At 41.3% G+C, this 268,321-nt stretch overlaps 5 protein-coding genes across 8 annotated transcripts; 2 read left to right on the forward strand and 3 right to left on the reverse strand.

Annotated features, from left to right (window-relative positions):
• Positions 1-10,687: 10,687 nt before the first annotated feature.
• EXOC1L (exocyst complex component 1 like) lies at positions 10,688-26,447 on the reverse strand. The gene is made up of 5 exons (XM_032223660.1): positions 26,347-26,447; positions 21,180-21,189; positions 18,841-18,850; positions 13,554-13,684; positions 10,688-10,954 (listed from the first exon to the last, which is right to left on the reverse strand). Exons 1-5 carry the CDS (start codon positions 26,445-26,447, stop codon positions 10,688-10,690), a joined length of 519 nt encoding a protein of 172 aa, XP_032079551.1.
• A 3,681-nt stretch (positions 26,448-30,128) lies between these two features.
• On the forward strand, positions 30,129-151,876 carry PDCL2 (phosducin like 2). Its single transcript, XM_032223661.1, has 7 exons — positions 30,129-30,271; positions 32,313-32,421; positions 140,391-140,511; positions 142,670-142,760; positions 145,985-146,128; positions 148,920-149,128; positions 151,755-151,876. The coding sequence occupies exons 1-7, from the start codon at positions 30,129-30,131 to the stop codon at positions 151,874-151,876; spliced, it is 939 nt and encodes a 312-aa protein (XP_032079552.1).
• Positions 151,877-156,167: 4,291 nt separating this feature from the next.
• On the forward strand, positions 156,168-211,562 carry CLOCK (clock circadian regulator). 4 transcript variants are annotated; one of them, XM_032224246.1, is made up of 23 exons: positions 156,168-156,222; positions 173,387-173,613; positions 174,401-174,529; positions 174,887-174,978; positions 176,250-176,309; positions 178,431-178,579; positions 182,411-182,502; positions 183,433-183,522; positions 186,744-186,864; positions 190,191-190,304; positions 195,083-195,201; positions 196,065-196,147; positions 196,358-196,464; positions 197,117-197,264; positions 197,537-197,612; positions 198,665-198,806; positions 199,051-199,151; positions 199,947-200,036; positions 200,537-200,695; positions 202,902-203,108; positions 204,430-204,635; positions 205,805-206,081; positions 207,398-211,562. In XM_032224246.1, exons 4-23 carry the CDS (start codon positions 174,932-174,934, stop codon positions 207,572-207,574), a joined length of 2,565 nt encoding a protein of 854 aa, XP_032080137.1. In that variant the 5' UTR covers positions 156,168-156,222; positions 173,387-173,613; positions 174,401-174,529; positions 174,887-174,931; the 3' UTR covers positions 207,575-211,562. The 4 variants fall into 4 exon arrangements, with proteins under 4 accessions (XP_032080137.1, XP_032080136.1, XP_032080139.1 ...); XM_032224245.1 differs by lacking the exon at positions 156,168-156,222 and adding an exon at positions 156,259-156,541; XM_032224248.1 differs by lacking the exons at positions 156,168-156,222; positions 202,902-203,108 and adding an exon at positions 156,259-156,541.
• A 4,667-nt stretch (positions 211,563-216,229) lies between these two features.
• On the reverse strand, positions 216,230-231,038 carry TMEM165 (transmembrane protein 165). Its single transcript, XM_032224173.1, has 6 exons — positions 230,723-231,038; positions 222,981-223,206; positions 221,408-221,583; positions 219,615-219,797; positions 218,313-218,418; positions 216,230-216,862 (listed from the first exon to the last, which is right to left on the reverse strand). The coding sequence occupies exons 1-6, from the start codon at positions 230,897-230,899 to the stop codon at positions 216,786-216,788; spliced, it is 945 nt and encodes a 314-aa protein (XP_032080064.1). The 5' UTR covers positions 230,900-231,038; the 3' UTR covers positions 216,230-216,785.
• A 3,564-nt stretch (positions 231,039-234,602) lies between these two features.
• SRD5A3 (steroid 5 alpha-reductase 3) lies at positions 234,603-247,225 on the reverse strand. Its single transcript, XM_032224172.1, has 5 exons — positions 246,956-247,225; positions 243,633-243,799; positions 241,589-241,783; positions 239,563-239,685; positions 234,603-234,916 (listed from the first exon to the last, which is right to left on the reverse strand). Exons 1-5 carry the CDS (start codon positions 247,156-247,158, stop codon positions 234,657-234,659), a joined length of 948 nt encoding a protein of 315 aa, XP_032080063.1. The 5' UTR covers positions 247,159-247,225; the 3' UTR covers positions 234,603-234,656.
• Between the last annotated feature and the right edge of the window lie 21,096 nt (positions 247,226-268,321).

The following is a 268,321-nucleotide window of genomic DNA, read 5'->3' on the forward strand; positions in this document are numbered from 1 at the left end:
ATATTATATTATATTATATTATATTATATTATATTATATTATATTATATTATATTATATTATATTAATTATATTATATTATATTATATTATATTATATTTATTATATTATATTATATTATATTATACCATACCATACCATACCATACCATACCATACCATACCATACCATACCATACCATACCATACCATACCACACTATATTAATTATATTATATTATATTTATTATATTATTATATTATATTATATTATATTATATTATATTATATTATATTATATTATATTATATTATATTATATTATATTATATTATAATATTATATTATATTATATTATATTATATTATATTATATTATATTTATTATATTATATTATATTATATTATACCATACCATACCATACCATACCATACCATACCATACCATACCATACCATACCATACCATACCATACCACACTATATTAATTATATTATATTATATTTATTATATTATTATATTATATTATATTATATTATATTATATTATATTATATTATATTATATTATATTATATTATATTATATTATATTATATTATATTATATTATTATATTATATTATATTATATTATATTATATTATACCCTACCCTACCCTACCCTACCCTACCCTACCCTACCCCACTCCACTCCACTCTATTCTATTCTATTCTATTCTATTAATTTCCTATTCTATTCCATTTTACTCTACTCTCTATTAATTTCCTATTCTATTCTATTCATTTCCTATTCCATTCCATTCCACAATTCTAGGCGGCATAAACAGAGGGATAGAATCAAGATCACGTGAAGTGTTAATGCCACTTTATAAGGCCTTGGTAAGGCCACACTTGGAATACTGCATTCAGTTTTGGTCGCCACAATGTAGAAAAGATGTGGAGACTAAAAAGTGCAGAGAAGAGCAAGGAAGATGATTAGGGGACTAGAGGCTAAAACACATGAAAAACGGTTGCAGGAACTGGGTATGTCTAGTTTAATGAAAACAAGGACTAGGGGAGACATGATAGCAGTGTTCCAATATCTCAGGGGCTGCCATAAACAAGAGGGACTGAAGCTATTCTCCAAAGAACCTGAGGGAAGGACAAGAAGCAATGGGTGGAAATTAATCAAGGAGAGAAGCAACTTAGAACTAAGGAGAAATTTCCTGACAGTTAGAACAATTAATCAATGGAACAGCTTGCCTCCAGAAGTTGTGAATGCTCCAACACTGGAAATTTTAAGAAGATATTGGATAACCATTTGTCTGAAGTGGTGTAGAGTTTCCTACCTGTGCAGGGGGTTGGACTAGAAGACCTCCAAGGTCCCTTCCAATTCTGTTATTCCATTACATTCCATTATTCTATTTTGTTTCTGAAAAGGCTTCATAGTGATGGTGGGGAGGAAGGACTCTTAGCCTTGATGGTTGTGGGGCTTCCCCTCCCCCCCCAAAGGCCGCCTGCTGGGAGACCCGTGAGCATAAAAGGGACAGTTAGAAGCTTGCTTAAAGGGCAGGAAAATGTCATCAGCCTCTAACCACAAGATGTTCCAGCCCTATGTCAAAAGTCCAAACCACAAGGTTCAGATAAAGTTCGTTAATGACACGTAGTCCATACCTGTAACAAAAGGAGAAGTAAGACCCCCCATCTACTTATAAGTATTTCCATGTTGCAATACTTTTTAGAATGTATAAGAACGTGTGCTTTGATAATGAAGGTTGTTCAGAATTTGCAATGTTAGCCATTTTGCTAGCTTTCTGAACCTGGCTGCCAAATAAACTTTTCCTGTATCCTGATAAGTCTAAAGCCTGTCATTTTCTGCAACAGGTGGATTTCCAACTTCCATTCCATCTGGAATGTGCTGCCCCTGGAGCTTCGCATAATCCCCGACCTCCGGCCCTTCCGACGCACCCTAAAAAGTTGGCTTTCCCAGCAAGCCGGCCGGGCCTGAATAGAATAAAATATAGGATTAATTTGATTGTTAATTTTAATTTAATTTTTAAATTTTTATTGTAAATATCAATTGGGGTTTGGGGTTTTTTTGGATACTTTATTTAATGTCCCTTTTAATTTTTGCAATATGTGTTTTCTTTTATGTTGTACGCTGCCCTGAGTCCTTGGGAGAAGGGCGGCATATAAATCCAATAAACCAAACCAACCAAACCAAACCAAATCAGCATTCTGCAGCAAGCATCTTTCGACGGGTGGACTTCAACTCCCAGAATTCCTGCTGGTTGGGGAATTCTAGGAATTGAAATCCTCCCATCTCAAAAGTGGCCTATTGTTTTGAGCAACACTTACCTGGGCCTAGCTGCATGAATTGTTGGCTGTTTCTCCCCCTTGCTACTGTTTGGTGCTATTTCTGGACACTTGAGGGCCAAAATTTGAACAAAGCCCTCAAGAATTTAAGTGGTGCAAGTTATTCTAATTAAATTTCAAGACAATTTGTTAGACAAAATTAAGTTGCAAGGCAATTTTAAAAAAGTACACAAAATTAAATTGCAAGACAAAGAAAAGAAGAATCAGGGATGACATGATAGCAGTATTGCAGTATTTGAGGGTCTGCTATAAAGGGGAGGGGGTCAAATCATTCTACAAAGCACCAGAAAGAATGGCTGGAAACTAATCAAAAAGAGAAGCAACCGGGAATGAAAGAGAAACTTCCTGTCAGTGAGGACAATTAACCAGTGGAACAGCTTGCCACCAGAAGTTGTGGGTTCTGCATTACTGGAGGTTTTTAAGAAGAGTGTAGACAGTCACTTATCTAAAATAGTATAGGTTCTCCTGCTTGAGCAGGAGGTTGGACTAGAAGACCTCCAATGTCCTTTCCAGCTCTCTTCTATCCTAAATACCCAGATTTCCTGAGCCAACATGACTGGCTCAGGAATTCTGGTAGTTGAACTCGGTTCCACCACAAAACCGCGGTAGACTAAAGCGCGCTCGACGAAAGCGCGTACCTGACGTCATCACAGCGCGACGAAAACATCACACTGTGAGCGGTAAAGTTAAAATTAACGCGAAAACCTTACCCTAACCCCCCCAAACCTAACCCTAAACCTAACCCTAACCCTAACCCTTAACCTAACCCTAAACCTAACCCTAACCCTTAACCTAACGCTAAACCTAACGCTAACCCTTAACCTAACCCTAAACCTAACTGTCAGATCCTCTCCATTTATTAATTAGGAAAGAAAAACCATGAGACTCCATTCGTAGAAATCAAATGTACTTTTACTAATTAAAAATGGTTAAAGTCAATGCATAGCGAAGTCTGGTTAATTAGGCGCGAAAGCAGTTGATATATAGAATAGCCCATTCCCCACCCCTTGGCATCACAATCCCAGCCCAATCATAAGTCTTTCAAGTGTCAGGTGTGAGATAACTTCAAAAGGCATCACGAAGATGGAATGTCGGTGCCGTTAGTCCAGGCGGGAAACACCCACGCATGCGCAGTCCGAACAGTCGATGAACTCCAGAACTTTCCTCCAGCACAATGAGTAACCCCTCCCAAATACCATGCCCTCCCTCCCCGTTTCATGGCAGCTGAAGCGACAGCAAAGCAGAAGCTGACATCAACCCTAACGCTTAACGTAACCCTAAACCTAACCCTAACCCTTAACCTAACCCTAACCCTAACCCTAAACCTAACCCTTACCTTTACGTGAATCGGCTTGCTTTAAAAGCGCTTTTTAAAGCGCCCTTTTTTCTCCGCGGTCGTATTTGTCGCGCTGCTGATGACGTCAGGTACGCGCTTTAATCGGGCGCGCTTTAGTGGACCGCCGTTTTGTCGTGCCACGGTTGAACTCTACAAGTTATTAAAGGGCTATTAGTTCCCCACCTCTGTTTTATTGGCAAGCTGGCATATTGGTTCCTTCTTACCTGTGGTTATAAGACAGGGCTTGTAATTTCTCAGTCTCGCCACTGCTTAAGAGGTTTTCAAATGTCACTAAAGTGTAAACCCTGGGAATCTTATTTTGGCGTTTTTCAAACTTGGCAATTTTCAGATCTGGGAACTTCAACTCCCAGAATTTCCAGCCACCATGCTGCTAATGACTTGAATGCCCTGCCAGCAGGATTTCTAGAATTTTAGGATGTTAAGATGTCCGCGCATCTTAAAAGTTGTCAGGTTTGAAATACATTGATTTATGGGAAGAATGGATTGGGTTACTCTACAAAAAAAGTGTATCAGCCTCAGGAATTTTAAAAATGAGTTACAGGAGTGCATCAGAGCAAATTTGGTGTACTGGTTAAGATACCAGGCAAGGAAGATGAGCAGCAAAGATGATTAGGGGACTGGAGGCCAAAACATATAAAGAACGATTGAAGGAATTGGGTATGTCTAGTTTAATGAAAAGAAGGACTAAGGGTGACTTGATAGCAATGTTCCACTATCTAAGCAGTTGCTACAAAATGGAGGGAGTCAATCTATTCTGCAAAGCACCAAAGAATAAGAAACAAGGGATGGAAACTAATCAAAGAGAGAAGCAACCTAGAACTAAGGAGAAACTTCCTGACAGTTAGCACAATTAATCAGTGTCACAACTTGCTTCCAGAAGTTGTGAATGTTCCAACACTGGGAGTTTTTAAGGAGAGATTAGACAACCATTTGTCTGAAGTGGTGTAGGGCTTCCTGCCTGAGCAGGAGGTTGAACTAGAAGACCTCCAAGGTCCCTTCCAACTTGGTTAGTCTGTTACTCTGTTATACTGATTTCTAATTCCGCCTTAGGCACAAAGCCAGCTGGGTGACTTGGGCCAGTCTCTCTCTCTCTCAGCCCTAGGAAGGAGGCAAAGGAAAATCACTTCAAAAGATCATGCCAAAAAAAACTCCAGGAATTTGTCCAGTTATCAGGAATCAATATTGACATGAAGGTTATACAAATACTATGTACATTTGTATGTATGTATGTAATGTAATGTACAGCAATGGCACATACTGGCTCTGTTGCCAAGGTTGTGAGGGCAGCAAACACCAACGTAGAATTTTTGTACTGTAGGAAGTTATCACCCAGCCCTCCCCCAGAAAAATGAAATATCCTAGGAAATATTGAAAAGGCAGAATATTTCTCTGGATGTGAAAAGGAAGAAACATGTTTTAAAAGACAGAATAGCTCCCTGTATCTTCCTGCCCATCCCCACTTTGTCAATGGGCCATTAAGAAGGCCAAGCTAGTCCACTTTACATAATAAAGAGTTCTCCCCTTCAGCTCCAGGGGGATGGGATTAAGGCATGATAATATTGGCCCTTTACCCAACTTGCCACATGGCATCTGAGAACTCAACCAAACCGGGATTCAAAACGCAGCCTAGAGAGTTGCCCCTGCTTGGCCCCATGGGAGTCTGACAACCAATCAGAATACAAGATCAAGATCAAAGGCCAGAGGGGGATAAACCAGGGTCTCAGCATCTCAGTTGGCCCTTCTCTTTTTCTCCACCAACATTGAAACATGTGATCACCTTTTCTGTTCAGGACCCAAGCCATGTAGTCTTGTCCACCAATAAACCATCTTTCCAAGCAGCCTCCATGTCTCCAGTGTCTTTTTCCCCACTTGGAGCCGAACCCAGAAGAACATTTCTTCCAACAGTACCAATTTACCTCTACTCCACCTTGAGGAAGAAAGTACATTACTGTAGAGCAGTATTTCTCAACCAGGGCAATTATAAGGTGTGACTTCAACTCCCAGAATTCCCCAGCCAGCGGATATTAGCAATAGCAATAGCAGTTAGACTTATATACCGCTTCATAGGGTTTTCAGCCCTCTCTAAGCGGTTTACAGAGTCAGCATATTGCCCCCAACAACAATCCGGGTCCTCATTTTACCCACCTCGGAAGGATGGAAGGCTGAGTCAACCCTGAGCCGGTGAGATTTGAACAGCCGAACTGCCAAACTAGCAGTCAGCTGAAGTAGCCTGCAGTACTGCACTCTAACCACTGCGCCACCTCGGCTCTTGAAATCACACATCTTAAAGTTGCCAAGACTGAAAACACATTTCTACAATGATGCATTCCTAGGAAAGGAAGGAAACTGTTGATTTGATAGGTGAATGGAGCGTCAATTAAAGTGGTGCTGGACAACCCCTGGGATCAAAACTAGATTTGCACTCATTAATTCAGAGCGAGCACCTCTTTCTCCAGCTCTAATTAAATGAGATCATAGGCAGCAATTAACCAAAGCAGTCTCCGCCCTCATTGCCTTATCCTGCAAGATTTTACTTTGTCTAAATGTGTGCTTTGGTTTTGTGGAAATGAAGCTTAGGTCTTTTTATTTGTGTATTGTGTACTTGCCTACATTGCCTTAGTGTGCAAGAATGCAGGCCAGTTAAGAAATATTTAAATCAAAACGAACAGAGAGTTGATACAAATGTGGCAAAACTAATATAGTAATCTCTTTTTTTCAACTCATTCTGAAACCGCGTCATGGCAGCAAACAGCATAACTAAGTATATGATCAGTTCTAGCTAAATTACTGGCATCACAATAAGGATGAACATAAATCTATCTCTGTCATTTAAATATATTTTCTTCAAAATGTATTTTCATTTATTTTGTTAACTGAATAACTTAAAGGTATTTAAATCATTGAGCCTTGAATATGAAAACAAGTGTAACATCACAACAATTTAAATTTATTATCCAATTCCACATCCATTGTATTTTACGATATATACTGTAAACGTATAAAGAACAAAGCAATGGAGAAACGGTTGGAATTTAACAAGTACAGAGCCACATAATTTTCAGTACAAAAATATGTGAAAAATAGCAATTACATTAAAAAAAATTAAATGAATGGTGAGCATTTATAAGTTGGCTAATTGATTTTGTTTCCAAAAAGTCTTAAAGTTCTCTTACAACTATCACTACATTCTCTTGTCTTTTAAATATTGAGAGGGTTAACTATTTGCCTCATGTTTTGGATTTGGGTGTTAGATTTTGAAGATAGCAATAGCAATAGCAGTTAGACTTATATACCGCTTCATAGGGCGTTCAGCCCTCTCTAAGCGGTTTACAGAGTCAGCATATCGCCGACCCACAGTCTGGGTCCTCATTTCACCCACCTCGGAAGGATGGAAGGCTGAGTCAACCTTGAGCCGGTGAGATTTGAACCGCCGAACTGCAGATAGCAGTCAGCTGAAGTGGCCTGCAGTACTGCACTCTAACCACTGCGCCACCTCGGCTCTTCTATCTCTATATACATTTTTTTTTAAAAAAACAACTGATTTTTGTCCTGTTTTGACAAATGGATACATTCCAAAGATATTGATGTGACTCTGCTAAAATATATTCAAGTAATGAATATATTGTGATGTAACTTTTTGTGAACAGGGATCATACAAGTAATAAATATTCAAGGAAATAATTCCGCACTGAGAATCTTCTGTTTACTTGATGACTTGTTTTTTGTTTTGGCAAAACACTTTTGCAAGGGTGTGAAACTGGCAGCCTGAGGGGCGTATGCATCATGCACAGGGCACACCCCGTGGCACGACAAAACCGCACTCGACTAAAGCGCGCCCAATTAAACCGCGTCGCTGACGTCATCAACAGGGCGACAACAGCGAGCGCGGAGAAAGAAGGGCGCTTTAAATAGCGCTTTGAAAGCAAGCCGATTCAAGTTAAGGTAAGGGTTAGGTTTAGGGTTAGGTTTAGGGTTAGGGTTAGGTTTAGGGTTAGGTTAACGGTTAGGGTTAGGATAAGGGTTAGGTTTAGGTTTAGGGTTAGGATAAGGGTTAGGGTTAGGTTAAGGGTTAGGTTAAGGGTTAGGATTGGGTTTAGGGTTAGGTTAAGGGTTAGGTTTAGGGTTAGGTTAAGGGTTAGGTTTAGGGTTAGGTTTAGGGTTAGGTTTAGGGTTAGGTTTAGGGTTAGGTTTAGGGGGGGTTAGGTTTAGGTTTAGGGGTTAATTTTAGGTTTAGCGTTTACAGCGTGCTTCTGTCTCCGTGCTGTTGTCGCCCTGTGATGACGTCAGCTACGCGGTTTTGTCGAGCGCCCTTTAGTCGAACGCGGTTTTGTGGTGGAACCGGCACACCCACTCCGGCTCGGCAAAGATGAAAACGTCACGATACATCACATGACGCAATCGAGTTTGACACCCATGCTTTAACGGGAATTGAACTTTAATGAATAAATTAAAAGAATTTGGGGGCACTGGAAGGCTTCAAGATTAACAAACAGATGTTAACAAAATATATGATGATAAAAGATAAAAAAGAATTGATGAATAAAATAATCCGGAAGATTTTAAAGACCAAAGACTTTTTTCTTTTAGGATTAAATGGTCAGGCAACTACCGTGAAGCTTTTTTTTTTTTAGTGTATGACTGCAGTGAGATTACTCCTATTCAAAAGTGGAAAAGTTCGAGGAATGATTAGTGAAGACCACGGAATGTGATAGTGAAGATCACGGAAGGTGGCTAAATTGACCTTATCGACATTCATGGAAATCTGTAAGGATTTTACAGACTTTTTGTATGAAAACAGGAAGGTGGGGAATGCATATGAGTTGTTTTGATGATTAGAAAAAATATAATAGAAAAACATTTTTGGGTAAATACAGAGTAATAGATACTTATAAAGCCCTTCATGGTATTGGACCTGGGTACTTGAGAGACCGCCTGCTGCCAATCACCTCCACTAGACCGATTAGATCCCACAGATTAGGCCTCCTCCGAATTCCATCCGCCGGCCAATGCCGACTGGCGACTACCCGGAGGAGAGCCTTCTCTGTGGCTGCTCTGACCCTCTGGAACGAACTCCCCGTGGAGATTCGAACCCTCACCACCCTCCAGGCCTTCCGCAAAGCCGTTAAAACCTGGCTGTTCCGACAGGCCTGGGGCTAAAGAGCTGTTGCCCCTGTCTCGAATGGTATGACTGTTGTGTGTTTTTAAATTATGTATTGTTATGTTTCGTCTTTTATTTTTTGTCTGTACCCCCCTTCCCTGATTTGAATTGTGAGCCGCCCTGAGTCCCCTTCGGGGGAAAAGGGCGGCATATAAATATAATAAAATCAAATCAAATCAATCAAATCAAGTTTGTAAGCATATTTATATTTGCTGCAAAGGAAAATGGAAGCCCTTTCTATTTTTTTTATCTTTTGTCTTTTGTCCTTTTTCTTTGTTTTATTTATTCTGTAATAGTTTGTTAGTTTTAATGTTCTTTTAATAGAATTTATTTTAAAAAATCTGTTTATCTAAATCTTGAAATCAAATCCTTTATCAGACTTTAGAGTAATTTCCTAATTCGAGATAATAAGAAACAGATTTGGTGGCTCCATACAACACAGCATGCATGCAATCAATGTGAATATTCATTGATTAGTTTCGCTGTAGAAAAAAAGTTTCGCACAATAACATAACACACTGACATGTCATGATGTTAGGATTGGTAAGCTGTATTCTGGCTAGTTCAAATGCGAACGGAGAGAAACCATTTGCAGCAGCCAAAGTTTAGCAATCACACTTTTTTTAAATAATAGAAGCATATAAAGCTGATAACATGCAATCTGAACACAATTCAGCAGCCAAAGTTTGGGATTTTCAACCAAGCCAAACCTAATAGTTTGCAGTATCAGATGGGGCACCCAAGAAAATGTTCAGCCTTAGTGAATAATGAAGAACAAAGTTCAGCCTGGTAGGTAAGAAATTATGCAAGCTTGTGTAAGTTAGTTCTCCCAAACAGGGGTATACAGATGCATTATATTTGGGTTCTTTCAAAGAGCAAAACATGAGTTATTTGAGGGTGATGAAATGCATGCCACGACTTCATGATGCGAATAGTGTGGGTTCCTTGCTTACATCAGAAGCTGAGATACAAGTATGTAAGGCAGTGGTGAGATTCAAATTTTTTACTACCGGTTCTGTGGGCGTTGCTTGGTGGGTGTGGCCTGGTGGGCATGGCAGGGGAAGGATACTGCAAAAACCCCATTCCCCCCCCACTCCTCAGGGAAGGATAGTGCAAAATCCCGATTCCCTCCCCACCTCACTAACCTGCTTTCCAGCTCTGTTCTCCTGTGCAGGGCAACAAAAGAAGACCCAGCCGATCAGCTGGGACTCAGGAGGCAGCAAATAGATAGGGGCGCGGCCAGCCAGAGGTGGTATTTGCCAGTTCTTCAAACTAATCAAAATTTCTGTTACCGCTTCGCCAGAACCAGTCAGAACTGGCTGAATACTACCTCTGATGCAAGGCCACAATTCGTTTCATGGACTTCACTATGCCTATAAAATGCATCACTATGCATTTTGGCATCAACTTCCTGCAGAATAATTGGACCCAAGTCAGCAGAAATGTTTTTTATTCGAAAGTCCACAGAAAACCATTGCAAAAAAGGCAACTAAACTCCACAGAAATTCACTGCATGCATAGTTACAGAGGATTTATATACTGCGTGCAAGTCTTTGCGGCTTCTATTGGAAAGTTGGGAGCATAAAAGTCATACAAATCAGAGTGTTGTGTAGCTTTGCAGCCGAAATATATAAATGGCTGCTGAGAAGCAAGCCAAGATAAGTTCAGTGGAGTTTGCAGTTAACATGAACATGCTTTGTGATGCTGAAAAACATGGGTTTCGGGAAATTGGCACTTAAACTTATTATCAAGACTGAATTGGCTAAAAACGTTATGAAAATCGAAACCCTGATATAGTACTGAATATCTAGCTTTTTTGGTAGCTGCATTCAAATCTGCAACTGTCAACCTGGCATGGGACACAGAGAAAGGCACACAAGATTGAATGCATAAAAGCAGATGCTCATCAGTACTAAGCAATCCCCATTATTGGATGACCAGAGGGCTGTGTCGTTAATGTAGGTAAAATCAAAGTTCACAATCTTCAGATCCTTTTGCAGATACATCTCGTTCAACTTGTTTAATATTCTTGCAAAGGCATATTTAGATGCGCAGCTATAAGCTTCCCAAGTGTAAACTTGCTTGAAATGCATATCAAACCATGGATTATCCTAAAAGGAGAAAAAAAAAGTTTTTATTTGCTGCCTTTCTGCTCAGAAAGAAGATTCAAACTAACATAGAGTTTAAAATAACATGCAGATGTAAAGTAGCATCTATAAATCAATAATCCTTGACTTACAGTCATAATTGGACCCAATGTTTCCATTGCTAAGAAAGTTGTTAAGGGAGTTTTTACAACCTTTCTTGCCACTGTTGTTAAGTAAATCACTGCAGTTATTAAGTCAGTAACATGGTTGTTAAGTGAATCCTTGCTTTCCCATTGATTTTGGTTGTCAGTGTTGTGGCCTGACAGCGGCCAGTGGAGCTGGCAGCAGAGTCAGACAGTGAGGAGGTTGAGGAGGAACATGGGTCCTGGAGGCTGGGGAAGGCTCGGACAAGGGCTCTGCATCAGAGGCAGAGGTGGGGCCAAGCCTTCGGAGCTAGACAGCAGTGAGGCAGAGGAACAGCTGGAGCCTGTTCCCAGTGCGTGCATGCACAGGGCTGCCAGAAGAAAAGAACAGCTAAGAAATCAGGGTCAACTTGGGAGTAAAGGAACAGGTGGATAGTGATTGGTCCCTCCCATAGGAAATAAAAGAGGAGCGAAAGGGGAGTGGGCTTTTGCAGGAAACAATTCATTCAATCGTTTCTTAGTTCGCTACAGGAGTGTGGAGATCTGTCCATGAATCTCAGAGACTCTGTGCCAAGTGCTTTCCTTGCACAGCACTGTGTTTGGAAAATATTGATATGGCAGCTTTCCAAGCTAGATGAGGTCTGTGGTCATAAATTCACCTTTGAAAGACTTGTTTGCCAGGCCTTTGCTGAATGTGAATGAGAGGAATTCACATTCGTTTAAATAAAAGGGGTTTTGTTGGGACCAGGAATCTGCTTGGTGCTTTTTGGGGAAGCCTAGATCGGAACAGTCAGGTCACAAAAACAAATCACATGACTCGGACACTGCAAACCATCATAAATATATGCCAATTGCCAAGCCTCCAAATTTTGATCAGGTGAACATGGGGATGCTGATTGCTAAGGGGAAGCATGGTCTTGTTACTTCTTTCCCAGCACCATTGAAACTTCAGTCACGAAATGAATGATTGTAAATCACGGACTATCTGTAAAATGTACTCTAGAGAATCTTCTAAGACCTGGGCAAAAAGAGAGGGAAAGATTTGCTTTGTTGGTACTTCTGACAAGCGGCGTGCGGATAAAAAAGAGCTCTCATCCACATGCAAAATAAGGAAGGGGGCAAGAGAGATGATTAGAATATCAGATCAATTGTGGTTGGAAACCAGCTGCCAATTAATGAGATCTTTTAGTAAGGCATGCAGTCTAACTACGATGTTTTTTGGAAGTTTTCCCAGGATAGCTTCAAATAGAGCAACAATTAACAATCAATCAAGGATGTGGCAAAGACAGCACGAGGAAAGGCTCACTTCAGGGATGCTGAAGTTATAGTGTCAAAATAGACCCATTCATGCCTATTCCCATTCATTTTCTCTTTTTCATTTTGCAACAATAACAGTAATTTGCAATTGCTATATTCGCAGTTAAGGATTCAATTACCTTGCCTGGACTTGACTTCAAATAGGGGCAAAATCTTCTTGGAACTGCCAAAAGAACTTCCTTGTAGGCAGGCAGGGTTGGCTTCAAAAATTTCAGCAATGGATTTTTTGGCCCAGTTACTGGGTGGGCATGGCCTAGTTGGACTCCTGCACCACGGCAGGGGGGGGGCATTTTCGCCTTCCCCAGGCTCCAGAGGCTTTCCTCGAGCCTCTGGGAGGGCAAAACGGGTTCCGGGAAGCTGTTTCCCCCATCCCCGAGCCTCCACATGGGCCCTGAACTTACCTCACATCCAAAACGGCCTGCGTGGAAACTCCTGGGCAAGGCGGGATGGGAGGGGCAGGTTGGATGGGCAGGGCCAGCCAGTGGTGGGATTTGGAGGTGCTCCAAACTGGCCATAATGTTAGCTACGGGTTCTCCCAAACCCGGGAAAAACCGTAGCAGTGCCCCCCCCATCTCTAGGCGGGAGATAGTTGATATCTTCTCCCTCCCCCTCTGTTGACCCTGGAGTGCTAGATCTTAACCTAAATGACCTCTTTTGGACCATTGGTTTGGAAGGGGAGGGTGAAAGAGGCCATTTATGTTAACATCAAGCAGCTCTCTCTCAACAGAGGGGGAGGGAGAAGACACCCCCTATCTCATGTCTACAAGATGTCCTTTCAGCAGTTCCAAAAACTTTCCTCCCCCATTTGAACTCTGATAGAGATAATCCTGAGTGGACAGATAAACCCTCAAGTGGCCTAAAGAGCTCTCAGGGAGAGTACTAACAACCAGATGACTGCAGAGAAATATGATCCTTCCAACCTACCCCGCAATCCTGTCAGAACTAATCCTTCCATCGCTCTCACCATCCTACCCGAACTGATGAAGCTTCTGCGATGAGAAGCAAAATGTTTCCTCAAGGAAAAAACAGTCAGTTGCCTTTCGAAAAAGCATCTTTGAGACAGCTACTACCCAGATGACTGAGAATCACCACAGGCGTTTACATCCTAGCTATTATATCATCAACAACAGAATATGTGCCTTATAATAAAATGCAGTACTTACAGAATCTGCCTCTCTTCCATCTATCATCTCCAAATCATCCAGAAGCCATTTTTGAGATATTTCATAGTTCTCATCAAGGCCAATTCTGTAGTGTTTTACCACAGATATTTGCACTTCTTCCCTTTTTGACACTGCGGGATGAACAATTGGTTTACGTGCACAATATATTTTCATACAGAATACAAAAATAAAATCTTTATTAAGGAAAAAAAAATCCTTTCTGGTAGCATTTGGTGAGTTAGGCCCAGCATTTCTAAGATTCAGCAATTGCGGTTACTTTTAGCATTCATGCCATGTAAACTAATTTAACCTAATTCATGAAGGTATAACTACGATATCAAAATGTACATATTTAAATAAAATGTACAAACTGTCCATATTTAAACTTAAAAAGGCAATTTAAAATTAGATTTGAAGCATATTTACTTTGAAATAAGTTGGAATTATTTCCAATCTACGACTGAAATCGTAACACCAAATTCTTGGTTTCAACAATTTACTGATGGGTCAAACAATTTGTTTTTTATTTTAAATATAAGTAACCACATTGCATCTAATGTATTGCTGCTAAACTACGCTAAACTAAACTAAATAGTTAAAGAATTTATGATGTTGTTAATGCCCAATTTTACTTTTGTATTGTGTCTTTTAGGTTGGAAATCTATTGAAATATAGAAGGGTTTTAAAAAAATAATAATTACAAATTACTCTGAAAACTTTTAAGTGTAGATCAGTGAAGACTTGATTTAAAAGAAATAAGCAACCTAAAGTCATCCTTATTCCCGCACTGACTAGCAAGACAAAGTTTTGAAATATAGAATAACATCCATCTCAATGAAATAAAAGTGTAGCCTATATGTATACAAATTAACTGTTTTTAAATAGCTAGTGCAAACTATAAACCATGATACCAATACAACTAAAATTACAAGCTTAAAAATTTAAACACAGCAATAAATATAGTGAGAATTGGTAAAGTTTAGTTGAAACTTTAAGTGATGACTAAAAATATTAAAAAGAGGTAATAAGAAATATAAAATCATTGTATTATTGAAATCATTTAAAAATATTTTTAGTATTATTCATGACAACTCTGACAGCAATGGGCAAAATATAATGTAAGGCAGAGGTGTCAAACTCAATTTCATTGAGGGGCGCATCAGGGTTGTGTTTAACCACAATAGCCAGGGTGGGCATGGCCAGGGTAGGTGTGGCCAGCTCGATGTCACTCTGTCGGGGGCGCCTGTGGTGGTCCAAGTGCTGTGCCAGCGAAAATGAGCTCCCAAGCTCTGTTTTTAGCCGCAGGCAGCCCTCCCAAACTCCATTTTCACTGGCAGAGGCGCCACAGGCCGGTTCTTTTCCAGGGCGGCCCTGTGGGCGAGTTCTAAGCACCTTGCAGGTTGGATCTGGCCCCCAGGCCTTGAGTTTGACACCCCTGTTATAAGGAAAAGGCCAAATCACTAGCCCTAAACTTTCCAATTACTCATATTTTACTTATATGGCAGTGGTGGGTTTCAATTTTTTTTAAAACCTCTTCTGTAGGTGTGGCCTGCTTTGTGGGAGTGGCTTGCCAGCCATGTGACTGGGTAGGCGTGGTCAACTTGTACAATGTGGTGAAACTCACTTAACAACGCTCTTGCTTAGCAACCAAAATGTTGGCTCAGGAACTCTGGCATTGAAGTGTGCAAGTCTTAAACTGTCAAGTTACCAGACCCTTGCACCTCTAACCCTTAAAAAAAAAACCCCAGGGGTATTCAAACTTGATAGCTTTAAGACTTGTGGACTTCAACTCCCAGAATTCCTCCTCTCGCTCTTCATCTTGATGATGTGCGGACAGGCGGAGGGAGTGAGCTGGAACCGGTTCTAAACGGCACTGTAGATTTGTGGAACCTCTTCTATAGCAGAGGTTAGAACTGGCAGGAACCCACGCCTGTTATATGGAGAACTGATGCACGTCTCAGTCTCCGAAGTGTTTTCATTTTAATATTTGGAAGAAAATTAAGGTGACCAGACGTCCCGCTTTTGGCGGGACACACCCGCTTTCCAATGCATTTTCCCGCATCCCGCCCGCCTTTTTAAAAGGCACGCTTTTTTTGGCGCTCGCAGCTCCCGCCCATCAGCTGCTAGCTTTCTGGGCTGGCTCATCGTTCTGTTCTCTATCCTACCAGATGAGCCAGCCCAGCAAGTTAGCAGCTGATGGGCGGGAGCTGCGAGCGCCAAAAAAAGCGTGCTTTTAGCCTTTTACCTACTACCTACAAATTTAAGCCAGCCCAGCCTGCCGCTCACTGATTGGATTGGCCTGGACTCCAGCCAATCAGTGAGCTGGCTGGGATGGGAAATTTTCAGCACGCTTGCGCGAGTCTCCATTTCCTTTCGACAAAAGACGAAAGAGGTTGCAGCTGCGCTGACTGGTGAGTAATCTAATTCTAATAGAATTTTCCACTCGCCGCGGCAGGAGGAGAGGGTGGGGGCAGCTGCAGCCGCCCGCGGCAGAGAAGTTCCACGCGGTTCAGGGGCTCCCGCCGCCCGGCAGAAGCCCCTCAACCGCGTGGAAGTTGTCTGCGGGCGGCTGCCCCCTCCTCCTCCCTGTCCTCCTGCGGCCGCGAGGAGTAGTCCGTTCGTGCAGAAATTGCCCGCCCCGGCTGAGTGAATTGGGATCGCCTGCGGCTGTGAGGAGTCCTCGCGGCCGCAGGCGATCCCAATTGAATTCACTCTGTGCGGGCGGCTCGGCTGCCCCCTCCTCCTCCCTCTCCTGCGGCCGCGAGGAGTAATCCGTTCGTGTAGGAGTCCTCGCGGCCGCAGGCGATCCCAATTGAATTCACTCTGTGCGGGCGGCTCGGCTGCCCCCTCCTCCTCCCTCTCCTGCGGCCGCGAGGAGTAATCCGTTTGTGCAGGAGTCCTCGCGGCTGCAGGCGATCCCAATTGAATTCACTCTGTGCGGGCGGCTCGGCTGCCCCCTCCTCCTCCCTCTCCTGCGGCCGCGAGGAGTAATCCGTTTGTGTAGGAGTCCTCGCGGCCGCAGGCGATCCCAATTGAATTCACTCTGTGCGGGCGGCTCGGCTGCCCCCTCCTCCTCCCTCTCCTGCGGCCGTGAGGAGTAATCCGTTCGTGCAGGAGTCCTCGCGGCCGCAGGCGATCCCAATTGAATTCACTCTGTGCGGGCGGCTCGGCTGCCCCCTCCTCCTCCCTCTCCTGCGGCCGCGAGGAGTAATCTGTTCGTGCAGGAGTCCTCGCGGCCGCAGGCGATCCCAATTGAATTCACTCTGTGCGGGCGGCTCGGCTGCTCCCTCCTCCTCCCTCTCCTGCGGCCGCGAGGAGTAATCCGTTCGTGCAGGAGTCCTCGTGGCCGCAGGCGATCCCAATTGAATTCACTCTGTGCGGGCGGCAGCCGCTGCGCCCACGAGGAGCTGCCTCTTCGTGAATGGGATCGCCGCCTCCGAGAGCATGGGCGCAGCGGCTACCGCCCGCACAGAACATCCTCTCGCTTCCGGGGGTCCCGCCGCCCAGAAAGTTATGGAAAGTTATCTGCGGGCGGCGTCCGTTCGTGATTGGGATCGATCGCCGGGGCAGCCTCTCGCTTCCGGAACTTCCTCTTACTTCCGGGGGTCCCGCCGCCCGGCAGAAGCCCCTGAATCGCGTGGAAGTTATCTGCTGGCGGCGTCCGTTCGTGATTGGGATCCATCGCTGCCTCCGAGAGGGTATACAGAACACTATTTACCTAACTTTGAGCGGGGTGTGAGATTGTTGATGTCCATTTTACTGTCTTTCAATAACTGTATAATGTTCCAATCAAGCCTCAAATTAAGATGTTACCAACTAGTATGTGAACTACTGGAAAGATTGTGTGCCTATAGAGTTAAGAGTAAGAGTTTCATTTCATGCATCAGAAGGCTGTATAGTGTAGAGAGAAAAATATGTTCAAAACATTACAGTTGTATGTGTTAGCCGCCTGAATCTATATTACTGTCTTTGTTTTAAAATTTTCTCTCAGGATCCCAAAATGGTATTTGTTTGTATGGGTTATATTTATCAATATGTATTGCATTAAATATTGAAATCTAAGTATTCACTGCTACTGTGGATTCTCACAATTGTTTGATGGGATTTCAACATAGGCTGGCAAATTTGAATTTTGAGTACCCTTGATTGGGTCTGACCCTCTGGACTCCAAGGAGAGATTTTAAGAAACACTGATTTCTTTTGCCAGGTAATATGTAATAGGTTGCCACTGCAAGTGTATTTGAAAAAGATAGCTTACTCTATGGTGTTGTTTTTTATTTTTATACTGGAATTCTTCATGAAAAAATCCAAAAGGATTTACAAAAGAATAATAAATATCTCTTCAAGAAAACAATAAAACTAACAGTGTCAGTGAAGATAATATAGAAAAGCAAGGCATAATTCATTTTTAAAAAGCAGTCTAAGAGGGAGGTTGTCCTGAAGCACATGTTACTCTAGAATTGCCTTGGGTGAACAGGCTTGATTTCAGCTGTTCAAACAAACCAATGTGTAGAAAACAGCTACACATTTCCTAATTTATTATTAAATAATTTGTATTCTATCAGGGGCTTTCAGCAGTTTACAGCAACAAAATGCCAAATAAATTATATTATTATAAAATCATTGTAACAATTCCACAAAAACAATAAAAAGAAAATCCAGTGATAAAACCATATTAAATCCCAATGGCTCTAGATTCTAGAAGACAGAATAATTTGTACAGCCTTCCTGAATGGACAGCAGCTTAGGGCTCCCTGCTCTGGAGGAGGTTTCCAAAGGATGGGCACCAGCTGAGACCTTCCTCCTGAGAAAGCCCTACCTTTGTCATGAATGGGATTACTAGCAGGGCCTCCCCAGAAGATATTTAAAGCTCTGGTAAGATAGCTTTGAGGGGGGTGGTCTTTAAATATTTGGACTTTAAGCTGATTTTGGAAAATCTGTAAATTTTAAAGCACAAAACTGCTATTGGCTTGTTTCCAGATGAGTCATTTACTGTAAGGAGTATAGGCTCAATGTATTTTAAAATAATATTTTATTTATTGTGCATATGATTTTTTAAATAGTGGTATTCTGTGTTGATTCTTTTTTTAAATTGTCTTAGACTATTTAAAAAAAGATTCTATCCAAAATAAATTGAAACAAGCCATTTTAAAAATTTCTATGCACAATACTTTGAAATGGACTCAGGAGTCATGATTGACACTGAGTGAATTTGCACTTTTAATAATCAGGAAGATACAATGGCATTGAAAAAAGTGACTGATGACCATTTTTCACACTTAGCGACCATTTTCACACTTAGCAACCGTTGTGGCATCCTCATGGTTACGCGATCAAAATGTTGATGTTTGGCAACAGATTCGTATTTCTGATGGTCGCTAAGTGAGGAGTCTCTAGGAGGGGGAAAACATTTAGTGACCAAAGTTACAATGGCATTGAAAAAGTGACTGATGACCATTTTTCACACTTAGCGACCGTTGCGACCATTTTTCACACTTAGCGACCGTTGCAGCATCCTCATGGTCACGTGATCAAAATTTTGTTTGGCAACAGATTCGTATTTATGCTGGTTTCAGTGTCCTGGGGTGACCTTTTGACAAAAAAAAATTTTTTTAATCAAGCCCCCCCCCCTACCCCCCCCCCCCCCCCCCGGTCAAGGGCGTCCCTCTTTTCCAATCTGAAAATCTGGTCACCTTAAAGAAAATAGACATTAGAAAAGAAACCAAAAGCCTCACTGGGAAGTATAAGCTTTGCTTTGGTTTTTTTAAGTCAACTCAGCCTCTGGGATTCACTCGGATCTGAAAGTGCAAGAACCTTGCAGAGGGAGGTCATAGCAAACCATCTCCATATTGTTTGCTAAATAAACCTTCGTCCAAGTAATTTAAAAGTGACTTTATGAGATTTAAAAACTGGTGGCGTTCCTACAAATAATAGCCTTGGATTAGATCCAGATTACATTAGCTCTACTTAGTTCCTGTTAAAATCAATAGACCGAGCTAGCACATGAACTTAATTAAGCTCCAATATGATTTTTATACGTAACTGCCTTGCCTCATTTACAGAACTTTACTAGATCCAGATGGCAATGTTTTCCTAGCCCCTTCTTCGAATTTTTCAGATTATTGTTCCAACCACAAAATATATTAAGGCCGGGGGGGTGGGGGGGTAGCTTTGTGTCTGATTTCACTGAAGAATATAAATGCAGTTAATTAAGTTGGAATCAAATTTAATGATTTCAAAAGTTTACCAGGTATATACAAGTGTTTGTGCTTGTATCACAATTTTCTGGATTTGCACTCACGCACCTCAAACTGCAGTCACTTTTTGCAACTTGAAACTCCATGACAAGAAGTTGCTTCCAAATTTTGTAAGTGTTTTAGCACTGAGTTCAGTTTTCAAGGATGAACTATCAGGAGGTCTTGCTAGTATCCCCGAAATTCTGCTACTTATTCCAATTCATTGGAATTATAACCCCAAAAAGTTGTGTACAATATTTTGAGAGGTCTTTGAATTTTTTGTTATTAACCTCTCAGAAGTCCGAGGTGGTCAAGAAATTCAAGAGAACAGTTCATAGAAAAGATCTCCAAACATAAAGGTTGGCATTTCTTATTCTTAATTTCAATTGGGGTGTTTTTTTGTTGTTCATGTAACTCTGTTAATAGCAATACATCTTTTATCAACTGATTACATGAATGCATTCTTAGGGAACTGGTGTTATTGTATTTTAACAATGTACGTGCTACATTATTTTTTACTACCTAGTTGCACATATTATATTAAATAATGACTTGAACCCAGACACTATGGTTTATTCAACAAAGTTTACTTGAACCAGTCAAGACTTAATGAAGATATCCTGCTTGAGCAGGGGGCTGAACTAGAAGACCTCCAAGGTCCCTTCCAGCTCTATTTTGATTAATTGATTAATGACTGCCTTGTGACAGATAAAAACAAATGTTGTATAAGAATAAACGAACATGATCACCTCAAATTTGGAGGTAATTAAAAGCGGATTTTTTTTCCTCTCACGGGTACATTTCCTTAAAAGGAGGCAATCAGTTTATATGTCACTTCCCCCAGCATCTGACTCTGGCCGACTAATTACAATTAAAAGAAGGTAAGAACATTGTAACAAACCAATAACAACATGCTGTATATTGCACATAACAGATCGTCAACGCGGGAATCTCAGTGAGTTACTTATAATTCCCCCAAATCTGACCCAGAGCCCTTGAACCAGTGGCGGGATTCAGCCAGTTTGCACCTATCCGGGAGAACCGGTTGTTAACTTTCTAAGCAGTTCGGAGAACCGGTTGTTGGAAGAAATCTCCTTTTGTTTTTTTCCACTTCACAGGGCTAATCGTGTAAGGAAGGCAGGAAGGAAACATTCTGGTGTTGTTTCTAGCCTAATCTTTATTGCCCTGCTTATAGAAACTGCCTCTCTGGTTAACCCTTGTTACATTCTAACAGCTAAGACGAAGCACCCATCGACATAAGTGATGTTGAGTTGGCCCACCCAGTCACATGACCACCAAGCCACACCTACCCAGTTGGTCATTAGGGCAGAGAACTGGTTGTTAAATTATTTGAATCCCACCACTGCCTTGAACCCCACATTATAGGAACAAGGTAGTACCTATGAATAGATAGGTACTGATCTATAAAACCTCTATGGCTTGGCACTAAGATTCCTGCAGCATGGCCTTCTCAGGATCTAGAAATTTGGACTCTTGTCTTTCTTTGAAGCAGCATTCCTCTTGAGATATCTGATTCCAGTGGTGGGTTGCTTATCCCGTTCCAACCGGTTCGGTTGGAACGGGACCGGTGGCGTCCTCGTGCACGCCCGCAGTTCACGCATGCGTCTTAGCGCCTGTGCGATGCTCCAGCTGCTCGCGGAGAATCTGCAGGCGCTATATGTGGCATCCAGCTGCTCGCGGAGAATCCCGCAGGCGCTGTATGTGTCATGCGCCTGCGTGGAAGCGCAGAAGCCTTCAAAGACCGGTAAGGAGCGCGGGCGGGCAAGTGGGCCCTTCGCCGTTCCTGGAAGTTACTTACTTCAGGGTTCGCCGATCAACCGGTTTGCGGGGACCGTTGCGAACCAGTTGAAATCCACCCCTGTCTGATTCCAACTTTACTTGGATTTAAAAACATAATTAAAACCTTGCCTTTCCAGCAGATCTTGATGACACATACAGTATGTTATAAAGTGTTCCTCATAGAATGTTGAATTGTGTTTGAATTAAGTTAGTTTTACACCATTTCCACCACCAAGGTAGAAATCTTTCTATTTTAGCACAGTGTGTTTATTTATTTAGCAAAGTTACAGATGTCCATCTGTATCAGGGATGGGTTCCTGCCAGTTCTAACCTCTTCTATAGAGGAGGTTCCACAAATCTACAGTGCTGTTTAGAACTGGTTCCAGATCCCTCCCCCCGCCCCCCGTCTGCACATCATCAAGATGAAGAACGAGAGGAGGAATTCTGGGAGTTGAAGTCCACAAGTCTTAAAGCTGTCAAGTTTGAACACCTCTGGGATTTTTTTTCTAAAGGGTTAGGGGTTCAAGGGTCTGTAACTTGACAGATTTAAGACTTGCATGTTTCAAATGCCAGAGTTTCTGAGCCAACATTTTGGTTGCTAAGCAAGAGCGTTGTTAAGTGAGTTTCACCACATTTTACAAGTTGGCCATGGCCACCCAGTCACATGACTGCCAAGCCACTCCCACCCAGTCACATGGTCAGCAAGCCACTCCCACAAAGCAGGCCACACCTACAGTAGAGGTTCTAAAAAATTTTGAAACCCACCACTGATCTGTATTATACAAAATAATCCTAGATGGGGCACTATATATATAGTGGAATTCTGGGATATGTGTGTGTGTTTGTGTGTGTGTGTGTGGTATGTGTATATGTATATATGTGTGTGTGTGTGTGTGTGTGTTTGTGTATGTTCCAGCATAACTCTGGAACGCCTCAAGCAATTTCAACCAAACTGCTACACAGATGTCTTACTCTTTGAAAACAAATTCTGTGGGGATAAGACATCCCCAACACCTCTCGGTGTGTACGTGTGGGTGTTCGTGTGGGTGTGTGTTCCAGCATAACTCTGGAATGCCTGGGCCACTGAAACGAAAAGGAATGAATTATATCTATAGTGTCAAATCACAGTACTTTTGACAGTGATAGTGTGCGTTTGTGTGATAGTGTTAGGACATAGCCTGTTGTGCCTTAAGATGGCGTCTACTGTACAGCACAGTGGTGTTGCTGTGGTAACGGCTTCACAGTACTCCACAAGGGGCCTCCAACCTAATACAGAATTAGGATAAATAAATACCCGGGCAACACCGGGTTATTAGCTAGTAGGAATATAAAAAATGATCCTATCCTGATTTAGATCCTTTGGTGCATCAGAATATCAGCTGAACGAATTGGCAGTTCTTCATGGTTTTAGATTGGTAGCATACAAAAGTCCCTACATACTTTCTTAAACAATAAGAGATCCTCAGCAATATTCATCTCAGTGATAGACAGCCCATAGCTAACCTTGGTTGATTTCAGAATCTAAATAAGGGTAGCTGTGGCTAGAATTTGTTTGGGGAAATCATATAGAAATTCTAAGCTGTAGGATAGCCTGGGGAATCAAAACAAAACAATAACAACATCCATTCCCGTCTAAAGCAATGGCAGCCCTCTTGATGTAACATTGCCAAAAAATTTTGCTTGGATGCAGAAGCCAAAGTCAAGCTGACTTAAGGGTGTTTTTCTTTTTCTTTGCTATTTATCTACTTTCAAGTAAATAAAGCTATAACTGTCATTTAACATCATTATACCGAAGCAAAAGTCAGAACATGCCTAGGGCAATTTTAATTACTTTAGTCCCCTGCTTAAAAAGTAGCACAAAAGACTTTTCTTTAAAAAAATAAAACCACAAATCCTTTTGCTACGCAAACATCTCCTCACTGAGAACCAGTCTGATGTAGTGAGTCACTAAATGCATCAGGTTAGAAACAGAGAGGCTATGAGTTCTAATCCTGCCTTAGGCACAAAATCAGCTAGGCGACCTTGGGCCAATCACTTTCTTTTCAGTCCTAAAAAGAAGACAATGGCAAATCATTTGTGTAAAACGCTTCCAAGAAAACTGCGGAAACTCGCCAAGCAATTTTCGAGAATCAGATACAAGAGAATGGGAGGGAAAAGGGGCCCAAATCTGGATTTTAGTGTAATTAACAATCGCTTAGATTTCTTTCAAAATTAGTTTGCGGAAATTTACATAGAAAATTACTGAGCAATTCAATGATCAATCAGATGGATTGGAACCGGTCTCCTTCTGAAGCTAAAGGGAATGAGGTGAGAAGCACAGGGAGTGAATGCTAAAATAGATTTCAGTGAGCAAAACAGATTCTGAGTTTTGGAATGATCTTTTCCCCCAATATTGTTCAGATTTTATTTCAATGGCAAGTTTGCTTGGATGGACCAAAACAAAAAGGACATCTGCAGGAGGGAGCTCAGGATGGAACAGATATTCTTTTTCCAATGGATATCTTGACAATGCATGGTGTCCCAAAGGGGTACACACCAAAGAAATGAAGCAATATTCAATTTAAGAAATCATTCACACATATATGCATACAAGTTTGTGTGCGTGTATGTGTATTTGTGAGTTATCTTGAGAAAGTTTTCTTATTTTTTATGCATGACTTTCCTCAGAATTGATAACACTTCCTGTCAGGTTTTTAACTACAAATAGCATGGCACAATTTCTTTCCATTTTAAAAAAAGTATCCATTTATCTGATTCTGTCCTTTATTTCATTAGATTTAAGTAGCCGATAACCCAGTGTGGCCCGGGTATTTATTTATAGGGGAAAAAATTACGGACTGAACGTAATTTCTAATGTTGGATTTTCCCCCTTACCAGAGGGAGCCCCTTGTAGAGTACTGTGAAGCCGTTACCATGGCAACTCCACTGCACTGTACAGTAGAACCATTTTACTGCAGTACAGTAGAAGCCATTTTAAGGCACAACAGGCTGCATCTTAGCAGAACACTCCCCCACCTCTGAGGGGTGCGAGGGGTGTCTTACCCCCATAGTATTGTTTTCAGAGAGTAAGCATCTGTGTACCAAGTTTGATTGAAATTGCTTTAGGCGTTCCAGAGTTATGCTGGTACGCGTGCGCGTGTGGTGCGTCTGCGCGCGTGCGCGCGCACACACACACACACTTACATTTCTCTTCTCCTCTCTAACATTCCAAGCCCAAATTCTGCACCAACCCTGTCTTGCTGCTTTGGATATAGTACTTTTAGTGATATTATAGGAGCTCCTTCAATAGTTCAGGGGGAAAAAGTCATCCTTCTGAATCTACATTCTTTGCATATCCTGCATTAAGAAATATTTAGCAACTTAAAAAGTTACAATCAGTGTCTCTTCTTATTAATTAATCTTTACTTAATACGTTATTCAGTGAAATCAATATTGCAAGTCTAGATTTTCTTGACATACAGCTTAGGACTTACAAAGCACTTATTTTAAAATAGTGATAACATATCATGAAAGGAAAAATCATTAAGTCAAAACAATGGAGTACTCTAAACAAATATGCAGAGGTTTTTTGGCGAAGATATTTTTTCTACGATAGTATATTTATATAGATGGACATTCTGCTCATTAGTAATACTTCGCTTAATTATAAAAATGGGTCAATGAGTGATATTAGGTTTGCAAAATAAAAAGTGACTTGCATCAGTTAATGGGCTCTAAAATATTAATGTCAAAATAACAACTTATAGTCTTATTTATATTAGAAGCAAAAATAAGAGAAAAGGGTTATTACATAATATAAATAAAAATGTCCGAACTAACCATTTTTAAAACCACATATCAAATGTGTTTTATTAACATATAATTATATTTTCACTGTTTCTTTTTAGAAAGATTTAGTCTGCTGCTTTCTATGGGAAAATAAAATGTCTTCTAATTCAAAAATAATCAATGTGGTCCTTTTCAAGTAGGAAGTTAACAAAATAGACAGTTCAACCCTAAATATATTGATCTAAAATTACTTAAATGTGAATTACTTTCACACAAGGATGTTATATTTCAGTCAGCATTTGAGGAAATTCAATTTCTCAAGCATAGTATCTTTAATCCGCCACCTTAGCATTAAGAATTTACGCACTAGACATCTAAAACATTTATCGAAAAAGTGAATCACATTGAATTTTCGGGGGAAGGGTACAGCCTAATACTATAAAAGCGATTGTACTATGAATTTAGATTATTAATATTTAAAATCCATGCTTGTGCAGATGATTAGCCTTTTAATCCTGAACACCTTAAAGCCTAATACCAGTCAGTTACTTGGAAGGAAACGATATTGATTTCAATAGATCTTAATTCTAAGTACACGCATTTAGGTTGTTCTGTCTTATTTTAGGACTGCTATGACACTTATTGAAAATCCTTATAAATACAGCGATCAGATGTAGATCCTGTCTGCTTACAATACTTAACTACTTTAGTACGTTCAAAATATCAAGTATGTTTAAAGCATCTTACTTGCAGCAATTATGCAATAACAATATATATTTATATAGCAGTATATTTCCTCTCTAGCAGATAAAGGAACTGAGGCTAATAGAATAGTATTTTTTTCTCAGAACACCAAGTTAGTTAATGGCTAGAATCAATTTTGAATCAGGAAAATACTCTTATACTATAACGAATGGATAGAAAACAATCAAGAGATAGTTAAGTTTCCTGATGTCCCGACCCCATTTACCTGAAGCACAGAGATAAACCGATCTTGGCCCGAACACTCAATTTCAATGAACCCGTACAATTTTTGCCCTAGAGTTCTGAATAGCTTCTTGTTGAGATCCTCCTTCAACAGAGATGACATTGCCTGGGTTTGGGTCCCAATTAGGGATGCTCTGTTCCCACTCCTTTTGCTTCGTCTATGATGTGGGTTGATTGCTCCAGAGATCAGAAAGTCAATTCTGCGACCAAACATCAAGCCACCAGGTTCCAGTTGTCCAGCTCGCTGGCTAGAGAAACAGCAGTAGCATTCAGTGCCCGGTTCCTCCAAAGATCCTCTGCTCTGCCATAGTTGGTTGATGGAAATAAATATCCGCTCCTATGGGATTTAAGCAGCCCCCTGGCTATTATGGGGCAGCAGCAGAAGCATTGTTAACCAAAGTAACCCAAGATCTCCAGTCGCGCTAAACAACATTTTGTTTCCGTTATCCCATAGCTGCCCTGGAGGTATTGATTTGAGATGATTTTTCCATTTAGAGTTAAGACTTTGGCGGGAGACGGGAGCAGAAGTTACATCTCCTCACACGCCCTCATCTGCAGCTCTGCCGCTTTTCCCACAATTGTACGTGCATCGTTTCAGAGGGGAAGGAAAGGCAGCCAATTTTGGCTCCAAACCTTCCAATCGGTTCAGAAAAAAAAAAAGCTTTGATATTATATCTAAGTCTCCACTCTTAGGACGCAGGAAAAAATCTCTTGTCAACCAGGGTCTAGTACTGTGGGAAATAACCCTTTCCTTGCTGGTACGTCATCACAGTAATGAATATGTCAGTAATATCAATACTTTCCAATTCTGATCATTCATCTCCTTCAACATTATCTAGGATACAGTGCTCATCCCTCTGCAAAGAGTTTATGATGTCTTCATTTATTCTACGTAGCCCTCGTTACCTCTACTTTATTTATTTGTAAACTGTTCTTATATAAAACAATTCATCCGCTTTTTTAGGAGGGTGGAAAGAAAGAAAAAAGGGTCAGAAAGTGTTAGACTAGCAAACTACTCAGCTAACCAATGCTTGGGGAAAAAAAGGACTAGAAAATGAATCCACATACCTTGTTGATATTTAATATAATTGAATATCCATTATCGATATAATTAATTCATTTGGTGCTCATTAACTGATTTTTTTTCTTATATTCACTTCATCTTTCCAAGACAATGAGTAGAATAATGCCATTAAAACCTCTTTTTACAACTGATGTTTAAATCAACTTTGTATTTTTTTTGTGCCATATGGATGTAAGTCAGTAAAGTACAAACCGTAAGTAACTCTTACATTTTCCATTTAAACGTATTGTAACCGCAGTCTTATCTATATATCTGTATGGGGCATAACTCTCGATCAATTCAGTAGATGCTATTCCCCGATAAGAATTCACAGCTTTACAGCCAAGCTTGGAATTCCAAATAGTCATTACGGAATAAACACACCATAGTCATATTAAATGCAGTTTAGTTAGCTTATTAAAATATTGTTACAGGAGATAATTGGCAATTAAAAAAAACCTTTGGATTAAAACAAGTTTCTCTGGCTACCTTTGAATTCCTAATCCCAAATTCACACATACATGTACAATCTAAAATTGATCAATCACAATTTCGTTGCGAGAACCATGCATAGGCTGTATAGCTAAGTTTTGAATTCAGCTTGTTAAGTGAACCCAGATAATTGGATTACAGGTACTCCTCAATTTACAAAAGTTCATTTAGTGGCTGTGCAAAGTTCCACGGCATTAAAAAGTGACTTATACCGTTTTTCACACAACCATTGCAGCATTCCCATGTACACGTGATCAAAATTCAGATACTTGACAACACACTCATATTTATAATGGTTGCAGTAGCCTGGGGTATTGGTGGGTTCCGGTCCCCATTGCTACCAGTATGCTGTGCCCAGGGCTGGGCGTCCTAGTCATGCACATGCGCAGCGCACGCATGCACACGCCACCACCCCTGCGATACCCAGCTGCTCGGCCCCGCACACTGTGTGTGCATGTGCAATTGGCCAGTTGTGTTATAAACAGCTATGGAACGCAGGCGGTGGCCCCTGCTCCCCACTACTACGGGTAGGGCTGTAATAGCGGCTAGAACACACCACTGCCCTAGAGTCACGTGGGGTCCCTTTTGCCACACAAAATCAGTGGGGAAGCCAGATTCCCTTAACAACTGTGTTACTAACTTAACAGCTGCAGTGATTCACGTAACAGCTGTGGCAGGGAAAGTCATAAAACGCAGGCAAAGTTCACTTAACAACTGTCTCGATTAGCAACAGAAATATCTGGAAATTCATCCCCAGCAACAATAAGGAGCCCCTCAAACACTGGAACACTGCTACCATGTCTCCCCTAGTCCTTCTCTTCATTAGGCTAGAGGTACCTAATTCCTGCAACCGTTCTTCGTATGTTTTAGCCTCCAGCCCTTTCATCATCCTTGTTGCTCATCTCTTTGCAGAATCTCAACATCTTTTTTATATTGTGGTGACCAGAACTGGATGCAGCATTCCAAGCGTGGCCTTACTTAAGGCTTTGTAAAGCAATACTAGAACTTCACATGATCTTGATTCTATCCCTCTGTTAATGCAGCTTAATAATCCCTCTATTAATGGGGGGTCCTTGGTGCTCTCTGAGTTGGGTTGTCTTCTTGCAGATGTGCTTATTCTGATCATACCAGAGGACCTTTCCAGACAAGATTGACAGATGTGGTACCTTGTTCAATAGTAGTAACTGTGAGAGGGATCTTGGAGTCCTAGTGGACAACCATTTAGATAAGAGCCAGCCGTGTGCAGCAGCTGCCAAAAAAGCCAACACAGTTCTAGGCTGCATAAACAGAGGGATAGAATCAAGATCAAGTGAAGTGTTAATACCACTTTATAAGGCCTTGGTAAGGCCACACTTGGAACACTGCATTCCGTTTTGGTCACCACGATGTAATAAAGATGTGGAGACTGTAGAAAGAGTGCAGAGAAGACCAACAAAGATGATTAGGGGACTGGAGACTAAAACATATAAAGAACAGTTGCAAGAACTGGGTATGTCTAGTTTAATGAAAAGAAGGACTGGGGGAGACATGATAGCAGTGTTCCAATATCTCAGGGGTTGCCACAAAGAAGAGGGAGTCAAGCTATTCTCCAAAGCACCAGAGGGTAGAACAAGAAGCAATGGGTGGAAACTAATCAAGGAGAGAAGCCACCTAGAAATTTCCTGACAATTAGAACAATTAATCAGTGGTCAAACTTTCCTCCAGAAGTTGTGAATGCTCCAACACTGGAAGTTTTTAATATGTTGGATAACCCTTTGTCTGAAGTGGTGCAGGGTTCCTGCCTAAGCAGGGGGTGGACTAGAAGACCTCCAAGGTCCCTTCCGATAACTCTGTTATTCTAAGATGGAGGAGAAGAATCCTGTGCTGGTCTCACCACCAACTCCAACCTCCAGCCAACCTGGGACTACCAAATCGAGGAGCCGAGTCCATCTTGACCTCCAGCTCAGCCCTACTACACCCACCCAGCCTCATCCCAGCCAGGGCCAACTTGACAAGCAGGAATCCAACCGATGCAGCACCTCCATCCAGCTCTTCTTCAGAAGAGCCTCCAAGTTTCCATGGGGAGTAAAAGCGACAAGCCCCGCTTGAATGCCCGTCTTTGAGCGTTTGTTTGCGGTTCCCGTCGAGAAGTGAAAGGAGAAGGCAACTCCCTCGCCTGCCCTTTCTTTTCGATCCGGGCAGGAAGCTACCTGCCCCGGGGCAGCTCCGAGCGACAGCCGAAGACCGAGCATGGACGCCTCGGGGATCGCCGTCGGCCCGCTTCTTCTCTCGGCCTCCGCCCGCGCCCCTTCCCTCTCGCCGAGCCATTGCCGGTTCCGCCGAGCGGCCGTCGCCGTCGCGCATCTCTGCGGCCTGATTTTGCGCGGCAAAAGGTAAAACGAGGGCGCCGCGGCTCATTTCCTGCGGCGGCCCCGCTGGGAAACGGGTGGTGGGAAGCCCCCGGGAGCTCGAGGGAATCCCGGGGCTGCTTTAAAGGGCTGGAACCCTGGAACTGAAGGATGCTTTGATGTCCCATGACGCCCCATGGGGGGAGAACGATCACCGGTGGGTAAAGGTCGGAAGGAGTTCGGCCGCCCAATTTGGGACTAGACCAGACTATGGTTGGCAGAGAACGAATGGCCCAAGGTCACCCAGATGGCATGGCATGGCATGGAAGAGAAGAGAGAAGAGAGGAATGGGAATGGAATAGAATAGTAAAATAGAGAGTAGAGTAAGATAGGATAGGATAGAACAGAGAGGATTAGAATAGAATCTGAATGGGAATTGAATGGAATAGAATAGTAAAATATAGTATAGGATAGAATAGAATACAATAGGGAATGGGAATGGAATGAAATAGAATAGTAAAATATAGAGTAGAGTAAGATAGGATAGGATAGAACAGAGAAGATTAGAATAGAATCTGAATAGGAATGGAATGGAATAGAATAGTAAAATGTAGAGTAGGATAGGATAGGATAGGATAGGACAAGAGGAGAATAGAATAGAATGGGAATGGGAATGGAACGGAATGGATAGAATAGTAAAATATAGTAGGATAGGATAGAATAGAATATAATAAGTAATGGAATAGAATAGTAAAATATAGAGTACAGTAGACTAGGATAGGATAGGATAGAGCAGAGGAGAATAGAATGGGAATGGAACGGAATGGAATACAATAGTAAAATAAAGAATAGGATAGGATAGAATAGAATACAATTGGGAATGGAATGTGATTGAATAGAATAGTAAAATATAGAGTAGAGTAGGATAGGGTAGGATAGAACAGAGGAGAATAGAATAGAATGGGAATGGAATGGAATAGAATAGTAAAATATAGAGTAGGATAGGATAGAATACAATAGGGAATGGGAATGGAATAGAATAGAATAGCAAAATATATAGTAGGCTAGGCTAGGCTAGAACAGAGGAGAATATAATAGAATGGGAATAGGAATGGAATAGAATGGAATAGTAAAATATAGAGTAGGATAGGGATAGGATAGGATAGAGCAGAGGAGAATAGAATAGAATGGGAATGGAACAGAATGCAATAGAATAGTAAATATAGAGTAGGATAGGATAGAATAGAATACAATAGGGAATGGATAGAATAGAATAGAACAGTAAAATATAGAGTAGAGTGGGATAGGATAGGATAGTTGGAAGGGACCTTGGAGGTCTTCTAGTCCACCACCACCCCCTGCTTAGGCAGAAAACCGTATACTATTTCAGACAAATGGTTCTCCAATCTCTTCTTAAAAACTTAAAAACTTGCGAATGTTGGAGCATTCACAACGTCTGGAGGCAAGTCTAGATTAATTGTTCTTGCTGTCAGGACATTTCTTCTTCATTCTAGGTTGCTTCTCTCCTTGATTAATTTCCATCAATTGCTTCTTGTCCCGTCTCCAGATGCTTTGCAGAATAGCTTAACTCCCTCTTCTTTGTGGCAACCCCTGAGATATTGGAACACTGCTATCATTTCACCCCTAGTCCTTCTTTTCATTAAACTGGACATACTCAATTCCAGCAATCGTTCTTCATATGTTTTAGCTTCCAGTCCCCTAATCATCTTTGTTGCTCTTCTCTGCACTCTTTCTAGAGTCTCCACATCTTTTTTACATCGTGGCAACCAAAACTGGATGCAGTATTCAAGGTGTGGCCTTACCAAGGCATTGTAAAGTGTTATTAACACTTCACGTGATCTTGATTCTGTACCTTTGTTAATGCAGCCTAGAACTGTGTTGGCTTTTTGGCAACTGCAAAACTACAAAAAGTTGGGAATGCTCAGGTAGCTGAAGGAAACAAGCAAGAGAGCATTGACATTAATATGCTTTTGCTTTTTGCAACGATGATGTGTTGAAAAATATATATGAAAGATTTTATATTCTGTAGTTCATTGTGTAAAGTTCCCTTTTTTTTCTTCTACAGATATATTGAACAAAGTCCATTTGTGCAATGGGCAATATTGGAGCTGCAGATGACGAATATCAGAGGTGATCTTTTGTTCAATATCAGGGATTATTCTAAAGAAAAGATTGTAAGTATTTTTAATGTTTCTACTTTATTATTTATTAATTTCTGGTCCAAGATCAAACCAACGTACATTAAAATCCATTCATCAAATTTAAACAATCGTGTGTAATTTATATAAAAGCAAAGCCTATCAAGCTATGAGGGTTAGACTACCAATTGATTCTAATGTGCTAAAGCTACAGACAAAAATTTAGCCTCCACCCTGGAACGTTTAAAAAATGATCCCTTAAAAGGAAAAGAATTATTTTCTCATTATGATGGAATTAAATTTTGCAATAATTGGTTTATAAATTTTAATCATTGTTTTCTATAAAATAGACATTTTAATAGACTGTGGGATATAGATTCAACCTCTTTATCTGAAGATCTACAAATATGATTTTCATAGGAAGTATGAAATATTGGAATAGGAATGTTGAAATATATTCCAGTTGTCACCTTAATGCATCGTACATCAGTTTGGGCAAGGGAACAAAAGCCTCCTATGTGGAACATTCATATTTTTAATATATTTATTTGCTTTTACTCATGCTTATTTTCTAGAAACACTTCAAGGTGGTGAACATATCTTACACTATATTGCCAAAAGTATTCGCTCACCCATCCAAATAATCAGAATCAGGTGTTCCAATCACTTCCATGGCCACAGGTGTATAAATCAAGTACCTAGGCATGCAGACTGTTTTTACAAACATTTGTGAAAGAATGGGTCGCTCTCAGGAGCTCAGTGACTTCCAGTGTAGAATTGTGATAGGATGCCACCTATGCAACAAATCCAGGCGTGCAATTTCTCACTCCTAAATATTCCACAGTCAACTGTCAGCTGTATTATAAGAACGTGGAAGCGTTTGGGAATGACAGCAACTCAGCCACGAAGTGGTAGGCCATGTAAATTCATCCAACATCAGTGTGTGACCTCGCAAATGTGCTTCTGGAAGAATGATAAAAAATCCCCATAAACACACTCCTGAACTTTGTGAACAGCCTTCCCAGAAGAGCTGAAGCTGTTATAGCTGCAAAGGGTGGACCGACGTCATATTGAACCCTATGGATTAGGAATGGGAGGTCACTTACAGTAAGTTCATATGCAAGTAAAGGCAGGTGAGCGAATACTTTTGGCAATATAGTGTATATTCCTCTGGCACATTTCTCAGCTGCTTTGGCCTGTCGGTGTCTGCTATGTGTTGTTGCCCAGCTGTTATTTTATGTTATGTATAGTTTCAACTTACTGTTTTTATTTTGTTTATAATTGTTAGGACCCTAGTTATGCATTTGAGATGGGGAGATGCACATTTAATAAACAAACAAATATTTGGAACAATCATGTTTTTGGAAAAGTAAAACATACCATGCCAAACCAAAAAGGATTATATTAATCACTATCAAGCGATGATATATATATTATATATATATATATATATATATATATATATATATATATTATATATATATATATATATATATATATTGTTATATTTATGCTGATAAATAAATAAAGGGAGACTAGTATAGATCTATTTCAAGCTATTTAGCTCTCATCAGCTAGCCATACCAAGTTTTTTGGGAATCGAACCTGTGCTCTATTGCCTCCCAGGCAGGGAGTTAACCATTTGAGCTACAGAGAACGACTCCTTTATCAGCCAGCCAGGGTGGGAGGTATATACTTAAAGTCACAACCCCTGGTATGCCCAAGTATATATATATATATATATATATATATATATAGTCACAACCCCTGGTAAGCCCCAATTATGGGAGGAAGCTAAGGAAGCATATATATATATATATATATATATATATATATATATATGTATATGTATATGTATATGTATATGTATATGTATATGTATATGTATATGTATATGTATATGTATATGTATATGTATATGTATATGTATATGTATATGTATATGTATATATGTTATATTTGTGCTGATAAATAAATAAAGGGAGACTAGTATAGATCTATTTCAAGCTATTTAGCTCTCATCAGCTAGCCATACCCTTACTGGGATATATATACGTACGTACGTACGTACGTACGTACATACATACATACATACATACATACTGTTTTATCTTATCACTTGATAGTGATTCTATTCTATTCTGTTCTATCAATAATGTTTTTAATATTTTAATATATTAAAATAATGTATTGATAGAATAGAATAGAATAGAATAGAATAGAATAGAATAGAATAGAGTTGGTTATTGGCCAAGTGTGATTGGACACACAAGGAATTTGTCTTTGGTGCATATGCTCTCAATGTACATAAATAAAATAAAAATAAATGTATTTGAGGAAGGTGGGTGTTATGAAATATAAATAATAAATAAATGTCGCTTTTCCTAAATAATTAAATGTATATCTCATTCTTCAGTCTAATAGTTCAACATTTCTTGATTATTTTGATTCTAATCCAGAAGTTGATAAGTACATTAGAGGAAAAACATTAAGCACACCCTATCTTTCTTTGACAACATAGTGGTCAGAATGAAGCTTTGGAATTGGATGTGCTTCTAATAAACTAATTGTGGCCCATTTCCAGATAGTGGAGAGCACTTTCCTGTAAAAGTGATCTCTAAGTATAGCTCCCCATAAAGTAACAATACACAGTTCCAAAACATTTTCTGACTCTTGGGAATGTCTCTTGAGAGAGTCAGAAATGGAAAAAAGGTGGAAGTAGAAAATATATATATATACATGTCGTTAAATGAAATTCAGCATGTTCGATTTAAATGGATTTGTATGGAATAATGCTGATATTGTTATCAAAATTATAATGTCAACAAAAACAATGCAAAATTACAAAATGAGGGTTGAGAAGCTCACTTAAAGGATGTAAATTAAATACTATAAGCATTCATAATAGTAGTACATAATCCTATAAGCTTAAAGTTATAGCAAAATCAGATTTGCTATGAGAATGTTTTTGGTACCATTTTTTTTTTTTTGAAGTCTGGTTGATATAGATTCCTGTTCTGTCCCCCCTTCTCTGCTCGTTAAACAGACGGCAGGCAGACAAACTTAAAAGGAACTTTCTTTATCAGTTCTCGGCTCCGACTGGCTTCGAGCCCAAAAATAACATAAATACAGTCTCTGACCAGATAACAGAATACCAAACAAAAACTCTTACAACACAATGCACTTCTCCAAGTGTATCCTGAATCAGGGTTACAGAAAACAAAGCACTTTTCCAAGTGTATCTTACATAAACCATGACTGATGATCAATCAATGTTGAACGAACCAAGGAATGTTGACTCCTGCAACTAGGGCGTGGCACATCCGTCCTTTTATCCCCAGAATATCCCCTAACGAGCCCCAGCTACATAATTAATCTTGCATCCTGAAAAGACTCACAGAAGACATCTGCTGAGTCACAACAGATTCCTAACCATTAAAACATATGCAAAACATTTGTTGCTGTGTTTTATTATAACAATGTTTTCATCTACTTTGAAATCATGTCCACTGGACTACAGACTAAAGTTTTACTCTATGGATGTTAAATGATACATGCTTTACTTTAAAATAAAACGAACCTGTTGAAATTATTGTGCACCCACACCCAGTACATATATTAAAAAATACACAAACACACACCTTTGGATTAACCAATTCTGGTTATCATGACACAAAAAACATGCTGAGGCCCTAGATAGAAGATAAAAGAAGATAAAGAAGGACTAGGGGAGACATGATAGCAATGTTCCAATATCCCAGGGGTTGCCACAAAGAAGAGGGAGTCAAGCTATTCTCCAAGGCACCTGAGGGCCAGAACAAGAAGCAGTGGATGGAAACTAATCAAGGAGAGAAGCAACTTAGAACTAAGGAGAAATTTCCTGACAGTTAGAACAATTAATCAGTGGAACAGCTTCCCTCCAGAAGTTGTGAATGCCCCAACACTGGAAGTCTTAAGAGATGTTGGATAGCCATTTGTCTGAATGGTCCAGGGTTTCCTGCCTAGGCAGGGGGTTGGACTAGAAGACCTCCAAGGTTCCTTCCAACTCTGCTATTGTATTGTATTGAATGTAGGAAAGACTAACAAAGATGACAATGGGTCTGGGGGCTAAACCATAGGATGAACGGCTAAGGGAACAATGTATGTTGAGGACAATGTATGTTGAGCCTAACAGAAGGATTAGGGGGTGACATTAGCTGTCTTCCAGTATTGAAGGGCTGTCACAGGAAAGAGAGTATTGATTTATTTTCCAAAGCACTGAGAGCAGAGCAAGAAGCAATGGGTGGAAAGTTGTCAGAGGGCAATTCAACCTGGAAATAGGACAGAATTTCCTGATGCTAAGAATGATTAATCAATGGAAAAGCTTGCCTCTTAGAGTGGTGGGTGCTCCATCACTGGAGATTTTCAAGAAAATATTAGACAGCCATTTGTCTGGGATGCAGTAAGGTGTCCAGTCTTGAACTAGAAGATCTCTGAAGGATCCTTCCTGCTTTCTGATTCTATGACCCTATAGCAGTGATGGCTAAGCTTTTTGTTGTGCTGTGCTGAAAGCGCACACGCACCCATAATGCAATGGGCGCCCGACCCCCCCCCTTGCGTCACATGGACGTGCGACCCCTCGTGTGTGCCCTTTCCCCTGTGCATGCACATGCGACCCCCTGAGCTCCCCTGCTACGCACATGTGCGCCCATCGTGTATGTGTGCCCGCCCCACGCACATGCATGCATCTCCTGCATGTCCCCACGCATGCGTGGCAGAGACCCGAAAAGCAGCTGGCCAGCGGGAGGCTCATGCATGTGCGGGGTGGAGCTGAGCTGGGGCGGACAGCTCGTGTTCCCCCAGCGAGGGCTCATCATGGCCCTATAGTATGTCATTATTTATTTCTTGAATATAGTCAAACCAAGATAAACACCTGAAACCAGCTGTAGTTGCAATGCATACTTTTCTGTTGTTCGTACTCCTATGTCACTAGGGAACTGTTTAGTTACTGTAAATATCCCGAATAATGTTTACATTTTCTTTATGTAGCAAAATAAACCTTTTTGAACGACTACGCATCTGTTACGGATATGTCCAAACTGAAAGAACACCAGAGGACATTCTGCAGGTAAGAGATAACTATGAACTAACTAAGAACAATTATTTGATTGATAATTTTGAACACAATAACATGAAAAAAAATGTATAGACAATTGTTGCTTATACAAATATTTGAATCCAGTCATTTAACTAATTTTTAACGTTCTGTTTGATACATTCTGTCACCCTTTTTCCCAGGAATCCTAAAAGATGGTAGCCATTATTGTATGTAAATGTTGAATCATATTACTCATTTATTAAATGAAACATCTTGTGCTTCCAATGATATCTATGCTGATCTTTTTATCTTTAGTTGTGGCAAATTGATCCCTTCTTCCAAGAGGAAAAGAGAGTTTTCTTTTTTAATAGCCAAGCAATATTATTTCTTCACAGTAAGCTGCATGTAAATAATTTGACCATTCTAATGATAATTCTGGATGGATTTCACTAACAACGAGAGTCTGTTGTTACAAACTTTTATAAATAATGGTACAGCATTATGGTAATAGATGTGAGAGTATTTTTTGGTTCTTTTACCTTTATTTCTATGCATAATCCAAGAAATCTATGTATATATATAAAAGGTAAATACCACTCACTCACCATGAAATCTCCAGAACCGTAAGCCTACAAATTTGACATTTGGCAGACATTTGGAAGTACATGATGTTTCATTTAATAAATGAGTAATATGATTCAACATTTACATACAATAATATATTCCTCTTGGCTTCTAGGTGCTCGATAAGAAAGGATTTGTCAAAATGGCCATCAGATCATTAGTATTTCTTACACAGTATTATATTAACACACTCTGATGCTAAGGAGTTAGACATTCTACTCTCCCTCCCACCTGAAAAGAACTCTGTTCCAACTGCAGTTTGCAACTGCGTGCTGGTGGGATTAAAGGGCTCAAGCTCATTTATTTTATTGTTGTTAGACTTACAACAAGTCTTAATCTGTAACAGAAACTTATATTCCAATCTCTAGCGAAATAATACAGTGCCTTCTTTAAACTACTCATAATTTTCAAGCTTTAAGTGTCAATTTATCAAGCCCGATCGTAAATTTATCAGGCCCAATCACATAGTTTCATAGCGGGTATCCAGCTAGTGTGTGTGTGTGTGCGCTGCGTTGCATGCGCGCACACACACACACACACACAGTATAGCTGTGTTGGCTGCAACTTGTAGGTCACATATTACATGACAAGAGAAATGCTTATAATTTTCCATTTGACAGAGAAATAAGAGGGGATATTTGACTTTAGAGAACCCTGTCTCTGATTTTGGAAGGAGGTGAAATTAGGAAATCCTCTGGCATTTGGGATACTATCCAACAAAACCCAGCTTTTGTAGTTTTAATATGCTGTGTAATTACTTTCATGTGCTACTATATAAGACACATTTTGTTAACTCTCTGTATAATAGACAGGCTTTTAGATCTCATAGATTTTTTATTTAAGTGTTTCAATATAAAGCTTTTCTGTAAAGCTGATAAATATTGACAAGCGTTTTATCTTTTAACATTACATTATGAAATGTAACCTTACATATTGGGGCATTAACCGACAAGCTATGGTCTGTTTATATCAAAATCTATGCCAGAGATTTGTTTGACTCGATAAATGTGATTTATAAATCATTATTTCTTGAAACAGTGACAATATTAGCAAAGTAAAACTATTCCATCAACTAATAATCGGCTTTGCTAATGTAATTATTTGGATTTTTCCATTGGTGATTTGTCCACGGAAGTCATTTTAAAGAAAGAAAGATTCCCGATTGGGAGTTCCTTTACAATAAAAACCGCAACTGTCAAATTAGAAGTCTCTTTCTATAAAAGCTTCTGAAAAAGAACATATAGCAAACCTATCGCACCCAGAGCCCTCTCTCCACCCCAGCTCAACTCCACCGCGCATGCACACGTGCCTCCTGCCGGCCAGCTGATTTGGGGCTCTCCTACACATGTGTGGGGTGCATGCGGGTGACGTGCATGCATGCGTGGCGGAGGCTGGGGTTAGGGAGTGGGGCAGGGGTGGGTTTCAAACCGGTTCGCGGCAGTCCCTGCGAACCGGTGGTCGGCGAACCCGGAAGTAAGTAACTTCCGGGAACGGCGACGGGCCACGCCCGCCCGCCCGCGCTCCTTACCTGGTTTTTGACGAGTTCTGCGCTTCCACACATGCTCAGGACGCATACAGCGCCTGCGCGATCCTCCAGGAGCAGCTGGAGCATTGCACAGACGCTAGTACGCATGCATGCGCCATGCACGTGCATGAGGACGCCACCAGCCCCCGTTCCAACCGAACCGGTTGGAACGGGGCAAGAAACCCACCCCTGGAGTGGGGGAAGCATAGAGGGATGGGGCAGCCCATTTTTGGTCCCAGGAGGCTGCAGGGACGCCTGCTAGGCCCAAAATGGAGTGCAGGGGTGGTGGTGCATGCGTGGGGGTGTGTGCACGGGGCGGGGGATGTGCATTGCCTTATGGGTATGGGCACACACACGCTTTCGGCATGTGATTACAAAAAGTTTACCCATCACTGACCTATAGTCTTTTTTCATATCTATTAACTCCCATATGTCTTGAGATTCTGTATGTGTTAGCGCAGGGGTTAGCAACCAGTGGCTCTAGAGCCCCATGTGGCTCTTTCATTCCTCTGCTGCAGCTCCCTATTTATGGTTGGCACCACAATTTTGAGAGGAGTTGGCGGCGGCGGCGGTGGTGATGGTGGTGGTGAGAAACACCGCACACTAGGAGGAGACTCTGTGGCAAGGGGTGGGTTTTCCGGTCGGCTCCACCAATTGATAGGACTTTCAGTTAGGATAGGTAGAGGAAAAAGGACACCGCGCTAGGAGGAGACTCTATGGTGGGGGAACCGGACTTCCAGTTGGCAGAGGAAAAAGGATATCATGCTAGGAGGAGAATCTATGGTGGGGGAACTGGACTTCCAGTTGGCAGAGGGAAAAGGATACGATGCTAGGAGGAGACTCTATGGGGGGGGGAACCGGACTTCCAGTTGGCAGAGGGAAAAGGATACGATGCTAGGAGGAGACTCTATGGGGGGGGGGGGGAACCGGACTTCCAGTTGGCAGAGGGAAAAGGATACCATGCTAGGAGGAGACTCTATGGGGGGGGAACCGGACTTCCAGTTGGCAGAGGGAAAAGGATACCATGCTAGGAGGAGAATCTATGGTGGGGGAACCGGACTTCCAGTTGGCAGAGGAAAAAGAATACCATGCTAGGAGGAGAATCTATGGTGGGGGAAACCGGACTTCCAGTTTGCAGAGGAAAAAGGATACCATGCTAGGAGGAGAATCTATGGTAGGGAAGCCTGACTTCCGGTCGGTTCCAGAATTGGACTGGGGGCTTCCGGCTAGGTTCTTTGTGGCTCTTTGAGTGTTTAAGGTTGCCGACACCTGTGTTAGGGACTCAAGAAAAAATATGTTTCCCTGATTTATAATAAGATGAGTTAGGGCTTTAATTTGTTTAAAAAAAATATTGCTTTAGTTGCATTATGACAGACTTTCCCTAAGTTTGCTGCATCATAATTGTGCGTCATAGTGGTGTCACAATTTGCAAAAGCTGTAATTCTCTGCCTTCAGTCAAACTAGAATTAGAATATTTTATTGGACCCAAGGAATTCTGGGGATTCCAATCAAAACACATCTGGATTGTGACTGGTAGTGGAGATTATGTCTGATTCTGCTAGTTCTGCTTTTGGGAGACTTTGAATTATCCCAGTTCAGTTCTCTTGTGTTTTTTTTTATTATTGATTATAATTATATATAAGGGACGCAGTGGCTAAGATGCTAAGCTTGTCAATCAGAAGTTCAGCAGTGATGACAGATAAGGAACAGTTATCTTAGGAAGCTCACCCAAGTTCTATTGAAGCAATGCAGAGGAAGTTTTAATGAACAGAACAGAGTTGAGATGTGTCAGCTTGTTATCCTACAACGATAATTCTATTAAACATTGTTCCTTGAATTGAATGTGTCATTTGGGATATGTCACACAGAGTGCTTGCCACTCCATTAAAACAGACTTCCTCTTAGACAGTCTGAGAAAAAGAGATGACAATTTAAAAGGACATAAAGTAGACATTAAGGGACGTGATGGCTCAGTGGCTAAGATGCTGAGCTCGTCGATCAGAAAGGTTGGCAGTTCGGCGGTTCGAATCCCTAGCGAGCTCCCGTGACTTGTCCAGCTTCTATCAACCTAGCAAGTTCCAAAGCATGTAAAAATGCAAGTAGAAAAATAGGAACCACCTTTGGTGGGAAGGTAACAGCGTTCCGTGCGCCGTTGGCTCGTGACCACGGAGACATCTTCGGAGAGCGCCAGCTCTTCGGCTTTGAACGGAGCACCGCCCTTAGAATCGGAATGACTAGCACAGATGTGCGAGGGGAACCTTACCTAAAGTAGACATTCGTAAAGTAGACATATGCAGACACAATTATTGCCGTGCATCCAAGCTGCAGAATTCGTTAGCAGAAAGCGTAATAAGCATGAAGAACAGTTACCTGTTTTTTTTTACTATAGGTAGTCCTTGATTTACAACAGTTCATTTAGCGACTGTTCAAAGTTACAACAGCACTGAAAAACGTGACTTATGACCGTTTTTCACAGTTACGACCTTTGAAGCATTCCCATGATCGTGTGATCAAAATTCAGGTGCTTGGCAACTGGTTCATACTTACGACTGATGAAAGAAATGTCCTTCTGGGTTCAGCTCCAAGTGGGGAAAAAGACACTGGAGACATGGAGGCTGCTTGGAAAGATGGTTTATTGGTGGACAGGACCACGTGGCTTGAGCCCTGAACAGAAAAGGTGATCACATGCTTCAATGTTGGTGGAGAAGAAGAGAAGGCCTGAGGGAGGGGCTTGCTAGGCTTTTTGTAACCTGTTCAGTCCCACCTCTCTGTTTCCTGTTCCTGTGTAAGAAATGTATTCTGATTGGTTGTCAGACTCCCATGGGGTCATGCAGGGGCTACTCTCTAGGCTGTGTTTTGAATCTAGGTTTGGTTGAGTTCTCAGATGCCATGTGATCTGTTGAGTAAAGGGCCAATATTATCATGCCTTTACTCCCATCCCCCTGGGGCTGCAGTGGAGGTCTTTATTATGTAAAAGGAACTAGCCTGGCCTTCTCAATGGCCCATTAACAGTGGGGATGGGCAGGAAGCTACAGGCAACTATTCTGTCTTTACTGCACCCTAACCACTGCGCCACCTCGGCTCATAGTTTGAATGATGATGGTGACTATTTTGGAAGTTAATCTTGTTCCCTCTTGTTCCCATTGTTCATGTGGAAATATTCTGGAAGAGCAACTTGGCAGTACAAAACATAAACTCATTTCCTTTACTGTTCCATATGAGTTGTGTTTCTTTGTCAAAAAAACAGAAAAACCTGGTACTTTCCCTGATGTTGGATGAGATCTGAGAGTAAATACTAAGTTTCTGCCCAGATTCCCTGAGAGTTGGATGGCATGCAAGTTTAATTATGGTTCATCACACAGTCAGCCAGATGTTCAGACTTGATTTGCCGTTTTATCCACCCTTCCCAGGGATCTGGGATAGGAAGATGTTGATATTTTATGGCAGGGTTCTCAATCCCCAGTCAGCAGCCCGCTATCAGGCAGTGGCCAGTTCGGAATTGGGCTGCGTGAGTGACGGATGGGAGCGCATGCACACAGCTCAATGTGCAAGGGCTCACTGACCTGTCACTCATGCAAGGGCTGCGTGCGTGCCTGCATACCATAGAGTATTTAAAAGTGAAAATATACACCTCTCCATTTGCCATGCACTGGCTCAACAATGTCCACGGATTCATTTTTGCTGGCAGAGGGCTGCAGGAGGATCCCCCCCAGCCCCACCTGAGCCGCCACAGGTGTCCCCGAAATGAGTGACATCAAGCTGGCCCGTTACCCGACAAAAGGGCGAACGTCAAAACCGCACCCGACTAAACCGCGTCGCTAAAACAGCAACATCATCAACGCGGCGACAACAGCATGGAGACAACAGCGCGGAGACAGAAGGGCGCTTTACAATAGTGCGGAGACAGAAAGCCGATTTAACTTAAGATAAGGGTTAGGGTTGGTTTAGGGTTAGGTTAAGGGTTAGCTTTAGGGTTAGCTTTAGGGTTAGGTTAAGGGTTAGCTTTAGGGTTAGGTTTAGGGTTAGGTTAAGGGTTAGATTTAGGGTTAGGTTAGGGTTAGGTTAAGGGTTAGGTTTAGCGTTACGTTTAGGGTTACGTTTAGCATTAGGGATTAGGTTTAGGTTTAGTTTTACAGCGCGCTTCTGTCTCCGCGCTGTTGTCGGCGTGATTCTGCGCTCATTTGTCGGAGCGCTTTAGAACACGCGGTTTTATCACCGCGGTTTAGTCGGGCGCGGTTTTGTCATTCACCCTTTTGTCGGTGAACCGAGCTGGCCACGTACCCCCTGGCCACACCCCCTGGCCCCCTGAGGTACAACACAATCCTGGTGCGGCCCTCAATGAAATCGAGCTTGACACCCCTGGCTTAGTCTCATAAAGCTAAAAGGAACTCATAAAGCTAAAATGAATTTAGAACATTAAGATTCTGAAAATGTGCACAGTGCTAAATTGATAGTGCCTTGCCTTCAATCCCCGTATTGCTTGTAAAATACGTTCTCCCCCTGCCCCCTGTAGATGCAGTTGTGTTTGAAGACAAACAGAGCCTTTCACAGCTTGCCCAGCGATGCACAACAGAAACTCTGCCAAGCTTTCATCTATCAAAAGTAAGTAAGAAGCCTGGGTGATACTATTGGAGAGCAGATGAGATCCATAAGCTCTCATCAGAAAGCTAGGTCAGAAGGTGAACGTTTTTCAAGAAAGCTGAAATTTTTTCCCAATTAAATATTTATCGTTCTTTAGAAATGACCTGCCCCATTACAATAAAATATTGACAGATGAAAGCTACCATAATATTACTTTGGTATTCCACGATTCAACAGCCGCCTTCTAATGGAGAACTCCTAGACCTTTGGTGACTAAGAAAAATACAACAATATAGATGGCTGTTACTTTGAAAGATAATGTATACAGCTCATTAAAGTATTGTGTATTGTTTTTTTCCCCTAGCTGGCACTTTACAGCTTGTCTATAAAGTTTCCAACAGACCTTCATTTAGTAGAGGGAACATTTTCAAGTTGAGGACAAAAATTAGAGGAGATTCTTTAGCTATGGTGTCAAGTTTTGCTTGCAGTTTGCATAATCCACAGATGTATCTGTTGGCCGAGTCATCTGGTGCTTCGTAGACCCTTTAAAAAAATAATTGAAACCAAGTACTTTTGGCCTTTACTGTTTTTAAATGGATTTTTTTCAAAATGCTTCGGGATTATTTTAGCAATGATTTATAAATGTACGGAAATATATTCTTTCCAAAGATGGATCCTCTTGATTAATGCTAGAAATGGACATGGTGTTGGCACTTTAAAAAGCTGTGCTGAAATATATTTGAACAGATGGAAGTGACCTTGCTGAATTCAGATATATGACAATAGCAATAGCACTTATATACTACTTCACTGTGTTTTACAGCCCTCTCTTAAGTGTTCTGACCGAGGCTTCCCAAGACCATGAAGCAACTCCTTGTCCTGCCAAAAAACCCTTTTATTAATTTATTGTGACTTCTGCTCATTCACATCCAGCAAAGTCTTTCAAGGGAGGATTTACAGTCACCAACTTTATCTGGCTTGGAGAGCTGACAGGCCGATATCTGTGAAACTTGGCAAGGAGTCTAGAAGAGTCACGAACCAATTAAGTGAACTAATTGTCTCCTGCAAACTCCACTCCCTTTTCGCTCCTCTTTTATTTCCCTGTGGGGCCACTCATCGTCCATCTGTGGCCTTACTCCCAAGTCGACCCCTGTTCTTTAGCTGATCCCTTCGTCTGGCAACTCTGTGTATACGCACACTGAGAACAGGCTCCAGCTGTTCATCTACCTCACTGATGTCTGACTCTGAAGCAGGGACGTGCAGTCACTAGAGGCAAGGGAGGCAGAGCCTCACCAGTCTCCTCAGGAAAAAGAAAGAAATTTAAATATATATTTTTTAAATAATTAAAGCCAAGATAGTTGCTACCAGATTCCAGCTCACAGTGGCTTGGTGTCTGCTTAGTGTTAACCAAAGCAGGAGGCGAGAGAACTCGGGGCCTCTTTTCCATAAGGAATTTTTCGCCTTCTAAAAGTTAAGAAAGAGTTAAAAGGCAAAGAAGTTCAGATGGAAAAGAGGCACTAATTCTCCCACCTCCTGATCTGCAAGCAGCCAATCGTGTCTTCTTGAGCACGCTTACGTTGGGCGGGGCGTGCTTCAGAGGAGAGAGGAGTGGGAGAGAAGGAGGAGGCTGGCTCTTTGCTGCAGACCTGGGCGCTTGGTTGCTCCCGCGATGCAAATTCCCCCCCCCCCCGCCGAGGCCGACCGCTGCCCTGCTGAGCTGTTTCGCAAAAGGATGCCCAGATGAGCCTCACCAGGTATAAACCTCACCGCACGTCACTGCTCTGAAGGCAGCTGATAAGTGGCATACGGCTCTGGCCCTCTCTCTGCCTCTGAGACAGAGCCCTCAAGAGAGACTTCCCCAGACTGTAGGACTGGCCCATCTTCCTCCCCAACCACCTCATTGTTCAAATCTGCTGCCAGCTCCGCTGGGTGCTGGCGGGCCACAACACTAAGTGGTTTACAGAGTCAGCCTATTACCCCCAACAATCTGAGTCCTCATTTTACCCACCTCGGAAAGATGGATGGCTGAGTCAACCTTGAGCCAGTGAGACTTGAACTCCTGACCTGCTGGCAGTCGGTAGTCAGCAGAATTAGCCTTCAATACCCTATTCTAACCACTGCACCACCCTAACTCTTCATGGCAAAGCAATTAAATTCATGAATATTTTGTGTCAGAGTATGCCATTTCTAAAATTGCAATAAATATGATTTCCCACTTAATAGAGGAAAAACCCTTCTAAATATTATTGTAGTAATGCCTCAATATAAATAAATTAATGCCAGAGCAATTATTTTGCTAAGATTTCCTGCATTGTATCCAGTCAAAAGCAAGAAAAATCTCTGCAGAAGGGTGCCAGAAAGAGATGCCTTTACCATATCTATGCATTCTTTATGGCTTTTTTTAAAATTTAATTTTATTTATTTGTTTTGTCAAGCGTGAATGAGATAATAGATATAAATATACAAGTTTATGAATACATGAAATGGATGCAAATAAATGGGATGGTTAGGACAGGGAAGTTAGGCATGTTGGTGCATGCCCCTTACAGACCTCTTAGGAATGGGGTGAGATCAACAGTAGACAGTCTAAGGTTAAAGTTTTGGGGGTTTAGGGAAGAAACCACTGAGTCAGGTAATGCATTCCAGGCATTGACCTCTCTATTGGTGAAAAGTAAAGTAAAGTCCTTTACATGTGTACTTAATGTCCTCTAAAAATCAAGGAGACTGAATGTACCTGATAAGGTTCTATGTGCAAATTAATAAATCATCTGCAGAAAATCCTCCAGATTTCACGCAAGAAGCAACATGCATGTGATGGATAATGAATTTTGGGACACAGCAAGAACAATTCCATATTGTCTTTTTCTGACTATAAATACAGAACTTTGCCTTCATGTTTTGGCCTAAAAGCGTAAAGATTTTTTAAAAATAAATACATCTAATTTAATGATATCAAACATCCATTGTTTTCCCCCAAAGAGATGAAGCTGGTAGCACTTTTATTACAACTTTGTGCTTAGAAAAAAAATTACTTGGGCAGAGGGCTTCAGGTTGGCTTGACATGAGTACTTATAACCACTTCAGTGTGGAGGGTGAGAATTTTCTGATTATAGATATTCATGCTCATATTGCCTTGTGAAATCTTGTGGCCTAATGAGTGGCCTCATTCCTGTGCTTTGAACTAAAATACCATGAAGCAAAATCATTCAAGATTATATCTATCCACATCACCTTTTCCAAGTGGATGACTTGAAAAATGTTTGCTTCTAAACGTATTACTGAAATTCATGAAGCTGTAGAGTTAAGTAGTTTAGTTCTTTGACGATAAGAAACGTAATATTTTATTCTATTGCTTGTACCAGAAATCAGGACATATTTCTTAATGGTACAATACTCAATTACTACTGAGTAAATCCAATGAAACTAAATAATATTTGGAACAGGTTGGTAGGATTGTTCTATGATCATAGAAAGAAGGTATAAAAGGTCTGAATATTTGAAAATAATGATGAATATTTACCTATTACTAAAGATTTATCATCTACTCCATACAAGGATATCCCTTTGTTTAAAAAAAAACCAGTTGCTGATCGCATCTAAATATTGTAGAAAATGACTTCTAAAATATTGCTCTTATAGATACATAGCTGGAACAGTCATTATGAAACAAGGACATCTGGCAACTGAATGTTACTTACTGTTGTCTGGCAAGCTGAAATTCATGATATCTGATGAAAAATGTGAAAAGGGGATTTTTGCCTCCAAAGCATTGTATGAACTGGAAGAAGACGATTTCATAGGGGTAACGATTTTCCTCTTTATAAAATACAATAATTTGTGCAGATGCTGATTCTCAGGGATGGCAAACTCAAGGCCGAGGGCCAGGTCTGGAACGCAGCCCCCCCCCCGAGCTCCATTTTTGCCGACAGAGCTCTCGGGCCACCACAGGTGCCCCCAAAACTATTGACATTAAGCTGGCCAAGCCCACCCTGGCCACACACCCCAATACCCCCCCCCCCGCCGAGGTCAAACACAACCCTGATGTGGCCCTCAATGAAATCGAGTTTGACACCCCTGGCGTAGAGAGTTAAAAACATGAAAGAGAAATGTGTCAAGAATAATTTTAAACTTGTATTAAGAAAGATTGTACAACCATTAATTGCTAGGAATTTTAAATGTTTCCAATACATAATTCCACTTCTATGGCAGTGTAAATAGTTTTCATGAACATCCACTGAGAAAGGGACCATGGCAAAAATGAGACCTCTGATTCCCAACCCATTTAGGCAGGCCAATAAGATACCATAGCCAATAGTATCAATAGTTGTCAAGTGGCAGAGGTGGGTTGCTGTTGGTTCAGCCCAGATTGGCTGAACCGGTAGTAGCGGTGGTGGGAGGCTCCGCCCACCCACCCGGACGCTTCTGCACATGCCCAGAAGTGTGTGCGCATGCGCGGGAGCACGCCCAAACCAGTAGTAAAGAAATTAGCAACCCACCTCTGCCATGCAGACACATTCCTGTTTTGATCTCCCTTCCCCGTCCAGGAACGAAAGCCGAAACCAACGTAAATGAGAAGGTTTCTTTTAATAAGTCAAGACTCTCGTTGGCTGCAAGCCACATAAACAAAGAGATAAGCACTCTGGCAGCAAGTCCTACAAAACGTGGCAGCAATGCAAACAAACTCTGGCAGCAATCCAGCCTGCCAAGTTTGTTTCTTGTTAGTCCTTAACGTTGACTTCTGCAGAAAAGCGTGGCACAAGCAGTCTCTTTTATACTCAGGAGAGGATCTTAATAAGCATCAGCTGAGTGTAATCACCTCTTGTAATTACGCCGTTGTTCTTGACGCCGAGTAGCCCTTCGACAGCGTGCATCCCGGAACAACTCACAGGCGTTTTCTGGATCACTCACTCTTGTCTCCTCCCCACTGATCCAAGGCTCAGACGCCACCTGGTGGCCAACCAGTCTCTCCTCGCCCTGCTCGGAGTTGGAACCCTGTCCAGGGTCCTCCACCTCCTCCAGGGCTGACTCATAAGACCCCTCGCTGTCGGAGTCTGGCGGCAGCTCCAACGGCTCCTGCTGGGCCACAACACATTCCCTTCATTTGGGTCCCAACATAAATCATTCAGGAGAGTGACCAATGCTGCCTCTTCCCCCATAGATGGGCTTGAACCCAGACTGAAAAGGATCTAAATAATCCATTTATATTGTACTGTGGCCTCACCATCTCAGCAGCCTTCTCAAAGAGCAGACATTGGAGACAGAATGATAAGAGTAACTTTGATATAACTAAGTAATATGCTTTTGTACATTTTTCTTAGTAAATTTATAGAAAGGTGGACTAAAACTGCTCTCATTTTTCAAGGAAACCTGTCTGTTGACAAACCTGAGACGTCCTGCTTCAGTTATTTGCAAATCTGATACTGAACTTCTTGTGATTGACAAAAAGGTATGGGATCTAGACTTTTTTTCTCCCCAAAATGTTTTACATTTGGCAGTGTTAAAATTTGTTGTTGTTGTTGTTGTTTATTAAACTTGTATGCCGCCCACTCCTGGAGGACTCCGGGTGACTCCATTTGCTTGGAGAGATCCGTTCCAGCTGTGACATTGATGTACACAATATCACTACCTAAATTTTTGTTTTTGCTCAATTTATTTCCGAGGTGTTGGTGGGTCGCAGCAGCAAAAACAGGAAGTTCTTTTGTAGCGTGGTAAGGGGTAATGCATGAGTTAAAGCATACATTTTTCGCAGACCCTTTTCGTGCAACAGTTAAACTGGATGATGGATTATATGGAAAGGAAAGGAAACTCAGAGGTGGATCAGGATGAGTAAGCCATCAAATTCTGTTTATGATAATGATGTTTGTTGCATCATGGATTTTTATTTTTTTAAAAAATATTTGCTGCTGAGGAAAAGCATTAAAATGTTAAGTATAGGTAGTTAAAACCCAGCCCTCTCCTAGAATATTAAATATGTTAGGAAATATTAAAAGGGAAGAATATTTCTCTCTAAAAGGGAGGCAGAAACTCAGCCGCCCCCCCCCCTTTGTCGATGGGCCATAATGTCTATTCTACATAACGAAGATCTACCTCCTTCAGGCAGAGTCATAATAAGAATCCCAAAGACCTTTCATTGCATCATCCCGCAGCAACAGCTCAACCAAGCTTGGGACTCAAAAAACAACCTACACAATTTCCCCTGTGTGGCCTCATGGGAGCCTAACAGTCAGAATACAAGCTCAAATTCAATAGCCCAGAGAGGGCATAGAACCCAGGACTCTCAGCATTTCTGCCCTGTTTCTTCAAGCTCTTCAAGGTATGTGGAGGAGCCGAGGTGGCGCAGTGGTTAGGGTGCAGTACTGCAGGCCACTTCAGCTGACTGTTATCTGCAGTTCAGCGGCTCAAATCTCACCGGCTCAAGGTTGACTCAGCCTTCCATCCTTCCGAGGTGGGTGAAATGAGGACCTGGACTGTGGGGGCAATATGCTGACTCTGTAAACCGCTTAGAGAGGGCTGAAAGCCCTATGAAGCGGTATATGTCAAAGAAAGAAAGAAAGAAAGAAAGAAAGAAAGAAAGAAAGAAAGAAAGAAAGAAAGAAAGAAAGAAAGAAAGAAAGAATAAATGTGATCCCCTTTTCCCCCAAGACCTCAAAACTGTGGTCCTGTCCACCATTCAAACCATCTTTCCAAACACCCTCCAGGTTTCCGATGTCTTTCTCCCCACTTGGAACTGAACCCAGATGGACATTTCTTCCAACAGGAGGAAGTGCCAAGCAACCAGCTGCGCCTTCAGCAGTTGAACAGAACAGCAAAATAGATAATAGGTCAATCTCTTCCTTCAGAACTAGGTACAACATAAAGGTTCATCAGATGGACAGGGAGGAGGAGATGACCAGCTCACCTGTGCCATTAATACAGGGCTAAGGAGAACTGTGTTGATTCAATGCAAGGAAAAAAGAAAAATGCACCGACATTTTCAGAAATAGGATGGATTTCCCACAGGCAAGCCTCTTGGAAATTTCCAGAATATGTATTCTGCCACAAGAGAGAGAGAGAGAGAGAGAGAGAGAGAGAGAGAGAGAGAGAGAGACCAGATTAAGCAGCACCTAATTTCTCAGAGCCTCACTGACTCTGGTAACTGCCTCTGAAGGAAGCTAACTCTATAAGCACCCAAAGCAAAAAGGCAGAATGTGTGAGATTAATTACATTAGTTAATTATTTAAAACAGTGTCCTCATTTATGCTTTCACTGCAGTCCTGCAAAAGAAGTAATGCATGAGCCAAAGCATTTGAATCGTTGCTCTTGAAGACTTGCCCACCTATTTTAGCCTTTAGGTTCTCTGTGTCCCAAAGTGTCCACCCAGAGAACCTCTCTTGATTCCAATGTGTTTAACATAAGTATGGTTTGGCATATCAATCAAACCAGTCAGTCCTAGAGGAGATCAACCCTGACTGCTCTTTAGAAGGCCAGATCCTGAAGAGGAAACTCAAATACTTTGGCCACCTAATGAGAAGGAAGGACTCCCTGGAAAAGAGCTTCGTGCTGAGAAAGATGGAGGGCAAAAGAAGAAGGGGACGACAGAGAACGAGGTGGCTGGATGGAGTAACTGAAGCAGTAGGTGTGTGAGCTTAAATGGACTCCGGAGGATGCTAGAGGACAGGAAGGCCTGGAGGAATGTTGTCAATGGGGTCATGATGAGTCGGACATGACTTTGCAACTAACAACAACAAATGGTATGGCATAAATTAAAGCTATGTTGGTAAGTGCCTTGTCCCCTTAAATGTGGCAGGCAATATTGCACTAATGGACATTCCCCGTAACACTATCATCAAATCAACATTTTTCTCCTGTATGCATATTCATAACTATAACATTCTGATTGACCATCAAGGCTAAAGAAGAGACTCCTACGAGATTTTAGGTGTAAAATATAAATAATCCTTGTGGTATTTTACAGTTCGGTCAAGACTCTAATCTTCAGCAATTAACTTCATGTTTTTCCTCTTGGTGTTATAAATTTAAGATTAACTGCAGTAATCAAAATATATTTCTAGTGCATTAGCTATATTGGTAGATTTTATAATAATTTGTTTTACAGTCATAGTAACAGGGTAAAGCATATGATTGGGAAATCAACCTTCCTTGATTTTTTTCCATTGTACTTTTTTGCTTAGTATAATCAACATAGAATAGAATAGAATAGAATAGAATAGAATTCTTTATTGGCTGTGTGATTGGACACACAAAGAATTTGTCTTTAGTGCTTATGCTCTCAGTGTACATAAAATACAAGATACATTTGTCAAGAATCATAAGGTACAACACTTAATAATAGTCATAGGGTACAAATAAGCATTCAGGAAACAATCAATATCTATCAATCATAAGAATACAAGCAACAAAGTTACAGTCATGTAGTCATAAGTGGGAGGAGATGGGTGATAGGAACAGTGAGAAGACTTAATAGTAATAGTAATGCAGCCTTAGTGAATAGTTTGACAGTGTTGAGGGAATTATTTGTTTAGCAGAGTGATGGCATTCGGGAAAACTGTTCTTGTGTCTAGTTGTCTTGGTGTGCAGTGCACACACAAATAGACTTTATTTCTGTCATTCCTACCAGCACAAAGATCTGAACTGGAATAATTTAGGAATCATTTCATTAATTTATTTTTGAAGAACAGATTTTAAAATAACAATGAAATTGGCAATTTATTTCCAGCTTACAAATGTTGACACTGTATTCTGTTACATTAATCCACAAAGCTTTTATATAGCTAATGTGCTTTCATTCAGCAATTGTGGCCTAGATTGTTGACACATTAGAGAAGAATTTGACATGTGCAAATTCAATTTAATTAAACAATACTTTTGCAGAAGTTATATTGAGCTGTCTGTATATTAAAGGTTTCTTGACACAGCAATAAAAATATTCCTCTGCCTATCTCCAAGTCTTAATTATAGATCTGTGTAATACTGTAATATAATTTTATGTGTGTTGTGTTGTAATAAGACATTGAAAAAGCTCATTCAGAGAAAATAAGAGTTGGATTTTCTTTCTCTAGTCCTTAATTCTATTCTGGTCTGGATCCAAAATGCATTTTAATATACTAGAAGTGAAAGTTGATGCTATTTTGCATGTGGGTTCATTTATAATCCATTTGCTTGCCATATTGTTCATATATTTCTGTAATGATTCTCATTAGAGAATTTTGTGCAGGAGTGCAAATGGGAATGGCGAAATAACATTTAGTGCTTTAATTATCCCTGAAAACAATGCACAATATTATATTTATCATTCAACCTCAGCATTTGTGGGAGAGTTTTCTTGTGAGAATAACCAGAAAAACAGCGTGGAAGCTCTGAGATAAACTTTGAGAGGTTCTTCATATTCATTTTCGCTGATGTGGTTTTCTGACTAATAATCAGGAGATTGCCAGATGTTTCATGCAGTTGTTAATAAGTTTGTCCATCAAATTGAAAGTAAATAGTTAGGCAGAGCTGGATAAGATCCATGATCCTGGTGTGTTGAAATCTCCGTGCATTTGGTTAAGTCGTTTGTCCTATGGAGCAATATTGTCATAGATTCTTCAGCTAATTCGGGATCTATGGACGTGAAAAGGGCTGTGACATTGAATGAGTCCATGATTTCATCCTCACCTATTGTCACATCATTGACACTCTGACCATCCTAGGCCAAGCCAAGACCAAACAAAGCTGGGGAATTCCTGGAGGTCTGGCACTCTGACAAATTGTACATCAGTGTTGTTAGTTGCGAAGTGGTGTCCAACCCATCACAACCCCATGGACAATGTTCCTCCAGGCCTTCCTGTCCTCTACCATCCTCCGGAGTCCATTTAAGCTTACACCTATTGCTTCGGTGATGCCATCCAGCCACCTCATTCTTTGTCGTCCCCTTCTTCTTTTGCCCTCAATCGTTCCCAGCATTAGGCTCTTCTCCAGTGATTCCTTCCTTCTCATTAAGTGGCCAAAGTCTTTGAGTTTCCTCTTCAGGATCTGGCCTTCTAAAAAGCAGTCAGGATTGATCTCCTCTAGGACTGACCAATTTGATCGCCTTGCAGTCCAAGGGACTCGCAGGAGTCTTCTTCAGCACCATAGTTCAAAGGCCTCCATTCTTTGGCACTCAACCTTTCTTATGGTCCAACTTTCACAGCCACGCATTGCAATGGGCATCAATAGAAACAAACATAAAGAACATCTACATAAGATACAACAGAGACAATCCACAAGCCAAACAGACCAAAACACCCCCCCACCAGCAATCAGCATGCAGATGATCATAATTAACCCCTGATTAACATCAGACCAACAATGAAGAAGTAAACAACACCCCAAACAAGGAATTGTAAAACAAACTAACAATAAACAGCCTAACCAAAGCATCTCCAAGACCACCCCACCAATATTGACAAGACAAGTCACTAGAATATAAACCAAGAGCCAACCCCATCCTTTACTAGCACTGATGATGTTACCTAGTGTGGTAATGAAATGCCTACAAGAAAACAACCAAGCTTGGAGAGCACCAAGGAGCCCTAATTTCAACCCTGAGGCTTTATTCTCTTTATCAATAAAGTCACTTTGTCAGAAATATACCAAAGACACATTGCACAGGCTTGTGTGCTTATAAAATTGGTGCTTCCAAAACAGCAGTATTAATGGTTTCAGAGCTTAACTATTGCCATGAAATTGTCAGAGTGCGCACAACATGATTACTGTTTTGAGACAACCCAGGACCAAAATACAATACACAGAGTTTTTGTCTTTCTAATAGTGGTTTATATACAAGACCTATATATAGTATATCACAGAAGTGAGTACACCCCCTCATATTTTGTAACTCAGCAGTTTAGACATTAATGGTTGTGTGTTGCGTTATTTTGAGGGGACAGCACATTTACACTGTTATACAAGCTGTATGCTCACTACTTTACATTGTATCCAAGTGTCATTTCTTCAGTGCTGTCACATGAAAAGATATACTTAAATATTTACAAAATGTGAGGGGGTGTACTAACATCTGTGCTATACCTGTACATAGAGGTACGTATTAGGCAAATACCAGCCAAGCGAGCAATCTTCAACTCTACATGGGGAACCACAATGGAGATAGAATACGAGGAGAGAGATACAGGAGGAGAGAGAGATTCCCTCACATGGCCTCCCTTATATATACAGCTTCTTAAAGTGGCAGTAACTCTGCTGACTCATTCTCATGTCATCATCTCAGTTTACAGCCTTACAAGAGCTGGTCAGCTATTAAATCATCATTATACTGACAGAAACCATTATTGTTTTGGGTTTTTGCTTCAGGCTCTGGAATGTGAGGAAATTGTGTAATTTAATGTATTTTAAGTGTTTAATTCTCAGAGGAAGCAACCACATTAAGCAGGTGAAAAAGACTTCTCAAAGAAGAAGAAAAAAGAAATCACACTTTATAACACGGCCTGTGTTGAAATAAATATCTACAGCATGAAAGTGTTAATAGTTTAGGTTTTCTCTTACATTTTTAATATGTTCTACCTTTGGGAACTGAATATGTAATAAACGGAGATATGAGGATGAGTCATCAGGCTGATAATACTGCCAGCATCAGACATTAACTTTAAATATTTATGTTTTTTTTCCATGATAAAAAGTTGTGACATGCACTTTAAAGAGTGGAGCGGATTCTCCCTGTTCAAGGCAAGGCTTTATCACCTGGCGGTGTGGCAGAAATTGATAGAGGTGGAAATATGCTTTCCACCGCGGTTTCCAAATTCAGAGTGTTAATTGTAGTTTGACAGTTTGCTTGACCTTTCACCATACTAAGAAATTGAGGAGAGTAACAGAAATAAATTGGCGAGAAAGGATTTCCCTAAAGACTGAAATAAATACAGAGAATCAGTGGTGGGTTTCAAAAATATTTGGAACCTACTCTGTGGGTGTGGCCTCCTTTGTGGGAGTGGCTTGCCGGCCATGTGTTTTCTTTCTTTCTTTCTTTCTTTCTTTTCTTTCTTTCTTTCTTTCTTTCTTTCTTTCTTTCTTTCTCTCTCTCTCTCTCTCTCTCCTTCCTTTTGTCTCTCTGTCCCTTTTTCTTTTTTCTTTCATCTCTTTCTCACTCTTTTTCTTTCTTTTTTCTTAATTTCTTTCTTCCTTTCTTTATCTTTCTCTCTCTATGTGTGTGTCAGTCTGTGTGTGTGTGTGTGTGTGTGTGTGTGTGTGTGTGTGTGTGTGTAAGTGGTGGGTTTCAAAAATTTTTGGAACCTCTTCTGTAGGTGTGGCCTGCTTTCTGGGTCCACTGGTGGAACCTCTTCTAACCGGTTCGGTAGATTTGACGAACCGGTTCTACCGAATAGGTGCGAACTGGTAGGAACCCACCTCTGCAGAGAATTTTAAAGAATAATGGCTACAATTATTGCAAGAAGTGTGATCTTGTTTAGTCTGATGTCTTGGGGTTAATTTCTGATGGGTAAGTTTAAAATAAGAGGGGCGCGGTGGCTCAGTGGCTGAGATGCTGAGCTTGTCGATCGGAAAGGTCGGCGGTTCGAATTCCTAGTGCCGCGTAATGGAGTGAGCTCCCATTACTTGTCCCAGCTTCTGCCAACCTAGCAGTTTGAAAGCATGCAAACAGTGTTCTGTGTGCCTTCAGCGTTTAGTCACGGCGGCCACATGACCACAGAGACGTCTTCAGACAGCGCTGGCTCTTCGGCTTTGAAACGGAGATGATCACCGCCCGCTAGAGTTGGGAACGACTAGCACATACGTGCAAGGGGAATCTTTACCTTTAAGTTTAAAATCCTAATTTTTGTTTCTCTTTTACATCTTTGAAACAGACATATTAATCAGTTTTTGCGATAGTGGATTGTCCTCTAAAACCACCTTTAAATTCTAGGCGAAGACTTCTCTTCCATGGCAGTTCCCCCTTTCCCTTGCTTTTCAGATGTGCCCAGCTAAATATTAATGCACATCTTTAAATTCAAATGTGAAACCAGTTGAATCTTATATTGAGGATTACTCTACCCGTGGGTGGCATTTAACTAGCTCAAATTCAAATACAATAGAGGCAGTCCTCGTCTTATGACCACAATTGGGCCCAGAATTTCTCTTGCTAAGTGAAACATTTGTTGAGTGAGTCTTGCTCCATTTTGCGAACTTTCTTCCCGCAGTTGGTAAGTGAACCATAAAAGCCAACACAGTTCTAGGCTGCATCAACAGAGGGATAGAATCAAGACCACGTGAAGTGTTAATATCATAAGCCATCACTCTTCTATGCTACAGTGAAGAAGACTGTTGTGAAGCACAAAATAGCTGATTATAAACAGATTTGTTGTTTCTTCTTCATTTAACAGGTTTTTGGATGTGCTCTTGCTACCATTAGGTATGAACAATACCATGCAACTTGCCGATTTTTAAGGTAACTGCTCCCCCCCCTCCTAAAGTGTGTGTTTTAGATAAGAAGTGAACAGCCACAGACTTACAGAAGTAACTTTATTGTTTTACAAAATATTTGAGATTAAGCATTCAGGCTAGTAACATATTCTATTCTATTCTAATCTAAACTGCATTCCATTCCTGTCCTATCCTATCCTATCCTATCCTATCCTAACCTATTATTCTATTCTATTCTATTCCTATTCTATTCTATTCTACTCTGCATTCCATTCCTATCCTGTCCTATCCTTCTATTCTATTCTATTCTATTCTATTCTATTCTAATTTAATCTAATCTAATCTGCATTCCATTCCTGTCCTATCCTATCCTATCCTAACCTATTATTCTATTCTATTCCTATTCTATTCTATTCTACTCTGCATTCCTATCCTATCCTGTCCTATCCTTCTATTCTATTCTATTCTATTCTAATCTGCATTCCATTCCTGTCCTATCCTATCCTATTTTATCCTAACCTATTATTCTATTCCTATTCCTATTCTATTCTATTCTACTCTGCATTCCATTCCTATCCTGTCCTATCCTTCTATTCTATTCTATTCTATTCTATTCTAATTTAATCTAATCTAATCTGCATTCCATTCCTGTCCTATCCTATCCTATCCTATCCTATCCTATCCTAACCTATTATTCTATTCTATTCTATTCCTATTCTATTCTATTCTACTCTGCATTCCTATCCTATCCTGTCCTATCCTTCTATTCTATTCTATTCTATTCTAATCTGCATTCCATTCCTGTCCTATCCTATCCTATTTTATCCTAACCTATTATTCTATTCTATTCCTATTCTATTCTATCCTACTCTGCATTCCATTCCTATCCTGCCCTATCCTTCTATTCTATTCTATTCTAATCTAATCTGCATTCTATTCCTGTCCTATTCTATCCTATCCTATCCTAACCTATTATTCTATTCCTATTCCTATTCCTATTCCTATTCCTATTCTATTCTATTCTACTCTGCATTCCATTCCTATCCTGTCCTATCCTTCTATTCTATTCTATTCTAATTTAATCTAATCTAATCTGCATTCCATTCCTGTCCTATCCTATCCTATCCTATCCTATCCTATCCTAACCTATTATTCTATTCTATTCCTATTCCTATTCTATTCTATTCTACTCTGCATTCCATTCCTATCCTGTCCTATCCTTCTATTCTATTCTATTCTATTCTAATCTAATCTAATCTAATCTGCATTCCATTCCTGTCCTATCCTATCCTATCCTATCCTATCCTATTATTCTATTCTATTCTATTCCTATTCTATTCTATTCTACTCTGCATTCCTATCCTATCCTGTCCTATCCTTCTATTCTATTCTATTCTATTCTATTCTAATCTGCATTCCATTCCTGTCCTATCCTATTTTATCCTAACCTATTATTCTATTCCTATTCCTATTCTATTCTATTCTACTCTGCATTCCATTCCTATCCTGTCCTATCCTTCTATTCTATTCTATTCTATTCTAATTTAATCTAATCTAATCTGCATTCCATTCCTGTCCTATCCTATCCTATCCTATCCTAACCTATTATTCTATTCTATTCTATTCCTATTCTATTCTACTCTGCATTCCTATCCTATCCTGTCCTATCCTTCTATTCTATTCTATTCTATTCTATTCTAATCTGCATTCCATTCCTGTCCTATCCTATCCTATTTTATCCTAACCTATTATTCTATTCTATTCCTATTCTATTCTATCCTACTCTGCATTCCATTCCTATCCTGCCCTATCCTTCTATTCTATTCTATTCTATTCTAATCTAATCTGCATTCCATTCCTGTCCTATTCTATCCTATCCTATCCTATCCTAACCTATTATTCTATTCTATTCCTATTCCTATTCCTATTCTATTCTATTCTACTCTGCATTCCATTCCTATCCTGTCCTATCCTTCTATTCTATTCTATTCTATTCTAATTTAATCTAATCTAATCTGCATTCCATTCCTGTCCTATCCTATCCTATCCTATCCTATCCTAACCTATTATTCTATTCTATTCCTATTCCTATTCTATTCTATTCTACTCTGCATTCCATTCCTATCCTGTCCTATCCTTCTATTCTATTCTATTCTAATCTAATCTAATCTAATCTGCATTCCATTCCTGTCCTATCCTATCCTATCCTAACCTATTATTCTATTCCTATTCTATTCTATTTTATTCTATTCTACTCTGCATTTCATTCCTATCCTGTCCTATCCTTCTATTCTATTCTAATCTAATCTGCATTCCATTCCTGTCCTATCCTATCCTATCCTATCCTAACCCATTATTCTATTCTATTCCTATTCTATTCTATTCTATTCTACTCTGCATTCCATTCCTATCCTGTCCTATCCTTCTATTCTATTCTATTCCATTCCATTGCATTGCATTGCATTCCATTCCATAAGTGCAACCAAACTGTGCTGATGATCTTACTCCAGCTTTCCTTTGCTTTATAGACCTGCAAGGGTCATTAAAGGCAAGGATTGGTCACAAAGTTACTTTTCCATCCCCATTCTAATGCAAAGGGTCACTAAACGTGACGGTCGCTAAAATGAGTACTATCTGTATAGAGCTGGGGTCTCCAACCTTGGCAACTTTAAGACATGTGGACTTCAACTCCCAGAGTTCCTCAGCCAGCAATTCTGGGAGTTGAAGTCCACAAGTCTTCAAGTTGCCAAGGTTGGAGACCCCTGGCCTAGAGAATCTCTACTTGTCAGTTATAGAGATTGTCACTGCCAGTTTTATTAAAATAATTTCCACTTCCAGTCTTTCCTGGAGGGGAAAACAAAGGTATATATTAACAGAAAAGAATTAAAAGGAATAAAATTGGATTCTGTGCATCGGTACTAAACCTAATAGGTGTTAAGTGATTGAAAAAAAAGGAAAAACAGATCTTTGGCTTCGGCTAGGAGTGATCAGTCATTCTGCCCTTTGATGTTCGCAAGACCATGTCAAACTTAAGCTCTTTTGCAGAGCAGACTATATTCTTCAGAACTGTTTAATATTTCATACATATCTGGGTTATTTTTGCTTCAAGACTTAAAGACCATAATTAATATATGCATTTAGCTGTAAAGTTTCTCAGATATCCCTACATCTAACAGCGACATTGACAAATGCATAATGAGTTCATTCTTATTTAAATATTTACTAAAGATACATACTTTGTAAGTCAGTATCCAAAGTTCTTCACATAGTTTCTGTTCTGACCTAGGCTTCCCCAAAAACCAGATTCCTGATCTGGACAAAACCCCCTTTTATTAAACGAACGTGAATTCCTCTCATTCACATTCATCAAGGTCTGGAAACAGTCTTTCCAAGGAATGTTTATGACTACAGACCTTATCTATCTTGGAAAGATGCCAAGTAAATATTTTCCAAATGAGGTGCTGTGCAAGGAAAGGCTGGGCACAGAGTCTCTGAGATTCATGGACAGATCTTCACACTCCTGAAGCGAATCTAACAACTGACCGAACGAATTGTTTCCTGCAAAAGCCCCCTCCCCTTTCGCTCCTCTTTTATTTCCTATGGGAGGGGCCAATCATCTTCCACCTGTGACTTGACTCCCAAGTCTACCCTGATTTCTGAGTTGTTCTTTTCTTCTGGCAGCTCTGCGCATGCGCACACTGGGAACGGGCTCTAACTGTTCCTCTGCCTCACTGCTGTCTTAGCTCCATAGGCACCTGATCACTGCCAGTCGGCCTCAGCCCAATCTCTACCTCCCGTGCTGCATCAATGTCCCTTTGCTCCTCCTTATGTTCTATGGGAGGGGCCAATCACCTCCAAGCCTTACTCCCGAGTCGTCCCTTCTGTCTTAACTGTTCTTACCTTCTGGCAGCTCTGCGCATGCGCGCACTGGGAACAGAGGGAGCCTGTTCCTTTGCCTCACTGCTATACGACTCTGGAGGCTCTGGAGGTAGCACATAACTTCCAGCCGGCCCTGGCCCCATCTCTGCCTCCAAGCCTTCCCCAGACTCAAGGACTGGCCCGTGGTCCTCCCAACCTCCTTGCTGTCCGACTCTGCTGCCAGCTCCGCAGGCTGCTGGCGGACCACAGCGGGTGAGTCACCCACCACTGGAACAAGCCTTTGCTAGGCCTGAACCTCCACCTTCTCAAAAGCACTACAAGATCAAAAGGACTAGAAAAATTGGAAATATTTTCCTTTGGTGGCAATTCAATTACATGTGAGAACTTGACAACCATCCAATTTCTAGGTATACCATTACTCTCTCTTGCTGAAATTCAGTTTTATTGTATTTTATCCTATCCAAAGCCTTACAATTTCTTCTTCTCATGCCCTATCCGTCATCGGATGTTGGCGATCATGTTGGTGATCCTATTTTTATCAACAGCCGCACGAAAAAGTGCTGCTGAGTTTTGTCCAAACCAGTCCCTTAGATTTTGAATGCCATGATGTTCTTCTTCTGCGTGGACCTCATTCATTCAATCTTTCCCTGGAGGATTAAGTGGAGTATGCTCAGAGGTGGTATTCAGCTGGTTCGGACCAGGCAAACCGGTAGGTCCGATGATCAGCTTGCACCCCCCCCCCACTTCTGCTTTATCCTGTCCTTTATTTCCTGCTTTCTAGCCCATCTCAAATCACGCGGCACAGCTGATTCCCCCCCCCCAGCTTTATTTACCATTGCTGACTTGGAAGGTAAGCAGCTGAGCTTCTATCTAAATGCTCCATTTTCAGCACTGTTGTTAAACCGGCAGCATCCCACCACTGAGTATGCTGTATTTTTCTGGGTGTCCCACAGTGGTGGGTTTCAAAAATTGTTTGAACCTACTCTGTGGGTGTGGCCTCCTTTGTGGGAGTGGCTTGCCGCCCATGTGACCGGATGTGAGTGGCTTGCCGCCCATGTGACCAGATGTGAGTGGCTTGCCGCCCATGTGACCGGATATGAAGATGCCGACGACACTTGTCAGAACCACCTTAAATTACCTCAGACACAGCACTGGCCTGCATAAGAATAGGATGTAAACTTGTTTTTTAAAAGGCATCTTTGGTTTGCGTTAAAACAACTTCAACACACGCAATGTTCTGATTGCACCACAAACGCAGTAGTCATCCTTACCTTTCACAGAGGCACTGAGTTTTATAAATATGAGCCTGATAGTGTAGAATAATCATATCCAAGGACCAGTGGTGGGTTTCAAAAACTTTTGGAACCTCTTCTGTAGGTGTGGCCTGCTTTCCGGGTCCACTGGTGGAACCTCTTCTAACCGGTTCGGTAGATTTGACGAACCGGTTCTACCGAATAGGTGCGAACTGGTAGGAACCCACCTCTGATCTAAATGCTTCATTTTCAGCACTGCGCGCACGCATGAAGCGTGTTGTTGTTAAACCGGCAGCATCCCACCACTGAGTATGCTGTATTTTTCTGGGTTTCCCATCACACGTGTGAGATATTCTAACTTTTGCTTTTTTTATGGTTTTGATGATTTCCCTTGGCTTTCCCAGGTGCCTCATCATTTCCTCATTTCTTATTTTGTCAACCCAATCTATATATAACAGCCCTCTGTAAATCCACATTTCAAATGCTTCTAGTTTCTTCAAGATGCTTTCTTGCCAGAGACCAACTCTCCACTCCATAGAGCAGGATAGATAAAGATGTAGCATCTGGCGAGCCTGATTTTCAATCTGAGGCTTATGTTGTGACTGCAGAAGACCTTACAGCGTCTTAAAGATAGAAAACGTTCAGGAATGTAATGTTCTCCCCCCCCCCACCCCACCCCGGGTTGTTCTCTTCATTATATAGTTGTCCATTAGAGGGCACAAGATACCAGTTTATAAAATCATGTTTAGTTAGAAGAAGAAAGACAGGCTGCAAAGGATCTAAATAATTTCTCAACATATGAGAGCCCCAAATTTCTGTAGCTAAGCGAGACAGTTGTTAAGTGAGTTTTGCATCATTTTACATCCTTTCTTGCCACAATTGTTAAGTGAATCACTGCAGTTGTTAAGTTAATAACACAGTTGTTAAGTGAATTTGGCTTGCCCGTTGACTTTGTTTGTCAGTGTTCTGACCCAGTCTTAGCGGAAGCAAGAAACAAACTCCTTGTCACCAAAAAAACCTCCTTTATTTACCTCTTGTGAATTAATGGCATTCACCCACCAAAAAAAGCCAGACAATAGTCTTTCAAGGAGTTAACTGCAATACAGACCTTCGCTCACCCGCGCCTCATCCATGCATGCACTCAGCCTTTTGCGCATGCGCTTTGGCTTAAAAAAGTGCCTAAATGGGGCGGGCATAGAGCCAGGGCAGGTGGGCGGGGCCACCTGCAATTTCACTATCGGATCGGGTAGTGGAAACTGCCAAACTGGCAGAATTCCACCTCTGGTTGTACCTAAAGTTTACAAATTTAACAATTGAGGATACTGTACACCTCCACATTGCCAGTGCAACAGTGGTGGGTTTCAAATCCGGTTGGAACAGAGCTGGCAGCGTCCTCATGGACGCATGCAGCTCACGGGCAAATACGTGCAGTGCACGCATGCATCTTAGCGCCTCCATGACGCTCTGCAATGCTCCAGCTGCTTCACGGAGCATCGCGCAGGTGCTGTACTCACCATGCACCTGCCCAGAAGCGCAGAAGCCTTTAAACACCGGTAAGGAGCTCGGGCGGGGTGTGTGTGTGTCCTTCAGAGCACTGTACCGGAACGGTATCCGGTGCTCCAAGTTGGCTCCGGTATGCCCGTACTGGGGCATACTGCCTACAACCCACCACTACAGTGCAACTTCATGCCACCTCAGTTTTTCCACAGTGGGAGAAACGTGTCATACAATTTCCCTCATGTAAAAAGCTGCATTATTCATGTTGATGGGGCAGGATATAGAAAACGGTATAACACTGTGCCCAAGCATTATACAGCCAATATGGACCTTCTACAAATAGGGACCATAACTTAAATTATGTCCCTTATAACAGTGGGAGCCTTATTGGTAATAGGGAGTGAACAATTTTTCACACTTGAAATAGACATGTTTTGCATAAATTAGGTGATAAAATGAGCATGTTGCCTTGGATTTAAGTATGAGAACTTATAAACCGTATTGGACGAAACTTAAAAGATACAGTGGCCAGTCAGACCTATGGCAGAAAATGAGCGCTTATCAGTTTTTCATTTGTGTTTATTGGAGATAATATACAGTAAAAAGTAACAGAGTTGGAAGAGACCTTGGAGGTCATCTAGTCAAATCCCCTGCTCACGCAGGAGACCTGTACTAGGGATTCGAACCGCTGCTCGACAAGCTCAGTGTCTTAGTCACTGAGCCACTTAGTCAGGGAATAGTATAGCTGTCTTTATTTGTAGTCTTATGAATGCTTAGTGTGTAGACACAGTTACACATGTTTGAAATACTACCAAAAATATTGGAAAAATATGTTAGCAAAGCATTTAACACAATAATTTGTGATACTTGCCTTTCATCTCCTTATAATTCTGCATTTGTAACCATATCAATGTACATTCTCAACCAGCAGATGTCAATGTATAGTAGTATCTTGTTATCTTAAAATTAATTATGTTGAGTTGTGTAATCCATTGATAATAGCTAAAATGCATAGGGGCAGCCTAGGATGATTAAAGCACTGTAGACCTCAGCCCACTAAAAATTCAGATTAGATCAAAAATTATCCTCAAGCAAAACACTCTCAGAGGAGCGAGTGATCTCACCAAGAACTAAGATTTGAATAACTAGAGAGCCATCAAAGCTTCCTGCTACCAAATGTAGGTTTGTTTTACATATTTCAGTTTTGGAACAAATATTTCATTAGCAATTCTAATATCTATTTGCCTTGTTTTTCTGCAGGAAACTTCCACTGTTCTCTACTTGGCCGTCAGAAAAAATAGATTTTATCATTCATTGTTCTCTACAGAAATTATACAGGTTGTTATTAATAACATGTATCTTGCTAGAACAATTAGTAATACATGGCAGATTTTCTACAGGTACAAACCTGTATTATTCATTCATTGGCAATGTGCATTTTGCTGTTCAAATTCATGGAGACCTAACCTTAAATGGATTTGCGCCCAGTGGGATTTTCCCATGTTATTTCCCCAGGAAACGTACATAAGCGAGGCTCAAAAAAATCAGTGCCCTGCTAAGCATACTCATGTGCCCTGAATTCTTTGGCAATATCCATTTTCCTGTCCAAATTTATGGACACTGAACCCCTAACTCTAAGTGGAGTCCCCCCCCCCCAATTGGGATTTTACCAGGAAACATACATAAGACAAGCTAAAAAAATATGAAACAAATATGTATTATTCATCAGGCCCACAATCTTGTACTAGGCAAGTTACCGTATTTTCCTCCAACTCTAAAAAAGGAAAAGATTAAAGAGGTTTTAAAAAAACCCTTATAAACTCTGAAAAATCTCCAATGGGAAGCTTGCTTATCTTGTCAATTTTAGCTAAACCAAAGTGTATGTGTGTGAACATGCAAGCCAGAGATCATATTACAAAAGAAAGGGTGAGGGAGAAGGGTAGTTACACTGTAAGAAAAGGACATTCAGAAGACAAAATTGGATAGAGATGAGGCAAGGTGATAAGGGAGATTGACAGAAAAAAAGATGGGTTTGCAAAGTTCAGCAAGTATTTGTGCTGAACTCAAGCACAAATTTATATATTAAAACCAGTGGCTTTACTTGCATTTATTTTTTTGCATGTGTTTAAACTCTAGCCCTGTTAGGTGCAAGAAATCAGGGCACCGACTAGAGGTTAAAAGCACTGCAAATTCATTTCTTGCACAAAAACTCTAAACTGATGATGTGTTTGACGCCTCCCTCAGGATTAGCTCAGTCATGTCCAGTTTAGTCATTGCAAATCCTCTGAAAATATTCCCAGGGAATATTCAAGGGAAAGTAGAAGCCCTACTTCTAACGCTCTCATTCACTCTCCATAAAAATTCCCTTTTTACAATCCTGTAATCCCTTAATTCGAGGTAGAGTCGGGGCAACTGGATGGAATTAAAGTGTTTACTGGCCAGATGCCCGCAGAGAGTTTTTTTCTTTGAATCCTAGGAGAGAGAAACATCTGCCTCTACCTGGGATTGAACAGTCAACCTTCTGAGTGGGAGGCACCATTCTTCACCCCTAGACCACTAAGCCGCTCTCTCTATATGGGAGGTTAAGTGTGTGCAGTAGGTTATGGAGGAGAGAGACTCCCATTGTTACCACCATTTCTTTAAAAGTAAAAATTCTAGGTGGGAAAAATTTTAAATTTGAAAAAGTTCAGATTTTTTAAAAAGTCCATACAATTCAGGAGATTGAAGAAACAAACCAATTATGTATTATGCAGACCTTGGAGTGAAGTAGCTGTTATATAGCCAGTACTAATGGCAAACCTCTAAAATGATCACAATACTACCAATCTTAAGCAAAATATTGTAATTTATTTGAGAAATGTATATCATATCCTTTTCTATGGAAAGTTCTCATCATTGTTTACCATTAAGATTTCTAAGAAAAGGACAATGAACAGTCAACATTAAAATAGAAACACCAGTAGGCTAAATGAAACAGCAATTGAAATTCAATGTTGCTTTTAGCATATTTCATATACTTTCAGACTACAGCATGAGTTAATGATCATGTTGAGTTAAAAACCTACTTACTGAGTAAGCTCTGATAGTCTGTTTTTCCTTTGTATTTATAGAGCAGGAACAAGTGTTATAATGGACAGCCTGGATTCTGACTTCATTGTTATTGTAAAATCAGTAAGTATCTTTAAGCAGAAAACAATAACAAGTGTTATTAATGCATCACTTGATTTGCTGAAATTAATACTGACTACAGCAGTTTATCGACTTTGTGGATACTTTAAGATGCTGGCTGGGGAGTTGAACTCCATATATCTTAAAAGTTGTCAAAGTTGGAGTGGACTAAAGTGAGAATACATTTTAAAACTCTGCAGAGGTGGTATTCAGCCAGTTCTGACCAGTATGTATGTATGTATACATGTATGTATGTATGTATGTATACATGTATGTATGTATATTATACAATATATATATATATATATGTATGTATGTATGTATGTATGTATGTTTGTGTGTGTGTGTGTTATATTTGTGCTGATAAATAATTTATATATATATATATATATATATATATATATACACACACACACATACATACATACATACATACATACATACATACATACATATATATATATATATATATATATATATATAAAGTCACAACCCCTGGTATGTCCAAATATGGGAGGAAGTTCACTGCTTCCATTCTCTGTCCATCGGCTTGTCATAAAAGACCATCCAGACAAAAACCCAATATTTTTACTGTTGCCTTTGTTACATTTGTGTTGTATTTGTGCTGATAAATAAATAAAGGGAGACTAGTATAGATCTATTTCAAGCTATTTAGCTCTGGGATTATATAATATATATTTCATATATATCATATATATATATTAAATATCTGTTTTTAGATGTACAATTTAATATTGAGTCTAGTATCTGGTCATGCCTCAGCTTGGAATCAGTGTCATAACAAATAGTTTTTATTTCACTTTATATTGGTGCTTGTATCCTTTTGTTTATTTTGAAGACAAAATGTTTAGCCTGAGTCGAGATGTACAATAAGCAGGAAAATGTCTGGAAAGAAGGAAATAGATATGGTAAAATTTAAACTTAAAAAAATAGCTTGCTGCAGATTCTCAAAGAGATACAATTCTAAAACATTGGCACATGCTTTATAGAAATTCTTTTATTACAATGAGCAACTGGAGATTAATCCAACTTGTATAGGATGCAGGTTGGATCGGAATATTGGCATTATAGTTCAGGTTATTGGAAAAGGCTGAAGACATAGATTATGTCTTATAGATAGACATAATAGATTTTATTTTATTATGAAATTTATATGGCACCCATCTCACCATCCAAAGCAACCCTGGGTAGTTTAGAATTAAATCATAAATACTAAAATGAACAAGATTAGGTAGTCAACTAGAAAACAAAGCGCATGAATGGTGTGGTGATTTGGTTTGGTAGAAAAATGAAACTGTTAAGACACATAGTATTGGAATTTATAATAAACAGTATTTCTCACATTATGGAAAATAACCAAGGTAATTTCAATATTCAAATTCTGTGTTTTTAGTCCAGTATATTTTAAACACACGTTCACTGTATTTCCAGTGGAGTTAATGAGACATCTTGAGACCACGCCCCAACTATTAAATTTGTATTTTAGTTCATAAAAAAGAATAAAGGTTAAAGATAAAGAAACAAAACAAATAATAAACCTTCTCCATGAGTTTATAGGGCTGTTGTACAGAGGCAGCAAGGCTTGATCCAAGGACAATTGACACTCAAGATAATGGTAATTATTTTAACTTAATCGTTTCCTCAATATAATCCTTGATAGATTAATTTAGGCACAATAAAATTCAGTGTATTATAATCTTTGTAACTATTTTCTAGGTCAAAAATCGGTTTGTACATGCAGTTTGCTACTGTATTTCCTAGCCTTGAGTTTTTCAAGTGTATTTTGCTCTACAGTTTGAAACTATGTTGATAAATTATCAAGATAACTGATAATTTCATATGCATTTAGACAGACCTGCAAAGAGTTACAATTTATAGCTTAGTAATCAGGATCTTTGTTAGATAACATGAAGCAGATTTTGCAGGCACTTACTTCCTAATTGGCACAACAATGCAACTTGAATGAATCAACTGTGTTTCCTATTTCATTTTTTTCCCTTATTTTTAATTAAAACCAAATTTAGCTAAAATCTACAGGTGCCATGAACTGATTCCAGCAGGTTTCATATTATAAACCTTTGGTGTTTATAGTACAATCAACAGGGGGGGAAAAGAAAAGAATAGAAAAGAGATAAAAAGATTTACAAGTATTAAAATTTAGTTCAAAAATTGTAATGCTTTTAGACGGATTCTTTAAAAGATTATATACATGTCTATGTGTATGTGTACACACAATTTTAGATAAATTATCATTTTAAAATATTTAAATATAGATAGGCCAATAAGCTAATTTCAACATACACTTTTTCAAAAGACCTCTAAGCCTCTCCTTAGAAGCTGTTCATGATTGTTTAATTGTGATCTACATCTTTTTGGTCACCTGATAAAGCTACAGGGGAAATTACACCTAAATGCAAGCCTGAGAAACAAGGACCACAGGTAAGACAATACTTTATGGATGGATGTGTGGATGTGTATAAGTGCCTAGAAAGTTCTGCAATCATAGTTTGTTATCTTGTCGTGGAAAAACTTAAGACACCAACAGGCAGTATTTTACAATAATGTTAGGAAAGCTAGGAAAAGCTACAGTAAAACAATGGTCTCCCGTAACTAAAAGCAAAATCAATAGCAATAGCAATAGCAGTTAGACTTATATACCGCTTCATAGGGCTTTCAGCCCTCTCTAAGCGGTTTACAAAGTCAGCACATTGCCCCCACAGTCTGGGTCCTCATTTCACCCACCTCGGAAGGATGGAAGGCTGAGTCAACCTTGAGCCGGTGAGATTTGAACCGCTGAACTGCAGATAACAGTCAGCTGAAGTGGCCTGCAGTACTGCACCCTAACCACTGCGCCACCTCAGCTCGATCTATCAGATTTATCAGTTGAATTTTAGATATGGTAATAGTGATTGAAGGGGACGCGGTGGCTCAGTGGCTAAGACGCTGTCGATCAGAAGGTGGGCAGTTCGGTGGTTCGAATCCCTAGCTCTGTGTAACGAAGTGAGCTCCCATTACTTGTCCCAGCTTCTGCCAATCTAGCAGTTCGAAAGCACCTTAAAAATGCAAGTAGAAAAACAGGAACCACCATTGGTGGGAAGGTAACAGCGTTCCGTGCGCCTTCGGGGTTTAGTCATGCCGGCCACATGACCACGGAGACGTCTTCGGACAGCGCTGGCTCTTCGGCTTAGAAACGGAGATGACCACCACCCCCTAGAGTCAGGAACAACTAGCACATATGTGCGAGGGGAACTTTTACCTATAGCGATTGAAAATGGCCTTACATGTACAACTGACCATTGACAAAGGATTGTTTTACAATCAGTTAATAAGGGGTACATATGGGGGTTCAAAGAAATATGGAAATCCCTATATCTAGAAAGAGGGCACTAAGCCTTTGAGGAGTATAAATGTCAATGATCCTGGATCCCACTTTGAACAACAAGAACAAGTAAACATCTCCCTTAAACATCAGCATCCTTGAAAATGTTGCTGCTTATGGAGACATATTGTCCAACTGATGTACAAAAGTTATAATTTCAGGAAGATGCGTCTCTTGAGGGAGTAGTCAGGTGATGTCTGTGGGGAAAATGGTTTAACAATTAAGCTGTAGTGCTAGATTCTTTGACTTTTACATTAAACAAGCAAGCAAAAGCAGAAATACTCACAACATGCCAAAGGCAGATGTAGAGCAATAAAAATAAATAAAACAAGACTAATCAATAATATTTTATTAATAATAATAATTACACAGTAAAAAAAATAGAGAGGAATGTTTTGAAGTAGGGTTGAAACAACTAAATACCCTTGAGAGAAAAACTTTCAGTGGCCCAGCAGTTCCACAAATGTTTCTAACTGAGAATAGCCTCATACTGAAATTCCCCCAATCACACACTCGTAGGAGCAGATTGTTGTACAGTATATTCGAAGATGATTAAAATGAACAGGTTGTAAACCCTTTCAAGGTTAAACATGTTCTTATTTTCAATTGGGCAGATCCAATGACTTCTCCATTTCTTTCTTGTTAGTTACACTTACCAAACTAAATTAAACAAAATATTATCTTTAGAACCGGCCACAGGTGCCATGCGGAGCCCTCTCTGCGGGTACATGAGTTGTCACCCAGCTCAACTCTACCATGAGTGCATGCGCGCCTCCCGCCGGCCAGCTCATTTCTGGGTCTCTGCCACATATGTGGGAGACGAGTGCATGTACAGGGTGGTCTGGGGGGTTGTGCGCATATGCAGAGGGGTCATGTGCATGTACGTGGTTGAGGATGAATGGGGAGCGTGGGGGTTGCAAGCACGTGTTGGGGGGTTGCATGCATGCGCGGGGAGTAGCACACATGCATGGGGGCAGAGGGAACACAGCAGAGGGAGCGCAGGTGATTGTGCTTGCATGCAGGGGGGCGGGTCACAGGGGGGTGCTTTGCATTATGGGTGTGGGCACGCACGCATGTGCACGATTTCAACACGCGAGGAGAAAAGGTTAGCTATCACTGCTTTAATATAATCAGTTGTGCTATAGTTACCAGTTTAGTCAAAGTGAAATTCTTAATAATTAAAAGGCTGCAAACTATAATTAAGGGGGGGGGGAATAATTCATTTAACACACTTTTTTCTTTTCAATGCAGGTATTTTCCTTAGCTGCCCAGCTGCTAAAGATAAGAACTCTTAAGCAAGGTGATATTTTTGTGAGTATTAGAAATGTACAAATTGATTGAACATATGGATATGTTTTTAAAATGCTGCAGATATAAAGAAAATCTAAGTCAATGGGGAAGTCAGATTCACTTAACAACCATGTTACTAATTTTACAACTCCAGTGATTCACTTAACAAATCTGGCAAAATAGTTGTAAAATGAGGCAAAACTCATTGAACAACACACATTTTGGCTCAATTGTGGGCATAAGTTGAGGACCACCTCCAACAATTTTTGGATTGGATGTTAATTTCTAACTATATACGTGTAACATGCTGTAATCCTAAACCCCCAGCAGCATGCTGCAGGCTTCAGTAGGCCTGAGGGAAGGCAAAAACGCCCCCATTTCTGCCTTGCCCCAGCCCTGATGAAGCCTGCAGAGGGCTGCTGGGGGCTGAGGGAAGGCAAAAAAGCCTCCCTTTTTGCGAAAAACAGCCCGTTTTTTGCAAAAAATGGGAGGCGGGGGTGGGGCTTCGGGAGGCTAAAAATAGCTGTATTCAGTGTATAATTGCACCAACATTTCTAAGCTCTTTTGGGAGGGGGGGGGAAAGCTGCGTCTTATACTCCAAAAATATGGTAATTAATAGGCGGGAACTACAGAAGGCAACGCCTCTCATTCTTTGTACATATGCTAATACATTCCTACAAACCATCTCAGTTATTTTTGAAGTCGGATTTATTTCCAGTTTTGTATTTTGTATTGTATTTTATTATTTGTATGCCGCCCTTCTCCGGGAGGACTCAGGGCGACGAACAATTCAAGGGGGAAAAAGGGGAACATAAAAAGACAAAATACAAATAATAAAAGTAGACAACAGTCGCACAACCATACATGTCGAGAGGGGAGGGAACTCATCACCCCCAGGCCTGCCGGCAAAGCCAGGTTTTGACGGCTTTTCTGAAGGTCTGGAGAGAGGTGAGGGTCCGAATCCCTGCGGGGAGTTCATTCCAGAGGGCCGGAGCTGCCACAGAGAAGGCCCTCCCCCGGGTAATAGCCAGGTGGCATTGGCTAGTAGATGGCACCCGGAGGAGGCCAACCCTGTGAGATCTAATGGGTCTGTGGGAGGTAATTGGCAGCAGGTGGTAGCCAGCTAAAACAAGAAGATGCATTTTTGTTGTATTTGTTTGTGAAGAATCTTCAGGGGAACAGTAGAATCTCCTCTTGTTCATGATTTCTCACTCCTCTGCATTCCTTTTATGTGGCTCCATTTTCTTCATCTTCTTAAAGCAAACTAAATTTGGCCTGGGTTTTGATCAAAGCATTTCTCCCGTTTAAAAAAGTGATGATTCAAAACAGGGACCAGGTGGATGCCCTGTCAACTTTTTTAACATGAAGATCTTCAGAACAATAACTCTTTATCTATGTTAACATCTCTGTAGCTTATAATGTTCATGAATATAGAAGTGTTTCCAAGGCTGTCTTTAATAAAATGAGTTTGGCTTGAAGAAATCAATAACTTTAAGCTAACCATCAAGTCTCAATTTTCACCGCAATGCAATATATATTTATGATTGATCTAAACTGAAAAGAACGCTGAGGAAAATAATAGCACATTTAATCTTTACACTTTACGATGAAGAATGCCGAAGAAAAGGTGACCCTCATTTGGGAGAAGAAATATAATACTCTGTTAACAACAAGCATAAAGAAAGACGGATAGAAATAACTGAAAACTTAGACTTCAACCCAATGGTGGGTTTCACATGCGCAGAAGCATCTAGCCTCCTGCCACTACCACTACCAGTTCACCCAATCTGGGACGAACCGGCAGAAACCTACCTCTGCTTCACCCATAGTAGCCAGAAAGCATGGTCCCTATTATGGAAACTGGGAGAAGTAACTCCAATTCTTACTCAGAAAACCTAAATATCACCATCTCAGAAAGCTTTACCTACCCACATCAGGGTTGTATTTGACCTTGTGGGGAGACGGGGAGAAGCTGAAGCAAAAACCTTGCATATAGTTGCACAATTATTAGTATACTCGGTCACCAAATCCTGCGCACACGCGTGGGGAAGAAGTTGTCATACCAACAAGACTGATGTTCACCGTAATGACCCAATAAGAATAACATCTGGAACCCTTAAATCCGCACCGCTTTCATGGTTCCATGTACTTTCTAATATTTCCCCTCCTGATCTCAAGCGACAACAACAGATAGTGGGAAAAGATAAATATGCCTTCTTCAACTGCTAGAGATCTGCCGATACATAATGTTGGAAGAAATTTCCATCTGGGTTCAGTTCCAAGTGGGGAGAAAGACACTGGAAACATGGTGGCTCTTTGGAAAGATAGTTTTAATGGCGGACAGGACCACATGCTTTGAGGTTCTGGGCAAAAAAGCACATGGGAGAGAGAGTGGGGGAGGGATATTTATACCCTCTCCTGGGCCCCATCTTAGAGCTTCCTGCTCCTGGGTAAGAAATATATTCTGATTGGTTGTCAGACTCCCAGGGGGTGGAGGTCTTAGCTAACTTTGTAGGCTGTCTGTGTCAGAGGCTTGGTTGAGCCTTGCTGGGTGATGTAATCTTCCCAAGTGATGAGATGGGTAGAGAGCTAATCCTATCATGTTCTGACGGCCATGTCTTAATCCCATCACCCTGGAGCTGAAGAGGGATGTGTGTGTGTGTGTGTGTGTGTGCGCGCGCGCGCGCGTGTGTGCAGGGAGCTGCTTTGTCTTTAAAACATGTTTCTCCTTTTCTCATCCAGGGAAATATAATATTCTGCCTTTTTAAAATTTCATTCTTCTAGGAGGGGGTGGGTGCTAACTTTCTACAATCAACTCTCTATCTCTCATCAGGCTTAAGTCTAGGAAACCAATTTCGAATAACATACTATAGTCTTACGATCTAGATGAAGAAAGGCGATTAAGATGGGCGATTTTTTAATAACCACAACAAACAGATCAAAACAACTTTAAGGAATGCAGTTGCCCTGGAAAATATGGAGCCACCTGAATGGAATCAGGACAGGACAGGGCAGAACTAAGGGAAAGCTCTTTAAGTGGGGAATGGGAGAGTTCACAATGTGACTGGTGCTCTGGAACAATCTATAACACATCTAGTTCAAGAACATCCCTTCAGGAAATTTCAAGGCACCTGGGACGTGGGATGATTTCATCTCAGCACACCCCCAGAAGCAGTTAGATGTAGCTTCCTTAGATATTCAACTGTAACATCTATTCCACTGCAATTCTATGGCTCTGTAATATGGTGATTTTATTATGGTTTTATCTTAATTTAATATTTTATCTCTTACATTGTACTGTCCCCATCCATCCATCCATCCATCCATCCATCCATCCATCCATCCATCCATCCATCCATCCATCTATCTATCTATCTATCTATCTATCTATCTATCTATCTATCTATCTATCTATCTATCAAAGCCAAATACCACTCACTCATCATGAAATCTCCAGAACTGCAAAACCTACAAACCTGAAATTTGGCACGTATGTTCCTCTTGGCCGCCCTGAGTCTCTTGAGAGTGGGCGGCATACAAACCCAATAAATGATGAATAAATGATGATGAGGTTCTCACTAAGAAAGGATTTTGTGAAATGACCATCACATCACCAGTACTTCTTATAACTGCCAGCTGCCATATAGTAACACATTCTGATGCTACCCCTTTGCTAAACTCGGCATTGGCGTGGCCAGTGAATGACTCATCCAGCCTGTAGGCTGGCAGTTTAGACATTCTACTCCCTCTCCCCACCTGGAACTCTGTTCCAACCACCAGTTGCCTCACATTCCAACTGCCAATTGCCTCACATTCCGTTACCTCAGTTCCACTCCTTCACTCAGGAGCGGTGTGGGGCTCTTTACGTTTCGTAGCAAAGCATGGGTATCCAGCTAGTAAAGACACACACACACACATTTGTTGATGCTTTATTTTAAGTAAATTTGTATATCAGTGATTACATGGCTGATGCCATATGCTAAACAAATAAAAAATCTTTCCACTGCAACTAATTTTTAAAATACCTATTATACAAAGAAAAGTAAAACAAAGGGTTCCTGTTTTTAGTAACTGGATAATATTCTGAAGTAGGAAAAATAAGATTCAGAGTTAGCTGGCACAATGCTGCCCAAAGTCACTTGACACTGAGATAGGCGGCATATAAATGTAATAAATAAAGTAAAATAAGTAAACAATTCTAAAAAAAATGGAAACAATATTATTAGCATTAATTCATTCATTATCTTAAACTATCATTACAGGGACTGGCCAATTTAATGGACAAGTCATGTGCTCTTCAACTCAGTTTGGTAAGTCATTATTTTAGAAAAAAAGAAAATGTGTTTACCTTGTTTAAAAAATAATGTTAAGATTGAAGATTACCCTTCACTGTCAATTCAGAAATCAATATTCTTTGTGAAAAAGGAGAGCATATAAATAAAGTGAACAATTCTTCAGAACTGGATGAGAATCAGGAGGGTCCGCAAAATATTAAAATCAAAGCTGAATGCTGAAAACATAATTAAAGCCATTAATACATGGGCAGTTCCAGTGATACGCTACTCAGCTGGAATCATCAACTGGACTCTGGCTGAACTGGAAAACCTGGACCGGAAAACACGCAAACTTTTGAATATGTACCATGCTTTACATCCACAAAGTGACATCGACAGGTTTTATCTGCCAAGAAAAATAAGGGGAAGGGGGCTTTGGCAAATCCATCAAACTGTAGAAGAAGAAAAATGAAGTTTGAATGGTTATGTGAACCAAAGTACAGAAAAATTGCTGCAGGCTGTGAAAACAGAGAACAGCATAAAAACAACGGAAACAAAGGCAGAATATAAGGAAAAACAGCTGGATGACAGATTAAATAGATGGAAAACCAAAGCTTTGCACGGACAGCACTTGAAAAACATTGAAGGAAAATGTGATGACAACTTGACGTGGACATGGCTTAAGATGGGAACCATCAAGAAAGAAATGGAAGGTTTAATACTGGCTGCTCTAGAACAAGCACTACAAACTAATGCCATGAAAGTGAAGATACAAAAATCCATTGACAACCCAAACTGCCGACTTTGCAATAACAAAGTCGAAACTGTTTCACATTTAATATATGAATACAGCAAAATTGCACAAACTGATTACAAAGCCAGAAATGACCGAGTTGCTAAATTAATCCACTGGTCATTATGTAAAAAATCTGATTTACCTGTATCCAGAAAGTCATGGGAACATAAAGTGGAAAAAGTTATCGAAAATGAGAAGGTGTTGTGGGACTTTCTAATACAAACGGATCATCATTTGGAGCACAACACGCCAGATATCATGGTTGCAGAGGGCCGAAGTGTACAGTTTATTAATATCGCTGTTCCTGGAGATGCCAGAGTCGAAGAAAAAGAACTAGAAAAAATAATGAAATATCGCGACCTGGCCATCGAAACTACACGGCTATGGATGAAGCATGTAACAGTGATACCCATTGTCATCGGGGCACTTGGCACCACATCCAAGAATTTTACAAGATACATCAACAAATTGCAGCTTCCTGCAATAACACCAGCAGAACTGCAAAGAACTGTGCTACTCGGAACATCTTAGATTTTTAGAAGATACTTGGTTGATACCTAGGACGCTGGCAGCAAACCATATCAACCATTAGCACCAGTGACTGGTATTTAATGCATTTTTGAATATTCAGTTGGCTGAGTTTCATGTTTAATGAATAAAGTCTATAATGATAATAATATTTAATATTTAATATTAAAACAGCAACAAACTGGTGGGAACATCAGCCTGAAAAAGTCACTGAAAATCAGATGGTCAAGATCTTGTGGGATTTCCGTATACAAACTGACAAAATACTGTCGCATAATACACCAGACATCACACTGGTTGAGAAAAATAAGGTCACAATCATAGACATCGCAATACCAGGTGATAGCAGGGTCGCCGAGAAGGAACATGAAAAAATCGCAAGATACCAGGACTTAAAAATCAAAATTCAACGACTATGGCACAAACCAGCAGTGATAATTCCAGTGGTAATTGGCATACTGGGTGCTATTCCAAAAGCACTGGAATTACATTTAAAAGAGTTAAAAATTGACAAAATCACCATCAGTCAAATGCAAAAAGCCGCACTGCTTGGATCTGCACGCATATTACGAAAATACGTTACGACGTCCTAGGCCCCTGGGTGGGGCCCGACTAGTAACCAATGCCAAATCCGGCGAAACAACTGGCCGCTGTGATACAATTGTATAATAATAATAATAATAACAATAACGACGTCCTAGGCCCCTGGGTGGGGCCCGACTAGTAACCAATGCCAAATCCGGCGAAATAACTGGCCGCTGTGATACAATTGTATAATAATAATAATAATAATAATAATAATAGATTATGGGATAACAGAGCTGTGCTAGTTTTTCTTCTCCACTTCCTAATTTAAAAGTGAACACGGTATAACAATCACGGGAATTGTTACTATGGAAGCAGCCAGTTCCACTGAGGAAAAGTTTTTTCTTACCAAAAAAGTTTCCTGAAGAAAAAAAACCCTGGTTTTTTGGCCTTGGTAACATATAGATAAGTCTAGAAGTACTGATTTGGTCTCCTTACGCAAGGATATTTCTTGTATATAATCATTTTTTAAATTACATTCTTTTTATGGTGGCTAAATTGACTATCGAAACAATATAGTTGTTATGAGTAGGTATTTTTTTTTCCTTATTCCTTCATTTGACTTTATTTAAATAACATTAAGATGCCATTTAAAATTTCCTACATGCAGCTTTTTCCCAAGAGACCAGTGACTTTATGAAATTAAGAAATATAACTATGAAATTATGTAGGAAATGATATGATTCTAGGGCTTTAAGCTTAAGTGCTACAGAATTGTTGTGCTCTGTCTGATTCACTTAATTTTGAATAGTAAATTTAAACAAGAAATACAAGACAAGAGCTTCAGCGAAGAGCATACTTATCTGCATTCCAAATAAAACATTTTTGGGTTAAATTCTAGCCACTGCTACAATTTATTGTGAAACAACAAAACGGAAAGCAATAAATATTTAGAATAACTGCTAAAGTACTTTCATACATGTTCACCTTGTATTTGCCACCTAAAATGTGTCTTCTGAAACACATAAGGTATAAATTAATTAAATCGGAACTCTTGCTATGAAACGGTGTTAGTTCATATATGTATATTTTCCTACTTTGAAACCAGGTATTGAATGTGATTTGTTGTTGTGTTTTGTTCCTGGTTCAAATAAAACTTTTTTTGGGGGGGGGGGGCGGGTGTTGTTCCCTAATTAATATCAGCCCTAAATAAGTTTTAAATTTAATTGTGAGTTAGAAATAGCAGACACAAAGAATGCACATCTGATAAATCATTTATTGGACAGTAACATTTTCTCTGATAGTCTCTTCATTTTATTTGGAAATTGGAATATACCGTTCTTTAGACAAACCATCTTCTTGATAAAAATTCTTATATTTGGATATGATTGCTCTCAGGGGTGGGATTCAGCCGGTTCGCACCTATTCGGGAGAACCGGTTGTTAACTTTCTAAGCAGTTCAGAGAACCGGTTGTTGGAAGAAATCTCCTTTTGTTTTTTCCCACTTTACAGGGCTAATCCTGTAAGGAAGGCAGGAAGGAAACATTCTGGTGTTGTTTCTAGCCTAATCTTTATTACCCGGCTTACAGAAACTGCCTCTCCCATTAACCTTCATTACATTGTAACAGCTAAGGCGAAGCGCCCATCAACGTTGAGTTGGCTATGCCCACATGGTCACATGACCACTGAGCCCCACCTACCCAGCTGGTCATTAGGTCAGAGAACTGGTTGTTAAATTATTTGAATCCCACCACTGATTGTTGTTCATCTCAACACTAAAAATAGTCTTCTGTTGTTGGCTACATTTAAATAAATGTTCTACTTTTAGCAAGCATATATGAGTAGCGATTAATCAGGGGTGGGCTGCTATATGTTTCTGGGTTTGGGGGAACTTCCAAATCCCACCCCTAGCTGGCCCCACCCACCCCACCCCGCCCTCCCAAGCATGTTTTGGATGCGAGGTATGTGAAGGGCCCGTGCAGAGGCTCGAGGAGGGGGGAAAAAGGCCTCTAGGAAGTTCCAGAAGGCCTCCAGAAAGCCACCAGAGCCCGGGGGAGCCAGTTTTCGCCCTCCCAGAGACTCAAGGAAAGCCTCCAGAGCCTGATGAAACAAAAACACCCACCCACTGCCGTGGTGCAGGAGGCCGACTGGGCCACTCCCACCATGGCCACGCCTACCCAGCAACCGGGCAGAGAACCCATTGCTGAAATTTTTGAGGCCTACCACTGCAATAAATACTTTAACTACCTTGATACCAGTGATGTTTTCCAGATCCTGTTCCAACCGGTACAGTTGGAACGGGCCCGGCTGTTAGATATCTATCCTAACCACAGTTGTTTCCACCAAGGTCCTCTGTTTCGGCGGGAACAGAGGTTTAATCCTATTGATCGAAGGATCTGACAGCTCCCTATAAAAGGGCTGCTGTCAGACTCAACGTTCGCTGGATTGTTCTTACTAGTTGTACTCAATAAAGAGTTGTTGTTATCATTAAGCCTGTGTGTGCCTATCCATTACTCAATCTAACACCGGCGGCGTCCACATGGACGTGCGCAGCGCAGGTGCACACGCGCACAGTGCGTGCATCTTAGTGCCTCTGCGATGCTCCAGCTGCTCAGCGGAAGCACCGAAGACTTAAAAGACAGGTAAGCAGCTTGGGTGGCCGAGTGGGCCCTCCGGAGCACCATATCCGGTGCTCTGGGTAGGCTCCGGTACGCCTGTACCAGAGCGTGCCGCCTGCAACCCACCACTGCTTGATACCTTTTTTTGATATTTCATGTCAGATTTATTTTATACATAACACAATAGTGTGTAGCCTTAAAATATGGATTACTTATCTTGTTTAGAAAAAGAGATTGTTATTTCTATTGTCCTGTTTCCACAGATCAGTGAAGGCGCAGAGTGCATATTTATTCCCAAACGGCTGTTCCTGGAAGAAGCAACCGCTAAATCAAGAAAGATGGCATTACAGATGTTCAGAAGTTACCCCACAGAGAGGATGATCCAGGAGAGTTACAATGTACAGCAAACATGGAACAGATACAAGAACAAACTTATTAAACAGTACCTTAAAAGGCATCAAAAGTAGTAATGGCTGGTAAATATATTTTATGTGCATTGCAAGCCAACTTTTTCCTCCTGATAAGAAAATACTTACTTGTGAAAGTATATGACTATAACTATTTTTAAAAAACACATATCCGTTTCTTTTGTGTATTGTAAAATGGATTTATATTCACTGGTGCTTTTATATCAGTGTGTGAGATATTGGTAAGACTTAAGGAGTTGAAGTCCACAAGTCTTAAAGCTGTCAAGTTTGAACACCCCTGGAGGTTTTTTTTCTAAAGGGTTAGGGGTGCAAGGGTCTTGTAACTTGACAGCTTTAAGACTTGCGTGCTTCAAATGCCAGAGTTTCTGAGCCAACATTTTGGTTGCTAAGCAGGAGCGTTGTTAAGTAAGTTTCACCACATTTTACAAGTTGGCCACGGCCACCCAGTCACATGACTGCCAAGCCACTCCCATCCGGTCACATGGCTGGCAAGCCACTCCTACCCAGTCACATGGCCGGCAAGCCACTCCCACAAAGCAGGCCACACCTACAGAAGAGGTTCTAAAACAATTTGAAACCCACCACTGCCAGGTAGGCATCCAGCAGCCTTGCTCCACAGATTGCTACATACACGATGCTATTTCTTATGTTGAGCACCAGGAGAGGTCAGTTTGGGCTGCTGGTGGTGTACCAGCCTCCCTCCTACATAGCAACCCCCCTGCCTGAGCTCCTTGACTCTGTGGCTGGGCTGGATTTATAGTACTGGGGGATTTCAAACTGTGTTCCTACTTGTGGGATCAGGGGCAGCTGGAGAGTTTATGCCTATTTTAGCTGTAATATATCTTTCTGAACTGTGAACCACTCAGCGGCTATAGAAATCATATAGATGTATGGATTTTTTTTCCCCACAGTGTCCAATTTTGGATCCCCTAGAAGACAATTATTGTGTTATTAGCTCTCCTTTATGATTTTTTTTTCTCAATCAGACTTAAGACATCTTTTCCATGAATGAATGTCTCTATAAATAGGATACTTGTCTGCCCACTATATTTGCAGTACTGCACAATGGATTTATGATGACTCAAACACAGGCCAGCTATTACTTAAGCAAAAAACCCCTCATTTAATCTGTCTAAATTGCAAAAAGATAAAATATGTAATTTCTTAACTTATAAATATTACTTAAATTATAATATATACCATGTTCTTCTTCCTCTTTTGCTCTTGTGAAAATCCATTTAGAAATTCTACCGATTAATTAAATGTCAAGTAATTTATGTTTGGATGACTATTTCTCTTTCAAAATTATGTAAATATAAGATGCTCAGGTCTTATTTATTTTATTTGTTAAATTTATTTACTGTCTATTATTATCATTACTGTTATTCCAGAATTCTCCACCCCAGCCCACAATTTGTTTTTTTCCTTTAGGTTATAATTTGGTTATAACCCATCCTAAATTGTAAATCTGTTTCCATAATTGATGATACTTCCAGCACAGCATGACCACTGACTAATTATTTCCATCTGGAAAGTTACCATTCATAATTTCCAATCCTTTTGTTTCTTTAAAAGTAGTAATTTAATAAAAAATACAAATATAAATATAGTTATTGGCAATAATCCCAATTAGAGGCTGTTTTTATTCAACCAGTAAATAAACTGCTATTTATTATAAACTTGATGTCTTCTGAATGTATAAAACCCATTCCCCAAGATTGAGAAAAAAAAGATTTTGCCAACTGAGAAATGTGTTACAAAGGTCAAACATATATCTGCGAGACCGCCTACTGCCATACACCTCCCAACGGCTGATAAGATCCCACAGGGTGGGTCTCCTTCGGATACCATCAGCTGGACAGTGTCGGCTGGCGGGCCCCCAGAGGAGAGCCTTCTCTGTGGCTGCTCCGACCCTGTGGAATCAGCTACCCCCAGAGGTCCGGACCTTACCCACTCTCATGGCCTTCAGGAAAGCCGTTAAAACCTGGCTGTTCCAGCAGGCGTGGGGCTGTTGACCTTAAGGTCCATCCCCAATTAGCACGTATGTGTGTTGTGAATTTTAAACTATTTTTTTTTACTTATTTTGCTTTTCTTTTTTTCTTCTTTCGTTGTAAGTCTCCCGGAGTCCTCCGGGATTGGGCGGCCTATAAATTTAATAAATGAAATGAAATGAAATTTAGCAAATAAAACTCTTATCCCGTAATATCAGGGGTATCAAACTCGATTTCATCGAGGGACGCATCAGAGTTGTGTTTGTCTTCAGAGGGCCGGGAGTGGATGGTGCATTTTGAGCCTGGTGGCATAAGGGATTCTATTGTGAGCAGAGGAATGGAGTACTCTTCTCGGGAAACACCTCTGAACTCATTCAATTGTATTAATGTCCGATATACAGTGTGGATTCCAGGCAGAAGAGCTGTACTCAAGGATTGGTCTGGCAAAGTTTTTGTATGCCCTAGTTAGCAGTACAGTGTTACCGGAGAAAAGGCTTTGCAAAATGCCTTTTTGGCAATGTTGTTACAGTGAGCTCCGGAGCTTAGATCGTTTGAGATGAGTACTCCTAGGTCCTTGACAGAGTGGGGGGTCATCTATGAGGTCGTATCTGCCCAGCTTGCATTGGGTGTTCTGATTTTTGTTGCCAATGTGTAAGACAGCGTGGCACGACAAAACCGCGCTAGTCAAAATCACGGTGATAAAATCGCGGTGCTAAAGCCGCGACGTCATCACCGCGCGTCATCACCGCCGCGACAACAGCGCGGCAACAGAAGCGCTTTAAAACGGCGCCGCGGCAGAAAGCTGACTTCAATTAAGGTAAGGGTTAGGATTAGGTTTAGGGGTTTGTTTTAGGGTTAGTGTTAGCGTTAGCGTTAGGTTTAGCGTTAGGGTTAGGGTTAGGTTTAGGGTACTGAGTGCTTGGGAATGCGAGAATTTGCCCTCCGCGATTATGTCATCGCGGTAGGGTCGCGTTTTTCCTTAGCGCTTAGAACGGCGCGAATTAGTCTTCGTGCTTATGTCTCCGCGGATAAGGGCTTCGCAGATTTGTGGTGGAACCGTAAGACAGAGCATTTGTTAGTTGAGATTGGGAGCTGCCAATCCTTCAACGGGAAGGCATTTCTCTCCAAGGAACCTTCCGTTGCCTAATCAGCCACAGCTGACTTGAAGAATAATACGGTTATTTCCTTGATTTTTGGCTGGGGTCCCAGATCACGCTAAATCCCAATTTGGCAAGCAAAGTCTTGTCATTCATTGTTCTCCTATTCTGCCATTGGCTGTGGAAAACGCCACTGACTGACGGTTGACGCAGAAGTCTAGTGCCATCGTGAAATTCTGGTAGACCAACAGCCTAGTTTTGCCAGGAGTTCAACCTTTTAGGAAGTCAATATCAGAAAGAGAGCAGAGGAGGCTTCCGGGTAGCCAGAAGGGAACGAACTTGCTTGCCCATAGTACCTTGAAACAGTCAATAAGCCCACCCACTCTTCGACAACTGATGTTCGCCTTGGGCAGAATAGAAGATGAAGCATAATGGATTTTACACACCTCGTAGTTGCCACTGAATGCTTTTAGCTTTTGGGGGGGAAACTGTTTTAATGGACTCGGAACAAGTTGGAAACACGATTATAGGATATGGCCAAGAAATGTTGCCAGGGCATATTGATATCATGGCGGGGTCCCAGTGGGAAAACCCAAAACTTACAGAATGCATCTATGGTGTTTTTTTTTAAATTTCATAAGCCAAATACAGCATAGAAGCTTGAAATGGTGGGGAGATACTTCTCTTGTAGGTGAAGAAAAATAACTTGAAATCCCAACTTTAAAACTAAGCATTTGAAATATTATCATCTGCAGGCTGTTTTTGCTTTTCCAAAAGTATTCAAGCCCCCATGCGATAGTTCTTTACAATGACCTGGGGTTGTTAGCCAATATCCCTGATTTAAACTATTGTTTTGACTGGGAGATTTTGTTTTATTTTAGCTTTCTCTTTAGACAAATGCTCCCAAGTAAAACATGAAGAATGGGCTTGAATTTGATCCAAAATAGTTGTGTGCGTAAAAAAATAAAAACAAACCCACCTGCTCTCCGTCGACTGATGTTGACAAACATCAAGGGATTCAATTTAAACTGTGAGACAATGAGAACAATCAGTGGAATGGCTTGTCTTCAGACGTTGTGGGTATTCCATTACGCTTTAAGATGAGATTGGACATCTGTTTGTGGGAAATTGTATAGGGTTTCCTGCTTGAGCAGGGGGCTGGACTAGACGACCGCCAAGGTTGAAAATGTTTAGCAACCGGTTTTCTGCCCAGTTGCTGGGTGGGCGTGGCCATGATGTGTGTGGCCTACTCGGCCTCATGCACCACAGCAGGGGGAGGGTGTTTTCTCCCTCCCCAGGCTCCGGAAGCTTCCTTCAAGTCTCCGTGAGGGCAAAAACAGCCTCCCCCAGGCTCTGAAGGCCTTCCAGAGGCCCGAAAGAGGCCCGTTTCAGGACTTCTGGAACTTCCGGGAGGCTCATTTTTTGCCCCCCCCCATCCTTCGGGCGGGCCCTGCACTTAACTGGCATCCAAAATGGGCCACGTGGAGACTCCTGGGAGGAGAGGGTGGGGCCAGCCAGTCATTGCAGGTTCAGCAAACCAGAAGCAAAATTAGCATCTGGTTCACGCAAACCGGCTGAATCCCACCCCTCTCTTCTAGCTGTGTTATTCTGAACTGTACACAATACTTAGGCGGCTCTGCTCCCTGAAGTCAAAAATTGCATTTGCCTTCTTTGCAGTCATCTTACTGCTATTATTCATTTAGTTTGTAATCAATCACTATTCTGAAATCTTTTTTTCACCAAATAAGCTCCATCCTCCATTTGGGCTTCCCTCTCCAAAGAATACGTCTTTTATTAACATTTCTTTAGTGGGATTGTTCCTTATGGCATCTCACTTATAATTCACCCTATTTTTTAAAAATTCAGTCCTCCCTTATTTTAATTCAAATACCATCTACAACAGGGGCCTCTAACCTGTGGGCTGTGGCCCACTCGTGCAGGGGTGTGTCCAACGTTGGCAACTTTAAGCCTAGTGGACTTCAATTCCCAGAATTCCTGGAATTCCGGGAGTTGAGGTCCACCAGGCTTAAAGTTGCCAATGTTGAACACCCATGCACTAGTGGACGGTGAGGGGTTTGCAACTGGGCCATGGAAACGGCTGGCGAGCCTATGCATGCACATCCCCACCTGCGCAACCGGGGGTGAGTGCCTGTGCAGGCTCCATTTAAGTGAGCATTCGTTTCATTTCATTTCATTTATTAAATTTATAGGCGGCCCAATCCCGGAGGAATCCGGGCGGCTTACAACGAAAGAAGAAAAAAAGAAAAGCAAAATAAGTAAAAAAATAGTTTAAAATTCACAACACACATACGTTCTAATCGGGGCTGGACCTTAACACTAAGGTCAACAGCCCCAAGGCCTGCCGGAACAGCCAGGTTTTAACGGCTTTCCTGAAGGCCATGAGAGTGGGTAAGGTCCGGACCTCTGGGGGTAGCTGATTCCACAGGGTCGGAGCAGCCACAGAGAAGGCTCTCCTCCGGGGACCCGCCAGCCGACACTGTCCGGCTGACGGTATCCGAAGGAGGCCCACCCTGTGGGATCTTATCGGCCGTTGGGAGGTGTATGGCAGTAGGCGGTCTTGCAGATAGGCTGGTCCTAAGCCATGTAGGGCTTTAAAGGTAATAACCAACACCTTGAATTGCGTCTGGAGACCAATTGGCAGCCAGTGCAGCTCGCGGAGGACAGGTGTAATATGGGTGTATCTCGGTAGCAGCAGGTGTGCATGGACACTGCTGGGGCAAATGGAAGTGTGCGTGTGTGCGTTTGCCAGCCGCTCGCATGGAATCATCCAATTACTCCCCCTCCCCTGCCACTGCGCAAAGCTGGAAACGTTCTACAGGAACTCTGCTCTACAATCCCGCTAAATCAATTTATTCCCATTTCTGAGCGGTTGTGGATACTTTTTAACAATCTCCTTCCGTATATTGTTCCTTTTTTTTATTTTCAACAACCGATGTCCTTCCTTTGCTATATTCAGATCATGAGAATCCCTTTCGTGTCTTTTAAATTAATTTGCCTTCCAGTACCCGAGCTTCAAGATTCTTTTGTTTATTTTTTTTCCCGTTCTCCGAGCACTAAGAGTGTAGAAAAGAACTTTCTTGATGAAAGTCAATATTCTGTTTTTATATCTCGGGTGGTATAAGAGGTTCCATTTCAGCCACATTTCTATTTTCTACAGGGCATAAATCATTATCTTGCTTCTTTATTTCTCCCCCCCTCCCCTTATGATGAGCTGTTTCCTCTGTCATATCCTCTTGCAAGGCTACATTTCTTCATCGGATGATTCTTCATCTTTCTCATCAGCTGAAGTATAGTCACTCATTTCCAATCCATTGACTGTTTTTTTCAAGCACTTCTAATGTTTGCATATACCAGAGGTGATATTCAGCTTGTTCTCTCGAGTTTGGGCGAACTGATAGCGGCAGCTGCGGGAGGCTCCACCTCCTCGACATAATGCGTGAGCACGGCGCATGCGCAGAAGGCACTCACATTTGCGAATCAGTAGGGAAGGGAACCCCACCGCTGGAATATACTGCAGGTGTAGGTCTCCAACATCTGGCTACAACCGTATAGACTCCTGCCAGTTCATCCTCAGTTTTGGTTTTTAAGGCACCAAATGAGGAACACGTCTATTTCTTCTTGCTCCTTTCTTATGTTCTCACCTTAATCACATTAATTAAAGACACGTTGTTGGCTTAGAGGGCAAATAGGCCAGGGATTCAACCTTAATCTATTCTATGAAGGTCCACTTGGTGCTCAGGACCCCAACAGCACCCTGGAGCTCGGGGGGAGCTGGTTAAGTTTTAAAAAGGATTCAGGTTAATGTTAGGGTTCCAAGTAACACCCACCCACCCCCAATGAAAGAAGACTCCGACGCTTGAGTTTCATTTAATGAGAGATGTCATATCGGCACATCTGGGAAAACCCGAATCTGAAAGTTTCCAGGTTTCCCCCACCCAACTGAAAGTTCAAGTCCCTGCCCAGCATACACATGTCCATCACATGGTCCAATCAAGCGCCATCCAAAACTGGAGATGCCTCCCAATCTCCTCATCACAGCTGCCGGGCAAGATGGCCTTGACTCTTTGAGAAAAGCATGTCATTTTGACTATATATCACTCATACTCCATGTAATGCCCCCTCCCATTTCCCCATGGCAGAGAATGGGGAAGGCCTGAAGGCCCAATGTAAAAGATGCCTTCCAGGCCTGACACATCTATTAGCTGTATCTGCATATATGTCCAGTGAACAGTTCACAGGAGTTGTTAAGAATGGTGTATATCAGGGATGGGTTCCTGCCAGTTCTAACCTCTTCTATAGAAGAGGTTCCACAAATCTACAGTGCCGTTTAGAACCGGTTCCAGCTCCCTCCCCACGCCCGTCCACACATCATCAAGATGAAGAGTGAGAGGAGGAATTCTGGGAGTTGAAGTCCACAAGTCTTAAAGCTGTCAAGTTTGAACACCCCTGGGTTTTTTTTCTCTAAAGGGTTAGGGGTTCAAGAGTCTTGTAACTTGACAGCTTTAAGACTTGCGTGCTTCAAATGCCAGAGTTTCTGAGCCAACATGACTGGAGGAGGAATTCTGGGAGTTGAAGTCCACAAGTCTTAAAGCTGTCAAGTTTGAACACCCCTGGGTTTTTTTTCTAAAGGGTTAGGGGTTCAAGGGTCTTGTAACTTGACAGCTTTAAGACTTGTGTGCTTCAATGCCAGAGTTCCTGAGCCAACATGACTGGAGGAGGAATTCTGGGAGTTGAAGTCCACAAGTCTTAAAGCTGTCAAGTATAAAACACCCCTTGGGGGGGGGGTTCCAAAGGGTTAGGGGTGCAAGGGTCTTGTAACTTGACAGCTTTAAGACTACCATACTTCAATGCCAGAGTTCCTGAACCAACATTTTGGTTGCTAAGCAAGAGCATTGTTAAGTGAGTTTCACCACATTTTACAAGTTGGCCATGCCCACCTAGTCACATGACTGCCAAGCCACTCCCACTCGGTCACATGGCTGGCAAGCCACTCCCACAAAGCAGGCCACACCTACAAGAAGAGGTTCTAAAAAATGTTGAAACCCACCACTGGTGTATATCCCTGGTTTTAGGAATGCAATTCTCTAATTCAGTGATTCTTCAAATGTAATGCACAAAAGTCTGCTAGTAGAACTTGAAGTAACAGATTAACCGAGTTGAAAGGGACCTTGTAGGTCATCTAGTCTAATCCCCTGCCCAAGCAGGAGACTCTACATCTGCCTCTACCTGGGATCGAACTCACAACCTCCTGACTGTGAGGCAAGAGCTCCACCTTTACTAAACTTTCCATGTTTACCAACCAGAAATTCCTTGCCTCCTCCTTATCTCCCTGCATTCAGTGACAATTGATTGCCAATATATTTGGGTGTGGGAAGCCCCCACTGCCCAGAAGAACGAAATATTTTGGGAAATATTAAAAAAAAAGCAGAATATTATATTTCCCAAAAGGAGAAATGGAGAAAAAAACAATTTAGAGGCAGAAAGCAGTCCCCAAGTCTTTCTTAATAGCCCACAGAAGATGCCAGCACGTAAGGAGATGACGAGCTTATTGAAAGAGGAAGCCAACTCTCTAGAGGGCTCCATTCATAAGCAAAGCAAATACTGCAGGCAGAAATCCATTCAAGACAGGCTATTTCGAAACTCTGCTGCAAAGTTTGATGGTTAACAAAAGCAGAATGGTAGGATTAGCTGGCTGGAGAATTCTGGGAGTTGAAGTCCACAAGTCTTAAAGTTTGGGGACCCCTGGGTTAGAGGAAGCAGCCCCTCACCCAAGATCCAACACAGGACGAAAGCCACTAGCCACAATAGGAATTGCCCAACACCCTTTTAGAAACACAAAGCCCATGTTGCACAAATCCCAAAGTTACAGAAACTATAGAGATCCATCCACCTGTTCAGCCGTTTGTTCAGCTGATCCAGAACTTCACCCTGTCTTTGTGTGTTGTTGTGTTCATCAATAAAGTTTCTTTCCAATCGGCCTCCATGTTGATTCCAGTGTCTTTCTCCCAGGTTGGATCTGAACCAGATGGATTTTCCTTCCCACATTGGAAAATCAAGAGCTGCGACAGCAAAAGATGTCTGGCCAGCAGCTGGTTGTTGACACATCTGGGGGAGGCGCTGCTGGGTGTGTGTGTGTCACAGCCATTTGATGACACATGGTCTGCCCTTGTGCTATTTGTGTGCATAACTACCTTCCACAACCCCGCATATAGAGGCATTCACGTCGCAAATAAATGTTTAATTTTAGATTGCATTTTGGTACACCATTTAGTCTTTAAAAGGCCTGCTAAAAAGGGATGGGAAAGAGAAATTATTGAGTCTGTCGTCTGCACCTCCATAACTGTCTGGTTTGGCTCTGCAACCCAACAAGACAGACACGGACTTCAGAGGATAATCAGAACTGCAGAAAAAGCAATTGCTACCAATCTTTCATTTCATTTTCATTTTCCCTTTATTTGTATGCCGCCCTTTTCCCTGGGGGGACTCAGGGCGGCTCACAGTTCAAAAAAGGGGGGAGGGAAGGACAAACAATTTCTAACATAAAGACAATACATCATTATTAAAAACACAACAGTCACACAATTCGAGTGGGGTTAGAATCTTAACCCCAGGCCAGCCGGGACAGCCAGATCTTTAGGGTGGCGCGGAAGGACTGGAGGGTGGTGAGGGTCCGAATCTCCACGGGGAGTTCGTTCCAGAGGGTCGGAGCAGCCACCGAGAAGGCTCTCCTCCGGGTAGTTGCCAATCTACACTGGCTGGATGATGGAATTCGAATCTGCCTTCCATCGAGGACTTGTATACTGCACGAGTCAAAAAGAGGGCTGTGAAAATATCTGCAGATCCCACATATCATGGACCTAAATTATTTCAACATCTGCCTCAAAATGACGCTATAGAGCATTGCACACCAGAAGAACTAGACACAAGGACAGTTTTTTCCAAAACACCATCACTGCTAAACAAATAATTCCCTCAACGCTGTCAAACTATTTACTAAGTCTGCATTACTATTACTATTAATCTTCTCATCGTTCCTATCACCCAACTCCTGCTCCTCCTTATGACTGTATGACTGTAACTTTGTTGCTTGTATTCTTATGATTTATATTGATTGTTTCCTAGTATGATTTGATTGCTTGCTTGTACCCTATGACTATCATTAAGTGTTGTACCTTATGATTCGTGACAAATATATCTTTTCTTTTATGTACGCTTGAGAGCATCTGCACCAAAGACAAATCCTTGTGTGCCCAATCACACTTGGCCAATAAAGAATTCTATTCTATTCTACTCTACTCTATTCTATTCTATTCTATTCAAATGCAACAATAATCATAGGTTCCTGTGCCTTTAAAATCATAATTGAATTGAATTGAATTGAATTTATTATATTTCTATGCTGCCCTTTTCCCCGAAGGGGACTCAGGGCGGCTCACAACCCAAGTCAAGCCCCCCCCCCCAAGGAATAAAAAAGACGAACAGAACAATACAACAATTTAAAAGCACACAACAACCACACCATTCGAGGGGGGACGAAAAGCTCATTAGCCCCAGGTCTGTCGGAACAGCCAGGTTTTAAGGGCTTTGCGGAAGGCCTGGAGGGTGGTGAGGGTTCGAATCTCCACGGGGAGCTCGTTCCAGAGGTCCGGAGCAGCCACAGAGAAGGCCCTCCTCCGGGTGGTCACCAGTCGGCATTGGCCAGCGGATGGAATTCGGAGGAGGCCTAATCTGTGGGATCTAATTGGTCTTTTGGAGGTAATTGGCAAGGGGCAGGAGGTTTATTTATTTGTCCCTACATTTTCTGAACATTCGTAGTTCACAATTGAACACTAACATCAGTGGAGTGAGATGTTTCTCAGAGCTTACGAATAATAAGTCATAGAAAGCTTCAGACACTGTGTTACATCTGTGGCTCATCCCATTCACTTGATATTGTCAGAAGAGACCTAGAAGAACAGATATTTAAATGCACCCATGTTACATTCTGCCTAGAGCTCTTTAAAAAGCTGAGTCACTGGATTCTTTCTTTTCCTTGATTTGTAAGCCATGGTCCACAAAATATCAAATGCCGACAACGAAAACTTTGCAAGTGAGACTTCCCAATGAAGCTCTCTAGAATTTCTGTTCTGATTAATAATGATCAATGCAACACGTAAAGAAGAAGTGGTGGCTGAAAGCAGTATGCCAAAATAAATGAACAATATGCGTCTCTGCCACCTAACTGCCTTGTACTCTGTAATTGGTTAGTAAACATGAGAAAAACAAAGCACCGATCATCAAGGTTTCTACTGCACAAGGAATCTAGCTTTGCCCAAATTCTTGAGAGGAATTTGAAAACTAAAAATAAACATGTACTTGAGGATTATTAGTTTACCAGCAAATTGCCATCTTGCTGAGTACTGTAGCAGGAAACGTAGAAGGTCATATACTGCATTCATTTGGAAGAAATGTCCATCTGGGCTCAGTTCTGAGTGGGGAGAAAGACACTGGAAACAGAGAGTGCTTAAAAAGATGGTTTAATGGTGGTGGTCAGGACAGCATAGTTTGAGATCCTGGGCAAAAATGGGTGAGAGAGAGAGAGAGAATTTATACCCTCTGTTGGGCTTTGAATTTGAACTTCAATTCTGATTGGTTGTCAGACTCCCATGGGGCTATGCAGGGACTGTCCTGAGTCCCAAGCTTGGCTGACTCTTGCTGGGTGATGATGTAATGAAAGGGCTTTGTGCAATTCCTATTATGGCTCTTCCTGAAGGAGGTAGACCTTTGTTATGTAGAATAGACTGGCCTGGGCCTTAATGGCCCATTGACAAAGGGAGCGCGGTGTGTGTGTGTGCGAGTTTCTGCATCCCTTTTAGGGGAAATATTCTGCCCTTGTAATATTTCCTAAAATATTGCAGCTTCTGGAAACACCCAGGAAGGACTCCGACTGCGCGGTCTCCCACACACTGTCCTCCCTCCCCACTTAGGCAGGGTGGCTTCTGCAAACCCCTAGGAAGGGCTCAGATTCTGCCATCTCCCACACGCTCCCGTCTCCCCACGCACGTCAGTCCACCAGCCACTGGTATCATCCCTCCGCCAGCTCACCCTCCCCTGCCCACCCACTGACCCAGGGCTTAATCCCACCACTGCGTGGGCCAGATACGTTGTGTCAGTGGGGCATAACCAGACTGCGGGCCGTAGTTAGAGGACCCTTGCCTAAGAGCCTGGAGGACGCCATTAAAATAGACAATATTTGGATGGCGTAACTGATTTGATAGAAGGCAACCTTTTTTTTTTCCCACTGCCTGGCAAACTATTAATTGGTGTAGTGATCTTGAGGCCTGAGCCGCATATCCTTTTCCTGGGTACAATCTAAATATGGCTCAGCCTGATGCAAGAAATAAACGACATGCCTTAGTTATTGGACATCAGTATTGATTTGCGTTCTCTAGTGCCTCTTGGACTGCTGCGTATAAACAAGAAGCATTCAAACTTTCTCAAGTTAAAAGAAAATAATATACTGGCTGAAAAGACGGAAGAAAAGTATGAAGAACATTCGATAGGACTAAAACATGAACCACACGGCTGGCTCCGGAATTCTGAGAACTGATGTTTACAACAGTGGTGAGTTGTCAATTTTTTCACTAACAGTCCGGGCACGTTTCACACGCGCGTGCTTGCGCGCGATGCTTCTGTGCATGCGCGGAAGCATCCAGGCGGGTGGGCAGAGCCTCCCACCACCACTACTATCGGTTTGGCCAAACCGGGAGCAACCCACCCCTGGTCTACAGATCATAAAAGCACCATAGTTCCCCACCTCTGCTCTGGAGCCGTACTCAGAATAAGCAACTTTGGATTGTTGTGGATGAAGAAAAGCAGGGACCTGGACAGGATGCAATGGAGATTGTAGTCGTTCAGCTCTTTCGTTTCATTTCAATTGCAAATGATCAGATTTTGGCACGGCGAAAGACATGACTTCCTTGGCGACATGGCTTTCTCCTTCTCTCACTTGTTGAACCACAAAAGAAGGTTTGCAAAGTGGGAGACAACAAGGGTTGTGCACCTGCGTGGCACGACAAAACCGCGCTCGACTAAAGCGCGCCCGATTAAACCGCGTCGCTGATGTCATCAACAGGGCGACAACAGCCAGCGCAGAGAAAGAAGGGCGCTTTAAATAGCGCTTTGAAAGCAAGCCGATTCAAGTTAAGGTAAGGGTTAGGTTTAGGGTTAGGGTTAGGGTTAGGTTTAGGGTTAGGTTTAGGGTTAGGTTTAGGGTTAGGTTAAGGGTTAGGGTTAGGTTTAGAGTTAGGTTTAGGGTTAGGGTTAGGGTTAGGGTTAGGGTTAGGTTAAGGGTTAGGATTAGGTTTAGCGTTAGGTTTAGCATTAGGTTTAGGGTTAGGTTTAGAGTTAGGTTAAGGGTTAGGGTTAGGTTTAGGGTTAGGTTAAGGGTTAGGATTAGGTTTAGCGTTAAGTTTAGCATTAGGTTTAGGGTTAGGTTTAGGGTTAGGTTAAGGGTTAGGTTTAGGGTTAGGTTTAGGATTAGGTTTAGGGGGGTTAGGTTTAGGTTTAGGGGTTAATTTTAGGTTTAGCATTTACAGCATGCTTTTTTCTCCACGCTGTTGTCGTGCTGTGATGACGTCAGCTACGCGGTTTCGTCGAGCGCCCTTTAGTCGAACGCGGTTTTGTGGTGGAACCGTGCACCTGAACTGCCAGTGGCCATTCAGAGTTATGGTAGATCATTGATCGCTCACGAGTGAAGTTGTGATGACCCGGGGCGTGGCACGAAAGCAACACAGCCAGAGAACAGGTCTAATTCCGCTTTATTGCTCCAACTTTGCCCCCAAATGTCCTCACATGTAATACAAGTCCTGGAGCAAAGCTCTCACACCCACCTTCAACAGCTTCTGGCTGTGAGTTTTCTAGTAAGCAAGATTAGCCAAACGCTCTGCGTTGTTCTTGCCTTCTCTCTTGTCTCTGTGTTCTAGGATCAGGAGAGGGTGGTCCTTGCTCTTTTCCTGAGCTCTGTCTCTCCTCCTGGTCTGCAAGATCCTGAAAAGCCTTGACTCTGCCCTTCCCCAGTTCCCCCCAAGGCCAACAGAGCTGCCCTCTCAATTTCTGTTGGCTCTTGGCTTTTGTTCCAGCTCATCTTCCCCCGCCGGGGTGTGTGTGTGTGTGTGTGACAGAAGTATTGTTTCTAAGCAAATTACATTTCGTAACATTAAACTTGGAGAAAGGTGACCGGCCACAGTACAAGAGCCTCATATTTCTCCTTCTCCACTGGCAGAGTTTTCCGTGGCATGACATAACCGCGAACGTCAAAAGCGCGCCAACAAAACCGCGGCGCTAAAACCGTGATGTCAAAAGCGCGTCGACAACAGCGCGCCGACAACAGCGCGCCGACAGAAGCACGATTTAAGTTAAGGTAAGGTTTAGGGTTAGGTTTAGGGTTAGGTTTAGGGTTAGGTTTAGGGTTAGGTTTAGGGTTAGGTTTAGGGTTAGGTTTAGGGTTAGGTTTAGGGTTAGGTTTAGGGTTAGGTTTAGGGTTTTGTTACAGTGCGCTTCTGTCGGTGCGCTGTTGTCGGCGCGCTTCAGCGCTCATTCGTCTCCGCGGTTTTGACGGCGCGGTTTTGTCACCGTGCTTTAGTCACATGCACTTTTCTCGTACGTGCATTTGTGGTGGAACCGAGTTTTCAATGTTCAAAAAATAAGAGTGCCTTCAAGAAATATCATCTTCTATACAGGAATCTTCATTTCTCCAATGGACACCAGAATTTTTTTTTTAAAAAAATGAAAATTTGATATTGACGTAGGGCACGTTGGCTTAATAATTTGATTCTAAATAAGTTGTTCGTGGTGAAACAGAAATCAATAGGGATGATTTTATTAGATGTGAGCAATTTAGCTCATTTCCTTTTAATTTAATTAGATGCCTTCACCCTGTACCCCCTAATGTCCTATATCCTCTAATTATGGAAGAAGGGCCTTGGTTTCTGGTAATATGGAGGGATATCCTCTACCCATCCTTCCTTAATGGGCCGCATTGAGAGAACTACACTGTTGTCAGTAAAGGATGCAAGTATATAGTGTGTGGTACATCGAGTTTACACATAATGAGTTGGGTCTGTGCCGACTCTGATAGAACCAGACCACAATGTAATTATAGTTGTTTTCCTTTTCAAAGTACATAGTTCACTATTCTCCTGTCTAAGGAAGGAAGTAATGACCATAACTAAGTGTCCATTACCAATCTCTCTCTTGCCAAATATACAGGCACATTTTCTATCTTGTCTGGGTTTTATTTTGCATATGTATTTCTAACTAATCAGAGATGTGGCTAATCCGTGGCTAAGACACTGAGCTTGTTGATCAGAAAGATCGGCAGTTCGGCGGTTCGAATCCCTAGCACCGTGTGTAATGGAGTGAGCTCCCGTTACTTGTCCCAGCTTCTGCCAACCTAGCAGTTCGAAAGCACGTAAAAAATGCAAGTAGAAAAATAGGGACCCCCTTTGGTGGGAAGGGAACAGCGTTCCATGCGCCTTCGGCATTTAGTCATGCCGGCCACATGACCATGGAGACGTCTTCGGACAGCGCTGGCTCTTCGGCTTTGAAACAGAGATAAGCTGGACGTCACACGCTGTTGTCATCCTTCAAATATCTGCCTGGCTTTTCACCTTCAACCTTTATGATTTGATTTCTTTTTTTTTTTAATGTATATTTTATTTCTTAAGTTGGAAAGCAAGCCGCTGTATTCTTCATCCGGTACTACCTGTTCCTCCTTTGAACTATTTAGGACAAGTACAATAATGTTTTTTTTCCCTCTTGAAAAGTGGCCGGGTTTAGCCGTATTGAACATATACCCTTAATGATATGAGAATCAATACAGGTAGTCCTCAACTTGCAACAGTCCACTTAATGACCGTTTGAAGTTACGGCACTGAAAATAGTGACTTAGAACCATTTTTCACACTTGTCCCCATCACAACATCCCCATGCTGATTTACATTCAGATGCTTGGCAACTGACTCATATTTATAACGGTTGCAGGGTTCGGGAGTCATTTTGCGACCATCGGACAAGCAAAGTCAATGGCGAACCCAGATTCACTTAGCAACCCTTTGTTAGGTGGAATTTGTCCCGTTTTACGACTGGGAGAAATTCCACTTAACAAATTTTTCACTCAACGACATAAATTGTCATAAAGTGGTCACAAGTTGAGGACTGCCTATATACAGTAAGCAGACTACAGGCATCGTGTATTCTTGATTCAGTCTTCCCAGTAATAAAAATATGTGGATAGAAGTGCCACCAATTTAGCATTGTTGTGAGTTCTACCAGTTTCTTAACCAGGAGTAAGTTTATATAAAACCAGGGCAGATTCTTATTTTATTTCAGACTAGGTCCAGATAGCAGGCAGATTTAATTAACAGAGGCAAGGCTTAGTCATATGGTGTCAACGTTCCAAGTATCAGGTAGAATTAAATCAGAGTTCAAGGCAAAACGATCCTTAAAGTTCCAATTTAATAAAGCAGACATCTTAGCACATCTGTGTTAATCCCAATTCTGGAAATGACATCAGAATTCCACCCAGTTAAAAGTTCATGATCTTGTCCTCACACCCACAATCCATCACATGGTTCAATCTTCTTCTTCCACACTGGCGTCTCCATCCAGCTGCTTCCGGTCAGGTGTAAAAGTGCGGAGACAAAAGATAGCAATAGCAATAGCAGTTAGACTTATATACCGCTTCATAGCCTACAGTCCTGGTATTTTTCTAGTAGTTTTTCATGTAGATAATAACCAGGCCAGGCGGTGCTTAACTTTTTCAAATCAGTGATCTACTAAACTTGAAATACAGATTTATGGTTTAGCAATAGCAATAGCAATAGCAGTTAGACTTATATACCGCTTCATAGGGCTTTCAGCCCTCTCTAAGCGGTTTACAGAGTCAGCACATTGCCCCCAACAACAATCCGGGTCCTCATTTTACCCACCTCGGAAGGATGGAAGGCTGAGTCAACCCTGAGCTGGTGAGATTTGAACAGCCGAACTGCAGAACTGCAGTCAGCTGAAGTAGCCTGCAGTGCTGCATTTGACCACTGCGCCACCTCGGCTCTTTAAGATGACCTTGGTCTTCTAGAAAAGAATGATAACAATACATTCCACAATCCTACTCCTGTCTATTCCCCCCTCCCATCGACTATACTAATGAAACAGCATATTGAAATAAGAGAAAGTGTGGCAGGCCAAAATTCTAAAAGGAATATAATTGCAGGCCTGACATATGGGCTAGCAAACATTTTATAAACAAGTAAATTTTAGGAACTGTGGCAATGAGGTAGGTGCAGCGGTGGGCAGAGGGGTAAATAGGAAATTAGAATATTGTAGAAGTATAGAATATAGGCCAGTGTTGACAAACATTTTGGCACGTGCCAAAATGGGAGTGTGTGCGCACGAGGGAGGTGAGTGCTGGGACCTGGAAGAGCAGCTCCCTGGTGCGCATGCGTAAGAGCGTTGGAAACCGGAAGAGCAGTTCCCCTTCCCCTGCCGGGAAGCTGAGCTTCCGGTTTCTGACATGCACATGCGCACCAATACCTATTCCTCTGGAAGTTCTGCTTCCCAGCGCATGCATGCGTGCCATGGAGCTGCTCTTCTTTCCAGCCTCCCATGTGCGCGAAGACCAGCTCGCCAGCGCACGTTTGCATCAGAACCTGGAAGAGCAGCAGGTGATGACTGGCGTTCCCGGAAACACATCTGGCACGTGTGCCAGAGGTTCGCCATCATAGGTATAGGCTTCTACATAATTGTCTATAGAGAGTAATGTGAGAGGCAGGTGAATCAAAAAATTGCTATCTAATGTTTCTTGCCTCTGACTTTGGGAGACAAGGAAAACCAGGTCAGTTTCACTTTTTGCAATTTGCATTTTTCTTCCCTTACAAATGAAGCATGGACTGGCTGCAGCAAACCCCAATCCCGTCATTCGTTCCCTCCCGATCCCCCAAGAATATACTGCCAACGTTAAAAAAACAAGATAGATCTAAAAAATAAGATTAATGTCAGAATCTGCCAGGATCGTGTCTGTTTAAACCACTAAAGATCAGCGCTCAAAATGAGCAATCTAAAACTGGAAATATCCTTTTAATAAGGATGTGTTTATTCCTGCATGATCTGCAAATTAATTGCATGAAGGAATTAAACTCAGCCAGATACCAAAGCACATGCCCTGATCTCCCTTGTGGAATATCGGTGTGGCTACTAAGCATCAGAGACCTGAACTTGTTGGAAACTGGATCTCAAATGCAGTTGAGCTTTTACTGAAAAATGGTTAGTATTAATGGAATGGAACGGAAGAGAGTAGAGCAGGGTAGGGTAGGGAGTAGGGTAGTGGTGGGATTCAAGTAATTTAACAACTGGTTCTCTGCCCTAATGACCAGTTAGGTAGGTGTGGCTCGGTGGCCATGTGACCAAGTGGGCGTGGCCAACTCAAGGTCACTCAGATCGATGGGCGCTTCGCCTTAGCTGTTCCAATGTAATAAGGGTTAACCAGAGAGGCAGTTTCTGTAAGCAGGGCAATAAAGATTAGGTTAGAAACAACACCAGGATGTTTCCTTCCTGCCTTCCTTACAGGATTAGCCCTGTGAAGTGGGGGGGAAAAACAAAAGGAGATTTCTTCCAACAACCGTTCTCCGAACTGCTTAGAAAGTTAACAACCAGTTCTCCCGGATAGGTGCAAACTAGCTGAATCCCACCACCGGGATAGGGGATGGAATGAAATGGAATAGAATAGAATAGAATAAAATAGAATAAAATAGAATAGAACACAACACAACAGAACACAACAGAACAAACCTTGGAGGTCTTCTAATCCAACCCCCCTGCTTAGGCAGGAAACCCTGCACCACTTCAGACAAATGGTTATCCAACATTTTCAAAATGTCCAGTGTTGGAGCATTCACAACTTCTGGAGGCAAGCTGTTCCACTGATTAATTGCTCTAACTGTCAGGAAATTTCCCCTCACTTCTAAGTTGCTTCTCTCCATGATTAATTTCCACCCATTGCTTCTTGTTCTACCTTCAGGTGCCTTGGAGAATAGTTTGACTCCCTCTTCTTTATGGCAGCCCCTGAGATATTGGAAGACTGCTATCATGTCTCCCCTAGTCCTTCTTTTCGTTAAACTAGACATACCCAGTTCCTGCAACTGTTCCTCATTTGTTTTAGCCTCCAGTCCCCTAATCATCTTTGTTGCTCTTCTCTGCACTCTTTTTAGAGTCTCCACATCTTTTTTACATTGTGGCAACCAAAACTGGATGCAGGATTCCAAGCGTGGCCTTACCAAGGCATTATAAATTGGTATAAAGTATAGGGAATTATACATTATGAAGTATAGGGATTCATTCTGGTAATAGATGGAGAAAAGTAGAGTATCAGAAATTTAGAAATGTACATTACTATTATCAAGTTAAAGTTGATCATATGAAATAGCAGTAGGGGTTTTAAAATTTCTTCTCCTTTCTACTATTTCTTTTAACAACACAGGTAGTCCTCGAGTTATGCACTCAAAATGTTTGTTGCTAAGCGAGACATTTCAGTGAGCTTTGCCACAGTTGTTACGTGAATCACTACAATTGTTAGGTTAATAACAGGGTTGTTAAGTGAGTCTGGCTTACTCATTGACTTTGCTTATCGGACATTCGCAAAAGAGGATCACATGACCCCTGGACACTGAAGCCGTCATAAATATGAGTCAGTTGCCATGCATCCAAATTTTGACCACGTGACTGTGAGGATGCTGCAAAGTTCCTAAATGTGAAAAATGATTATACTGTAAATCACTTTTTTCAGTCACTTAATGAACTGTTGTAAGTTGAGGACTATCTGTACTGGGGGGGGGGGGTCATTATATTAAGGGTGTGTGTGCACATTTCCCTTTTCAAAGTATCGTATATTCGGGCTCTGCCACTTCTGCCCATCGAGCAGAAAGGAGAAGGATAGAGCTGATCGGAATCAGAAATCAGAATAACAGAGCTAGAAGGGACCTTGGAGGTCTTCTAGTCCAACTCCCTGCTCAAGCAGGAGACCCTACCCCATTCCAGACACATGGTTGTCCTTCTTCTTAGAAGGAAGGAAGGAAGGAAGGAAGGAAGGAAGGAAGGAAGGAAGGAAGGAAGGAAGGAAATAAGAATAACAGAGAACCATTCCAGACACATGGTTGTCCAATTTCTTCTAGGAAGGAAGGAAGGAAGGAAGGAAGGAAGGAAGGAAGGAAGGAAGGAAGGAAGGAAGGAAATAAGAATAACAGAGAACCATTCCAGACACATGGTTGTCCAATTTCTTCTAGGAAGGAAGGAAGGAAGGAAGGAAGGAAGGAAGGAAGGAAGGAAGGAAGGAAGGAAGGAAGGAAGGAAGGAAATAAGAATAACAGAACCATTCCAGACACATGGTTGTCCAATTTCTTCTTGGAAGGAAGGAAGGAAGGAAGGAAATAAGAATAACAGAGTTGGAAGGAACCTTGGAGGTCTTCTAGTCCAACCCCCTGCTCAAGCAGGAGACTCTATCCCATTCCAAATGGTTGTCCAATTTTTTCTTGGAAGGAAGGAAGGAAGGAAGGAAGGAAGGAAGGAAGGAAGGAAGGAAATAAGAATAATGTGGATAAGTTGGAAGGGACCTTGGATAAGTTGGAAGGGACCTTGGAGGTCTTCTAGTCCAACCCCCTGCTCAAGCAGGAAACCCTATACCATTTCAGACATATGGTTGTCCAATCTCTTGTTAAAATACAAGAAGGAAGGAAGGAAGGAAGGAAGGAAGGAAGGAAGGAAGGAAGGAAGGAAGGAAGGAAGGAAGGAAGGAAATCAGAATAACAGAGCTGAAAGGAACCTTGGAGGTCTTCTAGTCCAACCCCCTGCTCAAGCAGGAGACCCTATCCCATTCCAAATGGTTGTCCAATTTCTTCTTAGAAGTAAGGAAGTAAGGAAGGATGGAAATCAGAATAACAGAGTTGGAAGGGACCTTGGAGGTCTTCTAGTCCAACCCCCTGCTCAAGCAGGAGACCCTATCCCATTCCAGAAAAAAAGGACATCCAATCTCTTCTTAAAACCCTCAACTTCTGGTTCCAAACCATCTCTTCCTCCCCGCTTTCCCTCCTTTCTCTACCCCCCCCTCCCCGCTTCCCTTCCTTCCATCTCTTTATTTTCCCTAGCGGAGGAACACCTGTCGGGCAAGCCAGCAGCAGGAAGAAGTTTGCCAAAGGCAAAGACACGCGCGGGGCTCCCTCCTGCAAGGGGCCGCGCCGCGGTCAATCCGCGTGGCCCTTTCCCCCCAAGACCTTCCAGGGACGCTGGGCTCGGGGCTCCGGACGCTCCTCTGAGTCACGCGTGGGCGGGCGAGGCAAAGAAGGGCTCGACGAGGGGCGGGGCTGCCCCGTCGCCGCCTCCCCCCAGATCCGGGAGATTTAAAAGTGGGAGCGCTCCAACCGAGCCCTTGCAAACTCTCGGGAGCCTGGGAAGAGCGGCGGGCCAAGGGAGCCAGCAGGAGCGCCGGCGGTGAGAGGCACCATGCGAAGGGCCAGCGCTTGCCGGACCCGGCCGGCTCAGCAGCTCCCGTGGCCGGGGAGAGGCAGCCGCAAAGCCGGTCCTGGAACGGCTTGGAGGTTGCTGTTCGCCCTGCTGGCTTGTGGGGTGAGCTCCTGCAAAGGTAAGGGGTCTTCCCGGTCCCCTTTCAGTCAAAGGCTCAGCGCCTTCTCGGTTTTCTTCTCTGAGATCCCCCCCCAATACTTACTTTTAGGGGGGTGGCGGGGGGTGGGAATCCATTGAAAGCAAAAGCCCCAATAATCCAGAGTGTGTAGGGGGGGGGTACTTTTCATCTCACGGCTCCCTCCTCGACATACGGCCGCCATGGAGCCCAATATTTCCATCACTAAGCAATGCAGTTTTAAGAGAAGAGAATGGAATAGAGGATTAGAATGAGAATGGAAGGGAAGAGAAAAGGAGAGAAGAGAAGATAATGGAATAGAGGATTGGAATGGGAAGGGAAGAGAAGGGAAGGGAAGAGAAGAGAATGAAAAAGGATTAGAATGGGAAGGGAAGGGAAGGGATGAGAAGAGAAAAGAAGAGAATGGAATAGAGGATTAGAATGGGAAGGGAAGAGAAGAGAATGGGCTAAAGGATTAGAATGGGAAGAGAAGGGAAGAGAATGGAAAAGAGGATTAGAATGGGAAGGGAAGGAATGAATGGGAACAGGATTAGAATGGGAAGGGAAGAGAATGGGATAAAGGATTAGAATGGGAAAGGAGGGGAAGAGAATGGAAAAGAGGATTAGAATGGGAAGGGAAGGAATGAATGGGAACAGGATTAGAATGGGAAGGGAAGGGAAGAGAATGGAAAAGAGGATTAGAATGGGAAAGGGAGGGAATAGAGGATTAGAATGGGAAGAGAAGGGAAGAGAATGGAAAAGAGGATTAGAATGGGAAGGGAAGGAATGAATGGGAACAGGATTAGAATGGGAAGGGAAGGGAAGAGAATGGAAAAGAGGATTAGAATGGGAAAGGAAGGGAATAGAGGATTAGAATGGGAAGAGAAGGGAAGAGAATGGAAAAGAGGATTAGAATGGGAAGGGAAGGAATGAATGGAAACAGGATTAGAATGGGAAGGGAAGAGAAGAGAATGGGATAAAGGATTAGAATGGGAAAGGAGGGGAAGAGAATGGAAAAGAAGATTAGAATGGGAAGGGAAGGAATGAATGGGAACAGGATTAGAATGGGAAGGGAAGGGAAGAGAATGGAAAAGAGGATTAGAATGGGAAAGGAAGGGAATAGAGGATTAGAATGGGAAGAGAAGGGAAGAGAATGGAAAAGAGGATTAGAATGGGAAGGGAAGGAATGAATGGAAACAGGATTAGAATGGGAAGGGAAGAGAATGGGATAAAGGATTAGAATGGGAAAGGAGGGGAAGAGAATGGAAAAGAGGATTAGAATGGGAAGGGAAGGAATGAATGGGAACAGGATTAGAATGGGAAGGGAAGGGAAGAGAATGGAAAAGAGGATTAGAATGGGAAAGGGAGGGAATAGAGGATTAGAATGGGAAGAGAAGGGAAGAGAATGGAAAAGAGGATTAGAATGGGAAGGGAAGGAATGAATGGGAACAGGATTAGAATGGGAAGGGAAGGGAAGAGAATGGAAAAGAGGATTAGAATGGGAAAGGAAGGGAATAGAGGATTAGAATGGGAAGAGAAGGGAAGAGAATGGAAAAGAGGATTAGAATGGGAAGGGAAGGAATGAATGGAAACAGGATTAGAATGGGAAGGGAAGAGAAGAGAATGGGATAAAGGATTAGAATGGGAAAGGAGGGGAAGAGAATGGAAAAGAAGATTAGAATGGGAAGGGAAGGAATGAATGGGAACAGGATTAGAATGGGAAGGGAAGGGAAGAGAATGGAAAAGAGGATTAGAATGGGAAAGGAAGGGAATAGAGGATTAGAATGGGAAGAGAAGGGAAGAGAATGGAAAAGAGGATTAGAATGGGAAGGGAAGGAATGAATGGAAACAGGATTAGAATGGGAAGGGAAGAGAATGGGATAAAGGATTAGAATGGGAAAGGAGGGGAAGAGAATGGAAAAGAGGATTAGAATGGGAAGGGAAGGAATGAATGGGAACAGGATTAGAATGGGAAGGGAAGGGAAGAGAATGGAAAAGAGGATTAGAATGGGAAAGGGAGGGAATAGAGGATTAGAATGGGAAGAGAAGGGAAGAGAATGGAAAAGAGGATTAGAATGGGAAGGGAAGGAATGAATGGAAACAGGATTAGAATGGGAAGGGAAGAGAAGAGAATGGGATAAAGGATTAGAATGGGAAAGGAGGGGAAGAGAATGGAAAAGAGGATTAGAATGGGAAGGGAAGGAATGAATGGGAACAGGATTAGAATGGGAAGGGAAGGGAAGAGAATGGAAAAGAGGATTAGAATGGGAAAGGAAGGGAATAGAGGATTAGAATGGGAAGAGAAGGGAAGAGAATGGAAAAGAGGATTAGAATGGGAAGGGAAGGAATGAATGGAAACAGGATTAGAATGGGAAGGGAAGAGAATGGGATAAAGGATTAGAATGGGAAAGGAGGGGAAGAGAATGGAAAAGAGGATTAGAATGGGAAGGGAAGGAATGAATGGGAACAGGATTAGAATGGGAAGGGAAGGGAAGAGAAGAGAATGGGCTAAAGGATTAGAATGGGAAGGGAAGGGAATAGAGGATTAGAATGGGAAGGGAAGGGAAGAGAAGGGAAAAGAGGATTAGAATGGGAAGGGAAGGAATGAATGGGAACAGGATTAGAATGGGAAGGGAAGGGAAGAGAATGGAAAAGAGGATTAGAATGGGAAAGGAAGGGAATAGAGGATTAGAATGGGAAGAGAAGGGAAGAGAATGGAAAAGAGGATTAGAATGGGAAGGGAAGGAATGAATGGAAACAGGATTAGAATGGGAAGGGAAGAGAAGAGAATGGGATAAAGGATTAGAATGGGAAAGGAGGGGAAGAGAATGGAAAAGAGGATTAGAATGGGAAGGGAAGGAATGAATGGGAACAGGATTAGAATGGGAAGGGAAGGGAAGAGAATGGAAAAGAGGATTAGAATGGGAAAGGAAGGGAATAGAGGATTAGAATGGGAAGAGAAGGGAAGAGAATGGAAAAGAGGATTAGAATGGGAAGGGAAGGAATGAATGGAAACAGGATTAGAATGGGAAGGGAAGAGAATGGGATAAAGGATTAGAATGGGAAAGGAGGGGAAGAGAATGGAAAAGAAGATTAGAATGGGAAGGGAAGGATTAGAATGGGAAGAGGATTAGAATGGGAAGGAAAGAGAAGAGAATGGGATAAAGGATTAGAAGGGAAAGGAAGGGAAGGAAAGGGAATAGAGGATTAGAATGGGAAGGGAAGAGAATTCTTTATTGGCCAAATGTGATTGGATGCACAAGAAATTTGCCCCTGGTGCAGATGCTCTCAGTGTACATAAAAGAAAAGATACGTTCATCAAGAATCATAAGGTAAAACACTTAATAGTAGTCGTAGTGTACAAATAAGCAATCAAATCATACTAGGAAACAATCAATATAAATCATAAGGATACAAGCAACAAAGTTACAGTCATAAGGAGGAGCAGGAGATGGGTGATAGGAATGATGAGAAGATTAATAGTCGTGCAGACTTAATAGTTTGACAGTGTGGTGGGAATTAGTTGTTTAGCAGAGTGATGGTGTTCGGGGGTAAAAAACTGTCCTTGTGTCTAGTTGTTCTGGTGTGAAGTGCTCTATAACGTCGTTTTGAGGGTAGGAGTTGAAACAATTAATGTCCAGGATGTGAGGGGTCTGTAGATATTTCCACAGCCCTCTTTTTGACTCGTGCAGTGTACAGGTCCTCAATGGAAGGCAGGTTGGTAGTAATTGTTTTTTCTGCAGTTCTGATTTTCCTCTGTAGTCGGTGTCTGTCTTGTTGGGTTGCAGAGACAAACCAGACAGTTATAGAGATGACAGACTGAAAAAGTTAAGTGAGTTTTGCCCCGGTTTACGACCTTTCTTGCCCCAGATGAATCCCCGAAGGGGTTAAGTTGTTAACGTGGTTTTTCAGCGAATCTGGCTTCCCCACTTATTTTCCTTGTCGGGAGTGGCGAAAGGGGAACAGGTGATTCTGGGGAATACTGCCACTGTTATAAATGGGAGTCGGCTGCCACGCATCTGGATTTTTTTTTCAAATGACCATGGGGATTCTGCAATGGTCACCAAAGGTGGGAAATGGTCCTAAGTCACCTTTTTTTCAGTGCTGTTCTAACTTTGAACGTTTGCTAAACAAACTCTTGTAAGTCGCGGGCGACCTGTGCTTCTAGCATGTTGCTACTTTGAATGGAAAACATTGAGCATTTCAAATAGTACATTCTTAGCTTGGGGTGGCCCTGCCATAAATGCCCCCCTCCGAGGATTCCCCTCTTTAAAACGGCCATAAAAAAGGGGGAGGGTGTCCCCATTTTTCAGCTATTTGGGAATTTTCCTATCCAAGCATCCCTTCCTCTCGTATTCAAAGTTTACTTTTCTTGCTTCAGACTTTTAAGGCAAAGTGTAGAAGTTTACTCGCCCCCACCCCTCGCTCCCCCTCCAAAGAAATTTCTCCAGGATTTTAATACATGAAGTTTTACTTAGATTTTGGGATAGGTATCCCTAAGTGTATAATAAACAAGGCAAGTTGTGTGACTTGTCTATTTTCTTGATAAGAGAGCAGTTAAGGGGGCTCCTTGGGGCTCCAGTGACTCAGCTTTTTAAAGAGCCCTAGGCAGAATGTAACATGGGTGCATTTAAATATCTGTTCTTCTAGGTCTCTTCTGACAATATCAAGTGAATGGGATGAGCCACAGATGTAACACAGTGTCTGAAGCTTTCTATGACTTATTATTCGTAAGCTCTGAGAAACATCTCACTCCACTGATGTTAGTGTTCAATTGTGAACTACGAATGTTCAGAAAATGTAGGGACAAATAAATAAACCTCCTGCCCCTTGTTTATGATTTTAAAGGCACAGGAGCCTATGATTATTGTTGCATTTGAATAGAATAGAATAGAATAATTATTTATTGGCCAAGTGTGATTGGACCCACAAGGAATTTGTCTTTGGTCCATCTGCTCTCCGTGTACATAAAAGGAAAGATACGTTCATCACGAATCATAAAGTACAATATTTAATAATAGTTATAGGGTACAATTAAGCAATCAAATCATAATAGGAAACAATCAATATAAATTGCAAGGATACAAGCAGCAAAGTTACAGTCCTAAGTGGGAGGAGATGGGTGATAGGAACAATGAGAAGATTAATAGTAACAGTAATGCAGACTTAGTGAATAGTTTGACAGTGTTGAGGGAATTATATGTTTAGCAGAGTAATGGTGTTCGGGGAAAAAACTGTCCTTGTGTCTAGTTGTTCTGGTGTGCAGTGCTCTATAGCGTCGTTTTGAGGGTAGGGATTGAAACAATTTATGTCCAGGATGCGAGGGGTCTGTAAATATTTTCACAGCCCTCTTTTTGACTTGTTTTTTTGCAGACGTTTCATTACCCAAACTAGGTAACATCATCAGTGCTAGTAAGGAGGGCAATGAAACGTCTGTCAGAAAACAAGCAAGCTCAGAGAGGACCAAGGAACCCGCCCCCTTGTCAACCTTGAGCTACAAATATTCTCTTTTATTAGGGTTAAGTTTACGCATTGCAGCAAGCTGCTTTCCTTATGCTGTAACATATGAAACGTTGCCCCAAAATTCAAAAGGCGTGTCATTTTACACCAATGAAACTTGGCTGGGGAATTCTGAGAGATGAAGTCCACAGGTTTTAAAGTTGCCAAGGTTGGACTCCCCTGATTTAAATGGAATACTTCATCTGTTTCCAATTCTGTTCTATGTCTTAAGAGCTTCTTAACAATTGTAAAAAGTTATGTTCTGGTTTTTTTTTTAAAGAACTCAATGCAGGCCCTGCATAATATATAGATACTGTATATTATGCAGAACTTTTAAGTCAGATCTGGGGACTCCTCCTTGTCACAATTATAGCAATAAGAATGTAATTCCAATTTTTAAAACTCTCTCTCATCCTAGTTTACGTCTAGCAATGAATGTCATTTCCAACGCAGTTACTTATTATCAAAGTGTGTGTCCCTCTAGAGAGCAATAGTGCCTTTTTTAGGTCAACTAATAAATAATCAGCAAAACATTGAATTTTCAAATAATAGTTGACGTAATAAAGAATATGACATCAATTAATATTATACCTAATTTTAAATAGAAGTCACAGCAGAAAAAAATCTCTGCGATAGGAGAAAGGATTTCTTCACACAATTGCAGGCATTATAGCTTTGAGATATTAAGTAGGTCAAGCAATTCATATTTCCCTTTGTAGATATCTTCAAGTATCGGTATATCTATCGTACTCTCATTTGACGAAATGCTTGAATTTAAACTTGGTAGTAGATCACTCTTCATACTTTACATAAATGACCTGTGCGATCATATTATAAGCAACTGCGTTCTCTTCGCTGATGATGTAAAACTAATCAACACCACCGACAATACTGTTACTCTTCAGAAAGACCTTGACTATGTGTCAGAATGGTCAGACAATTGGCAACTTCAAATCTCAACCCACAAATGCTCTGTCTTGCACATTGGCAACAAAAATCAGAACACAAAATATAAGCTGGGCAGATATGACCTCATTGACAACCTCCACCCTGTCAAGGACCTTGGAGTACTCATTTCTAATTATCTAAGTGACAGCGTGACCCGTCAAAACCGCGGTCCACAAAAGTGCGCTCGACGAAAGCGCGCATTTGACGTCATCACAGCGCGACGAAAAAAATTAAAAATTGAAATAAAAATAAAATTAAAGCAAGCCGATTCACATAAAGGTAACGGTTAGGGTTAGGGTTAGGTTAAGGGTTAGGGTTAGGTTTAGAGCGTTAGGGTTACGTTTAGCGTTAGGTTAAGGGTTAGCGTTAGGTTTAGCGTTAGGTTTAGGGTTAGATTTAGGGTTAGGTTAAGGGTTAGGTTTAGGGTTAGGTTTAGGGTTAGGTTTGGGGGGGTTAGGGTAAGGTTTTCGCATTATTTTTACATTTATCGATCACAGCGCGATGTTTTCGTCGCGCTGTGATGACGTCAAATGCGCGCTTTCGTCGAGCGCGATTTTGTCGTCCGCAGTTTTGTGGTGGAACCAAGTGACAGAACCCACTGTAACAGCATTGCCAAAAAGGCATTAAGAGTTATTAACCTAATCCTGCGTAGCTTCTTTCTCTGATAACACTACTACTAACCAGAGCATACAAAACATTTGCTGGACCAATTCTTGAATACAGCTCATCTGTCTGGAACCTGCACTGCATATCGGACATTAACACAATTGAGGGAGTCCAGAGATATTTCACGAGAAGAGTCCTCCACTCCTCTGCTCGCAACAGAATCCCTTATGCCACCAAACTTGAAATTTTGGGCTTAAGACAACTTAAAAATATGCCGCCTTCAATCTGACCTAAACATAGTACATAAAATTATCTGCTACCTGTCAATGACTACTTCAGCTTCAACCACAACAACACAGGAGCACACAATAGATACAAACTCAAGGTAAACCGCTCCAAACTCAATTGCAGAAAATACGACTTCAGCAACAGAGTGGTTGATGCCTGGAGTGCTCTACCTGACTCTGTGGTTTCTTCCCCAAACCCCCAAACTTTAACCTTAGACTGTCTACTGTTGACCTCACCCCATTCCTAAGAGGTCTGTAAGGGGCAGGCATAAGCACACCAACGTGCCTACCGTCCCTCTCCTAACAACCCCATGTATTTGTATCCATTTCATGTATTCATAATCTTGTATATACTTATATCTATTATCTTATACACGCTTGACAAAACAAATAAATAAAACCCCAAAGATACATTTTTAAGGCAAGTAGATAAATACATTTTAAAATACCCCAGTTATTTATTCACAAACCATTCCGTGGTTTAGAATCCTTATTTTACTGATAAGTAACAAAAGTGACAGCATTCGTCAAAGCACACAATTATATTGAATGTTCATGTTTAATATCATCTAGACTGATCTCCATTACTTGCTTCGTAGTCCTAAATGAAATCATATGTTCATATTTACAGCTTCAAAATATTAAAAAACCCTAAAAATGAAAACATAACGAAGAGAACTTGGATAATGGCCAAGTCTTGTTTGTATCTTCTCTAAGTCTTTGCAGAAAGTGCAAAGTATTAACTAAGTATATATGCTTTGCCCAGTTAGACTTTTAATGTGGTCCTTAGCCCAAATCCTATTCTTTGTGCAGTTCCCTTCTATTTCTTTGTTGCTTCTTCTGTGACTTTTTTCTTTCTATGTGGAAGAGTTGCAAAAAGCCATCCAGGGTCCAACTAGCAAGCACTGCTGATGTGCATAAAAAATCTTTTACTAACAAGCTGTACATGGGTATATTCTTTCTGCCCTCATTTTACAATTTGAAGTCTGTCTGTCTGTCTGTCTGTCTGTCTTGCCTGCCATCCATCCATCCATCCATCCATCCATCTTCTCTCTAACACTATCTATCTTTCTCTAACTGTCTGTCTGTCTGTCTGTATCTCTCTCTCTCTCTCTCTCTATCTATCTATCATCTCACTTTCTTTCTTTCTCTCTCTTTCTCTTCTCTCTCTCTCTAACTCTATAGCTAGCATCTACCTACCAACCTACCTACCTACCCACCCACCCACCTACCTACCTACCTACCTACCCACCCAGTGGTGGGTTTCAAATTTTTTTAGAACCTCTTCTGTAGGTATGGCCTGCTTTGTGGGAGTGGCTTGCCAGCCATGTGACTGGGTAGGAGTGGCTTGCCATCCATGTGACCAGGTGGAAGTGGCTTGTTGGCCACATGACCAGGTGGGAGTGGCTTGCCAGCCATATGACGGTGGGCGTGGCCAACTTGTAAAATGTGGTGAAACTCATTTTACAACGCTCTTGCTTAGCAACCAAAATGTTGGCTCAGAAACTCTGGCATTTGAAGCATGCAAGTCTTAAAGCTGTCAAGTTACAAGACCCTTGAACCCCTAACCCTTTAGAAAAAACTCCCCAGGGGTGTTCAAACTTGAGAGCTTTAAGACTTGTGGACTTCAACTCCCAGAATTCCTCCTCTTGTTCTTCATCTTGATGATGTGCGGACGGGTGGGGAGAGGGGGCTGGAACCGGTTCTAAACGGCACTGTAGATTTGTCGAACCTCTTCTATAGAAGAGATTAGAACTGGCAGTTAGAACTGTACCTATCTATCTAACACATACACATACATATACATACATTCTGTATATACCTACATTCATACTGCAGTTTTCTGGCAGCAAAGCCTACTGAATAGAATTTCCTTCAGAATAGATATGCGTAAGATTATAAAAAATCAGAACTGTTTAATTATATCTTTTTGATGGTTTTATTTATTTGTTTTCCATAGGAATGATGAAAACACCCTCTTAACATAATTCAACTTTGCCTACATACATGAATGTCATGCTATTCCCTTTTAGGGTGAGCGCTGTGATACAAAGCAAAAAAAGTAATATAAAAGTAGCAAGAAAGCAAATTAATTGCATGAGATAAGAAGAGGAAACAGATTAAAATCTGAATTTCACCAACACTGTTCACCATATTCATACCTTCATATTTTTAGAAATAATCCGGGCTGCTATTATATCTGTACGTCACTTCTGTGCTTCAGAAACTCAGCACTCTCTGAGAGTTGCGCGAATCAGATTCATCTTCCTTTTTATACAAACAAACACACAGTTTGCAGTTTGATCCCAGTTCATTTTTTTCCATACGGCCAAATCCCATCAGAGTATTTATTTTATGCGACTCTCTCATTTTGTATTCAAACCATTGTCCTTTAGCATCACTACATTTTTGACCCGATAACAATCCTTTTTTCATCACAATTGTTAAGTGTCTCATTCAGCAGGCTAATTCTGTCGACCGACAGCAATTTGGCACTTCGAATCTCAAGGTTGACTCAGCCTTCCATCCTTCCAAGGTGGGTAAAATGAGCACCAGCCCCCCCATGCCCCGTTTTGGGCCTAGCAGGTCTTCCTGAAGCCTCCTGAGACTAAAAATGGGGCGTGGTGGGGAGCACTGCACTTCCTCCATGCATGTGCATCAGAGGTTTACAGTTTACAGTTTATTGGTATTTGTATGCCGCCCACTCCCAGGGGACTCTGGGCGGCTTACAGACAAACAAGGGAATTAAAAATTAAAAATAGAAATATAATCATTTTAAAAATACACAACATACATACACTTAAAATGGGGCTGGATGCTGATCAACAGCCCCAGGCCTGCCGGAACAGCCAGGTCTTAGTGGCTTTACGGAAGGCCGGAAGAGTAGTGAGGGTCCGGATCTCTACGGGGAGATCATTCCATAGGGCCGGGGCAGCAACAGAGAAGGCCCTCCCCCGGGGGGGGGTTACCAGCTGATATTGACCCGCCGATGGTACCCGGAGGAGGCCCAATCTGTGTGATCTAATCGGTCTTTGGGAGGTAAATGGCAGGAGGCGGTCTCTCAGGTAGCCAGGTTCCTGCCAGTTCTAACCTCTTCTATAGAAGAGGTTCCACAAATCTACTGTGCCGTTTAGAACCGGTTCCAGCTCCCTCCCTCTCCCCGCCCGCACCATGCTTGCCCCGACTGACGTTCACTGATTGGTGGCTCACCAATCACCCCACCCGCCTCTAAGAGTCCTATCTAAACCTTAAAGTCTTAAAGCTGTCAAGTTTGAACACCCCTGGGGTTTTTCTTTCTAAAGGGTTAGGGGTGCAAAGGTCTTGTAACTTGACAGCTTTAAGACTTGCGTGCTTCAAATGCCAGAGTTTCTGAGCCAACATTTTGGTTGCTATGCAAGAACATTGTTAAGTGAGTTTCACCACATTTTACAAGTTGGCCACGCCCACCCAGTCACATGACTGCCAAGCCACTCCCACTTGGTCACATGGCTGGCAAGCGACGTTGACCTGGTCACATGGCCGGCAAGCCACTCCCACAAAGCAGGCCACACCTACAGAAGAGGTTCAAAAATTTTTTGAAACCCACCACTGATGTGTATGTTACCCCCCCCAGCCTCCCCACGCATACATGCACATCTCCCCCATTCCCAATAGATCTGAAAATCAGCTGACCGGCGGGAAGCGCACACACGTGCGGGTTGGAGCTGAGCCTGGGCAATAGCTCACGGGCCCACATGGAGGACTCCACGTGCCACTTGTAACATGTGTGCCATAGTTTCGCCATCACGGCCCTTCAGACAAGTGGCTGTCCGGTCTCTTCTTAAAAACCTCCAGTGAAGCGCCCACAATTTCTGAAAGCAACTTCTGTTGCACTGGTTAATTATCCTCACAATTAGGAAGTTTCTCCTTAATTCCGGGTTGCTTCTCTCTTGGGTGTGGCCCGCCAGCGGCCACCGGTGTTGGCAGCAGATTTGGACAGTGGGGAAGTTGGGGAGGAAGATGGGCCAGTCCTGGAGTCTGGGGAATGCTCTGATGATGGCTTTGTGTCGGAGGCAGAGAGGGGGCCAGAGCCGTACGACAGTTATCAGCTGCCTTCAGAGTCCGACATCAGTGAGGCAGACGAACAGCTGGAGCCTGTTCCCCGTGTGCGTATGCGCAGAGTTGCCAGATGAAGGGAACAGCTAAAGAACAGGGGTCAACTTGGGAGTAAGGCAGTGGATGATGAATGGCCCCTCCCAGAGGAAATAAAAGAGGAGCAAAAGGGGAGTGGAGTTTGCAGGAGACAATTAGTTCGCTTAATTGGTTCGTGACTCTTCTAGACTCCTTGCCAAGTTTTGCAGATATCTGCCTGGCAGCTCTCCAAGCCAGATAAGGTCTGTGACTGTAAATCCTCCCTTGAAAGACTTTGCTGGATGTGAATGAGCAGAATTCACAATAAATTAATAAAAGGGTTTTTTGTCGGGACAAGGAGTTGCTTCATGCTCTTGGGATGCCTGGGTCAGAACACCTTGATTAGTTTCCATCCATTGTTTCTTGTCCTGCCTTCAGATGCTATGGAAAATAAGTTGACCTCTCTCTTCTTTGTGGCAACCTCTCAAATACTGGTATATTCAGGAATCTTCTTCAATACTCAAGTTCAAAGACGTGAATGTTTTTTCTAGCCTGGGGTCTTTAAAGTCCAAATTTCACATCAGTAGATAAATAAAGAAAATACCATGCCTTGTACAATTCTGATCTTTGCAGGCATAGGACACATCGTGACATTTTAATATCTTTTCCAAGGTCATCATGGATGCTGTAGGAAATGTTAATCTAGTGTATTTCTTGACTGTTTGTTCCATAGGTTCTTGATTCTTTATAAATAAAGAATCATAAAAAATCCTTATTCATAAATACTTGAAATATTGATTAGGTGTTGAACATATGTCTTTTAGAGAATGAAAGAGACAGAAATGCATAGCATATATTTTTCCTCTAAGTACCATCGTTTCAGAAAATACCTGAGTATGTTGAATTCACATCTAGATAAAGTGGCAACACTAATTTAAAAGAAAAATAAAGTTCTGCATTCAAATATATGTAGATATTTATGGGACGGGTCACATTTCAAACTCAATATTGTTAGGATTAGGGATTAAAATAAAATGCGTTTGGAAACATGTGTTTTCACATCATCCAATGATGCAGCTCAGATTCAAAAGTGCAGAAATTTCAAAAGTTCACAATTTTTGGGGGGCACTGAAATTGAGAAGCATGAAAAAATAATGACGTAAGCATATTATATTTTAGATCACGACATAAATCAGGCCTGAAGTGAACTGTTTCTGGACTCCGAATATCAGCTTCTTGTATATGCCATGTCTGCTTTTCTGTTATTAATACTGTCACTGTGTTTTCTGAGTAACAGTATTTGTTCATTCATTGACATATTCAGAGTTGGTGATCTTTGCATAATTGGTAATATATCATAGACAGAAAATTTAAACCCAGATCATTTTTTTTTCTTATTTCCAGGTGTACCAGTGATGTCCCATGTTCTCCAAGGAGAAAAAGTGTGGAATGAGGTAGAAAGCAGTATCCTTTATGTTACTACTTTTAGTGTTGTTTTATTTAACACAAAGGTGTACCTGTTGTGGGCTGCTGGTGATCAGCAGAACTGGCAGTAGAGTCGGACAGTGGGGAGGAACATGGGCCAGTCCCTGAGGGCTGAGGAAAGCTCAGACAAGGGCTCTACGTCGGAGGCAGAGAGGGAGTTAGACAGCAGTGAGGCAGAGGAACAGCTGGAGCATTTTCCCAGTGTGCGCATGCGCAGAGCTGCCAGAAGACAAGAACAACTAAGAAAGCAGGGTCGACTTAGGAGTAAAGCCACACCTTGGAGGTGATTGGCCCCTCCCATAGGAAACAAAAGAGGAACGAACGGGGAGTGGGCTTTTGCAGGAAACAATTGGTTCATTCAATCGTTTCAAGAGTGGAAAGTTGTGTGTGTGATGACCATAAGAGACTCTGTGCCATGTTTTGCTTTGCCCTGTTGCTTTGGAAACTAGTTATCTGGCAGCGCTCAAACGAGATAAGGTTCGTGTAGATAAACATTCCTCTGAAAGACAGTTTGCTAAAGCCTTGTTGACTTTACAGGGATTCACAGACGTGTAAATAAATGAGGTTTTGCAGGGACCAAGATTTTGCTTCTTGCTTTCTAAGGAAGCCTGGGTCAGAGCGGTACCTGTGCCATTTGTACTATAAGTTTAAAAAAGAAAAAACAGATTTAATAATTGAGATTTCTAATTGAGAACTGACATATACTTTATTTGTAGTACCGAACGAAAAAAGCTAAATTTCTTTCCTTTTTGTTCTGCTGAAAACGTTACTGACTCTACCTTCTACTCAATCTTGATAGATAGATGCTATGTGTTCTACTATCCCAGCTAGAGACCCTCTGTCTCAGGTCAGTTGAATTTAACGTTTTAAATCATGCAAATGTGTTAATTTCCTCCAACCCCTCCCCTCCAAGAAAGATAATTTCAGTTCATTAATCTAGCCTCTCTCTCTCTCTTTTCTTTTTAGCCATCCAATGCGCTCGAAGAATTTTGCTTTATGGTTCTGGAACTGCTACAGAAAGAAAAGGTAATAAGAGTTACCACTGCATACCGTATATACTCAAGTATAAGCCGAGTTTTTCAGCCCACTTTTTGGGCTGAAAAAAGCCGGCTCGGCTTATACTCGAGTCTACAACTGGATCCGGCAGTGCTGTTGCCTGTTGGAGGAGGAGGGGATTCCTTCCTGCGAGACCCCGTCCAGAAAAATGCGGGGAGCGGCATTTGTGGGAACTCCGGCCGCTGCCCACCCGTGGGGAGAGAGGGAAGAGCCCCGAGCGAGCCGCCTCGGTTTGGCAACCAAACCCATCCAGCCTTTTACCTCCCGTCCCCCCGCCCGCCCGCTCGCAGCCCCCTCCCCGGGCTGGCACCAACTCCTCCCCGTGCCCGGCCTCCAGCCGAGGCAAGTCGGTGTCTCTTTAAGCTAGAGAGAGGAGGGGAGGGAAGGCAGGGACCAGCCGGCTGACAATGGGCCGGAGCGGCTGAGTTGGAGCAAATTCTGCGGCGGAGGCGGCGTCCCAGCTCCAGCGGCTCCGAGGCGAGCAGCTTGGCCCTTCCGCTGGGCGCTCGGAGATGAAGGCGCGCTGGTGCTGAGTTGAGCGGCGAGCTTGCCGAGCGCGCGGCTCCTGGAAGCCCCCCTTCTCCTCCCTGCTGGAAGCCGAGCGAGCCCCGCCGCCCACGGACTCCCGCGGACGCCCCAGGGCTCCGGGAGGCAGGACCCGGAGGCAGCCCAGCCCTGCCGCCGCCCCGCGCCCTCCACCCGCTGCGCGAGAGGGGACCCCGCTTTCCCCTTGCCGGATGCGTCCCTGGCAGAGCTGAGCCATGCGGCGGAGGCTCCCGCTCTGGTTCTGGAGCTTGCTGTGCCTCTGGCCGGTCCTGGTGGGACCCGCGGCAGGTAAGAGGCGCCGTTGAGCACCTCGTACAATGATTTATGTATGAGGTTTAAGTGACTGAGACACACTCCTGGCTACGCAGCAATGTTATTTCTGACTTAGTATACTATGAAATCCCCCAAATCCTCCCCACTCCAGGGGAAGGATACTATGAAATCCCCCAAATCCTCCCCACTCCAGGGGTAGGATACTATGAAATCCCCCAAATCCTCCCCACTCCAGGGGTAGGATACTATGAAATCCCCCAAATCCTCCCCACTCCAGGGGAAGGATACTATGAAATCCCCCAAATCCTCCCCACTCCAGGGGAAGGATACTATGAAATCCCCCAAATCCTCCCCACTCCAGGGGAAGGATACTATGAAATCCCCCAAATCCTCCCCACTCCAGGGGAAGGATACTATGAAATCCCCCAAATCCTCCCCACTCCAGGGGAAGGATACTATGAAATCCCCCAAATCCTCCCCACTCCAGGGGTAGGATACTATGAAATCCCCCAAATCCTCCCCACTCCAGGGGTAGGATACTATGAAATCCCCCAAATCCTCCCCACTCCAGGGGTAGGATACTATGAAATCCCCCAAATCCTCCCCACTCCAGGGGTAGGATACTATGAAATCCACATTTCCTCCCCACTCCAGGGGAAGGATACTATGAAATCCCCCAAATCCTCCCCACTCCAGGGATAGGATACTATGAAAGCCACATTCCCTCCCCACTACAGGGGTAGGATACTGCAAAATCCCCAATTCCTCCCCACTCCAGGGGAAGGATACTATGAAATCCCCAATTCCTCCCCACTCCAGGGGAGGAAATAAATATTCAAAAACATTATTGGTATCTATTTTTATTTTTGAAATTTACCGGTAGCTGCTGCATTTCCCATCCTAGGCTTATACTCGAGTCAATAACTTTTCCAGGTTTTTGTGGTAAAATTAGGTGCCTCGGCTTATATTCGGGTCGGCCTATACTCGAGTATATACGGTATATATTTTTTAATATGGTAGTCAGCTTCTTCTGTTCAGGCAGTCTTTGACTTATGACCGGTTGCTTAGCAACTGCTCAAAGTTCCGACGGCCCCTCCCAATATGGTACTCAGTTCTTAAGTTCCAACTGCTATTCCCCGGTCACATGACCTCATTTCGAGCGCTTAGCAACCAGCTCATATTATAGCAATAGCAGTTAGACTTATATACCGCTTCATAGGGTTTTCAGCCCTCTCTAAGCGGTTTACAGAGTCGGCATATTCCCCCCAACAATCTGGGTCCTCATTTTACCCACCTCGGAAGGATGGAAGGCTGAGTCAACCCTGAGCCGGTGAGATTTGAACAGCCGAGCTGCAGAACTGCAGTCAGCTGAAGTAGCCTGCAGTGCTGCATTTAACCACTGTGCCACCTCGGCTCTGTTTACTGCCATTTGCCCGGTGCTGTGGTCACACAACTAGAATGGATGACCTTTTGGCCAAAACCATGGGGCTTTCTTCCAGTTTTCAGAAAAAGCACACCCCTCTAAAATATCAGCATATCTTAAGGACCATTCAGATGAGAAATACAAGCTGGAATGGGGAAGATGGATTGATTATATTCAGAATAAATATGGGACTAAGGAACTCCAGATAGCTTATGAGTGAATGAGCAAAGAATGATACAACTTGTTTAAAGTTAGCTTTACAAAAGGGGAGTTAAAGTGAGGGATGATGCTAAAGTCTGTTAGTTTATTTTAGAATATGGTTGTTAATGTTTATACCCTATATTTGCTCTGGGAAGTTGGGGGGAGGTTGGGGTGGGAGTTGGGTTCGGGGAGGGAGGTATATATTTGTAAAACTTTTTTAAAAACTTTTAATAAAAAAAAGAAAAAGCACATCCCATAGTGAACAGTGAGTTCTTTTAATGCCGGCTTGCAAAGGTCATAAAATTGATCATGTGACGGTCCGTTTTACCACTGTCATGACTTACCGTAATATTTGCAAGCTGCATTCTGGCCATAAGTTGAGAACTACTTGCAATGTTTTCTAATTAGTTTTCAAGGAAACGATGGATGCTAATGGATTCTCAGCTTTGCGATACCAGCTATCGCAAGGCCACACACAAGACAGATTAATTTAAATAAGGAATATGCAAAAACGGGTGGTGTGTTTTTCCTCTGAAACACATCAACGTTACTATATCAAGAATGACCCAGTGGCTTTTTCCAAGATATAATCTTCCAGATTGGAAATGGCTGGCAGAATGTTCAGTTCTGTATATCCTTCGTTCAAATCGTTTATTTATTTATTGTTGAATCTGTTTGCCAACTATCTCGCCAATATATGTGGGTATATGCATAATTTTGTATTTATTTATTTATTTTTGACGTATTTGTGTAGTGTATATTGGAGGCGGGTGACCCTTTGAGAGCTCTAGGGAACAAAATTTCATTTTAACGATTAGTGTACATTCAAAGTGACAATGAAGTTACTCTAAATCTACGTCTAATGAGGCTTCTTTGGGCAGCTGGTCAGCAGAACCATTTGTCAAATTGTAAATTAGGTAGGTAATTTAAAAATCTCATTTTGAAAGGTTGACAAAGCAGCAGATACGAACAAGTCATTTTCAATTTGCCTAAGCCTTGAAATGAATTTAAATTCAATATTTTCTGTATTACATAGCAAGACAAGCTTTATTGGGCCATATTCTCTGTAGGGTTGAAAAGCTTCAGCCTTTATTCGATTTCTAACATTTTTATCGTTAGAAATCACTGCAGATTATTTTGAATTAAGTTGATTTCAAGCCATGGTTTCCTAAAGTTGTCATTAGAAACTCACCAAAGTTGATGTAAGCGTAGTTTGTAAATGAGCATTGCTATTTATTAAATAGCATTGCAATTAAATAGTAAGTACAAGTTAGCGTGAATTAAGCTCCCTCTTTCTCTCTCCAAAAAGGACATAGTTTAGTTAATGTTCTTGCCACATTGTCAATCTTTATAGCAGAAACCATTTGGGCCAAATTCTGGGATAAAATCAGAAACCATTACTATTTTTACAGCTCTACAAATTATTCTAAAGTTTATTATTTTATTATAAGTCGCTTTTTTCCCATGCTGTTGAACTATTGTAAGTCAAAGACTATCTGCATTTAGTACTCTAGCCAGTTTTGGTGTAATACAATGGTGGGATTCAAGTAATTTAACAACCGGTTCTCTGCCCTAATGACCAGCTGGGTAGGTGTGGCTTGGTGACCATGTGACCAAGTGGGTGTGGCCAACTCAACATCACTCAGGTTGATGGGCGCTTCACCTTAGCTGTTACAATGTAATGAGGGTTAACCGGAGAGGCAGTTTCTGTAAGCAGGTCAATGAAGATTAGGCTAGAAACAACACCAGAATGTTTCCTTCCCGCCTTCCTTCCAGGATTAGCCCTGTAAAGTGGAAAAAAGCAAAAGGAGATTTCTTCCAACAACTGGTTCTCTGAACTGCTTGGAAAGTTAACATTCTCCCGGATAGGTGCGAACCGGCTGAATCCCACCACTGGTGTAATAGTAGCCCTGTTTCCAATACACCATGATTTTAAGCCTGGAAGATATTTATTATTTCTGTCTGTCTGCAGTGCTTAACAGTGTCTGTTGTAGGAGAGGGACTTTCTCCCAGAGTCAAACTAGAATCTCACTGCCGTTCCCGTGTCTCTGTTCCTATTTTCTTAGCCATTGGTCCCACATCCCTTGCTGCCACTTACTCCCCAACTTCATGACAGGAGACAGAAGAGATACAAGGCGGATGTATGTAGCTTCTAAATTATGTGCAACAGTTTAACTTCATGTGTCTTTCTCATCTTTTTTTAAAAATAAGCTTCTTAGTTTTAATTTATTTCATTTTTTAAAAAGTTTTTTTATTTTTCCCTTTCAAATTCATTCATCGATATACATTCTTATAATTGCTATTTAACATTTGCCTACTCACCGTAGTCTATATATATTCGTTTTTACACACACACATATGTATGTGTATATACCGTATTTTTCGGAGTATAAGATGCACCTTTTTTCCTCAAAAAAGAGGCTGTAAAATCTGGGTGCGTCTTTTAAATACACTGAATACAGCATTTTTTTTTGCTTCCTGAAACTGCGCTCCCTTCACCAAAATGGCCGTGCATAGCCTTTAGGAGGCTTTCAGAGAGCTCCTGGGGACTGGGGAGGGCAGAAATGAGCAAAAAATGGGCTGTTTTTTGCTCAATTTTGCCCGCCCCAGGAACACTCTATAAGCTTCCTATTGCCCTTTTTTTTTTGACAAAAAACAGGCCCGTTTTTGAGGAAAATGAGACGTGTTTTGCTCGTTTTTGTACCCTCCCCCCAGAATACTCGACAAGCCTCCTAAAGGCTATTCATGCCCTTTTTCTGGAAAAAAACACGGGCCCGTTTTTGCGAAAAATGTGCCGTTTTGGGGAGGTTTGCAGAGTGCAAAACCTTTTTTTTAAATTTTCCTCTTCAAAACCTTGGTGCATCTTATACTCCGAAAAATACGGGTAATACAGTTTGGGTCACTTTCTTGCCATCCCGTGCCTCCATCTCTCTTTCCCCTCTCCTCTTCAGTTCAGTTTTAATTTATTTCTTTTGGGCTGTATCATACACTAGTCCTTGACTTACAACAGTTTAGTGACCGTTCAAAGTTGCAACGGCACTGAAAAATGTGACTTACGACCGTTTTTCACACGTACGACCATTGCATCATCCTCATGATCCTCTGATCAAATTTCTGGCGCTTGACCACTGACTCATACTTATGACGGTTGCAGTCTCCTGGGTCATGGGATCCCCTTTTGGGACCTTCTGACAAGCAAAGTCAGTGGGGAAGCCAGATTCATTTAACAACTGAGTTACTAATTTAACAACTGCAGTGATTCACTTAACAAATGCGGCAAGAATATTTGCAAAATGGGGCAAAACTCATTTAACAAATTCCTCATTTAGCAACATAAATTTTGGGCTCTATTGTAGTAAGTTGAGGGCTACCTGTATTTCTAACTGCATGCTTATGGTTTTATTTATTTATTTTTAATTCATTGCGGATTAGTGCATTTATTCAGCACTGTAGCCTAAACTACTCACGACAGTCTTGCACCATTAGTTTCAGTAGGACAATAATAGCACAGTAGGCCATAGCTTCTGTTAGGATATATCTGAAGCATTTACATTATTTAAATCAGTTTATATGGCACTTCAAAATATACATCAAGAAATTAAGTTGGTAGGTATAACTTTTTATTAATAAGGTCAGCATAGCTTCGTAATTCAGTGAATCCTAGGGAACTGGAGGCTAAAACATATGGATAAAGAACGGTTGCAGGAACTGGGTATGTCTAGTTTAATGAAAAGAAGGACTAGGGGAGACAGGATAGCAGCGTTCCAATATCTCAGGGGCTGCCAGAAAGAAGAGGGAGTCAAGCTATTCTCCAAAGCACCTGAGGGTAGGACAAGAAGCAATGGGTGGAAACTAATCAAGGGGAGAAGCAACCTAGAACTAAGAAGAAATTTCCTGACAGTTAGAACAATTAATCAGTGGAACAACTTGCCTCCAGAAGTTGTGAATGCCCCAACACTGGAAGTCTTTAAGAAGATGTTGGATAGCCATTTGTCTGAAATGGTATAAGGTTTCCTGCCCTAAGCAGGGGGTTGGACTAGAAGACCTCCAAGGTCCCTTCCAACTCTGTCATTCTATTTTCTAAAACTGAGTTTGCATATAACATTACTTTGGAATTCTTTATCCATTTTTCTTGCCCGCAATGGGATTGATTCACACAGCAATATATTTATATGCATTTATATCACACTAAGCCTGAAAGAAACAAACCACTTTAATGTTTCTTTGTGGAGTGCATGTGAACTATACCCAGGGGTGGAGTTCTCTGCCAGGTTGCTGGGTAGGCATAGCCATGGTGGGCGTGGCCTAGTTAGCCTCCTGCACCATGGCCGGGGAGGAGTGTTTTTACCCTTCCTGGGCTCCGGAGGCTTTCCTCGAGCCTCTGGGAGGATGAAAACAGCCTCCCCACTCTCTGGAGGCCCTCTGGAGGCTGGAAATGGGCCCATTTCTGACCTTCCCAAACTTCCACTAGGCCCATTTTTCGCCCTCCTCCGCATGCACCCTGCCCTTAACAGGCTGTATGGGGACTCCTGGGAGGAGAGGGGCGGGATGGGCAGGGCCAGCCAGGAGTGGGATTTGGGGGTTCTCTGAACTGCACAGAATTTTAGCTAGAGGTTCTCCCGAACCCCTGGAAACCCCCAGCAGCCCACCCCTGATTATACCCGAAAGTCCTCGTGTAAACATTTTACCATAAAGAAAATGAAAGAAATATCAGTGAAATCGGACTTACACTGCTCTTAATATTTAAGGACCTTTAAGCAAAACATTCTGATGAGGCTGTTATCATCACCTCACAAAATATTGGTGTAAATGTTTCCCATTTATGGCAGGCAGGCGTATCCCCTTATTAAGCTCCATTTTGAGATGGCTTGTAGGAGCAAAAAGGCCTTGCGATGTGCAAAAGGACGAAAATAATCTTCGTCACTTTGGTTCTGAGGAATGTTGAAATCTGTTCTCTTTTTAGGAAGAACTTCGAATACCTGGAGGAGTTCAAAGCAGAGGATACTTTATGTTCCGAGTAAGTCAATTTCTGTTTGTTTCTGGCCCAAGGCTATATTACAAGACAATAAGCAGAACTTATGCTGAGGTTATTCTTTGGGGAGATAGTCTTTTGGCTGGCCAATAAAGTAGAACTACCAATAGATGATGCAGCCGATTTTATCATCTTCATGACTCTTCTTTAAATACTGTATTTTTCACACTATAAGATAGTGCCGAGGTGGCGCAGTGGTTAAATGCAGCACTGCAGGCTACTTCAGCTGACTGCAGTTCTGCAGTTCGGCTGTTCAAATCTCACCGGCTCAGGGTTGACTCAGCCTTCCATCCTTCCGAGGTGGGTAAAATGAGGACCCGGATTGTTGTTGGGGGCAATATGCTGACTCTGTAAACCGCTTAGAGAGGGCTGAAAGCCCTATGAAGTGGTATATAAGTCTAATTGCTATTGCTAAGATGCATCGGGCCACAAGACACACATTAGATTTAGAGGAGGAAAACAAGGAGAGAAAAGTCTGCCTCTGCCTCCCAGCATCCATCCGGTATTCATCCGGCTAGCATCCTTGCAGCAAACAGTAAACAGCCTGGTCAGCTTCATCACATTATCACAGCCTCAACACATGGCTCACCAGTGCTCTCCTCCGTTACGCCCACCACTGGTCAACTAACTGAGCTGCTACTGCTGCCGGGGAACACCGGAGCCTTCACTGCCGAGCAGCTGATCGCTGGTTGGATCAGCCTCCTGGAATACCACTGATCAGCTGTTCTAGGCATCGAGGAATTCCTGCTGCCACCTATCACCGCTGCCGCCATTTGCCGCCTATCGCCACCGCTTATTGCCACCACAGTCATTCAGCTGATCGGCGGTATTCCAGGAAGCCGATCCAACTGCCGATCAGCTGCTTGGCAGCAAAGGCTCCAGCATTCCCCAGCAGCAGTGAATGGCGGCAGCGGAGAGAGGTGGCGGCGGTGACAGGCGGCAGCACTGGCCCCCCCTCCCACCCGCCGCAATATTCGCTCTATAAGATGCACAGACATTTCCACCCACTTTTGGAGCAGGGGAAGTGCGTCTTATAGTGCAAAAAATACCGCACATAATACAACCAATTTAAGAGGTATACAGTCCATAGGACGCTTAAATTTTTTGAACTGAACCGTAACTAATTTAGAGAACAAAGCTTTCTTATTTCTTATTTGTTCTCCTTCAACTGTGTTATTTCTTTTGCCTTCATTAATTTCTCGGTTGGACAGATTCCAGTTCTGCATGTGTGTATGTACACAAAAAATGTACACAGCAGGATAGGACAGGATGACCTAAATAAATAAATATTCCCTAAATATCCTAAAGGGGAGAGAGTAAGATCGGTCTCAATGTAGCAGAGCACTGAAAGGTGGCACTTCCAGCATTTTCTGAAGAGACCAGCGAAAAGTCCTGAGAACGAAGAGGGACAGATGGACTTGATATATGCCATTTGCTCATTTTCTGGTTTTCTACCAGAGAATAATCCTGCAGTCCTCAGCTATAATCACTGCTGCCCTCCAGCACTACGTATATTCTGTTGAATATGTCAGTATAAATGCTTGCGAGTTAAATCAATGAGCCAGGCAGACTTCATGGTTTATATACCTCTCTAAGGCAACTTGCAGTCAAAAGTCTTAGTTTAAGGCAGTGGTGGGTTTCAAAAAATTTTCGAACCTACTCTGTGGGAGTGGCTTGCCAGCCATGTGACCTGGTGGGAGTGGCTTGCCGGCCATGTGTTTTCTCTCTTTCTCTCTCTCTCTCTCTCTCTCTCTCACTTTTTCTTTCTTTTTTTCTTTTTTTATTTCTTTCTTCCTTTCTTTCTCTTTCTCTCTCTGTGTGAGTCTGTGTGTGTGTGTGTGTCAGTGGTGGGTTTCAAACATTTTTGGAACCTCTTCTGTAGGTGTGGCCTGCTTTTCGGGTCCACTGGTGGAACCTCTTCTAACCATTTCGGTAGATTTGACGAACCGGTTCTACTGAACTGGTGCGAACTGGTAGGAACCCACCTCTGGTTTAAGGTAAACAGATCAAGATTTTTTGCTCGCTTTTTCTACTTTTCCTTTATTAATGAAACACTTCAAATCTCTTCTCTAATATTCATCTGTAATTAAAACGTAAGAGCGGTGTGAAAAAAAAATCATGAACATGTTAGAACTTTGTTTCAAATCGCAAGAAGGGAGTTCATAATTCTCACAGAGGCATTCCCAAAGAGATTACTTATCTATCCTTTCTTTTCTTTTCTTTTTTTTGTAGCCACGTAATGGAAGAAGATCAGCTGCTTTGTATTAAAAAGGTTTTTAATCTTACTTTTGGTTTCAAATAATTGGAATGTCTGGGGAAAAGTATCTTCCACCAAATCTTATAATCTTTGTATTTTTTATAAATACTTCAGGCACTAACATGCATGGATACATGTATTATAAATAAGTGTGTGTGTATATATGTGTGTTTATACATGCATACACTTTCCTAACCATTCTATTGAGGAATTTAAAGGATTACATTTCAGCATTTTAGTGCATTCTTTCATCTCTCCAGAAAGAAGCCAACAATTACAAAACAAAATTCACAGAAATAACTCTAATGCCCAAATTTTTGTTCTCAGAACAAAATCTCACTTTTTCTACCATATCCTTCCCAATGTGTAATGGAAGAATTTACTCCTTCTCCACATTACTGCTTCCATATCTCCTGATTTTGTCTGTTTAGAATTGTCTAACCACCTGATCGGGGGACGCGGGGTCTCAGTGGCTAAAACGCTGAGCTTGTCAATCAGAAAGGTTGTAAGTTAAGCGGTTCGAATCCCTCGTGTCACGTAATGGAGTGAGCTCCCATTACTTGTCCCAACAGTTCAAAAGCATGTAAAAAATGCAAGTAGAAAAATAGAAACCACCTTTGGTGAGAAGGTAACAGCGTTCCGTGCGTCTTCGGTGTTGAGTCATGCTGGCCACATGGCCACGGTGATGTTTTCGGACAGTGCTGGTTCTTTGGCTTTGAAACAGAGATGAGCACCGCCCCCTAGAGTCAGGAACAATGAGCAAATATGTGCGAGGGGAACCTTTACCTTTATCTAACCACCTGATTATTCAAAAACTATAAATGTAACCTAAGCGATGAGCAATTTTCTAAATTTCTTTAGAATTTACCGTCACTGTCGTTGGTAGAGCCTCTCAGTTCTGTTAAGAAGCCCTCTTTGGTCTTCATGGATAAGAGGGTAGGTTTATTTCCGTAGCATCAGCCACTCTTCAGAGTCATCTGCCAATTCAATTCAAAACCTTTATTGTCAGAATACAACATGGGTACAAGGAGATTGGCTAAGCCTCCCTTCGTGCCTCCCACCCAACACAATACAACTAACGTGGAAAGACAAAAAATCCCAGTGAATCTGACTAACAAACACCCAGAGTAGACACCCAGTTGATATTGCACCATGTGAACTTATTGCATGTTGCACTGACTCGCAAGTCAATCGTATTATTGTGTTGTAGAGTTATTTTTTATTCAGGAGTCGTCAAAGTATGCCTAAAATGCAGTGATCCATCTTCACTGTACAAAGTAGACTTTTCACCTGAATATATTGATATGCTTTTATCATTTCATCATAGAGCCCTGGTGGTACAGTGGTTAGGAGTAGGATGCAGACAGGAGTTCGATCTTGACCAGCTCAAGGTTGATTCAACCTTCCATCCTTCCAAGGCTGGGTTGGACTAGATGACGGTACCTGGTGCTCCCAGCAGGCACCAGTACGCCCGTACCGGGGCGTACCCGGTTGTATCCCACCACTGCTTCCAACTCTGTTAATCTGTTAAAAGTCTGACAGTCCACGGAAAAAAACTGTTCTTCAGCCTGGGCTGCCTATGCTTCTAGATCTCCTTCCAGATGGTAGGAGGTTAAAGAAGGGCTGGCCAGGGTGTGAGTCGTCCCTGAGGATTTTCCTCACTCTCCTAAGGCAGCAAACCTCAGCAATTTCATCTAGTGGTGTCAGGGGGCAGCCCACAATGTTTTGTGCTGTGCTCACCACCCTCTGTAATGTCTTTCGGTCCGTGGCTGTCAAGCCAGCATCCTACCCCGTAATGCAATGAGTGAGGATGCTCTCCTACCGACGTACACTTCCCTGCCTCAATGGGACAAGTTGCAATTCTTTGAAAGACACAGGGGTGGGTTCTGGCTGCCGCTACTGCTGGTTCATTCAAGGATACGCCCCGCGCATGTACATGCGCAATAGAACAAAAAAATTGCTCTGCACATACACAGAAAGCAAAAACAAGATGGTGGTGCCTATGCCGCCGCGAGAACCAGTTCGGGGACATGGCAGGCCTGGGTCGCTGCTGGTTCCAGCGACCCAGGCCGCTAAGTTACTACTGGTTCAGACGAACCAGTCCGAACTGGTAGAAACCCACCTCTGGAAAGACATCCCATTTAAGAGAGAGAGTTGGTAAGAGCAAACAGATTCTTGGAGAAAGTTCCAATCAAGTCTTGAAACTCTGGATTAAAGCAAACACAGATTCCAGTAATGGATTTTACCAATCAGTATCACAAAAATATTAATATTCCCCCAGATCAGTGGTGGGTTGCAGGCAGTATGCCCCAGTACGGGTGTATCGGTGCCTTCCGGGAGTACCAGGTATCGTTCCAGTATGGTGCTCCGGAGGGCCCACCCGCCCTCCATCCTTACCTGTATTTGAGCTCTTCGGCGCTTCCATGCATGTACACAGAGCATACGGTGCCTGCGCAACGCTCCGCCAAGCAGCTGGAGTGTCACGGAAGCATCGCGGAGCGCCACAGGAGGTAAGATGCATGCGCGTGTTCATGTGGTAGACACCGGGTCCCGTAGCACCGTACCGGTTGCAATGGGATCTGGAACCCACCATTGCCCCAGATGTATAACAATTTAATCCATTTTTAAAAAGTATATATCATAAAATTGTCATGTAATTGTTTTATATATTATTATAATTACATATTTTTCTTTCTTTAGGCGGGTTCTCGGATCACTTTTGGGGCTGCAGGAAAAAAAATGGACATCTTATGCGCTATTAAATGTCAAAGCTTTTATTTTTAAAAGATACTCTGTCCAAAGTACAAAATTCTTACGATTGAAAATGCAAACGTCTGCATGTTTACTCACGGAAAAGTTCTTGTGTAATGGGCTTACACTCCCATTAGTGTGTACAGGTTTGCAACCTAAAGTACAATTTTTAAAGCCTCTTAACATTATTCTAGTCCCTTGTGTTACAATTTTTGAAATGGTGTGAAATTAAATTATAAACAAAAGTGTTGTTGCTGCATGCATGGACCTTGTCAGTTGAGCGAATGCTACATATACATATTTTTTTTCCTTCCTTTATTGTAAATAAAATCATTCACTAGAGAGTTGTTTTTAATGAGAGTACTTTAATGAGAATGTTGCTGATTGTTAGTGTCATGTTTTCCGGACTTTGGGTCTTAACGATTTCCAATTAGGCTTGAGTGTTTTTTTGCAAAACAACTAATGCACTAATATCCAAAATATTTTTAAATGGGCCCTCCTTGCATATTATGATATTATGATGTTTCTGCTGTTGAAGCAGGAGAGCATTGTAAGTGGAGATAACCAAAATAAGAAACGCTCAAAATCTTGACTTCATATCCTTTCTGTTACCATCTACACTTCTTAAACATCCCATTCCTGTGGCATTCAGCTTTCTTTCATGATGCACCGTCTTATATATAGCCATTTAAACTTTTTTGAAAAACATTTCTTTGTTGCAAAAGTCTGCTTCCTACCCAATCACTATATCTTTCCTTGAGAGAGACGGAAAGGCTAAAAACATGAAATTCTATCTATATCAGTCTCTCTCTCTCTCTGTCTGTCTATTATATCTATCTATCTAGGGGTGAAATCAACTTACCTTCGCTACCGGTTCACAAATGTGAGCACATGTGCCATCTCTGCGCATGCGCAGGACCTTCTGCACATGCACAGAACGTCAAAAACGGGATATGATGACATCCAGGCTGGTGGGCAGAGTCTCCCACTGCCACCACTACCAGTTCACCCAAATCGGGTAGAACGGCTGAATTGCACCACTGTAATCTGTCTGTCTGTCTGTCTGTCTATCATCTATCTCTGTCTGTCTGTCTATCTATCTGTCTATCATCTATCTATCATCTATCTTCTATCTATCTACCTACCTACCTACCTACCTACTTATCTACCTATCTACCAGAGCCAAGGTGGCGCAGTGGTTAAATGCAGCACTGCAGGCTACTGCTAGATCAGCAGTTCAGCAGTTCAAATCCCACCGGCTCAGGGTTGACTCAGCCTTCCATCCTTCCGAGGTGGGTAAAATGAGGACCCAGATTGTTGGGGACAATATGCTGACTCTCTGTAAACCGCTTAGAGAGGGCTGAAAGCCCTATGAAGCGGTATATAAGTCTACTGCTATTGCTATTACCTATCTACCTCCTATCTATCTATCTATCTATCTCCTATCTATCTCCTATCTATAATCTATCTATCTATCTATCTATCTATCTATCTATCTATCTATCTATCTATCTATCTATCTATCTATCTCCTATCTATAATCTATCTATCTATCTATCTATCTATCTATCTATCTATCTATCTATCTATCTATCTATCTATCTATCTATCTATCTATCTATCTATCTACCTACCTACCTACCTACCTACCTACCTACCTACCTACCTACCTACCTACCTACCTATCTATCTATCTATCTATCTATCAATCTATCAATCATCTATCTATAATCTTTGCAGTTCTTCCATCTGCTTGCTCTATTTTTGGGGGGGGGGGGCATTTATATAAAACTTGCAAAATTTCACTGCATTTTCCCTGTTAAAGACAACTACCGTATTTTTCAGAGTATAAGATGCACCTTTTTCCCTCAAAAAAGAGGCTGAAAATTTGGGTGTGTCTTATACACTGAATACAGAATTTTTTGCCTCCCGAAACCCTGTCCTTTTCACCAAAATGGCCTGCATAGATTTTAGGAGGCTTTCAGAGAGCTCCTGGGGGCTGGGGAGGGCAGAAATGAGCAAAAAACAGGCTGTTTTTTCCCCTCAATTTTGCCCCCCTGCCCCCAGGAGTACTCTCTAAGCCTCCCAAAGGCTATGCAGGCCATTTTGGTGAAAGGGACGGGATTTCGGGAGGCAAAAAATGCTGTATTCAGTGTATCACCTTTTTCTTATTCCATGTCCATTTTTCCCCAAGATCCATTATTGATACTGCTAAAAATGTCCCACATTCAGAACTCTTCTCATCACCATCATCATTTTTTTCCAGAATCTTTCCAGACTTTCTTTTTTAGAACTCACATTGAATTTTTCTTCTATTACTGTTTAATGGAGCATTGCATGCAATTACTACTCATTTAAGGATTCCTACTTTCATGCTCTTCCACAAACAGCCTATGTACACCATCTGAATATCTTTCAATCCTTTCATTTCTAATTAAGCCTATACCTTCACTTTCCTGTACGAGTTTCTTATCGCCACAAGATTATGTTAGCAACATTCCTATCTATTACATCTTTCCACTGTCTCTTGGTTTTGCAGCTACAGAATGTTCTCTGTTTTTCTTTCATTCCATCTGTGAATTCATCTTCTTGACCAGATGTTCTCAACCTTGGTAGCTGAAAGGTGTGTGGACTTCAACTCAACAGAATTGAAGAGTTGAAGTTTATACGTCTTCAAGTTGCCATGGTTGAGAAACACTGCTCTTCACCATGGCCCCCTCTCACATTCTCATCCTTCCACATGTGTGGTCAGCATCAAATGGTCTTACAGGTAGGGTTCTCCTATGCCTGTCATGACTTTGGTGAACCGTTGCGTTCACATAATGCTTTGTTGTAGGACAGAAAAGATGTACCAGCCTTAACCTACTCATGCCACATCTAGTATTTCTTTGTAATGGTTAGGGACACAGTGGCTAAGATGCGGAGCTTGTCGATCAGAAAGGTTGTCAGTTCGGTGGTTTAAATCCCTAGTGCCGCGTAACGGAGTGAGCTCCCGTTACTTGTCCCAGCTTCTGCCAACCTAGCAGTTTGAAAGCACGTAAAAATGCAAGTAGAAAAATAGGAACCACCTTCGGTGGGAAGGGTACAACGTTCCGTGCGCCTTTAGCTGGCCACATGACCACAGGGATGTCTTTGGACAGCGCTGGCTCTTTGGCTTTGAAACGGAGATGAGCACCGCCCCCTAGAGTCGGGAACGACTAGCACATATGTGCAAGGGGAGTCTTTACCTTTACCTCTAGAAAACTACAGATCAGTTCTGGCGTAATTAAAGTCTAGTTTTACCAAAAGCATGCCGGCATATTCTGTGCAAGATGTTACCTCTAATCTAGGGCTCCCTTTCAAGACAACATATTGTTGCCCACAGCAAGGTGTTATGTGCAGTGTACTGACACACACTAAGGCTTTATATGATGGCTGAGGAATTCTGGGAGCTGAAGTCCACAAGTCTTAAAAGTTATCAAGATCCCTGCTTTATAGCATTGTAAAATTTTACAAAAAGTGGAACCCTGAACCAGTGGTGGGTTTCAAAAAAATTTTCGAACCTACTCTGTGGGTGTGGCCTCCTTTGTGGGAGTGGCTTGCCGGCCATGTGACCTGGTGGGAGTGGCTTGCCAGCCATGTGTTCTCTCTCTCTCCTTCCTTCCTTTTGTCTCTCTGTCCCTTTTTCCTTTTTTTCTTTCATCTCTCACTTTTTCTTTCTTTCTTTCTTTCTTTCTTTCTTTCTTTCTTTCTCTTTCTCTCTCTGTGTGAGTCTGTGTGTGTGTGTGTCAGTGGTGGGTTTCAAAAAATTTTGGAACCTCTTCTGTAGGTGTGACCTGCTTTCCGGGCCCACTGGTGGAACCTCTTCTAACCGGTTCGGTAGATTTGACGAACCGGTTCTACCGAACTGGTGCGAACTGGTAGGAACCCACCTCTGCCATGAACCCTAAGTAAAAATTACCTTTGGGAAATAAAACCTAAAATATTCCGTGGCTGTTTATTCTTTGAGCAAATCCCAAGCCTTTTATATCTTAAACGTAACGATTTATCCTCATGTGCCCGTCAGTTTGTGCTCGTAATCTCCACCAGATGAGCCTAATTGGTTGGTGTCAATGGGAGGACACAAGTGTGGAATCCATGGTGTGACAATAAAGTGCCTTCGTTCATGTGTTTCTGTGCCTTTCTTACTATTGACTTTCCCCATGGATTACTTCTACCACTTGCAGAGAAGAAATTGGTAAGGCAGAGATTAGAATATAAGTGGGCCGAATTCGTAAACTTTCCATTATTACCCATTTCTTTTGTTGCTATGTCTATGCCTCTCCATTACACAGGCTTCCCCCCCCCCCCCATCTATGGCAAAATATCTTTCAAAATTCATAGAATAACAGGACAGAATCACAGAGTTGGTGGGGACCTTGGAGATCTTCTAGTCCAACCCCCTGCTCAGGCAGGAAGCGCAGTGATGGCGAACTTTTTTGGTGCCAAGTGCCCAAAGTGTACACATGCCAAACCCCAAAATGCAATGTGAGCTCCCCCTGCGCATGCACTCCACCTCCCCGCGTCCCGTTTTGGCTCCCAGGTTGGCGCAGGAGGCCTTGCAGGCCCAAAACAGGGTGCAGGGGGGGAGTGCGTGTGCATGTGCAACCCCCCCCAAAATGCAATGCGAGTGCCCTCAGCATGTGCCCTGCCCCCCCATGCATGCACATCAGGTTGCTGCCGGCATTACTGCAGGTTCAGTGCGCACACGTGTCCCGTTGCCCAAAAATAGGCCTGAACTGGTAGGAACCCCCCTCTAACAGGCATCCCCGCAAGCGCCCCATCCCCATGCAGCAGAGACCCAAAGACCAGCTGGCCAGGGGGAGGTGCGCGCATGCGCAGTGGAGCTGGGCTGGGCCGATAGTTGGTGTGCCTGCAGAGAGGGGTCTGCAATGCCACCTGCGTGCCACAGCCCTATGCCATTTCAGACAAGTAGCTGTCAATCTTCCTAAAAGCCTCCAGGTTGGAGCATTCGCAACTTCTGGAGGCAAACTGGAAAGGTTGAAATGGACGTTGAAGGACACGCCCAGCGTAGGAATCCCCAGCTATGGACCTTCTACTGGCTCCTCCCACATCCTGAAGCGGTTGGTGGGGTTGGTTATTCAGTTGAAAGCCCAAGAAGATGTAAGCTGGTGGCAATCAGAGCTCAGTGTTGGGGCATCACCTTGGCAGTTCCTAAGCACCATGCAGGTCAGAGCTAACGCAATATATAATATATCTTACTCTATATCTATAAGTGCATTCATTCTTACCTCTTTCGGTAGAGGTTAACGGAAATTAAAATGGGAAAGTGCTTTACTTCCATACTGTCCACAACGCAAATTGAGTAGGACATGAAGTCTTGCTTGCTTTGTCCCAGGTTAAGCTACTACGAAAGGATTGTTAGATGTGGTTTGGGGAAAGGAAACCACTGCAATATTACTGCCAGAGAGAAGAGAAGAGTGAGATTATTAAGCAGCAAAGTCTTGTCGGTTGTAATTTAAAATTGCATCACGCAAGAGTAAATGCAACCAATGATGGGAGCAAACTTGCAGTAGTTCTAGAAACAAAATGTAAGAGTAAACATTATTAAGTGTATCAAATTATAGCATAGCTACTGTATGCTGCCTAAATCCAGAGATCCATTAAAGACAAATATTGTGCGTACACTTAATACGGTTAATTCAGATTTGCCTTCTAGTGATACATGAATTCAGCCATGGTGGATTTGTTAACCATGCTTGACAACTCAGTCTACTGTATGAGCTGCATTAATTGTATTTGCTAACAAACAAAATTAAGGCACCGTAGCTTTCTTTGATGTACAAATTTTTCTGAAAAAAGGTAATAGGAAGGAAAGAGCTGTTATTATGGCATATGTCACTTTAGATCAGTATTTTTTGAACTGGTCAAATTTACTGAGAGGATCCCTGAAGGATTAGAGCATAAACAGTGTAACCTAATTCAGCTTTTGTTAAATTGCTGTTGAGAGAAGCTCCGTTGTAACCTAACATGCCAACTTCATAGATAAAACTTCTAAGCGAATTGCCAAGCTTAGCCTAAGTAAAGTAACTACTTACAAAAAGTAAAAAGTGCCAAGTCACCTTCCTTGCTTGTAACTTGAAATGTGTGTCCAGGATTCCCTAACAAAGCTTTGTCTTATATGCCAGAAAATGTATTTCTTTCCTCTTGTTGAAAGAAATGTCCTTCTGGGTTCAGCTCCAAGTGTGGAAGAAGACACTGGAGACACGGAGGCTGCTTGGAAAGATGGTTTATTGGTGGACAGGGCCACATGGCTTGAGCCCTGAACAGAAAAGGTGATCACATGCTTCAATGTTGGTGGAGAAGAAGAGAAGGGCCGAGGGAGGGGCTTGCTAGGCTTTTTATACCCTGTTTAGTCCCACCTCTCTGTTTCCTGTTCCTGTGTAAGAAATGTATTCTGATTGGTTGTCAGACTCCCATAGTGCCATGCAGGGGGCTACTCTCTAGGCTGTTTTGAATCCATAGATGAATTCTCAGATGCCATGTGGAGAGTTGAGTAATATCCCTTCCCCCTACAGCTGCAGTGGAGAAGTCTTTATTATGTAAAGTGGGCTAGCCTGGCCTTCTCAATGGCCTATTGACAAAGTGTGGATAGGCAGGAAGCTACAGGCAACTATTCTGTCTTTTAAAGCATGTTTCTTTCTTTTCACATCCAGAGAAATATTCTGCCTTTTCAATATTTCCTAGGAAATTTCATTTTTCTGGGAGAGGGCTGGATGATAACTTCCCACACTCTACTAAGGTCCATTGTTTTCAATGCGCTGAGAAAAATCATGAGGTTTGCGTAACATGAAATAATGTTTCTAACACTATTGATGATCTGCACAAACTGTGTAAGACTATAAGAAGTTTGGCAAAAAGTTTTTTTCCCACGGCGAGATGGTGAGGCTCACGCCTGTTTGTTTTCTCTCTGCCTGCTCTGTTAAGGTGGGAGACAAAAATGCCGTCAAGTCTTTTTGCTTTCTGCAGAAAATAAAAACTGATATCAGTAGCCTCGTGTTCAGAGTTTCATTGGAATTATCAGATTCTCAGCTGAATTCAAAAACCTTACATATTTACAATGCATGGGCTTCAACGCTCAGGATTCCCCAGCCAGCCAAATTAAAGTCGAGAAGTTAAGAGCCGAGGTGGCGCAGTGGTTAGGGTGCAGTACTGCAGGCCACTTCAGCTGACTGTTATCTGCAGTTCAGCGGTTCTAATCTCACCGGCTCAAGGTTGACTCAGCCTTCCATCCTTCCGAGGTGGCTGAAATGAGGACCCAGACTGTGGGGGCAATTTGCTGACTCAATTTGCTAAAAATCTGTAAACCGCTTAGAGAGGGCTGAAATCCCTATGAAGCGGTATATAAGTCTAATAAATAAATAAATAAATAAATAAGTTTGAAAAACACTGTTTTAGATGAAGAAGGGAAAGCATAAAATATATATGAAGAATAAAGCAAACATGACTGAACCTATAACTAACATTTTTAAAACAGTCACCCAGATTCAAGTTTGTCTACAAACCTTATCTCTTAACTCCAATGGATTAAATTATGTGAGAAATGAAAAATAAGACACTATGGGCAGCCGATGATGAAAATATGTCATCCGTTCTTCACCAGCCATAACTGATAAACACTTGCAGAATTGAGCAACTCCGGACAATTATGTAATTTTTAAATAACTGTATATTTTGTCTCTAAACATTCCTCATGAGTCTTAAAATATCTAAATATTTAATTTATATTACAAAGCTATCATAGTTTTATTAGCTCCCAAAGGCACCCTACTTTTATGAGAATGCTGAAAATTCAGTTAGAAATCTTCTGCTTTTTCAAAGAACGATAGATTCAGGATTCCAGAATTTGACAGTTAACATAATTTTAAATAGTAAGTTTAAAATCGTAGTGCAGACAAGTGCACATATTGTTACAATTATCTTTTACAAATACCGTATATACTCGAGTATAGGCCGACCCGAATATAAGCCGAGGCACCTAATTTTACCACAAAAAACTGGAAAAGTTATTGACTCGAGTATAAGCCTAGGGTGGGAAATGCAGCAGCTACCGGTAAATTTCAAAAATAAAAATAGATACCAATAATGTTTTTGAATATTTATTTCAAAGAAAAACAGTAAACTAGCGGTGTATTCAATGAAATACTTCACTCACCTCATGATGCTGATGTCCCGCTGTGATGATGATGTTCCGTGCAGCCGCGGGAGCGATGTCCCGCCTCCTATGACACACGGCACAGTGTTTCCTATCATTGGATCACTGTACCAGAGGAGGTGGGACATCGCTATGTGGCTGCTTGCCATAACAAGGAGGAGGTGGGACATCATTGCAGAGCGGCAGGAGGGGGAGGAAGGGGAATCGTAAGACAGCCCTGCATTACATTAGAACGTGAGGAGGGGGGATGGTGCGGTGCGCGCTGCGCGGCAAACTGACACAGAGGGAGGGGAAACTCACAGGGGCACTGGGCCATTCACAAGTGTCACCCAGCGGCATGGCCCCGCCCCTTTTTCTCCTCCATTTCGGGCAAATTTTTCACTGACTCGAGTATAAGCCGAGGCGGCTTTTTTCAGCCCAAAAAGTGGGCTGAAAAACTAGGCTTATACTCGAGTATATACAGTACTATTAGCCCTATTTTTCTTCATAAAAGTAGTAAGCCGTGACTGGTTGGGGATTCCGGGAATTGAAGTCCACGCATCTTAAGGTTGCCACGGTGGGAACTCCTGACCTACACCAAAGACCATATATTTGGTCTATTTAATTGGACCAAAAATGGCCCTTCATGTACCCAAACCAACAAGGAATTCCAAATAAAATATTTTGGATCAGCTGTGTCTTGCCCACCTTTAAATCTTTGTTTAGTTTTCAATTAATGTTGCTTTAATATATACTGACTTGATCAGTATTCTTTTAGCAGCAACTCAGATTGAGAATGATTTATTATGAGTAGTCCATGCATGGAATACTCTGAGAAATGAACAGGGAACCTGAAATAATTTACCTGAAATGTATAACAGGATGAGTTAGGCAAAGTTCAGGTCCCTTTTATTATATTTACAATATAGTGGACTCAGCTATCCCCCAAGGAAAATATTTTAGTATTCAAGAGTTGTAAGAAAATTGATTTGAGAGTTTAGAAGGCACCATCAGTGATGTTTACTAGGACATCAATGCCCAGGGACACCATACTATCTTCTTAAGAACAATGCCTGGAAAATATATTCAATCAATATCTAAGTACATATAATGGAGCCAGAATGATCCCAGTATTGATCAACCAACTGAAGTTTCTAAACAGATTTCAAATCAAATTTAGAAGTATAAATCAGTGGAGAAAGTCAATTTCTGTAGAAGAGAAGCAGGAAAGTGTCTAATGAACAACAACAACAACAAAACTTGAAGACCTTTTGGATAAAAATGCAGCTTTCATCTACTCATCATCTCTTATCTGGGTAGCAAAAATTCAGTTTTGCTATCACTATCACTATTCTTGTTTGTAGGAAAGGTTGTTTGGCAGTTATTGTTGTTATTAGAGTGTGTGGCATTGTTGGAGATACCAGGAGACTGCAATGTTATTGCAGAGTATTAGTTTGGTTTGCCAAGGTACCCGCCCTGTTATGGGAAATGCTTGCATGTTTCCCAAGGAGCACCACAGGAGGATAAGCTGACTTTCACCCTAGAGAAAGACAAGTGGCTCTTCCTGCAGCATCACCCAAGGCCTCCTCCCTTCCTGGAACTGCCTCGCAAACAGGCGTCGCAACAGGGAAGGTTCAGAGCCGTCAGGAATCTGACCACCTGCACAGAGCAACCAGCTCATCTCCCCACTAAGTGGTACCTATCTATCTAGTTGCATATAACATACTTTTGAACTATTAGATGGACAGAAGCTGAGGCAAGTGACAGAAGCTCACCCTGCCATGCAGCGTCAGGGCTCGAACTGCCAGAGCTGAGACTTCATTAAACCACTGAGCCACCAGGGCTCCTGTTTGGCAGTTAAATTTGAGGGGGGGGGGGTTAACTGTTGAAAGAAATGTCCTTCTGGGTTCGGCTCCAAGTGGGGAAAAAGACACTGGAGACATGGAGGCTGCTTGGAAAGATGGTTTATTGTTGGACAGGGCCACATGGCTTGAGCCCTGAACAGAAAAGGTGATCACATGCTTCAATGTTGGTGGAGAAGAAGAAAAGGGCTGAGGGAGGGGCTTGCTAGGCTTTTTATACCCTGTTTTGTCCCACCTCTCTGTTTCCTGTTCCTGTGTAAGAAATGTATTCTGATTGGTTGTCAGACTCCCATGGGGCCATGCAGGGGCTACTCTCTAGGCTGTGTTTTGAATCCAGGTATGGATTCCATGTGGCCAGATGAGTAAAGTTCCCACATTATCAGGCCTTTACTCCCATCCCCCCTGGGGCTGCAGTGGAGAAGTCTTTATTATGTAAAGTGGACTAGCCTGGCCCTCTCAATGACCCATTGACAAAGTGGGGATGGGCAGGAAGCTACAGGCAACTATTCTGTCTTTTAAAACATGTTTCTTTTCACATCCAGAGAAATATTCTGCCTTTTCAATATTTCCTAGGATGTTTCATTTTTCTGGGAGAGGGCTGGATGATAACTTCCCACAACTTCTTTCACCTTAAAATTCTCCAGAGAATCTCAAGGGAAAGGAAGTAAATGTAGAAGGGAAGACAAAGCTGTCAGTTTAAAAATAATGAGGCAATTAATTTCTGGCCTTCTGAGTTCTGGACCTTGGATCTCTGAAAGAGTTCTGATTAAAAGGAAGAGATTTAAAAAAAACAAACTTCTGTTCTCCAAGTAGATTCCAAGGGAGATGATTGCATGCTGTAACTTAATGATATCTGGGGCTTCTCTTTGCAAAGGATCCAAATGAAGATACAGAATGGAATGACATATTAAGAGATTTTGGGATTCTGCCTCCCAAAGAGGAGGTTAAGGATGAAATTGAAGAAATGGTTTTACGTTTACAAAAGAAAGCAGAAGGTAAGGGCCTGGCTTTCACTGGTTATTAAAACTAACTTCCTCTCATCTCTCTAGCAAATGAGGCATTTAAATACGGTATGTAGATAATACAGACTTTCTTCAAACAGCAAGGGGAAGCTGCTGCCTTGTGCCCCACACCTGCTCCCATTATCTGCCACATGTCTTTTCACCAACATGATCATCCAAGATAGCAGTTAGCAATAGCAGTTAGACTTATATACCGCTTCATAGGGCGTTCAGCCCTCTCTAAGTGGTTTACAGAGTCAGCATATCACCCCCACAGTCTGGGTCCTCATTTCACCCACCTCGGAAGGATGGAAGGCTGAGTCAATCTTGAGCCGGTGGGATTAGAACCGCTGAACTGCAGATAACAGTCAGCTGAAGTGGCCTGCAGTACTGCAACCCTAACCACTGCGCCACCTCGGCTCTTGCAAAGATAGGCCTTCCATAACTCCCAAAATTAAAATGTCTGCAACATGATTCTTTTTGCTTTCTTTCCTGTTATATTTAGCAATCTTCTGATTTTTGCCGGCCAGATATAGTATAACCAAGAGCTATTGCCCTGGCTCTTACCCCTGCTCTTCTAATGCCCTCCAAAGTCAGAAAATATTGGCAGTTATTCTCTTCCTTATCCCTCTCCTATCAACTTTGTTCTGTATACAATAATTTCCCCCCTCAATTTCCACAAAGAATTGCAAGCAATGCTATTTCCATCTGACATTCACAACAAAACCCTATAAGTCAGTGATGGCTAACCTTTTTGTCATTGTGGGCCGAAAGCGTGCACGTCCACACCCATAATGTAATACATGTGTGACACTCCCCACATGCCCCACCCCTGCACATACATGCGCGATCCCCCGTGCTCCAGTGGGGTGGTGGTGTTTCAAGATCCTGTTGCAACCAGTACATTGCAACGGGGCCCAGCGTCCACTATATGAACGTGTGCAGTACGCACGCAGCATGCACATGTGTATTTACCGCCCGCGACGCTCCAGCTGTTTGGCAGAGCGTTGCGCAGACGCCGTACGCTCCGTGCGTGTGCGTGAAAGCCCCGATCGGCTCAAATAGCAGTAAGGAGAACGGGCCGCGGGTGGGCCCTCTGGAGCACCATTCCAGAAGGGTATCTGGTGCTCCCAGCAGGCACCGGTATGCCCATACCAGGGCATACCAGTCATATCCCCCCAGTGCCGTACTCCCACCACCTCCCGCGCATGTGCATGTTACCCCTCCCCTTGTATCCCATTTAAGGCCTACCAGACCTCCATGCAGCCTCCTGGGACCAAAAACGGGCTGTGGGGGTGCCACCACACCCCAGGCACTCCCCCCGCCCCTACGCATGCATGTGTAACCCCTCTTGGGCCCCCATACACATGCATATCTCCCGCATTCTCCCCGTCCCCTGCACCCAAAAATAAAATGGCCGTCGGGAGGTGCTCGTGCATGTGCGGTAGAGCTGAGCTGGGGTGACAGCTCATGTGCCTGCAGAGAGGGCTATCTCTGCCCCCTGTGGTACACGTGTCACGGCTATAGGTAAAGGAAAGGCAATGCCCCCAATAGGCAAGAGAATCTTGGAAATGGATAACAGTTGAATCTTACCATACATAGCCCGACGTTCTTCCACTACTCAGCCTTCCAACCCTGAGCCATTTCACCTCATGACTTCCTTGAATTGAACAGCATCTCCATAGTCCACAGAAGAGAACTGGAAAAATAGCAATTTTGCCCGCAGAGGCGATTTCATAAGTTACTTCTGAAATGAGATTTAAAGGAGAAGTCCTTGGCACGACTGTATCCAATTCTCCCTTTTGAATCTCAAGAAATGTTTTTTGTTTGATTTATCCACTTATATTTAAACTCGGCAGGCTTTCATCATCATCTTTTAACGCCCTCCTAACCCCTTGCAGGGTGGAGTCTGAGCAACTGAATGGAGCTAGTGTTTAATGGCCGGATGCCGTCCTTGTCACCAATGCGAAGCTTTGTTCAGAGATATATTCTCATTGTGCCCAGAAACGTTTCTGCATCTATCTAGGATTGAACTCACACCCGGCTGATTGTGAGGCGAGAACTCCACCTTTAGGCCCCTGCACCATTCTGTTTTCTTCTAGCCTTTGGTTGGATTAAAATCACCTCTTTCTCTCCATTTCTCTTTTTCTAGTGAAGCCTTATGAAAAAATGAATCTGAAGCAACTGAAAGAGGCAGAAGATGATTTTGATGAGGAAGATTTAAAAGCTGTTGAAATGTACAGGTATGTCAAATTCTAAGGAGCAGGTGCAAAGTCCCCAGTGTGGGGAAATAGATATTTCCCCATCGATCATCATCATCATCATCATCATCATCATCATCATCATCATCATCATCTCAACTTTTAATAGTTAGAAATACCTTTAAATACGTGGAAGGTTAGTTCTTGGGCTAACAAATATCCAAGCAATTGGCGCCATCTACAGCTCTTACTTTCAAAAATCCATTTTTGCTGAATTCCCATCTAAATAATATTATCTGTTTGTTCAAATTTAGTGAGTACGTACTGTTCTCTTGAATACTCTTAACTGGAGTACGTCCTCTTTCTATACTGCTTGCATCACATCTTTTGAGTTTTCCAAACTGCTGTGGTGTTATACACAGGGGAAGTTTTATTTATCTTTCGTATAATCCCTCTAATTGGATTTTTTTTTCTTGCGTATAATTATGCCTACATCAAACATGAAAAAACCCCTATACGGTTCTGTGCTCATGTGGTGTGGCAGCTTAGATTTAAGTTATGTTACTTTCCCTTTCGTTTTAGAATGTAACTGCATTCTTACATATTTTATATCAATTTTTGTTATGAATATAATAACAAAGTGCAGGGAGTTCTAACATGCAAACTTTCAAAGAGAATTAATCTCCTATACCAGATATAATTTGCTGGATTGCAGTTTCTTTCCCCCCCCCCCCCAAATTGGCCTAAAAGGAAGGCCATGGACAGAGGTGGTATTCAGCAGGTTCTGACCAGTTCTGGAGAACCGGTAGCAGAAATTTTGAGTAGTTTGGAGAACCGGTAAATACCACCTCTGGCTGGCCCCGCCCCCATCTATTCTCTGCCTCCCGAGTCCCAGCTGATCGGGAGGAAATGGGGTTTTTGCAATATCCTCCCCCTGGAGTGGGATGGGAATGGGGACTTTGCAGTATCCTTCCCCTGGAGTAGGGAGGGAATGGAGATTTTGCAGTATCATCCCCCTGGAGTGGGATGGGAATGGGGATTTTGCAGTATCCTTCCCCTGGAGTAGGGAGGGAATGGAGATTTTGGAGTATCATCCCCCTGGAGTGGGATGGGAATGGGGATTTTGCAGTATCCTTCCCCTGGAGTGGGATAGGAATGGGGATTTTGCAGTATCCTTCCTCTGGAGTGGGGAGGGAATGGAGATTTTGCAGTATCCTCCCCCTGGAGAGGGGAGGGAATGGGGATTTTGCAGTATCCTTTCCCTGGAATGGGGATTTTGCAGTATCCATTCCCTGGAGTGGGATGGGAATGGGGATTTTGCAGTATCCTTTCCCTGGAATGGGGAGGGAATGCGGATTTTGCAGCATCCTTCCCCTGCTGTGCCCACCAAGCCACGCCCACCAAGCCACACCACACCCACCAAGCCACGCCCCCAGAACTGGTAGTAAAAAAAAGTTTAAATCCCACCACTGGCCACAGAGTGTCTTCATTAACATCATATTGTCATCAAAATGGGCAGGCCAAAATTTTCAATTCATTCTAGAGTACTGTAAGAAAGCTTTAAGGAAAGTAGGGATGCAAATATTTAGGCCATGGGGTTTGCCGTAAAGAAAAACACACCCAACCCTAAGAAAAAAAAATACCCTATTTTATCTGGAGCATTTAAAGAGAGCAATGGATGTTTTAAATACCTGCAAAGTTTATTTTTATTTATTTATTTATTTATTTATTTTATTATTTTAAACACATAAGCACATCAACAAAAACAACATAGGAACAATAACGTATATCATACCACAGTTCTGAATCGGTTTCTTTGCAGTTAGTGTTTTTTCCTACAATACATTTCTATCTTTCATTCATAATCTCCTTATTCGTTATCCATTTTTATGTACATTTCTTTATTTATTTAAACTTAGCTACTTATGACCAAATATTATTTACCTATATTATGCTTTATCTTTTTACTGTCATTTATTCTCTTACATACAGATTATAGATATACATTCACATAATTATTCTTTTTCTTTGCCATTCTTATATTATTATTATTATTCCATTTGGAAGGTTATAAGGTATAGTTTAAAATGCTTTGTTTACCATCCTTCGCACCTGCTAAGACACCACCTCGTTTTCTCTTTCTTTTCTTTTCTCCCACCCTTCCTTCTCTACTTCCTTCCTCGTCTCCGTCCCCTTCTTCCTTAAATACCTGCAAAGTTTAATGGGCAGAAGTCTATGGAGATTCTCAGTCATCCAGGTCAGGGTTGTCCCAAAGGTGCCTATTCCAAAGGCAAATGGACTTAGTTTTTCCTTGAAGATATTTCGCTTCTCCTCCAAGAAGCTTCTTCAGTTCTGCTTATCCCAGCTGTTTGGAAGGGCTTGTAAATCTGGACTGGAAAAGGAATGGATGGGCTACATGTTGCCCAGGCAACAAATTCAGATTTAGATTTAGATTTAGATTTTCCTTTATTTGTATGCCGCCCTTTTCCCTGGGGGGACTCATGGCGGCTCACAATTCAAAAAGGGGGGGGGGGAGAAGACAAATAGTAGACAATACAACATATTAAAAAAAAGAGCACAACAGTCACACAGTTCGGGTGGGGCTACAATCTTAACCCCAGGCCAGCCGGGACAGCCAGATCTTTAAAGCGGCGCGGAAGGACTGGAGGGTGGTGAGGGTCCAAATCTCCACGGGGAGTTCGTTCCAAAGGGTCGGAGCAGCCACCGAGAAGGCTCTCCTCCGGGTAGTTGCCAGTCTGCACTGGCTGGAAGATGGAATTCGGAGGAGACCTAATCGATGCGATCGTACCAGTCTGGTGGAGGTAATTGGCAGTAGGCGGTCTCTCAAGTACCCAGGCCCACTACCATGAAGGGCTTTATAGGTGATAAGTAGCACCTTGAAGCGCACCCGGAGATCAACAGGTAGCCAGTGCAGCTCGCGGAGGATAGGCGTTACGTGGGTGAAGCGAGGTGTACCCACAATCACTCGCGCGGCCGCATTCTGGACTAGCTGAAGTCGCCGAATGCTCTTCAAGGGCAGCCCCATGTAGAGCACATTGCAGTATTCCAGCCTAGTATTCCCCATCTCTCCCCTATAATAGTTCAATCACTGCATTTTTGAACTCTTTTGCATTCCCACCCTTAACAACCTTCGTTTCTGAAAATCCCCAAGGAACAGGTGTGGCACCGTAACCCTATATTTTCACGTTCTCTCTCTTCCCACTTTGATTTAACGGTTATGCTATGAAAGGTTTCCCTTAAATTAGGAAACAACGTTTAGCAGAATTAAAAGCTCTACAAAAGAGACAGAGATTTGGAGAACTGAATGAAATTTCCGGGGATCAGTATGTGAAGGAAGTCACAAATGCACCAAAGGATGTGTCGGTTGTCATCCATCTGTATAATGCAAGGTAAGAGAGGAGGGTGTGTGTGTGTGTGAGTGTCAGTGGTGAGTTTCAAAAATTGTTCAGACCTATTCTGTGGGTGTGGCATCCTTTGTGGGAGTGGCTTGCCGCCCATGTGACCGGATGGGAGTGGCTTGCCGCCCATGTCATCGGATACGAAGATGCCGACGACACTTGTCAGAACCACCTTAAATTACCTCACACACAGCACTGGCATGCATAAGAATATGATGTAAACTTGTTTTTTGAAAGGCATCTTTGGTTTGCATTAAAACAACTTCAACACACGCAATGTTCTGATTGCACCACAAACGCAGTAGTCATCCTTACCTTTCACAGAGGCACTGAGTTTTATAAATATGAGCATGATAGTGTAGAATAATCACATCCAAGGACCAGTGGTGGGTTTCAAAAAAGTTTGGAACCTCTTCTGTAGGTGTGGCCTGTGAACCTCTTCTAACTGGTTTGGTAGATTTGACGAACCGGTTCTACCGAATTGGTGCGAACTGGTAGGAACCCACCTCTGGTGAGTGTGTATGTGGTGTGTGTGTTAGAACATTCATACTGTAAATACAGTAGATCTTTTCACACCCTGATAGTCATTCTGCTACTAGAAAGGCATGCAAGGATGGGACACACGCATTCCCTGTTCCCCCACTTTCACTTTCTGGTGTATCTCCAAATCTTATCTGGAGAGGTGGATCTAGAGGATCTAGAGCGGGGGTGTCAAATCCTGCATTACGGTGTCACTGATATAATGTTGGGTGCCACTTAATTTAAACAGCCATCAATACAAGTTACCTGAAAGAAAAGTGACACTGAAACTATTTCTAACTGGAGGAAATAGTTTCTGGGGGAAACTATTTCTGTATATACCAGGTTCTTGCGAATAATAAAATATTATCTACAGTTTAGTTGGGCAAAAGAACATTTCTTTAAACATGCTGCTTCTCCATATGCACAGACTTTGGTGCATGCATTACAGTGATGGGTTACAACCGGTACGCCCCAGTACGGGTGCACCGGTGCCTGCTGGGAGCACTGGGTAGCGTTCCGGTATGATGCTCTGGAGGGCCCACCCGCCCGCCCACCATCCTTACCTGTATTTGAGCTCTTCGGGGCTTCCGCACACAGAGCGTACGGCGCCTGCGCGACGTTCCGCCGAGCAGCAGGAGCATCGTGGAGGCGTCGCGGAGCATTGCAGAAGGTAAGGATGCATGCGCACGCTCCACGCATTCATGTGGAGGACGCCGGGACCTGTTGCACCGTACCGGTTGCAACAAGATCTGGAACCCACCACTAATCCATTAGGCTTTCGTCACTGAGTGCCGGGTGCATAGGAGCAGGACCATATGCTAAGTTGCAGCCCAAAAGATTTATTCAAGCCTATACACAAGAATCTAGTTAACTAATAGTCAGCACTAAATTGATGGTAGATAAGAGTCAAAGGAATTCAAGCTGGGCTGGACTTGGATCATTTGTAGCAAAGTAAGGATTCTAAGCTGATGACGCATTTAACCCCACCTCCCATTCTGCCTGATCTTCTCCTACAGTAAGCCCTGAATCATATTGAATTTATTATATATGGTGGGAGAACATGAAGCTAAAACGTGCTTCTGGATCCTGTTATATACCAAGCAGTTTACAGGGGGTGCCTGTGTGTAGAGCCGAGGTGGCGCAGTGGTTAAATGCAGCACTGCAGGCTACTTCAGCTGACTGCAGTTCTGCAGTTCGGCTGTTCAAATCTCACCGGCTCAGGGTTGACTCAGCCTTCCATCCTTCCGAGGTGGGTAAAATGAGGACCCGGATTGTTGTTGGGGGCATTATGCTGACTCTGTAAACCGCTTAGAGAGGGCTGAAAGCCCTATGAAGCGGTATATAAGTGTAACTGCTATTGCTATTGCTATTGTTGCATAGCATGAAGAAGTCATTTAGATTGGCATTCAGCCTGGCATCTATGGAGTTCCTTGTCTGTGTGACTTAGAATTATTTTGAACCCTTAACATTAGATCATACATCACATGCGCACATGTGCACGCGAATAGAGAGAGAGGGAGGGAGGGAGGAAGAGAGAGAGGGAAAGAAAGAGAGAGAGAGAGAGAGAGAGAGAGAGAGAGAGATACACAGGTATCAGGATGTCTTATAACTGACACAGAAATACATAAATTGCACATAGCCAAGAATGTATAATGGTGTTTAAACACAAACATAGGGCAATTTGTAGAAGATCCTGTTTTTGAGTCTGGATTTTATTTGAAATAATAAAATGTGATGAGCTTTTGCTTGTATGAGATTAAAGCTTGCCATATCACAACTCAATGAAACCCCAGCCTAATGCAACACAATCCATTTTAAATGAAATGTAGTGTATCTGTCGAGAGTGGTGGTGGAGCAGTGGTTAGAATGCATTATTGCAGGCTAATTCTGTCCACAGCCAGCAGTTTGATTCTCATCAGACTCAAAGGTTGATTCAGCCTTCCATCCTTCTGAGGTGGGTAAAATGAGGACCCAGATTTTGGGGGACAATTTTCTGACTCTATAAACCGCTTAGAGCGGGCTGTCAAACATTATGAAGCAGTATATAAGTCTAAGTGCTATTGCTAATACTAAAAGGTAAAAAGACAACTGGGAAAAAAAGACAGATATTTATAAACTACATATGTGGATTTATAAGCAATTGACAGAGTCTCCGCTAATTCAGTGTTTTCAGATTCATCATAACAAAGATTATTATTATTATATGGTATATTTCTGTTGGAGATTTATAATCAAATTCTTCCTCCTCTTCCTCCTTTAGTATTCCAATGTGTGCATTGGTTAACAGACACCTGAGTCTATTAGCCGTAAAATTTCCAGAAACCAAGTTTGTGAAAGCCGTTGCCAAGAGCTGCATTGAAAACTATCATGATAATTGCTTGCCTACAATATTTGTCTATAAGGATGGTAAAATTGAAGGCAAGTTAATTGGAGTTGTGGAGTTTGGTGGAACAGCACTTACGGTAGAAGGTAATATAGACATATATATATATTTAAATAAATCAGTGAATTAGAGCATTATACAAAGAAAGTCAATGTGATATGGTGGTTAAACTGAAACTTGGGTTCAAGTCAGTGGTGGCTTCTGGACCCCGTTCCAACCGGTATGGTTGGAACGGGCCCGGCGGCGTCCACATGGACACGCGCAGCACGCACATGTGTCTTAGTGCCTCCGCGAGCCTCCGCAACGCTCCAGCTGCTCAGAGGAGTGTCGCGCAGGCACTGTACATGCGCGAAAGTGCCGAAGACTTAAAAAACAAGGTAAGGAGCTCGGGCAGGCGGGTGGGCCCTCCGGAGCACTGTACCGGAACGGTATCCAGTGCTACGGGCAGGCTCCGGTACGCCCGTACCAGGGCGTACCGCCTGCAACCCACCACTGGTTCAAGTTCATTCATAGTCATAGAAGCTCACTGAGTGATTTGGGGTCAGCCAATCTCTCTGTCAGTTTCACTTACCAAACAGGTTTGCTGTTTTGTGGGGGAAATGTAAAAAGAAATCTCCCTGTAAGTTAATTTGAATTCCTGGAGGACCAGTGGAATATAAACAGTGAGAATCTGCACAAGTAGTCCTTGATTTATGTCCATAATTAAGCCCAAAATTTCTATTGTTAAATGAGACATTTGTTCAGCGAATCTTTTACAACTTTGCTTGCAACCGTTGTTGTGTGAATCGCTACGACTATTAAGTTAGTAACCTGGTTGTTAAGTGAACCTGGCTTACCCACCGACATTGCCCCGATTTTACAAAAGGGGATTATGTGAACCCGGGACACTGAATCCGTCATAAATATGAGTCAATTGCTAAGCGTCTGAATGTTGATTATGTGACCATGGGGACGCTACAACGGCCATCAATGTGAAAAATGGTCATAAATCCCTTTTTTCAGTGCCAACTGAAAAAAAACTTCGAACGGTCACTGAATGAACTGTTCTTAAGCCGAGGCCTACCTGTAGTAGCCAAGGTGCTGAACCAGGAGATTGCGAATTTGAGGCCTCCCTTGCGCATGAAAGTTGACTGGGTGACTTTAGGACAGTCACACACACATACTCAGCCCAATTACCTCACCAAATCCCGGTTGTGGAAAATAAGAGGCAGGAGAATTAGGTATGTTTGCATGCTGTGTAATAGACCGTATTTTTTGGAGTATAAGACGCACCAGAGTATAAGACGCACCGAGGTTTTGAAGAGGCAAATTAAAAAAAATGTTTTTGTATTCTGCAAACCTCCCAAAAATGCCCCCCCCCCGAAAAAGCCATGAATAGCCTTTAGAGGGCTTGCAGAATGCTCCTGGAGGGGGGCAAAAACAAGCAAAAAACAGCCGATTTTTTGCAAAAACGACCCCGTTTTTCGTAAAAAGAGGGGCATGGATAGCCTTTAGGAAACTTAGAGTGCTCCTTGGAGTGTGGGGGGGGGGTAAAATTGGCACGAAATGGGCCATTTTTTGCTCATTTCTGCCCTCCCCAGCCCCCAGAGTTCTCTAAAAGCTTCCTAGAGACTCCGTACGGCCATTTTGGTGAAGGGGGCAGGGTTGGTAGGCCAAAAATGCTGCATTCAGTGTATAAGACGCACCCATATTTTCAGCCTCTTTTTTGAGGGAAAAAGGTGTGTCTTATACTCCAAAAAAATACGGTATATAAAAAAAGTGGGATAAATATATAGTAACAACTCTAACAAACATAAGGTTCATTTAAGCTTTTAGTCCTACCTGACAACCTTATGCATTCCATACTAGGTTCCATCAGATGTGAGAAATGATACCTCAGTGATGGCGAACCTTTTTGACACCAAGTGCTCAAACCAGAACGTGCATGCCTGCATGCCTGCATGCACGCGCACTGGAGCCCCTGAAACCCAAAGACCAGCTGGCCCATGCGCATCCATGCGCCAGCCAGCTGGTCTTCAGGTTTCCAGCACATGCATGCAAAGCCAGCTGGTCTTCACGTACGCTGGGCACTGGAAACCCGAAGACTAGCTGGCCAGTGGACATATGCCTGTTTTTTGGGTGGTTTTGGCCACTTTTCAGGTTGTTTGGGGGGGGCGTTTTTCGGGGCTCCAGTGCCGACGAAGATCAACTGGCTGGGAAACCAGAAGACCAACTGGCAACGGACGTGTGCCCACAGAGAGGGCTCTGTGTGCCACCTCTGGCATGCATGCTATAGGTTTGCCATCACAGTCTGTGATAATGTGTGTGTAACCCAGTGGTGGGTTCCGGATCCCGGTGCAACCAGTACGGTGCAATGGGGCCTGGTGTCCACTGCATGAACGCTCGCAGTGCATGCATGTGTCCTACTCTCAAGCGACGCCTCCACGATGCTCCAGCTGCTTGGCAGAGTGTTGCGCAGGCACCGTACGTGCATGCGCGTGTCGTGGAAGTGCTGAAGAGTTCAAATACAGGTAAGGATGCCGGATGGGGAAGTGGGCCCTCCGGTGCACCGTACTGGAACGGTACCCAGTGCTCCGGGCAGGCACCGGTACGCTCGTACCGGGGTATAACCCCTGCAACCCACCACTGGTGTAACCAATGATAAAAGGTTATGCATGTTAATATTACCGTAGTTTCTCTTTCTGTATCTCTGAATAGCTTTTGTTGTTTCAGATCTTGAATGGAAGTTGGCAGAATTTGGGGCTGTAAAAACGGATTTAGAAGAAAACCCCAGGAAAGGTATTAGGGACATGATGATGTCCTCACTTAGAAAGGCTTCTATAGATGATAACTAGAGTATGAAGAGACAAATGCTACTGTAAATATATGTGGTCAAATTCATCTGCAATTGTATCATCTGCTGTACTGTCAACGCTCAAATATTATAAATGCTTTTTGCTCCCATCCAGGATTGGGGGTCTACCCTCATTCTACTCTTGGATGAACAAATATTCTTATGTTTGCCGGCTGGATTTTACTCTAATAAGATTGTTTAGCACTGTAGCCTGTTTGTCAACAACTGCATTTTAAAGTCGTGAAAAATACAGGCGATCTTTCGTTTTAAAGTCTTGATGTCGTGCTTTCTCCAAGATCTTTTTTAAAAAAATGAAATACTTACTGTAATTTGTTAAATATCTTGGTACAGGCATATAGAAATATCAAATATCAATGATAAAATCAGTGGTAGTAAAAATTTTTTTACTACCGGTTCTGTGGGTGTGGCATGGCTTGGTGGGCGTGGCTTGGTGGGCATGGTAGGAGCCAAGGTGGCGCAGTGGTTAAATGCAGCACTGCAGGCTACTGCTAGATCAGCAGTTCAGCGGTTCAAATCTCACCGGCTCAGGGTTGACTCAGCCTTCCATCCTTCCGAGGTGGGTAAAATGAGGACCCAGATTGTTGGGGGCAATATGCTGACTCTCTGTAAACCGCTTAGAGAGGGCTGAAAGCCCTATGAAGCGGTATATAAGTCTACTGCTATTGGTAGGGGAAGGTTACTGAAAAATCCCCATTTTCTCCTAATCAGCTGGGACTCAGGAGGCAGATAATAGATGGGGGCGGGGCCACTCAGAGGTGGTATTTACCAGTTTTCCGAACTACTCAAAATTGCCATTAATCATTTTCCAGAACTGGTCAGAACCTGCCGAATACCACCTCTGCCCCCTCCTATCCACCAGTGGCGGGGTCCGGATCCCGTTGCAAGCAGTATGGTGCAATGGGGCCCGGCGTCTCCCACATGCACGCACGCACACGCGTCCTTACCTCCACGATGCCTCTGCGACGCTTCAGCTGCTTGGTGGGGTGTCGTGCAGGCGCCGTAAGCGTTGTGCACGTGCGCGGAAGCGCCAAAGAGCTCAAATACAGGTAAGGAGCTCAGGCGGGCGGGGCCTCTGGAGCACCGTGTACCGGAACCGCGTACCTGGTGCTCCCGGCAGGCACCAGTACGCCCGTACCAGGACGTACCTCCTGCAACCCACCACTGCTATCCATCCTCCCCAGTATTTCTGCCAGATTGTCACCACATGGTAAAGAAGCACAAGCAAAGAAGAGATGGCAGCTGACAAGAAGGAAACCATACCCCCCCCCCAAAGTTGCAAATATTTTCATGTTTCCAGAAAGAGCATTGCTTCTAGGTTTTCTAGAATCTCACCTCTTGACTCAGCATTATAGACATTTGCAGTTTTTCCTGAAAACAACACAGCCTCGTTTGGCTTTTACTCACAGTGATAATTTCACCCGCTATTTTTGGTCTACCCTCCAGACAAATGAACTTCACCGGAGAAGACTTAAATGTTATGTTTCCCTATTTGGCCCTTATAGTCTCTTACCTGGAATTCCTTCACCTCATTTGGGGCTGATCTTTTGGTAACTAAGTGTGGCATTTGTTCTAATTACTAAAATTGTTTTAAAATTGAGAATACTAATTTTAATTCTTAAGTTCAGTACTTCTCTTTCCCAATATAAGTAAAGGGATTCTTCAGAGATGAAATGCAGCCACAAGCAATGTCTGAGTTGCGTATAGTTATTTTTCTTCTCTCTTTATGTATTTGCAAAATTTCTATACCACCCCAATTAATTCACAAAAAAGTACGGCATTCCTCGACTTATAACAGCTTGTTTAGTGACCATTCAAAGTTACAATGGCACTAAAAATGCGACTCATGACCATAACAACATTACTAACTCGCATAACAACTGTGGCAAGAAATATTGCAAAATGAGGCAAAATTCACTTAACAAATGTCTCAGAACCGAAATGTTGGACTCAGTTGTAGTTGTAAGGCAAAGACGGTAGGTATAGAATAAACAATCTATAATTCAATCACTTTGAACCAGCATGATGAAATTTATTGGTGATTCGGTTCATAACTTTCCAGAATGGCGAGGATAAAGGGAACAAACATATTTTTAAATTTGGAACATGTGTTTCTACAGTTTATATATTTAAAAAAAGTATGTGAGAAGCAAAGTGTCAGTTTGGTTAAAGTTGCTTAGCAACCTGGGGAAAATATTACTTATGAACAAAGAAAATAAAAGGAATATACCAAGCTTTGATGATACTGAGTCATGCATGTGGTAATAGTCACAGGTTTTGCGAGGTGTAAAGCCTAATATTTGACAAAGCGGAGTAGAAAGAGTAATGACACTTATGAACTTTGGTGTTAGAGAAAACTCTTGAGATTGATAGCCATGAAAACCAACCATTGGATCATCAAACAGTTCCACCCAGAGTTTTTACTCAAGGCACACATGACCAGGTTCAGATTAAGATTGTTGTTATTAGTTGTGAAGTCGTGTCTGACCCATCGTAACCTGATGTACGATGTTCGTTGAGGCCTTCCTGTCCTCTACATCCTCTGGAGTCCATTTAAGCTCACACTTACTACTTCAGTGACTCCATCCAGCCACCTCATTCTCTGCCGTCCCCTTCTTCTTTTGCCCTCCATCTTTCCCAGCATGAGGCTCTTCTCCAGTGAGTCCTTCCTTCTCATTAGGTGGCCAAAGTACTTGGGTTTCATCTTCAGGATCTGGCCTTCTAAAGAGCAGTCAGGGTTGATCTCCTCTAGGACTGACCAGTTGGATCGCCTTGCAGTCCAAGGGACTCGCAGGAGTCTTCTCCAGCAAAGTCAGATTAAGATACTTTACATATTATGCAAAGATTTAGCTTCCTGGAAAATGCTTTTAATACTATGAAAGATGGATGGCAAATGCAAAAAAGAGCCATCACTAAGATGCATGGATACTGTGACACTGTGATGATGGGTGCACCATTGGAAGATCTGAAGGAGCAGGTTTGGGACAGATTATCACGGAGAAAATCTAGCTATGTTGTCACTGAGTTGGCATCAACTTGATGGCAAATAATCGATCCAATGTTTGAAGTAGGGGCTTCATTTCTCCGTGTTGTTCATTCTCATAAGGGGAAAATGCAAAGAATAACAAACATTTTAGGGCAGGGTTTTTGCAAACTGTGGGGTATCTATCTTGGGACACAAGTATCCAGTGTGAGATGCGAGGAATCCTTTAGTTGCGATGTTATGAAAAATCTGCCTTTCCCCTGAATCTTGTTGTTCATTTGTGTTCATTTTGGTGTCTTTCAGGGGAGGTCTTTAGAGGATTTTTTTTTTAACGGGTGTATAAAATAAGCTTATATCAGAGTAAAAGGAGGTGCGATGGCAAGAAGTTGAGAAACCGTTGTTCTAGAGCAAGGATTTTCATTTTTTAAATTGTGAATTTAAAAAAAAATCTGGAATCCATGATTAAGCGTGGTGATAGATAGAGAATATCTATAGAGATAAGAGAAATAACCCCTTCTCCCCCCCCCCCCCCCCCCCGCTTCCTGCTCTCAGATGCCTTCCTTAACTGCTCTATATCTTCTTCAAAGTGCCATGGGCATCTTACCGCTTTTTTAAAGTGGCTCCACTATAAAGAAGGCTTCTTAGCTCAGGGGTCTCCAGCCTTTGTAAGTTTAAGGCGTGTGCACTTCAACTCCCAGAATTCTCCAGTCAGCATAGCATAGCTGGGGAATTCTGGGAGTTGAAGTCTACAAGTCTTAAATTCGCCAGCGTTGGAGACCGGTTAGCGCGTTCCTCAGAGGGGCTTCCCAGTGCCCCGGCTCTGCTTTTAAAGATGTTTGCAATAATAATCCCATTTGCTAATGTGGCTCCTCCTCTGAATAAATTCATTTTTTTTCCTCTCTCCCCGCGCTCAATCACGCGCACGCGCACCGTGCCCTTTTTTATTTACTTCGCCTCAGTTCCTCCCTTAGCCTCCTGGTTCCAACGAGGTAATCTGAGGTCAGGCGGGCCCGGCTAGGACGCCTGCGCAATGAGGCCCGTTCTACTAACGTTTCGGCGGCGCAGGCGCACCCCACCCCTTGTCCTTACTCGGCTTTTTGACGAACGGGAATCACCCTGGGCAGCCTTGGGCTGGAATGTGCGCCCATGGCGCATGCTTAGTAGCCTCCAAGGGACGTTCAAGGGGGGGGAAAGAGAAGGAGGAGGAGAGGGGGGGAGGGGGCCCCTCGCCCGATCGGAGCCCCGTTGCGGGTTGCCAGAAGCGCACGCGCACAAGGGGAAAGTGGGGGAAAAACGCGCTTTTCCCAGGTTTGGCGGCGGCGGCGGCGGCAGCTACTGTTTTGCCGGTAAGTGCCAGGGTGGCGCATGCGCGGTAGCGGGAAGGTTGCTGCCGAGGCCTTGGGAGATTGCCCGCCGTCGCTACTGCTGTTGCATGCAGCTTCTGAGGGAACGAGGGCGAGTCGCCTCGTGGGTGGCTCGTGGAGGCTGGACGCTGCAGCCCCGCGGCCTGAGGCACGGGTGAGGAGAAACCCTCCCCTCCGCGCGCGCGGTGAGGGGGACAGGGACGCTGAGGGGAACAGCTGCCGCCGACACCGAGACCGAGCGAGCATCCTCATCCTGCAGGGCGAGGGCGGGAGGACGGCTCTCCGCGGCCGGCGGGCTGAGGTAAAACTTTTGACAGGCGGGGTTGGCGCAGGGCTATGATCTCAGGCGTCCCGTCCCCCCCTTTCCCGAAGGCCTCAGATGACCCGCGGTGGACGCGGCTCAAGGCCCTCTGGGGGGAGCCCTTCCCTTCGCTACCCGGCCCGGCCACTCCCGTCCTGGCCGCTGGGGCTCCACAGCGAAGCGGGGACGGCGAGCGGCGCGGTTTCATAACGGAGCCGGCGGCCGCCGCCGCTTTCCTTGCCCTGCCCTGGGCTGGGACTAATAAGGTTCCCGCTTGTTGCGGGAGGCTGCTTCCCAGGCTGGGCGCAGGCGTGCGAGGGGGATCCCGGGCGCTTCGCTTCTCTCTCCCCTCCCTCCCTCCTGGCCGCCTTGTGGGCGCGGCGGGGTTGCCCTCAAACGCCCTCTGAGCCCGCTCGCCCGTTTTCGTTCCTTTTTTAAATTTAATTTATGTGTTTTCTCAAGGTAACAGGTATAAACATGGACACGAGCACATGAAATGGGGACGAATAAATGGGGACAGTAGGACAGGGATGTTGGGCACGCTGGTGGGCTTATGCACGCCCCCTTTACGGACCCCTTAGGAATGGGGTGAAGTCGGGCAGTAGCCAGTCTTAAGGTTAAAAGTTTTGGGGGTTCGGGGAAGAAACCACAGAGTCAGGTAGAGCATTCCAGGCATTGACCATTCAGTTGCAGAAGTCGTATTTTCTGCAATCGAGTTTGGAGCGGTTTACCATAAGTTTGTATCTATTGTGTGCTCCTGTGTTGTTGTGGTTGAAACTGAAGTAGTCATTGACAGGTAGCAGATAATTTTATGTACTACGCTTAGGTCGGATCGAAGACGGCAAAGTTCTAAGTTGTCCAAGTCCAAAATTTCAAGCCTGGTGGCCTAAGGGATTCTGTTGTGAGCAGAGGAATGGAGGACTCTTCTCGTGAAATATCTCTGGACTCCCTCGATTGTGTTAATGTCTGATATGCAGTGTGCGTTCCAGACAGGTGAGCTGTATTGGGGAATAGGTCTAGCAAAGGAAGGATAGGTTTAGCGAAGGTCTTCCAGGGATGCAGGCGAGGAGATGTTTCCTTGTCTTCCCGGCTTGTGGAAGGATGGCTGAATTCTCCCAGGAGAAGCCTGAGAACCCTCACAGAAATCAATGCCTACAGGTAAGCCCTTGACTTACAGCCATTTGTTTAGTGGCCGTCCAAAGTTACAGCAGTGCTGAAAAAAGAGACTTTTTCTGACTCTTGTTCACACTTACCTCTGTTTCCCTGAAAATAAGACCTCCCCCAGATAATAAGCCCAATCGGGTTTTTGAGCGCATGCACTAAAATAAGCCCTCCCCAAAAACTAAGCCCTCCCCAAACACAGCGAGATGACCATGCTCGCTGCCTCCTGCACCTTAAAAATAATAAGACCTTCCCGAAAATAAGGCCAAGCACTTATTTCGGGGGTCAAAAGAAAATAAGACCCTGTCTTATTTTCGGGGAAACACGGTATGACCATCGCAGCATCTCTGGTTTTTACATTCAGGTGCTTGGCAACCAACTCACATTTATGATGGTTGCAGTGTATGGGTGTGTTGTGTCTGTTTGTGTGATGTGATTTCCCTTTCCCTCCCATTTGCAACCTTCTGGTAAGTAAAGTCAAAAGGGAAACCAGGTTCACTTAACAACCATCTTAATAATTTAACAGCTTGCAGTGATTTGCTTAAACGTGGCGAGGAAAGTTGTAAAGTGGGGCAAACTCCCTTATCAAATTTCTCGCCGAACGACAGAAATTGTGCGGCTCAGTTGTGGGTAGTAAGTTGAGGACTAACTATATTTTGAAATTCTTGTTTGAATTTCTAACACAAGAAATATCAATAGATATACAACTCCCCCACCCCTTAAACCAAAGCTCTTGCAGTAGTCCTCAACTTACAACCACAATCGAGCCCAAAATTTATGTTGTTAAGCGAGAAATTTGTTAAGGGAGTTTCCCCCCACTTTATGACTGTTCTTGTCACATTTGTTAAGTGAATCACTGCTGTTGTTAAATTACTAACCAGGGTTATGTGAATCTAGTTTTCTCATTGACTTTGCTTGGCAGAAGGTTGCAAAAAGGGATCAGATGACCCTGGGACACTGCAACCAGCATGTGAATCTAAATCACCTGGCCGTGGGATGCTGCAATGGTTGTAAGTGTGAAAAACAGCATTTTTCAGTGCTGCTGTAACTTTGAACAGTCACTAAGCGAACTGTTGTAAATTGAGGACTACCTCTACAGTAAAATGGTACCGACACCAAAATTGTTGGGAACCACTGATCTAGGGCATTGGATCACTCTGAAGCAGACATCTATTTGTTGATTTATTGCCCATAGTTAGGACTCCTGCCTGCCCTCTCTTCTGCAAGGCTTGATATGGGTACTGCCAGCAATAATAGGTCTTCACTGTTTGGTGCAGTTGCATTCTTTTAGTAATTGTTCTTTTATATGTATGTGTCTAAATTTTCCTACAGTGGAAATCTGGTGAAACTTGACTCCTCTCCTATGGATAGGAAGCTGGGAACATCTTAAGTAAATGCTATGGAATTCAGCTATATATTGTTACCCTTTACAATATATGGGTTCATAGAGAACTAGCAGTCACACAGTGCTGTATCTTCTGCTTAAAAGTGTCTTTTAAGTGCTCCTCTTTTAAGTGATAACCTATTTGTATGGGTAATCCTCAATTTACAACCACAACCAAAATTTCTGTTGTTAAACATTTGTTAAGTGAGTTTTGCTCCATTTTACAACTTTTCTTGCCATAGTTAAGTGAATCATTGCAGTTGATAAGTTAGTAACCTGGTTGTTAAATGAACCTGGACAAGCATTGACTTTGCTAGTCAGAAGTTGCAAAGGTGATCACATGATCGTGGGACACACCAATGGTCATAAATATGAATTTTGATCCCATGATCATGGGGAAGCTGTAATGGTTGTAGCTGTGGAAAACGGTCATGTCACTGTTTTTCAGTGCCGTTGAAAGGTCATTAAACAAACTGTTGTATGTTGGGGACTAGCTGTATTTGGGTTTGAAGTTTTGTCTACACTTTCAAAAATCCTTTAGATGACCATAGCTTGAAGATTAATAAAGCGTAACTTGTATGGTTTATATGGTGACTTTAGGTCAGTCACTTTCTCCCAGCCCAGCTCACCTCACAGGGTTGTTGTTGTGCCAAAAATAGGAGGAGGAAGGTGTGTTATACACATTCACCATCTTGAATTATTTTTAAAAATAACAGTGGGATTCAATTAAAATAAAAAATGCATAAATACTTTTGCTGTTCTGTACACTGCAGAGCCAAAACTCTCTCCCATCTGTATGTATGTTCCAGTGGTCTCCCATACAGGTATAACCAGGTTCATAAAAGGCGAATTTCCATGCTTCAAGAGCATTATGACAAATTACTAGATACCAATGTCAGTATATATTAAAATGTTTTCAAATCTCTGAAAGCAAAACACTACACTTTACCTTGTTTCATTAATGATAATAAATTTGGGTGCCTAGTACTTTGAGTTATGGAACATAATATAGGTAGTCTTGACTTACAACAATTTGTTTAGTGACCATTCAAAGTTACGACGACACTAAAACAAATGACTTACGATCATTTTCCTCATTTATGACTGTTGCAGCATCCGCACGGTTACATAATTTACATTCTGTAAACAGTTGCTTGACAACTGACTCACATTTATGACAGTTGCAATGTCCCGGGGTTATGTGATCATCTTTTGCAACCTTCTAACAACCAAATCAATAGGAAAACTAGGTTCACTTACCCATGTTACTAATTTAAAAACTGCAGTGACTCACTTAACAAATTTGGCAAGAAAAATCATGAAATGGGAAAAACTCACTCAACAGATTTCTCAGCAACATAAATTTTGGGCTCAGTTGTGGTCATAAGTTGAAGACTACCTGTAGTCAGCATTAAAAGCAATTTTCAAGCAATGCAAGACCAAGAACAGAAATACTCTATTTCTCTCAGCTTCCTTAAATCTGATCTCATTATTTCCCTTGTGTACTGTGTTTTGCTGTAAGCCTTGCTGAAATTGCAAGCTTGGTCATATTACAAATCTTCATATTGTTTTGAACGAACAATATTGTTTAAAGATGATTAAAACTTGGGTGACCTATTTTTCCTGCATTAACAGCCACACTTACTATTTGCCATATTGGAGACCACATTTCGAATAATAAGACCAGGATAAAAAGTAAAATATAGTATAATAAAGTAGAAGATGCTAGGAACTTTTAGCTGGTTTATTTACTATGGTTATTTTATTTATTATGAGTGTGTTTGCTTAAAGGGGAGAGGGGAAGAGGAAAAATTCTGAATATACTATATATGTGTTCAGAGTTCCTGGGGAGGGTTGAGAATTTATGTCAACAGCATTGCTACTGAGTATCATTACAACTATTTGCATATTTCTGTCAACCTTTTGAAAAATATATATCTGTTTAGTGATATAATATGAATTATTAAAAGCAATGTAACTGCATTATTTCTTGCTATCTTCTGTTTAGCATAGTTACTAAACTATACTATACTTGACACTATAAATTTTAAAGCATATTTTTGTTGAAGACTGGGCAACAGTGCTGTGAATGCTCAATGCCATTCTCAAATATAATAAATACTGTAACAATGTATGAATAATAGTGAACATGCAATGAATATAAATCAAGGATTATAAATAAAATAAGCATTAGGCTAGGGTAGAACAATGGTTCCATTAGATCAAAATAGTTTGTTCTCTTGCCACTTGATTACATATTGTACATGGCCAAAAACAAAACACACCATTGGAGCATAAGAGCAATATTCTTCAGTATTAGTCTTCAGCATCTTGTGCATGGAGATTATAAACCTGCGGTTTTTGAATATCAGTACTGACTCATCAGTTTTCCCATTCATTCACCTGCAACTTTTTAAATAGCAGTCTTATGGTCATTTACCAAGGAAAAACTACTACTAAATCCAATGGGACTTTTCTGCACAAATATTCAGCTTGGTCATTTAGTACTTTATACTTATCATATATTATTAAAATTGTGTTAATTGTGCCATTTCCTATTTCAAATTTAGTTGAACTTTATTACAATTTTATATTATGAACATGTGTACAGATTTCTTTCATATTATTTTATTCCCACTCATAATTCATACATCCCATCAGGTTCTGTGGTTTTCTTTATAAAAATAAATAAAAATAAAAGCAAAACAAATAGACTCGGTTTATTCTCACAATCTTAGCTTTATTTTTACCATTTTTAAATTAAATCATCTGGAATTGTTTTTAATATTCTAATGAAATAATCATATAATGCAGTATTGATTTTTTTTTTTTTGCACTAAGGCATCTTGGCTTTATCTGGAAAATCTCCAACATGTATTTTAGGAAGTTATATATTATTTATTCTGAGATAATCATAAATATAGCATTATGAAGTGCTAACTTATCTGTAGAAGACTGGGACAAAGCATTCATCTTCCAACACTGAACGATTAGTCTTCATTTATATTGTGTGATGATTTATGTATAGCTCCCTTTATTTGATTGTACTTTCTACTCCTTTCAGATAATTCATGTTTCCCCGAAAATAAGACCGAGTCTAATATTAATTTTTGCTCCAAAAGATGCATTAGAGTTATTATCAGGTCTTATTTTCAGAGAAGTACGGTACTAAATGCATCCATCTGGCTGACTGTCTTAACTCAGGCTTATTTGGGGAGTATATCTTAAATTACAAGCATCCTGAAAAATCATGCTAGGGCTTATTTTCCAGTTGGATCTTATTTTTCAGGAAATAGTAGATTTTGTATCTCCTCCTCTTCCTCCTCCTCCTCCTTCCACCATCTATCATCTATCCATCTATCCATCTGTCCATCTGTCCATCTGTCCATCTGTCCATCTATCCATCTATCCATCTATCCATCTATCCATCTATCCATCTATCCATCTATCCATCTATCCATCTATCCATCTATCCATCTATCCATCTATCCATCTATCCATCTATCCATCTATCCATCTATCCATCTATCCATCTATCCATCTATCCATCTATCCATCTATCCATCTATCCATCTATCCATCTATCCATCTATCCATCTATCCATCTATCCATCTATCCATCTATCCATCTATCCATCTATCCATCTATCTATCTATCTATCTATCTATCTATCTATCTATCTATCTATCTATCTATCTATCAAAAAGGCTGTCTGCCTGCCTGCCTGCCTGCCTGCCTGCCTGCCTGCCTGTCTGTATGTATGTATGTGTGTATGCATGTATGTTCCAGTGTAACTCTGGAGGGCCTTGAGCATTTCATCCAAACTTGGTACAGTTTCCCTCTGGAAACAAATACTGTGGGGGTGGCATGGGGTAAGACACCCCTTGTGTGTGTGTGTGTGTGTTTGTGTTCCAGCTTAACTCTGGAATGCCTAGCCCGTTAAAGAAAGCAAGTGTGGTGTCCTAGAGCGGCAATTGTTTGTGATGTCAGTTCCTTCACAGCTTCCTTTGGAAAGCCAGATGTTCGCCTTCCAGTGGACCAATGGGGAAGCGCCTGATGGATTTGGGGCAAAGTGCCAGGATCGTAGACAGGGCAGGAAAAAGGAGCGTATGGGAGGAGGAAGGGAGAGGGCAGGGATGATGGGCATGGGAGTAGGGGGAAGATAGGCCCCTCTCAATGGCTCCCTGTCAGACAAATGCTTCGATGTCTATAAATTCCGGACAATGCCGGGTTATCAGCTAGTATGGAATAAAAGATCTGAGCATCTTTTTTTATACTCTGTATAGGAAGTCAGCCTCTTTTTGGTACATCCCTTTATGGGATAACATTACAAGATTATGCAGATGGGCAAATTAAGAACAACAGGATTAAAATTAGGTTTATATTCAATTAAAGAATATAAACTGTAATTAAAGAATTCAATTAAAGAATAGAAATGAAGAACATGTATGTCTTTTGGTTAAGTTTTAATTTTTCAAATTGAAAAGAAAGCCTTGCCTGCTATGATTAGAACTCCAAAGAAACGCAAAGTATTATGGTAGATGGAAGAATAATTGGCAGATGATTAATGTAGGTATCCAGGAGCCGTTTCTATGGGCATTCATTTCTTATAAGAAGTATTTGACTTCCTCATTTCTTTGAATGTCTTAAAATACATGACCAGGCTATCTTTTCATTTACAAGAACTCAGTAAGTTTTTAGATCTAGCAAATTAGTTTGTTGCTATGGTCACATCAATTTCTGAGATTCCTCTATTCTTACCAATAGAAACTTGAGAACTAAAGTCACTGGCAAACACAAATACAAAAGTTGCAAATGTCTGAAGTTGAATAAATCTCATGCTTGGAAATTTATCACTAAAGACTTAAAATGTTATGGATTTTATTTTTAACTTTAATTTTAAGCACAATATACATTTATATTGCTTGGAATATTGCAGTAAAATGTTGCATTCCTGTGGAATTGGTTTCATTTCAAGAAATTTCATACTCTATTATCTGGGTTTGAGAGCTTTGATTCTAAGTATGTCATAGGGTTGTTTCCTCAAGTTGGTTGGCAAATGATTTTAAGCTATTATTATTCAAAAATTGTCTATTATATGGCATAAGATCATGATGATGTAAAAAAGTAAACAAAATTACATACCAAAATAAACAAACAAAACCCTAGTGGTTTAAAGCAGTTCCTGTTTGTTATGCTCTGGCAGATTACAGATAAAGTCCTTTCTCAGTATTTAGAGCAGTACTTCGCAAATATTTCCCTTCATTACCCAAAACTGCTTATCAGAAAGTCCTTTTTACTCAATGTAGAAATAACGTTTTAAGTTAGCTTAAATGTCAGTGTTGTGATGGGTTTCTGAGCATTACTCAACCTCTTTTACTGAATTTTTGGTAATTTACCCAGGTTTGGAAAGCCCTAATTTGGAGGGAATCTTAACTGTTTATTATGTTTTTCACCTGTATTTTCTGGTAGGTAAACATTTGGTATGCAAGGGCAAATCCGGTAATATTTATTCTGGCTTTGTAGTAGTAAGGTTTCTTGAGAGACAGTTGCATAGTTTCCTAGTAGCAGCTCTTTTTCCCGGAAGAAATCTTGGCATTAAGACTCTGAAAGAAGACAGCCCCTACGCAAGGATGTCAAAGCATAAAACCTCTTTTTAAAACAGGGATACACAAATTTTTTAGGGGAAGGAGTACATTCCATCTAAGAATGATGCGGCAGTGCTGGTGTTGAGGCCAAAAAATACACAGACAAAATAATGAATTTGTGTGTGAATAAATATAAAATAACATTTTTATTTAATTATTTTAAATATAAATACATACATACATACATACATACATATATATATGTAAAAATTATTTATTTAAAACTAAATATTGATAGCAGGTGGCTTTACAGACTGTTAGATTCACTCATTTCAAAACTCATTTTGCCCTTTGCTGTTCTGTCTGCACAAGCCTGAACAGGGAAATCAATGGGGGATTTTTAACAACACTTTCGCTTTGCCTATACAAACCTGTGGGAGCCCTGTTTTGATAAAGTCACGAGTAAGTTGACAGGACTCCTGCAGGTATGCTCAAAGTGGGTCTGCTGTCAAAACTTAGGACTGGCCCTTTCTCTGTGTTTTGCTTGTGCAATCCAGTTGCCTGGTTACCCAGGCAAAGTGAGAACAAAGCAGGGCCATAAAATGCCTAGTACGTCGCACTGCAAAGTTGTCTAGGCAAAGCAAGAGCTAGTTTTGACTCCCCCTTTTTTCTGTGCAAGTATTCTCAGCAGTTTATGATTTCTTCCTGGGAGTTCTACCTTACAATTTAAGAATCAATGATATTTGGTATTAATTGAGAACAATGTGTATGATTAATTAATAGGTAATAAAATGACAGAATTTTTGCTAAATAACTTTTAACAGACTTATATTCATATGTTTTATTAAATGCATGTATATATACACATATCAGGCACCACCAAATTGAACAAGAGAGAGAGGGGGAGAGGGATAGATAGATTTGGATGGATAGATTAGATAGGTAGATAGATAGATAGATGGATAGATAGATGGATAGATAGATAGATAGATAGATAGATAGATAGATAGATAGATAGATGATAGCAATAGGAATAGCAATATATACCACTTCATAGTGCTTTTACAGCACTCTCTAAGCAGTTTTACAGAGTTAGCATATTGCCTCAACAGACAGACAGACAGTCAGATATTGAACAAAATGTAAAAGAGCACTTCCTGTAAGAAAACTTATTTCTAGATTTGTGGTTTCTGCCATGAAAAACCATGAGGAAGATGGCACCTGGAGTGCAAATCCATCCCTTTCCTAGGCCGTCCTAGGAAAGCTGAGAATGTCCTCTTCATTAGGCCATTGGGTTCATCATGTACTTCAGTACTTCAGTAATATGATATCCCCAGAGAAGGGTATCATTCTCACCCTTTTGATTTTTCGTACATTGTTAAAAGACTTGCCTTTTTTCCCCCAAGCTTTCAAAAAGCTTGAAAGAGTGCAAAGTGCTCTTTGCACTTTGACTTATATGCTGCTTCATAGTGCTTTGCAGCACTCTCTAAGTGGTTTTACAGAGTCAGCATACTGTCCCCAACAATCTGGGTCCTCATTTTACCAACCTCAGAAGGATGGAAAACTGAGTCAATCTTGAACCGGTGAGGACCGAACTGTGGCAGTGACCTGAATTAGCCTGCAGTAGATTAGGATCAGGGACACAGTGGCTCAGTGGCTAAGATGCTGAGCTTGTAGATCAGAAGGACGGCAGTTCAGCAGTTCGAATCCCTAGCGCCGCATAACGGAGTGAATGCCTGTTACCTGCCCCAGCTTCTGCCAATCTAGCAGTTTGAAAGCATGTAAAAAATGCAAGTAGAAAAATAGGGACCACCTTTGGAAGGTAACAGCGTTCCGTGCGCCTTCGGTGTTTAGTCATGCCAGCCACATGACCACGAAGACATCTTCGGACAGCGCTGGCTCTTTGGCTTTGAAACGGAGATGAGCACCGCCCCCTAGAACCGGGAACGACTAGAACGCATTTGTGGGGGAACCTTTACCTTTAGGTTAGGATCATGGTAGAATTGCTTGTTTGTTAGTTTTTGGTCCTGTCTTCTGATGAAGTATACTGTCTTTCTTTGATATGTGTTCTTTTCTCTTGCTTTTTAATGGTAAACCATTAATCATTATAAAATTGTACTCTTTCAAAATTGAAATAATAGTCTAAAACAACTGCTATCTTTCAAGTTTACCCTATCCAATAAATGATACTGTAGTTTAAGGTATTCCCACTCTGTCAAGAAGAGATGGCTCTTATGAGGTGGTGAGTGAGAAAGAGGGATGATAGTTAGGATGGGAGCAGAGTTTGGATGCTTTTTACTATTTTGAAAGTCATAAGTCATATCGTGGTGAGATGAGAAAAAAGTCAAACGAGGGCATAAAGTTAGGGCTCGTAGCATCAGTGGATTGAATCAGCAAAGAAGAAAATGAATTAGAGGCTGAAAACTTCTGCAGTTTCCAACTGTTAAGGAGCAAAGACAATAAACACAGCCAGTGAACAAGCAGATAGGCAGTGATGAGTAAGAGAAGACATTCATAGGCAACAGGAAGTTCATCTCAGCATTAAAAAAAACTAAGAAACAATGGAGATTAATTTCTTATTTAAAATTAAGCAAACTGACAGATCAAAGTAAAAAGCCTCCCCAGGCAAGTAAAAGAATACCCGTCCTTCCCCTTTCTTCGCTTATAGGCATGAACTTTTCAGTTTGAATTATTTAGTAATGATTTTAATTGTTTATATCAGATTGTAGCTGTTCATGTTTTATTATTAGTTGCCTCAAGTATCCTCTGGGCAGAAAGAAAAATGTAACTCGTATGCATAATAACAGCTGTCACCACAATTCAATTATGTGTTTTCCTTTTTAAGGAATCCCATACAGTACCTCTACTCCTATCCATAGTTACAATCAGAATGTTTTACTTTATCTTAGTAGTATAATATTTGATTTACAACTTGACTATCTCCTGTTTTATTTTACTTCATGTAGTTGTAAAACTACAGATATAGAGAAATACAGTAGGTAGGAAGAGAGAGAGTAGGTAGGTTGGTAGGTAGAGGGATAGAGAGAGAGGAGAAATAGCAATATAGCAGTAGACTTATATACCGCTTCATAGGCCTTTCAGGCCTCTCTAAGCGGTTTACAGAGAGTCAGCATATTGCCCCCAACAATCTGGGTCCTAAGAGAGAGAGAGAGAGATACAGTAGATAGGTAGGGAGAGAGAGTGAGTAGGTAGGTAGGGAGATGTTTCCAGGTGTATTTATCCATGTGCTGGAGAAGGAAATCACTGACAATCTGCAGCACCTAAGACTTTGTTTCTGCTGGCACAGCACTTGATCAGTGTAATTCTCATCAATTAGTTAAAGAGCTTTCCAAAAGGGGAGGGAGTTTTGCACTCTGCAAACCTCCCAAAAACAGCCCGTTTTTCGTGAAAACAGGCCCATTTTTTTAAAAAAAGGCATGAATACTCTGAAAAAATACGGTACTTGTTTTTCACTACCCTCTACATTTACATATTTCCGAACTAATCAGTTGCTAATTTTAATGCATTATTCCATAGTCAATGATACCTATTGTATTGTATTTGTTATTTTGAGTTCATAGGCCAGTATCCAAAGATGCTCCAAAGTGGAGGATATTCAAATTAGCTTTTGATTTGTGTTTTCCTAATACCTGTTTCTCCTCAATTCTTAAAACTTTTGAAAAACCTCTTTTTAAACTGTTGAGAGTCAAGAGGCATCTGCTATTATGTAGCAGAAAAATACTATGGGATAGCACAAGCCGATAAGTATGCCTGCAATCTATATACTACTAAAACTCTTGCGTCCATTTGATTGAAACCTTCAATTGGGAGAAACAATGCATGTAGAGAAACAAGTTTTTGAATTACTGTAGCTCAAATGGGCTAATTTATACAATGTGTCTAATATTCTGGATGATTCTTACAGCATTGAAACTTGGAAAAATTGTGATTGCTTTAGTGCTGCTGCACAACCATGATGCTACTAGTCAGTGGTGGTCATGTGATTATAATTTCACATAACTGACAGCACTCCCTGCCAATTCCCTACAATGAAAGTCAATGAGCAAGTCAGCAGGAAGCCACTCCTAATCTCACTGCCTTTTTTGCCCATCTGTGATCATTTGGTTTCTCTGTTTAGGTAAAGAAATGTCTCTGAAATGATGAGCCAACAGATCACAGGTTATCTAGTAATAGTCTAACATTCTAAGCTTGACGTGTATTCGTAGTGAGCGCTAAACATAGCTCTAAAGTATGATGTGCAGTTTGATTCTCCTGTGCGCTGCTTGGAGAGTCCAAGCATGGATTAAATACAGTCTATCTGCCCTAGGATTGAGTAGATTTTTCTTTAACCACGTCTCCTTTGCCTCATTGAGGTCAGTGGCTTCCTGCGCGCTTTCCGGCCATCCAAAGTGCCCGGGGCCTCAGAAGGTTGGAATTGGTGAATGCGATGGCGTTTCCTCCCTCCTGACGAGTGCGTCAGCCATCTTGGGAGCCCCTGTTCATTCGCTTTTCCGGGAGGCTAATTGAGATGCCTGCAAGCAACAGAAGGTCTGTTCTTTGCGGTTTGGAGACGCAGTGGCCATTTTAAAGCTTCAAAGTACTGTTTCTTTCACCGGAGAAGCCTCAGAGAGCCTACTTAATCGCGCTTCAGTACCTCAATTATCGGAGGATGAGGCTGTGCCCTCCAATAAGCCTGCCTTCACAGGCCTCTTCAAACTGTCTCTATTTAAGGCCATCTTGCACAAAGCCAGAGCTTCCACGGAATTAGGTCCAACTGATCCTAAAGATAAATCTGTACCTTCTACTTCTCAGGACCCCAAGCAGGGCCTCCTTAAGGAGAATGCTCCGGCTGAGTAGCTGATTCCGGTCCCCAACTTGTTCATGGATGTTGTCCAGCGCCAATGGGCGCAGCCGGGTACATTGGCCAATCCCAGTGGGGGAGACAAGAATTTGTACTCCCTAGAAGCTAGGTTGGAAGATACAGTATATTGAAGTTGCCAGAAGTGGATGCCCCGGTGGTCTCATTGACTTCCAATTCTGCCCTGCCAGCAGACCTTCTAGACAGTCTCAAGGCAGAGGACAAAAGGGCAGAAAGAGCCTGCCATAAGATGCACCAGGCGGCCGCCTGGGCCATTAAGGCATCCACTTCCGTATCACAAGGGCATCCTTATTCTGGTTACGCCAATTGAGATCTAAACCTCCCTCAGAGGAGTCTCGGTGGCACCATGATCTCAATAAGATCATAACTGTTGGGGGGATGTTCGGAGTCAAAGCAGGGACTAGAGAGGCCTGTTGGCCACCAGGTGGCGTCTGAGTCAGGGAGCAGTGAGGAGGAACAGAAGGAGGTGGTCCCTGACGTGAGGACGCATAGAACAGTGAGGCGGAGGGAGCAGCTTTGGAAATAGGCTCATAGAAGGAAATAGGAAACAGGTGGCTACTGAGTGGCCCCTCCCAGAGAGCTTATAGGATAAATAAACAGTTATTTATCCATGAGTTCAGGCCTTGTTTTCCTAAGAGATAGTTTTCTGGGCTCCCAGGCAAGGGGTTGCCTATCTCCCTCCTTAGTTGTGGCAGACCGCCAAGCCGGCGTCAGTATAAGTTAGAAGCTTGGGACAGAACAAGTACCGAGGTAGGCAGCAACAGGGTTCCTTTCAGAAGCCCTTTTGTGGCGGTTCCAACAACCGCCAATTTAGGCGCGGCAAGTGACCACCAAAGCGATCCTCCCATCGGTGGCCGGCTACAACTCTATGGCGACCGGTAGGAGGAAATCGCCACAGACACGTGGATTCTCAACACCATCAGGAGGGGCCTTGTCCTAGAATTTCTGACATTCCCTCCACAAAAGTTCATCCGTTGTCCCCTCCCCAAAACCCCCTAAAGAGGTCCCTCATGCAGGCAGAGATTCATCATCTGCTGCAAATAAAAGCCGTAGAGCCTGTTCCAACGGACCAGGAAGAGAAGGGATTCTATTCCATTCTCTTCCTGGTCCCCAAGAGTTCAGGTGGATGGAGGGCCATCTTGGACCTGAAGCGCCTAAATCAACATCTGGCCTACAAGCGCTTCAAGATGCAGTCCCTCCAGTCCATCCTGGACTGTGTAAGGCAAGGGGACCTGCTAACCTCCATAGACTTGAAAGAAGCTTACCTGTACGTGCCCATCCATGCGTCCCACAGAAGGTTCCTGCAATTGCATTACGACGAGAGGCATTACCGGTACAGGGCACTCCCTTTCGGCCTCTCGTCAGTGCCCAGGATCTTCACAAAGCTTCTGGCAGCAATAGCGGCTCATCTCCACACATGTCCGATCCACCTGGAATGCTACCTGGACGACGACATCATCCAGTCCTTGAGTCGCGACCAGGCCTGCACCATTATAGACTTAATATCTTGCCAGATGTTCCTCTCTCCAGACCATCTATGCAATCTCAAGAACAGAATTAGTTTGTGCAGGTGGTCCAAATCAGTACCGATTGTCTAACTATCACAGCTCCTTGCCATCATGATTTCTTGCCTGAAGATAGTTCCCTGGGTGCGACTTCATGCCGGGGAACTACAGTGGTTTCTCCTACCGATGCAGCGGTCAAAGGTCAGCAATTCTCCCAGACGTGTTTGTCCTCAGAAGGTGCTGCGTTCCCTTGAATGATGGCACTTGACTGCCATCATTCGTGAAGGGGTGCCAGTTCAAGGAACCCAAAAGAGTTGTGGTCACATCAGATGCCAGTCTCTACGGATGGGGAGCTCATTGCCAGCGGCAGCTGACACAAGGAAGATGGTCACAGAGGGAGGCAGCTCAAAGCATAAATTGGCTAGAGCTGAGAGCGGCCTGGCTCGCCCTGCGACAGTTTTCGCAGCAGATTGTGGGTTGCCATGTACTGTTACTCACAGACAACATTGCAACAAAGGCCCACATAAACCGGCAGGGTGGCACCCACTCCAGGAGGCTCATGACAGAAGCGGAGTCTCTGGGAAGGTGAGCTGAACGTCACCTAGCGTCCATCAGAGCGGATCACATATCCGGGACAAGCAACGTGAGGGCAGACTGGCTGAGCTGTCAACGATCGACAACTCCGAGTGGCGTCTACACCCAGCTCTGTTCCGACAGATGGTTCGGAGTTTCGGCCAACCGCAAGTCGACCTATTCGCCACTCAGGTCAACACGCACCTGCCCAGGTTTTATTCAAGTTACCATTCGCCCCAGGCGGAAGGGACAGATGCGCTGAGGTGCAAATGGCCCTCAGGACTGCTATTTGCATTCTTGCCCCTCCCGCTCATTCTGCAGGTAATCAACAAACTCTTAGCGGAGGAGGCGGAGATCCTCCTTGTTGCCCTACATTGGCCCAGGAGGTCCTGGTATGTGGACCTTGTCAGCCTCTCCGTCCACACACCATGGAGAATTCCTCAAGAGCAGATCTCCCTCAGCTAGGGGGCCTTCACTTACCCGGATCCCCAGTGGCTCCAGCTGGCCATTTGGCACTTGAGGGGGAGCTCCCGAGGAAGCAAAACCTTTGGCTGCGGGCCTGTATCAAAATGGCTTATGAACATCAGGGCAGGACCGTGCCAGGTCGAGTGACAGCACACTCTACAAGGAGTGCTGCCCCTACAGCAGCGTGGGCGACCCAAGCTTCCATTATTGACATTTGCAGAACGTTCATCAGGAATTACAAAATTGACACCTTTGCCTTAGCCGAAGCCTCCGTTGGAAGACGTGTTTTACAGAAAGTTGCCTTGGCTCCAGACTTTCTGGTCACGAGTTCTTCCCTCCCTGGGACACAATAGCTTGGGTATGTTCCATGCTTGGATTCTCCAAGCAGCGCACAGGAGAATGATCATTGGCTTACCTAAACGGTTGTTCTCTGGGTGCTGCGGGAGAGTCCAAATCCACCCAGGGTTTAACTAGGTGTCCAAGACTCCTTATCACGGTCAAGAATCCTGTAGGGCGTCCTGCAGCGGATAAGACCTTCATTTTTAATCTGACCTCAATGAGGCGAAGAAGGCGTGGTTAAAGAAAAATCTACTCAGTCCTAGGGCAGATAGACTGCTTGGACTCTCCCGCAGCGCCCAGAGAACAACCGTTCAGGCAAGCCAACAGTCATTTTCTGCCAGAATTCAAAATATTGGTAGTATGAATAGAACAATTATATTCATATGTCACTTAATATTGCTTTCCAAACTGAACTAGTTGCATAAACCTTATAGCCACTCTGGAATTATTGTTTTTTCTAAATTGTGGGTGTTGATTAGATCTACAATATCAGAACTGAACAAATTTGGCAATCACTAGATGAAGCAAAGTGAAACTTATTTGTAATTAGCATCTGCTTTTTTACAAGCCAAAAATAGTGCAAATAGTGTGTGTGTGTGTGTGTGTGTGTACATATACTGTATTGTGCAGTTACATAATATATATAACTATAGACGAACAAGTGATATCATTGAAAATCAGTAAATCAGTTCAAATGTTTGCAAGTGTTTGAGATTGTAGCTTTGCTGAATAACCTTAATTGTATAAGAAGATCAAGATCAAACCCTTATTTATTTTAACTGAAAATATTTATAGTATACTCCTTTCAGAAGTGCACAACTAAGTGGAGAAAATCAAATAGCAGTGTCATAACAGAATAAAAAATACATACCAATATGGAATGCCCACAATCAATCAATTAGAGCCAATGTTGCAATGTGGCTGATTTTAGTTTGTTTCGTCCCATCCAGAATCTGACAGCTTCAGGATACCCGTTCAGGCTTTCTACAGCATGTCTGGCTCAGTTTGGAATGATGGCATATGGATATCATCAGCATACTAAAGTCGCTTCACTTCAAGGTGACAGCGACTTCAGATAGATGTTAAATTGGAGAGATCCCTGTGGCATCCCACACAGAAGCAGCCAAGGATTCATGTTCTATTCCCCCATAATTATTGACTGCAACTGCTGATTCAGGTAAGAATGGAATCGCTGTAAAATGGTGCCCATGAGTCCCAATTGTCATAATCAGTCAGTAAGGTATCATAATCGGTGGTGCTCAGTAATGCAAAGAAGTCGAAAAGGTCCAAAAAATTTAAATTAGATAAACTACATATTTAAATTAGATAAAGTACACCATCTACCCAAGCAACATATTTAAAAAAATTGTATAACTAGTGAACCGATATATAGGAACTTGAATAGCTACTTCAAAGTAAACCTTCTAAAGAAATTTCATCTTGTTAAGTAGGACTTTCTTGCTATAAGTTTAAGAAATAAGATAAATTAAAATGGTCAATGAGTTTGCTATAATTTCTCTATGGCAGAGAAATAGTTGAGACTTTTATATGTAGAAGGACAATAAATGGGACAGGTGTGGCAAAAGTAGATAATTTATTTCCATTTTAGAATATGGAATTAAATTACGGAATTTAGAGGCAAAGGAAAACATTTCTACACAGATTCCACAGTTACGCTGTGCAGTTCCCCTTCACAAGGTTTAGTTATGGCTGTCAACTGATAATTTTTATATTTTTAAAGTGATATTAAGATTAAAAGGGAATACCAGTTGCTTGGAGAATATAAGTGGTGCTTTTGCATCTGATTGGTCACTACAGGCACAAAATACTGAATTAAATAGTCGATTGGTCTAACCCAGCTAGCATTTCATATGTTATTAAAGTATTTTGTTACTATTATTATCATATTAGATGTTGTTCCTCTAGGTTAAAACATTAATTTTTTTCTTTTTTGTTTTAAATAGTAATACGCTAGAATTTAAAAGAACCTCTATGGGCAATATATTCTGAAGATACCTTTCTCTCAAAAATTGGCCCTTCTGTAATCAGTCTTTGTAGAATATCACCATTTATCATCCAGAAAGGAACACACGGTAAAATATTGCAAGTTTAAATTTAATCTAAACCATAATTATGATATGTGTCTATAAATAAGATTAGAGACTGGCTTCAGGAATCTAGGTCAGGTATGCAGAGCATAATAAGTGGGATTTTTGAAACTTTTTAAAATAGCAAATTTTGATATGTTGTAAGAAATTGATTTCTTTTTGGTTTTCATGGTGGCACATGCTGTGGCATTATTTGGTGAGAAAAGGAGCTACATTGAAGATACCGAAATTAAAAGGCTCTTGAGGGTTTGGAACTTTATTACATGGGTTGTTGGAATCCTTTAGAAAATAGAAGAAGGAATAATTGCAAATTCTATTTCCTTTTATTTCATGTACCTGCAGATCAGAATCACAAATGTCTACCACAAGACTAAAGTGTGATATGTTATGTTCCTTACCATAAGTACCCATAAAATGAGCTCCATTGCAGACAGGTAAGTTATTTTTTAATTTTAAGTTTATACTCTTAAAGTTACCTATGTACTAAATGAGAATTTCAAAGAATGACAGGTGAAAAAATTATCTTCTATTTGTTACAAATCAGCATTAAGTTTTCACGTTATCCCAAGATATGATTGATACATGAGTGTGAACTAAAAAAAAGTTTGGTAAGAATGTGGTGGGTGTATTTCTTTTTGAATTGTTAAAATAGCTGCATCATTTGAGGTGATATGGGCGAGGCAAACAAATGTAATTAATAAATAAATACTGTACGTAACTGGTTTTGAACTACTGTATTTTTCAGAGTATGTATTTTACTGGAGTATAAGACGCATACAAGATTTTGAAGGGGCAAATTTTAAAAAAAGTAGGTAGGTAGAGGGATAGAAAGGGAGAGAAAGAGAGAGAAATAGAGTAGATAGGTAGGGAGAGAGAGAGTAGTTAGGTAGATAGGTAGATAGGTAGAGAGAGAAATAGACATAGAGAAATACAATAGGTAGGTAGGGGGAGAGAGAGGGTGTAGGTAGGTAGGTAGAGAAAGAGAGAGAGAGAGAGAGAGAGATACAGTAGATAGGTGGGAGGGGGAGTAGGTAGGTAGGTAGATGTTTCCAGGTGTATTTATCCATGTGCTGGAGAAGGAAATCCCTGACAATCTGCAGCACCTAAGACTTTGTTTCTGCTGGTACAGCACTTGATCAATGTAATTCTATCAATCACTCTAACTCGAGAGCTTTCCGAAAGGGGGGGGAGTTTTTCCCCTCTGCAAACGTCCAAAAATGGCACATTTTCCGCAAAAACGGGCCTGTTTTTTTAAAGGCATGAATAGCCTTGGGGGGGACTTGCAGAGTGCTCCTGTGGGGGTGGGCCCCCCAAAACGAGCAAAAAATGGCCTGTTTTCTTGGAAAAAAAACTGCATGCATAGCCTTATGGAGGCTTATAGAGTGCTGCTGACCATTGGGGGGGGGGGCAAAAAACGTCCATTGTTTGCTCATTTCTGCCCTCCCCAGCCCCCAGGAACTCTCTGAAAGCTTCCATGAGGGTATGCATGGCCATTTTTGTGAAGGGGCGGGGCTTCAGGAGGCAAAAAATGCTGTATTTGATGGATAAGACGCACCCAAATTTTCAGCCTTTTTTTTTTTTTTGGAGGAAAAAGGGTGTGTCTTATACTCTGAAAAATACGGTATATCTGCTTCTGGCTATGTCTTTATGATTAGCCCAGTCTGTGCAAGGTTATTGTTTTCTAAAACCTGCTTTTTTTTTGTAGAGATGATGGCAGCATTTTCGATGGTCTCGTGGAAGAAGATGACAAGGATAAAGCAAAGAGGTTTGTTTTGTGAAAGGGTAGCATGAAACCTCTTCATTTGTGATCAGGAGGTGTATTTATGCATTGTAATTGCATTCTGTATTAAGCAAAGACAGTCTTTTGAAGCAGTCTCCAGCAAGGTGGGAAGATTGTCAAAGATTGCATGGAGATGTGGAAAGTAAACGAGGGATTGACTGGAAATATTATCCTTTCTTCTTCCCCTCCCATTGTTGTCAATGTGTCTTACAAAAATTACTGTAAGAAAAATGCTGAGGAAATAACATTTTTTTCATTTTATTCTTAAGAAGATTCCAGACTTCTACATTTTTTACAATTCTTGTATTTCCATGTGTGCAACTATTTAGAAAGAAACTGGTTCTTTTTAAAATTAAAGTGGATATATCAAGGCAATTAGTGTGTCTAAAGCAAATATTTCAGCTCCATTAAAAAAATTACACTGCTAACGTTTTCACATAAGAACTGAGGTGGCGCAGTGGTTAGCGTGCAGTACTGAAGGCTACTTCAGCTGACTGCTAGCTGCTGTTCGGCAATTCAAATCTCAGTGGCTCAAGGTTGACTCAGCCTTCCATCCTTACGAGGTGGGTAAAATGAGGACCCAGATTGTTGGGGGCAATATGCTGACTCTGTAAACCACTTAGAGAAGGCTGTAAAGAATATACCACCATGAAGTGGAATATAAGTGCTATTGCTATAATTATTTTATACTCTGTCTTTCAGCTTGCATAAGAACACCAGACCCTACTTATAAATTTAAAAAATACAACATATATGGAAAGATGCATGGAGAGGGGCGGAAAATGTAGTTAGAGCACTAATTTGTAGACTGTGGAGAAGTAGGTTGCTCAGAGATATTACCTCCTCATCTGTTACCCTCAACAACAACTGGAACTTGTCCAGTTGGTTTCTATTTGCCGGTAGAAGGAGAATTCTCTGTTCAGCCAAGATCTAGGATTCCCATTGAAAATTCTTACGACTGAATAGTAGTCCTGATCATGTCTTTAACAAAGGAGAGGAATCCCCAACCAAGGTTGTCACAGCATCAGTGGAGGAAGATGTTGTATCCCGTCGGCAGCCAGCACAGAAGGTTGGGGAGCAGCATGGACCAGTCCTGGAGGCTGGGGAAGGCTTCGACGAGGGCTCTGCATTGGAGGCAGAGGCCATCTGGCAGTGATCAGGTGCCTACGGAGCTAGACAGCACTGAGGCAGAGGAACAGCTAGTGCCTGTTCCCAGTGTGCACATGCACAGAGCTGCCAGAAGAAAAGAAGAACTCAAAAATCAGAGTAGACTTGGTAGTAAAGTCACAGGGGAAGGTGATTGGCCCCTCCCATAGGAAATAAAAGAGGAGCAAAAGGGAAATGGGCTTTTTCAGGAAACAATTTGTTTGGTCGTTAGATTCATCATTTCAGGAGTGTGAATATCTGTCCGTGAATCTCAGAGACTCTGTGCCCTGTTTTTCCTTGCACAGCACCTCATTTGGAAAATATTTACATGGTAGCTTTCCAAGATAGATAAGGTCTGTAGTGATAAATATTCCTTTGAAGCACTGTTTGCCAAGCCTTGCTGAACGTGAATGGGTTTGCTGAATTTAGACATAGTCATGCTTCTGTTTATCAGTTTGCATGTATAATTTCATGAAATCAGTAGGAAGATCCTTTTGGTGATGGAAGGCTTTATGATAACTTCTGAAACGGGGATGTAGGATTTTCTGGTGGAAATTTATACTTTCCTCTTTCTTACCAAGTAAGAAAGGAACTGAGTCAGTTGGTGGTTATGTACTTCGGAAAATGAGCAGATAAGTAAAGAAACTAAGGACGCTTCAGATTCATGACTGCCTAAAATACTCAGTTTCAGGTCCTGTTAGTGATAGGATTGCTTACTTTCTTTACCCATAAAACTTTCTGTGGGATTTATTGTGGGACATCTATCTGGCCAATGTGGCTCCGCTCCACTATATCCAGCATTCCTCTAGCCTTTGCAAGACCTTGGATTCTTCTTTTAGAGTTAAATTTTATGACTTCAGTGTGGCTATAATATGTCTCCATCAGGATCCAGTGCAATTACTCATCAAGAATTTGTATAATGCTGTTCTCTCTTACGGTATTTATAATTTTTTTAAATAGAGTATCAAGAAACAAGTCTGAAAAGAAACGCAGAGATCAATTTAATATACTCATCAAAGAGCTGGGATCCATGCTTCCAGGCAATGCTCGAAAGATGGATAAATCCACTGTATTGCAGAAAAGTATTGACTTTTTAAGGAAGCACAAAGGTAATTTTTTAGATGTTACATGGAAGTTGTGAATGTTTTGAAATTTATAAATGTATTAACATTCAGAGTTTTGGGAGCAATATGGTCTGTAAATCACTCAGGGCTGTAAAGCACAATGATACGATATATAAGTCTTAAGTGCTATTGCTATTTACAGGGACTTATTTCTAAAAGTAACGCAACTTTATGTTTAATGAAATTACTGAATTTATTAGAGTTAATATAAACTTGACCACATAAAAAAAGCCCAATATGCACATATAAGGGGGGAGTCAAAGGTACAAAGGTAGGGGCCCTTTAATTCCATTTCATTTGAACCTTCCTGAGGCTGGTGATTGGAGCTGCTAGTTACAAGGGGGGAGTCAGAGAGACAAAGAGGATTAGATAGTGGCCCTTTAACTCCATTTCATTTGAACTTCCCTGAGGCTGGTGATTGGAGCTGTTTTCTACAAGGAGGGAGTCAGAGAACCCTGGGGCAAGTGACCATGCAATATTGGAATTCAACATTATGCAAACACAAATAGTAGAACAAAGTCAAACTAGAGTCTTGGATTTTAAGAGAGCTAATTTCAATAAACTTAGAGCTTGGGAAGAGTTCCATGGATGGAATCCTCAAGGGGAAAACAACTCAAGAAGCTGGGGAAATTTTGAAAAATGAGATTACAAAAGCCCAGTCTAGCACAATACCAATGAAGAAGAAAAATAACATCTCCCCAAAAAACCCAGCATGCCTACATAAAGAACTCTCTGACAAATTGAAAGACAAAAAAGATAAGTATAAAAAATGGAAAGTGAGGGACATAACTAAGGCAGATTATCAGCAAATAGCCCGAGCATGTAAAGATGAAGTGAGGAAAGCTAAGGCTCACAATTAAGAAAGGCTTGCCACAAAAGTAAAAAATAACAACAAAAAAGCTTCTCCCAACATGTTAAAAACAAGAAAAAGGTTAAGGAAACAATTGGTCCATTGCTGGGAGAAAGTGGCAAGAAGGTGACAAGCAACAGGGAGAAAGCAGAACTATTTAACTCATTTTTTGCATCTGTCTTTATACAAAGAGATAAAACAGTCCAACCTATCAAAAACAGCACCACAAAAATCAGATTAGGAACACAAATTGAAATAGGGAAGAAAATGGTAAGTGAGCACCTGTGTACCCTAGACGAGTTCAAATCACCAGGACCGTATGGATTACACCCCAGGGTTCTGAAGGAACTGGCAGATGAGATCTCAGAACCACTGAACTATATATTTCAGAGATCCTGGAGCACCGGGGAACTGCCAGAGGACTGGAAAAGAGCTGATGTGGTTCCCATCTTCAAAAAAGGAAAAAAATAGATCCAGGAAACTATAGACCTATCAGTCTGACCTCAATACCAGGAAAGATTCTGGAAAAGATAATCAAGCAACGAATTAGAGAACACCTAGAAGTAAACAAAGTAATAGCCAAAAGCCAACATGGGTTTGTCAAAAACATCATGCCAGACTAATCTTATTGCATTCTTTGACAAAGTGACAAAATTAGTGGACCAGAGGAATGCCGTCGATATAGTTTACTTGGACTTCAGTAAGGCATTTGATAAGGTAGACCATAACCTACTACTAGATAAAGTAAAAGAATGTGGGTTGGACAGCATCACCACCATATGGATTCGTAACTGGCTGACCAACTGCACTCAACGTGTAGTCCTCAATGGAACTGCATCTACATGGAGGGAAGTATGCAGTGGAGTACCCCAAGGCTCTGTTTTAGGCCCAATACTCTTCAACATCTTCATCATTGATTTGGATGAGGGAATAAATGGGGAACTCATCAAATTTGCAGATGATACCAAGCTGGCAGGAATAACCAACACTCCAGAAGACAGGCTTAAGATACAGAAGGATCTTGACAAACTTGAACATTGGGCACGATCTAATAAAATGAAATTCAATGGTGAAAAGAGTAAGGTTCTACATTTAGACAAGAAAAACAAAATGCACAGGTACAGTAATTCAATTCAATTTAATTTATTGTGTATAGGTGGTACCTTGCTCAACAGTAGTAACTGTAAGAGGGATCTTGGAGTCCTAGTGGACAACCATTTAAATATGAGCAAGCAGTGTGCAGCAGCTGCCAAAAAGCCAACACAGTTCTAGGCTACATAAACAGGGATAGAATCAAGTTCATGTGAAATATTAATACCACTTTATAATGCCTTGGTAAGGCCACACTTAGAATACTGCATTCAGTTTTGGTCGCCACGATGTAGAAAAGATGTGGAGACTCTAAAAAGAGTGCAGAAAAGAACAACAAATATGATTAGGGGAATCAAGGCTAAAACATTTGAAGAACGGTTGCAGGAACTGGATATGTCTAGTTTAATGAAAAGAAGGACTAAGGGAGACATGATAGTAGTGTTCCAATATCTCAGGGGTTGCCTCAAAGAAGAGGGTGTCAAACTATTCTCCAAGGCACCTGAAGGTAGAACAAGAAACAATGGGTGGAAACTAATCAAGGAGAGAAGCAAATTAGAACTGAGGAGAAATTTCCTGACAGAACAATTAATCAGTGGAACAGCTTGCCTCCAGAAGTTGTGAATGCCTCAACACTGGAAGTCTTTAAGAAGAAGTTGGATAGCCATTTCTCTGGAACGGTATAGAGTTTCCTGCCTAGGCAGGAGGTTGGACTAGAAAACCTCCAAGGTCCCTTCCAACTCTGCTATTGTATTGTATAAACATGGCTGCAGGTGAATTTCATGAGGAATTCTTTAGATGTATAATTCTCTCTTTTGTGAAAAAGTTAAAAGAATGTCTGCTTAAGTTATAGCGATAGGTGTGAAAGACAGATATAGGAAGGAATTAAGTAAAAGGACTGTTTATTTTTAGCCCAGAATAAACAGACACAAAGAACCAGTACAGAAAATTGAAGGCCAAGAATGGTTTACAATAAACAAAAAGTAGATTCTGATTTACTTCTACTCCTGCTAGTTCTTAAATTGCTAAATATTTCCTGTATCTCCAGTTTCCAGCTCCCTGAGAATTAGAGTCTTGCTTATGTGGCTGGGTGCCAACTGGAAAAAAGCTGCTCTACTCCCCTCAAGAAAGAAGTTATACCAAAGGCCAAATGTAGTTTCCCTGTCCTGTTTTAAAGCCCACCTTTTCTTGGTTTTGACTGATTCTTTTGCTCACCATTTGAATTCATTGGTTTAGGTTTGATTGACATATCAGATGTAAGCTTTCCCTTGTCTTTTTCCTACTTGAGCTTCTTAGAATGTAATTTGTCCCCATTTACTATGGTACTTCTCTTTCATGCAAATTGTTTAAATTAGATTTTAAGTTCATCTTACATTTGTGAGCTTTATTGGTTTATAGCATAATACTGATTTTTAAAAAAAGAGTTGTTGGCTGCAGCCAGAATATAAAGTTGGGTTGGGTTTATTTATTTATTTTTTTGATGGCTGGAAATAGTGCATTCTTTATCTAAAGAGCCATTTAGATCATGTAAGATATTGCGTTAGCTGGATGGAATTTAAGACTTAAAAAGGATTAACAACTGACTTCGTTCTCATGGAGAATGAACATTTGCTGTTGGAAAACAATAGTCTTATAGGAGTCTTGTAGGATCCTGGCCAGACACTTTGAAGCAAAATGCAAACTGGCCATCTTGCAATAATGAGAAAGGAGCCTTTTGTTTTTCATAAGTTTGACTGACTCAGTACTTACATTTTTCTTCTTTATACATAGTTTATTGCCTTCTCCACATCTAGAATGACTGGATTGTTAGCAGCAAGCAAAGGTGGATAGGTAGAGTAGATTGTCTTTATGGACAGAACATTTATCTTCTTTTGTAGAAATCACTGCCCAGTCAGATGCCAGTGAAATTCGACAGGACTGGAAACCCACATTCCTTAGTAATGAAGAATTCACTCAGTTAATGTTAGAGGTAATTTGTTTTCATCTTAAAATATGTGATTAGACTCTTATTGTTACTTCTTTATATTATATTGGTATAGTTGAATATAACTTTTTAGCTTTACATTATCCTTAAAGTGCATTTTTATTAATAGCATGTTAAAATAAGTTCTGATGAAATGTCACTTATGTAGAATGCTGTTCAGGGAAGGGGATGGTGGTTGTTTATTATTTGGAATATAATATTTGTATATTTGTAATATTAAATTGACTCTTGGACTAACGTTGGACTCCTGTTTTGATGCATCCTATCACTTTTCAAAGCCTAGGAAATTGAATCTAGTTTATAGAAGATGCTGTCGGTTTTTCCATGACATGCCTGGTTTTTGAAAATGTTGGAAGACTTTTACTTTGCTGTTTCACCATTGTCTGAGAAGGGAAGCAGAATTAGCCTTTTTTGTTGTTGTTTTGTTTTGTTTTTTTGCAGTGGTGTCTACACGCTGGGATTCAATTAGGACTTGGTTCCAAAAGACAGCAAAGGCTATTTTTTCCCCCCTGGGAATTCATGAAATTGTAATTTACTACTTCAATTCCCCATTGCCAATTTCTACTGTTTTTGTTCCTCCTGGCGTTTTGAAACAATATTTTTGCTGATACTTTGTTTAAGTTATTTGAATTTCAGCCTTCTTAATTTTTATCTAAAATAAACTTTACTGCTCTTGACAGTCTTTTAGATTGAAAAATAAAATAAAGATAATTTCAAATAATACACTGTACATTTTCCCAGCCTAACCTAGGATCTTCTATTTAGATAATGTTCAGCATTGCCAAGTATATATTATTCACTGTGGAAAGCAGGTTTACTTTTACGTTCAATTAAGTTATTTCATTTTTTGAATGTTAACTAAATTAACAGTTAGAGACCAGTTTATCTCTAACTGTTTCTTTTGTTTAATTTCAGGCTCTTGATGGTTTTTTTCTAGCAATCATGACAGATGGAAGTATAATATATGTATCAGAAAGTGTAACCCCCTTACTTGAACATTTGCCAGTAAGTACACACTTTCAGAGAGATACCAAACTTCTAAAGTCATTTGATGGGCAATTTACCATCTGCCATTTAAGAATCTGGAATTTAAACAGCATTCTTACCTTTTTAAAGATTCTGTTGTTTTTCTCAGTGGAACTTCTACCATGTTATTCTCAGCTTTTCACAACCCTGGTGCCCTCTAGATGTGTTGGATTTCCTCTCAGGCCATGCTTCCTGTGAATTATGTGAGTTGAAATTCATTGCACCAGGAGGGCATCAGCTTAGGAAAGCCTGCTCTGCTTTGTATTATACTTGGTCTATGGCCAGTGCTGTGACAGGAAGATTTCTGGAGAACTCAGAAAGTGATATATATCCCAACTCTGTCAGGCCTAAGGCCTGCTCCATTCACCAGTGTTTGTCCAGCATTACGGTATATTAAGCAATTATGGCAGTTGCAGTATTAGCATTTTGAAGTCACCATAATTTGCTAAATATATAATCTCTACAGACTTGGTCTCCCTTAACTGACTAGAGAGTACTTGTTAAAGATAGGCCAGACATGGTCATTCTCTGTAGTAGCTCCCCTTTGTTTGAAGCCCCCCAACCTCATGACTTTCCTAAAAACATAGATTTTCCAGAAGGTCTTAGGGATGAATTATAACCAGTGATGCCACAGCTTGTCACTTTTAATATTCATTTGGCCAATTAGATTATGTATTTTATTATTTTAAGTAATTATAATCTTGATTTTTTTTTTACTATACATTTGTTAAGTTACCAAAGTCCATTACATCTCAGCTGTCAAACCAGACATGTAAATAACTAGGAAAGGGCAGCAAAAGATTTAAGCCTATTATTACTGCATATACGCAAATGCATGCTCCAAGTAAGATGGAAGAATGCCTGTGTAAATCTAGCAAGTTCTTCATGTTCCTGAGTTGGCCTCTGAGTAGAGAAAGTAATATACATTTTTGCAATTACTAACAGAATATTAATAAATTATTGAAGAAGCAGGTGGAGTATGAATGGCATATAATAATCCACAGTACAGGTATTTTCCCTATGCAGACTACTAGTAGTATTTCTGGTTGAGATCATGAAAGGATTGAAGTTGAAGTTCTTTAACCTACCATCCCAGAATACTAGATAGGCTCGCCATTTTCAAAACTTCCACTATGCTTTCTTTTTGGACATGGATGAATAAGATGCAGTATATATAAGCATGCATTCCCTCTAATGCTTTAAATGCTCACAAATCAATATTTATGGCTAGAACCAATGTAATTATCTTAAGATATGGCTTCTGGTTTTTGAAAACCTTTTTTTTTCATTGAATAGTACTTCATGCAATAGCACAAACTAGCTTCAAAAGAAGTATTATAAAGAGACGGATGTTATTTGGCAAAAATAAACCTGACGTGTAAAATTTTAGTTTTTTTATATACTAAAGATTGGAAGAGTGGATAAACTAATATTATTATTATTATTATTATTATTATTATTATTATTATTATTATTATTACTGTTTTAAATGTAATTCCAGTAATTATTATTATTATTATTATTAATGCCATTAAGGCCAAAATCGAAAAATCCTCTGATGATGCCAAATGCAGACTTTGCAAAGAAGCTGATGAAACTGTTGATCACATACTCAGCTGCTGTAAAAAAATCACGCAGACTGATTATAAATTGCGGCACAATTCAGTAGCACAAATGATCCATTGGAATTTGTGCAAAAATTATAATATTAAAACAGCAACAAACTGGTGGGAACATCAGCCTGAAAAAGTCACCGAAAATCAGATGGTCAAGATCTTGTGGGATTTTCGCATACAAACAGACAAAATACTGGCGCATAATACACCAGACATCACATTGGTTGAGAAAAATAAGGTCACAATCATAGACATCGCAATACCAGGTGATAGCAGGATCGCCGAGAAGGAACATGAAAAAATCGCAAAATACCAGGACTTGAAAATAGAAATTCAACGATTATGGCACAAACCAGCAGTGGTAATTCCAGTGGTAATTGGCACACTGGGTGCTATTCCAAAAGCACTGGAATGACATTTAAAACAGTTAAAAATTGACAAAATCACCATCAGTCAAATGCAAAAAGCCGCACTGCTTGGATCTGCACGCATATTACGAAAATACGTTACGACGTCCTAGGACCCTGGGTGGGGCCCGACTAGTAACCAATGCCAAATCCGGCGAAACAACTGGCCGCTGTGATACAATTGTATAATAATAATTATTATTATTACTGGAATTACATTTAAAACAGTTAAAAATTGACAAAATCACCATCAGTCAAATGCAAAAAGCCGCACTGTTTGGATCTGCACGCATATTACGAAAATACATTATGATGTCCTAGGCCCCTGGGTGAGGCCCGACTAGTAACCAATGCCAAATCTGGCGAAACAACTGGCTGCTGTGATACAATTGTATTGTAATAATAGCAATAATAATAATAATAGAATGGAAAGATGTGTGAGTTGAAATATGCTGGCGAATATGTACTTCTGTACACTTACTAATCCAGGCCCAAACTTTGTACCAGTAGGTTCATCTCTCCAGAGAGGCCGTCTCAAGTGGTTGTCCTACATACATACATTTTGAAGCTGAAAATATTTGTACTGTGGCATGAAGTTTTGCCGCTGAAAGAAAATAAGTACAAAAGCCTACTGACTGTACATGAATTTTTCAGAGCACTTGAAAATGAGTACTCTGAATCAGTATTTCACTACTTGAAGTCCAAGTGTCAAGGGAGATTATTTTATGCTATATATTTATGCACAAATTACAAAAGAAAGGCTTCTATAATAAAGCAGTAGACCACTTTTTTTTAAAAGTCACTCTTGACTCCTAGTTGACTACATGATAATTTTTGGGAGTAATTTGTCATGACAGTCTTCATAGGTCTGAGGAGACGGTCACCATCCAAACAGACAGACAGCTTCTTCACAGGTTTCACAACAGCTACTTTAAAGTTGAGTACTATAATTCCCCCAGGAATAATTCTATTCCTGGGACTAGAATCTAAGACACAACGAATATTGAGAACATAATAACCTTTATTAGCCACATCTGAATCAATACTGATGTAGCATACCTGATCATGTGCTACAGAATGTATACATTTTTTTTCTCTTGACAGCTTGATTTTATATTAAAAAGTGAGATTCATTAATACTGGATTTTAGTTTTCAATCTATTTTTTTCTCCTTTAGTCTGACCTTGTGGATCAGAGTATATTTAATTTTGTCCCTGAGGGGGAACATTCAGAGGTTTATAAAATACTATCCACACATCTGTTGGAAAGTGATTCATTGACCCCAGAATATTTAAAATGTAAGTTGAATTTTTGAATTATTTTATTGTTACAAGGAAATATCATTTAAAAACCTGCATCTTTACAAATATACATGAACTTCATTGAAAGAATTATTTATTTGTTGGGGTTAAGAATTTACTGAAGTAATTTACATGGCAAGTAAATGAGAAGAATATTATGACAGAAAACAAATGACACCACCAACAACTAAAGTGGCCCAAATGCAGGGACAGAAGGGAATTGGGCTGCAAGAACGATGGGCTGATGCATACACGCATGCAGCTCCACTCTTATGAGCATAAGAGCATGCCGGCCTCCTGTGAGTGGAGCTGTGAGCTGTGAGTGGGCGGCCTCTCGCATGGCCCAGTGGTTAGGGACCTCTGATTTATTCAGCATTTCTGTCAGTCAGATACTATTTCCTTATAGTTCTTTAAACGTAAAAGTAAAGGTTCTCCTCACACATATGTGCTAGTTGTTCCCGACTCTACAGAGTGGTGCTCATCTCCGTTACAAAGCCAAAGAACCAGTGCTGTCAGAAGATGTATCCATGGTCATGTGGCCAGCATGACTAAATGCCGAAGGCGCATGGAACACTGTTACCTTTGCACCAAAGGTGGTTCTTTTTTTTCTACCTGCATTTTTTACATGCTTTCGAACTGCTAGGCTGGCAGAAGCTGGGACAAGTAACTGGAGCTCACTCGGTTACACGGCGCTAGGGATTCGAACCGCTGAACTGCCAACCTTTCTGATTGACAACCTCAGCATCTTAGCCACTGAGCCACCGCGTCCCTATATAGTTCTTTATTCCTCCCCAATTTCTTGTTTTCCTTTTCCTAACAGGATCTTTAACTGGATCTTGAGCTGTTTCTTGAGTCTAGCTCAAGAGCCTGTTAAAAAACCTGTTAGGAAAAGGAAAACATGAAATTGGAGAGAATAAAGAACTATAAGGAAATAGTATCTGATTGACAGAAATACCGGTGTATAAATAATACTGGTACTTTTGTGCTTCTCCAAATAGTAGAGTTTTGTTAATCCTGATAGTATCTTCTCATTGTGCGAAGATAGGACCCTTTTTGCTATATAAGAGGCGCAGTGGTGCTCTGCTGATCACCTGCTGCCTACAATTTGGCAGTTCGAATGTCACCAGGCTCAAGATTGACTCAGCCTTCCATCCTTGTGAAGTGGGTAAAATGGGGAATCAGATTGTTGGGGGTAATATACTGATTCTGTAAACCGCTTAGAGAAGGCTGTAATGCACTGTGAAGCGGTATATAAGTCTAAGTGTTATTGCTATTGCTATAAAAGATTACATACTCTGAATTACAGAAATACGGGGAAACTATATTTGTATACTGCATCTTCTAGGTTCTTTATCATTATCTGATTATCTGAAACGGGGGGGGGGGGTATTGGTAGAGACCAGAAATACTGAATGTGTTTAGCCAGAAAGAGACTTCAAGTTGAAGCAGAAGGATTTGGAAACAATTTTGTTTCCCTTCCTTGCATGGAATGAAGGAGTGTGAATCTGCTCCATTCCAGTTTTAGACTTAACTGGTTCAGTCCCAGTCTTTTTAAGACTCCGTCTTAATGTAGTGGACTACCACCTGGTGGCTTTCACAATTACAGGATATTTTTGAGGGTGAAGGGATCCTTTTATTATTTCTTTATACTGGCTACATTTCTCCAGTGTTGCATTTTTGGGAGTTTTTATAAGATTCATTTCTGAGCTGAATTAATTAATAGATTTGACTGAGTCCTGAAATAGGTTGTGGAAAATATTAAACAGCTAATTCCTTTTCAACCCCTATAACTACTTCCTTTAGAAAAAAACATAATTATTCTTTATGTAAACGTTTAGCACAAAAACATTTCAACCTGTTTGAGATGTTTATGTGTATTCTTTGCAGAATAAATTTTCATTGCTGCAAATGTCAGGTTTTTTTTCCCAAAAGCAACATAGCTACTGGAACATTTTTCGAGAGATGCAGGTTGAAAGCCCTTCCTCCAATTTCTTTTATTTGGCATACCTAATCTTTATTCATCTTTAGCTGAAGAAAACCGCCCACATATAGTTACTGGAATGTTGCAGAGAAGAGGGGATTAGTTTATTCTCCAAAGGACCAGAGAGCAGGACAAGAAGTAATGGGTGGAAGCTTGTTAAAAAAAAAATCCAGCCTAGAAGTGAGGAGAAATGTTTTGATAGTGAGAATGTTGTGGTACTTCATCACTGGAAGCTTTCAAAAATAGACTGGGCAACCATTTAACTGGGATGGTGTAATGTCTCCTGCCTTGAGCAGGAAGGTTCCTTCCAGTCCTATGATTCTATTATGTTTTATGCCAGTAAATATTTAGCAACTGGCTTTGCCAGTTCCCTTATCACCACATTGCCAAACAGTTGATCAGTACACTAGGTGTTGATATTCAACTCTGTTGGAAGCCAGCTTTCAAAATTCTAGAAAATTATAACAATTGGCTTTCACAAGCCAGCATAAGCCAATTCCAGCACGTCACCGCCAAAGCTATTTTTTGTTTTTATCATTCTGTATCAGTGGACACCAGAGCTGTATTCAAAATCTTTCTTCGAACATGAACATTGGATATTATCTGCGGGGAAACTCAAAGAAGACTTGCGCTATTTTTATAATAGTCCATGGGCTGTAATGAGTGGTTTCTGCATATTTCTACTGATGATTTATCTGAGTTTCATAAAAGCTGGTCACTCTCAACGGAGCCCATAAAAAGGCTATTATAAATAATTGTATTTTTCAATGCTAATAGCACTATAGATTAAAAAAAAGTCTTAATTTGAGCTAAGAAGATAAGATTAAAATTGCAGTTATAGTGATATTACTGTGTTTCCCCAAAAATAAGACAGGGTCTTGTTTTCTTTTGACCTCCAAAATAAGCACTTGGCCTTATTTTTGGGGAGGTCTTATTATTTTTGAGGTGCAGGAGGCGTCGAGCATGGTTACCTCATGGCTGCTGCTATGTTGCAATATTTTCAGGGAGGGCTTATTTTGGGGGGAGGGCTTACTTTAGCACATGCGCTCAAAAGCCTGATTGGGCTTATTATCCGGGGAGGTCTTATTTTGGGGGAAATAGGGTAGTCTGGACATAAACCTTTGAATCTGGAGGGACATGCAGTACGCTTGCACAGACATTATTTTATAAATGTGAGCGATCTAGACATTGTGCAAGGACACTAAAAATAAACTTACTGGTAAGACGGCTGAGATCATGTTACGGCATATGAAAAGCAGCTTCTTCCATTGGTTGTCGTTTTGTGGAAATATCAGATTTTAATTTAATCTTGATACTTCATCATTTATTTTTATTGTTGCAGCAAAAAATCAACTGGAGTTCTGTTGCCATATGCTCCGAGGGACAATTGACCCTAAAGAGCCACCTACATATGAATATGTAAAATGCATAGGAAACTTCAAATCCTTGAGTAACAGTAAGTTAATTAAAGCACGTAGTATGTTTAATAAGCAATATTTCTCAGAACTTTGACAATCTATGGTACAAAAAAACAAACAATAAAAATCATTTGTGTTTTTACAATGAATAGGTATAATACTAAATTGATAACAAGAGTAACAGCAGTATTATAATACACTGAAATGAAGTATGTTACAACGATCGATACATGGAAATACCAGGCAATGAAAGACTGATATCAATAATTTAATTTCCTGAACTGCTGATTATTTTAGAGACACAAATTGCTGTGTATAATGAGGATGAAGAAAGTTGTATTTTAAGTTGAAAAGATTTTTTTTCTGAATTCAGAGTTGCAACCTCATATCCTTTTATGTGGAAGTAGAATTATAGCGGGATGGCACTGTCTGGTAAATATGATTGTAGTGTCTCATAAGGACCTCAGAACTGAAAATTGGAAACAAAAGTACTTTCAGTCCACTAAAGAAAGAACCTTCCTGTTAGAAGTAACTAAGAAATGTCTGAAGATTGCCATTGTAAGAATAACAAATGCAGCTACCACCATACCATTTGCAAATCAAGATACCATAGTTTCTCATTTGAGGGAGGAAGTCTCCCAAATATCTGCCTTTGCAAGCACAATTAAATAAATTCAAAACGAAAAATCTGCTGCTCTTTTCAGATTATTCAGATTACCTACATACTTAAAATAATATCTTGCTTTGCCTATCTGTAGGTCTGGTCAGACTGTAGCCTAATAAGCCAGTTACTCTTCATAATTAGTTCTTCTTATAATTATCTCCTGTAACTGCTGATGTGCTTGCTTCACACTCTTTTCTAAATAGTTCAGTATTTGTGTGGTGGTTCAGTTCCATACAATGGAAATTGTTTATATTGTCTTAGTTTACATGTACAGCTGTGTGAAAAAGTCCTGCACACTTTACGGTTTACGGTTTATGGTTTATGATATTTTTTGAATAGGCCATTGATTTTATGATATTTTATGCTAACTGCTATGCAAATATTGTTATATTTAAATAAATACTGGTGGTTTTTAAGTGAAAAGCCTAAGCTTTTTGCAATTTGGTGCTGTTTGGATGGGGATTGTGAATTTTCTTGCATGCTTACAATGACTATGAAAACAGATGAACTGATGCATACCCAGTGGCATACGTGTTGCAGTTACTAAGGCCGATGCTAGTGTTTTGTTAACATTTTTATTGTTTGTGGTCCTGAAAAGGACCGTTTAGGTAACCAAACATGGTTACTAATATGAAATTGGCCAGTCCTTATTGCTTATCACCAGGCGGCATCACTTCGGCATAGACTGTATAAGCCTTTGCACGTGATCTTTGGTGACAATGTGGTGACAGGCTGCAGTAATGGATTCAATCAGCTCCTGCTTGGTCTTCGGGTGCTTCTTGCTTATTTCGTAACCAATCATGGCCCACAAGTTCTCAATTGGGTTCAAATCTGGGCTCTGAGCTTGCCAATCCTGGAGTTGAACACCATGCTTCTTCATCCACTGCTGGACCAACCTGGCTCGATGACAAGGAACGTTGTCATCCTGGAAGTAAAAGGTCCTCCCTACAAGTTGCTGAGCTGAAGGAAGCATGGTCTTTTCCAGGACTTCAACATACTGCTTGGAACGCATGATTCCCTGCACGATTTGTATCCGACCATTACCAGAAGCAACGATACAGCCCCAGATCATCACGTGCAATGGATGCTTCACAGATAGATTCAGGCAGTACGGCCTAAATTCTTCAGATGGAAATCTTATGACATACTTATTGCACTGATTCCCAGTGAAATAGAAATTGCTCTTGTCACTGAAGACGATCTTGGCCCACTGTTCGTTGGTCCATTTGGCATACTTCTTGGCCCATGCACGTCAATGAGAGTGGTGAGCATCTGTGAGCAAAGGTTGTGCACACTTTTACATCACATGTTTCACCCCAAATTCTTGTAATCTGAGGTGAGGTGAGCTTCCTGTCAGTCATCGAAATGCGTTGTAGAGCCCGATCTTGCAGTTTTGTCGACTTTCTTGGTCTTCCAGAGCAGAGCCTGTCATCAACTGAACCAGTTATTTGGTATTTTTCAACCACTCTGCTCACTGTGGTGCAATGGCATTTCACTCTCTTGGCTATTTCTGTACAGGAGTAGCCCACTTCATGAAGCCCAATGAGGCGATGCCGCTGCTCAGTACTGGTGAAAGCAAAGGCCTTCATCCTTGCCCGCAGCCAGAGCTAAATTAAATTTCTCGATGCTTTTCATGCCTATTTATAGTCAGAGAGTATGACAGCATTGATTGGCTCATAGATTTAGCCTCTGTGCATTTTGATTGGTCAGCCAAAGCTCGCTGCTGATTGGCTACTTTCGATCCTAACATTCTTGAAAATTCAAGTTGTGTTTGTTTTAGCACATAAACTCACTCAAAACCTTAAAAAGATTTTGGTTATATTAATACAAATTATGCATCTCAATCCGACTACAGAAATTTTCATCAAAGTACTAATTTTGTGTGGTTTCTATGAGTGAAAAGTTGATTAAACATGTAAATAGAGCTTAATAGAGCTGAAAGCGTGCAGGACTTTTTCACACAGTTGTACCTACATCCATTTTCCCTCATGGTTGAAATAGAATAAAACAAATGCAGGTAATCCTCGACTTAAAACAATTCATTTAGTGACTGTTCAATGACCATTTTTCACACCTACGACCATTGCAGCATCCCCATGGTCATGTGATCGAAATTGAGATTGGCAGTTTAGATGTTTGGCAATATTTATGACAGTTACAGTGTCCTGGGATCATGTGATCACCTTTTGCAGTCTTCAGACAATTGAAGTCAATGGGGAAAGCCAGATTAATTTAAGAACCATGTTACTAATTTAACAACTGCAGTGATTCAGTTAAAAATTGTGGCAAGAAAGATTGTAAAATGGGGCAAAACTCAACTGCCTTGCTTAGCAACAAAATTTTGGCATTCAATTGTAATTGTACGTTGAGGGCTACCTGTATTATAATACAAGGAATATCTTTTTGTCTGAATGGACAGAAAACTTCAATAATCCTTTGAATAAATATAGATTTATTCATATGTGTAACATTGGAGCAAAAAATATGCAGACTTGGCACTTATGAATCTTATTTTGCTTTGTGCTTGGATGTGGTGAACTTATAAAACCTGCTATTTATTTATTTATTTCCCTCTATTTTACATGCTGGGAGATCCTGTCTAGCAGCATCTTCAGAAACCCTATTTATAGCTCATTTGGATCATGTTTATTTTTATTTTTAATTTTGGCAGTATTCTTCAACATAGTCATTTTTTCCAGCGGTTTTTGCCGTTTCCTGTTAGTGACTGGGTGTGAAAATAGAGAAAGCATATAGTAGTTTCAAGTGACTTTTTTTCCTTCAGAGAAAGGCAACCAGGGCAGGTAGCAGCTGATACTAATAGTAAAGGGCAATTAGCAGCACTAACAATACCATGGCAGTGAGAACTGCTGAGTAAGTGGCAAGCAGGAACTAGTTTTCCTTGTGTGCAATAATAGTAAATGATGGCATCCTTGGACCAAACAGCTGTGAGTGGTTAGGAAGAAGAATTGAGGGTATTTTCATCAAATGGAGAAAGCATTGACACGACGCATCACACTTCTGTTACCAGAGACCTTTCCTTTAATATACATCATGGATGGCCAATAATAATTAAAACCTTTCAATTACCGTATTTTTCCAAGTATAAGACGCACCTTTTTCCCTCAAAAAAGAGGCTGAAAATCTGGGTGCATCTTATACACTGAATACAGCATTTTTTCCCTCCTGAAACCCCGCCCCTTCACCCAAATGACCATGCATTGCCTTTAAGAGGCTTTCAGAGTGCTCCTGGGGGCTGGGGAGGGCAGAAATGAGCAAAGCAGGCACTGTTTTTTGCTCCCCCCCCAGCCCCCAGGAGCACTCTATAAGCCTCCTAAAGGCTACGCATGCCCTTTTGTTTGACAAAAAACAGGCCAGTTTTCGCAAAAAATGAGCCACTTTTTGCTTATTCCGCCCCCTCCAGAAGTACGCTACAATCCTCCTAAAGGCTATTCATGCCCTTTTTTTGGAAAAAATCGGGCTCATTTTTGTGAAAAACGGGCCGTTTTGGGGAGGTCTGCAGAGTGCAAAAACTTTTTTTTTTAGTTTGCCTCTTCAAAACCTTGGTGCATCTTATACTCCAGTGCGTCTTATACTCCGAAAAATATGGTGTGAGCTGTGTGTGAATGAGTAAAGTTTATATTCCTTAGCATTCTCTTTGATGTATTTTCCTTCTGTAAGTCAGTGACGAACTGCGAGATGTTGTAGAACAGGGGTATCAAACTCACATCGTCACAGTGGCATCACATGGCGTATCGGGACTTTTTCTTCTTCGCTAAACTGGGGATGGGCATGGCCAGCCCGTAACGCATCTGGCCTCTGGGGTGAGAGTTTGACAGCTCTGTTGTAGAATATTTTAGATTTTAGCCTGAAGTGCGTGGGAAGTTAAAATTTGCTGTCGATTAAAATTAAGTAGTTTTTCCAATGAATTAGTTTCACTAATTAAACAAAGGTTTTGGATTATTATCACTTTAATTGCATTAAAGTGATAGTTTAATTTAAAGTGATAATTTAATTTAAATTCTCATTTAAAAACTGAAGTCTTGTTTTATTTTTTCAGATGATGTTGAAGATTTTGAACTATTGCTTGTTTATATGTGTTTGTGCTGATGCTTTCAAGTTATTGTAATTTTAAACTCTTTCTTTTCTGCATAGTGCCTAACTCTGCACATAATGGTTATGAAGAAACCATCCAACGACCTCATCGGCCTTCATATGAAGACAGAATTTGCTTTGTAGCTACAGTTAGGTTAGCTACACCTCAATTTATTAAGGTTTGTTAAAATTATCTGGTCAAAAATGTTGCTAGTTCTTTGCATTTAATTTAGTCTGATTTATTCTTATTTAATATTTATTTAAATATTAAACAGTTTCTAAATTAGAGGGGTTATTTAGTTGTTCAAATAACAAACTAATAATGGCATTTGTTCTAGAACAAAGGGCTTTTATGAAATACTGGAGATGTGAAAGCATCAACATCCAGCTTCTGTTTGCTGCATTTTGGTAACGTCTAGTGCAGGGGTGTCAAAACTCATGGCTCATGGGCAGGATGCATCATGTGCTGGCCACGCCCACTCTTGATTTAGCGAAGGGGAAAAAATCGTGATATATCACACGACGACAACATAACACTGCAGATTTGACACCCCTGGTCTAGTGGATTAAGCCCATGTCTTATCTTAACCATACATGTCTCAGCTGTTTGGTACTGGAAACAAAGAGATGTACAGTATCTTCCCTATAGAAATGCTGACATCTGTGTGGTTAGTCATTCATCATGCAAAATTTAATTGCTGGAAGCTATTTCCAAAGGCTGCCCTCTTTAAAGAAGAATGTAGCACATGAATTATCAATTGGAAATAGTACAGTGACTCGCTACATCACCAGGCTTATTCCCAGCTCTGAAGAGAAATAAGTGGAATGCTGAGGATGCCTGTGGTTCCTTTATTGATTGCATGCATAGAATTCCTGCGATGAGGAAATGTTCATCCTATAAAATGGATAGTAATGCAGGTGCAGCAAGTTGCATCCAATTAATCAGTTTCATTATCTGGACAACAATTTGAAAAGAGTCTTTAGATTAGATTAGAGGAATTCTGAGAATCTTAATTCTTTTTTTAATATATATTTTTTCTAGGAAATGAGCACAGTAGAAGAACCCAATGAAGAGTTCACCTCCAGGCATAGTTTAGAATGGAAGTTCCTTTTCTTGGATCACAGGTGCCATTTCTTACAAATAGAGTACTAATGTGTTAGCATTTTATTAGCATCAGTGGACATTATTTGGCCTTAGCTGTGTATAGCAAACAATGAATACCGTTGTTCTTGATGAATATTTTTATTTGATTCCAACCTTGCATTTTAAAAAGCATATAGCACGTTTTTCTCTTTTCTGAAAACCAAAGAAATAATCCTTGTATCATTATCCAGGGCTCCACCAATAATAGGCTATTTACCATTTGAAGTGTTGGGGACATCAGGCTACGATTATTATCATGTGGATGACCTGGAAAATTTGGCAAAATGTCATGAACATTGTAAGTAATAACATAACCATCCTACATTATCATAGAATGTAAGAGTTGACAGGGATCTTGGAGGTAATCTAGTCTAATCTTTGCCCAGGGTAGGAATCCAATGTAGCAGCATTAAATACATCAAATTGTAAACATATTCCTATTTTCCCCCTGTAATTAAAGCTTAGGAAATTCAACATGCTTCTAAAGAATGTACCAATGGTGCAATCATTATGAATAAAATTCATAGCACTGTGTTCTATATTTATAAATAAGGTTTCCTTGTTTGTTTGTTTATTTATTAATTACTAGCTCACTTTGATTGGCACATTTTCACAAATTTTAAAAGTTATGTTAAAATGCCTTTTTCTGCCTACTCTTTTTAAACCAACTTTTTAAAGCAATGAATGTATGCAATGAATGTATGCAATTTTATGATTCATAGCAGCGTCTGAATTACTTCGAGCAAAATTAAATAATTGTTGGTTAAAAAAAATAGTCTGTTCAGAATTGATTCTGTCTTGCCATTTGGATATTTTCTCTCCTTGTATAATAAGTTCCAGCAGATTTGAACTCTTTATATTTAGATTTCTATCAAGAAAATGTAAAGAAATGTTGTAAACTGTTTTAGACCATATCCCCAAATTGGCATCTTTGTTGTTTCACCTTGTAGTAATGCAGTATGGGAAAGGGAAATCCTGCTATTACCGATTCCTCACAAAAGGCCAGCAGTGGATTTGGCTGCAGACTCATTACTATATCACTTACCATCAATGGAATTCTAGACCAGAATTTATTGTGTGTACACACACGGTAGTAAGGTAACAACTCTGCATCACTTTTTACTTTAATTGTTTAAAACCGTTTTCTACTTCTATTCTATTTTTGCTATTTCAACTAAGCTTCAGGGAAATGGCTAGTGAAAAATATCTGAGTTAGTCAAGACAAACATGTGATTACATTAATTTTGAATTGGCAATATAATTATTTTTTGGTTTTGGTATAGACCTCTACAGAACTAAAAGTCTAATATCTTAAATGGTGCAAATGCTTTTGTATTTTGATAACATCCTGATATTTTCATTATCTGTAGTTATGCTGAGGTTCGAGCAGAAAGACGGCGTGAACTTGGCATAGAAGAATCTCTGCCAGAGATTATAGCAGAGAAAGTACGTTTTCTGCTCTTTCTTTATATTTATTCCTTTTACTGATGTATTGTTCTTTTCACCTGGTAAATGGTTTGAAATTAATTTGCATCTATAAAGTAAACTGAATCTCCAAAAATGCATTCACATTATGTGAGTACTTATATAAATACATTTATTTGTTATGTTCATAAGGCCAGAAATAATAAATATTCAGGGTTCTAATAATATTCTGTTAGGTTTAAAAAGAAGAAGAAAAGATAAATTTCAGATAACTGTTTTATGTAGTGGAACAATGTATAAATGCCATTTCTACAATGCATCTATTAGTATTTTCTAACTTTAACATACTATCCTTACAAGAATCTCCAGCACTTTTGGTTCCGACAGCACAGGAAATTTTGCAAAATATGATATGGGTAAAATAACAACAAAACATTTGCTTTGTTCTCATGGTCATTTCTAAAATTACTACACCTTCCTTTCTAAAAAGCTTTCTTTCCTGAAGAATTTCTATTCCCTTCTCTCTCTGATTCAGTTACACAAACATTTATATTGTCTCACATTTATATACATGCACACACACTTTACCCTTCCAGTTTTTCATTTATAGTCATATAGTTAGGCAGGTCCAACTTTTGGGTTAGGTTACTTGGGCCACATTGAGTTAATTGTCTTGGGTCATATATAAAATATGCAATATAGTTAATGGATATAAATGCACATATTAATGGTAAAGGTTTATGAGCTTGTGGGGCTGCAAGCTAGCTTTCTGGGGTGCACACAGCACATGGGTCGTGGGCTGGACATGCCTGCTTTACACCCTTTTTTTACCGGATTGTAAGAAAACATGTGGAAGCCAACAAAGATTGTAAGCCATGGCTGGGGTGGGAAAATATTCGCATTACTTCATGGCATGCAAAACTGGAATAATTTGGAATAGAGAGAGTAGATGACTGCCATTGGAATGTTGTTGCCCTTATGAAAGTCTGTATCTGCCTAATTTAAAAACATAGTCTGATTTTTCCTATTGTTTTGTTTTGGATAAGCTAGAAAAACCTTATTTTCCTCCCCAGAGTCAGGATTCTAGTTCTGACAATCATATAAACACAGTGAGTCTCAAAGAAGCATTGGAGAGATTTGATCGCAGCCCCACACCTTCTGCCTCCTCTAGGAGTTCCAGGAAATCTTCTCATACTGCAGTTTCGGATCCTTCATGTGAGTGTCGAGAATTGAAATATTTTTCTATGGTTGACTTATTTATACAGCCTCTTTATGTTATGTTCTATTTGAAGCTAAGAGATTTAAAAAACAAAGGACAAGTAATTACATTTGAAATCTGTTTTCAGTTTTAAAAGCTTTATAATTTTCCAGTGAAAGACCAAGCATTTGTCTAAGCGCATTTGTTTTAGGATGATGATTAATAAAATTATCTTTCAATATTCATTGGCTGCTGCTCTAGCAACACCAACGAAGATGACAGTGGACACCAGCACTCCTCCAAGGCAAAATTTATCTGCACATGAGAAGTCTGCGCAAAGGAGATCTTCGCTTGGTAGCCAGGTAATTCTTTAGAAGTAGCACCACTTCTCCAAAGTTAAGAAATGTTACTTTCATTTTTTTTTAATGAAGAAAAGCGAATTCTAGAAGGTTATCTCATCATCCAGTTTACATGTAATCATTTTGGAAGCTTTCAGATATCTAGGTTTTTTTTTTGCCCCTGTGCTCTTTATGTACATTTTTAGAGCCTTTTTGTTAATGTCACCCAGTACATCTGGCTGTTCAAAACATATAGAATAAAACATATCTGAACGGAAATTAGATTTTAATATATTTCACTTTAGTGAGTTGACGTTGGTGTCTTTCAGTTTAACCGTTTGGGTATAAATGTTGTAATGTTCGTGTTCTTTAAAATTACTTTTCTATTTTCTCTTTCATGTCAGATAATTATTAGGTGCAAAGAAAAAGATGTTTATAGAAAGTTGTTATATTCCCTGAGAGAAACACAGGGATAAATCTTTGAGGTTTCTTCTTTGAATGTTTGATTTCTTTTGGCCTCTGTGAGATGTACATTTGACATTTTTTATGAGTATTTATACTAAGGCAAATCAGAAGCAGCCGTCTTACTTCATTAAATGATTTTGCATGGCTCAGTTTCATTCTTGTTGTTACAGGATAGGAGGATTTGTTTTTATTCAGTTATGTCTGTAGAAACAACCCCCCCCCAAAAAAGAATGGTTTTTAAAAACATTTTCCTGATATCAGTGCTATTAAAATAAAATGTTGCTTTATTTTCATCAGGTGTGAAAGAACTGTAATTGAATAATTATAATATGTCTGTATATTTTTCAATTTCAGCCTTTAAATTCACAATCCGTTGGGCAGCCTCTGGCACAACCAATGATGACCCAGCCTGCAACTTTACAACTTCAGCAAAGCATGTCTCAGGTAGCAACTCAATCTGAATGTTAAAAGCAAAAATAGATACTTTGTGCACCGACGATACAATGCAAAATTTAACACAGAATTTAAAAGATCTTAGCTGAATCAGATTCAGTTCTTAGAGAGAAGTAACTTTTTTTTAAAACGCCCAGTGTGATCTATGGTCTCTGAAAGGCTTCCTTCCTAACTACTAACCTTGCCTGATCCTACTCGGGTCGCCAGTCCAGATAAGATTGGCCAGGTGCTGTCAGTTGCTAAGGCAACATAAAATTTAAGTACTTCACTTAAATTTTCTCCCTGTTTACTTTTAAGGTTTCTCTAAAAGGTCACTGTTCTCTATGTTGGAAATTTTTTGGTTGTTTTATGCTATGTAAATACTTTAGCTGATTAAATTGATTTCAATGTGTATATAGCTAACGGTCAGGTGCTTTTGTAATAGTCGGATACTTTTCTTATAACATATTGATTACTGATTCAGATCTTTTATAAAAAATTCTGCTTTGTAGCCAATGCTTCAGTTTTCTGCTCAATTAGGAGCTATGCAACACTTAAAGGACCAATTGGAGCAAAGAACACGAATGATAGAAGCGAACATCCATCGCCAGCAAGAGGAACTACGGAAAATTCAGGAACAACTCCAGATGGTTCATGGACAAGGTCTCCAGGTTAGTTTGAAGTAATTAGATAGGAATGTAGATAGTATGCAAAAATGAGATTTGATTTCAACAAATAAAAAATGTGTTTATATTTCTATTGGCTACGATGAAGTGTAGTATTTTATTTACAAAATTTCATGATAAAGACAGCTATCAATATTTTGATAATCCATTTGTTTAGAAAACTTTTCACAAACATAGCACAGTCAATTCTATTTATATTAATTAATTGGATAATTAACATTAAAGATAGTCCTCATTTAGCAGCTACAATTGCGACCTGCAACTTTACCATTAAGTGAGACATCCCAATTTTATGACTTCGAATTATTTGTTTTAAATGTATTAAATAGTTAAAAATTAATGCAAAGTACCATAAAGAAAAAATAGAAAAGTAAACAGATTAAAAAGAAAAAATTGGAAAAAAGAAAGAAATGTAAGAATTTAGTAAAGAAAAAGAAAAGTGATATCTAAAGAAGTAATTACCAATCTTCATCACAAGTATAAGCTATTTTACTAACTTTTCACCTCCCCTTAATTTACAACCAATTGGATCTGTTCATCCAATATCATATCTATAAATAAACCCATAAAGCATTATCATTTTGGTTGTGGTAGCAGGTACAGTCCATTAAGGAAATAACCTAACTATTTTAACCTTAATTAAGAAACAATTTTTATAGTTCTTTCTTTTACTTCTAACAGTCTTAATTTTTAATCCATTCAAGTAATGTCCTAGAACTTTCTTTCTTTTTCTTTCTTTTTAACTCTTTCTCATTAGATTCTTTCAAGTTTTAACAAATCTCTTTTGTAGAATATAAAATAATTACCCCGATCACTCCCTTGGTTTATTATTTGTAATTCCTTTTTTTTTATTGTTGAAGCATCAGCCAATTTCTTCCCTATGTCCATTTTTTCTTGTAGTCTGCCATTTGTAAATTCATTTTCAACTCTGTATCTGTCTCTATCTTGTGGGTTTGTTCCTCTTTTGCCATTTCTTCCAAAATAACTTGGATAGCATCTATCCATAGAAGCAACATTGCTACTTACATTGTCAATATTAACTTCTGATTCCATTTTTCAATAGTAATTTTCAGTATTTCCAATGTTGTAATAGTTTATGTATTCTTCCCCTTTAGTTCCCCCCAGTGTGCAAATTTTGAAATTCTTTATCTCTTTTATGTTCAGAACAACTTGAACATGGGAAGAATTCTTATAATTAATTCCAACATCTTGCGTCAGATTTATCTGGATTCTTAGTTTATCACTTTCTAAATCAAAATCTTAATTCATCTTTTTCTGTTCATTTCAATATTTAAAAGTTCTTAAGCTTGTAGTTATTCTTTCATTAAAGAATTAATGGTAGGCTTAGCTAGAGTTTTCATATTTATTACGCCAAAGGCTTCTGGTAGCTGAAAAATAGTTAATCAGCAATTTCCAAATTTGATTAGAAAGGTGAGTATGAGAAAGTAGTGTCCTTTTAAAGGCTCTAACTGCAATTTGAGTGAAATGGCTATTCACTCACATCCCAATGCTCAAAACCTAAGCTTTGTGGTCTGCTTGCAAGGAACAACTGTCTGGGGTACCTCTGGGTAATTTCACATCCTCCCTTTATCCAAAGAGCTGTTCTATTTACCATCTCTTTATTTTTCACCATGATTGGTGAAAACGACAGTGTCGTTTTCAGTCTGACATTTCTTCCTCTGAAAGTCTTCTATTTTATTTCAGCTTTTCATTGCTCTACAGATCTGCAAATGTCAGAAAAACGAGGATTACTCATAAAGTTAATTTTCATCACCGTTGTAACTACAAATAGTCTCTAAATGAATAAGTTGCTAAACAAGGACTACTTGTAGGGGTTATTAACAAATATTCCTTAATAGTTATATTATTATATGTTCTGCTATTAATTACCAGAGCTTTCTTCAATGTATTGCCCTTAAAATGTATTGCACATAGCCAATATATCTGGAGGACACCAGGTTAGAAAAATTGAAAAAAAAAAGTAGAAAGATATGCTGATTTAGAATATATGCCGCTAGGGACTTTATGATTTATGTGTTTGCTTAAAAGCAAGCTCTGTTGAACTGAATGGCTTATTTCCAAGTATATTAATTTCTCATAAACAATGTTACTATACAAAATAATCATGCGATGATCATTTAATTGTTGGTAGTATTTTAAGCATTGATACGGACTATGTTTCTTCCAAAAGATGTTCTTGCAGCAATCTCCTCCGGGGTTAAACTTTGGGTCTGTACAGCTAGCTTCTGGAAACGCATCAACTATTCAACAGATCACACCAATAAGCATGCAAGGCCAGGTTGTTCAGACTAACCAGATCCAAGGTGGCATGAACAGTGGACATGTTGGTTCTCAGCACATGATGCAGCAACAATCTCTGCAAAGTACCACAGCACAGGTAGTAGATAGGATTCAGCTATACGGTGACGTTTTGCAGAGTTGTGTAATGCAATGTTTCTCAACCTTGGTGACTTTTAAATGGGTGGACTTCAACTCCCAGAATTCTCCAGCCAGCAACGTTGGCTGGGGAATTCTGGGAATTGAAGTCCGCCCAATCTAAAAGTCACCAAGGTTGAGAAACACTGGGTAATGTTTCAGATTCAGTTGCAAAATAGCGATTTGGAGCATAGGGGTGAATTAATTTTGTCATATCTGTGCAACTCTTTAAAACAGCCCACTTTTTTTTCTTGAAATCTGCCATTATGGAATTTGATCCTCTTTGAGTCTCTGCATGCTCTGAAGCAACTTTCTGGATATGGAGTCTAAGTACTCCATACCCTAATTATGTGTCACAAACATCTCTTGCATCTGTGTGATATCTTGTCACCAGAGTGCTTCCTGAGCGGCATTTCTTTTGTTAGCACATGTCTTCAAGAAGAAACTGACTTCTTTGCATAAGGAAATACTTACAGGGCAGGAAAGTGTAACTCATGAGCCAAAATCAATTTTTGGAGAATTGCATGGGGAGCATGTAGTAATGTGAATTGCTCCTTCTGTTAAGTATCTTACGTTGATCCTTTAATGTGTAATAAACAGTATCTCTTATTCTTTTGATTAAAGGTGCAGAAATAGGCTTTCCTCTTATTTTAATTCCTATTCTTTTCCAAATCGGATTCCTAGCTGTACGCAATTTCATCATAAGATCTACATCTCTAGTGCTATAATGTTTATAGTCACAGCTAAACTCAGAAAAGGATATTGTATGAGTACTATAATTGGCTCATAGTTAACACTTTATCTTAACTTATCTTATCTTAACTTTATTTGTATGCCGCCCTTTTCCCTGAGGGGACTCAGGGCGGCTCACAATTCAGGGGGAGGGAAGGACAAAACAAGTTATACACATGAAAACAATACATCGTTAAAAAAAGCACAACAGTCATACTATTCGGGTGGGGTTGAAGTCTTTAGTCCCAGGCTTGTCGGGTCAGCCAGGTTTTAAGGGCTACGCGGAAGGTCTGGAGGGTGGTGGTACGAATCTCCACGGGGAGTTCGTTCCATAGGGTCGGAGCAGCCACCGAGAAGGCTCTCCTCCGGGTAGTTGCCAGTCGACATTGACCGGCTGATGGAATTCGGAGGAGGCCTAATCTATGGGATCTTATTGGCCTAGTGGAGGTAATTGGCAGTAGACTACTGTTCCTTTCCACTGGAATAGTGATAGTTCACCTCTGTTGAATGAAGCTGAATAATTGTCCTGACAAAATATTTTATTTCTGCAGCATAATCAACAAAACATTCTCAGTGGACATAGTCAGCAGGCGTCTCTAAGCACCCAAGGCCAGAACACGCTATCAGCCCCATTATACAACACTATGGTAATTTCCCAGCCGGCTCCAGGAAATGTAGTCCAGCTTCCTTCAAATCTACAGCAGACCAATAACCAGAACGCTGCCATCACCACATTTGCTCAGGATAGGCAAATCAGGTGAGTGTGACTCTGGCAGGATTGTTCTGGATAGCAGAATTGGAAGGTTAAGTATGTATGATAGTTCTCTTTAAACTTTGCTTGGAAAAAGTTTTCTTTATTGTGAAGAGAAAACTAGAAGGATTAAATGAGGGAACTAGTTTAATAAATTAAGAGAGACCAACTTGAATATGATATTTTGATATGTTATCTACTAACCGTGGGGACAATCTTCTGGAGCTCTGCTGCTGTTGCAGCACTTAATTTTTCTTGGGAAAGGGAGAGCCAGCATGGGTAAAGTCACGATGCAGCAGAGGTAGATTAGTGTCATACGTGAAGGCAAAGATAGGATATTTTTTTCTTGTTTGTTCTTTCTTTAAGGTTGGGATTTTTAGAAAGCTTATTAAGCTCATTTTAAGATTTCCTAGAGTTTTTATGCTGTCACCCTCAAAGTGCCGTCCCTTTTCTAATAAGGCAAAACAAAAACAAAAAAGGCCATGCTGACAACAATTGTGGTCAGAGGAAGCACAAAAATTATTTCTGGGGACAGAATGTTGGGAGACGTGGTGGCTTCGGGTCGGTCCTTCCTGATTTGTTAAAGCAGCTAACGCGGTGTTTCTCAACCTTGGCAACTTGAAGATGACCGGACTTCAACTCCCAGAATTCCCCAGCCAGCATTTGCTGGCTGGGGAATTCTGGGAGTTGAAGTCCGGACATCTTCAAGTTGCCAAGGTTGAGAAACACTGAGCTAATGGGATGCCATATCTGGTGATGGTAACAGGTTGCCTTCATGCCTGACATTGACTTTCTTGAAATTATGTGGCTATAAAGATGGGGGAAGAGGCCTTTTCGGTCATGATACCAAACACTTCCCAACAGGAAAGGCTGATGTCTCTTAGCTGGTGAATAGATTGATTTATAATTCTGCCAGTATATATCTTCAGCATATCAACTTTTAAAAATTTAGTTAGCTAAGTGAAAATGTAATCATGTAAAACTAGTTGCATTAAAAAATTGCTGATAAAGTAGAAACCTATCAGGCAGGATCTCACTCAAAATGTTGGATCCGTTGGAACACAACAAGGCCGCTGTTTTGTGTGACACTTCCTGGCAGTCCAAGCCGCTACAGTTCACCTTAAGTCAATTTAGAATACCTGGGAGAGACAACTGATACTTATTTGCTTTCACAGGTTTTCCCAAGGCCAACAGCTGGTGACAAAATTAGTGACTGCGCCTGTAGCATGTGGGACAGTAATGGTACCAAGTACCATGTTTATGGGGCAGGTGGTGACTGCTTATCCGACTTTTGCTGCACAACAGCAACAGCAGCAGCAACTACAGACATTATCGATACCGCCGCAGCAGCAGCAACAAGAACAGCACCAGGAGCAGCCCCAGCAGCAACTTGCTTCAGTTCAACCTCCAGCTCAGGCTCAGCTGACTCAGCATCCTCAACAGTTTTTACAGGTGAAACCAGAAGGAGCCAGCTCTCTGAACCCCCAGGTCAATTAAACCAGAGTAGTGTTTCTCAGCCTTAGTAAGGTGTGACAGGTGGACTTCAAGAATTCCCCAGCCACCTGTTGAAGTCCCATACAGCTTAAGAGATGCCAAGATTGAAAGAAAGGAAAAAAAAACCCACACCAAATTAGAGATATTTTCAAAGAACTTTGTAGCACCATCTCCCACAGACAGATCATGCGCATTTACAACTTTGGTGCTTGTGTATTATGTGCTTAGGTGCACAGTACGCACCTTTCAAAGTGTATAATTTCATTTATTAAATTGATAGGCCGCCCAATCCCGGAGGACTCCGGGCGGCTTACAACGAAAGAAGAAAAAAGAAAAGCAAAATAAGTAAAAAAAAAAAATAGTTTAAAATTCACAACACACACATAATGCAGGGCATATATTAAGAATTGCCAAAAATACCAGGTTCTGTTCTTGAAAGGTGAATTTTTAAATAGTTTTAAGGTCAGATATTCAGGCAAGAGATTTGGTTGGGTTTATATATTGCATTTCTCCCCTAAAACAAATGGCTGCAATGAGCACCTCTCGGGCATTCTTCTGATTTACAATTAGAACTATTGCTTTCATTTAATTTTTTTTTAATTATTATTATTTTTGCCAATATTTAATTCCTTGCATATGTCTATGTATGCTTCCCTTTGCTAGTAAGAGGCGTGAGTAAATACTTATTTATGATCCAATTACAATATAAAGAGGCAAGAAAAACCCAGAATTGAAGAGCGCGTGTTCTTATTAATAGCAGTAGGAAGAAAGCAAAAAATTTAAAGTTTCGCGAAAACATACAACCTTGATTTTAAAACTAAACATGTTTAAAAATAGCTTGTGACATAGCATATAACTCATTTGTTTAGTGCTCTGAGTGAGAGTGGGGGCGGGCACAGAGAGAGAGACACACACAGCCAGTACTCCTTCCTATTTTCCCCACAACAAAAACCCTGTGAGGTGAGTTTGTCTGAGAAAGTGGGAATAGCCCAGTCACCCAGCTCGCTTTCATGCTTAAGGCAGGACTGGAACTTGGTGTCTTGGCTTCTAGCCTAGTGCCTTAACCACTAGACCAAACGGGCTCCTATTATATATAGATATTGTGGGATATATATATATACCCTATTTGGACACATCAGAAAAAGGGAATTCCCCCTTTCCCTCTGTATAATAAATAAGCTGCAGTTACAATATGGGATCATAACGTGATGTTGTTAGGTAACCTGCTTCTGTTCTGGCAGCTTAACCTCCCTTTCTCGTTTATATATTTGTAGACATCCAGATTACTTCATGGAAATCAGTCGACACAACTGATTCTCTCTGCTGCTTTCCCACTCCAACAAAGCACTTTTGCCCAGTCGCATCACCAGCAGTCTCAGCCACAGCCACCACAAATGCCACGACACAGAGCTGACAGCATGACAGAGGCTTCTAAAGTGCCACCCCAATAGTGTGGGGGGCTTTGCTCCTGGGAGCAAGACTGGCAGTGGAAGTGCTCCGTTTGTAATTGCACTGGAGACGGTGAGACAGGAGTCGGCAGATTTTGCAATGCGCAGTATTGAAGTCCTTTTAGCTGCCTGGAATGTATCTGCTGAAGAAAACTGTACAACGTGCGAGGGGATTTCCAGGAGGTGTAAAGCTTGGAAGAGATGACGGGAAAGGGACAGGCCGACTCTTGCCAGGAATGTAATTGCTGTGGTTTCTGTGCTTGGCTTTTCTCCAAAGGCCATGAGTTACTTTGTCCAGATCAAAGTCAAAATGTTCAGTGGACTAAAGAAGATACTTACAATTAAGTTTGCTCAGATTAAGTGTTATGATGGACAGGCTGTTGCTACAGCTATTTTAAGTATCCCTGCAATTATGCTCCAAAGCAAAGTTGTTATTATTATTATTATTTTCATATTACAGGACAGTAAATATTTTCAAAATATCGAATGGAATCTATCTTCATTGTACAGATACTGTAAAATACTGTGTATATGTCTGGTAAAAAGCAAGAGAGCAGGATATTTTATATGATGCATGGAACTTGGTTTGAATATGTTTTTCCCCAAAATTTCACTAAATGTTCAAACTACTGTTTTCATCTGTTTTATACCTGTTTGTCTTCTCCTCCATCGTGGAATCTGTAACCTGCATGGTCATTTATTCTCACCCGTAAATGTGGGCACAATCTCCTGTGTGTAGTTTATGTGTAATGTCCAGTTTGTTCCATGAGGTGATAGTGTGTTCAGGTTTGTGGAAATTTTTGCAAGTTAAATTATTGATGAAATAATTGACTCTTTGAGCTGTGGGGGGGTTCAAGGCATTCAATTTCATAAATACCATTTGTCATGTATCATTTCATGAATATATTTTTTTCCTCTGGAAAACAAATAGGAATTTGCACTGCTCTGTTTTTGATGGTTTGGAATTGTGATTCCCCAAAGCTGTCTTTTGATATAATACATATTTATGTAAAGCATATGGTTTAAAATATGAACATGATTTTCACAAATGACTCAAATATAGGAATAATTTGCACAAAATATATTTAAATTTAATAATTGTAGGCACTTTTTAACTTCTCTGCCGTGGGAAATGTGATTTCGGAATTTGTTGGAATCTTTTTATTCTCCTGTAAAATGTTAACCTTTATTTAATCAGAGATAATTCAGGGTCATTTGAAGCAGAACAAATAACAAAACCTCCACAGTGCCTTGATTTTGATTCAGGTAGTAGTGCTAAACATACTGAATTACATTATCTTGAATTTATGATCATATTTGAAGTTTTAGTTCACTAACAAAACATGCTTCCTAGCTAAGTCTCTATTGTAGTTGTACATATAAGTATTTTAAAAACTGTACAAATTGAGAATTGAAATGTTTTTAAAATGCTGCACTTTCCTCAACCATCCAGTAAGGGGATAGCTGCAGTGCAATTACTCACATTCCACAGTTTGAAATTATGCACCTAATTTTTTTCTAAATTTATGCCAAAACATATATGTGAGTAACAACACAACTAACCTGTAAAGCAATTTAAATTGAGTTATCTGAAATGAGGTGGAATACCTAAATAAGACATAAAGGGATAAACATGGCATTAAGACTTCAGATGACAAATTCACTTCATAAAGATAATAAAAAGATCCAACTGAAATTCTGTACAGATTTTTAAAAAATGTTTTAATATATTTTATGGTACTAGTTTTAAAATCCACGTCTGCAGAGCAAAATAAGTTTGAAGAGACTTAATTGGGTATCTAAAAGGGAAAAAAAAAGTGCAGGAATGTCTGAATCAAGAAAGATTGGGTAATAAGGAGGAGCTTTATTAATGTAACCAAAGTTATAGTGAAAGCCGCAAAGAATGTAGTGCTGGTTGGACAAAGCGACATCTTGGTAGAAAATACCAAATGTTTATCCTAAGGTTAATTTGGATGCTGTTCAGGTACCATGCTAAACTATCAGCTTATCTTAGTTGTAAATGTGCCCTTGCACATCTACTGACTATTTTCTAAGTGGTAGATAAATTGAGCATAACATTCATATGCAAGATTCTGCTTTCATCTGTCTTGAAGAAATCAGAGAATGAAGCCATCGTTGGTGTAAATGCCACTCGTGGCTTTATTTCTTGGTTTTTGTGGGAAAGATGCTAGGCTTGCCCACAATGTGGGTTGACCCTAGCCACATTTATGACCGCATCGGTAGATGTGCTTGAGCATGTTTGTTACTAAGGCAGGCATATGGTTTAATGTGATATGTGAACAGCTCCTTCAAGTTTTTTCCCCCATTGCTGTAGCCTTATATGGTTCCAATTCCCCCCTGCCCCACATGCATCATTCAACAGTTTTAATAGTGTGTACCGTAATCAATTTTTTAAGATTTATTTTTAAAGAATCAAAGAACCAAAGAATTGGATTAATCCTATTCCCTCTTGGCAAATACTGGAAACCAGTGGGTAGCTTACATAGGAAACTACGTAGCATTATTATCTACATACATAAGAAGTGTGGAAATAGTTCTATGAATTTAATTGCAAATAATTCTGTTCTGCCGTAACTTGTTTGTTGTAATCCCAAGCCTGGCTGTGTTGAACAAAAACCTTTGTATGTAGTAAATGATTGTCTAGTTGGGCTTGAAGCTTATTTAGATTATTATTATAGCATTAAATGAGAAAATTGGGAGGGCTTTGGAATTGCTTTATAGATCAGGGTTTTAGCCTAAGAATGCAGTGCAATATGGGCAGTTTATTTGGTATAGATTTCCTTTGTAATTTTTTATTGTGGAAGAACGCAACTACAGTATCAGTAGATGTGACATGTATTTTTGGAGGTTATATAAAAGGTGAGCTAATGGAAGAAAAGTAGTAAGAAAGTAAAAAGCAAATACTAAAGATTTTTTGTTTCTACAGCACTCCAGACATATACTTCAACGAAACAAAAATATTTTTAGAAGGTATGTTGGCATTTCTGATTATTTTCTCGCTGACGACTTTGTCTGAAGATCTTTTGCTTCTGTGGAGTATCAATGTGCCCTAAATAGTGAAAAGATCCAGCTTTTTCTCTTAATGACAAGTTTGTCATTAAGTTTCTCAAGGCTAATAACTAATAGCCTTGGTGTTTCTCACTTTTAACTTTTAATCTCAGAAATTGTTTGTAAGCGTGGTTATTCCACCATCTGTAATTTAGTATGGCCAAATGTCTCTGCTGGGGAAGGCAGGGTGGGCGGAGTGGGCGCGAGGAGCTGGGAGTTCACGTTGTGGGTATTGCACTTAACCTAAAGCAGGGGTGGGCAACCTGTACAGGGTCAGGGACCACACTACAGCTTCCTGACCTCCCGGAGAGCGGCAGGAGGCCTTCCGTTGACATGGAGGAATGTCGGCCTTTGGAGGGGCAGCGTTTGAGTGGGAAGTGGGAACAGGAGACCTCCGGGAGGCACTTTCCCTTCCCACAATCAAACTCTAAGGCAGTGCCAAAATGTATTCGTTTTGTGGCCAGTTCTTGGCAGTGCAATTTTGGCCCCTTTTTCAGGGTGGTCAGGTAGTGTGAAGGGTGGGAATGGGAACATTTTGCTTCCATTCCCATTCTTATTTTTTATTTTTTTTTGGGGGGGGGGGAGGAGAAAAGAAAGGAAAACTTGTTTTGGCAAAATCAGGTCATTTTGCCACTGAATCCCAGCAGTGCAGTTGCAGAGAGGTTTCGAGTGGGTTCCTGGGTGTGGCAAGATGCCAACCTCTGCGTAGAAGCAACGGTTGAATAGTTGAACAAGGGATAGGAAGCCTGAGAAGGTGCTGCTGAAAGGGAGTTTAGGTTTGCTTACGTTTGTGGGGTTGGGAGGGAAAGGAAGACTCCAAGATGAGCTTCTAGGAATTCTAGAGGGAATCGTATGTGTGTGTATATATATATATATATATAATTTATCAGCACAAATAAAAAAAAGACAAATATAACAAAGGCAACAGTAAAAATATTGGGTTTCTGTCGTGATGGACTCTTGTGACGAGCCGATTGACAGATGATGGAAGCAGTTAGCTTCCTCCCATAATTGGGGCTTACATACACACACACACACACACACACACACACACACACAGGTCTTGTTGTATTCGGGTCTTTTCCCGTGTAAGATTGAGATTGTCTTGACAACGTTTCGGCGAGACCAAATTGTTTCGGCCAAAACAATCTCAATCTTACATGGGAAAAGACCCCAATATAACAAGACCAGCATACCTACACCCGTGAAAATCTATGAAAACATATGTGTGTATACATACATACATACATACATACATACATACATACATACATACATACATACATATATAATATAATATAATATATATATATATATATATATATATATATATATATATATATATATATATATATACATACATATATATATACATATACACACACACACACACACACTATATTTCTATAGTCAGCACTCTCCATTTGCCTTCCATTATTTTTATGTAGAAGTTTACTTGCTGGTGCAATGAATTATTCCAGACTGTCACAATCTGTAGGCTTCCTGCCTGCTGTCAACTGACAAGAATAAAAAAGACTGACCATCCACGTGAGTCCAAAGCTGTCAGATAAAACCATGTTAGTTGCCTAACAACCGGTTGAAAAAGGTAATCCTTGTTAACCACTGTGGCTAGAGTCCCTGAGACGGCCAAGAGGTGGTGGTAACTGCACTTAGGGTGGGATGCAAAATAATAAAAGCATTTTTAAGTGGGAAGAGTCTTGCCAAGCAGACCAGCACCTAAAATATAAAATAATGATGCACCCAGGTAGATTGGCAAGTCAAAATTGCTTTTTTTCTCTCTGAAATGCCACAGATCTTTTGTTTCTGCAAGTGGTGATCGCTCTCCTGTAATACTTGAGTATGAAATTAAATTAGGTAGGCTAAAATGTGCGCAAATATAAGCACTTTATTGGGGGGTGGGAGGGGAAATCTCATTTTGAAATACAATTTATTTAGGCAATGGACTGTTTGCAGAAGAAAGGGGTGGGGTCAGAATGTAGACTATTGTCAAAAAGAGGCATTGCTGGGAAATGTTTCTTAACATTTAGGCTTAAGTCTAAATGTGCGATTATGCAGATATGTAGTATTGGTTGGCTTTCTACGGATATAGATAAATACCTAAGCTTTTTTCAGAACTGATTTTTTAAATAAAAAATAAATGTTGCACAATTGCCAGAGAATTATCAACAGGAGGCTCTCATATGATTCTAAGTGGTCCTTAGGATTAAAATGTGTAGAGGGTTTACAGATGTGGCCTTTAGTAGACTGCTTCAGTCACAAGTATAGTTTGTATTTTTAGTGAACACCCATTTTTGTTGTGTTTGTAGGTGTGTGTGATTTTTTTTTTTAAATGTTACTGTGTCCTGTGATGTCGGCATGCATGTCAAACTCCTAAATCCATTGTGGAAAATGTATTGTTGAGAGATGTATGCGATGAGGCCTAGAGGGAGCCGATTCGATTTGGAAGAGGGGATGTGTTTTCTTCTTCCCTAGCGCCCCCCCCCCACGTTAAAAAATTGGAGTTGTTTTCAAATGTATACAATTGCTTTTGAAGTTGAATGTTGAACAAGTCAGTGAGTGAGACAAGCTTTGAGAGACATTTTTTTAAAAACATAAATTTGGTTGTTTTATGAAACTGAATAGTTTATTGATACATATTTTTTTAACACTACATTCCTCTCTGTCTTTAATAAACAAGTACTTTACAGTCTGTGTTGCTACGCTTCATGCTTTCTCATCTGCATGGGTATTGCCAGCAGCATGATCGGCCGTATTGCTTAAAGAGATATTGTACCTGCCAGTAACACAACAAAAGAAAGCAAAAATGAAACACTGTGTATGAACAAAATACTGTGTTGCCTGATATACAGATCCCAGCTCTTAAACTGAGGTGCTGCACTAGTAGACAATCAAAATCTATGGAAGACTTTGGGGGTGGGGGTGGGGGTATGTTCTTAAAAGATACAGCTGCTTTGAAAGTGTTTTTTATTCTTAAAAGTATTTATTTTTTAAATGGTCTAATTGGATACTTTTCAGTGTTGATTTCACATTGTCTTGGTTTTTGCATTTTTAAAATTTGGCATTAGATTTGTATATGTAGGAAACCTGTGTGAATTTTCATGATCTGACATCAGGAACTGTAGATATGGATCCTTAAGTGTTCATGTGATCATTACCAAGTGTCAGTTTTTAACTGAATAAACATAACATTTGAAATTTCTGCTTTGTAGCATGAAGGTTTTGATCATGTTTCCGGCTTGAATACTTCTTCTTGCTGACTTGGTATCTAGACTGCTACTTTTCTTCTTCAACATCAATCAGAAAGAATTTTGAGTGGGGTGGAGGGAAGAGGATGAAATTGCAAATACAAGCGGCGCCCTTTGGGTTTGGCTGGTGCGAGTTGGGGCTCTTTTTGCGTTGCAGTGATCGTGCTAATCATCTAGGACAGTGTTTCTCAACCTGGGCAACTTTTCAGATGTATGGACTTCAACTCCCAGAATTCTCCAGCCATCTTAAAAGTCCATACATTTTAAAGTTGTCCCAGATAAAAAAAAACACTGATCTAGGATAATAGCGCTGTCTCCAGCCTTAGATACCTATCTCTCGCTAACACTGAACAGGACTTCCTTGCATTTCTAGATGGATGGAAAAAGAACAACATTCACTCTTCTTTTTCAACGCTCATGCTTCTGACCAAATTTTAAATCCGCAGAGAGGGGTAGGAAGTACAATAATTTAGGCTAATTTGTTTTATTTTCAAGGATCTGAGATCTGAAAATCTTAAGGATTGCCACATAACTCTTGAAAGTCCCAGGATGAGAAATGACCTAGATTTTGAATCTTTCAATAGTCTCTACAGCTTTCCCTATTGACTTGGATGGGGGAAATGAATACTGGTTTATAGAGCAGTGTTTCTCAACCTTGGCAACTTGAAGATGTCTGGACTTCAACTCCCAGAATTCCTCAGCCAGTATTCCCGAATGCTGGCTGGGGAATTCTGGGAGTTGAAGTCCAGACATCTTCAAGTTGCCAAGGTTGAGAAACACTGTTATAGAGTCTGTGCTGTTTCAATGGCCTTAGGATTTCAGTCTGTGTGATTTCTTCCCTGCGTTAAATAAAATCACGTCCGATAAGATTTCATAGATGTGATTTTGTTTTGTTTTTTTAATTCTAATTGAATGTAAGACCCATTTGCTTTTTTTAAAATGTAAGTAACCGTTCCAGGAATTTACCTAAATAATAGTTCAACAAGTCTCAAGCGTTAGGATTAGGAAAAGCCAAATGCAGAGTTACAGAATAGGTGGAACCTGGTTCTATAGTAATAACTCTGAGAGGGATCTCGTTGTCCTGCTGGATCACTACTTGAGCCATTGCAATCCTGGGCTGCATCAATGGAAGGTTAGCATCAACGGACACTACCGCTCTCTAGTGTACTACTGAGGCACGCTTGAAAGAAAGGATCCAATTCTAGTCACAATACAAAAAAGGGGTGTGACCCTTTAGCAATAGCAGTTCGACTTATATACCGCTTCATAGGGCTTTCAGCCATCTCTAAGCAGTTTACAGAGTCAGCATATCGCCCCCACAGTCTGGGTCCTCATTTCACCCACCTCGGAAGGATGGAAGGCTGAGTCAACCTTGAGCCGGTGAGATTTGAACCGCTGAGCTGCAGATAACAGTCTTTAAAGCAGGGGTCTCCAACCTTGGAAACTTTTTAAGACTTGTGGACTTCCAACCCGCAGAATTCCTCAGCCAGCTTTACAAACAGGATCCCCCACCCCCCCTTTTTTTTTTGGCTACAAGATGGACAACTAGATTGCTCAGTAATAGCAATGGGCAAATCCAGAATCCTGCTGGCAGATCAAAAGAGCAGCATTAATTGAACTTATTTTCAAGAAACTAATTCCACTCCAAGCAATGGGAAGATACTGATTTTATACCCGCAAAATAGCTGTTTTAAATTCTCTCCTACCCCAGGCACATGATATAAACATGAGGAATGCTTTGAACCCGTTTTCTTTGAATGGCTTCTGAACTTCTAGACTGGGGGGAGAGAGGGGTGGGGAATTTCAGAAGGCAAAAAGGAGGGGTAATTTGGAACTCTCCCATTTGATCAATCTTATCTCTCAGCCTTCTTATTGCAGTATTGGTTAGGAATAAAGCTTTAATTTGGGGAAGGGGTTCCCCCATATTGGGGCAGTGCCATACTTTATGTAAAACATCATCTCTAGCAGCACAACCAGCTTATGTACAGAATGGCTGAGTCTACACAGCGTACTAAGGCAAGAACAATGCATGTGGCACTGAATCGGTGGCAAATTATCATTTTCCCATAACTGACAAAGCAGCATGACTTAAAATTAAAAACAATAGCAATCATGGGGAATCACAGAAATATTTATCCACCAAAGGTACTGGAATAAAAAGAAATGGGCACAATCACTAAAAATATAAAATATTGAACTGTACGCATTATTTTCCTCTTGAATGAAACCAAAATGCATTTTAATTGCATTTCTAGAATAGGAAATGCCTATTTTCTAACCCACTTTGCTCCATATTATTATACTTATTAAAAAGAAAACAATAACCACTTTAAGAATATTTTAATCTGAAAAATGCATCAAATGTTCAGTAAAATACCAAAAAAATGATCTTGTAAATAGCTAGATGGATTCTGTATTTTGAGACCGTTTCTGAATTAGCACATTCCGTATCCTGATTCTTCCACCATGTTCAATGTCTTGAATAGATGACTTAATTGTTGGCATAGCTCTTCATTTCTGATTGTGGGACCATGTACTTGAGAAATAAAATCAAAGGGTTTTTTTTTCAAGCAGTGTTTTTTTTGGACATCTGCAAGTAAAATAACTCCGCAAAATTTCAGGAGCCGAACCTCAGTTGATCTGAGTCGGTACAGTAAGCAAATGTACATTATTCCTCTCCCAAATATATATAGATCATGTAATTGTCCAGCAGATACCGTATCTACAAAACTTATCAAACTAATTGTTGACTATAAAAATTACAGCATTCCACCTTCAGTGCTTGTTTGAATAAGGAGCTGTACATTATATACAGGAAGCTGAATGGCAGTCACTGGTTCTAATTTTGTATTTCAAGGAAAAGGAGGAAAAAAGTCCTGCTAAAATCCAACATCTGGGCTTATAAATAGTGCAGAGAATGCAAATGCTAAAAAAACAATGCCTCCTATGATTGTCACTGCAAAAGAAAAAAAAATAACCAGGTGGTTAGAACTTATATAAAGGACAAAATTTCACAAGGCTTTTTTTTATATTTATGAAATTACTTTCATGCCTCTACTTCTTACCAGCATCTAATCAATCAAGACTCCCACCCTATATATTTCCAACATGGTCAGAGTTAAGGAGTTATAAACGACAAGCTTTAGTTAGTGCTTATATACTGTAAGAAATAATTCACATCAAATGATTTTTGTGCAATTCAGCAAAATTTGAAGTACAAAAGACCTTATCTTTGTGGATGGCTTTCATAGGAAACATGTACTTTCCCTTTTTATTTTTTATATTTTTAAATTCCTTTTAGGCTTTTAAAAGTTATTTTTGTATTGTGTGTGTGTTTTTTAATCCTATGAACCACCCATACTCATGTATGTGAGATGGTTGTATAATTTCAACCAATAAATAAATGGGGAAAATGTCATTTTTCCCATAAATAAATGGGAAAAATGTCATTCCTATTAAGAAAGACTAAATAATATAAATATTTAAGTAATTGGATAAAGGAGAGGCATTTGAAAAACTGATCTTGAACCAATTGGAAAATTAGACCATATAGGAAGTTTCATGTCAAGGTAACAGGCTTGCATCTGTTCAGGCCTGTTCACACTGACAGTGGATTAAAAATAATTTCCCCTCTCCATCCAAGAAACCCACATTCTAAATTATGAGCATGAATTTAAAGAGAATATAGTAAATAGACAGAATTCACCTATTTCAGTTTTCTTGGAACCAAATTTCCACTAACTTAACAAACAATAGGACATTTTAATGCATTGGTTACTTTGGGCATGCCTAAACTGAAGGATGTGGGCAGGTGTTTAAGACATGTCCCATGCATCAGATTTACAAAATCTACAGAACTGCTAGTGATAATATTAATTTTTGCATGCCTTTCCAGGGGAAAGAGGGAGACTAAAAGTGTATCATTACAGACAGCCCTGGACTTATAAAAGTAATCTGGACTGGAATTTGCATCATTTAGTGAAAATGATTCAAAGCGGTCCCCTTTACTAATGTTATAAATTAATTATATCCCCCCCACAACCACAATCCTGTGAGGCCAGTTGGACTGAGAATGACTGGTCCAAAGTCATCCAGATGGCTTTCATGCCTAAGGTAGGACTGGAACTCACAATCTCCTGTTTTGTAGCCTGGCGTCTTAATCACTAGACCAGTGTTTCTCAACCTTGACAACTTTTAAGTCCTGTGGACCACAACTCCCAGAATCCCCCAGCCAGCATAGCTGGCTGGGGGAATTCTGGGAGTTGAAGTCCACAGGACTTAAAAGTTGTCAAGGTTGAGAAACACTGCACTAGACCAAACTGATTTTTCAATCTCTTCCTGGTTAGAAAACAATTCACCTTCCCTGTTTGCAAATAGACAGGTTTCATTTCCTGTTCAGAACTTACCAGTTCGAACTGAGATTTTTTGTGCTATCATTCTTCCTCCAATCACTGCTAGGCCAGTACACAAACTATGTCCAACTGTTCCACCCACAGCCACACCGTAGGGGTTCTGTGTCAAAAATGGAAAACAGTTCAGTGCTACTTGAAAAGCTACAGATTTTTGCCGCAGTTGCTTACAAAGGAGCCACTCACACTTTCAAAGGCCACAAACAGATAAAAGCACACAGAGAATGTACTGTCAGCCACACCCAGCCTTAGTTCATGATCAGAGAGAATTCACTAGAATGTCATTCCTGAGATAACAGAAAGTAGTATCACAATCCCTTTAAAAAATGAGAAAACTAGAAACAAAAGGTGCTTTTCCTACTGAGTTTAAATGTTCACCCCAGCACCAGGAGCGTGGCACGACAAAACCGTGCTGGTCAAAATCGCGGCGCTAAAGCCGCGACGTCATCACCGCGCGTCATCACCGCCGCGACAACAGCGCGGCAATATAAGGGCGCTTTAAAACGGCGCCGCGGCAGAAAGCTGACTTCATTTAAGGTAAGCGTTAGGATTACATTTAGGGGTTTGTTATAGGGTTAGGTTTAGGGTTAGGGTTAGGTTTAGGGTTAGGTTTAGCGTTAGGGTTAGGGTAGTGAGTGCTTGGGAATGCGCGATTTTGCCCTCCGCGATTATGTCATCGCGGTAGGGTCGCGTTTTTCCCTTGCGCTTAGAACGCCGCGATTTAGTCTTCGCGCTTATGTCTCCGCGCAGAAGGGCTTCGCGGATTTGTGGTGGAACCCACCAGGAGAACCAATCCCCCCCCCCTTAATGTACGTAACCAGTTGGACAGAATAAAAGTGCCAAGGAATAAAAATGTATTAATATTAAACCAAAAAAACTCAGTAACTAATTACATAGACTTGTACTTCCAGGTCTTCAGAGGTAACTATGTAAGCTGAACTAGTTTCTCTCCTGGGTCAGATTCCATGGTGTGCCTTGCACAGTCCGTGGAAGCAACAATTTAACATATGGAATATTAAATCAAAGTCATATGGGTCTTACGACTGCAGGTCCCATCGCTTCTCTGCACAGATATAAGCAAGGTAATGTCCTTTCTCAGGTATGTCAACTCTATTGAGTACATTCCATGGAGCAGGCAATATAACTGTGCCTTTTAAATTGGACAGATCCCAAGGGAAGAGGACTTACTGCACATCTTAAGGCTCAAATCATAATATTAATCTATTTGTACCTAATCGGAGCTTGAACTTTTTGCTCTGTAACTTCTAATCATGCACATTTCTTATGCAGTTGACTCACCTCTCTTGCTGCCAGGACAATGGTGGTTAACTGGGAGCGGTCACCCCATTCAGCCAGGAATGTTAAAGTGAATGCTTGCACAAAAATTGGAGAAATAAAATGCAGGCATCTCTTCTGAGGTATTGCAGGGCCCGTACCGGCTTCCATGTCTCCAGGGCCGTTTGAGAGTTTCATTCTCTGGAGCTAGCAAAAGAAGCAGCTGTTAGGCCACTTGGGAAATAGTCAGAGCCAAAGAATCAACATCAGTGATAGAAGCAATGATCCGATTTACAGTGTAAATCTACAAAATGTATCAATGTAAATAGATGCAACCCAACAAATAATTAATGCTTCATCATAAGAGTGATGGGTGCAGGAATGAGACGGTTTGCAACTATGGTTAAATCCTGCAGTTTTTTTGCTGGCTATGAAGGTTTCTCCTTTTACGAGCCATCCTTGGTTGGGAACAGAATATTCAATGAATGTAAAGGAATGGGTAATCTGATTTTAAAACGGAATGGCGATTCTAGTCTACAATCCTGATTTCAGAAATAATCACAAATGGAAACAATTCTGACACTGAAGTGTTACAATACTATACCGATATCACATCAAATCTTATGGTCATAGAGTGGCATATACTGGCAATAAAAATACCAACCAAAATGTCCAGAATTGGATGGCTTGATAAAGACTGATGCACTGCTAATTTTGGACATCCATCCAGCTAATCCTACGAGGAACAACAGTGGGTCTTTTGAAATTACCTAACTGCAGGATTCAATAGCTCCTAGCACTAGTCAAGATACCAGGATACTTGGGAGTTGTAACTCAGAGGTGTCAGGAAACTCATTTCCCCTCCCTAATTTAGTGATCTTATGCAGCAATTTGGATTCAAGGGAGAAAAAGTGATTCCAAAAGTGCAAGGAAGCAAGAATTCCATATGGCAGTAGGGATTTCTTTCTTTTCCTGGACAAACACGCCACAAGACATGTTTGATTTTAAGGAGGTATTGTTGTGGCCTGCCAGTGGGGCTGGCAGCAGATTCAGACAGTGAGGAGGTTGGGGTGGAACATGGACCAATCCTGAAGGCTCTGATGAGGGCTCTGTGTCAGAGGGAGAGAGGGGGCAATGGCCATATGCCAGTTATCAGCTGCCTTCAGTCAGACATCAGTGAGGCAGACGAACAGCTGGAGCCTGTTCCCAGTATGCGCATGCGCAGAGCTGCCAGACGAAGGGAACAGCTAAAGAACAGGGGTCCACTTGGGAGTAAGGCCACAGATGGACGATGAATGGCCACTCCCGCAGGAAATAAAAGAGGAGCAAAAAGGAAGTGGAGTTTGCAGGAAACAATTAGTTTGCTTAATTGGTTCCTGATTCTCCAGGACTCATTGCCGAGTTTTGCAGATATTGGCCTGGCAGCTCTCCAAACAAGATAAGGTCTGTGACTGTAAATCCTCCCTTGAAAGACTCTGCTGGATGCAAATGAGCAGAATTCACAGTAAATTAATAAAAGGGTTTTTTGTCGGAACAAGGAGTTTGCTTCCTGCTCTTGGGAAGCGTCGGTCAGAACAGATAGCAGTGATTGGTGCCCTTTGAATTACCTTTCCTTCTTCAGTCTGCATCTTTGCACAGCCTTCATATCATTAAGTACTCAATAGGTACTTGTTAAGAATATCATTTAAGAAGTATTAACCAAATACCAAACTAATAGTTTCTAACCAAGCATGCTGGCTGGAGAATTCTGGGAGTTGAAGTCCACACATCTTAAAAATGGCCACGGTCGAGAAACACGATTATAAACTTCAACTTACTTCTTCATCTTTCTTTTTGAGTTCTGCTTGAACTTCCTCTAATTCTTCCTGACCTTCATCTGCGCTCATCTTCAAGCCTTCTCGAAGCATTCGGATACCGAAAATTGCAAAGAGTGCTGTTGACACGTAGTAGGTATATATTCTAGGAATTACTGTGGTAGCGTAACCAAATAAAACTACGAACAGAAAAGCAAATAGTTTAGGTTTTCCATGAAGCAGACTTGATTTATTTCTACCGTCTAAGCACTTTAAAAAAAAAAATCAGGAAGTCCTATATATATTAATTCATCCCATGGAATTAATATACATTAATATAGTATTATACACAACATTATTTCCCACATTTCTACCTAGCTGAAATACAGGTAAATTTTTCCAAGAAAAAGTCAATTTATAAAAATTCACATTAATGTGTTTGCAACAGCCAAAATACTCCTACATGATATTTTGCAGTAATCCTAATTTACAATAACTCTATGAATAGGGCATATAATAGAATAACAAAGTTGGAAGGGACCTTGGAGGTCTTCTAGTCCAACCTCCTTACTTAGGCAGGAAATCCTACACCACTTCAGACAAACGGTTATCTAATCTCTTCTTAAAAACTTCCAGTTTTGGAACATTTAAAACTTCTGGAGGCAAGCTGTGAATGCTGCAACACTGGAAGTTTTTAAGAGATTACGTAACCATTTGTCTGAAGTGGTGTAGGGTTTCCTGCCTAAGCAGGGGGTTGGACTAGAAGACCTTCAAGGGAGGTCCACCGCCTCATAGAGAGGATAGTTTCTTTTATTGCATAACATTTTTAGATTGATCAAATGATACAGACTTTATGTGACAACTAAAAAGAAAACAATTAAAGCTAATGTAAAAAACAAAAACAGAAGCCAAATGGCTACTCAAAATGTTCCTTCAACACCAAAACCTATGGTCTCTAGTGCCTTCCCATCGTAAGAAGGGCTCTCCTAAAGGAGTGCAAAGTATTTCAAATTCAAAGCAGAAGTGTCCCAACGCTTTCCATAATGTCAGAATGGCACAGGGCCTTTTCTGATCAAATGAAACAACCTAGTTTAAACTGGGCCTTTTCACAACTGAAATTTTTCACAGGTCCCTATTAATAATAGCCTTTATTGTCATTGTACATCATGTATACAACAGAATTGGTTTAGCCTCTACTGGTGAAATCCAAAACAGATAATGCAAGGCACTACAATTCCCAATTTATACAAGTAATTGGGGAAAGAAAGAAAGAAACTAGTTTCGGTAGGTATGTGGAGTGATTGTGGTTGTGTTTAGGAGTCCGATAGCTTATGGGTAGAAGCTGTTTTTAAACCTGTTTTTCTGGCTGGCTATACTTCTGTGTCTTCTGCCCAATGGCAAAAGTGACTCTGGCCAGGGTGTGGATCATCCCTAAGTTACCTTCCTTACTCTGCTAAAGCAGCGAGACCTGGCGATGTCATTCAGTCGTTTCTTGTGCCGAATTAATCACTCTCTGTAATGCCACAGTCTCTCCCACATACAGTACATATACCACATTTCCACTATGTTCTAGGAAATAGAAGACAAAAGCACTAACCGGATAGACACGTCATCAGCCCCAAGGCCAACATAGCCCCAGTCAGCACTGTTAAGCGATTGTAACGCATTGCCATAATGGCAGCAATGAAGAAGGTTTTATCGCCCAGTTCTGAAACAATGATGACAGAAATCGCAGCCACGAAGGCATGGATAAATCCTACGTTAGTTTTATCTGAAGACTCTTCAGTAACCGAATGGATGGGAACAACGAGGGTAGGTCCTTTCTGAAAAGAAAAATAATACGTTTTTTTATTCCAGGTTTTAAGGAAATCAGTTCCTTATCAGGCCAACATCATGCTAAGAAAAATGCAATCCATTGGATAGTATGGAAAAGGGCCCTTACAAATTCCTTATGAATTAGCCAAGAAGTTTAAGTGCCAAAATAACACCCCCCCCCTTGTTCAATTTACCCGGGGATGGACACATCTGAGAGTATATACAATGCTTTCTTAAAGTACTCATATTTTCACGTATAAGCACATCCATAGATAAGCAGAACGTCAAAGTACCATATGGGAAAGCCTTTTTATTTTATTTTATTTATTGGGTTTATATGCCGCCCATCTCGTCCGGAGGCAGCTTACAAACATGAAAATCAGAAACACTAAAAAGATAAGACTGTCATAATCATAGTTAAAATTTAGATTAAAAATACTTTTATCGTTGAAAGATTAAAAGGTGGGGGAGTACAACGATCACAGGGGAAGATAGGGTCGTCTCTCAATCTTCTAACCACAGGAGAATGATACCACACATACACACCCGTTGGAGCCCCAGGCCTGCTGGCAGAGCCAGGTCTTCAAGCCCTTACACACAATCAGGAGGGTCAAATGCAGATCTAACCTCAGAAGGTTTGTTCCAAAGGGCAGGGGGTCACAGCAGAGAAGGCTCTTCTCCTGCAGCCTGCCCACCACTTTTCCTCAGCCGAATGAGTCCTTGCATGCCCACTCTGCCAGCAGAGGTGGGATCGGCCAATCCCAATGAAGTGAGATGGTTCCTCCGGTAGCCTGGATCATGCCAGACAGGGCTTTAAAGGTAATAACCAATGCCTTGAGTTTTACCTGGAAGCAAACCGACAACCAATATAGCTCACGGAGCACTGGTGAAACATGGGGGCTCCGAGAACTGCCCACGTTGCTACTTTCTGCACCAGCTGTAGCTTCTGAATCTTTAAGGGTAGCCCCATGTAAAGTATCTACAGGTGGCACACTTTTTTCATGGTACTTTTGTTAAAAATTTGAGGGTCGCCTTATCCATGGATGGGCTTATATGAAAGTATATACAACATTTGACTAATCTTTTTAAATTTAGAAGCGTTATGGTATCATAAATCTGAAGTTGGTATCAACACTTAGAAACCACAAACTTCAACAGTATTTCTTACAATATTGTTTTGAATATTCCTTAAATTTTCTGTAAACATAAACCTGTGGGCAGCCCAAAGCCACAGAGCCAGGCAGCATACAAATTTAATATATTATAAAACAATCATTTCATGTTCAGCTATTCTCCTTGGTATTTAATGTAAATTGTTTCCTCAAGGCTTTCATTTATCCCTGCGGAAACAAAAGTCCAAAAATGATCTAAACTTTAGATATTGGATGTTGACTCATTAGCATTCTATTTTTCATATTTTATTGTTATGGCACTTGGCCTGTAGCTGCAATTTATCTGCATTCCTTCAACAATAAATTGTAGTCACTCCCAACAAATTTCTACTTACCTTTAATTCACCTTACTAACTAATTATTTATGAAGCATATTTGAAGGAATTAACTATATGTAGCATTGAGAAAAAAATACAGAAAGCAGATACAATAGTTGTTTTCAAGTACTTGAATATATGCCACAAAGCATTTCTTCGAAATCTATTATTGTCCCAAAATAAGGGCTTAATAGTAATAGAAAATAAATATCAAGAACAAAAATTCCTAACAGTAGGAGTGGTTCATCAAGATTCACTTTACTAACCAGAGAGTTATATGCCTTAAATGACCATTTTTAACTTGGTATATTATATCACCTAGACAATCGTTGATCTGTGACTACATACAATATAAACATTCATAACAAGCAATATTAGTTTTCACAAATGCATATAAGATCCAAAATATAATTTCACAAAGGACTGTAACAAAGACAGCAAAGGTTTCATAAAGTTTGTTAAAGTAAAATGAGAAACCTATTTAAATAGGGAGAATTAAGCCAGAGGCATTCTATGCATCGCCTTAAAAAATATTCACAATCAAATCCCCCAATCACAACCACACTTTTCCAAATACTGCTTCAAAAAGAGCAATGGCAGACCAGACCAACGAATGAATAAAATGATCTTTGGATTTCAAGCCAAGTACTTTTTCCAGATAGCTGGGACTCTAATGCAAAGTCATATCTAAACTGCCACCAGAACTGAGATCAATATATTATTCTTCTGCTGACCTTCTAAATCCAAATTATTTTATCTCACTATTTAAAGGTAATATATACAGGTATTCCTTGACTTCTGACCACAATTGAGTCCAAAATTTCAACTGCTAAGCAAGACAGTTGTTAAGTGAGTATTGTCCACTTTTACAACCTTTCTTGCCACAGCTATTAAGTCAGTGTTTCTCAACCTTGGCAAGTTGAAGATGTCTGGACTTCAACTCCCAGAATTCCCCAGCCAGCATTTGTCCGGACATCTTCAACTTGCCAAGGTTGAGAAACACTGTATTAAGTAAAGCAATGCAGTTGTTGATCTAGTATCACGGATGTTAAGTGAATCTGATTTTCCCCATTGACTTTGCTTGTCAGGTCACAAAAACTGGTCACATAACCTCAGGACACTGAAACCATCATGCATTCATGCCAGTTGAAAAAACCTGATAACATGATGATGGGGAGGATGCCACAATGGTCGTAAGTGTGAAAGACCGTCACAAGTCACTTTTCTCAGTGCCACTTTAATTTTGAACAGCCACTAAACAAATGGTTATAAGTCAAGGATTACCTACATGCTCTTTTTGAATACATCTGCTAACTACCTATCCTAACCCAGAGATTAAAATACAACTGTAGTTTTAGAATATGATTCTAGAATATACTGTGCTATTTCTAGAATACTATTCTAGAAATAGAATTCTAAGAAAAGTAAAGTAACTGCAAGTTCTATTTTTAAATAAGTGAAATTACCAAATACTAGCGCAGTGTTTCTCAACCTTGGTGACTTTAAGTCCTGGGGACTTCAACTCCCAGAATCCCCCAGCCAGCACAGCTGGGAGTTGAAGTCCCCAGGACCTAAAGTCGCCAAGGTTGAGAAACACTGTACTAGCGAGTGTCTTTTTTAAAAAAAGTGATTTTATAGTCTCGGGATAGTTTTGTCTTCACAAATGAAATGTGAATCCAAGTTTCATACACTTTCATCTACAAGCTAGTGTTTCATGATTGCAAATCTTCACCTTTACTGATTGTTAGGCTAAGAGTTTTTCTTTTATTACAAATATTGTCGTAGACCCCAAAGAAAGCTAGTTCTTATTTGTCTCAAACCTTCCCAACCAGGTGCTATAATAGTTCAGAAATAAAAGCAGATGTTATCATGCAAACTGCATCCAACATGTTTCACCCTGTCTGCTCTTTGTCAAAATTCAGAGATTTGCCCTACCATGAAACACTCGCTTGTAGATGAAAGTGCATGGAACTTCGATTCACATTTTATTTCTGAAGACAAAATTATCCTGAGACTATAAAATCCGTACTTTTTAAAAAAGACACTCTTGCTATTATTTGATAATCAGTATACTACTGAAACTTTTGAGTCTTGTAACCCTTAACTAGGCAAAATAGTTCATTATAAGGCAAAAGTTTTCCAACCAAGATATCTTGAATGGCCCAACTTACAGAATGGGTCCAAATTTTGGCATCCATGAATCCCATGGAATGGAAATTTGGCAAATTTTATAAAACGGCTTATAACTTAAGAATTATCACGAAGTACTTTATGACAAAACAAAATGTGATAAAACATTTCCCATGGCCAATTCCTGATATTTGTGCTACGCAATTCTACTTGGCTACTTTTAAGGTGGATACATCTCTGAATATCTCCCTGAATTTTTAAGAACTTTTAAAATTACATTAGAAGCCCTGTTATTGTGGAAGGCATTTGGTAAAGAAATACCTCCGAAATGACGACCCAAGAAGTCGTTGGTTGTCTAGTCTATATTAAAATTTAAGCTGGTCATTCCCTTTTGTTTAAGCAATGAATGGCAAACCTCAATTTATAATTTATAGCAAAGGAATATGAGGAAAGTCACCTTTTAATAGTTAATAGAACTTCTCATGAAATCTGATTAAACAATGCCTGAATGAACAGAAACATCTATGATTATAAAATTGGGTTCCAAGAAGTGCTGAGCAGTCAACACTATGCAGGCATTATGGCAAGATATTTAATTCAGCACAACTGAAAGAAATAAGAAATTGATACATAACAGTAAATGTACAGTCTTGCTTAGAAAAACAGTTGATATATGGGTTAAACTAATGTGTTGCATATTCATAAAATGACAAATTATCGTCATTTCACACTCGGAAACTATTATGCAAGGCCACGACTTTCTAAGAGTAACTTGAAAAAAAACAAACATTGTGTAACACAATTTGAACTGTCATTATCCAATTCCAACGGATCAAATCACTGAAATATATTTACTTTTCGAGACCTTGAAAAGATCTTGCTGAAAGGTCACCATGATCTGTAACAGGTGAGCTAATTGATTTTGTGCAATTTGGCAACATCACTATTTCCAAATCAGCCTTATTAAGCTAACAGTAGACAGTGTAACTGTTCCTAGCGGGATTATATCAGTTTCTTTCAAAAAAACAAGGTGTAAAATAGATTTAAGTAATTTTAGGAAGATGTGAACCATAAATTACTAATACTGGTGTTGTCTGCAGTTCGTCAGATGAGTATATAAAACAAGCTAAGCATGTGTCATATGGATAAAGAGCATATAGGTTACTCTAAAACAGTGTTTCTCAACCTTGGCAATTCTGGGAGTTGAAGTCCAGACATCTTCAAGTTGCCAAGGTTGAGAAACACTGCTCTAAAAGGCCAGGCATTTTAATAAAATACTTTTAGTTGGATAGTCTACCAGCCTTCTGATTTCTTTCCCCCTTCTGAGATCCAACAGGACTCTCTTCTTTGCAGGCTTCCACGATTTCTATGAAATGAGGCATTTCAGAAAATGAAATGAGGGCATTACAGGCAGTCCTCGATTGAGCCCAAAATTGTGGTTGCTAAGTGAGACATTTTGCCCCATTTAACAATCTAATGATCTTTTTAACAGTTGTTTATCATGGCAGCTGTTAAGTTACTAAAACAGTTGTTAAATGAATCTGGCTTCTCCATTAATTTTGCTTTTCAGAAGTTTGCAAAAGATCAATGATCCTGATATTTATGGCATCGCAATATGAGTCTGTTGCCAAGCATCCAAATTTTGATCAAGTGACTATGGGGATATTGCAACGGTTGTGTGAAAAACAATCACAAGTCACATTTTTAAGTGCCGCTGTAACTTCAAACGAACTGTTGTAAGTCAAGGACTACCAGTACAATCAAGGGAGAATAGAACTTGTGGGACAGTACGTATATGTATGTATAAGTAGTCCTCACATTATGACAATTTTTCACAATTACGACCTTTGTAGTATCCCCATGGCCATGTGATTTACATTCAGACACTTGACAACTGGTTCACATTTATGACGGTTGCCATGTCCAGGGCTCATGGGATCTCCTTTTGCGACCTTCTGACAAGCAATGTCAATGGGGAAAGCAGATTCACTTAACAACCAAATTGCTAACTTATCAACTGCAGTGATTCACTTAACCAATATGGCAAGGGAAGTCATAACAGGGAACAAATCCCACTTATCAACTGTCTCACTTAGAAACATAAATTTGGGCAGAATCGTGATCGTAAGCTGAGGACCACCTGTATATAAAGTTAGTCCTCAATTTACCACAGTTCATTTAGTGACCATTCAAAGTTACAACGGCACTGGAAAAAGTGACTTATAACCGTTTTTCACATTTATGGCCACTGCAGCATTTCCATGGTCACGTGATCAAAATTCAGATATTTAACAATTGACTCATATTTATGACGGTTGCCGTGTGTGTGTGTGTGTGACGCGACGTCTTTTGCAACCTTCTGACAAGCAAAGCCAATGGGGGAAGCCTGATTCACTTAACAGCCGTGGGACTAACTTAACCAATGCATTGATTCACTTAACAAACATAACAAGGAAAGTCGTAAAAGGGGGACAAAACTCATTTAACAACTGTCTCACTTAGCACTGTTGGAAGAAATGTCCTTCTGGGTTCAGTTCCAAGTGGGTGGGTATACATATGTATGCATATATGTATAAAGTTAAAGGTTCCCCTCGCGCATATGTGCTAGTTGTTCCCGACTCTAGGGGGCGGTGCTCATCTCCGTTTCAAAGCCGAAGAGCCAGCACTGTCTGAAGACATCTCCGTGGTCATGTGGCCGACATCACTAAATGCTGAAGGCGCACAGAACGCTGTTACCTTCCCACCAAAGGTGGTCCCTATTTTTCTACTCGCATTTTTTACCTGCTTTCGAACTGCTAGGCTGGCAGAAGCTGAAACAAGTAACAGGAGCTCACTCCATTACGCGGCGCTAGGGATTCGAACCGCCACAACGGCAGACCTTTCTGATTGACAAGCTTAGACACTGAGGCACCCTTTTTATGTGTGTGTCTGTATGTATGTATGTATGTATGTATGTATGCATGCATGCATGCATTTATGTATATTTCTGCCTCTCTTTTAGGGGAAATATTCTGTTCTTTTTAATATTTCCTAAAATATTTCATTCTTCTAGCAGAGGTGAGGGTCTTAACCTCCTACAGCACCATTAATTTTGGTGGACCATTGTGGTCGTAAGTTGAGGACTCCCGTGTGTGTGTGTGTGTGTGTGTGTGTACATACACATATACACATGTATGTATGTATGTATGTATGTATGTATGTATGTATGTATATATATATATTTCTGCCTCTCTTTTAGGGGAAATATTCTGTTCTTTTTAATATTTCCTAAAATATTTCATTCTTCTAGCAGAGGGGAGGGTCTTAACCTCCTACAGCACCATTAATTTTGGTGGGCCATTGTGGTCGTAAGTTGAGGACTCCCGTGTGTGTTTGTGTGTGTACATACACATATACACATGTATGTATGTATGTATGTATATATGTATATTTCTGCCTCTCTTTTAGGGGAAATATTCTGTTCTTTTTAATATTTCCTAAAATATTTCATTCTTCTAGCAGAGGGGAGGGTCTTAACCTCCTACAGCATCATTAATTTTGGTGGTCCATTATGGTCGTAAGTTGAGGACTCCCGTGTGTGTGTGTTTGTGTGTGTACATACACATATACACATGTATGTATGTATGTATGTATGTATGTATACATACATACATACATACATGGTTGGATGAATCAAACCTGTCGCGACCTCCAATCCCCAAAGGCTTCTCCCATCCCTCCTTTCACCCGGCCACCTTCTGCCCCAGGGCGGAGACTCGAAGGGCCGCCATCCACCGTCGGAGCAGGGAAGGAGAAGCCACGGAGGAGAAGCCGGGGCCTTCCCTCTTCGCGGGCGGGAGTAGTCCCAGCAGCCCCCCGTAATCAAGCCGGCTCCCGAGGCCTCCCCTCCGCCTCCCTCAGCTCACCTCAGCCCGGAGGTGATCCGGCCCTTGTACCGCCGGCTGCTGGTGCGGCGCCGGCGGCGGCTTCTGCTGCTCCTGGTGAGGCGGCAAGTCTCGCTCGCGGCCGACGTCTTGCTCGGGGACCGCGGAGGCCGCGGCCAGCAGCAGCAGCAGCGGCCAGAGCCTCAGGACCCCCGCCATGCCTGTCCCCGAGCCCGGCCGTCTCCCGCTCTCACTCCCGGGAAGGACGGCCTCCACAAGCGGAAGTGAGTGGAACCCGCCCCGCCGCCATGGCCGCTTCCTCCGGGCCCGGTCGCGCAACGCAACCCAGCCGCCTTGCCTTGTCACTCAGCCCGACGTCCCGCCTCCGCCGCGGATTCCCTGGCCTGATTGGGTGGGAACCTCTCCGCTCGCTCTGGGATTGGCGTCAGAGAATAGAAACCGTCAAGTTCGGCTGTCCCGTCGGAGCGAACGCGGCTGAGGAGACGAGCGAGCGCGCCAGCCAACCACGTGTGTCACGTGACGCCGTGCTGTCAGGACGGAGCTCCTCCCACTTGTGGTTTGCTGGCAGGGCGGCGTTTTGGAACCTGCAACCATTTGGAAACGCAACAATTAATGCCGCAAATCAGGTTCGTCTCTCGGATTAGTGCAGGTAGAACTCAATTGCTAATTTAAAGGGCAGTTCAATGCAAAGGTCATTTGCTCTTGTCCCCTTCTAGGTTTTCTTCCTCCTTGCAGCAGCCCAACCAAAGTAAATCAGCCGCCGAGGTTCATTAATATCAGGTTGAGTACTTCCAAATTCATTAACCTAGCTTTAATAATTTAATTTTAATACATAAGTGCAGCTGTTGCTACTTGCAACGGGTGTAACTGCCTTTTCAAACTTTTTTTTTTAACAATGAAAAGAAATGGGATCTTACCAATAATGGATACAATTTGAAGCTTTTTGAAATATTAACCTAAGAAATACAATACTACAATACCTTCTCGAAGCATTCGGATACCGAAAATTGCAAAGAGTGCTGTTGACACGTAGTAGGTATATATTCTAGGAATTACTGTGGTAGCGTAACCAAATAAAACTACGAACAGAAAAACAAATAGTTTAGGTTTTCCATGAAGCAGACTTGATTGATTTCTACCGTCTAAGCACTTTTAAAAAAATAATAATTCAGGAAGTCCTATATATATTAATTCATCCCATGGAATTAATATACATTAATATAGTATTATACACAATATTATTTCCCACATTTCTACCTAGCTGAAATACAAATAAATTTTTCCAAGAAAAAGTCAATTTATAAAAATTAACACTAATGTATTTGCAATAGCAAAAATATTCCTACATGATATTTTGCAGTAATCCTAATTTACAATAACTCTATAAATAGGGCATATAATAGAATAGCAAAGTTGGAAGGGACCTTGGAGGTCTTCTAGCCCAACCCCCTGCCTAAGCAGGAAACCCTATACCGTTTCAGACAAATGGCTATCCAACTTCTTCTTAGACTTCCAGTGTTGGAGCATTCACAACTTCTGGAGGCAACCTCTGTTCCACTGATTAATTGTTCTCACTGTCAGGAAATTTCTCCTCAGTTCTAAGTTGCTTCTCTCCTTGATTAGTTTCCACCCATTGCTTCTTGTTCTACCCCCAGGTGCCTTGGACTCCCTCTTCCTTGTGGCAGCCTCTGAGATATTGGAACGCTGCTATCATGTCTCCCCTAGTCCTTCTTTTCATTCAACTAGACATCCCCAGTTCCTGCATTCAGCTTGAGCAGTTTTGGTAAATGTTTATGGAGTCCAGCAAATGTATAGCTCTTGAATTAGTGCCCTTGACTTAGGATCACAATTGAGGCCCAATTTCTGTTGCTAAGTGAGACAATTGTTACATGAATTTTGCCCCACTTTATCACCGTTTCTGCCACAGTTGCTAAGTGAATCGCTGCAGTTAAGTTAGTAACATGGTTGTAAAGTGAACCTCGCTTCCCCGTAGACTTTGCTTTTCAGGCAATTGCAAAAAGTTGACTTCAGGATGCTGTACGTCATGACTATGAATCAGTTGCGCCTTCAGGTAGTAGAAGTGACTCGGATAAAACCAACAGCCTTGTCATTCGGAATGCATGTGCAATGAGCATGCCCAATTCAGAAAATTCCTGCAGGGCATGTTAGAGACCTACTATTTATTTATCATATTTAGAGACTGCCCATCTCCCTCTGCTACCATTGGTGGGATACGACTGGTCCGCCCTGGTATAGGCGTACCGGTGCCTGCTGGGAGCACTAGGTACCGTTCCAGTAGGGTGCTCTGAAGAGCCCATCCTCCCGTCCGTGCTCCTTACCTCTATTTGAGCTGTTCGGGGCTTCCGCACATGGAACATTTGTTGCCTGCGTGATGCTCCGCCGAGCAGCTGGAGCGTCATGGAGGCATCGCGGAGCATCATGGGTGGCAAATACGCATGTGCGCACGTTCATGTAGTGGACACCCGGCCCCATTGCCCCAGGGGTGGGTTCCTGCCAGTTCTAACCTATTCTACAGAAGAGGTTCCACAAATCTACAGTGCCGTTTAGAACTGGTTCCACCTCCCTCCCTCCGCCCGTCCACACATCAAGATGAAGAGCGAGAGGAGGAATTCTGGGAGTTGAAGTCCACAAGTCTTAAAGCTGTCAAGTTTGAACACCCCTGGGGTTTTTCCCTAAAGGGTTAGGGGTGCAAGGGTCTTGTCACTTGATAGCTTTAAGACTTGCACGCTTCAATGGCAGAGTTCCTAAGCCAACATGGCTGGAGGAGGAATTCTGGGAGTTGAAGTCCACAAGTCTTAAAGCTATCAAGTTTGAACACCCCTAGGGTTTTTTTTTCTAAAGGGTTAGAGGTGCAAGGGTCTTGTAACTTGACAGCTTTAAGACTTGTGTGCTTCAAATGCCAGAGTTCCTGAGCCCACATGACTGGAGGAGGAATTCTGGGAGTTGAAGTCCACAAGTCTTAAAGCTGTCAAGTTTGAACACCCCCGGGGTTTTTTTCTAAAGGGTCAGGGGTGCAAAGGTCTTGTAACTTGACAGCTTTAAGACTTGCACACTTCAATGGCAGAGTTCCTGAGCCCACATGACTGGAGGAGGAATTCTGGGAGTTGAAGTCCACAAGTCTTAAAGCTATCAAGTTTGAACACCCCTAGGGTTTTTTTTTCTAAAGGGTTAGAGGTGCAAGGGTCTTGTAACTTGACAGCTTTAAGACTTGTGTGCTTCAAATGCCAGAGTTTCTGAGCCAATATTTTGGTTGCTAAGCAAGAGCGTTGTTAAGTGAGTTTCACCACATTTTACAAGTTGACCACGCCCACCCAGTCACATAGCTGGCAAGCCACACCCACAAAGCAGGCCACACCTACAGAAGAGGTTCTAAAAAAAATAGAAACCCACCACTGATGCCCAATGATCAGCTGGCCAGCATGCACATGCACTCTGGTTTTTGGCACTGCTGTGCCCGTAAAGGACAGCTGATCAGCGTGCACGCATGCGCGCCAGAAACCCAGAAAATAAACAGGCAAGGCCGTGCGTGTCGGGTGACATGGCTTTGCATGCCACTTTGGGCCATAGGTTCATCATCACAATAAGGTGGTGCAGTGGTTAGGGTGCAGTACTGCAGGCCACTTCAGCTGACTGTTATCTGCAGTTCAGCAGTTATAATCTCACCGGCTCAAGGTTGACTCAGCCTTCCATCCTTCCAAGGTGGGTGAAATGAGGACCCAGACTGTGGGGGCAATATGCTGACTCTGTAAACCGCTTAGAGAGGGCTGAAAGCCCTATGAAGCGGTATATAAGTCTAACTGCTATTGCTAATAACCCGCAACAATTCAATTTCAGCACAAAAAATAATTGCTGGTAATAATAACTTCAACTCAGGCGATCTCAAGATCTTTAATTGCTGCAAATATAGAATCGTACGCCACTTAATATAAATAATTTAACAAATAAAGGGTATATATGCTTTCCGATGTTTTGGATAGTGCTTAAATTTGTTTAAGTAATACTCGTGGCACAAAACAGCACTCAGTGCCTGGTTAAAAAAGACATACGTCACCACTAGCCACCAAGTTAAGTTATAAAACCCAAAAGTGACAGCCATTGATGTATAGATGAGAAGTTCTGCAAAATAATGAGGACAGGACACCATTTCAAACCAGTCGCCAAAAGGAACGCTGTGGTCCAAACTGGAAACCTTTCCTAAAAAAAAAAAAAAAGAAGAAGAAATAAATAAAGTAGCTGTTGAGTTTAAAAAGGTGAGCAGAACCAGTGATGTAATTAGACGTGACCCGTCAAAAGCGCGGAGGACAAAATCGCGCTCGCCGAAAGCGCGCATGTGACGTCATCACAGCGCGACGAAAAAAATTAAAAATTGAAATAAAATTAAAATTAAAGCAAGCCAATTCACATAAAGGTAAGGGTTAGGGTTAGGTTTAGAGCGTTAGGGTTACGTTTAGCGTTAGGTTAAGGGTTAGCGTTAGGTTTAGCGTTACGTTAACGGTTAGGTTTAGGGTTAGATTTAGGGTTAGGTTAAGGGTTAGGTTTAGGGTTAGGTTTAGGGTTAGGTTTGGGGGGGTTAGGGTAAGGTTTTCGCTTTTTTTTTACATTTTTCCATCACAGTGCGATGTTTTCGTCGCGCTGTGATGACGTCAAATGCGCGCTTTCGTCGAGTGCGATTTTCTCCTCCGCGGTTTTGTGGTGGAACCGTAATTAGATAGTGAGAGGGGAAAACCAGTCAGGCAACAGCTTTAATAAATCCATTGGCTCTATTTGGCCCTTTTCCATTACAGTGACTGTCATCTGGTTCAGCGACTTTTGTCATGAAGCAAAATAGTTGCTAAGGGAATATGTGTCTCAAAGAGCAAGGGAGAGAAGCTGTGAACATCTGCTTGCTGTTCTGTCATTCAGATAAAGTTCTCTGTAGTGTCATGTGCCTGACCTGTTTATTTTTCCCTTTCTGAACTCTCATGTAGGCCAGAGAGATTGTTTAAAGAGCTGCTGTCTGAAACTGACCAGACCTTAAATCAGTTTCCCATTAGACTTAGACTTAAGTTTTTAGCGTCGGTACGGCATCGCCAATCCCTTCGCTGTAGAGTCGCATGCATCCCGAACCATCGCCACCCATTGTTTACGATTTTGAGCTGCAGTTTTGCCATCTCGTATGGTAAAATGGATTCGCGAGAGGTCTTCTTCAATCAGCTTCATCCATGTTTTCCGTGGGGCGTTCTTATGCACCTTCCAGGTTTTTGGCACGGGTGCTTCAATGGTTATTTTGGGCCAGGAGTTGCTGTTCATTCTCCAAACGTGCCCTGCCCATCGCATTCGGTTGCGCCTTACAAGTGTTTCGATGGTTGGTTGGTTCAGGCACAGTTTCCGTATATAGTCATTTGTTTTCCGATCATGTAGACTGAGCCCGCTTATGGTGCGTAGGCATCGCATTTGGAACACCTCCAATTTTTGTAGTTGAGCTTTTGTAAAGGTCCATGATTCAGATGAATAGAGGAGTATTGGTATGATCAAAGCATTAAATATTTTCATTTTTGTGGGCCTGGATATTTGTTGGGACGACCACAGTCGAAAGTATAATTTTGCGATGTTGTTGAGGCTCTTGCTAATCGATGGTTTATGTCTTCGGTATCGATAAATGTACTGGACGATATCTTCGCACCAAGATACGTAAATGTTTCAACACATTTTAAAGTTTGAGTATTGAGCAGTAGGCCAGGATTGGGAATCTTGTGTGAGAGGCAAACAGTTTCCCATTGGAAGGCTTTTGTTGTTAGATGCAGGAAATTTGGTCATAAATCCACGTTAGTCTGAAAATTTATTTTTTTTATCCTGCCTTTTATTACTGTTTATGAATTGTTTATAAATACTGTTAGGAATATAGTTCTAACGGTTGGATTGGCAATATATAAATCATGTAACAATGTTGTACCTGTTGCTTTAAATCATGCTGTAAAATGTGATTGGTTGCTGTTTTCCTCAATCGGCCAGAAGAGGGAGCCAGAAGGACTGTTAGCTCTCTGTTTGTTAGATGCTGGGCTGATCTGATCTGTTTTGAAAGCTGGAAGTGCCGTGAGCTATTGTAAGTTTTGCAACTGTTAGCAAACGTTGAGTACTGAACTGATTATATGATACTGGACTATGTTATTTGGATTATCCCTTAACTGAAAGACGTTGATGACTGACTGTCTTATCCGTGTATGACTTGGACTGTTTGATGGACTCTGATAACTCTATTTCCACGAAAGTAAAAGCCTACTTAAACTGCAGTATCTCTGTATGCTGGTTTGCGTGTTCTCCAACACAACTATCACAACGCTTCTCTGAACGTACTCGCTCTCCCAACGGGGAGCTTACCTAACAAATACCATCATATTCACGGGTGGGTTTCAAAAATTTTAGCAATGGGTTCTCTGCCTGGTTGCTGGGTGGGCGTGGCCATGGTGGGTATGGTATAGTCCAGGGGTCAGCAAACTGCGGCTCTGGAGCCGCATGTGGCTCTTTCCTCCATCTGCTGTGGCTCCGTCACTGGTCGGCGCCACAATTTTGAGAGAAGCTTCTGGGATGGGGGGGTGGGGGGAAAGAGAAGCACAATGCACTAGGAGAAGTCTCTCTGGCAAGGGGAGGGGTTTCCAGTTGTCTCCACAATTGATAGGGCTTTCGGTTATGACAGGTAAAGGAAAAACTACACCGCGCTAGGAGGAGACTCTATGGTGGGGGAACTGAACTTCCGGTCAGCTCCAGAATTGAACTGGGAGCTTCCAGTTAGGATCTTAGTGGCTCCCGGTGTTTTCTTTTCTGTGGGAAACGGGTCCAAATGGCTCTTTCAGTGTTTAAGTTTGCTGACCCCTGGTCTAGTCAGTCTCCTGCACCACTGGGGGTGGGGGGTAATTTCCCTTGAGCCTCTGGGAGGGCAAAAATGGCCTCATCCGGGCTTCTGGAATTTCCAGGAGGCCCGGTTTTTGCCCTCCCCGAGCCTCCGCACAGGCCATGTGCTTACACTATATTGCCAAAAGTATTTGCTCACTCATCCAAATAATCAGATTCAGTTGTGAGCGAATACTTTTGGCAATATAGTGTACCTAGCATCCCAAATGGGCCGCATGAAGACTCCTGGGAAGAGCCGGGGGGGGGGGGGGGGGAGCAGCCAGGAATGGGATTTGTGTGTTCCCTGAAGTGGGCAGATCCTTACATAGAGGATTGCTCGAACCTGTGCAAACCCACACCAGCCCACCCCTGATCGTATTTATGAATGGTCACTAACCATGATCGTTGCCAATCAACAAGTGGATCTATTTTTTTCCACTCATGGTTTCACTTGTTGTTTCCACTTGTTTCCAAGACAAAACTAAGTGCTTATTTTGATCAATTTGGAGGATCTTCATCACTATGATCAGATTTGCTTGTTATTTTTTTCCCCTCTAACCCATGATTAATGTGAATGACAGGATATCCAGTTTGGCCAAAGAACCTGTTTTCCTGGATTATATGATGTCTTAATTATTGTGCCTCTGCACGCATCCAAAAGATATTCTTGTCTCACATGTTACCCCTGTGCTTATAAAATAAAACCCTACATTTAAACATTTTCCCAAGTAGATATTTTAGCTTCATCTTGCAATCATCCGGCTTCAAGCTACTTCCAACATCAAGAGCCACCATCCCAGCTAGCACAGCCAGTGAATGAAATCTACTCTTACTCTTTAGCTATATCCAAATTCCCTAGGCTTGTGTTGTTGCTAATAATTAGGTCTTGTCCAAGTGGCCTTTGACACAAACCAGGGGTGTCAAAATCACATATCACGTGACATATTGGGACTTCCCCCCCTTCGCTAAACCGAGTTTGGGCATGGCCAGCGCTTCAGGCATCCGGGCTGCAGCTGGCACTTTAACAGCCCTGATGCAGATCAAAACCAGGATGCTGGTGAAAAGTGCCAAAATAGTCCCTCGATCTAAAACATGGCTCCCCAACCTTTTGGATCTCAGGGACCACTAAATTCATAATTTTAAATCCCACGGACCACTAATATGATCTGCCTATTGATCTGATGGGTGGGCGTGGTAAGGTGGTCATGTGACTGGGTGGGCGCGGCCATCTCAATGTCACTCATGCTGAGGGGTACCTTGCCAGTCTCTACTCACAACTCCTTGCCTGCCTGTCCGGGCTCTTAGGGCCCCAACAGGAAGCAGTTGCTGGAGCTAAGCAGCCACCATGAGAAAGAGCTGGCAAAATAGCTGGCCCAGTTCAGATTGGATCTGACTGAGAAGGAGGCTCAGCAGAAGCACCTCACTGAGGACTACGAGCCTAGGCTTTCCAAGCAGAGGGAAGACCTGCAGGAGTGCAAGGCCAGGTACCGGCGCCTGGAGGCTCAGAGGGCTGAGATGGTCAGCCAGTTCCAGGCCATGATGCAGTCCCACTGGAAAAAGGCCCTCCAGCTGTTTGGATGAAGGCTGGAGCTCTTCCTCCAGCCTTCATCCAAAGCCCCATTGGAGCCTGCACCCCTCCGACCCGTACAAAAAGACCCCGAAGGAGGAGACTCTGCAGCAACACAAACATTCATTGTACATATCCAGCCCAGGGATCGTAGTTTGAGGACCCCTGATTTAATGCAATATAAAAAATGCAAATAATTTTTCTGCGGACCACCAAAAATTTCTTGTGCACCACCAGTGGTCAAATGTCAAAGAACATTGGTGATATTGTTTGTTCTGTATGTTTTCTCCCTAAATATCACCAATGTTCTCTGAACAATAAATGAAGGATTGCAATAGGGGCTATAACTAATATATTTGACCTGGAGAAGATTTAAAAATATTGACCAGAATAGACATTCCTTTACCTGATTTATCTTTTCGAAGGTTAGCAAGAACAACATGACATCTGTGTTGATGGACAGAAGCCCAACAGAACATCACAAGTCCTAGAACGTGGTACCAGCAGATTGCCAGTGAGCGAGCTTTGCCTAAATGAAGAGAGACAGAATGTATTTATTCATTTAAAATATTTTGAACCTCTTGCTTTATTTATTTGAAGCTTATTTGAAGCTTTATTTGAAGCTTCAAATAAATTAAATTCAGATTGTAGTGGGTTCAATAGTAAACTGATATTACTGTTGTTTATTCTACATCATTAAGAGCCGAGGTGGCGCAGTGGTTAAATGCAGCACTGCAGGCTACTGCTAGATCAGCAGTTCAGCGGTTCAAATCTCACCGGCTCAGGGTTGACTCAGCCTTCCATCCTTCCGAGGTGGGTAAAATGAGGACCCAGATTGTTGGGGGCAATATGCTGACTCTCTGTAAACCGCTTAGAGAGGGCTGAAAGCCCTATGAAGCGGTATATAAGTCTACTGCTATTGCTATCCTGAAGTCTGAATTTTAGCCCATTTGAAGCAAAATATTATCCGTGAATTTTTAAAATGCCATTTAGAAATGGTATAGAAGAAGAAAAAGAACAAATGTATATAAAGCTAGAATTGAGAAGACAGCAACAGATGATAAATGATGACATTGCAAAGAAGCTGAAGAAATAGTGAATCACCTGGTTAGAGGATTGCACAGGGTGATATAAACAGCAGCATGACAAAGTAGTAACAATGGTGCCTTGGAAGCACCTGGTATCCAAGAAATACCATCGGCCTACAGGCCAGAAGAGCTGGAACCATAAAATAGACAAAGAAGTAGAAAACAAAGAAGCTGAAGATCTCTGGGATTTTAGAACCCAAACAGGTACCTGCTATATAACAAGACAGACTTAAAGACAAAATTTAAGTCTGGATAGTGGACCATGGAGACATCAGAAGAAGAACAAATAGAGAAAGAACTGGTGAAAACAACAACCTAAAAAAGACTTGCAAATAGAAGTGGAATGACTGTGGCAAAAGAAAGCAAAGATAGCACCAATAATAATAATAGGTGCCTTGAATGCAATCCCAAAACATGCAACTGAACTTTTTCAGATAACGATAATTTTCCGCTTCAAGGAAGCTTGACCAGGGAAGGGCATGAGATATGTACGCCATACTTCAAGCTGCACCCGATTCCACTGAACGATTTGGAAGGGAATGGCTCTAGTTCAATGTTAGCAGGTCTGATCTTGTATTCAGGAGCCCCAGCTATGACTTCTGGAATTTCTGCATCTGGGAAAAACCTGCAGAACTACCTATCAGTCCAATAGTTAGACATGTGGGAAGCTAATAGCGGACTGTCTCCTATGTGCCAGTTTGACAATGGTATAATAGGGCCCAGCAGAGACTATACTACCTGAGACTTCTCAGGAAACAACAACTGAACGAAACACTGCTGGTCACCTTCTACTGCTGCACCACAGAGAGTATTTTAACTTACTGCACCTGTGTCTGGTTTGCCAATTGCACAGTGAGAGATAGGACAACACTCCAGAGGGCCAACATCATTGCCCAGAGGATCATTGGCTGCCCTCTCCACTCTGTGGAAGAGCTTTATAGTTCTTGCTGCCTTAAGAAAGTTTAAAACATTCTCCAAGATCCATCTCATCCTTTTTTTGAACTATTACCATCTGGCAGACGGTACAGGATAATAAAAACAAAGAAAAATAGGCTGAAAAACAGCTTCTGTCCCAGGGCAGTAACCATACTGAATTCTCCGATATAGTGCAATATTAATGCAATATCAGGGGTTTTCAATTTCAATTATACAGCATGTGAAGGATGTGTGTTTGTGTTTTTATTTCCATAGTTCTAATGTACATTGAAGATGGCATTTAATTTCATTGTACGCTCTGCAATGACAATCAAGTAAGAAGTAAAGACTCTTCTCTTTATTCCTCCCCCTGGCTCTGCCAGTCCTTCTCCAACAGTTTATTGCAAGAATGCCAAAGGGGAGGCTTACCTTCTCTGCTCTTTGCTGGCACCTGGCACAGGACTGTCAACCCCACCAAAACATAGTAAAAAAGGCCGAAGCAGTACTGCGCCAAATGAATGACACCTCCAGAATAGATGCTAACGTGAAGGCATTCTTTTAAGCGTCGGCAGCTATTCACCCAGAGCAAAAGGCAGACCAGGAAGGCTGAGAGGAATTCGGCACCTAGAAAACCAACCAAGAGAGCGTGTGAACAACTGTTACCTTGTCATACATAGGGTTTTTACAGTGACTCATCTGAATGGTCCTTAGAACTGAGATTACACGTGTAAGTAAAAACTGCAGCAATCTGCAGAAAATATTTGCCTGTCAGCTATTCTTTGCTTGCAGTGTTCCCAGGCATGATCAAGGACACGGGATGAAACAAAGTAATGAACCTGCAACATTTTATTCACTCATTTGATAACACTTGATTCATTCAGCTATAACAACATGCACATTCTCACATATATCAATGCTGTAAGGACTAACCAATTATTGTGCCTTGGAGACTTGTTAGCCAATGATATTACACGTAAAGTAGGTAGAGCTAAAGAAGCTGCAAACACTATAAGAATGATATTTCATGATTAATAAGTTTGCTGTTGATTCTGCTGTTGATTCTTCTATCTATGGAATGCTTTGTTCAATAAACTTTGGTTGATTTAGCTATCCGAGGTGGCACAGTGGTTAAATGCAGCACTGCAGGCTACTTCAGCTGACTGCAGTTCTGCAGTTCGGCTGTTCAAATCTCACCGGCTCAGGGTTGACTCAGCCTTCCATCCTTCTGAGGTGGGCAAAATGAGGACCCGGATTGTTGGGGGCAATATGCTGACTCTGTAAACCGCTTAGAGAGGGCTGAAAGCCCTATGAAGCGGTATATAAGTCTAACTGCTATTGCTATTGCTATCCGTGGGTGGATTACTTTCTTTCATCTTCAGCCTCGGGACCCTAAATGCTACAGTCGTAGGGGTGTCAAATTCAGCCCCCTCCCAAATTACAGGAGATACAAGAAATCCTCCGAGATATTACCCACATGAACGTTCAGAATTCTGCTGGTGGGAAAAATAACGGATCAGCTTCTACATTTTTTTTTCCATCTCAGATGAAAGACATCAAGTTCCAAATGACTTCCAGTGACTAACAGAGGGTTAAAAACGTCAAAATACAGCTAGTTCTTGTCTTATGACCATTTGCTCACATTTACATCATCGCTGAAAAAAGTGACCCATGACCGTTTTTGACACGTATGACCTTTGCAGCATCCCCCCATGGTCATGTGATCAAAATTCAGAGACATGGCAACTGACTCATATTTACGACGGTTGCAGTGTCTTGTGGTCATATGATCACCTGTTGCGACCTTCTGACAAGCTAAGAGCCAGGGTGGCGCAGTGGTTAGAGTGCGGTACTGCAGGCTACTTCCGCTGATCGCCGGCTGCCTGCAGTTCAGCAGTTCGAATCTCACCAGGCTCAAGGTTGACTCAGCCTTCCATCCTTCCGAGGTGGGTAAAATGAGGACCCAGATTTGTTGGGGGCGGGAGGCTGACTCTGTAAACCGCTTAGTAAAGCACTGTGAAGCGGTATATAAGTCTAAGTGCTATTGCTAAGTCAATGGGGAAGCCAGGTTCCCTTAATAACTGTGCTACTCATTTAACAAGTGCAGGTACTCACTTAGGAACTGTCGCAAGAAATGGGGCAAAATTCACTGAACAAATGTTTCACTTAGCAACAAAAATATAGGGCTCAACATTTGTGCGTTATACATTGAGGACTACCTATATGACAGACATTAATAAAAAACGCACCAAACCAGAAGAAGCCACTTACATGTTACACATTAAAACAGGCTCACAGAGCCTCTTGGCCAATTGCCTGGAGAAAGAACCAGTTTCTCAAGGTCTTTCTGAATGCCAGCAGAGTCAGGGCCCGTTGTGGCCTGCCAGCTTTCGTAAGAGAAGCCATTCTGCAAAACCTACAATATATGGGGACCTTCTTCACCAAACAATATACATACAAGTACAAGAATTCATACCATTTTCTGAGCGGTGGACGTCTCTGTCTTCCTTTGCTCCGTCAAGAACGTCAAGGAAACCCCGAAGCCAGGAGGGAAACGGCCGAGAGAAAACCACACACTGCACAAACAGCAGTAGCAGGAAGCCATTCCAGGTCACAGAGACAATATAAAAATGGTAGAACCACCTGCAGAAGGAATCAGGGTTAGTCTGCACCAGTGGTGGGTTTCAAAAATTGTTTGAACCTACTCTGTGGGTGTGGCCTCCTTTGTGGGAGTGGCTTGCCGCCCATGTGACCGGATGGGAGTGGCTTGCTGCCCATGTGACCGGATATGAAGATGCCGACGACACTTGTCAGAACCACCTTAAATTACCTCACACACAGCACTGGCATGCATAAGAATAGGATGTAAACTTGTTTTTTAAAAGGCATCTTTGGTTTGCGTTAAAACAACTTCAACACACGCAATGTTCTGATTGCACCACAAACGCAGTAGTCATCCTTACCTTTCACAGAGGCACTGAGTTTTATAAATATGAGCGTGATAGTGTAGAATAATCATATTCAAGGACCAGTGGTGGGTTTCAAAAAATCTTGGAACCTCTTCTGTAGGTGTGACCTGCTTTCCGGGTCCACTGGGGGAACCTCTTCTAACCGGTTCGGTAGATTTGACGAACCAGTTCTACCAAATAGGTGCTAACTGGTAGGAACCCACCTCTGGTCTGCACATTTGCCTCCAACCACAATGTGGTTGGTTTGAACTTAGCTCCTAACCAACCACATTGGAGCTAAGTTCAATGTAAAGATGTTATCAATTTTCTATTCTTTTTTCAAATATATTTTAGACTGTTTTTGTTAAAGATTTATACCGTGTATGGGTTCTGGGAAGTCAGGAGAGGGAAGGCTGGGGGGGGGGGTTGGGGGGAGGATGGGAGGGAGGGATGTATATTAGGGTTGACGAGGGGTGTTAGATTTTAATGTAATATGATTGCACATGTATACTGTCTTCTCTTATTTTTTCTTTAAAACTAAGATATGTTAAGTATATTGATATGGAAGCATAAATACCATCAACGTAGGAGTTTGCTCAGAAGCTGAAATACACCAATGAGAGGAAGAGTGGGAAACAGAGGAGAGAAGAAAGATAGGAAGAGAGGGATAGGAGAGAGGGTAAGGGGGGAAGATGAGGAGGATAAGGAGGAGTGGAATGAAGAGAGAGGAGAAGGAGAAAGGAAGGGGAAGTAGAGTAGAAAAGGATGATGGAGGAAAGAAAGGAGGTAGGAGAGAGGTAGAAGAAAGAGGTGTATGGAGAGCAGAAGAGCTAATAATGTTTTTTTATCTTTCTGGGCGTTGATGACAAGAGGAACTGATGTAATTACTACTTAATACAATATTATATTGGCTATGTAATAGTATACATGTGATTATATGTTATGAAAATGGAAAATAAAAAAAGTATATTTCACAATGTGGTTGGTTTGCTTTTAGATGATCAATTAAGCAAGTTGTAGTTTAACCTACTGGTTCCCAATCTAATTCTTGTGCTGGAGGGGCCAACATTTTTTTCCCCAGTGCCGTTGTCACTTCAAGCGGTCACTAAATGAATTTGTTGTAAGTCGAGGACTACCGGTATCAACCCCACATTGGGTATTCTGGACTGAGCGTCAGACACGAGTGAGCAGAGGGGGAAACCATTCTGCTCACGATCAGGTGCATTCTGGAGTGTGGATTTATACCAACCCCCCCTTGGAAAACGACCTTAGCAATGGACTGGAAGATGAAGCAGGAAGGACTCCGGAGTCCATTCTAGGAGGCATCCAGTTTTGGTCCCCACGTTACAAAAAAGATGTTGAGACTTTGGGAAAAGTGCAAAGAAGGGCAACTGAGATGATTAACAGCCTGGAGACTAAAACATATGAAGACTGGTTGCAGGATTTGGGCCTGGCTAGTCTAGAGAAAGGGACCCGGTGGCTCAGTAGCTAAGATGCTGAGCTTGTCGATCAGAAAGGTTGGCAGTTCGCCGATTCGAATCTCTAGGATTGCCTAACAGAGTGAGCTCCCAAATCCTAAGGAGTGTGTAACAGAGTGAGCTCCCGTTACTTGTTCCAGCTTCTGCTAATCTAGCAGTTGGAAAGCATGTAAAAAATGCAAGTAGAAAAATAGGAACCACCTTTGGTGGGAAGGGAACACCGTTCTGTGCGCCTTCGGCGTTTAATCATGCCAGCCACATGACCACGGAGACGTCTTCGGACCGTGCTGGCTCTTTGGCTTTGAAATGGAGATGAGCACTGCCCCCTAGAGTCAGGAACGACTAGCACATATGTGAGGGGAACCTTTACCTTAGTCTAGAGAAAAGAAGGACTAGGGGAGCCATGATAACAGTATAGATAGTCCTCGACTTACATCAGTTCCTTTAGCGACCGTTCAAAGTTACAACGGCACTGAAAAAAGTTGACTTACGATCGGTATCAGTTACAACTTTTACAGCATCCCCATAATCAGGTGATCGAAATTCAGATGCTTGGCAATTGGTTTATATCGATGACCGTTGCTGTGTCCCAAGGTCATGTGATCAACTTTTGTAACCTTCGGACAAGCAGAGTCAATGGGGAAACTAGATTCACTTAACAAGCAGGTTACTATCGTATCAACTGCAGCCATTCACAACAACTGGTGGCAAGAAAGATCATAAAACAGGGCAAAATTGACTTAAATCAATGGTGGTTAAATGCAGCACTGCAGGCTGACTGCTAGATCAGCAGTTCGGCTGTTCAAATCTCACCGGCTCAGGGTTGACTCAGCCTTCCATCCTTCCGAGGTGGGTAAAATGAGGACCCGGATTGTTGTTGGGGGCAATATGCTGACTCTGTAAACCGCTTAGAGAGGGCTGAAAGCCCTATGAAGCGGTATATAAGTTACTGTTATTGCTATTGCTATAAATGTCTCGCATAACAACAGTAATTTCGGGCTCTGTTGTGGTCGTACGTCGAGGACTACCTGTATTGCGATATTTGCGGGGCTGCCAGAAAGGAGTCAACCTATTTTCCAAAGCATCAGAAGCCAAGCCAAGGAACAATGGTTGGAAACTAACCAAGGACCTGGAATTAAGGAGAAATTTCCTAACAGGGAGAATAATTAAGCAATGGAACAACTTGCTTCCAAAAGTTGTGATTGCTTCATCACTGGAATTTTTGAAGAAGAGATTTGACCGTCACTTGTCTGAAATGGTATAGGATCTCCTCCTGCTTGAGCAGGGGGTTGGACTAGATGACCTCCAAGGTCCCTTCCAGCTCTAATCTCATTGTACTCCGCCGCTACAGAACTGCTCAGTGTTTGGTTTACCTCTTGGGAACATCAAAGATCTGCAGAAAGGCAGGACGCTGCCCACAGGCTGCCTTGGTCTTCCCGTACCGGATCAGGTCTTGAAAGATCCCGGCGAGGTTCAGCGAGAGAGCCCCGGGCGATCCTTTCAGTGGCGGGATTTGCAGAACCAGCAGCGCGGCGAAGAAACAAGCAGCCAAAGCCAGCCACACCACAGCCAACATTTCCCCGCACCACCGCGCAGGCGCCAAGCTCACCGCTTGCTCCCCCTCCCCTCCCCGCTCAATGAAGCCAGGGCAATCTGCGGGAGGCAATCACGGAGGAGGGTCCATTCTGCCAGCCAATGGAAAGACAGGGGAGGAGCTGCGGGGGCCGATCGGGAAGACAGAACCGCCCTCTCCACGGAAAGTGAAAACCGCTTGGGCCCACCCTCTAACTCAGTGTTTCTCAACCGTGACAACTTGAAGTCCTGTGGACTTCAACTCCCAGAATTCCCCAGCCAGCTATGCTGGCTGGGGGATTCTGGGAGTTGAAGTCCACAGGACTTCAAGTTGTCAAGGTTGAGAAACACTGCTCTAACTCGGCCTCTCTGTGCCGCCGTCAACTCGGTGGTGTGCTTTTTGGCAAGTGACAAGGGTGTCGTTCTGTATACTTTTCGGAACTGTTTTTTTTTGGGGGGGGGGGCGTGCGTCGTTTTCCGATTGGTTGGGCACCTTGTGGTTTCGGAGATGGAGAAAAAGCAGGAGGGGTTGAGGATACTGGAGTGTTACAGCCTGCGGGTCCCGTCCCCCCCCCCCCCCCCCAGCCATTTCTGGCTCTTTTTGAAACGTTTACTCTGTATAAAAATTGCGCACCCAGAAAATAAAAGAATAATTACAGAGCTTCACCGTCTTCCGATTTGATGCAGATTTGTTTGTGCGATGTTGGTTCTGGAATGATTTTGATAGTTGCTTTTTTGTTTAGTATTTGTCATGAATCGATGGATCTGTCTGTCTGTCTGTCGGTCTATCTGTCATCTATCCATTCACCATCATCTATCTTGTCTAATTTATCTATCTTTATCTATCTTTCTATCTCATCCATCCATTTATCTATCTCATCCATCCATCCATTTATCTATCATCTATCTTGTCTAATTTATCTATATTTATCTTTCTATCTCATCCATCCATATATCTGTCATCTATCTTGTCTAATTTATCTTTATCTATCTCATCCATCCATCCATTTATCTATCATCTATCTTGTCTAATTTATCTATCTTTATTTATCTTAATATAAAAACAGATCCCAAGACAGCGAAGAATACTTCTTTTTTTAATAGAAATTTCGTATATTTTTTAATATTAAACATAAAAATTCAATATCCACATAAACAGTGTGTTGCCTGAGTACAGTTGTTTTTGAGAAATAGTGTTAATAATAATGATGTTCATAGCATATCATATTCATAATGATAAACATCAATGATAACAAAACATTAATGATAATCACATAATAATAACTTATCCATTTTAATTAATCTTCAATATAGTTAATCATTTCTTTATGCTTTTAAGTTTCTAGTTTCTGTTTCTGCTAGTTAGCCATTGATAAAACAAATCCCATGTAAAAAGTATTGTTTCTTCCTTCCCCTTAATTTTATGTGTTATTCTATCCATTTCAGCACATTCTAATATTTTTAATAACATTTTCATTTGTAGGAATCTTCATTTTTCCATTGTTGTTCAAACACAATTTAGTTGCACATGTAAAATTAAATATGTATTCCCTTTTTATATTTTTCTAGTAGAATACTCAACAAAAATATTTCTGGCTTTAGAGCTATGTGTTCCTTTACTATTTTTTCTAACCATGTCTGTATTTTTGTCTAATTTCTTTTGTCTTGGGCATGTCCACCACATGTGATAGTATGAACCTGGTGTCTGATTACATTTCCAACACTTAGCAGACATATCCTTAAACATCTTTGCAAATCTTGCTGGTGGAAAATGCCATCTATAAAATATTTTATACAATTTTTCTTTGTATGCAGTTGACATTGTTAATTTATAATTCCTATCCCACAATTTCTGCTAGTCATCTAATTCTATAGTATAACCAATTTTTTGGCCCATGCTATCATTGTTTTACTTGCTCTTCTTCCATTTTAATGCTTAATAGGTAGTTAATAGAAAATTATAGACCAATCTCCTTTTGCTGCGTCACCTGTAAAGTCATGGAATCAATTATAAATCAATATATCACCCTCCACTTAGAAGCAAACAACTCGCTCGCTAACAAGCAATTTGGTTTCAGAAAAAAATTGTCCTGTAATTTGCAACTCCTACACTGCAGAAACACTTGGATCACACATCTTGACCAAGAAAAAGCAATAGATACAATTTACATAGACTTCTGCAAAGCCAGTGGTGCATGACGACCTACTGTTAAAACTAAGTTCTTATGGCATTTCTGGATCCCTACACAAATGGATAGCCGCATTCCTGTCAAATGGCAACAAGTAGTCAAAATAGGGAGGGCCGTATCAAATCCAGAAGAGATTGGACAACCATTTGTCTGAAATGGAATAGGGTTTCCTGCCTAGGCAGGGGGTTGGACTAGAAGACCTCCAAGGTCCTTCCAACTCTGCTATTGTATTGTATTGTATTGTATTGTATTGTATTGTATTGTATTGTAATTGGCAACTCCAAATCTTGACTAAAAAATGCTCTCTCCTACACATTGGCAATAAAAATCAGAACATCAAATACAGATTGGACGGAAATGACCTTGTAGATGATGCCCCCCCACTGTCAAGGACCTAGGACAGTAATGGCTAACCTTTTTCTCTTCTCGTGCCAATAGCGTGCAGATACACGGAACAACACGCACTTGTGTGCCCACACCCATAATGCAATGTGTGCACGACATCATCCTGCATGACGCCTCACTGTGCATGCCTGCGTGAGACCCCTGCAACAGCCTCCCATTCCCCCCACTCCCCATTTTGGTCCTAGAAGGCCTCCCTGAAGCCTCCTGGGACCAAAAATGGACCTCAGGGGGGGAGCAGCGCCACCCCACGCTCCTCCCTGCAAATTCACGTGTGATTCCCCCTCCCTGTGCATGTGCATAGATCTCCCACATGTGTGGCAGACTTGAAAATCAGCTGGATGGCAGGAGGCCTGCGTGCATGCACAGTGGTGCTTAGCTGGGCAACAGCTCACGTGCCCGCAGAGAAGGCTCCACTTGTCACCTGTGGTATGTGTGCCCTAGGTTTGCATCACAGACCTAGGAATACTCATCTCAAATGATCGAAGCCTCAGAGCCCACTGTAACAGCAAAAGGCATTAAGAGTTGTTAACCTAATTTTGCGAAGCTTCTTCTCTGGTAACATTGTATTGCTAACAAGGGCATATAAATCCTTTGCCAGACCAAGTCTCGAATGCAGCTCATGTACTGTACTCACCACACTGTATATCGGACATTAATACGATTGAGCGGGTCCAGAGATACTTCACAAGAAGAGGACTCCACTCCTCCACTCACAGTAGAATTCCCTATGCCACCAGACTTGAAAGTTTGGGCTTGGACAATCTGGAACTCCGCCACCTGCCGTATGATCTAAGCAAAGTACACAAAATTGTCTGCTACAAATTCCTATCTGTCAATGACTTCTTCACCTTCAACCGCAATAATACATGGGTAAACAATTGATACAAACTCAAGGTAAACCGCTCCAAACTCGATTGCAGAAAATAGGACTTCAGCAACAGAGCGGTCAAAACCTGGAATGCTGTACCTGACTCCATTGTTACATCCTCTAACCCTCACAATGTCAAGCTTAAACTGTCTACCGTGGACCTCACTCCATTCCTAAGTGGTCCATAAAGGGGAAGTCCATAAGTGCACCAGTGTGCCTACTGTTCCTCTTCTACTGTCCCCTTTTATTTGTATTCATTTCTTTTGTTCATATCCATGTTTATATTTATACCTGCTATCTTGTACATGTTTAAAAAACTAATACTAAATACAAATAATTATATATTTTTAATTTACTAACATTTATTTTAATTATTATTATTAGTAGTAGTAGTATTGTTATTATTATTAATGTCATTATTGTTATTATAATTATTAATAATTTTATAAGATCGTGAAGTGTTAATACCACTTTATAAAACTTTCGTAAGGCCATTCAGTTTTGGTTGCCGCAATGTAAAAAATATGTTGAGACTCTAAAAAGAGTGCAGAGAAGAGCAACAAAGATGATTAGGGGGGCTGGAGGATAAAACCTCTGAAGAATGATTGCTGGAATTGGGTATGGCTAGTCTAGTGAAGAGAAGGACCGGGGAACACATTCTAGCAGTGTTCCAATATCTCAGGGGCTGCCACAAAGAAGAGGGAGTCAAACTATTCTCCAAAGCATCTGAAGGCAGGACAAGAAGTAAAAAAAAATAGAGCAGAACAGAACAGAACTGGAAGGGACCTTGGAGGTCTAATCCATCCACCTGGTCAAGTAGCATTTAAATAATTGCATTAATAGTTTGATGTGCTCCTTAGTCACTGGCAGCACATATAAGTTGATCTTGAAAAGGTTCCCAGGGCATTTTAAAACTTTCAATCCAGTCACTGACTGTCACTGTTTGTGCTCAGTAAGTTAGGAGGAGCTAAGCTGGTTTGAGGGCAACTTTGATCTACTTCATCCATGTCAGAAGTCAGGTTGCCTAGAAAACAGCAGTGGTTTGTTCTGCTTCTCTAAGCCCTTTCCTCAGCCAGCAAAGCCACCAGTTGGCTCTAAAAGCTGACAAAACAACTGGGGATGATGGTGTTTTGATGTGTAGGAGGGAGGGAGTGGGTGTTGGGGTGTAGGAGAGAAGGAAGGATGTGTTTCCTATCTGGAAATTAAAGCAGCCAGGAGTAGCCTAAAAGCAGCTGAAGAAAATAGCTCCTTTTCTCCAGTAGAAGGACTCAGAAAGAGGTATATTCTCGGATATATTCTGGCCACCAAGCACAACTAAAGAGGGTTTATCTACATGGATTCCTTGAGAAGGACTTTGTTTCACACACTGATACTGGGGACCAGGAGACACTTGGCTGCAGGACAGGAATGTTGTGGTCTCATTCACCTGATGATGTCAGCTTGATGTCACAGGACACAGGAGGAGGGGCGGAGTCTAACTGCCTCTTGGTTTTGAAGAGCACACAGGCTATCTACAGCCTTTTCTTACTCTCTCTAGGCAGAAGACTATTCTACCTTTTGTAAGTGCCTCAGTTGCCTTTCCCAGAGTACTGGCTGGCTTAAGGACCTGGGGACGGTTCTTTTAGACTCCCATCTGCCTCTGGGTCTTCTGTTGTTTAGGATTTGCAGAGGGATCCCTACCAGCTTACAGGAGACCCTTGTCTTTTGCAAACTTTCACCTTTCTTCTCTTTTTCCTGTTTCTCTGTCACTTCCCTTAGGTTAGGCTTGCCTCTCCTTTGCTTTCTGTTTGTGCTTTCAGCGGAGACTATTTGATTTGACAAGGTGCAAGACGGACGGATGCATGTAGATAGAATGAAATGATGTTAAGAATTGTTTTGTATTAATAAAAAATCAATTTGTTCTTTTCAGATGTTCTTGGTAGCATTTCATAATCAACTAAAGTTTGGTAAAAGACAGACTAGAAATACAAATTAAAATAAGAAGAAAATGGAAAGAGAACACCTGCCTGCTCTGGACGAGTTCAAATCACCAGGACCGAAAGGATTACAGTTCGGAAGGAGCTGTCAGATGGGATCTCAGAAACCTTGAGCCGGTTTCTGGGCCCTATCTAACAAAATGATAGGGCCCAAAATTCAGTGGCGAGAAAAGTAATGTTCCACAAGAAAAACTAAATGTACAAGTACAGTTTAGTTGAAACTTGGCTCAATAGCATTAACTCTGAGAGCAATCTTGGGATGCTAGTGAACAATCACTTAAATATGAGCCAGTTGTGTGTGGCAGCAGCCAAAAACGCCAATAAAATTCTAGGCTGCATTAACAGGGCTGTAGAATCAAGATCACATATTAGTGCCACTTTATAAAGCTTTAGAAAGGCCACACTTGAAGAACACCATCCAGTTTGAGTCAGCATAATATAAAAAAAGATGTTGAGACTCAGGAAAGAGTGCAGAGAAAAGCAACAAAGATGATGAGGGGCTTGGAGGCTAATATATGAACAACGGTTGCAGGAACTGGGTATGTCTAGTCTAGTGAAAAGAAAGACTAGGAGTGACATGAGATCAGTGTTGCGATATGTGAGGGGCTACTACAGAGAGGAAGGGGTCAACCTATTCTCCAAAGCAGCCGAAAGTAGGAAAAGAAGGGCCTCCTACAGCCCTGAGCCCCACTTAATGACCTGCATGTTCATTTACCGATACATTTGGGAGAGCGGAGGGGGATCATTAGGTTTGACACTTCACTTAACGGCTGTCAGAACCTGCGACCATAATGGGCAGTCTCTGTTACTGCCAGCATGTTTTATGATAATTATCGTTGAAATGATTAAAATGTAAGAGATTATTTATTGATGGAAATTCCTCCCCCTCCTCTTCTCCGTCTTACCAAAAGATGTCTCTGGGTGGCTTACATTGTACACAATGTTATTGTGATTATTCCTGTTGATTAGTATAGCGTTTGTGATGTTGTGAGCTTGCCACTGTCCCCTTTGCTGTTCATCTGCCTCTTGTCTTTCTCTTGATCATTCTGCATGTGCTGATATTGTCTCCTTCCACTCTTCAGGGCTCAAATCAGGCACCCACATCCTTGGCAGATCAGAAGCGTGAGCACTTTTTAAGAATTCTGCAGAACTGTGCAAAATCCTTAAAAGTAAATGATTATGTTTTATAATGGGAACATTCACACAGAGAGAGGGGGGGGAGGAAGGGAGGGATTTGACTTTGTTATTTAAAGTCATTAAAAAGTGCTGAAGCCTCTTGTGGGGAAGTGTTTATTTCCCTCCACGCAGCATAAAAATAGGTGTTTTAACCTCATGCACAAGTCCTAGAACTTGTCTTTTCCATTCGTCTCCTATTCCTTTTCGGCTGCTGAAACATTTCCACCCGGTGGTGATTTGGTGCCTATTTCAACTCTCTTCCACTCCCCTGTTCCCTGGGGTGACTGTCCCGATACAAGGATATTTCTGAATGCATTTGACACAATCCATCTATGCCATACTCATGAAACAGACTTGCTGATTAGAATTGATGCAACTGTATTGCTGATTAACAGGGGTTCCCATAACCTTCCTGTGTATGTTTGTCTGCCACCAGGCACTTGATCTGGAACACAGAAGTGGGATGATGCTTCAAAAAAGGTTTATCCGATTGGGACCTCATTTTGATTTGAGTTCATAATTACTGGAGGAGTTTACAACAACTCATCATTGGAAGCTTTGGAATTAATCTTCATGAATGTCTATGGAGAGTCTCTGTCATCCAGGTCATGGTTGTCCCAAGGTGCTTTTTCAGAAGGCAACTGGACTTCTTTTGTTTTCTTGAAGATGTTTCATTTCTTAATATAATAATGTTAATGATTTGATGTTCTATGATTCATCTGTCAACTCTGCCTACATCACAAGCGTAATTCTACTGAGCAAGTATGCAGATGACATCGTCCAGCAATTGCCGATCAGGAGGAAGCTAGAAGCCTTGAGTTATCCAAAGGTACGTACAATAAAGCTTGTGCATAAGGCTGTCTTTGAATGAAAGAGCTATTCTGGAGTGTGGGCTAATTATTTTACTTATTGTAAAATGTGAGTCATTAATGAGATAGCAGTGAGGACTTCTCCCTCATCAGTGCTGGATGCTGTGGTCTTCCCACTGAGGCCAACGTCAGCCTCTATACAGCATCAGTAGAAAGAGGAGCTTCCTACATTCCGGGACTGAAATTAGGCTAAGAGCTTGGCTCCGTTCAAGAGTCCCCTTGAGAAACTCACCCATAGGGAAACTATCAGGTCAAAGGAAATTCTATTAATCTGGATCTGGTAGTCCAGTAGGGAAGGCTGCATCTCTCAAACCATTGCTTGTGATTTATATACAGGATGGTTGCACATCCTGGGTTGCCAAAGCCTTCCAAGAAAGTTTCCTGAATAGACTGATTTGCTGATCCAATGAAATAGCTTCCTTCTTTCCTGCCCCATGCAACCCCTTGAGAATGAGAAGGGAGAATCTGACAAAGAATTTCCCTTTTCCGTCCACCAATTTATGTATACTGTACTTTTTAATTTAAGGGGGAGTTTTATTCATTGCAGAGAGTACTGTCGTGTATACTTAAGTCTAGATTCTACTGAATTTGCTTGCTTCTCCTAATTAATCTTTCTCTTATCTAAAATGACCAGGAAAGAAATAGTCAGAACACAGAGAAGGCCATCACCCGTTTGTGGTAAGTATTTCTTTCATATTTCTGTGCTTTTCGAAAATGTTCCATGATGCTGCACTAATGTTGAAAGTCATCTCTTGAATCAATATCTAATGAAATCTTATGAAAACATGAAACTTTAAGTGAAAAATAAGGAACAAGAGGAATAAGTAAAGGGGACCTTCAGATTCTCAGTACAGTAAATTGAGATTTGAATATAAATATATTTATATAAAAACTGGAAGTTTTAAAGAAGAGATTGGATGACCATTGTGAAATGGTATAGGGTTTCCTGCTTATGCAAGGGGGTGGACTGGAGGACCTTGAAGGTCCTTTCCAACTATTCTATTCTATTCAGGTTGAAGTAATAGATAGACAGAGAGACAGACACCCAAAAGCCATGAACAAAAACCATGCAGAGGGTGAAATAATTCTGCTCAATTCCCAAACTGGAAAGTGCATGAGAGGGGCAAGAAAGGGTGAAATACGCAAGTTGACACCGCAAGCTCCGATGTCAGCAGCAAATTTGCCCAATGATACTGTGATGCCTGTTTTATCATTCTTTACTAGATGCCTTTCTTCCTAAATGCCTATCATTCCAAACTAAGAGACAAACTTGTTTTTTTCTGCTAGGACTTATGAGGCTCTAGAAAAGGAAGGGGAATTTCAGGGGCTAGATTTGTGCATCTCCAGCCTCTTAAAGCTTCATCCATGCAGTTCCATGGAACATCAGGCAAAGTCTGGAGACAAATTCATAGGACAGGTTGGTAGTAGATATTAAATATTTCCCTTGCTTTAAAGACCACAGTTTCAGAAAAATATATATGTAAAAATACTGCATGACAAGACTCATTGCATGTTATAATGGAATATAAATCATGGAATTCTTTTCCATTATTTGCATGGAAAGTATTTATTTGTTTAAACAATTTATAGGCTTCCTATCTCATATGAATGACTGTGGGCCACTATAAAGGTAAAGGTTCCCCTCCCACACATATGCTAGTGCACACGTGACCCCATTGCGAAAATCACCCCCCCCCCGGAGCCCCTCACTCGCTGTGTGCAGATTTCACATTACAAACCACTTGAAATTTTAAAAGAAGCCATATCTGCACTTACCAAAAGCAACAAGAACAAAATTATTCCAGCCCATGAATAAGAAATAAAATACAGATTTAAAAAAATATTTAGCGGAATAAACATAAAAAAGTATTTTTCCTTGTAACGATTATAGCTTTTTTTAATTGTAAGTATTTTTTTGTAAATCATAACAAGATATTTAACCCTGACGTGTCTAGAAAAAGGAATTCTCTCCGCTTTTCCTAGGCCTTGGGGAACTGGCTGGTGTCGCCTCACCTCGCCTTGCGTGAGAGAGCAACCCAGTGCGTGATCCAGCCGCTTCAAATGTACAAAAGGCAGATCCCTTCTGAGGTGAGTTTGTTGACTGCCTAGGAGGAAGCAGTCCTTTTTACACCTGGTTGAGCTGTCTGTCTGTTGGGTTCCAGAATGTCAGCCTTGCATTCATCGTGTGGCTGTCTTATTCCACAGACGCCGTCTGTCAAACACAAGGGACATTGGATTGGCCTGTTGGTCTCACTAAACCTTGAGATTTCCAGTCGGTTTTCTGTTTAATGTATTATTTTACTTTTCTCTCATAGATGATTATGAAATCCCTTCTTCCGAAAGAACTTCTAGCCTTTGTCCAGATCTCTTTGGCAACAACGCTGCAGGATGAGATCTGGTCTGAGGCTGTGGGGGCTGTTGTAAAACTTCTTCTGCTCCATTGAGCCAATTCGCTCTATGACCGGGTAAGATATACTGACGTTAATTAGCCCATCACGAAAGGGCGAAGACTGTCTTGAACTTTTCCCTTTATCTCGGGACGCCTGAATTTGACCTAATCTATATTTTCTGGATTTGAGGCAGATCGCCCACTGCTCTTTTACATTTCCGAAATGAATTCTGACAGGTCTACAAAACAAAATGAAGCAATGCGTTTTTTGGGAAATGCTTAAGTTGCTTTTAAAAGCAAACCTTGAATGTTAATAGTCTAACCAGAGCTTAGTGACCAAATGCAAATTGCACCTGAAGAGCATGGCAGCCATTTTGGAGCCTCTCCAGAAAATTCCACTGCCTTCAGTCCTGGAGGTTGACATGTAGGTTGGGTCAACTTGACTCTCCTGGATGGGCCAGAAGTCAGATTTAGGTTGAGGCCTTTCATTTGGTTATATTGAAATATGAAATATCTAGTCCAGTGCATTATTTAATGCGAATTGCTTAATGATAAGTAGTGCAGCGTGCCTCTAGATTTTGGACTAGGGCCAGAAGGATCCGGTTCCCCACCACAAAAAGGCTTCAAACTAATGAAACCAAAAGCTAGCAAGTGAGCAGAGCTTATCCAATTCATCTTGTAAAACTGTCCCTGGATTTTACCTCATCCCATCATAGTGCTTATCCTTCAGCCCTGGGGTTCATTCTGACCCAGCCATTTTAATTTAACCCAAATTTTTATTTTGGTTGCTTGTTGCTGCTGTAAGATGTGAGAGGGAGGGAGGGAGATAGAGAGGGAGGGAGAGGGAGAGAGAGCGAAGAATGTTAATTCCTTGAGCTCTAAGACACAATCATTTTATTAATAATATTATTAGTACTGTAGAAATTTGATTGGATGTGAACTTAATCACTCTTATTATTAAATGTTTTCAGAATCTTGAGGGGAAAAAATGAATGACTAGTATTGAGCAACTGGTAAATATGTCTAGAATAGATTGAACTTGTATATCTTAGATTGAATAATTCACACTCCACATTCTTATTTGCCTACTAAACCTTGAGGTTTTCTGTTTAATAATATATTACTTTACTTTTCCCTCAGAGATGATTATGAAATCCCTTCTGCCAAAAGAACTTCTAGCCTTCGTACAGGTCTCTTTGGCAACAACACTGAGGGATGAGATCTGGTCTGAGGCTGTGGGGACTGTTGTGAAATTTGTTCTGCTCCTTTGAGCCAGTTCGCTCTACAACTGGGTAAGATATGCTGACGTTAATTAGCCCATCACAAAAGGGTGAAGACTGTCTTGAACTTTCGAATGAGTCATGCTTTCTAATGAGTTTTCTCTCCAATGTTTTGGCTCTTTAGCTGGAGCGAATTTTGCAGAGCATGTTTTACATCCCGAGGAGCAGCAAGGATGAAGGAGTGAAGAGGGCTGTGAGAGGGTTTATGGCCACATTGGTGTATGGGGAACCAAGAAAATCTGTGAACATACTCCTGATGTGTGCCTGCCATGACAACTGGTAAAGATAATAAATAAATACACTTAATAAATAATAATAAATACACTTTTCTGAAAGCCAGGAAACATTTGAATAATCAAGGCCTGGATTCCCAAGGGAATCGATGATCTAAAAATCTAACATTGTGTTTTTTTTCCACCCTTCGATGCTAGAGAAATGATGGAGAAAAAGCCAAAGAACAAGAAGGGGAATACTATTAAATGGGAAAAATAGGATTTCTTAATTTCGGGCCCGTCCATATTTTATGGTATAGAAAACATATCCAAAATGGCTAAGGAATGTTTTAGTTCAGCATTTTGCCTTGCTTCTTGTTGACCTTCCTTTCAGTCCAACTCATTTGACCTGGAAATGGTCAAAAAAGTAAATATAACAATGGGGACAGCATGATCCAAAGGGTGGAGTTTGGACATCTGTCCTGCACAGTGTCTAGGAGCAGGCAATGGCAGCTGCCATATTGGCTTCTTTGACCCACATCCAAATATCATGTGATGGATGACATGGAACAGGGTGTCAAACTCAATTTCATTCAGGACTGCGTCAGGGCTGTGGTTGACTTTGGGGGGGTGTTTTCGGGTTGTGGATGGCGACTGGTTGGGTGTGGCCAGCTGGATGGGTGTGGCCAGCTTGAAACCACTCCACAAACTGCTGGCATGTTTTCCCTTTGCATTGGGTAGACCAGGCCGAAGTGATGCAGGCCACCCCCTTATATTTTCCAGGATGGACCTGCAGGCCAGATCGAACCGCATTGTAGGCCAGATGAGGCCCATGTGCCTTGTGTTTGACACCACTGACATGGAATAAGTTTTGCCTCTCTGCATGGTGTGCTTTCTCCAAATCTAGGTCAAAATATCTTAAGGGCCGCCTTGGTTGGAAGAGGGAGAAGGGAATCAAAACCCTGAAGCATCTCTGCATGGTCGTCTTTTCTTCTTTCCGATAGCCCTTTGGTGAGCATTTCTCCTCCCCTCCCCCAAGTCATACACCTGATGAGGAAAGTCCTTGAGGCTCTCACAAATGAAAATAACAATATTTCTCAGGCTGCTGGACTGCTGCTGAACTGTTTTCTACAGGAATGCGGGATGGACATGGAAGAAGTAAGAAAATGCAGGGTTCAAAGCAAAAGATCTTGGTGAGCATCTCTCTCCCCCGCTCACGAACCTGATACTGAAAGCCCTGGAGGCTTTCCAGAAAAATGAAGATTGTCAGGCTGCTGGACTGCTGCTGAACTGTTTTCTACAGGAATTTGACAACGATATGGAGGAAATAAGAAAATGCAGAGTTTGGAGCAAAAGGGATATAGGAGATTTTGTAGAAAGCCAAGATGAGGATGGGCGAGTCCTTGTTGTAGTGCCCAAGACTTTGTCTGGTTTTAAGAGAGCTAATGGGAGACCACCAGGTGATCTTAAATTAACAGGGAGCTTTATTCATTGCAGAGATTACTCTCGTGTATAATTAAGTCTAGATTCTATTGAATTTGCCTGCTTCTCCTAATTAATCTTTCTCTTATCTAGAACATTCTAAAGGAGACCCCGAGGTGCAAGCGGGAGACATTAAACAGTGAAAATGCAGTGAAGGCCATCACCCTTTTGTGGTAGGCATTTCTTTTGTATTTCTGTGCTTTTCAACTTGTTGTTTTTTTTCTGCTAGGATTTATGAGGCGCTAGAAAAGGAAGGGGAGTTTCAGGTCCTGGAATTGTGTATCTCCAGCCTCTTAAATCTCCATCCATGCAGTTCCCTGGAACATCAGGCAAAGTCTGGAGATAAATTCATAGGATGGGTTGGTAGTAGATATTAAATATTAATATTAAATATTAAATTAATATTAATATTATTAATATTAAATATTAGATATTAAATATTTCTCTTGTTTTAAAGACCACAGTTTCAGAAAAAAAGAAAATGCAGGGTTTGAAGCAAAAGACCTTTGGTGAACATCTCTCTCCCCCGGTCACGAACCTGATACTGAAAGCCCTGGAGGCTTTCCAGAAAAATGAAGATTGTCAGGCTGCTGGACTGCTGCTGAACTGTTTTCTACAGGAATGTGACATGGACATGGACATGGAAGAAATAAGAAAATGCAGAGTTTGGAGCAAAAGGGATATAGGAGATTTTGTATATTCTATTCTATTCAGGTTGAAGTAATAGATAGACAGACAGACAGACACCCAAAAGCCATGAACAAAAACCATGCAGAGGGTGAAATAATTCTGCTCAATTCCCAAACTGGAAAGTGCATGAGAGGGGCAAGAAAGAGTGAAATACGCAAGTTGACACCGCAAGCTCCGATGTCAGCAGCAAATTTGCCCGATGATACTGTGATGCCTGTTTTATCATTCTTTACTTAGATGCCTTTCTTCCTAAATGCCTATCATTCCAAACTAAGAGACAAACTTGTTTTTTTCTGCTAGGACTTATGAGGCTCTAGAAAAGGAAGGGGAATTTCAGGTGCTAGATTTGTGCATCTCCAGCCTCTTAAAGCTTCATCCATGCAGTTCCCTGGAACATCAGGCAAAGTCTGGAGATAAATTCATAGGACAGGTTGGTAGCAGATATTAAATATTTCCCTTGCTTTAAAGACCACAGTTTCAGAAAAATATATATGTAAAAATACTGCATGACAAGATTCATTGCATGTTATAATGGAATATAAATCATGGATTTCTTATTCATTATTTGCATGGAAAGTATTTATTTGTTTAAATAATGTATAGGCCTCCCATCTCATATGCATGACTTTGGGCCAATATAAAGGTAAAGGTTCCCCTCCCACATGTGTGCTAGTCGTTCCTGACTCTAGGGGGCGGTGCTCATCTGTTTCAAAACTAAAGAACCAGTGCTGTCTGAAGACGTCTCTGTGGTCATGTGGCCGGCATGACTAAATGCCAAGGCGCACGGAACACTGTTACCTTCCCACCAAAGGTGGTCTCTATTTTTCTACTGGCATTTTTACATGCTTTCCAACTGCTAGGTTGGCAGAAGCTGGAACAAGTAACAGGAGCTCACTCTAACAATATTTCTCAGGCTGCTGGACTGCTGCTGAATTGTTTTCTACAGGAATGCGGGATGGACATGGAAGAAGTCAGAAAATGCAGGGTTCAAAGCAAAAGGCCTTTGGTGAGCATCTCTCTCCCCCGCTCACGAACCTGATACTGAAAGCCCTGGAGGCTTTCCAGAAAAATGAAGATTGTCAGGCTGCTGGACTGCTGCTGAACTGTTTTCTACAGGAATGTGACATGGACATGGACATGGAAGAAATAAGAAAATGCAGAGTTTGGAGCAAAAGGGATATAGGAGATTTTGTATATTCTATTCTATTCAGGTTGAAGTAATAGATAGACAGACAGACAGACACCCAAAAGCCATGAACAAAAACCATGCAGAGGGTGAAATAATTCTGCTCAATTCCCAAACTGGAAAGTGCATGAGAGGGGCAAGAAAGAGTGAAATACGCAAGTTGACACCGCAAGCTCCGATGTCAGCAGCAAATTTGCCCGATGATACTGTGATGCCTGTTTTATCATTCTTTACTTAGATGCCTTTCTTCCTAAATGCCTATCATTCCAAACTAAGAGACAAACTTGTTTTTTTCTGCTAGGACTTATGAGGCTCTAGAAAAGGAAGGGGAATTTCAGGTGCTAGATTTGTGCATCTCCAGCCTCTTAAAGCTTCATCCATGCAGTTCCCTGGAACATCAGGCAAAGTCTGGAGATAAATTCATAGGACAGGTTGGTAGCAGATATTAAATATTTCCCTTGCTTTAAAGACCACAGTTTCAGAAAAATATATATGTAAAAATACTGCATGACAAGATTCATTGCATGTTATAATGGAATATAAATCATGGATTTCTTATTCATTATTTGCATGGAAAGTATTTATTTGTTTAAATAATGTATAGGCCTCCCATCTCATATGCATGACTTTGGGCCAATATAAAGGTAAAGGTTCCCCTCCCACATGTGTGCTAGTCGTTCCTGACTCTAGGGGGCGGTGCTCATCTGTTTCAAAACTAAAGAACCAGTGCTGTCTGAAGACGTCTCTGTGGTCATGTGGCCGGCATGACTAAATGCCAAGGCGCACGGAACACTGTTACCTTCCCACCAAAGGTGGTCTCTATTTTTCTACTGGCATTTTTACATGCTTTCCAACTGCTAGGTTGGCAGAAGCTGGAACAAGTAACAGGAGCTCACTCTAACAATATTTCTCAGGCTGCTGGACTGCTGCTGAATTGTTTTCTACAGGAATGCGGGATGGACATGGAAGAAGTCAGAAAATGCAGGGTTCAAAGCAAAAGGCCTTTGGTGAGCATCTCTCTCCCCCGCTCACGAACCTGATACTGAAAGCCCTGGAGGCTTTCCAGAAAAATGAAGATTGTCAGGCTGCTGGACTGCTGCTGAACTGTTTTCTACAGGAATGTGACATGGACATGGACATGGAAGAAATAAGAAAATGCAGAGTTTCGAGCAAAAGGGATATAGGAGATTTTGTATATTCTATTCTATTCAGGTTGAAGTAATAGATAGACAGACAGACAGACAACCAAAAGCCATGAACAAAAACCATGCAGAGGGTGAAATAATTCTGCTCAATTCCCAAACTGGAAAGTGCATGAGAGGGGCAAGAAAGAGTGAAATACGCAAGTTGACACCGCAAGCTCCGATGTCAGCAGCAAATTTGCCCGATGATACTGTGATGCCTGTTTTATCATTCTTTACTTAGATGCCTTTCTTCCTAAATGCCTATCATTCCAAACTAAGAGACAAACTTGTTTTTTTCTGCTAGGACTTATGAGGCTCTAGAAAAGGAAGGGGAATTTCAGGTGCTAGATTTGTGCATCTCCAGCCTCTTAAAGCTTCATCCATGCAGTTCCCTGGAACATCAGGCAAAGTCTGGAGATAAATTCATAGGACAGGTTGGTAGCAGATATTAAATATTTCCCTTGCTTTAAAGACCACAGTTTCAGAAAAATAAATATGTAAAAATACTGCATGACAAGATTCATTGCATGTTATAATGGAATATAAATCATGGATTTCTTATTCATTATTTGCATGGAAAGTATTTATTTGTTTAAATAATGTATAGGCCTCCCATCTCATATGCATGACTTTGGGCCAATATAAAGGTAAAGGTTCCCCTCCCACATGTGTGCTAGTCGTTCCTGACTCTAGGGGGCGGTGCTCATCTGTTTCAAAACTAAAGAACCAGTGCTGTCTGAAGACGTCTCTGTGGTCATGTGGCCGGCATGACTAAATGCCAAGGCGCACGGAACACTGTTACCTTCCCACCAAAGGTGGTCTCTATTTTTCTACTGGCATTTTTACATGCTTTCCAACTGCTAGGTTGGCAGAAGCTGGAACAAGTAACAGGAGCTCACTCTAACAATATTTCTCAGGCTGCTGGACTGCTGCTGAATTGTTTTCTACAGGAATGCGGGATGGACATGGAAGAAGTCAGAAAATGCAGGGTTCAAAGCAAAAGGCCTTTGGTGAGCATCTCTCTCCCCCGCTCACGAACCTGATACTGAAAGCCCTGGAGGCTTTCCAGAAAAATGAAGATTGTCAGGCTGCTGGACTGCTGCTGAACTGTTTTCTACAGGAATTTGACAACGATATGGAGGAAATAAGAAAATGCAGAGTTTGGAGCAAAAGGGATATAGGAGATTTTGTAGAAAGCCAAGATGAGGATGGGTGAGTCCTTGTTGTAGTGCCCAAGACTTTGTCTGGTTTTAAGAGAGCTAATGGGAGACCACCAGGTGATCTTAAATTAACAGGGAGCTTTATTCATTGCAGAGATTACTCTCGTGTATACTTAAGTCTAGATTCTATTGAATTTGCCTGCTTCTCCTAATTAATCTTTCTCTTATCTAGAACATTCTAAAGGAGACCCTGAGGTGCAAGCGGGAGACATTAAACAGTGAAAATGCATTGAAGGCCATCACCCTTTTGTGGTAGGCATTTCTTTTGTATTTCTGTGCTTTTCAACTTGTTTTTTTTTCTGTTAGGATTTATGAGGCGCTAGAAAAGGAAGGGGAGTTTCAGGTCCTGGAATTGTGTATCTCCAGCCTCTTAAATCTCCATCCATGCAGCTCCTTGGAACATCAGGCAAAGTCTGGAGATAAATTCATAGGATGGGTTGGTAGTAGATATTAAATATTTCTCTTGTTTTAAAGATCACAGTTTCAGAAAAAAATACGTAAAAATACTGTGTGAAAAAGACTGTGCATGTTATAATGGAATATAAATCATGGATTTCTTATTCATTATTTGCATGGAAAGTATTTATTTGTTTAAACAATGTATATAGGCCTCCCATCTCATATGCATGACTTTGGGCCAATATAAAGCTAGGGCTGAATGGGAGACCACCAGGTGATCTTAAATTAACGGCGACTTTTATTCGTTGCAGAGATTACTGTCGTGTATACTTAAGTGTAGATTCTTTTCAATTTGTTTGCTTCTCCTAATTAATCTTTCTCTTATCTAGAACATTCTAAAGGAGACCCCACGGTGCAAGCAGGAGATAATAAACAGTCAAAACACAGTGAAATCCATCATCCTTTTGTGGTAGGCATTTCTTTCATATTTCTGTGCTTTTCAACTTGTTTTTTTTTTCTTCTAGGACTTACGAGGCGCTAGAAAAGGAAGGGGAGTTTCAGGTCCTGGAATTGTGTACCTCCAGCCTCTTAAATCTCCATCCATGCAGCTCCTTGGAACATCAGGCAAAGTCTGGAGATAAATTCATAGGATGGGTTGGTAGTAGATATTAAATATTTCTCTTGTTTTAAAGATCACAGTTTCAGAAAAAAATACGTAAAAATACTGTGTGAAAAAGACTGTGCATGTTATAATGGAATATAAATCATGGATTTCTTATTCATTATTTGCATGGAAAGTATTTATTTGTTTAAACAATGTATATAGGCCTCCCATCTCATATGCATGACTTTGGGCCAATATAAAGCTAGGGCTGAATGGGAGACCACCAGGTGATCTTAAATTAACGGCGACTTTTATTCGTTGCAGAGATTACTGTCGTGTATACTTAAGTGTAGATTCTTTTCAATTTGTTTGCTTCTCCTAATTAATCTTTCTCTTATCTAGAACATTCTAAAGGAGACCCCACGGTGCAAGCAGGAGATAATAAACAGTCAAAACACAGTGAAGTCCATCATCCTTTTGTGGTAGGCATTTCTTTCATATTTCTGTGCTTTTCAACTTGTTTTTTTTTCTTCTAGGACTTACGAGGCGCTAGAAAAGGAAGGGGAGTTTCAGGTCCTGGAATTGTGTACCTCCAGCCTCTTAAAACTCCATCCATCCATGCAGTTCCCTGGAACATCAGGCAAAGTCTGGAGATAAATTCATAGGATGGATTGCTAATAGATATTAAATATTTCTCTTGTTTTGAAGACCACAGTTTCAGAAAAAATATATGTAAAAATACTGCATGAAAAAGACTCTGTGCATGTTATAATGGAATATAAATCATGGATTTCTTATTATTTGCATGGACATGGAAGAAGTAAGAAAATGCAGGGTTTGGAGCAAAAGAGATATAGGAGATTTTGTAGAAAGCCAAGATGAGGATGAGTGAGACCTTGTAGTGACAAGACTTTGACTGGTTTTAGGAGACCTAGGGATGAATGGGAGACCACCAGGTGATCTTAGGGCTGTCAATTAGGTTGGGTAAACCTTCCAGAAGAAGATAAGGGCAAAACAAAATAACCGGTATTGATTTCATGAAAAGTACATTTGGAGAGCCAGTTTGAGAATGCTGAAGGCACCAGGAGAAGTTCAAGTCCTACCTTAAGCCATGAAAGCCTCATGGGTGACTTTGGGCCAGTCGCTCTGTCTCTCTCAGCCCAACTAACCTCACAGGGTTGTTGTTGTGAGGAAAAGAGGAGGGGGAAGGTACGGGTTAGATATATTCTTCAGTTTGGATTATTTGTAAAAAGAATAAAGGTGGGATATAAATAAATAAATGAAAATGTTGCCTTCAGGCATCACACCTGGAATTGACTGGGGATAATGGAGGTGGTAGTCCAAGATACCGGAAAGCAGCAGTTCAGAAAAAGCACAGAAATGGGGAATTAGCAGCTATCCAAAATTTGAACTATGTGCCTCAAGATTTCTCGCCAGTAGCTGGGATGGTCATGAGTTCCAGATCAGTCTTTTTGGATGTTTCTCATCTTTTCCTGGATCCATTCCAGTTGACATTAAAAAATAAATGCCAAGCAGGGTTATAGAATCCTCGGTTTGGAAGACCTCTTGAGTCTATCCAAACTCACCCTCTGCTCAGGGAAGGCCCAGTTCAACCATTTCATCATCTTTTAGATGATGAGAAATCATCATCTTTTAACGATCCCATAATATCTTGTGGGGTGGTGTGGGCAGATTATTTAATGGCTAGATGCCCTTCCGGTCGCCAATGCAGAGTTTTGTTCAGCAGATAAATTCTCATGGTGCCCAGAGAGAGAAATATTTGCCTCTACCTAAGATTGAACTCACAGCCTCTTGATTGTGAGGCAAGAGCTCCACTTCTAGGCCACCACACCACTCCTAACAATTTGAAACAGAAATATAGTAAGATATTAAGTATCCCCATGGTCACGTGATAAAATTCCGCTGCTTGGCAACTTATTCCTATTATGATAGTTACAGCTGGTTGGCTGTGCAGTTGAATTCTGAGGGGTCCGTAGAGTAGTTGTCTCAACCATCCAGGTCATGGTTTTCCCAAAGGTGCTTTTCCAAAAGGCAAATGGACTTTCTTGGATTTTTAACTTTCTTGGTTATAAGTTGAGAACTATCTGTATATTTTTTTTTGCTTGGATTAAAGCAGTTAATTTGGCCATCACTGCAAGCTCCATCAGCTTTCTAATCCTTTCTTCCGTTGTGGAGGCGGATTAACATATCTGGACTGACAGTCTCTTCTGAAATTAGGAAAGAATCTTTTTTCCAAATCTATTTTTCCACCTCCGCAGAAGCTCAAGGGAGATAGGGAGGGTGCTGGTGGCAAACCCCTACGCCCGCATGAAAATTCCCTCCTGAAAAGGCAGAAGGGGGGGGGGGGGGCGAAGCAGGAATTACACGTCAATTGTGGTAAACTGTCAACCAGCCACTCTCTTTTCATGTTATGTAGAGGTTGGGCACACACGCCTGATGAAAGAGGGAAGGGCGGAACGAAAGAGTCACCCCTCGGAGGTCTCTCCATCAACAGCAAGCTTGTCCTGGTTGGAGGGAAGCAGTGGGCAAACTGAGTGGGGCTGAAATTAGAACAAAATTTGGTGTAAACCCCCCCCCCCCCAAAAAAAACCCCACTGAAGGTAGAAGTGTCTGTGAGCTTCCTCGCCAGAACAGCTTTTTTTTTTTTACATGCATAAGCACTTACTGAACAGCGTATTGTCTGGATCAATTTATTTTTATACAATAATATTTTTCCCACTCCTAATTTCTACCTGTACTGTTCAACCATTTATAAAACAACCCCCATGTTCAAGAATACTCTGTATCTTCTTTTTCTTTTCTTTTTCCTACAATTCTGTCCAAACTGAAGAAACTTCTTGGATGAGAAGTGAAATGTCTTCAAAGAAAAACAAAGGCATTTGCCTTTTTAAAAAGTATCTTTGGGGCAACCAGGACCTGGATGATTGACCATCACCATGGACATTGAATGGGGAATAGGTGATTTTGAGAATATCGGATGATGGTTGTCCCAAAGGTGCTTTTCCCCAAAGAAAACT

This window comes from Thamnophis elegans, chromosome 9, assembly GCF_009769535.1.
Source record: "Thamnophis elegans isolate rThaEle1 chromosome 9, rThaEle1.pri, whole genome shotgun sequence".
In the NCBI taxonomy this organism is placed as follows: Eukaryota; Metazoa; Chordata; class Lepidosauria; order Squamata; family Colubridae; genus Thamnophis; species Thamnophis elegans.

Excerpts from the sequence above, each read along its gene's own strand:
- SRD5A3 (XM_032224172.1), bottom strand. The coding sequence starts at position 247,158 with ATGTTGGCTGTGGTGTGGCTGGCTTTGGCTGCTTGTTTCTTCGCCGCG. Across the intron at positions 241,784-243,632 it reads CGTCCACCGCTCAGAAAATG|GTGCCGAATTCCTCTCAGCC; the intron begins GTATGAATTCTT and ends TTGGTTTTCTAG. Across the intron at positions 234,917-239,562 it reads CCTTCGAAAAGATAAATCAG|GAAAGGTTTCCAGTTTGGAC; the intron begins GTAAAGGAATGT and ends TTTTTTTTTTAG.
- CLOCK (XM_032224246.1), top strand. The coding sequence starts at position 174,932 with ATGTTCCTTACCATAAGTACCCATAAAATGAGCTCCATTGCAGACAG. Across the intron at positions 182,503-183,432 it reads TCACTCAGTTAATGTTAGAG|GCTCTTGATGGTTTTTTTCT; the intron begins GTAATTTGTTTT and ends GTTTAATTTCAG. Across the intron at positions 190,305-195,082 it reads CTTCAAATCCTTGAGTAACA|TGCCTAACTCTGCACATAAT; the intron begins GTAAGTTAATTA and ends TTTTCTGCATAG.
- EXOC1L (XM_032223660.1), bottom strand. The coding sequence starts at position 26,447 with ATGTCATCTCTGTTGAAGGAGGATCTCAACAAGAAGCTATTCAGAACT. Across the intron at positions 10,955-13,553 it reads ATGGAAGAGAGGCAGATTCT|GATAATCCATGGTTTGATAT; the intron begins GTAAGTACTGCA and ends TTCTCCTTTTAG.
- TMEM165 (XM_032224173.1), bottom strand. The coding sequence starts at position 230,899 with ATGGCGGGGGTCCTGAGGCTCTGGCCGCTGCTGCTGCTGCTGGCCGCG. Across the intron at positions 221,584-222,980 it reads GCTGATGACGTGTCTATCCG|TTTTATTTGGTTACGCTACC; the intron begins GTTAGTGCTTTT and ends TTCTGTTCGTAG. Across the intron at positions 218,419-219,614 it reads TTGTCCTGGCAGCAAGAGAG|AACCCCTACGGTGTGGCTGT; the intron begins GTGAGTCAACTG and ends TTTTTGACACAG.
- PDCL2 (XM_032223661.1), top strand. The coding sequence starts at position 30,129 with ATGGACGCCTCGGGGATCGCCGTCGGCCCGCTTCTTCTCTCGGCCTCC. Across the intron at positions 140,512-142,669 it reads TTTACAAAAGAAAGCAGAAG|TGAAGCCTTATGAAAAAATG; the intron begins GTAAGGGCCTGG and ends CTCTTTTTCTAG. Across the intron at positions 142,761-145,984 it reads AAAGCTGTTGAAATGTACAG|GAAACAACGTTTAGCAGAAT; the intron begins GTATGTCAAATT and ends CCCTTAAATTAG.